Here is a 288,358-nt window from a genome sequence, read left to right as displayed (position 1 = left end):
GAGTCTTTGATCTTTTTAATGCGTTTATTTCTAGGCCGTGCACCTGTAACACCTGTAACACCTATAACACCTGTAACACCTGTGTATTTCATGCATACTAGCTTGCTTTTGCAGACAGTCACTATCGCTGGCAATCCAAAAGAACCTGATTATCTGTTGCTGTAATAAACCATACTTGATTGCATTGTGATAGCTCTCATTAAGTGCAACTAGGGTAAGGGTGGTTATCTGTGATAGTTCAGTGTTCTGAATCCAACCAGACCCCCAGACAGTTAATGCATTTTTGGTGAATGTCTGAACACAGCCCTAGACGGTTAACGCATTTTTGGTGAATGTCTGACTGGACCCCCAGACGGTTAACGCATTTTTGGTGAATGTCCGACTGGTTCAGTACCCTGAATCCGACCGGGCCCGTAACGGTTAATCAGCTACACCCCTTAACGCGACAGTAAAATTGGCGTAGTCGGCAGGATTGCTATGGATAAACTTCTGCAAAAATACAAATATGCCCCTTCCCAGGTGGGGAAGGAGTGGGCCTAAATGTTTTGGAAAGATGAGGAGAAAGTGGTAGAGCGCATTGAGCAGTGTCAGGCTTCACGAAAGATTGGTCAAAGAAAGGGTAAAGGTGCAATTTGTGCTGTGTTAGGAGCCTGTTTGTCTTGTGCTCAGCAAGAAGCTAAGGAAACTCCTGCTCCCAAACTGATCTCTGATGTGGAACATACTGCTTTGAAATCAGAGAATGAAGTATTGAAGTCATCATTGGCCTTTGAAAGGGAGACAGGAAAAGCATTAGGAGTCAGAGTGGATAAACTTGTGAGTGAAAATAATTATCTTAAACAATTGCTGGAGAGGGTTAGTCATCTCTTAAATAAAATACAGCCCTGTGCTCCGGTTAAGCAGATTCGTAGATTGTTGTATAATGCAGATCCTGAAAGTTGGGATGGTGATATCTGGTTTGACAGTGATGATGATGTCCAAGATATTGATGATTCTGAACCTCATTCGATTTCCTTGAGACCTTTGGTTAAGACTGAGACTGCTGTTGATGATAATGATGAAATCCGCACTACTGTGCGAACGATTCCATGGTCGCCGGCGGAGTTGATTAAAATACAGGAGAAGTTCTCAAGGCGGTCAGGGGAATCGGAAGTGGAGTATGTGTGGCGAGTTTCTCTTGAAGGAGGAGATCGAATTATGTTGAGTGAGGAAGAAGCAGGTGGCTTTTGGGGACATGGAGTGTTTTTAACCACCACACCAGGAGACCATAGTTACTCTATCACTGCACGGGCGGCATATTGGGCAGGTGGTATAGATCCCCAAGAGAGAGGGGAACCACTGGAAATTAGAGCAAAAGATATTCTGACCTGGCTGTAGCAGTAGAGACAGCAACCTGCATTCAGGCGTTATATGAAAGAGATGAATTTAGGAAATCCCCGATGTTAGCTCCTATTGATCCGGTTCGGTTAACCCTTCTCATCCGTGGACTCCCTGATTGTCTTAAGATGTTTGTAGCAAACACCCAGGATCGCATACAAGCTGCTCGTAGGGATGGTGATCGTGGACGTAGGCGGAATCCAAACTCTCCTATTCCCACATGGAGTGAATTTGTCCAAGACCTAGATAAATACGGACGCCGAATGGGCTGGATTAATTCATCCAGTATTAAGTCCCAAGATCACTCTCGGCGAGTCCGCCAAATCCACACTAAAAATCCCAGATACCCTAATTTTTAAAACAGGTTCAAATTTAATAAAGAACAGGATGAGCTCTGGCGTAAGGCCCTAGCTTTGGGTGCATCCCGACCACTCTTGCATGGTGCCTCTGTAGACGACCTCCGTACATTAGTCCAATCTCTGGGTAAGAAAAATGTTCCAGATGGAGGGGATTGCCTAACAGAAAAAAATCCCATCCATAAAGAATGTACACCTTCGGCACCAAGCTTAATTGACAAAACAGAATCTCAGCAAAAAAACTCCTATCCCCGGGGAGGGCAGTGAGCCACCCTGCTCGGCAGGTATTAGCAATTCAATGGCTCTCTAACGAACACTCTGACCCTATCATTGCCATTCCTGTTGGACCCCGAAAAATATTGGTAAATTTTCTTATTGACACTGGGGCCCAAATGTCAGTAATTACACATGAGACCGCACAGACCCTGGGCATAACACCTGGTCGATGCAGGGTTAAATTTACAGGAATCGATGGTGTGGAAAAACAAAGCCCTACTGCAAAAATTTCACTCTGGTTGCCAGAGGAACAAAAATTAACCAGGGTAGAAGTATTAGTTGGTGCTGCATACACTAATATTTTAGGATTTGACGTACTGCGTGGTCGTATGTGGAAACTCCCTGATGGAACAATGTGGAGTTTCGCGACATATCAAAGGGATTCGGACACAGTAAAACTGAGCCTGCTACAAACATCTATACCCTTACCTCCCTCTAAAATTACTAATGTTCGGCAATATCCGTTGCCAGCAGCAGCACTTATGGGGATTGACGGGGTGGTAACAGAATTGGAAGCAAGAGGCATTATTAAAAGGACCCATTCACCTTATAATTCACCAGTGTGGCCAGTAAAGAAACCAACTGGGCAATGGCGCTTCACCGTGGACTACAGACAGTTAAATGCTAACACCGCACCTTTAACTGCTGCAGTCCCAAACATTGCAGAAATAGTGACATTAATACAAGGCGCTGCCCATCCTTGGATGGCTGCTTTGGATGTTAAAGATATGTTTTTTATGATTCCTCTCCTTGAGCAGGACAAAGCTCAGTTTGCTTTCACCTGGAAAGGAATCCAATATACTTTTAATAGGCTTCCACAAGGATACAAGCATTCTCCCACAATTGCCCACAATACTTTGGCTAAAATTCTAGCAGAGATTCCTATTCCACCGGATAACACAGTATATCAGTATATAGATGATATCCTGATAGGGGGAAAGGATCAGGAAAGTGTAAGAGGCACAATGGAAAATATCCGGAAGACACTGACTGATTTAGGATTGGAAATCCCTGACTCAAAGTGCCAAGGGCCTGCACAGGAAGTTAAATTCCTGGGAGTATGGTGGGTTAATGGAGCTACCTCTATTCCTCAGGACACGCTGGAAAAAATAGAACATGGACAAAGACCTTCTAGTGTAAAGGAATTACAACAAGTATTGGGTGCTTTAAGTTATTGGCGTAAACATATTCCAGGTTTTGCTATCATTGCACGTCCTCTCTATAACTTGCTTAGGAAAGGAAAATCATGGGAGAGGACTGAACAGCATACTAATGCAATAGAATTATTAATAAAGGAATTGAGGTTGTTCCAACAGCTTGGCCCCATACACCCTACTGACCCTATCCATGTGGAATGGGGGTTCAGTGAACATGGCTCTCATTGTAACTTATGGCAAAGGGGGCCGGAGGGACCCGAGAGACCACTAGAATTCAGCTCCCACTCCTTCAGTGATACTGAAAGGAGATATTCGGATCTTGAGAAAGGATTATTGTCTCTAGTGCGAGCAGTGAAACAGACAGAGCAATTAAGGAGAAAACAGAATGTGATTGTCCGAGGACCTTTCCATATCCTGGATGTAGTCCGTAAAGGAACAATACCACCTGCTGGCATTGCTCAGAAACCCACGGCTCGTAAATGGTATGCCTATCTAGAAGGTATTAATGAGATTATGCCAATCACTGAGGGTAATACTAAAATATCCAAACTACAAAAGGACATAGATAGTACCCTCCTGTTTCAGCCTCCACCGACCAAACCATCCCCGATCCAGGAAGCACCTCCTCTAAAGGAAGACAGTGATCTTACAGGAGTGTGGTTTACAGATGCCTCGTCTCATAGGGAAAACAATAAGTGGAAATACAAGGCTGTGGCATTGGAAGTAGCAACAGGAGAGAAACTGATTGAAACCGGTGAAGGCAGTGCACAGGTAGGGGAACTCAGAGCAGTTTTATTAGCCGCACAACATGGTGCTACCCATATCTATACTGACTCATATGCTGTTTTTAAAGGAGCTACCGAGTGGATCGGTCACTGGGCAGTTAATGATTGGCAGGTAAATAGAGTTCCAGTCTGGCAAACCGAAAGTTGGAAACAACCGTTAGAGATAGGAAAGCAGCGAACACTACATCTAGGATGGGTAAAAGGACATGATCAGTCAAACACTGTAGCTGCCCAATTCAATCAGCAGGTAGATAGCCTCACACGGTTGCGACAAATTGATGTCACTAATGATAACCAAGAATGGGAACGGTTGCTCGAATGGTTACATGTTAAGCGTGGCCACACTGGACGGGCTGACTTATACCGGGAAGGATGGCCTGTATCAGTCAAACTGTGTGAACAAGTGGTGACTGCCTGCTCCCAATGTCGCTTACGGCTTAACAAGGACCATCTGAGTAAGGCACCTCCCTTGCACATTCGGGACAGGAAAACATTGTGGCACTCCTGGCAGATTGATTACATCGGCCCATTGAGATCATCAGGGGGGAAGAAGTATGTTCTAGTAGGAGTAGAGGTAATATCTGGCCTCACTATGGCTGCTGCTTTTGCATCAGCTACTGGGGAAAACACAGTAAAGGGACTAAAAGGATGGTTCAGTACACTCCCCCTACCTGAGGAAATTCAAAGTGATAATGGCTCACATTTTACAGCTGCAGTGGTACAGGACTGGGCCAGAGAGGAAGGGATCCGATGGGTATTCCACACCCCCTATTATCCTCAAGCAAATGGTATTGTGGAACGCACTAATGGACTGGTCAAGCGTTTCGCAAATACTCACAAATCTGGATGGCATTTGCGGTTACATGACGCCATCTATCAATTAAATAATAGATGGAGTGGAGATGGCTGCCCCAAAATGAAAGCCTTCTGCGCATCTTCTACCACAATCACTCCAAAGCACTACACTGAAATAGAAAAGCATCATACTAAAATAGAAAAGCACCCTGTAGGATTTTCTCCTGGACAGCCTGTGCTGGTAAAAATGCCTCAGATTGGAATAGTACCCATGACACTAACTACTAACTACTTGGCTGTGCCAAGGGGAACAATAGCAAGGCCGGGGGATAAGGTAATGGCCCAGCTGAAGTGCATCTACACCAATGCACGCAGCATGGGTAACAAACAGGAGGAGCTGGAAGCCATCGTGCAGCAGGCAGGCTACGACTTGGTTGCCATCACGGAGACGTGGTGGGACCACTCTCATGACTGCAGTGCTGCAGTGCCTGGCTATAAGCTCTTCAGAAGGGACAGGCAGCACAGAAGGGGTGGTGGTGTGGCTCTCTATATTAGAGAGTCTTTCGATGTTGTAGAACTCGAGGCTGGGAATGACAAAGTCGAGTCCCTTTGGGTTAGGATCGGCAGGGACAACAAGGCTAGTGTCCTGGTTGGGGTCTGCTATAGACCGCCGAACCAGGATGAGGAGACGGATGAGGAGTTCTACAGGCAACTGACAGAAGTTGTGAAATCTTCAGTGCTTGTACTCGTGGGGGACTTCAACTTCCCTGACATATCCTGGAAGCACAACATAACCCAGAGAAAGCAGTCTAGGAAGTTTCTGGAGAGCGTGGAAGATAGCTTCCCGACGCAGCTGGTTAGTGAACCTACCAGGGGTGGCGCCCCGCTAGACCTTCTCTTCACAAACAGAGAAGGGCTGGTGGAGGATGTGATTGTCGGGAGCTGTCTTGGGCAGAGTGACCACGAAATGGTGGAGTTCTCTATTCTTGGCGAGGCCAGGAAGGGGACCAGTAAAACCACTGTATTGGACTTTCAGAGGGCTGACTTTGAGTTGCTCAGGACACTAGTTGGTAGAGTCCTTTGGGAGGTGGTTCTGAAGGGCAGAGGGGTCCAGGAAGGCTGGGCACTCTTCAAGAGGGAAATCTTAATGGCGCAGGAGAGGTCTGTCCCCACGTGCCCAAAGACGAGCTGTCGGGGAAGAAGACCAGCCTGGCTCAACAGAGAATTGTGGCTTGAGCTTAGGAGAAAAAAGAGGGTTTATAATCTTTGGAAAAGTGGGCAGGCCACTAGGGAGGACTATAAGGATGTTGCGAGGCTGTGCAGGGACAAAATTAGGAAGGCCAAAGCTCATCTGGAGCTCAATCTGGCTACTGCCGTTAAAGATGACAAAAAACGTTTTTATAAATACATCAACACAAAACGGAGGACTAAGGAGAATCTCCATTCTTTACTGGATGCGGGGGGAAACTTAGTTACAAGAGATGAGGAAAAGGCGGAGGTGCTTAATGCCTTCTTTGCCTCAGTCTTTAGCGGCAATACCGGTTGTTCTCTGGATACCCAGTACCCTGAGCTGGTGGAAGGGGATGGGGAGCAGGATGTGGCCCTCACTATCCACGAAGAACTGGTTGGTGACCTGCTACGGCACTTGGATGTGCACAAGTTGATGGGGCCGGATGGGATCCACCCAAGGGTACTGAGAGAACTGGCAGAGGAGCTGGCCAAGCCACTTTCCATCATTTATCAACAGTCCTGGCTATTGGGGGAGGTCCCAGTTGACTGGCGGCTAGCAAACGTGACGCCCATCTACAAGAAGGGCCGGAGGGCAGACCCGGGAAACTACCGGTCTGTCAGTTTGACCTCAGTACCAGGGAAGCTCATGGAGCAGATCCTCCCGAGAGTCATCACGCAGCACTTGCAGGGCAAGCAGGCGATCAGGCCCAGTCAGCATGGGTTTATGAAAGGCAGATCCTGCCTGACGAACCTGATCTCCTTCTATGACAAAGTGACACGCTGGGTGGATGAGGGAAAGGCTGTGGATGTGGTCTACCTTGACTTCAGCAAGGCTTTTGACACCGTCTCCCACAGCATTCTCCTCAAGAAACTGGCTGCTCTTGACTTGGACTGGCGCACGCTTTGTTGGGTTAGAAACTGGCTGGATAGCCAGGCCCAAAGAGTCGTGGTGAATGGAGTCAAGTCCAGTTGGAGGCCAGTTACTAGTGGCATCCCCCAGGGCTCGGTGCTGGGGCCGGTCCTCTTTAATATCTTCATCGGTGATCTGGACGAGGGCATTGAATGCACCCTCAGTAAGTTTGCAGATGACACCAAGCTATGCGCGTGTGTCCATCTGCTCGAGGGTAGGAAGGCTCTGCAGGAGGATCTGGATAGGCTGTACCGATGGGCTGAGGTCAACTGCATGAAGTTTAACAAGGCCAAGTGCCGGGTCCTGCACCTGGGGCGCAACAACCCCAAGCAGAGCTACAGGCTGGGAGATGAGTGTTTGGAGAGCTGCCAGGCAGAGAAGGACCTGGGAGTGATGGTCGGCTGAATATGAGCCAGCAGTGTGCTCAGGTGGCCAAGAAGGCCAACAGCATCCTGGCTTGCATAAGAAAGTGTGGCCAGCAGGGCTAGGGAGGTGATCGTCCCCCTGTACTCGGCTCTGGTGAGGCCGCACCTCGAGTACTGTGTTCAGTTTTGGGCCCCTCGCTACAAGAAGGACATCGAGGTGCTCGAGCGGGTCCAGAGAAGGGCGACGAAGCTGGTGAGGGGCCTGGAGAACAAGTCCTACGAGGAGCGGCTGAGGGAGCTGGGCTTGTTCAGCCTGGAGAAGAGGAGGCTCAGGGGCGACCTTATTGCTCTTTACAGGTACCTTAAAGGAGGCTGTAGTGAGGTGGGGGTTAGCCTGTTCTCCCACGTGCCTGGTGACAGGACGAGGGGGAACGGGCTAAAGTTGCGCCAGGGGAGTTTTAGGTTAGATGTTAGGAAGAACTTCTTTACCGAAAGGGTTGTTAGACATTGGAACAGGCTGCCCAGGGAAGTGGTGGAGGCACCATCCCTGGAGGTCTTTAAAAGACGTTTAGATGTAGAGCTTAGGGATATGGTTTAGTGGGGACTGTTAGCGTTAGGTCAGAGGTTGGACTCAATGATCTTGAGGTCTCTTCCAACCTAGAAATTCTGTGATTCTGTGATTCTGTAACTACTCCCAAAAATCCCTATGCATGGGGAGCTAAAGATTGTTCAGGAAAAATACACCGGATCAGCACCCGGTGGATATCACCCTCTTTCTAACCCTGCCGGTTGAATACAACCGAGCATATTTTCTTTCTTTTTATGTTTACAGAAACCCTGAGCGAACTGTATATGGACAGCTGGAAGATGATGAATCAACAGTTTGGATTAATAATACTATGCTCCACCCTGACCTTGATGCAATCACTTCTGGTTTACAGCCAAGGAGACCCAGGCTGGCTGTGGTCCCAAGCCTATGTTAAATACACTGGGATTTTGGGAACGCAAGCCTTAAAGGAAAAATTAAACTTAGCTACAGTGGTTATGCATGGAACTGAGGTGTTTTCGAGACACGAGTGGGGCTGGGATGAGAGATGGCTTCCACTCCTAAAGGGAAGGACAGGAGAAGAAATCCGGGTGGGGTGTAGAATGGTTAATGGCTCAACTCATGAGAAAGCCACATTAATAACAATATCTGGAAACCAAGTGACAACAGAGTCCTGTACTACAGATGAGTGGGATTGTTGGTATAATTTTACCCTGATAGAACCCACTATTGTAACTTGTATATGGCAACAACACTGCCCAGGTTCGGGCCTGTCGCAGTCACAGTGTACAGGACTACTATTTAGATTCAAAATAGATGTGGTTGAACCTGATCCAACTACACCACCTGACCTAACTCCATACATTACATTCGATATACTGCAGTATGGTATTAGAAATATACCCAGTGACACCATAACACCTTATGATGATCCTTGGAATCATGCATTATCACGGTACAGCGCAATCATTGGAACACCTCAGAACAAAAGGGGTCTAAATTTATCTACCTTAGTTCTACAGGGAAACAAAATATTTTTGAAAGATGAATGGAGTTGGAATGATTCTCTAAAAATGGCTGAACTTCAAGCCACATCTGGCCAGATAATACAAATTGGTTGTCGAATAACTAATGGATCCACTTATAATTGGCCGACTGAAATTAAGACAGTATACACTGATTCTACTGGACCACAAAATTATAGTACTGATTGTACCAAAATAACGGAACCAAATTTTGATTGCTGGTACAATTTTACTTTCACCAAACCTATAATTGTGTACTGTCTTTGGGGTTACAGAGGCACAGAAATATTATTTGAATTCATGGTTAATACAGAAACATCATCGACTACAAAGGATAAGAAGCCTCTACCTCCGCAGATCCTTGAAAACGAACCGACTCAGCCTCCCATTGGTCTAACTCCTTCCATCTTCAACACAGGTCCTTACATAATTAAAAATGTGGGACAACAACAAATTCTTCAACTAGAGCCACTCAAGCTCCACCTAAAAGATAGAAAATAATATAAATTGGCCCAAGAGAGAGGGGATGTTAGGGAAGATACCACCGTCAGGTGAGATACCATCCTGAGGAAATACAACATCCTGACTCCTGGGATCAGTCGATGGGCTGAGCCTCTCTTCCCCCCCCATTGGGACGCCTTTGGGTGAGATCTGAATACTTGCTTATAAATCTCTATAGAGTCTTTGATCTTTTTAACGCGTTTATTTCTAGGCCATGCACCTGTAACACCTGTAACATCTGTAACACCTGTGTATTTCATGCATACTAGCTTGCTTTTGCAGACAGTCGCTATCGCTGGCAATCCAAAAGAACCTGATTATCTGTTGCTGTAATAAACCATACTTGATTGCATTGTGATAGCTCTCATTAAGTGCAACTAGGGTAAGGGTGGTTATCCGTGATAGTTCAGTGTTCTGAATCCAACCAGACCCCCAGACGGTTAATGCGTTTTTGGTGAATGTCTGAATGGACCCCCAGATGGTTAACGCGTTTTTGGTGAATGTCTGAACGGACCCCCAGACCGTTAATGCGTTGATGGTGAATGTCTGACTGGACCCCCAGATGGTTAACGCGTTTTTGGTGAATGTCCGACTGGTTCAGTACCCTGAATCCGACCGGGCCCGTAATGGTTAATCAGCTACACCCCTTAACGCGACAAATACTTTGCTACAGTCAATGTTGTTTTTGAGAAGGAAAATAGGATGGAATGTTGTATACTGATGTTGTTTCAGCATCTTGGAGGGAAAAGGTACGGAATTAAGTTGGCCCCTGACTGCGCCTTTGATGTTGGCATTAGATAAGTACAGGCTGGAGAAAGATAAAGGAAGTGTTAAAAGGGTTGTTGAAAGTGTTAAAGGTGTTTGAAGTTGAATGAGCAGGGAAAGAGGATGTAGGAATGTTAACAGTTCTGCCTCAGCCGGGGCTGAGATCTTAAAATCTTGGGTGTTAGCCCTCTGGGGCAAAGGGATCATGATGGGTCCCAGAGAGTTGTCATGGAAACAGAAAAGCAGTTAACTCTTAAAACAACCTGAGTTCATGTGCGAGCTCAGATTGCCGATGGGATCGCTCAGGGAACTGTGGACAATTGCATTTCCCTGACCGAGAATATGCTTCCAACAAGGTCCAAAAGAAACCCCTATGGAATTTTTGGACTAACTCTGAAATGTAATGGAAAAACAAAACAAAACAAAACAAAAAAACGGTTTGGACCTGGCTTCAGAGGACAAATTGACTAGCCTTTTCCTAGGGTAATCATCGGCCCCTGATTTCAACAGGAATAACGGGGATCTGGGGAATCTACCCTAGCGGATCCTCCACTGGTTATAATGAAGTTAGGGGAGGAACGGAAGTGAAATTTCTTATTGATATGGGGCAACGTATTCAGTTCTAAATCAAGCATTAATGCCTTTACAGAATGATTATGTTAGGGTAAAAGGTGCAACCGAAAAGGCTTATTTTTGTGAACCTTTGAAGTACAAGTTAGGGAAACAATGGGGCATACACAGATTTTTATATATGCCTAACTCCCCATGGGCACTCTTAGGTAGAGATTTATTAGAGCAATTAGGAGCAGAAATTGTCTTTGAAAAAGGGAAAATGGAATTAAGGATAGGAGAAGAACAACTAATAAATGTGTTGAGCCTGGCACTAATACAAACTAACCCTAAAAGTGAAATACCTTTAGAGATCACAGATCACGTATATCCAGGAGTTTGGGCCACCGAAGTCCCTGGAAGAGCTAAAAATGTGACCTTAATAATTATTAAATTAAAGCCAGGAGAGAAACCCATTAAGGTTAAGCAATATCCTTTGAGGATAGAAGATAGGAAAGGTATTAAAGAGATAATTGATAAATTTCTACAGTATGGATTGTTGATTGAATGCGAATCAGAATAAAATACACCCATATTGCCAATTAAAAAAGGCAGATGGAAGAAGCTATAGGCTAGTTCAGGATCTGAGGGCTATAAATAAAATCTCTGAGGATATACATCCAGTAGTGGCAAACCCTTATACTTTGCTGACTAAATTAAGGAATAGTCAAGTCTGGTTTACCGTACTGGATTTAAAAGACGCCTTCTTCTGCCTATCCTTAGCCACTGAAAGCCAAAACCTATTTGCCTTTGAATGGGAAAACCCCGACTCAGGCAGAAAGACGCAGCTTATGTGGACAGTGCTACCTCAAGGATTCAAGAATAGCCCCACCATTTTTGGAAACCAATTAGCAAAGGAACTCGAGACTTGGATACCTCCGGACATTGAAGGGGCATTGTTACAATACGTAGATGATCTCTTAATAGCTACCGAGACTAAAGAGAGTTGTATTCAATGGACTATAAGTCTCCTTAATTTTCTGGGTTTAAATGGATATCGAGTCTCTCAACAGAAAGCTCATCTGGTTCAACAACGCGTGACCTAATTGGGATTTGAAATTTCGGGAGGACAACGAGAACTAGGAACTGAACGTAAGGAAGTCATTTGCCAGACTTCAGAACCCCAAATGGTAAAGGAGCTACGAACCTTTTTAGGAATGACAGGTTGGTGTCGCCTTTGGATTTATAATTATGGACTAATGGTAAAGCCTCTATATGAATTGATAAAGAGTAATCAGTCAAAGTTAGTCTGGACTGGAGAAGCACGAAACACCTTTAAACAACTTAAACGAGAATTGATGCAAGCTCCGGCTTTGGGATTACCGGATCTCTGGAAACCCTTTTGGTTGTTTTCTCATGAGAGAGACTTTGGGAGTACTAGCACAAAGATTGGGTCCCTATAAACGAGCAGTAGCTTACTTCTCTAAACAATTAGATGAAGTAAGTAAAGGATGGCCTGGATGCCTTCGAGCTGTTGCATCTGTTGTTATCAATATACAAGAAGCTCGGAAGTTTACAATGGGACAGAAAATGACAGTGTTAGTCTCCCCTACGTCTACGACGTTTAGATGTAGAGCTTAGGGATATGGTTTAGTGGGGACTGTTAGCGTTAGGTCAGAGGTTGGACTCGATGATCTTGAGGTCTCTTCCAACCTAGAAATTCTGTGATTCTGTGGTACTCTGCTCTCATGAGACCCCACCTAGAATACTGTGTCCAGCTCTGAGGCCCCCAATATAAGAGGGATATGGACCTATTAGAACAAGTCCAGAGGAGGACCACGAAGATGATCAAGGGGCTATGAAGACAGGCTGAGGGAGTTGGGGTTGTTCAGCCTGGAGAAAAGAAGGCTCTGGGGAGACCTTATAGCGGCCTTCCATTACCTAAAGGGGGCCTACAGGAAACCTCAGAGGGACTCTTTATCAAGGACTGTAATGAAAGGACAAGGAATAATGGTTTTAAAATAAAACAGGGGAGGTTTAGGTTAGACATTAGGAGGAAGTTCGATTTCATAGCTTCTGTTTCTTACTCATCTCATTCCACAACTGCTTGTCTTGTTTTGCTTAGCTATCCTCCTTATTTTGGGACAGTGGGACCCTCTACTGTCCCCTTATCTGCTTTACATACTCCCAACTGTTATGCCTGTGCAATCACTTTTGAATATGCAAGGTTAGTGGAATTTTCCACTGCAAAAACACAACTTTAATTCTTACAAATGGGGCTTTGAGCAACCTGAATTAATGGAAGTGTTACCCAGAGGTTTTGTCTTTCTTAATTGGTAGTAATTGCTCTACCTCCCCTCTCTGGTGCCTCTTCCTTGTTTCTGCACGTGCTTTTTCTAAAACCATTTTCCTTTACTCTGCAGTCAGAAAGGTGCTTAATATAATTTGCATATTTTCCCAGTTAGGGTTATGGAAAATCATAATAGTTTCTAACAGCTGATGCACTGTTGCTGAGTTATCCCTGTAAGATCCAATAGAGTGTTTCCAGTTTAACAAATCTGATGATGTAAACAGAACGTGAACAAAAACAGGTTCTCCTTCTGGTCCCACCGCGTGCCTTAGCAGAGCCTGGATAACTGGCCCCATCTTCTGTTGTGTATAAAGTGCTATTGGGCTAAAATTAGAATCTTCCTGGGCCTCAGGAGAGGCCTACGATGTCCCTGTAGAAGCTTCTGCAGCTTGAGCCTCAGGAGAGGCCTCTGATGTCCCCACAGAAGCCTCAGAAATAGAAGAAACCCCTGGATTATATGGTGGTGGTGCCGAGGGTACCAGTAACTGAACCTCTTCTTGCTTTAGATTAGGATAAATTTTAGGGGGGTTGTCACTCATTTTCTTCCCTTTCTTTTTGGCGCATAGCATAATATGATCTTCCCACAATCCACACTCTGCCTGACTTCTCAGGTCCCAGTACAATGACATAAAAGCACATACATCACTTCATCCCATTTTCTTTCCCATCGGCAAAATAGCATTAATTGCAATGTGGCATCATAATTGAAGTATCTGTTTTCTGGCCATTGTTCCCCATCATCCAGTTTGTACTGAGGCCACTCCTGATTACAATATTGCCTCATTTTACCCTTTGTCATATAGTTACCACAAAATTTATACCAATTTTTAAAGATGCATTCAAGGCAGGAAGAAGGGGAATTTCTGGATTGATTGCTTCCCATTTTCGCTTCAGTGGCTTCTCACGCTTGGCTTTAACTTTAACCCGTCAATCGGGTCAGGTAGCTCACGCGGCCATCTCCTGTTCTTGCTAAACCACAGAGTCTACATGTGAGGCTGACAAGGCTATTAAAGGCGGGGGGCAGATGACATGGACGCACGATACCAAATCCCACATTAGCATACATTAGCATTTTGGTGGGTGTGGTTTTAAATATGTTAACGACCCTCAATGAGCAAAAAGTTACCCTAAGTCAGTCTGGAATCTCCCTTCAGCTGTGCTTCTCCTTCTTGTTTTTTTAACTTTCATCCCTTATCTCCCTTGCTTCTGCTAGCTCAAGGCTACCAGTCTTCCTGTTTTCTTCAAGGTTCCTTGTTTTTTTATCTGGTTGCAGCAATGGAACCAGAGCAACTGGCAACGCAGAGGCAAACCTATCTGGGCTGCTGTATTTTGGAAAGATATTGCCGCCTGGGTAGAGAACCTGGTTAGAGGGGCCCACGATTTCATAGCTTGGATGGGGCTTTGAGCAACCTGGTCTAGTGGAAGGTGTCCCTGTCCATGGCAGGGAGGTTGGAATTAGATGATCTTTAAGGTTCCTTCCAACCCAAACCATTCTTTGATTCTATCTTGTCTGTAGTTGCATGTTCATTTCTTCCAACCTGACCGGAGTTGCACTAGCCCTGATGCAAATGTCCCTGATGCATGTGCATTTGTTTCTACTGGTGTACTTTCGGAGTTTTCTTGTGGTCATTGATTGTCTTCCTCACTGTGTTTGCTGGTTGAACCCAGTTCTTGCTGTGGTGGTTTTACTCGTGTGGGCAACCGAGCTCCACCACAACCGCTCTCTCACTCCCCTTCCTCAAAGGGAAAGGGGGAAACAGTACAATGAGAAGGGCTCAAGGTTTGAGATAAAGACAGGGAAATCACAACAATTATCGTCATGGGCAAAACAGAGTAGGGAGACAGTAAAAGTTATTGCCTATTACTAACAAGCTAGAGTGACAAACAAGTGAGAAACAAAGGAAAGAAACCAAAAACATCTTTGCCCCCATCCACCCCCTTCCACCTCTTCCCCCTGAGCGGCACAGGGGAATAGGGAAATGGGGGTTGCAGTCAGTCAATAGCACTTCGCCGCCACTGCTCCTTCTCAGTCATTCTCTTCCCATGCTCCAACGTGGGGTCCCTCCCACGGGATGCAGTCCTTCCCGAACTGATCCTACGTGGGCTTCCCACAGGCAGCAGCCCTTCAAGAACTACTCCAAATATGGGTCCATACCACGGGGTCCATCCATCAGGAGCACACTGCCCCAACCTGGGTCCCCCATGGGCAGCAGCTCCTGCCAGGTCACCTGCTCCTGTGTGGTCCCCTCTCCACGGGTTACAGGTCTGCACCGTAATCTGCTCTGGCAGGGGTTCTCCACAGGCCACAGCCTCCTTCAGGGCAGGTCCACCTGCTCCACCATGGGCTTCTCCACAGGCTGCAGCATGGAACCCTGCTCCACCATGGTACACCATGGGCTGCAGGGGGACAACCTGCTTCACCATGGTCTTCTCCACAGGCCGTAGGGGAACTTCTGCTCTGGCACCTGGAGCACCTCTTCCCCCTCCTTCTACACTGATGTTGGTGTCTGCAAGGCTCTTTCTCACTCCTCACTCTCCCAGATGTTGTTGTGCAGCAGTTTTTTCCCTTTCTTAAATCTGCTCTCACAGAGGTGCAAAACAACATCACTTATTGGCTCAGCTCTGGGCAACGGCAGGTCCCTTTAGAGATGGATGAAACTGTCCCTTATCTAACATGGGCAGCTTCTGGATTCTTCTCACAGAGGCCACCCCTACAGCCCCCTGGTACCCAAGCAGATTTACTGGACTGTATGGATCCAATGGCCTGGCACATCAGACCCACAGGAGTATAAGGCTCTAGTGGACACTGGTGCACAGTGAACCCTAATGCTATCAGATTACCAAGAGGCAGGACACATCTGCATTTCTGGAGTGACAGGGGGATCCCAACAGCTGTCTGTATTGGAGGCTGCAGTGCGTCTAACTGGGAATGAGTGGCAAAAGCACCCCACTGTGACTGGCCTGAAGGCTCTGAGCATCCTTGGCATGCACTCCCTCAGAAAAGGGTACTTCAAAGAACCAAAACGTTACCAGTGGGCTTTTGGCATAGCTTCCTTGGAGATGAAGGACATGAAACAGTTGTCACCCTGGTAGCAAAACATTGTCATGTAAACCCACTACACCCACCATGGTAGAATATGACACCCTGGAAGGGACTTCTCAGTTACTGCAGCCCCCAGAAGAACAAGAGGCTGTTGAACACCAAGAGCATGTTTCCCAGACAAAGTTTGCATCTTCTTCAACAAGTCTGCATAATAAAGTTTTTTTTTTTTTTTAAAAAAAAAAAAATAAATTATTTTTTTTTGCTGGTAAGAAAAAAAATAATCAACAAAAGCATTTAAACTGCAGGTTTTGATTCTTTATCCTTCCCAGATTTAGGTGGTAAGGTGGTATTTCTCCCCAAGGATAACAGAAACTATGAGCTTAAAGGGAAACTGCAGTCTGTATACTCCACAGTGTGATAAACAAAGAATCACACTGTAGTTTTCTCCCCACAAACTGTTTGATGGACTTACGTTAGTAGAAAAATCAGAAATGAACAACAAAGAGAAAATATGACAATTTAAAATGCAAATTCTTCCATTTTTTGAACTAATTTGCTGAACTGAAATGGGTACTGTACATAATTTATACAAATAATATCATTATTTAAATTCAAATTCCCGAGCCCTGAATTAATTAACACTCACACCAAGTTAATTAATATAATTAAATAAAAAATAATTTTAAAAATCCTCTTCCCACTCTTTCCTTTGGGCAGAAAATATACAAATGCATCTCCAAGATAAAGGAGAAAGCTAAGGAAAAGGACAAAAATGAAGATTGTATTTTACTGATTATACAGTAAAATATGGATGGCAGGAGTGAATACAGGTAAGAAAAAAGAGAACATATCTTCACACAATTAACTCTTTACCTTGGTGCTATTTAGTAAGTAAATTGCTCTGACACAGAAATAAATTATGAATGATAAAAATAAATATTTATAATTCACATAGTGCAGTTCTCAAAACTTACCAGCAGCCAGGTGTGCAAGCACTGAAGAAACTCTTCAGTGCTCTTTCTCGCTCCTCTCTCCCCCAGCTGATGTTGCACAGCATTTTTTTTCCCCATTCTTAAATCTGCTCTCACAGAGGCGTAAATGACATCACTTATTGGCTCAGCTCTGGCCAGTGACGGACCCATTATCTAACATGGGACATCTTCTGGATTCTTCTCACAGAAACTACCTCTATGGACCCCTGCTACCAAAACCTTGCCATGTAAACCCACTGCACTTGCGCTTGCACTTGCTCAGGTCATCTCCTTTCTTATCTTATTGTTTCGACTTAGGCATGCATACAGTTGGTAACACATCCAAGGACATATGCATACCATGAGTTCTTCACCTAATCTTCTTCTGACACATCGTCCAAGCCTGGGTCATCTTGTCCTCACTTTGAGACACAAGTTTGTGTTTTCTTACAGATGAAGCTGGCTAAGTAATACCAAGTTTCTAAATTTCCTTCTGTCTAAGGACCTTTTGTAAAGGTTTCACCTATCTGCTCATAAAGCATTTCAAATTTTGTTCCATTGTTCTATCAAATGGAGGGAAACCGTATGCCCTTTTGGTTCAGTATCACCAACAGTCTTTCAATTCCCTTTTAGTTCATCCCCATGGAGCTGGTTCAAGGGGTTGTTCTCTCCAGAGGGAGCAAATTGTTAACCATTCTATTCATCACTATTAACCCACACAGTGTGTCCCATAGAGGGTATAATGAGTTCTGAACAACTTATACCGGACCAGGTATCATTGTTAGTCAAATGAGACCAAGTGTCATTAATTGAGGTGATATAGTTATGACAAATGCAACCTATTCAGAGGGCTTGAGCTACCAGGCCCAGTTTCAGCCTCTTGACTGCTGCAATTGTAGATTTTAGTACAATTATAGTGTTTTGGGCTGTTTGAACGAGAAATATTAAACTTTGTATATCAGATATCAACCTGAATAGGATTGTCCAGTAATCCAGTGTTCCCATCCCAATTAATACACCAGGCAGTAGTCTGTGTGTAATACCAGTCACCATGTTGTGGCACTCCCCACACCTTAGGAATATGCATTCCCTATGGGGTGTTGGTGCACTTCTGTTTTGCACCCGGAAGGATGATAGATCGTCCAATCTGTTTCACCACCAGCCTTAAACTTCAGTGGTGGCTTAGTGATATTGTAGTTATCTATGATTCCATTTTTCTTAAGAGCCCACTGTAGGACATATTCCCTTTTCTCAGTGTGCCATGTTAGATTGGTACGTTTTTGCGTTTTCCACATAGCCTCACGAGTTTGGGTCGGTACCATGGTCAGTAGCCCCCAAACTGGCAGGCTGGGGAAGGGGTAGGCACACTGTGATTTGACTAACATTATGCATGTGACTGAAAGCTTGAATTAGTTGCAATATGAGATTTGGATTCTCCGTTTTTCCAAGCAAGGTTCCTATTAATATGATTACAATAATCCACTTAGCTGTCTCCATGTTAAAATTTTGGTTTCTAAACTACTATCACTATCAAACAGACAGTAAATATTAACAGCCCTTGAGTGCACTCCAGCTCACTGTAGGATAACCCATTGTCCCATGTGCAGTTTCTTGGAATCAGTAGTCCTGTAAAATACAAAAGAGAAGATGCTTGGTCATATGTGACCAACCTGGGGCACAACAACCCCATGCAATGCTACGGGCGGGGGGAAGAGTGGATGGAAAGATGCCTGGCAGAAAGGGACCTCGGAGTTTTGGTTGATAGCCAGCTGAATATGAGCCAGCAGTGTGCTCAGGTGGCCAAGAAGGCCAACAGCATCCTGGCTTGTATCAGAAATGGCATGGCCAGCAAGACTAGGGAAGTGATTGTCCCCCTGTACTCGGCTCTGGTGAGGCTGCACCTGGAATAGTGGGTTCAGTTTTGGGCCCCTCACTACAAGAAGGACATTGAGGTGCTGGAGTGTGTCCAAAGAAGGGCAACGAAGCTGGTGAAGAATCTAAAGAACAGTTCTTATGAGGAGTGGCTGGGAAACTGATTTTGAAGGCATTGGCATCCATCAGTGCTGGTCGATCTTTAAGCACTGCCTCCTAGAAGCATGGGACCAGGCAATTCCAAAATATCGGAAGTCAAGCAGGTGGGGCAGAAGGCCGGCCTGGCTGACCAGGGATCTTCTGCTGGAGCTTAGACAGAAAAAGACAGTATATGGCTGCTGGAAGCAGGGTCAGGCAACGTGGAAGGAATACAGGAACACTGTTCACGTTTGTAGGGAGAAAATTGATGTGGCCAAAGCCCAATTAGAGTTGAAGCTGGCCAGGTCCGTGAGAGACAATAAAAAGTTTTTTGTTTAGATATGTGAACAGAAAAAGGAAGAAAAAAGAAAACAGGTCCACTACTTGATGGGGAAGGTCACCTCACAGACAAGGACATAGGCAAAACAGAGGCGTTTAATGCCTTCTTTGCCTCCGTCTTCAACGCTGATGATGGCCTTCGGGACCCAGGGTGCCCTGAGCTAGAGGACCGTGATGGTGGGAATGAAAGACTCCCAATCTACTGTGAACGTGTGCCGGATTTGCTGCTCCACCTGGATCCATACAAGTCCATGGATCGGGATGGGATTCATCCCAGGGTGCTTAGAGAGCTGGCTAACATCATCGCGGGACCCTTTTGGATTTCAGTTAAGCTTTTGACACAGTTTCCTATAGGATCCTACTGGACAAAATGTCCAGCATACAGCTAGATAAAAACATCATACGATGGGTGAGTAATTGGCTGACAGGCAGGGCTCAAAGGGTTGTGGTAAATGGGGCCACATCAAGATGGCGGACGGTCACTAGTGGGGTCCCCCAAGGCTCCATTTTAGGGCCAGTCCTCTTCAGTGTTTTTATAAACGATTTGGATGTAGGACTAGAAGGTGTTTTGAGCAAATTTGCCGATGACACCAAACTTGGAGGAGTTGTGGACTCAGATGAGGGTGAAAAGGCCTTGCAGAGAGATCTGGACATACTGGAGAGCTGGACGATCGCCAACTGCATGAAGTTTAACAAGAGCAAATGCTGGGTCCTGCACCTGGGAAGGGGCAACCCTGGCTATACGTACAGACTGGGGGACGAGATGCTGGAGAGCAGCCCTGCAGAGAGGGATCTGGGGGTTATGGTTGATAGCAAGCTGAATATGAGCCAGCAGTGTGCCTTGGCAGCCAGGAAGGCCAACTGTATCCTGGGGTGCATCAAGCACGGCATTGCTAGTCGATCGAGGGAAGTGATTGTCCCGCTCTACTCTGCACTGGTGCGGCCTCACCTCGAGTACTGTGTGCAGTTCTGGGCACCACAGTACAAAAAGGACATAAAACTGTTGGAGAGTGTCCAGAGAAGGGCTACAAAGATGGTGAAGGACTTAGAGGGGAAGATGTATGAGGAGCGGTTGAGGTCACTTGGCCTGTTCAGCCTGGAAAAGAGGAGGCTGAGGGGAGACCTCATCGCGGTCTACAGCTTCCTCACGAGGGGGAGTGGAAGGGAAGGTGCTGATCTCTTCTCTTTAGTGACCAGTGATAGGACCTGAGGGAATGGTGTCAAGCTGAGGCAGGGGAGGTTCAGGTTGGATATCAGGAAGAGGTTCTTCACCGAGAGGGTAGTCGCACACTGGAACAGGCTCCCCAGGGAAGTAGTCACTGCATCGAATCTGTCAGAGTTTAAGATGCATTTGGACTGTGCATGGTCACGTGGTCTGAATTTTTAGGTAGACCTGTGTGGTGCTAGGAGTTGGACTCAATGATCCTTATGGTTCCCTTCCAACTTGGAATATTCTATGATTCTATGGTTCTACGATTCTATAACTCCTTATCCACTGAATGGTCCACCCATCAAAACCATATCCCTCCAATGTGCAGATTAGGATGTCATGTGGGACTGTGTCAAAGGCCTTACAGAAGTCCAGGTAGATGACATTAGTTGGTCTTTCTTTGTCAAGTGATGCAGTCACTCCATTGTAGAAAGCCACCAGATTGGTCAAGCATGATTTGCCCTTGGTGAAGCTATGCTGGCTGTCTTGGATCACCTCCTTGTCTTGCATTTGCCTTGGCATTGCTTCCAGGAGGATCTTTTCCATGGTCTTCCCTGGCACAGAGGTGAGGCTCACCGGTCTGTAGTTCCTCAAGTCCTCCTTTCCAACCCATTTAAAAATGGGAGTGATGTTTCTCTTTTTCCAGTCACCAGGGACTTCGCCTGACTGCCATGACTTTTCAGATATGATGGAGAGAGGCTTGGCAACTATATCAGCCAATTCCTTCAGGATGCTGGGATGCATGTCATCAGGCCCCACAGACTTGTGTGAGAAACTAAGTTGTGTTTTTGCAGTAGAAAACTAACCTTCTGTATTCAAAGGTATTTGTGTAGTCATAACAAGGAGAAATGCTAAGTAGATAAGTTGACAGTAGAAGACCTCACTGTTCCAAAATAAGGTAGAATGGTTTACAGGGCCACCGATTTATTTGGGCAAGTTCTAGAAAAAAAATTGTAGCAATTCCAACCTCCAGAGGAGGTGTTACTGTTACAATATGTGGATGATCTTTTATTGTTGGGACAGAAGAAGACAGTTGTGAAGTAAGCCACTAACAAGCTATTCAACTTTCTGGGAAAAAATGCACTGTATTGAACAGTGTAGGTAGTATGAAGGTGTATGTCAGGAGGGGAGATGAGAAGGGAAAGCAGAGAGCAAAACAAATGATATTCACAGCGTACCAGGTAGTGAGGCAGAGGGTTGGAGAAAGAGGAAGAAAACTTTCCAGGGGAGTCAGGCCCAGGATGGAAAGGAAAGGAAGAGAGACGAAGGAATGGCAGGCAAGGAAAGCTACCTGTGTTGCAGCCTAAATCCTAGCAGGGACAGGCTTTGAGAAGATGTTTTAAGTGCGGCCAGGCCAGCCACTTCAAATAGGAGTATCCAGAGAGGAAGAAGGAGGAGAGATTGTTTTTATAAATTCAGAATAGGGGAGTCAGGGCTTCTCAGAAAGCTAGGCCCACTGAGAGCCCTTGATAAATGAAAAGGGCTCAAGGGTTGAGATAAGAACATGGGGATCAATCTACAATTACTGTCGCGGGCAAAACAGACTTAGCATAGGGAGATTAATAAAATGTATTACTTACTGCTGATGGGCTGCAGCGGTGAGAAACAAAGAAACAATCTGGGGGAACCTTCCCCCATCCACTCTCTTCCACTTCTTCCCTGCCCTGAGTGACACGGGCTTGGTGAGGTGGGGGGGGGGGGCAGGATTGGGGGCTGCCATCAGTCCATGGTGCTTCTTTTCCACCACTCCTTCATGGTTGCTCTCTCCCCTGCACTGGTGTGGGGTCCCTCCCACGGGGTGCCGACCTTCCTGGGCTGGTCCGGTGTGTGTTTTTCCACGGGCAGACTGGGGAAGGGGTAGGCACGCTGTGATTTGATTAACATTATGCATGTGCATGAAAGCTTGAATTAGCTGCAATATGAGATTTGGATTCTCTGGTTTGTAGCAGAAGCACAAAAAGTTTTCATCGTTGGACAACTGTCTCTACTCCATCTATTGTTTAATTAATAGATACCACCCAGATTCATAGGTTTTAGCAAATCACTTGACCAACGCATTTATTCGTTTAAGAGTACCATTGGCTTGGAGGTAATATGGTGGGGGAAATACCCACTGGTTCCCTCCCTCTTTTGCCCAGTCTTGTACCACCATGGTTGTAAAATGTGATCCATTATCGCTCTGAATCTCTTCCAGAAGGGGAAGTATACTAAACCATTCCTTCAGACCATGGACTGATTTTCCCCAGTGGCAGCCGTTACAGCTGTGACCATGATAATTACGGAAATTACTTCCAATCACACCAATAAGTATTTTTTACCCCTTGAGGGTCATAGTGGCTCTACTGTGCTGTTACTGTGATACCATTAATAGGATATCGATATATAGCAATCATGGCAGTGATGACATACAGTATTATATAATAATTAACATAATACAATTCAACTCATGGGTTATTCTCACCCAGTATTCAATCCCCTTGAGGTACACACTGGACCTCCCCATTCTTTTGCATTACCCACCAATTGCATCCAGGTCCCTGAGCAAAAGCAATCCCACGAATGGGATTGCCTTTTCCTGAGGCAGGAGTAGCCCAGACTGTCTTACCCAGCATGTTCCTTACATGCACTACAGGGACTTTATCCCCTTCTACAGTATGTAACAGGTTTGATTGGGCAGGTCCAGCTCGGTTGGCAGATCCCCTAGTATTGACTAACCAGGTGGCCTTTGCCAAATGCGTATCCCAGTTGTTGAATGTCCCAGCACCCATTGCTTTCAGTGTAGTCTTTAACAGTCCATTGTATCGTTCAACTTTCCTGGGGGCTGGTGTCTATAAGGTTGTTTAGAAAATGAGTCCCATTGTCTGACTCAGTTCTTTCTGGGGTGCCATGTCGCCATAGGACTTGCTTTTCAAGGCCCAGGATAGCGTTCCAGGCGGTGGCATGGGGTACAGGATATGTTTCCAGCCATCCGGTGGTTGCTTCCACCATTGTAAGTACGTGGCACTTGCCGTTGTGGGTTTGAGGTAGTGTGATGTAATCAATCTGCCAGGCCTCTCCATATTTATATTTCAGCCATCGTCCTCCATACCAAAGAGGCTTTGACCGTTTGGCTTGCTTGCTTGCAGCACATGTTTCACAATCATGAATAACCTCTGCTATAGTGTCTATGTTCAGGTCCACCCCTTGATCCATTTGTGTGTTGCATCTCTGCCTTGATGGCCCGAGGTGTCATGGGGCATCGAGCTATAAATAATTCACCCTTATGTTGCCAGTCCAGGTCCACCTGAGCCACTTCAATCTTAGCAGCCTGATCCACCTGCTGGTTGTTTCGATGTTCTTCAGTGGCCTGAGTCTTGGGCACAATGCAACAGCCCAGATGGGTTTGCCCCTGCACTGCCAGTTGTTCTGCTTCCATTGCTGTAAGAACCCCCACAGGGCATTTGCTACCATCCATGAATCAGTAAAGACACAGAGAACTGGCCACTTTTCTGATTCAGCGATATCTAAAGCCCGCTGGATGGCTTTCACTTCTGCAAACTGACTTGATTCACCTTCTCCCTCAGCAGCTTCTGCAACTCGCCGTGTAGGACTCCATACAGCAGCCTTCCATCTCCGATGCTTTCCCACAATACGACAGGACTCATCAGTGAACAGGGTATATTTCTTCTCATTTTCTGGTAGGTTGTTGTTGCAGGAAGAATGGCCGAAAACACGACAGACACCGGTATGGTCAGATCATGCTCTCTCTTTATTAGCCGAATGGCCTGACTTTTATAGCAAACTTAACAGGGGTGGATGGTGTCTCACACAAGATTATTGGTCAAAAGCACTCAGACAAACAACTGCAAGAAAACAACCCCACCTGCAAGAAAACAACCCCCTTGTGATCAGCAGTCACGTAGATCTTGTCCTTGAAGCCAGCTGCTGGCAACAATATTTTTTAATTCCTCACTTGGGTGATATGGGAACATTGTCATGGGAACTTCTCATAGTCGTCCTGGTAGCTTGGTTTGCTCAGCTGCAGCAAGTCATGGCCTCCTTGCTGTTTCAAAAATCCCTCAACAGCTTGTTGTGCAGAGGGGCTTCGTCAGGACGGGCCACCTCCTCCTTTGGTGATATCCCAAAATATTTCCTTTCTGGACAGTCCATAATCACTTCCAAAATTCCTGGGCGACTGGGGTTTCCTATTCGAGCCCGCTGAGTAATCAGTGCAACCCACTTGCTCCATGTAGCATCAGTTGCATGATGTGTAGAGGGGACTCTTCCTTTGAATTTCCATTCCAGTACCGGCAGACAGGGTGCCAGGAGGAACTGTGCTTCAGGACCAACCACTTCCAAAGCAGATCGATCTCCTTCATATGCTGCCAATATCTCCTTTTCGGTTGGAGTGTAGCGGGCCTCAGATCCTCTGTATCCCCGACTCCAAAACCCCAGGGGCCGACCTCGAGTTTCCCCAGGCTCTTTCTGCCAGAGGCATCAGGTGGGGCCATTCTCCCCAGCTGAGGTGTAGAGCACATTCTTTACATCTGGTCCTGTTCAGACTGGCCCAAGGGCTACTGCATGATCTATTTCCTACTTAATATGTTAGTCCACTAGTCCACTGTTAGTCTCCACTCACCATTAGACTTTTGCACTGGCCATATAGGACTATTAAAAGGTGAATGAGTTTCACTGACCACTCTTTGGTTCTCCAGTTGACAAATTAGCTTATGGATGGGAATCAGGGAGTCTCGGTTAGTGCGATATTGCTGCCGGTGCACAGTTGTGGTAGCGATTGGCACGTGCTGTTCTTCGACCCTCAGCAACCCCACAACAGAAGGGTCCTCCGAGAGACCGGGCAAGGTAGCCAACTGTTTAATGTCCTCTGTCTCTAAGGCAGCTATGCCAAAAGCCCACCGGAACATTTTTGGGTCCTTGAAATATCCTCTCCTGAGGTAGTCTATGCCAAGGATGCACGGAGCATCTGGGCCAGTCACAATACGGTGCTTTTGCCACTCATTTCCAGTTAGACTCGCTTCAGTCTCCAATACAGTTAACTGCTGGCATCCCTCCATCACCCCATAAATACAGATGGCCTCTGGCCCTTTATAGCTTGATGGCATTACAGTACACTGTGCACCGGTGTCTACTAAAGCCTTATACTTCTGTGCGTCTGACGTGCCAGGCCATCGAATCCACACAGTCCAATAAACTCGATTGTCTCTTTCCTCCCCCTGGCTGGAAGCAGGGCCCCTCTAATCCTTGTCAGAATCTTCATTTCTGTGTCTGGCGGACTGTCTGCTGGAAGTTGGAGCAGCAGCCTTCCCAGAGAACCACTTTTTTTTCTTGCAACTTACATACCCGTGCCTCTAGGGTCGAGGTAGATTTCCCATCCCATTTTCTCATGTCCTCTCCACAGTCATGTAGGTAAAACCACAGGGTGGCACGGGGTGTGCACCCACTATATTGTCTTCCTTGCACAGAAGGATGCTTACCCCGATAGCTGAGACACTGCTTTGTACAGATGGGGAGGAAAATAAACTCTCTTTAAGTTGGTGGACCTCTTCAGAAAGTTTCTCCAAAGTATTTGCTTTTAATTGGTGGAACTCTTGAGAAAGTTCTTCCATAGCGGAGACGCAGGCCTGTAGGGAAGATGAGAGACGTTCTTCATACTGCTGGAGTCGTTTAGCCAATTTATCCACCATGGATTCCTCATGGTCTTTCCAGGTCATTATTGCCAATGATCTGGCATATGATGATGGTGCACTCCGTACAAACTTCCCCCACATGGGTCGTGTACACTTGTGGGAAAGCAATTCGCAGGTGGCTTTGCGCTGTTTCACACGTCCCTGAATTAGAGATAATGAGGAAACAAGCAGTAGAAACAAAAACTTGAGCAAGGTCGATATAAAGTAACTTGGCTACAGCGTTAAAGATGAGCTTTGGGCAGTGGCCAATTGGCCTTCATACACTTCATATGGATCTGTGGATATTTGTTCATTGTCTAGGTCCCTATAAATCACCTCCCGTACAGCTAATTCCCTCAGGTACTGGATTCCCTTCTCCGTGGTGTTCCATTTGCCTGGTAAACACACAAATTCTTCTTTGAAGGGATACATTTCTTCACACCTGACAGGAGACACCTCCAGAGGCTGAAACCTTGTGCTCCGTTTCCAATAGCTTTGTCAATGCCTGCATCCCTAGCAAGGGATCCCAGCTGCCTGGCTTCCCTGCCCTCTAATTCCACACAATCGGCTCCGGTGTCCCAGCACCGGAGCAGCCAGCTGACAAGCTGCTCACCTATACAGCAACCAGAATCTTTTCACACATCTCATAGCTCACGCTGGTTTAGGTTTCGGGTAGTTACTGTTGTTTTTGCGACATCTTCATCTTCATCCTCCTGTTCCTTTGATGGCCCAGGCTCATCTTCTGCATACCTGATCTTAGTAGGAGTTTCTCTGTGTTTGAAACGATCTGACTCTCTAAACCATTTTTTCATCTTTGTTACGGGTGCAACTGACGCTTGTACCGTTTGTTTCCCTGGCTCAGCCTTGGGGCCTGTTGTAGGGCTTGGACTGGCCGCTGGTCCTGTCTCAGGGGTTGAAGGGGCCGCAGGGTCTGTCACTGGGGTTATATTGGTACTGAATGCAGCTCGGTAAGCACAGGCCAAGCCCCAGCACGTTGCAGTGATTTGTGTACGCCTGGTATTGTGAGGGTGATGACACAACCTTTTCAAGCACTCTACAATTTTTTTTAGGATTTTTCAGTTTTTCAGGGGTGAATTTCCAAAGCACTGGAGGTGCACACTGCTCTGATGCCTGCCCATATCCTCCCACTCTCCCTGCCACTCAAAACTATCCTGCCTCAGGACAGATCTCTGGATGACACTTATTTGTTTAACCTTAGACAAAACCTGAAGCGCATTCAGAAGACAAGGAAAAAACTTTTTCCTGACCCCTCCATAGATTGACTCCCTCAAGAAAAAGCGTGAAAAGTGTAATTAACAATAATTTCTGAGGTAGGATTCCCAAAGAATGGAGTTGACAGCAATGCTGAGTACAAATACCGGATTAGTCACGTGGCTGGTAATTTTATTGTATTGTAAGCCAGTGTTACACATTACAGCAAAATAATAACCCTGTATCAACCCCCAGAAGTGATAAGCAACATGACAGGGAACATATACAGTAAGTAACTCAGTTTGGAAAGCGGGCACAGCAGACTTGAGATCCCAAAAATCGGCATTGTGATTAGCAACTATTAAACTCATGTAATGCTTATAACAATCTTGTTTTAACACGCTCTGGTCAGACCTGTTGTTATCTCAACCCTTTGAGCACCATGTTGGGCGTCAGAAAGGACTGTTGTGTTTTAACCCGGCCAGCAGCTAAGCACCATACAGACATTCTCTCACCATCCCCCCTCCCTCTATGGGATGGGGGAGAGAATCAGGAAAATGAAGCCTGTGGGCTGAGATAGACAGTTTATTAGGACACAAAAGAAAATAAAAATAATAATGACAATTGTACTACTACTAATAATGTGTACGAAACAAGTGATGCAGAATGCAATTGCTCACCACCCGCTGACCGATGCCCAACTTATCCCGAGCAGCCGGTCCCCCCAACCTGGCCAGCCACCCCTATATACTGTTTAGCATGACGTCAGATGATATGGAACACCCCTTTGGCCAGTTTGGGTCAGCTGTCCTGGGTCTGTCCCCTCCCAGCTCCCACTGTTGAAGATATTAGGGAAAAACCTTTGAGTTGTCCCATAGGATTGTCTGAAGGCTCCTCAGAGAAGGTAATGATACTGATACCCCGTCCGGAATCTTATTATAAACTTTTTCTGTGCACTCCTGATTGCAGGATGCCTCCCATTGCAATTGCAAATAAAAATGCTGCTCCACTGAGATCCTTGCCTGAGCCTGTGTTATTGGCTACAGATTGTTTTTCACACTGCAATACATCGATAACATCATCGTGTGTGAGGCAACACAGCAGAAGAAGTTTTTGAGAAAGGGAAGAGAACAACCCAAAGTCTTCTGAAAGATGGTTTTGCTATAAAGAAAATCAACATCAAAGGACTTGAACAAGAGATACAGCTCTTGGGCTTTAAATGGCAGGATGAATGTCACCCTATGGATGTGATCAAGGAGATAAAACTGTGCCCCCAGCAACTAACAAGAAAGAAACACAAGCTTTCCTAGGCCTTGTGGGATTCTGGAGAATGCATGTTCCAAGCTATAGTCAGCTTGTGAGCCTTCTGTATTGAGTGACTCAAAAGAGGAACTATTTCGAGTGGGGTCCTGAGCAACAAGAAGTCTTGGAACAGATTAAACAGGAAATAGCTCAGGCAGTAGCTCTTAAGCCTGTCTGTGTAGGACTGGCTGTGTAAAATATGTGTCGTTGTTTAACCCAGCCGACAGCTAAACACCACGCAGCCGTTCGCTCACCCTCCCCCTCCCTCTCTGGAACGGGGGAGAGAAATGGAAAGTGAAGCCCGTGAGTTGAGATAAAGACAGTTTAATAAGACAGGAAAATAATAATAACAAAAATAATAATAACAATAAAAAAAATAATAATAATACAATGGTGATAATAGGAAAGTAATAATAATATGTACAAACAAGTGATGCACAATGCAATTGCTCACCACCCGCTGACCGATGCCCAGCCTAACCCCGAGGAGTCCAGCCCTCTCCCCCGGCTAGCCACCCCTATATATTGTTTAGCATGACGTCAGATGGTATGGAATACCCCTTTGGCTAGTTTGGGTCACCTGTCCTGGGTCTGTCCCCTCCCAGCTCTTACTGCACCCCCAGCCTGCCCGTTGGCAGGACAGAGCAAAAGGCTGAGATGTCCTTGGCTTGGTATAAGCACTGCTCTGCAACAATTAAAACATCGGGATGTTATCAGCACTCTTCTCATCCCAAGCCAAAACACAGCATTCCAAGAGCTACTAGGAAGAAAATTCTGTTCTAACTGAAACCAGGACATCTATCCACCCCTTATTCCATACCATTTATGTCAGGCTCAGGTTACACTGTTTTCTATACATTCTAATTAGTCACCATTTTCATGTAGGGTATAAAGTAGTCATGGTAGTGATAACATACAGTATTATATGGTAATTAACATGGTACAATTCAACTCATGGGCTATTCTCACCCAGTATTCAATCCCCTTGAGGTACACACCGGACCTCTCCGTTCTTTTGCATCACCCACCAAGTGTATCCAGGTCCCTGAGCAAAAGCAATCCCACGAATGGGATTGCCTTTTCCTGAGGCAGGAGTAGCCCAGACTGTTTTACCCAGCATGTTCCTTACATGCACTACAGGGACTTTATCCCCATCTACAGTATGTAACAGGTTTGATTGGGCAGGTCCAGCTCGGTTGGCAGATCCCCTAGTATTGACTAACCAGGTGGCCTTTGCCAAATGCATATCCCAGTTGTTGAATGTCCCAGCGCCCATTGCTTTCAGTGTAGTCTTTAACAGTCCATCGTATCGTTCAACTTTCCCAGAGGCTGGCGCATGATAGGGGATGTGATACACCCACTCAATACCATGCTCTTTGGCCCAAGTGTCTATAAGGTTGTTTTGGAAGTGAGTCCCATTGTCTGACTCTATTCTTTCTGGGGTGCCATGTCGCCATAGGACTTGCTTTTCAAGACCCAGGATAGTGTTCCGGGCGGTGGCATGGGGTACAGGATATGTTTCCAGCCATCCGGTGGTTGCTTCCACCATTGTAAGTACGTGGCGCTTGCCATTGCGAGTTTGAGGGAGTGTGATGTAATCAATCTGCCAGGCCTCTCCATATTTATATTTCAGCCATCGTCCTCCATACCAAAGAGGCTTTGACCGTTTGGCTTGCTTGATTGCAGCACACGTTTCACAGTCATGAATAACCTGTGCTATGGCATCCATGGTCAGGTCCGCCCCTCGATCACGAGCCCATCTGTATGTTGCATCTCTACCTTGATGGCCTGAGGTGTCATGGGCCCATCAAGCTATAAATAATTCACCCTTATGTTGCCAGTCCAGGTCCACCTGAGCCACTTCAATCTTAGCAGCCTGATCCACCTGCTGGTTGTTTTGATGTTCTTCAGCGGCCTGATTCTTGGGCACATGAGCATCTACGTGGCGTACCTTTACAGCCAGGTTCTCTACCCAAGCAGAAATATCTTGCCACAATGCAGCAGCCCAGATGGATTTGCCCCTGCGCTGCCAGTTGTTTTGCTTCCATTGCTGTAACCATCCCCACAGGGCATTTGCTACCATCCATGAATGAGTGTAGAGACAGAGAACTGGCCATTTTTCTCGTTCAGCAATGTCTAAAGCCAGCTGAATGGCTTTCACTTCTGCAAACTGACTCGATTCACCTTCTCCCTCAGCAGCTTCTGCAACTCGTCATGTAGGACTCCATACAGCAGCCTTCCATCTCCGATGCTTCCCCACAATACGACAGGACCTATCGGTGAACAGGGCATATATTTTCTCATTCTCTGGTAACTGGTTGTACAGTGGGGCTTCTTCAGCACGACCCACCTCCTCCTCTGATGATATCCCAAAACATTTGCCTTCTGGCCAGTCCATAATCACTTCCAAGATTCCTGGGCGACTGGGGTTTCCTATTCGAGCCCACTGAGTAATCAGTGCAACCCACTTGCTCCATGTAGCATCAGTTGCATGATGTGTAGAGGGGACCCTTCCTTTGAACATCCAGCCTAGTACTGGCAATCGGGGTGCTAGGAGGAGCTGCGCTTCAGTACTGACCACCTCCGAAGCAGATCGAACTCCTTCATATGCTGCCAGTATCTCCTTTTCAGTTGGAGTGTAGCGGGTCTCAGATCCTCTGTATCCCCAACTCCAAAACCCCAGGGGCCGACCTCGAGTTTCCCCAGGTTCTTTCTGCCAGAGGCACCAGGTGGGGCCGTTCTCCCTGGCTGCAGTGTGGAGCACGTTTGTTACATCTGGTCCTGTTCGAACTGGCCCAAGGGCTACTGCATGAACTATTTCCTGCTTGATTTGTTCAAAGGCTTGTCGTTGTTCAGGGCCCCATTCAAACTCATTCTTCTTACGGGTTACTTGGTAGAGCAGGTTTACAATCAGACTGTAATTTGGGATGTGCATTCTCCAAAACCCCACAACACCTAAGAAAGTCTGTGTTTCTTTTTTGCTAGTTTGTAGAGACATGGCTGTTATTTTGTTGATCACATCCATTGGGATTTGACGACGTCCATCTTGCCATTTTATTCCTAAAAACTGGATCTCTCGTGCAGGTCCTTTGACTTTATTTTGTTTTATGGCAAAACCGGCTTTCAGAAGGATTTGGACTATTTTCTTCCCTTTCTCGAAAACTTCCTCTGCTGTGTCACCCCACACAATAATGTCATCGATGTATTGCAGGTGTTCAGGAGCTTCCCCCTGCTCTAGCGCAGACTGGATCAGCCCATGGCAAATGGTAGGGCTCTGTTTCCACCCCTGGGGCAGCCGATTCCAAGTATATTGGACTCCCCTCCAAGTGAAGGCAAATTGTGGCCTGAACTCTGCTGCTAGAGGGATGGAGATAAATGCATTAGCGATATTAATTGTGGCATACCACTTGGCTGCCTTCGATTCAAGTTCGTACTGAAGTTCCAGCATGTCTGGCACTGCAGCACTCAGTGGTGGCGTGACTTCATTCAGGCCATGATAGTCCACTGTTAGTCTCCACTCACCATTAGACTTTCGCACTGGCCATATGGGACTATTGAAAGGTGAATGAGTCTTGCTGATCACTCCTTGCCTCTCCAGTTGACGAATTAGCTTATGGATGGGAATCAGGGAGTCTTGGTTGGTGCGATATTGCCGCCGGTGCACAGTTGTGGTAGCGATTGGCACGTGCTGTTCTTCGACCCTCAGCAACCCCACAACAGAGGGGTCCTCTGAGAGACCAGGCAAGGTAGATAATTGTTTAATGCCCTCTGTCTCTAAGGCAGCTATACCGAAAGCCCACGGGAACTTTTTTGGGTCCTTGAAATATCCTCTCCTGAGGTAGTCTATGCCAAGGATGCACGGAGCATCTGGGCCAGTCACAATACGGTGCTTTTGCCACTCATTTCCAGTTAGACTCACTTCAGCCTCCAATACAGTTAACTGCTGAGATCCCCCTGTCACTCCACAAATACAGATGGGCTCTGGTCCTTTATAGCTTGATGGCATTATAGTACATTGTGCACCGGTGTCTACTAAAGCCTTATACTTCTGTGCGTCTGACGTGCCAGGCCATCGAATCCACACAGTCCAATAAACTCGATTGTCCCTTTCCTCCCCCTGGCTGGAAGCAGGGCTCCCCTAATCCTGGTCAGAATCTTCTTCGTTTGTGTGTTTGAAGGACTGTCTGCTGGAAGTTGGAGCAGCAAACTTTTCAGAGAATCCCTTTTTCCTAATTGTTTTCTTTTGCAACTCACGTACCCGTGCCTCTAGGGTCGCGGTAGATTTTCCATCCCATTTTCTCATGTCCTCTCCATGGTCTCGTAAGTAAAACCACAGGGTGGCACGGGGTGAGTACCCACCATATCGTCTTCCTTGTGTGGATGAACGCCTACCCCTGATAGCTGAGACACTGCTTTGTACAGGTGCGGAGGAGAATAATCTCTCTTCAAGTTGGTGAACCTTTTCAGAAAGTTTCTCCACAGCTGAGACGCAGGCCTGTAAGGAAGAGGAGAGACTTTCTTCATACTGCCGGAGTTGTTTAGCCACTTCATCCACTGTGGGTTCCTCATCCTCTTTCCAGGCCATTATTGCCAATGAGCTGGCATATGATGATGGTGCACTCCGTACAAACTTCCGCCACATGGGTCGTGTACACCTGACTTCATCTGGATCTGTGGATGTTTGTCTGAGGTCTGGATCCTCATAAATCACTTCCCGTATGGCTAATTCCCTCAGGTACTGGATTCCCTTCTCCATAGTGGTCCACTTGCCTGGTAGACATACAAGTTCTTCCTTGAAGGGATACCTTTCCCTCACAGCTGAGAGAAGACGCCTCCAGAGGCTGTGAGATTGTGCTCCATCTGCAATTGCTTTGTCAATGTCTGCGTCTCTAGCAAGGGATCCCAGCCGCTTGGCTTCCCTGCCGTCTAATTCCACACGATTGGCTCCAGAGTCCCAGCACCGGAGCAGCCAGGTGACAAGCTGCTCATCTATACAACGACCAAAATCTTTTCGCACATCTCGTAGCTCACGCTCGTATAGGCTTTGGGTAGTTACTGTTGATTTTTCGGCATCCTCATCTTCCTCCTCCTGAATCCTTGATGGCCCAGCGTCGTCGTCGTCTTTATACCTAGATTTGGCAGAAGACTCTCTGCGTTCTAAACGACCTGAATCTCTATACCATTTTTTCACCTTCTCTACAGGGGCAGCTTGCACTGCTACAGCTCATTTCTCTGACCCCGTTACAGGGTCTGCCACAGAGGCTGGAATACCCTCTGCAGGGTCATCATGCACTGCTACAGCTCGTTTCTCTGACCTAGCCACAGGAGCTGGAGCGGCTGCAGGAGCTGGAGCAGCTGCAGGAACCGGAGCTGGAGCGGCTGCAGGAACTGGAGTTGGAGCAGTTGCAGGAGCTGGGAGTGGAGCGGCTGCAGAGTCCACCGTAGGGGTCACAGTGGCCGTTGGATCTGTCACGGGACTTGGAGTGGCCGCAGGGTCTGTCACTAAGTTGATAGCAGTATCAATGGCAGCTCGATAGGCATGAGCCAAGCCCCAGCATGTTACAATGATTTGTGTTACTTTGGAACTGCCAGAATCATGACACCTTTTTTTCAAGCATTCTGCCATTTTTTTTAGGATTTCGCAGTTGTTCAGGAGTGAATTTCCAAAACACTGGGGGTGCCAACTGCTCTAGATGCCTGCCCATATCCTCCCATACTCCCTGCCACCCACAACTATACTGCCTCCAAGCAAATCTCCGGATGAGCTTCCTAAGTAGTTGTTTAACTTTAAGCAGAACCTGAAGTGCATTCAGGAGGCAGAACAACAAGACTATGCTGGTCTGAGTATCCCAAGGATATTCAATATCTTGGAGAGCTATTGTAACAAGCTCGGAGGGTAAGAGGGTGGTGAAGGAGGAAGGCAGAGTGATCCAGGAGGATATAGGGGTGGTGAAGGAGAAAGGGAGAGTAATCAAGTAAGAAAAAATATCTTCCTCTTTCCCCTCCACAGATTGACTCCCTAATGGAGAAAAACAATAGGTATAATTGCTAATAGTTTCCAAGATACAGTTTCCAAAGTACAGAGTCGACAATGTTACTGAATACAAATATCAAGGTAGAGTCATGACCAGATATCTCATCGTCTCATAAGCCATTGCTACAACACTCAGTACCATAATGATCTGAGACCAGGGCCCGGAGAGGATAAACAACATGACAGAGAGCACATACGGAAAATAATGTACTATAATACTCAATTTGGAAAACAGGCGCAGCAGAGTTGAGATTAAAGCAATCAGCATTATGACAAGTGACTATTAAGCAGGTCTAATACTTACACCAATTTTAGTTTAACACACTCTGGTCAGATCTGCCATTATCTCAACCTTTCAAGCCCCACGTTGGGCGCCAAAAAGACTGTCATGGTTTAACCCGGCCGACAACTAAACACCACGCAGCCGTTCGCTCACCCTCCCCCTCCCTCTCTGGGACGGGGGAGAGAAATGGAAAGTGAAGCCCGTGAGTTGAGATAAAGACAGTATCGCGTTAAGGGGTGTAGCTGATTAACCGTTACGGGCCCGGTCAGATTCAGGATACTGAACCAGTCGGACATTCACCAAAAACACATTAACCGTCTGGGGGTCCAGTCAGACATTCACCAAAAACGCATTAACCATCTGGGGGTCCGTTCAGACATTCACCAAAAATGCATTAACCATCTGGGGGTCTGGTTAGATTCAGAACACTGAACTATCACGGATAACCACCCTCACCCTCGTTGCACTCAATGAGAGTTATCACAATGCAATCAAGTATGGTTTATTACAGCAACAGATAATCAGGTTCTTTTGGATTGCCGGCGATAGTGACTGTCTGCAAAAGCAAGCTAGTATGCATAAAATACACAGGTGTTATAGGTGTTATAGATGTTATAGATGTTACAGGTGTTTATAGGTGTTACAGGTGTTACAGGTGTTACAGGTGTTATAAACTCGTTAAAAAGGATCAGAGACTCTATAGAGATTTATAAGCAAGTATTTAGATCTCACCCAAAGGCGTCCCAATGGGGGGGAAGAGAGGCTCAGCCCATCGACTGATCCCAGGAGTCAGGAGGTCCTAAGGATGTTGTCCTTGGGATGGTATCTCCCCTGACGGTGGTATCTTCCCTAACATCCCCTTTCTCTTGGGCCAATTTATATTATTTTCTATCCTTTAGGTGGAGCTTGAGTGGCTCTAGTCAAGCATATCTTAGTTACGATTGGTGTAAAGTTTTCCCGTCTCCGTTTAAAGTAATAGGCTCCGAGGAATTCAGAGCGCATGCTCAGTGAGGGGTGGTCGCACCTTGGAGGCGGGTAGCTTTTGGGATGGAGGTGTGTTTTGGTATTATAATGATATTACAATGATCAAAAAATACACTAGGGTACAGCATTTGTCAAAACATGACAGGTCTTTGGCTTAGGGTGGCAAAAAGTGCAGCTTTGTGCACAAGAACAATCGAGGTCCCATCTGATTACAGAGCCTAGCCGTGGTGTCTCCACTCCACTCTACGCTCCGTGCTGTTCCTTAGAGCTAGCACACCAAGTTTCCCCAGCGCGATAGCATCTAAGGTTGGGAGCCTAGGGAACGCTCAGATAATGCAGTTATGCCCTACCCTGAAAGTCTCTTCAATGCTGTACCTTTTCCTAAAAATGTGAATGTTAGTTTTATTTTCCTAGTTACTTCAGGCATTTACACCACAGACAGTTTAATAAGACAGGAAAATAATAATAACAATAAAAATAATAACAATAAAAATAATAACAATAAAAATAATAACAATAAAAATAATAACAATAAAAATAATAACAATAAAAATAATAACAATAAAAATAATAACAATAAAAATACAATGATGATAATAGGAAAGTAATAATAATATGTACAAACAAGTGATGCACAATGCAATTGCTCACCACCCGCTGACCGATGCCCAGCCTAACCCCGAGCAGCCGGCCCCCTCCCCCCGGCTAGCCACCCCTATATATTGTTTAGCATGACGTCAGATGGTATGGAATACCCCTTTGGCTAGTTTGGGTCACCTGTCCTGGGTCTGTCCCCTCCCAGCTCTTACTGCACCCCCAGCCTGCCCGTTGGCAGGACAGAGCAAAAGGCTGAGATGTCCTTGGCTTGGTATAAGCACTGCTCTGCAACAATTAAAACATCGGGATGTTATCAGCACTCTTCTCATCCCAAGCCAAAACACAGCATTCCACCAGCTACTAGGAAGAAAATTCTATTCTAACTGAAACCAGGACAATGTGCTTTACACTGCAGCTGGGAAGCATGTCCTTACCTGGAGCCTATGCAGAAAACCCAAGAAGAAACCAGAAGAACCCCTAAACCTAAAGAACCCCTCTGGGGTTCTTTAGACAGAGTTATCGAGGATCAGAAGCCTGCTACTCCCTCACTGAAAAAGAGATACTAGCAGCATATGACAGTGCAGGGAACAGTCAGACTTCTTAGCGTCACTGATAAGTACCAGCCTTTGGGAGCTTAGGGAACTTAAAACTTTTGTCTTTGATGCAAAGACAAAAGCAAAGAAGGCAATCAGTATCACCGCCTTCTCAGCATCCCCCTGTTACCAGGACACCCCCGTCATTCAGCAGGGGACCCATATTACCTCTAGTCTTCCTTTTACTGTTTACGTACTTAAAAAAACCCTTTTTATGATCCTTTATCTCTTTTGCAAACTTCATCTCTAGGTGGGCTTTAGCCTTCCTTGTCGCATCCCTGCAGGCCCTGACAACACTTCTATACTCCTCCCAAGAGGACAGGCCCTTTTTCCACATTTCATAGACCATCCTCTTCCTTTTGATCTTATTTATGAGCTCCTTGCTCATCCATGCGGGTTTCCTGCCCCCCTTCCCCGATTTCCTACTCTTAGGGATGCACCGATCCTGAGCTTGGAAGAAATGCTGTTTAAATGTAGCCCAGCTCTCACATGCACCCTTGCCTTCTAGCAACCAAGCCCATGAGATACTCCCAAGCAGGTCCCGGAAGAGGTCAAAGTTGGCTCTCCAAAAGTCCAGGGCTGCAATCCTGCTTTTAGCCTTACTTCTTCCACCAAGTTCCATCTTGAACTCCACCACCTCATAGTCACTGCATCCCAAGCTGCCCCCGACCTTCACATCCCTAACAAGCCCATCCCCGTTGGTAAGGACAAGGTCCAGGAGCACCCCCCTCCCCGTCGGCTCCTCCACCACCAGCGTCAGAAAATTGTCTTCAGTGCATTGTAGGAACCGTTTGGACTGCACATGCTTGGCTGAGTTGCTTACCCAACAGATGTCTGCATAACTGAAGTCCCCCATGAGAACCAGTGCCCAGGATCACAAGGCTACTTTCAGCTGCTTGTAGAAGGCCTCATCGACCTCCTCCTTCTGATCTGGTGACCTGTAGTACACACCCACAACAGTGTCCCCCATACCAGCCCACCCCTTAATTCTCACCCACAAGCTCTCCACTTGTCCATCACCCTCCCCCAGGTGGAGCTGGGTACATTCTAATTGCTCCCTCACATAAAGGGCAACTCCTTCCCATCACTTTCCAAGCCTGTCTTTCCTAAAAAGGATATAGCCCTCTGGCAGTTTCCTTGTGGTCCACCTGACCCAACCCATGTGGCATCCATAATTCAATATCTCTTGCACAAACTCGCTCCAGGTAATTACAGGGACCTGTTCCCGTGGAGGCTGCGTGGCAGCCCTTGCAGCATTCATAGCACAGGTAGTTTGTATGCAGTCCTGGATATTGGCTACATACGTGTTTAGGCTGTCCTAAAGGCCACAGATAAAGGGAGTTAACCTTGCCAAATGAATAGGAGCTAGCATTGGGGATCTCTTTAACACATCCCTCTCATAAATAGCTTGTATGCAGGCTGCTTTTGCACATATACAGCCAAAATGGAGAACCCTGAGGTTTTAATAACAAGGGGATCTCCTCTTTCTTGTGGGCATATGATGCTGGCCCAATAGGCAGCTAGTGTAGTGAATGAGTAATTTTGATCACCTGGTGCAATGGTTAAAAACACTCCAGGGCCCCAATAGCCTCCTGCCTCTTCCTCGCTTAAAATTCAATCCCCCACCTTGAGGGAGACTTGACACACATATTCCATCTCAGATTCCTTGAGGTGCCTAGAATACTTTTCCTGCAACTTTGCTAATTCAGCCAGAGACCATAGGATGGCTCATACTGTAGTACGAACATTGTCATCTCCATCATCTGCAATTTCAGTTTTGATTAACGGTCATATAGGTACAGGTTCCAGGATAAGATCATACTTTGAATCTCCCATCAGTTCATTGTTATAATTACTATACCAGATGTCTCCATCCCATGTCTCAGGATCTGCAGTGTATTAATTTGTGGATTTATTTGGCAGAGTCCAAGGATGGCATATGATCCGAGGCCAATAACATTCAAGGTTTTCAGTCAGGGAGTAGCGGGCTTCTGATCCTCGATAACTGTCTAAAGAACCCCAGAGGTCAAGCTCTGGTTTCTTCTTGGGTTTTCGGCATAGGCTCCAGGTAAGGACATGCTTCCCAACTGCAGTGTAAAGCACATTTTGCACAGCCAGTCCTACACAGACAGGCTTAAGAGCTACTGCCTGAGCTATTTCCTGTTTAATCTGTTCCAAGACTTCTTGTTGCTCAGGACCCCACTCGAAATAGTTCCTCTTTTGAGTCACTCAATACAGAAGGCTCACAAGCTGACTATAGCTTGGAACATGCATTCTCCAGAATCCCACAAGGCCTAGGAAAGCTTGTGTTTCTTTCTTGTTAGTTGCTGGGGGCACAGTTTTATCTCCTTGATCACATCCATAGGGTGACATTCATCCTGCCATTTAAAGCCCAAGAGCTGTATCTCTTGTTCAAGTCCTTTGATGTTGATTTTCTTTATAGCAAAACCATCTTTCAGAAGACTTTGGGTTGTTCTCTTCCCTTTCTCAAAAACTTCTTCTGCTGTGTTGCCTCACACACGATGATGTTATCGATGTATTGCAGTGTGAAAAACAATCTGTAGCCAATAACACAGGCTCAGGCAAGGATCTCAGTGGAGCAGCATTTTTATTTGCAATTGCAATGGGAGGCATCCTGCAATCAGGAGTGCACAGAAAAAGTTTATAATAAGATTCCGGACGGGGTATCAGTATCATTACCTTCTCTGAGGAGCCTTCAGACAATCCTATGGGACAACTCAAAGGTTTTTCCCTAATATCTTCAACAGTGGGAGCTGGGAGGGGACAGACCCAGGACAGCTGACCCAAACTGGCCAAAGGGGTGTTCCATATCATCTGACGTCATGCTAAACAGTATATAGGGGTGGCTGGCCAGGTTGGGGGGACCGGCTGCTCGGGATAAGTTGGGCATCGGTCAGCGGGTGGTGAGCAATTGCATTCTGCATCACTTGTTTCGTACACATTATTAGTAGTAGTACAATTGTCATTATTATTTTTATTTTCTTTTGTGTCCTAATAAACTGTCTATCTCAGCCCACAGGCTTCATTTTCCTGATTCTCTCCCCCATCCCATAGAGGGAGGGGGGATGGTGAGAGAATGTCTGTATGGTGCTTAGCTGCTGGCCGGGTTAAAACACAACAGTCCTTTCTGACGCCCAACATGGTGCTCAAAGGGTTGAGATAACAACAGGTCTGACCAGAGCGTGTTAAAACAAGATTGTTATAAGCATTACATGAGTTTAATAGTTGCTAATCACAATGCCGATTTTTGGGATCTCAAGTCTGCTGTGCCCGCTTTCCAAACTGAGTTACTTACTGTATATGTTCCCTGTCATGTTGCTTATCACTTCTGGGGGTTGATACAGGGTTATTATTTTGCTGTAATGTGTAACACTGGCTTACAATACAATAAAATTACCAGCCACGTGACTAATCCGGTATTTGTACTCAGCATTGCTGTCAACTCCATTCTTTGGGAATCCTACCTCAGAAATTATTGTTAATTACACTTTTCACGCTTTTTCTTGAGGGAGTCAATCTATGGAGGGGTCAGGAAAAAGTTTTTTCCTTGTCTTCTGAATGCGCTTCAGGTTTTGTCTAAGGTTAAACAAATAAGTGTCATCCAGAGATCTGTCCTGAGGCAGGATAGTTTTGAGTGGCAGGGAGAGTGGGAGGATATGGGCAGGCATCAGAGCAGTGTGCACCTCCAGTGCTTTGGAAATTCACCCCTGAAAAACTGAAAAATCCTAAAAAAAATTGTAGAGTGCTTGAAAAGGTTGTGTCATCACCCTCACAATACCAGGCGTACACAAATCACTGCAACGTGCTGGGGCTTGGCCTGTGCTTACCGAGCTGCATTCAGTACCAATATAACCCCAGTGACAGACCCTGCGGCCCCTTCAACCCCTGAGACAGGACCAGCGGCCAGTCCAAGCCCTACAACAGGCCCCAAGGCTGAGCCAGGGAAACAAACGGTACAAGCGTCAGTTGCACCCGTAACAAAGATGAAAAAATGGTTTAGAGAGTCAGATCGTTTCAAACACAGAGAAACTCCTACTAAGATCAGGTATGCAGAAGATGAGCCTGGGCCATCAAAGGAACAGGAGGATGAAGATGAAGATGTCGCAAAAACAACAGTAACTACCCGAAACCTAAACCAGCGTGAGCTATGAGATGTGTGAAAAGATTCTGGTTGCTGTATAGGTGAGCAGCTTGTCAGCTGGCTGCTCCGGTGCTGGGACACCGGAGCCGATTGTGTGGAATTAGAGGGCAGGGAAGCCAGGCAGCTGGGATCCCTTGCTAGGGATGCAGGCATTGACAAAGCTATTGGAAACGGAGCACAAGGTTTCAGCCTCTGGAGGTGTCTCCTGTCAGGTGTGAAGAAATGTATCCCTTCAAAGAAGAATTTGTGTGTTTACCAGGCAAATGGAACACCACGGAGAAGGGAATCCAGTACCTGAGGGAATTAGCTGTACGGGAGGTGATTTATAGGGACCTAGACAATGAACAAATATCCACAGATCCATATGAAGTGTATGAAGGCCAATTGGCCACTGCCCAAAGCTCATCTTTAACGCTGTAGCCAAGTTACTTTATATCGACCTTGCTCAAGTTTTTGTTTCTACTGCTTGTTTCCTCATTATCTCTAATTCAGGGACGTGTGAAACAGCGCAAAGCCACCTGCGAATTGCTTTCCCACAAGTGTACACGACCCATGTGGGGGAAGTTTGTACGGAGTGCACCATCATCATATGCCAGATCATTGGCAATAATGACCTGGAAAGACCATGAGGAATCCATGGTGGATAAATTGGCTAAACGACTCCAGCAGTATGAAGAACGTCTCTCATCTTCCCTACAGGCCTGCGTCTCCGCTATGGAAGAACTTTCTCAAGAGTTCCACCAATTAAAAGCAAATACTTTGGAGAAACTTTCTGAAGAGGTCCACCAACTTAAAGAGAGTTTATTTTCCTCCCCATCTGTACAAAGCAGTGTCTCAGCTATCGGGGTAAGCATCCTTCTGTGCAAGGAAGACAATATAGTGGGTGCACACCCCGTGCCACCCTGTGGTTTTACCTACATGACTGTGGAGAGGACATGAGAAAATGGGATGGGAAATCTACCTCGACCCTAGAGGCACGGGTATGTAAGTTGCAAGAAAAAAAAGTGGTTCTCTGGGAAGGCTGCTGCTCCAACTTCCAGCAGACAGTCCGCCAGACACAGAAATGAAGATTCTGACAAGGATTAGAGGGGCCCTGCTTCCAGCCAGGGGGAGGAAAGAGACAATCGAGTTTATTGGACTGTGTGGATTCGATGGCCTGGCACGTCAGACGCACAGAAGTATAAGGCTTTAGTAGACACCGGTGCACAGTGTACTGTAATGCCATCAAGCTATAAAGGGCCAGAGGCCATCTGTATTTATGGGGTGATGGAGGGATGCCAGCAGTTAACTGTATTGGAGACTGAAGCGAGTCTAACTGGAAATGAGTGGCAAAAGCACCGTATTGTGACTGGCCCAGATGCTCCGTGCATCCTTGGCATAGACTACCTCAGGAGAGGATATTTCAAGGACCCAAAAATGTTCCGGTGGGCTTTTGGCATAGCTGCCTTAGAGACAGAGGACATTAAACAGTTGGCTACCTTGCCCGGTCTCTCGGAGGACCCTTCTGTTGTGGGGTTGCTGAGGGTCGAAGAACAGCACGTGCCAATCGCTACCACAACTGTGCACCGGCAGCAATATCGCACTAACCGAGACTCCCTGATTCCCATCCATAAGCTAATTTGTCAACTGGAGAACCAAAGAGTGGTCAGTGAAACTCATTCACCTTTTAATAGTCCTATATGGCCAGTGCAAAAGTCTAATGGTGAGTGGAGACTAACAGTGGACTAGTGGACTAACATATTAAGTAGGAAATAGATCATGCAGTAGCCCTTGGGCCAGTCTGAACAGGACCAGATGTAAAGAATGTGCTCTACACCTCAGCTGGGGAGAATGGCCCCACCTGATGCCTCTGGCAGAAAGAGCCTGGGGAAACTCGAGGTCGGCCCCTGGGGTTTTGGAGTCGGGGATACAGAGGATCTGAGGCCCGCTACACTCCAACCGAAAAGGAGATATTGGCAGCATATGAAGGAGATCGATCTGCTTTGGAAGTGGTTGGTCCTGAAGCACAGTTCCTCCTGGCACCCTGTCTGCCGGTACTGGAATGGAAATTCAAAGGAAGAGTCCCCTCTACACATCATGCAACTGATGCTACATGGAGCAAGTGGGTTGCACTGATTACTCAGCGGGCTCGAATAGGAAACCCCAGTCGCCCAGGAATTTTGGAAGTGATTATGGACTGTCCAGAAAGGAAATATTTTGGGATATCACCAAAGGAGGAGGTGGCCCGTCCTGACGAAGCCCCTCTGCACAACAAGCTGTTGAGGGATTTTTGAAACAGCAAGGAGGCCATGACTTGCTGCAGCTGAGCAAACCAAGCTACCAGGACGACTATGAGAAGTTCCCATGACAATGTTCCCATATCACCCAAGTGAGGAATTAAAAAATATTGTTGCCAGCAGCTGGCTTCAAGGACAAGATCTACGTGACTGCTGATCACAAGGGGGTTGTTTTCTTGCAGGTGGGGTTGTTTTCTTGCAGTTGTTTGTCTGAGTGCTTTTGACCAATAATCTTGTGTGAGACACCATCCACCCCTGTTAAGTTTGCTATAAAAGTCAGGCCATTCGGCTAATAAAGAGAGAGCATGATCTGACCATACCGGTGTCTGTCGTGTTTTCGGCCATTCTTCCTGCAACAACAACCTACCAGAAAATGAGAAGAAATATACCCTGTTCACTGATGAGTCCTGTCGTATTGTGGGAAAGCATCGGAGATGGAAGGCTGCTGTATGGAGTCCTACACGGCGAGTTGCAGAAGCTGCTGAGGGAGAAGGTGAATCAAGTCAGTTTGCAGAAGTGAAAGCCATCCAGCGGGCTTTAGATATCGCTGAATCAGAAAAGTGGCCAGTTCTCTGTGTCTTTACTGATTCATGGATGGTAGCAAATGCCCTGTGGGGGTTCTTACAGCAATGGAAGCAGAACAACTGGCAGTGCAGGGGCAAACCCATCTGGGCTGTTGCATTGTGCCCAAGACTCAGGCCACTGAAGAACATCGAAACAACCAGCAGGTGGATCAGGCTGCTAAGATTGAAGTGGCTCAGGTGGACCTGGACTGGCAACATAAGGGTGAATTATTTATAGCTCGATGCCCCATGACACCTCGGGCCATCAAGGCAGAGATGCAACACACAAATGGATCAAGGGGTGGACCTGAACATAGACACTATAGCAGAGGTTATTCATGATTGTGAAACATGTGCTGCAAGCAAGCAAGCCAAACGGTCAAAGCCTCTTTGGTATGGAGGACGATGGCTGAAATATAAATATGGAGAGGCCTGGCAGATTGATTACATCACACTACCTCAAACCCACAACGGCAAGTGCCACGTACTTACAATGGTGGAAGCAACCACCGGATGGCTGGAAACATATCCTGTACCCCATGCCACCGCCTGGAACGCTATCCTGGGCCTTGAAAAGCAAGTCCTATGGCGACATGGCACCCCAGAAAGAACTGAGTCAGACAATGGGACTCATTTTCTAAACAACCTTATAGACACCAGCCCCCAGGAAAGTTGAACGATACAATGGACTGTTAAAGACTACACTGAAAGCAATGGGTGCTGGGACATTCAACAACTGGGATACGCATTTGGCAAAGGCCACCTGGTTAGTCAATACTAGGGGATCTGCCAACCGAGCTGGACCTGCCCAATCAAACCTGTTACATACTGTAGAAGGGGATAAAGTCCCTGTAGTGCATGTAAGGAACATGCTGGGTAAGACAGTCTGGGCTACTCCTGCCTCAGGAAAAGGCAATCCCATTCGTGGGATTGCTTTTGCTCAGGGACCTGGATGCAATTGGTGGGTAATGCAAAAGAATGGGGAGGTCCAGTGTGTACCTCAAGGGGATTGAATACTGGGTGAGAATAACCCATGAGTTGAATTGTATTATGTTAATTATTATATAATACTGTATGTCATCACTGCCATGATTGCTATATATCGATATCCTATTAATGGTATCACAGTAACAGCACAGTAGAGCCACTATGACCCTCAAGGGGTAAAAAATACTTATTGGTGTGATTGGAAGTAATTTCCGTAATTATCATGGTCACAGCTGTAACGGCTGCCACTGGGGAAAATCAGTCCATGGTCTGAAGGAATGGTTTAGTATACTTCCCCTTCTGGAAGAGATTCAGAGCGATAATGGATCACATTTTACAACCATGGTGGTACAAGACTGGGCAAAAGAGGGAGGGAACCAGTGGGTATTTCCCCCACCATATTACCTCCAAGCCAATGGTACTCTTAAACGAATAAATGCGTTGGTCAAGTGATTTGCTAAAACCTATGAATCTGGGTGGTATCTATTAATTAAACAATAGATGGAGTAGAGACAGTTGTCCAACGATGAAAACTTTTTGTGCTTCTGCTACAAACCAGAGAATCCAAATCTCATATTGCAGCTAATTCAAGCTTTCATGCACATGCATAATGTTAATCAAATCACAGCGTGCCTACCCCTTCCCCAGTCTGCCCGTGGAAAAACACACACCGGACCAGCCCAGGAAGGTCGGCACCCCGTGGGAGGGACCCCACACCAGTGCAGGGGAGAGAGCAACCATGAAGGAGTGGTGGAAAAGAAGCACCATGGACTGATGGCAGCCCCCAATCCTGCCCCCCCCCCCACCTCACCAAGCCCGTGTCACTCAGGGCAGGGAAGAAGTGGAAGAGAGTGGATGGGGGAAGGTTCCCCCAGATTGTTTCTTTGTTTCTCACCGCTGCAGCCCATCAGCAGTAAGTAATACATTTTATTAATCTCCCTATGCTAAGTCTGTTTTGCCCGCGACAGTAATTGTAGATTGATCCCCATGTTCTTATCTCAACCCTTGAGCCCTTTTCATTTATCAAGGGCTCTCAGTGGGCCTAGCTTTCTGAGAAGCCCTGACTCCCCTATTCTGAATTTATAAAAACAATCTCTCCTCCTTCTTCCTCTCTGGATACTCCTATTTGAAGTGGCTGGCCTGGCCGCACTTAAAACATCTTCTCAAAGCCTGTCCCTGCTAGGATTTAGGCTGCAACACAGGTAGCTTTCCTTGCCTGCCATTCCTTCGTCTCTCTTCCTTTCCTTTCCATCCTGGGCCTGACTCCCCTGGAAAGTTTTCTTCCTCTTTCTCCAACCCTCTGCCTCACTACCTGGTACGCTGTGAATATCATTTGTTTTGCTCTCTGCTTTCCCTTCTCATCTCCCCTCCTGACATACACCTTCATACTACCTACACTGTTCAATACAGTGCATTTTTTCCCAGAAAGTTGAATAGCTTGTTAGTGGCTTACTTCACAACTGTCTTCTTCTGTCCCAACAATAAAAGATCATCCACATATTGTAACAGTAACACCTCCTCTGGAGGTTGGAATTGCTACAATTTTTTTTCTAGAACTTGCCCAAATAAATCGGTGGCCCTGTAAACCATTCTACCTTATTTTGGAACAGTGAGGTCTTCTACTGTCAACTTATCTACTTAGCATTTCTCCTTGTTATGACTACACAAATACCTTTGAATACAGAAGGTTAGTTTTCTACTGCAAAAACACAACTTAGTTTCTCACACAAGTCTGTGGGGCCTGATGACATGCATCCCAGCATCCTGAAGGAATTGGCTGATATAGTTGCCAAGCCTCTCTCCATCATATCTGAAAAGTCATGGCAGTCAGGCGAAGTCCCTGGTGACTGGAAAAAGAGAAACATCACTCCCATTTTTAAATGGGTTGGAAAGGAGGACTTGAGGAACTACAGACCGGTGAGCCTCACCTCTGTGCCAGGGAAGACCATGGAAAAGATCCTCCTGGAAGCAATGCCAAGGCAAATGCAAGACAAGGAGGTGATCCAAGACAGCCAGCATAGCTTCACCAAGGGCAAATCGTGCTTGACCAATCTGGTGGCTTTCTACAATGGAGTGACTGCATCACTTGACAAAGAAAGACCAACTAATGTCATCTACCTGGACTTCTGTAAGGCCTTTGACACGGTCCCACATGACATCCTAATCTGCACATTGGAGGGATATGGTTTTGATGGGTGGACCATTCAGTGGATAAGGAGTTATAGAATCGTAGAACCATAGAATCATAGAATATTCCAAGTTGGAAGGGAACCATAAGGATCATTGAGTCCAACTCCTAGCACCACACAGGTCTACCTAAAAATTCAGACCACGTGACCATGCACAGTCCAAATGCATCTTAAACTCTGACAGATTCGATGCAGTGACTACTTCCCTGGGGAGCCTGTTCCAGTGTGCGACTACCCTCTCGGTGAAGAACCTCTTCCTGATATCCAACCTGAACCTCCCCTGCCTCAGCTTGACACCATTCCCTCAGGTCCTATCACTGGTCACTAAAGAGAAGAGATCAGCACCTTCCCTTCCACTCCCCCTCATGAGGAAGCTGTAGACCGCGATGAGGTCTCCCCTCAGCCTCCTCTTTTCCAGGCTGAACAGGCCAAGTGACCTCAACCGCTCCTCATACATCTTCCCCTCTAAGTCCTTCACCATCTTTGTAGCCCTTCTCTGGACACTCTCCAACAGTTTTATGTCCTTTTTGTACTGTGGTGCCCAGAACTGCACACAGTACTCGAGGTGAGGCCGCACCAGTGCAGAGTAGAGCGGGACAATCACTTCCCTCGATCGACTAGCAATGCCATGCTTGATGCACCCCAGGATACAGTTGGCCTTCCTGGCTGCCAAGGCACACTGCTGGCTCATATTCAGCTTGCTATCAACCATAACCCCCAGATCCCTCTCTGCAGGGCTGCTCTCCAGCATCTCGTCCCCCAGTCTGTACGTATAGCCAGGGTTGCCCCTTCCCAGGTGCAGGACCCAGCATTTGCTCTTGTTAAACTTCATGCAGTTGGCGATCGTCCAGCTCTCCAGTATGTCCAGATCTCTCTGCAAGGCCTTTTCACCCTCATCTGAGTCCACAACTCCTCCAAGTTTGGTGTCATCGGCAAATTTGCTCAAAACACCTTCTAGTCCTACATCCAAATCGTTTATAAAAACACTGAAGAGGACTGGCCCTAAAATGGAGCCTTGGGGGACCCCACTAGTGACCGTCCGCCATCTTGATGTGGCCCCATTTACCACAACCCTTTGAGCCCTGCCTGTCAGCCAATTACTCACCCATCGTATGATGTTTTTATCTAGCTGTATGCTGGACATTTTGTCCAGTAGGATCCTATAGGAAACTGTGTCAAAAGCTTAACTGAAATCCAAAAGGGTCCCGCGATGATGTTAGCCAGCTCTCTAAGCACCCTGGGATGAATCCCATCCCGATCCATGGACTTGTATGGATCCAGGTGGAGCAGCAAATCCGGCACACGTTCACAGTAGATTGGGAGTCTTTCATTCCCACCATCACGGTCCTCTAGCTCAGGGCACCCTGGGTCCCGAAGGCCATCATCAGCGTTGAAGACGGAGGCAAAGAAGGCATTAAACGCCTCTGTTTTGCCTATGTCCTTGTCTGTGAGGTGACCTTCCCCATCAAGTAGTGGACCTGTTTTCTTTTTTCTTCCTTTTTCTGTTCACATATCTAAACAAAAAACTTTTTATTGTCTCTCACGGACCTGGCCAGCTTCAACTCTAATTGGGCTTTGGCCACATCAATTTTCTCCCTACAAACGTGAACAGTGTTCCTGTATTCCTTCCACGTTGCCTGACCCTGCTTCCAGCAGCCATATACTGTCTTTTTCTGTCTAAGCTCCAGCAGAAGATCCCTGGTCAGCCAGGCCGGCCTTCTGCCCCACCTGCTTGACTTCCGATATTTTGGAATTGCCTGGTCCCATGCTTCTAGGAGGCAGTGCTTAAAGATCGACCAGCACTGATGGATGCCAATGCCTTCAAAATCAGTTTCCCAGCCACTCCTCATAAGAACTGTTCTTTAGATTCTTCACCAGCTTCGTTGCCCTTCTTTGGACACACTCCAGCACCTCAATGTCCTTCTTGTAGTGAGGGGCCCAAAACTGAACCCACTATTCCAGGTGCAGCCTCACCAGAGCCGAGTACAGGGGGACAATCACTTCCCTAGTCTTGCTGGCCATGCCATTTCTGATACAAGCCAGGATGCTGTTGGCCTTCTTGGCCACCTGAGCACACTGCTGGCTCATATTCAGCTGGCTATCAACCAAAACTCCGAGGTCCCTTTCTGCCAGGCATCTTTCCATCCACTCTTCCCCCCGCCCGTAGCATTGCATGGGGTTGTTGTGCCCCAGGTTGGTCACATATGACCAAGCATCTTCTCTTTTGTATTTTACAGGACTACTGATTCCAAGAAACTGCACATGGGACAATGGGTTATCCTACAGTGAGCTGGAGTGCACTCAAGGGCTGTTAATATTTACTGTCTGTTTGATAGTGATAGTAGTTTAGAAACCAAAATTTTAACATGGAGACAGCTAAGTGGATTATTGTAATCATATTAATAGGAACCTTGCTTGGAAAAACGGAGAATCCAAATCTCATATTGCAACTAATTCAAGCTTTCAGTCACATGCATAATGTTAGTCAAATCACAGTGTGCCTACCCCTTCCCCAGCCTGCCAGTTTGGGGGCTACTGACCATGGTACCGACCCAAACTCGTGAGGCTATGTGGAAAACGCAAAAACGTACCAATCTAACATGGCACACTGAGAAAAGGGAATATGTCCTACAGTGGGCTCTTAAGAAAAATGGAATCATAGATAACTACAATATCACTAAGCCACCACTGAAGTTTAAGGCTGGTGGTGAAACAGATTGGACGATCTATCATCCTTCCGGGTGCAAAACAGAAGTGCACCAACACCCCATAGGGAATGCATATTCCTAAGGTGTGGGGAGTGCCACAACATGGTGACTGGTATTACACACAGACTACTGCCTGGTGTATTAATTGGGATGGGAACACTGGATTACTGGACAATCCTATTCAGGTTGATATCTGATATACAAAGTTTAATATTTCTCGTTCAAACAGCCCAAAACACTATAATTGTACTAAAATCTACAATTGCAGCAGTCAAGAGGCTGAAACTGGGCCTGGTAGCTCAAGCCCTCTGAATAGGTTGCATTTGTCATAACTATATCACCTCAATTAATGACACTTGGTCTCATTTGACTAACAATGATACCTGGTCCGGTATAAGTTGTTCAGAACTCATTATACCCTCTATGGGACACACTGTGTGGGTTAATAGTGATGAATAGAATGGTTAACAATTTGCTCCCTCTGGAGAGAACAACCCCTTGAACCAGCTCCATGGGGATGAACTAAAAGGGAATTGAAAGACTGTTGGTGATACTGAACCAAAAGGGCATACGGTTTCCCTCCATTTGATAGAACAATGGAACAAAATTTGAAATGCTTTATGAGCAGATAGGTGAAACCTTTACAAAAGGTCCTTAGACAGAAGGAAATTTAGAAACTTGGTATTACTTAGCCAGCTTCATCTGTAAGAAAACACAAACTTGTGTCTCAAAGTGAGGACAAGATGACCCAGGCTTGGACGATGTGTCAGAAGAAGATTAGGTGAAGAACTCATGGTATGCATATGTCCTTGGATGTGTTACCAACTGTATGCATGCCTAAGTCGAAACAATAAGATAAGAAAGGAGATGACCTGAGCAAGTGCAAGCGCAAGTGCAGTGGGTTTACATGGCAAGGTTTTGGTAGCAGGGGTCCATAGAGGTAGTTTCTGTGAGAAGAATCCAGAAGATGTCCCATGTTAGATAATGGGTCCGTCACTGGCCAGAGCTGAGCCAATAAGTGATGTCATTTACGCCTCTGTGAGAGCAGATTTAAGAATGGGGAAAAAAAATGCTGTGCAACATCAGCTGGGGGAGAGAGGAGCGAGAAAGAGCACTGAAGAGTTTCTTCAGTGCTTGCACACCTGGCTGCTGGTAAGTTTTGAGAACTGCACTATGTGAATTATAAATATTTATTTTTATCATTCATAATTTATTTCTGTGTCAGAGCAATTTACTTACTAAATAGCACCAAGGTAAAGAGTTAATTGTGTGAAGATATGTTCTCTTTTTTCTTACCTGTATTCACTCCTGCCATCCATATTTTACTGTATAATCAGTAAAATACAATCTTCATTTTTGTCCTTTTCCTTAGCTTTCTCCTTTATCTTGGAGATGCATTTGTATATTTTCTGCCCAAAGGAAAGAGTGGGAAGAGGATTTTTAAAATTATTTTTTATTTAATTATATTAATTAACTTGGTGTGAGTGTTAATTAATTCAGGGCTCGGGAATTTGAATTTAAATAATGATATTATTTGTATAAATTATGTACAGTACCCATTTCAGTTCAGCAAATTAGTTCAAAAAATGGAAGAATTTGCATTTTAAATTGTCATATTTTCTCTTTGTTGTTCATTTCTGATTTTTCTACTAACGTAAGTCCATCAAACAGTTTGTGGGGAGAAAACTACAGTGTGATTCTTTGTTTATCACACTGTGGAGTATACAGACTGCAGTTTCCCTTTAAGCTCATAGTTTCTGTTATCCTTGGGGAGAAATACCACCTTACCACCTAAATCTGGGAAGGATAAAGAATCAAAACCTGCAGTTTAAATGCTTTTGTTGATTATTTTTTTTCTTACCAGCAAAAAAAAATAATTTATTTTTTTTTTTTAAAAAAAAAAAAAAACTTTATTATGCAGACTTGTTGAAGAAGATGCAAACTTTGTCTGGGAAACATGCTCTTGGTGTTCAACAGCCTCTTGTTCTTCTGGGGGCTGCAGTAACTGAGAAGTCCCTTCCAGGGTGTCATATTCTACCATGGTGGGTGTAGTGGGTTTACATGACAATGTTTTGCTACCAGGGTGACAACTGTTTCATGTCCTTCATCTCCAAGGAAGCTATGCCAAAAGCCCACTGGTAACGTTTTGGTTCTTTGAAGTACCCTTTTCTGAGGGAGTGCATGCCAAGGATGCTCAGAGCCTTCAGGCCAGTCACAGTGGGGTGCTTTTGCCACTCATTCCCAGTTAGACGCACTGCAGCCTCCAATACAGACAGCTGTTGGGATCCCCCTGTCACTCCAGAAATGCAGATGTGTCCTGCCTCTTGGTAATCTGATAGCATTAGGGTTCACTGTGCACCAGTGTCCACTAGAGCCTTATACTCCTGTGGGTCTGATGTGCCAGGCCATTGGATCCATACAGTCCAGTAAATCTGCTTGGGTACCAGGGGGCTGTAGGGGTGGCCTCTGTGAGAAGAATCCAGAAGCTGCCCATGTTAGATAAGGGACAGTTTCATCCATCTCTAAAGGGACCTGCCGTTGCCCAGAGCTGAGCCAATAAGTGATGTTGTTTTGCACCTCTGTGAGAGCAGATTTAAGAAAGGGAAAAAACTGCTGCACAACAACATCTGGGAGAGTGAGGAGTGAGAAAGAGCCTTGCAGACACCAACATCAGTGTAGAAGGAGGGGGAAGAGGTGCTCCAGGTGCCAGAGCAGAAGTTCCCCTACGGCCTGTGGAGAAGACCATGGTGAAGCAGGTTGTCCCCCTGCAGCCCATGGTGTACCATGGTGGAGCAGGGTTCCATGCTGCAGCCTGTGGAGAAGCCCATGGTGGAGCAGGTGGACCTGCCCTGAAGGAGGCTGTGGCCTGTGGAGAACCCCTGCCAGAGCAGATTACGGTGCAGACCTGTAACCCGTGGAGAGGGGACCACATAGGAGCAGGTGACCTGGCAGGAGCTGCTGCCCATGGGGGACCCAGGTTGGGGCAGTGTGCTCCTGATGGATGGACCCCGTGGTATGGACCCATATTTGGAGTAGTTCTTGAAGGGCTGCTGCCTGTGGGAAGCCCACGTAGGATCAGTTCGGGAAGGACTGCATCCCGTGGGAGGGACCCCACGTTGGAGCATGGGAAGAGAATGACTGAGAAGGAGCAGTGGCGGCGAAGTGCTATTGACTGACTGCAACCCCCATTTCCCTATTCCCCTGTGCCGCTCAGGGGGAAGAGGTGGAAGGGGGTGGATGGGGGCAAAGATGTTTTTGGTTTCTTTCCTTTGTTTCTCACTTGTTTGTCACTCTAGCTTGTTAGTAATAGGCAATAACTTTTACTGTCTCCCTACTCTGTTTTGCCCATGACGATAATTGTTGTGATTTCCCTGTCTTTATCTCAAACCTTGAGCCCTTCTCATTGTACTGTTTCCCCCTTTCCCTTTGAGGAAGGGGAGTGAGAGAGCGGTTGTGGTGGAGCTCGGTTGCCCACACGAGTAAAACCACCACAGCAAGAACTGGGTTCAACCAGCAAACACAGTGAGGAAGACAATCAATGACCACAAGAAAACTCCGAAAGTACACCAGTAGAAACAAATGCACATGCATCAGGGACATTTGCATCAGGGCTAGTGCAACTCCGGTCAGGTTGGAAGAAATGAACATGCAACTACAGACAAGATAGAATCAAAGAATGGTTTGGGTTGGAAGGAACCTTAAAGATCATCTAATTCCAACCTCCCTGCCATGGACAGGGACACCTTCCACTAGACCAGGTTGCTCAAAGCCCCATCCAAGCTATGAAATCGTGGGCCCCTCTAACCAGGTTCTCTACCCAGGCGGCAATATCTTTCCAAAATACAGCAGCCCAGATAGGTTTGCCTCTGCGTTGCCAGTTGCTCTGGTTCCATTGCTGCAACCAGATAAAAAAACAAGGAACCTTGAAGAAAACAGGAAGACTGGTAGCCTTGAGCTAGCAGAAGCAAGGGAGATAAGGGATGAAAGTTAAAAAAACAAGAAGGAGAAGCACAGCTGAAGGGAGATTCCAGACTGACTTAGGGTAACTTTTTGCTCATTGAGGGTCGTTAACATATTTAAAACCACACCCACCAAAATGCTAATGTATGCTAATGTGGGATTTGGTATCGTGCGTCCATGTCATCTGCCCCCCGCCTTTAATAGCCTTGTCAGCCTCACATGTAGACTCTGTGGTTTAGCAAGAACAGGAGATGGCCGCGTGAGCTACCTGACCCGATTGACGGGTTAAAGTTAAAGCCAAGCGTGAGAAGCCACTGAAGCGAAAATGGGAAGCAATCAATCCAGAAATTCCCCTTCTTCCTGCCTTGAATGCATCTTTAAAAATTGGTATAAATTTTGTGGTAACTATATGACAAAGGGTAAAATGAGGCAATATTGTAATCAGGAGTGGCCTCAGTACAAACTGGATGATGGGGAACAATGGCCAGAAAACAGATACTTCAATTATGATGCCACATTGCAATTAATGCTATTTTGCCGATGGGAAAGAAAATGGGATGAAGTGATGTATGTGCTTTTATGTCATTGTACTGGGACCTGAGAAGTCAGGCAGAGTGTGGATTGTGGGAAGATCATATTATGCTATGCGCCAAAAAGAAAGGGAAGAAAATGAGTGACAACCCCCCTAAAATTTATCCTAATCTAAAGCAAGAAGAGGTTCAGTTACTGGTACCCTCGGCACCACCACCATATAATCCAGGGGTTTCTTCTATTTCTGAGGCTTCTGTGGGGACATCAGAGGCCTCTCCTGAGGCTCAAGCTGCAGAAGCTTCTACAGGGACATCGTAGGCCTCTCCTGAGGCCCAGGAAGATTCTAATTTTAGCCCAATAGCACTTTATACACAACAGAAGATGGGGCCAGTTATCCAGGCTCTGCTAAGGCACGCGGTGGGACCAGAAGGAGAACCTGTTTTTGTTCACGTTCTGTTTACATCATCAGATTTGTTAAACTGGAAACACTCTATTGGATCTTACAGGGATAACTCAGCAACAGTGCATCAGCTGTTAGAAACTATTATGATTTTCCATAACCCTAACTGGGAAAATATGCAAATTATATTAAGCACCTTTCTGACTGCAGAGTAAAGGAAAATGGTTTTAGAAAAAGCACGTGCAGAAACAAGGAAGAGGCACCAGAGAGGGGAGGTAGAGCAATTACTACCAATTAAGAAAGACAAAACCTCTGGGTAACACTTCCATTAATTCAGGTTGCTCAAAGCCCCATTTGTAAGAATTAAAGTTGTGTTTTTGCAGTGGAAAATTCCACTAACCTTGCATATTCAAAAGTGATTGCACAGGCATAACAGTTGGGAGTATGTAAAGCAGATAAGGGGACAGTAGAGGGTCCCACTGTCCCAAAATAAGGAGGATAGCTAAGCAAAACAAGACAAGCAGTTGTGGAATGAGATGAGTAAGAAACAGAAGCTATGAAATCGAACTTCCTCCTAATGTCTAACCTAAACCTCCCCTGTTTTATTTTAAAACCATTATTCCTTGTCCTTTCATTACAGTCCTTGATAAAGAGTCCCTCTGAGGTTTCCTGTAGGCCCCCTTTAGGTAATGGAAGGCCGCTATAAGGTCTCCCCAGAGCCTTCTTTTCTCCAGGCTGAACAACCCCAACTCCCTCAGCCTGTCTTCATAGCCCCTTGATCATCTTCGTGGTCCTCCTCTGGACTTGTTCTAATAGGTCCATATCCCTCTTATATTGGGGGCCTCAGAGCTGGACACAGTATTCTAGGTGGGGTCTCATGAGAGCAGAGTACCACAGAATCACAGAATTTCTAGGTTGGAAGAGACCTCAAGATCATCGAGTCCAACCTCTGACCTAACGCTAACAGTCCCCACTAAACCATATCCCTAAGCTCTACATCTAAACGTCGTAGACGTAGGGGAGACTAACACTGTCATTTTCTGTCCCATTGTAAACTTCCGAGCTTCTTGTATATTGATAACAACAGATGCAACAGCTCGAAGGCATCCAGGCCATCCTTTACTTACTTCATCTAATTGTTTAGAGAAGTAAGCTACTGCTCGTTTATAGGGACCCAATCTTTGTGCTAGTACTCCCAAAGTCTCTCTCATGAGAAAACAACCAAAAGGGTTTCCAGAGATCCGGTAATCCCAAAGCCGGAGCTTGCATCAATTCTCGTTTAAGTTGTTTAAAGGTGTTTCGTGCTTCTCCAGTCCAGACTAACTTTGACTGATTACTCTTTATCAATTCATATAGAGGCTTTACCATTAGTCCATAATTATAAATCCAAAGGCGACACCAACCTGTCATTCCTAAAAAGGTTCGTAGCTCCTTTACCATTTGGGGTTCTGAAGTCTGGCAAATGACTTCCTTACGTTCAGTTCCTAGTTCTCGTTGTCCTCCCGAAATTTCAAATCCCAATTAGGTCACGCGTTGTTGAACCAGATGAGCTTTCTGTTGAGAGACTCGATATCCATTTAAACCCAGAAAATTAAGGAGACTTATAGTCCATTGAATACAACTCTCTTTAGTCTCGGTAGCTATTAAGAGATCATCTACGTATTGTAACAATGCCCCTTCAATGTCCGGAGGTATCCAAGTCTCGAGTTCCTTTGCTAATTGGTTTCCAAAAATGGTGGGGCTATTCTTGAATCCTTGAGGTAGCACTGTCCACATAAGCTGCGTCTTTCTGCCTGAGTCGGGGTTTTCCCATTCAAAGGCAAATAGGTTTTGGCTTTCAGTGGCTAAGGATAGGCAGAAGAAGGCGTCTTTTAAATCCAGTACGGTAAACCAGACTTGACTATTCCTTAATTTAGTCAGCAAAGTATAAGGGTTTGCCACTACTGGATGTATATCCTCAGAGATTTTATTTATAGCCCTCAGATCCTGAACTAGCCTATAGCTTCTTCCATCTGCCTTTTTTAATTGGCAATATGGGTGTATTTTATTCTGATTCGCATTCAATCAACAATCCATACTGTAGAAATTTATCAATTATCTCTTTAATACCTTTCCTATCTTCTATCCTCAAAGGATATTGCTTAACCTTAATGGGTTTCTCTCCTGGCTTTAATTTAATAATTATTAAGGTCACATTTTTAGCTCTTCCAGGGACTTCGGTGGCCCAAACTCCTGGATATACGTGATCTGTGATCTCTAAAGGTATTTCACTTTTAGGGTTAGTTTGTATTAGTGCCAGGCTCAACACATTTATTAGTTGTTCTTCTCCTATCCTTAATTCCATTTTCCCTTTTTCAAAGACAATTTCTGCTCCTAATTGCTCTAATAAATCTCTACCTAAGAGTGCCCATGGGGAGTTAGGCATATATAAAAATCTGTGTATGCCCCATTGTTTCCCTAACTTGTACTTCAAAGGTTCACAAAAATAAGCCTTTTCGGTTGCACCTTTTACCCTAACATAATCATTCTGTAAAGGCATTAATGCTTGATTTAGAACTGAATACGTTGCCCCATATCAATAAGAAATTTCACTTCCGTTCCTCCCCTAACTTCATTATAACCAGTGGAGGATCCGCTAGGGTAGATTCCCCAGATCCCCGTTATTCCTGTTGAAATCAGGGGCCGATGATTACCCTAGGAAAAGGCTAGTCAATTTGTCCTCTGAAGCCAGGTCCAAACCGTTTTTTTGTTTTGTTTTGTTTTGTTTTTCCATTACATTTCAGAGTTAGTCCAAAAATTCCATAGGGGTTTCTTTTGGACCTTGTTGGAAGCATATTCTCAGTCAGGGAAATGCAATTGTCCACAGTTCCCTGAGCGATCCCATCGGCAATCTGAGCTCGCACATGAACTCAGGTTGTTTTAAGAGTTAACTGCTTTTCTGTTTCCATGACAACTCTCTGGGACCCATCATGATCCCTTTGCCCCAGAGGGCTAACACCCAAGATTTTAAGATCTCAGCCCCGGCTGAGGCAGAACTGTTAACATTCCTACATCCTCTTTCCCTGCTCATTCAACTTCAAACACCTTTAACACTTTCAACAACCCTTTTAACACTTCCTTTATCTTTCTCCAGCCTGTACTTATCTAATGCCAACATCAAAGGCGCAGTCAGGGGCCAACTTAATTCCGTACCTTTTCCCTCCAAGATGCTGAAACAACATCAGTATACAACATTCCATCCTATTTTCCTTCTCAAAAACAACATTGACTGTAGCAAAGTATTTGTCGCGTTAAGGGGTGTAGCTGATTAACCATTACGGGCCCGGTCGGATTCAGGGTACTGAACCAGTCGGACATTCACCAAAAACGCGTTAACCATCTGGGGGTCCAGTCAGACATTCACCATCAACGCATTAACGGTCTGGGGGTCCGTTCAGACATTCACCAAAAACGCGTTAACCATCTGGGGGTCCATTCAGACATTCACCAAAAACGCATTAACCGTCTGGGGGTCTGGTTGGATTCAGAACACTGAACTATCACGGATAACCACCCTTACCCTAGTTGCACTTAATGAGAGCTATCACAATGCAATCAAGTATGGTTTATTACAGCAACAGATAATCAGGTTCTTTTGGATTGCCAGCGATAGCGACTGTCTGCAAAAGCAAGCTAGTATGCATGAAATACACAGGTGTTACAGGTGTTACAGGTGCATGGCCTAGAAATAAACGCGTTAAAAAGATCAAAGACTCTATAGAGATTTATAAGCAAGTATTCAGATCTCACCCAAAGGCGTCCCAATGGGGGGGGAAGAGAGGCTCAGCCCATCGACTGATCCCAGGAGTCAGGATGTTGTATTTCCTCAGGATGGTATCTCCCCTGACGGTGGTATCTTCCCTAACATCCCCTCTCTCTTGGGCCAATTTATATTATTTTCTATCTTTTAGGTGGAGCTTGAGTGGCTCTAGTCAAGCATATCTTAGTTATGATTGGTGTAAAGTTCTCTCGTCTCCGTTTAAAGTAATAGGCTCCGAGAAATTCAGGGTGCATGCTCAGTGAGGGGTGGTCGCACCTTGGAGGCGGGTAGCTTTTGGGATGGAGGTGTGTTTTGGTATTATAATGATATTATAATGATCAAAAAGTACACTAGGGTACAGAATTTGTCAAAACATGACAGGTCTTTGGCTCAGGGTGGCAAAAAGTGCAGCTTTGTGCACAAGAACAATTGAGTACCCACCTGGTTACAGAGCCTAGCCGTGGTGTCTCCACTCCACTCTACGCTCCGTGCTGTTCCTTAGGGCTAGCACACCAAGTTTCCCCAGCGCGATAGCATCTAAGGTTGGGAGCCTAGGGAACGCTCAGGTAATGCAGTTATGCCCTACCCTGAAAGCCTCTTCAATGCTGTACCTTTTCCTTAAAAATGTGAATGTTAGTTTTATTTTCCTAGTTACTTCAGGCAATTACACCACATAATCCACCCCGTGACTATAGTCACTCAAGCTTCACGACAGTTGGAATATGTCGGGGATATCACATACATTCTCGGAATGAGGTTTATTGAGTGTATGTACATTGTGTAGAGATGCTAAGTGTTTCATCATAAACCAGAGTTTCAGATACAAACCAATTGTCAGTATGAAACATAATACAGTGAGTATTAACAGAACAGTAACAGGGTGAAGCATCTTGTTGAAGATTCCCGTGGCAGCTGGCGACCATCCAAACAAAGTGTCCCACCAACGGTGTCTCTCATCTCTCTTTACTCTTTCCATCACTCGATGTATTTCTTATGCATCATGATGGACAGTAATCAGAGTCTTTTGTCCATTTTCTTGGACTTGTGTCATCAGCTGCTTCAGGTCCTCATGTACCAGCAATTTCTTCACCAAGGTGAGGTTCATTCCAATAGGAGTAGGCAGCAGTTCATGAAGCAGAATATAATTAGATGCAATAAGTTGATAAGAAGTGACAGGAGCTGAGTATTTAAAATCACATCCTAGAATTTTGGTAAAATTGCAAACACAAACATTAGAGTGATTACTGGTATCTACCACTGTATTATCTACAACTATAGAATCACAATGAGTTCTCATGCAAACACAACCTTTCCCAATATATACAAGTACAGTTTCAAGGGTTTCATTAGGATGTATCTCAAAGTGGCAAATATTTTGCTCAGTGTCAAGACAAATGTCTTGAGATTCCAGCGTGTTACTTTCACAGATGAAACCTTTTTGTTCACGCACAATACATGCATTTACATCAATTGTTTGCCACTTTCCTCCCTTTTGATGGGCCCATACTTTATGCTTTTTAGGATAAAGTATAGTTCCATTTTGATTGAGTCCTAATGCAATGATTGGATATACATTGTATACGGTGGCGTTACTTATAGTAAGTATAAAGGCAACAATTTTATCATTTTCTGCATAATGGGTAAAGTTGACTAATTGCCACCAAGCTTGAAACTCCTTTTCAAATTCTGAAGCATTATCCCAAATCAATTTTCGAACTTCAGTGGGCAAAGTTCCTCCTTCTCCCACTCTTATAATAGCTGCTGCTACAGATTGTATCCATAGCTGCGCTTGGATGCAGCTCAAGGCAAGGGAGGTATTGCCTTGGGCCTTTCCAAGGGCATTTACAATTAATTGATGATCATTTTCCTCAATTTGTTCCCAGTGGGGCCAAACATCTGATAGAAGCCATTGATTTGCTCCTAAAGCCAATAAGGATGATTTTATTGGTTGTTCCAGTTTCCTTAGGTCATCTGTAGTAGCAGTTATTCTACTCATTAAGACCTCAGCATCAATGCTATTTAATATACCTAATCCTGTCCCTTATAACCCAGTTGCATCCCGTGGCACGCGCTGAGATTGTTTTAGAGAACGTCCATGTAACCATGCTAACCAGCCGGTGTAGGCAGTTCTCAGAAAGGTGGTACATTTTGAGTTAATTTCAAAGATATTAATGTGCAGCACTAGCTCTACCCTTTTTAGGGACCAACTAGGGTTAAAGAGAATTTGTTGTTGTCCCACATTTTTAATTATGTAAGGACCTGTGTTGAAGATGGAAGGAGTTAGACCAATGGGAGGCTGAGTCGGTTCGTTTTCAAGGATCTGCGGAGGTAGAGGCTTCTTATCCTTTGTAGTCGATGATGTTTCTGTATTAACCATGAATTCAAATAATATTTCTGTGCCTCTGTAACCCCAAAGACAGTACACAATTATAGGTTTGGTGAAAGTAAAATTGTACCAGCAATCAAAATTTGGTTCCGTTATTTTGGTACAATCAGTACTATAATTTTGTGGTCCAGTAGAATCAGTGTATACTGTCTTAATTTCAGTCGGCCAATTATAAGTGGATCCATTAGTTATTCGACAACCAATTTGTATTATCTGGCCAGATGTGGCTTGAAGTTCAGCCATTTTTAGAGAATCATTCCAACTCCATTCATCTTTCAAAAATATTTTGTTTCCCTGTAGAACTAAGGTAGATAAATTTAGACCCCTTTTGTTCTGAGGTGTTCCAATGATTGCGCTGTACCGTGATAATGCATGATTCCAAGGATCATCATAAGGTGTTATGGTGTCACTGGGTATATTTCTAATACCATACTGCAGTATATCGAATGTAATGTATGGAGTTAGGTCAGGTGGTGTAGTTGGATCAGGTTCAACCACATCTATTTTGAATCTAAATAGTAGTCCTGTACACTGTGACTGCGACAGGCCCGAACCTGGGCAGTGTTGTTGCCATATACAAGTTACAATAGTGGGTTCTATCAGGGTAAAATTATACCAACAATCCCACTCATCTGTAGTACAGGACTCTGTTGTCACTTGGTTTCCAGATATTGTTATTAATGTGGCTTTCTCATGAGTTGAGCCATTAACCATTCTACACCCCACCCGGATTTCTTCTCCTGTCCTTCCCTTTAGGAGTGGAAGCCATCTCTCATCCCAGCCCCACTCGTGTCTCGAAAACACCTCAGTTCCATGCATAACCACTGTAGCTAAGTTTAATTTTTCCTTTAAGGCTTGCGTTCCCAAAATCCCAGTGTATTTAACATAGGCTTGGGACCACAGCCAGCCTGGGTCTCCTTGGCTGTAAACCAGAAGTGATTGCATCAAGGTCAGGGTGGAGCATAGTATTATTAATCCAAACTGTTGATTCATCATCTTCCAGCTGTCCATATACAGTTCGCTCAGGGTTTCTGTAAACATAAAAAGAAAGAAAATATGCTCGGTTGTATTCAACCGGCAGGGTTAGAAAGAGGGTGATATCCACCGGGTGCTGATCCGGTGTATTTTTCCTGAACAATCTTTAGCTCCCCATGCATAGGGATTTTTGGGAGTAGTTACAGAATCACAGAATCACAGAATTTCTAGGTTGGAAGAGACCTCAAGATCATTGAGTCCAACCTCTGACCTAACGCTAACAGTCCCCACTAAACCATATCCCTAAGCTCTACATCTAAACGTCTTTTAAAGACCTCCAGGGATGGTGCCTCCACCACTTCCCTGGGCAGCCTGTTCCAATGTCTAACAACCCTTTCGGTAAAGAAGTTCTTCCTAACATCTAACCTAAAACTCCCCTGGCGCAACTTTAGCCCGTTCCCCCTCGTCCTGTCACCAGGCACGTGGGAGAACAGGCTAACCCCCACCTCACTACAGCCTCCTTTAAGGTACCTGTAAAGAGCAATAAGGTCGCCCCTGAGCCTCCTCTTCTCCAGGCTGAACAAGCCCAGCTCCCTCAGCCGCTCCTCGTAGGACTTGTTCTCCAGGCCCCTCACCAGCTTCGTCGCCCTTCTCTGGACCCGCTCGAGCACCTCGATGTCCTTCTTGTAGCGAGGGGCCCAAAACTGAACACAGTACTCGAGGTGCGGCCTCACCAGAGCCGAGTACAGGGGGACGATCACCTCCCTAGCCCTGCTGGCCACACTTTCTTATGCAAGCCAGGATGCTGTTGGCCTTCTTGGCCACCTGAGCACACTGCTGGCTCATATTCAGCCGACCATCACTCCCAGGTCCTTCTCTGCCTGGCAGCTCTCCAAACACTCATCTCCCAGCCTGTAGCTCTGCTTGGGGTTGTTGCGCCCCAGGTGCAGGACCCGGCACTTGGCCTTGTTAAACTTCATGCAGTTGACCTCAGCCCATCGGTACAGCCTATCCAGATCCTCCTGCAGAGCCTTCCTACCCTCGAGCAGATGGACACACGCGCATAGCTTGGTGTCATCTGCAAACTTACTGAGGGTGCATTCAATGCCCTCGTCCAGATCACCGATGAAGATATTAAAGAGGACCGGCCCCAGCACCGAGCCCTGGGGGATGCCACTAGTAACTGGCCTCCAACTGGACTTGACTCCATTCACCACGACTCTTTGGGCCTGGCTATCCAGCCAGTTTCTAACCCAACAAAGCGTGCGCCAGTCCAAGTCAAGAGCAGCCAGTTTCTTGAGGAGAATGCTGTGGGAGACGGTGTCAAAAGCCTTGCTGAAGTCAAGGTAGACCACATCCACAGCCTTTCCCTCATCCACCCAGCGTGTCACTTTGTCATAGAAGGAGATCAGGTTCGTCAGGCAGGATCTGCCTTTCATAAACCCATGCTGACTGGGCCTGATCGCCTGCTTGCCCTGCAAGTGCTGCGTGATGACTCTCGGGAGGATCTGCTCCATGAGCTTCCCTGGTACTGAGGTCAAACTGACAGACCGGTAGTTTCCCGGGTCTGCCCTCCGGCCCTTCTTGTAGATGGGCGTCACGTTTGCTAGCCGCCAGTCAACTGGGACCTCCCCCAATAGCCAGGACTGTTGATAAATGATGGAAAGTGGCTTGGCCAGCTCCTCTGCCAGTTCTCTCAGTACCCTTGGGTGGATCCCATCCGGCCCCATCAACTTGTGCACATCCAAGTGCCGTAGCAGGTCACCAACCAGTTCTTCGTGGATAGTGAGGGCCACATCCTGCTCCCCATCCCCTTCCACCAGCTCAGGGTACTGGGTATCCAGAGAACAACCGGTATTGCCGCTAAAGACTGAGGCAAAGAAGGCATTAAGCACCTCCGCCTTTTCCTCATCTCTTGTAACTAAGTTTCCCCCCGCATCCAGTAAAGAATGGAGATTCTCCTTAGTCCTCCGTTTTGTGTTGATGTATTTATAAAAACGTTTTTTGTCATCTTTAACGGCAGTAGCCAGATTGAGCTCCAGATGAGCTTTGGCCTTCCTAATTTTGTCCCTGCACAGCCTCGCAACATCCTTATAGTCCTCCCTAGTGGCCTGCCCACTTTTCCAAAGATTATAAACCCTCTTTTTTCTCCTAAGCTCAAGCCACAATTCTCTGTTGAGCCAGGCTGGTCTTCTTCCCCGACAGCTCGTCTTTGGGCACGTGGGGACAGACCTCTCCTGCGCCATTAAGATTTCCCTCTTGAAGAGTGCCCAGCCTTCCTGGACCCCTCTGCCCTTCAGAACCACCTCCCAAAGGACTCTACCAACTAGTGTCCTGAGCAACTCAAAGTCAGCCCTCTGAAAGTCCAATACAGTGGTTTTACTGGTCCCCTTCCTGGCCTCGCCAAGAATAGAGAACTCCACCATTTCGTGGTCACTCTGCCCAAGACAGCTCCCGACAATCACATCCTCCACCAGCCCTTCTCTGTTTGTGAAGAGAAGGTCTAGCGGGGCGCCACCCCTGGTAGGTTCACTAACCAGCTGCGTCGGGAAGCTATCTTCCACGCTCTCCAGAAACTTCCTAGACTGCTTTCTCTGGGTTATGTTGTGCTTCCAGGATATGTCAGGGAAGTTGAAGTCCCCCACGAGTACAAGCACTGAAGATTTCACAACTTCTGTCAGTTGCCTGTAGAACTCCTCATCCGTCTCCTCATCCTGGTTCGGCGGTCTATAGCAGACCCCAACCAGGACACTAGCCTTGTTGTCCCTGCCGATCCTAACCCAAAGGGACTCGACTTTGTCATTCCCAGCCTCGAGTTCTACAACATCGAAAGACTCTCTAATATAGAGAGCCACACCACCACCCCTTCTGTGCTGCCTGTCCCTTCTGAAGAGCTTATAGCCAGGCACTGCAGCACTGCAGTCATGAGAGTGGTCCCACCACGTCTCCGTGATGGCAACCAAGTCGTAGCCTGCCTGCTGCACGATGGCTTCCAGCTCCTCCTGTTTGTTACCCATGCTGCGTGCATTGGTGTAGATGCACTTCAGCTGGGCCATTACCTTATCCCCCGGCCTTGCTATTGTTCCCCTTGGCACAGCCAAGTAGTTAGTAGTTAGTGTCATGGGTACTATTCCAATCTGAGGCATTTTTACCAGCACAGGCTGTCCAGGAGAAAATCCTACAGGGTGCTTTTCTATTTTAGTATGATGCTTTTCTATTTCAGTGTAGTGCTTTGGAGTGATTGTGGTAGAAGATGCGCAGAAGGCTTTCATTTTGGGGCAGCCATCTCCACTCCATCTATTATTTAATTGATAGATGGCGTCATGTAACCGCAAATGCCATCCAGATTTGTGAGTATTTGCGAAACGCTTGACCAGTCCATTAGTGCGTTCCACAATACCATTTGCTTGAGGATAATAGGGGGTGTGGAATACCCATCGGATCCCTTCCTCTCTGGCCCAGTCCTGTACCACTGCAGCTGTAAAATGTGAGCCATTATCACTTTGAATTTCCTCAGGTAGGGGGAGTGTACTGAACCATCCTTTTAGTCCCTTTACTGTGTTTTCCCCAGTAGCTGATGCAAAAGCAGCAGCCATAGTGAGGCCAGATATTACCTCTACTCCTACTAGAACATACTTCTTCCCCCCTGATGATCTCAATGGGCCGATGTAATCAATCTGCCAGGAGTGCCACAATGTTTTCCTGTCCTGAATGTGCAAGGGAGGTGCCTTACTCAGATGGTCCTTGTTAAGCCGTAAGCGACATTGGGAGCAGGCAGTCACCACTTGTTCACACAGTTTGACTGATACAGGCCATCCTTCCCGGTATAAGTCAGCCCGTCCAGTGTGGCCACGCTTAACATGTAACCATTCGAGCAACCGTTCCCATTCTTGGTTATCATTAGTGACATCAATTTGTCGCAACCGTGTGAGGCTATCTACCTGCTGATTGAATTGGGCAGCTACAGTGTTTGACTGATCATGTCCTTTTACCCATCCTAGATGTAGTGTTCGCTGCTTTCCTATCTCTAACGGTTGTTTCCAACTTTCGGTTTGCCAGACTGGAACTCTATTTACCTGCCAATCATTAACTGCCCAGTGACCGATCCACTCGGTAGCTCCTTTAAAAACAGCATATGAGTCAGTATAGATATGGGTAGCACCATGTTGTGCGGCTAATAAAACTGCTCTGAGTTCCCCTACCTGTGCACTGCCTTCACCGGTTTCAATCAGTTTCTCTCCTGTTGCTACTTCCAATGCCACAGCCTTGTATTTCCACTTATTGTTTTCCCTATGAGACGAGGCATCTGTAAACCACACTCCTGTAAGATCACTGTCTTCCTTTAGAGGAGGTGCTTCCTGGATCGGGGATGGTTTGGTCGGTGGAGGCTGAAACAGGAGGGTACTATCTATGTCCTTTTGTAGTTTGGATATTTTAGTATTACCCTCAGTGATTGGCATAATCTCATTAATACCTTCTAGATAGGCATACCATTTACGAGCCGTGGGTTTCTGAGCAATGCCAGCAGGTGGTATTGTTCCTTTACGGACTACATCCAGGATATGGAAAGGTCCTCGGACAATCACATTCTGTTTTCTCCTTAATTGCTCTGTCTGTTTCACTGCTCGCACTAGAGACAATAATCCTTTCTCAAGATCCGAATATCTCCTTTCAGTATCACTGAAGGAGTGGGAGCTGAATTCTAGTGGTCTCTCGGGTCCCTCCGGCCCCCTTTGCCATAAGTTACAATGAGAGCCATGTTCACTGAACCCCCATTCCACATGGATAGGGTCAGTAGGGTGTATGGGGCCAAGCTGTTGGAACAACCTCAATTCCTTTATTAATAATTCTATTGCATTAGTATGCTGTTCAGTCCTCTCCCATGATTTTCCTTTCCTAAGCAAGTTATAGAGAGGACGTGCAATGATAGCAAAACCTGGAATATGTTTACGCCAATAACTTAAAGCACCCAATACTTGTTGTAATTCCTTTACACTAGAAGGTCTTTGTCCATGTTCTATTTTTTCCAGCGTGTCCTGAGGAATAGAGGTAGCTCCATTAACCCACCATACTCCCAGGAATTTAACTTCCTGTGCAGGCCCTTGGCACTTTGAGTCAGGGATTTCCAATCCTAAATCAGTCAGTGTCTTCCGGATATTTTCCATTGTGCCTCTTACACTTTCCTGATCCTTTCCCCCTATCAGGATATCATCTATATACTGATATACTGTGTTATCCGGTGGAATAGGAATCTCTGCTAGAATTTTAGCCAAAGTATTGTGGGCAATTGTGGGAGAATGCTTGTATCCTTGTGGAAGCCTATTAAAAGTATATTGGATTCCTTTCCAGGTGAAAGCAAACTGAGCTTTGTCCTGCTCAAGGAGAGGAATCATAAAAAACATATCTTTAACATCCAAAGCAGCCATCCAAGGATGGGCAGCGCCTTGTATTAATGTCACTATTTCTGCAATGTTTGGGACTGCAGCAGTTAAAGGTGCGGTGTTAGCATTTAACTGTCTGTAGTCCACGGTGAAGCGCCATTGCCCAGTTGGTTTCTTTACTGGCCACACTGGTGAATTATAAGGTGAATGGGTCCTTTTAATAATGCCTCTTGCTTCCAATTCTGTTACCACCCCGTCAATCCCCATAAGTGCTGCTGCTGGCAACGGATATTGCTGAACATTAGTAATTTTAGAGGGAGGTAAGGGTATAGATGTTTGTAGCAGGCTCAGTTTTACTGTGTCCGAATCCCTTTGATATGTCGCGAAACTCCACATTGTTCCATCAGGGAGTTTCCACATACGACCACGCAGTACGTCAAATCCTAAAATATTAGTGTATGCAGCACCAACTAATACTTCTACCCTGGTTAATTTTTGTTCCTCTGGCAACCAGAGTGAAATTTTTGCAGTAGGGCTTTGTTTTTCCACACCATCGATTCCTGTAAATTTAACCCTGCATCGACCAGGTGTTATGCCCAGGGTCTGTGCGGTCTCATGTGTAATTACTGACATTTGGGCCCCAGTGTCAATAAGAAAATTTACCAATATTTTTCGGGGTCCAACAGGAATGGCAATGATAGGGTCAGAGTGTTCGTTAGAGAGCCATTGAATTGCTAATACCTGCCGAGCAGGGTGGCTCACTGCCCTCCCCGGGGATAGGAGTTTTTTTGCTGAGATTCTGTTTTGTCAATTAAGCTTGGTGCCGAAGGTGTACATTCTTTATGGATGGGATTTTTTTCTGTTAGGCAATCCCCTCCATCTGGAACATTTTTCTTACCCAGAGATTGGACTAATGTACGGAGGTCGTCTACAGAGGCACCATGCAAGAGTGGTCGGGATGCACCCAAAGCTAGGGCCTTACGCCAGAGCTCATCCTGTTCTTTATTAAATTTGAACCTGTTTTAAAAATTAGGGTATCTGGGATTTTTAGTGTGGATTTGGCGGACTCGCCGAGAGTGATCTTGGGACTTAATACTGGATGAATTAATCCAGCCCATTCGGCGTCCGTATTTATCTAGGTCTTGGACAAATTCACTCCATGTGGGAATAGGAGAGTTTGGATTCCGCCTACGTCCACGATCACCATCCCTACGAGCAGCTTGTATGCGATCCTGGGTGTTTGCTACAAACATCTTAAGACAATCAGGGAGTCCACGGATGAGAAGGGTTAACCGAACCGGATCAATAGGAGCTAACATCGGGGATTTCCTAAATTCATCTCTTTCATATAACGCCTGAATGCAGGTTGCTGTCTCTACTGCTACAGCCAGGTCAGAATATCTTTTGCTCTAATTTCCAGTGGTTCCCCTCTCTCTTGGGGATCTATACCACCTGCCCAATATGCCGCCCGTGCAGTGATAGAGTAACTATGGTCTCCTGGTGTGGTGGTTAAAAACACTCCATGTCCCCAAAAGCCACCTGCTTCTTCCTCACTCAACATAATTCGATCTCCTCCTTCAAGAGAAACTCGCCACACATACTCCACTTCCGATTCCCCTGACCGCCTTGAGAACTTCTCCTGTATTTTAATCAACTCCGCCGGCGACCATGGAATCGTTCGCACAGTAGTGCGGATTTCATCATTATCATCAACAGCAGTCTCAGTCTTAACCAAAGGTCTCAAGGAAATCGAATGAGGTTCAGAATCATCAATATCTTGGACATCATCATCACTGTCAAACCAGATATCACCATCCCAACTTTCAGGATCTGCATTATACAACAATCTACGAATCTGCTTAACCGGAGCACAGGGCTGTATTTTATTTAAGAGATGACTAACCCTCTCCAGCAATTGTTTAAGATAATTATTTTCACTCACAAGTTTATCCACTCTGACTCCTAATGCTTTTCCTGTCTCCCTTTCAAAGGCCAATGATGACTTCAATACTTCATTCTCTGATTTCAAAGCAGTATGTTCCACATCAGAGATCAGTTTGGGAGCAGGAGTTTCCTTAGCTTCTTGCTGAGCACAAGACAAACAGGCTCCTAACACAGCACAAATTGCACCTTTACCCTTTCTTTGACCAATCTTTCGTGAAGCCTGACACTGCTCAATGCGCTCTACCACTTTCTCCTCATCTTTCCAAAACATTTAGGCCCACTCCTTCCCCACCTGGGAAGGGGCATATTTGTATTTTTGCAGAAGTTTATCCATAGCAATCCTGCCGACTACGCCAATTTTACTGTCGCGTTAAGGGGTGTAGCTGATTAACCGTTACGGGCCCGGTCGGATTCAGGGTACTGAACCAGTCGGACATTCACCAAAAATGCGTTAACCGTCTGGGGGTCCAGTCAGACATTCACCAAAAATGCGTTAACCGTCTAGGGCTGTGTTCAGACATTCACCAAAAATGCATTAACTGTCTGGGGGTCTGGTTGGATTCAGAACACTGAACTATCACAGATAACCACCCTTACCCTAGTTGCACTTAATGAGAGCTATCACAATGCAATCAAGTATGGTTTATTACAGCAACAGATAATCAGGTTCTTTTGGATTGCCAGCGATAGTGACTGTCTGCAAAAGCAAGCTAGTATGCATGAAATACACAGGTGTTACAGGTGTTATAGGTGTTACAGGTGTTACAGGTGCACGGCCTAGAAATAAACGCATTAAAAAGATCAAAGACTCTATAGAGATTTATAAGCAAGTATTCAGATCTCACCCAAAGGCGTCCCAATGGGGGGGGGAAGAGAGGCTCAGCCCGTCGACTGATCCCAGTAAAGTATTATAGTTTAAAGTTCCATTAAAAGGCCACTTTTCTCCACATTCCAGCTTATAAAGCGGCCACCATTGATTACAATATTTTATCAGTTTTCCTGTTCACACTTCCACCGGCATATCCTCCAATATCCTTCCAATGACTCAAAACACATCCTAAAGTGCTTTTCTTTGGAATTTCACTGCTTGTTTGCCCCCCCATTTTCCAGTTCACACTTTCAGAGTACACTTTCAGAATACACTCCCACAGTATGGAATACCCCGTTGGCCAGTTTGGGTCAGCTGTCCTGGGTCTGTCCCTTCCCAGCTCCTGCTGCACCTCTAGCCTACCCACTGGCAGGACAGAGCGATGTGATATATGGAGTATTCCATAATTCGTGTCAAGAAGATGGTTGATATTAATAAAGAAGGGGGAAACGTGGGAGTGTGGCCATGGGGGTCGGCAAGCCTCATGGTTGATGATAACATCAGACTCTTAATGATGAGGCCATCAGGAATATAAAAGAGTTTAGAGGGAACAAAGAAGGGTGATTCAGGAGATGCCATGCAGTCTCTGGTTGCTTGTTCTCCAGCCAATAAGGTGTGGAAGCTGCTGGGTGTTTGCTGTTGCTGGGCAAAGTTGTTTGACCAATGAAAATTGTTTTGAAAAGGACTGCTGTGGGGTGAAGGGTATAAAAGGGGAGCCTGTCCTCAAGATAAAAAAGGCAACAAGATATAATGAAGTTATGTCATCAACAAAGAAGTAGAAAGAAGGAATGAAAAGGAACAGGCTAGCAGAACAGAGACCAGGATGGGAACAGGCACATTGATCGCCTCATTGTGGGAATATAAATGTTGTTTTTGCAGAGTTACATTGTTTAGAAGGTGTTGCCTTCAGGGGGCAGTGGCGACCTGGTTCAGGAACGGCACGGCGACCAACCCCAGGCCGCTCGGTCCATCGGCTCACAGACACCAATGTGGTGGATGGCAAATGGCGTTTATTGTCGAGTCACATGGCATTATATACCCGAGGCCCATAGCGTCACTTCCGCTCGCTTACATCACAGACCACACGCTGCTGTCCATCAAGGGACAGGCTCCACCTTTCCGTACAGCACGACATCTTCCGGCCGCCAGACCCTAACTACCCACAGAAGGAAGGAATGTGGTACTGAGATATGCTTACAGTGATAAGAAAGCTTAAGCAGGCGACCTTGTAAAATGCAGACAACCAGACTCCTTAGGACAATTAGGTGAAAATCACGGTGTTAAGTCAAGTCAGATAAGTGAAGAAACATTACCACTTCAAACAGTACAAATGTCAAAAGAAAATTGAAATTTAACAGGCCGGCAACTGAAGGCCATGCATTGTTTGTGAAGCATCAGATAGATTGTGAACCTGGATTACCCACTCAGTGGGGAAACAGGGGAGGGCCCTGTCATCAAAAAGTATATAAACTGTGTTTTGGAACTAGTAGATGCGCTCTCTCCTGCTTGTGGGGCGCCTGCCATTGCAATCGCGAATAAATTACTACTTCACTGCGATCCTCGCCTGAGCCTAAGTTATTGGCTACGGAGTGTTTCTCACATCATGAAGATAGGTTCGGCCAAACTCAGCAAACTGCTCAAAGAAGCTCGTACAGAAAGTCGCTGGAAATAGGCGCACCAGAGCTGGGAAGAAGCTCAAGCTGAGAGAAGCGGACCCGTGCACAGAACTGCCCCTCGCTGGTAAGCAGTTGCGCATTATGGGGAATCATACGTCCTTTGGAACAAAGACTGTCCTGGTAACCTTACAGCTTATTCTCCTTATTAACAATCAGACAGTTTATGATCCTGAAATATTGGGACCAAACTGAGGTCAAGGTGTGGGACTCTGCAACTAAAAACGACAAGGTTGCAGTGGAAGGATTGCTCAGCACCTGGCGAGCAGTCTCTGAGGCCTTAAAGAGACATGTAGGACCACAATCAGAAACGTGTGGTTTGCCAGATAGTGAGGGAGCTGCGGGCTCGTTTACTAATCCGCCTGCTGTGCCATCGGCCCCTCCGCTGCTACAGCCATCGAAGGCCCTTGCTGTTACGCCCCCTGGTGACCTGGACGTGTGTCCTGGTTTCAGTTAGCACAGAATTAATTTTCTTCCTAGTAGCTGGTGGAATGCTGTGTTTTGGCTTAGAATGAGAAGAGTGCTGATAACACCCCGATGCTTTAATTGTTGCAGAGCAGTGCTTATACTAAGCCAAGGACATCTCAGCCTTTGCTCTGTCCTGCCAACGGGCAGGCTGGGGGGTGCAGTAAGAGCTGGGAGGGGACAGACCCAGGACAGGTGACCCAAACTAGCCAAAGGGGTATTCCATACCATCTGACGTCATGCTAAACAATATATAGGGGTGGCTAGCCGGGGGGAGGGGGCCGGACTGCTCGGGGTTAGGCTGGGCATCGGTCAGCGGGTGGTGAGCAATTGCATTGTGCATCACTTGTTTGTACATACTATTATTACTTTCGTATTATCACCATTGTATCATCATTATTATTATTGTTATTATTATTTTTGTTTTTTTTTTCCTGTCTTATTAAACTGTCTTTATCTCAACTCACGGGCTTCACTTTCCATTTCTCTCCCCCGTCCCAGAGAGGGAGGGGGGAGGGTGAGCGAACGGCTGCGTGGTGTTTAGCTGCCGGTCGGGTTAAACCACGACAGTCTTTTTGGCGCCCAACGTGGAAACACAGCCCTACCATTTGCCATGGGCTGATCCAGTCTGCACTAGAGCAGGGGGAAGCTCCTGAACACCTGCAGTACATCGATGACATTATTGTGTGGGGTGACACAGCAGAGGAAGTTTTCGAGAAAGGGAAGAAAATAGTCCAAATCCTTCTGAAAGCCGGTTTTGCCATAAAACAAAATAAAGTCAAAGGATCTGCACGGGAGATCCAGTTTTTAGGAATAAAATGGCAAGATGGACGTCGTCAAATCCCAATGGATGTGATCAACAAAATAACAGCTATGTCTCCACCAACTAACAAAAAAGAAACACAGACTTTCCTAGGTGTTGTGGGGTTTTGGAGAATGCACATCCCAAATTACAGTCTGATTGTAAACCCACTCTACCAAGTAACTCGTAAGAAGAATGAGTTTGAATGGGGCCCTGAACAACGACAAGCCTTTGAACAAATCAAGCAGGAAATAGTCCATGCAGTAGCCCTTGGGCCAGTTCGAACAGGACCAGATGTAAAGAATGTGCTCTACACTGCAGCCGGGGAGAACGGCCCCACCTGGAGCCTCTGGCAGAAAGAACCTGGGGAAACTCGAGGTCGGCCTCTGGGGTTTTGGAGTCGGGGATACAGAGGATCTGAGGCCCGCTATACTCCAACTGAAAAGGAGATATTGGCAGCATATGAAGGAGTTCGATCTGCTTCGGAGGTGGTCGGTACTAAAGCGCAGCTCCTCCTAGCACCCCGATTACCGGTACTAGGCTGGATGTTCAAGGGAAGGGTCCCCTCTACGCATCATGCAACTGATGCTACATGGAGCAAGTGGGTTGCACTGATTACTCAGCGGGCTCGAATAGGAAACCCCAGTCGCCCAGGAATATTGGAAGTGATCATGGACTGGCCAGAAGGCAAATACTTTGGGATATCATCAGAGGAGGAGGTGGGTCGTGCTGAAGAAGCCCCACTGTACAACCAGTTGCCAGAGAATGAAAAGAAATATGCCCTGTTCACTGATGGGTCCTGTCGTATTGTGGGGAAGCATCGGAGATGGAAGGCTGCTGTATGGAGTCCTACGCGACGAGTTGCAGAAGCTGCTGAGGGAGAAGGTGAATCGAGTCAGTTTGCAGAAGTGAAAGCCATTCAGCTGGCTTTAGACATTGCTGAACGAGAAAAATGGCCAGTTCTCTATCTCTACACCGATTCATGGATGGTAGCAAATGCCCTGTGGGGATGGTTACAGCAATGGAAGCAAAACAACTGGCAGCGTAGGGGCAAACCTATCTGGGCTGCTGCATTGTGGCAAGATATTGCTGCTCGGGTAGAGAACCTGGCTGTGAAAGTACGCCACGTAGATGCTCATGTGCCCAAGAATCGGGCTACTGAAGAACATCAAAACAACCAGCAGGTGGATCAGGCTGCTAAGATTGAAGTAGCTCAGGTGGACCTGGATTGGCAGCATAAAGGTGAATTATTTATAGCCCGATGGGCCCATGACACCTCAGGCCATCAAGGTAGAGATGCAACATACAGATGGGCTCGTGATCGAGGGGTGGACTTGACCATGGATGCTATAGCACAGGTTATTCATGACTGTGAAACATGTGCTGCAATCAAGCAAGCCAAACGGTCAAAGCCTCTTTGGTATGGAGGACGATGGCTGAAATATAAATATGGAGAGGCCTGGCAGATTGATTACATCACACTCCCTCAAACTCGCAATGGCAAGCGCCACGTACTTACAATGGTGGAAGCAACCACCGGATGGCTGGAAACATATCCTGTGCCTCATGCTACCGCCCAGAACACCATCCTGGGCCTTGAAAAGCAAGTCCTATGGCGACATGGCACCCCAGAAAGAATAGAATCAGACAATGGGACTCACTTCCGAAACAACCTTATAGACACTTGGGCCAAAGAGCATGGTATTGAATGGGTGTATCACATCCCCTATCATGCACCAGCCTCCGGGAAAGTTGAACGATACAATGGCCTGTTAAAGACTACCTTGAAAGCAATGGGCGCTGGGACGTTCAAAAACTGGGATACGCATTTGGCAAAGGCCACCTGGTTAGTCAATACTAGGGGATCTACCAACCGAGCTGGACCTGCCCAATCAAACCTGTTACGTACTGTAGATGGGGATAAAGTTCCTGTAGTGCATGTAAAAAATATGCTGGGTAAAACAGTCTGGGCTACTCCTGCCTCAGGAAAAGGCAAACCTATTCGTGGAATTGTTTTCGCTCAGGGACCTGGATATACTTGGTGGGTGATGCAAAAGAACGGAGAGGTCCGGTGTGTACCTCAAGGAGATTTAATACTGGGTGAGAATAGCCCATGAACTGAATTGCACCATGTTAAATAGTATATTATACTGTATGTTATCACTACCATGATTACTATAGGTGACTAATTAGAATGTATGGAAAAGAGTGTAACCTGAGCATGACATAAATGGTATGGAATAAGGGGTGGATAGATGTCCTGGTTTCAGTTAGCACAGAATTAATTTTCTTCCTAGTAGCTGGTGGAATGCTGTGTTTTGGCTTAGAATGAGAAGAGTGCTGATAACACCCCGATGCTTTAATTGTTGCAGAGCAGTGCTTATACTAAGCCAAGGACATCTCAGCCTTTGCTCTGTCCTGCCAACGGGCAGGCTGGGGGGTGCAGTAAGAGCTGGGAGGGGACAGACCCAGGACAGGTGACCCAAACTAGCCAAAGGGGTATTCCATACCATCTGACGTCATGCTAAACAATATATAGGGGTGGCTAGCCGGGGGGAGGGGGCCGGACTGCTCGGGGTTAGGCTGGGCATCGGTCAGCGGGTGGTGAGCAATTGCATTGTGCATCACTTGTTTGTACATACTATTATTACTTTCGTATTATCACCATTGTATCATCATTATTATTATTGTTATTATTATTTTTGTTTTTTTTTTCCTGTCTTATTAAACTGTCTTTATCTCAACTCACGGGCTTCACTTTCCATTTCTCTCCCCCGTCCCAGAGAGGGAGGGGGGAGGGTGAGCGAACGGCTGCGTGGTGTTTAGCTGCCGGTCGGGTTAAACCACGACAACGTGCCTTTTGATCCAGGCCCTTTCGGCCTTGAAAAGGAGACGGAAATGTTTCCCTTCGATCCGGGAAGAATAGGATACATAAGGCCCGAAGGCCGAGTTGCTTGACAACTTAAAGCAAGACATATTGTTCCCACAACAACTAGCCCTGGAATTCTCCGGTGTTTGTAATCAAGAAAAGGAATGGAAAATGGAGACTGTTATATGATCTGAGAGAAATTAATGAAGTCATGGAAGATATGGGAGCGCTTCAAACAGGATTACCAACTACAACTATGCTCCCCCAGTCATGGACTCTGATTGTACATATGTATAGGCGTACTCGGGTTTAGTATATAAAAGCAGTGTTCTGTATATTTAGAAAGTTCGGTGTTCGTGTATGTGTGTTGGTAGAGCACAGACTCCCCGCACACCCAGCGCTGTTTTCTTGCCTTTTATAAATATTACTAAATTCAGATTGAGTTTTATCTTCATGTATAACAAATTGGCGACCCCAACATGATCTTCTTGGGCTTTGGATCTGCGACTGGTAAAGGGAGGTGCCTCACCTAGTGGCCCTTGTTGATAGCGGTGCTAGAGTCCAACAAGATTTCGAACATAAGAGGCAAGTAAAGAACCAAGAGCTCTCTCTCTGTGACCCATAATTCCACGCGTGAAGACCCGAACGAAGAGGATTTGTGAGTATACCGTTCGGTTGGCTGGAATTCGGCTGCGTGACTGTGTGTAAGGGTGTGACTGAGACGGAACTTAGTTCCGAAGCGAGTGCGGAGGTCTTCTAACCACGGTTCCAATCTCCCGCGAGGAACTCGGCTGGTCCAAAGAGCAACGAAGCTGGTGAGGGGCCTGGAGAACAAGTCCTACGAGGAGCGGCTGAGGGAGCTGGGCTTGTTCAGCCTGGAGAAAAGGAGGCTCAGGGGCGACCTTATTGCTCTTTACAGATACCTTAAAGGAGGCTGTAGTGAGGTGGGGGTTGGCCTGTTCTCCCATGTGCCTGGTGACAGGACGAGGGGGAATGGGCTTAAGTTGCGCCAGGGGAGTTTTAGGTTAGATGTTAGGAAGAACTTCTTTACTGAAAGGGTTGTTAGACACTGGAACAGGCTGCCCAGGGAGGTGGTGGAGTCACCATCCCTGGAAGTCTTTAAAAGACGTTTAGATGTAGAGCTTAGGGACATGGTTTAGTGGGGATTGTTAGCGTTAGGTCAGAGGTTGGACTTGATGATCTTGAGGTCTCTTCCAACCTAGAAATTCTGTGATTCTGTGAAGCGATTGGTCTAGGAATTCGTGGGTGGGTTAACCACTTGCAAGACACTTGCAAGTTGAGACTTCATTTATAACAGCAAGAAACTGGAAAGTCCTTGGCTTAGTGTAAGCACTGCTCTGCAACAATTAAAACATCAGCATGTTATCAACACTCTTCTCATCCTAATCCAAAACATAGCACCCTACCAGCTACTAGGAGGAAAATGAACTCTGTCCTAACTGAAACCAGGACATATAGCCACCCCTTATTCCATACCATTTATGTCATGCTCAGGTTACACCTTTTCCAATACATTCCAATTAATCTCCATTTTCATCTATGGTACATAGAATGTCCACTGAGTTTTCATAGTCCGTGACTGACTTCAGGCTCCATCTGTCCCAGCAGTCTTTCAGGGCAGAAGAGATGGTGTGTGATGTTGGATCGTCACACGTTGAAGCCTGTTCTCGTTCCATCACATCTCTGTGCTTGTCCATTTCTACCAAAATTCTATCATTATTATCTGCGTGGCTGTTGCTGTGATACCATTAATAGGACATCGACATATAGCAATCATGGCAGTGATGACATACAGTATTATATAATAATTAACATAATACAATTCAACTCATGGGCTATTCTCACCCAGTATTCAATCCCCTTGAGGTACACACCGGACCTCTCCGTTCTTTTGCATCACCCACCAAGTGTATCCAGGTCCCTGAGCAAAAGCAATCCCACGAATGGGATTGCCTTTTCCTGAGGCAGGAGTAGCCCAGACTGTCTTACCCAGCATGTTCCTTACATGCACTACAGGGACTTTATCCCCTTCTACAGTACGTAACAGGTTTGATTGGGCAGGTCCAGCTCGGTTGGCAGATCCCCTAGTATTGACTAACCAGGTGGCCTTTGCCAAATGCGTATCCCAGTTGTTGAATGTCCCAGCACCCATTGCTTTCAGTGTAGTCTTTAACAGTCCATTGTATCATTCAACTTTCCCGGAGGCTGGTGCATGATAGGGGATGTGATACACCCACTCAATACCATGCTCTTTGGCCCAAGTGTCTATAAGGTTGTTTTGGAAATGAATCCTATTGTCTGACTCAATTCTTTCTGGGGTGCCATGTCACCACAGGACTTGCTTTTCAAGGCCCAGGATAGTGTTCCGGGCAGTGGCATGGGGCACAGGATATGTTTCCAGCCATCCGGTGGTTGCTTCCACCATTGTAAGTACGTGGCGCTTGCCGTTGTGGGTTTGACGGAGCGCGATGTAATCAGTCTGCCAGGCCTCTCCATATTTATATTTCAGCCATCGTCCTCCATACCAAAGAGGCTTTGACCGTTTGGCTTGCTTGATTGCAGCACATGTTTCACAGTCATGAATAACATCTGCTATAGTGTCCATGGTCAGGTCCACCCCTTGATCACGAGCCCATCTGTATGTTGCATCTCTACCTTGATGGCCTGAGGTGTCTTGGGCCCATTGAGCTATAAATAATTCACCCTTATGTTGCCAGTCCAGGTCCACCTGAGCCACTTCAGTCTTAGCAGCCTGATCCACCTGCTGGTTGTTTTGATGTTCTTCAGTGGCCTGATTCTTGCGTACGTGAGCATCTCCATATGTTGTACTTTTACCGCCAGGTTCCCTACCTGGGTGGCAATATCTTATCATAATGCAGCAGCTCAGGTGTCTTTGCCTCTGTGCTGCCAGTTGTTTTGCTTCCATTGCTGTAGCCATCCCCCCAGGGCATTTGTCCCTATCGATGAATCGGTATAGAGATAGCTTTTCTCGTTCAGAAATGTTTCCTTCCCTTTTTTAAAAACTTCTGCTGTGTTTACCCACACAATGTAGTCATAAAAGTGTTGCAGGTGTTCAGGAGCTTCCCCCTGTTAAGCAAACTGTGGCCTGAATTCTGTTGCAAAAGGGATGGAGAAAAATGCATTAGCAATATTAATTGTGGCATGCCACTTGGCTACCTTTGACTTCAGTTTGTACAGAAGTTGTAGTGTGTCTGACACAGCAGCACTCAGCGGTGTCATAATGTCATTCAGTCCACAATATTTTACTATTAGCCTCCACTTGCCATTAGACTTTCATACTGGCCATATGGTACTATTAAAAGGTGAGGGAGTTTCACTGATCACTCCTTGGCTCTCCAGTCAATTGATAAGATTATGGATGGGAATCAGGGAGTCTTGGCTATTGCCACATTGCTGCTGGCATACCATTGTGGTAGCGATTGGCACCTGCTGTTCTTCAGCCCTCAGCAATCCCACAACAGAAGGGTCCTCCGAGAGACCAGGTGAGACTGAGAACTGTTTCATGTCCTCCATCTTCAAGGAAACTATGCCAAAAACCCACTGGTACCCTTTTGGATCTTTGAAGTACCCTCTCCTGAAGCTGTCTATGCCAAGGATGCATGGAGCCTCCAGGCCAGTCACAATGGGGTGCTTTTGCCACTCATTCCCAGTTAGACTCGCTTCAGCCTCCAATACAGTTAGCTGTTGGGATCCCCCCATCACTCCATAAATACTGCCCCTGTATAGCTTGATGGCATTACAGTACACTGTGCACTGGTGTCTACTAAAGCCTTATGCTTCTGTGGGTCTGACAGGCCAGGCCATCAAATCCACACAGTCCAATAAACCTGATTGTCCCTTTCCTCCCCCTGGCTGGAAGCAGGGCCCCTCTAATCCTTGTCAGAATCTTCATTTCTGTGTTCGAAGGACTGTCTGCTGGAAGTTGGAGCAACAAGTTATTCAGAGAAGCCCCTTTCCCAATTGTTTTTTCTTGCAACTTACATACCCGTGCCTCTAGGGTCGAGGTAGAATTCCCATCCCATTTTCTCATGTCCTCTCCACAGTCATGTAAGTAAAACCACAGGGTGGCACGGGGTGTGCACCCACTATATTGTCTTCCTTGAACAGAAGGATGCTTACCCCCATAGCTGAGACACTGCTTTGTACAGGTGGGGAGGAAAATAAACTCTCTTTAAGTTGGTGGACCTCTTCAGAAAGTTTCTCCAAAGTATGTTGCATCTCTACCTTGATGGCCTGAGGTGTCTTGGGCCCATTGAGCTATAAATAATTCACCCTTATGTTGCCAGTCCAGGTCCACCTGAGCCACTTCAGTCTTAGCAGCCTGATCCACCTGCTGGTTGTTTTGATGTTCTTCAGCAGCCCGATTCTTGGGCACATGAGCATCTACATGGCATACCTTTACAAGCAGGTTCTCTACCCGAGCAGCAATAACAGTATAGAGACAGAGATGTGGCCACTTTTTTTCGTTCAGCAATACCTAAAGCCAGCTGGATGGCTTTCACTTTTCAAACTGACTCCATTCACCTTCTCCCTCAGCAGCTTCTGCAACTCATCGTGTAGGACTCCATACAGCAGCCTTCCATCTCCGATGCTTCCCCACAATACGACAGGACCCATCAGTGAACAGGAAATATTTCTTCTCATTTTCTGGTAGTACTTGTTGTACAGCAGGGCTTCTTCAGCACAGACCACCTCCTCCTCTGATGATATCCCAAAACATTTGCCTTCTGGCCAGTCCATAATCACTTCCAAGATTCCTGGGTAACTGGGGTTTCCTATTTGAGCCCGCTGAGTAATCAGTGCAACCCACTTGCTCCATGTAGCATCAGTTGCATGTTGTGTAGAGGGGGCCCTTCCTTTGAAAATCCAGCCTAGTACCGGCAATCGGGGTGCTAGGAGGAGCTGCGCTTCAGTACCAACCACCTCCAAAGCAGATCGAACTCCTTCATATGCTGCCAATATCTCCTATTCGGTTGGAGTGTAGCAGCCCTCAGATCCTCAGTATCCCCAACTCCAAAACCCCAGGGGTCAGCCTCGATTTTCCCCAGGCTCTTTCTGCCAGAGGCATCAGGTGGGGCCATTCTCCCCGGCTGCGGTGTAGAGCACATTCTTTACATCTGGTCCTGTTCAGACTAGCCCAAGGGCTACTGCATGAACTATTTCCTGCTTGATTTGTTCAAAGGCTTGTCGTTGCTCAGGGCCCCATTCAAAATCACTCTTCTTACGGGTTACTTGGTAGAGCGGGTTTACAATCAGACTGTAATTTGGGATGTGCATTCTCCAAAACCCCACGACACCTAGGAAAGTCTGTGTTTCTTTTTTGCTAGTTGGTGGAGACATAGCTGTTATTTTGTTGATCACATCCATTGGGATTTGAGGACGTCCATCTTGCCATTTTATTCCTAAAAACTGGATCTCTCGTGCAGGTCCTTTGACTTGATTTTGTTTTATGGCAAAACCGGCTTCCAGAAGGATTTGGATTATTTTCTTCCCTTTCTCGAAAACTTCCTCTTCTGTGTCACCCAACACAATAATGTCATCAATGTACTGCAGGTGTTCAGGAGCTTCCCCCTGCTCCAGGGCAGACTGGATCACTCCATGGCAAATGGTAGGGCTGTGTTACCACCCCTGGGGAAGCCGATTCCTGGTGTATCGGACTCCCCTCCAAATGAAAGCAAACTGTGGCCTGCACTCTGCTGCCAGAGGGATGAAGAAAAATGCATTAGCAATATCAACTGTGGCGTACCACTTGGCTGCCTTCGATTCCAGTTCGTAGTGGAGTTCTAGCATGTCCGACACTGCAGCACTCAGTGGTGGCGTGACTTCGTTCAGGCCACGATAGTCCACTGTTTGTCTCCACTCACCATTAGACTTTCGCACTGGCCATATGGGACTATTGAAAGGTGAATGAGTCTTGCTGATCACTCCTTGCCTCTCCAGTTGACGAATTAGCTTATGGATGGGAATCAGGGAGTCTTGGTTAGTGCGATATTGCTGCCGGTGCACAGTTGTGGTAGCAATTGGCTGTTCTTCGACCCTCAGCAACCCCACAACAGAGGGGTCCTCCGAGACACCGGGTAAGGTAGATGACTGTTTAACGTCCTCTGTCTCTAAGGCAGCTATGCCAAAAGCCCACCGGAGCCCTTTTGGCTCCTTGAAATATCCTCTCCTGAGGTAGTCTATGCCAAGGATGCACGGAGCATCCGGGCCAGTCACAATATGGTGCTTTTGCCACTCATTTCCAGTTAGACTCGCTTCAGCCTCCAGTACCGTTAACTGCTGGCATCCCTCCGTCACCCCATAAATACAGATGGCCTCTGGCCCTTTATAGCTTGATGGCATTACAGTACACTGTGCACCGGTGTCTACTAAAGCCTTATACTTCTGTGCGTCTGACGTGCCAGGCCATCAAATCCACACAGTCCAATAAACTCGATTGTCCCTTTCCTCCCCCTGGCTGGAAGCAGGGCCCCTCTAATCCTTGTCAGAATCTTCATTTCTGTGTTCGAAGGACTGTCTGCTGGAAGTTGGAGCAACAAGTTATTCAGAGAAGCCCCTTTCCCAATTGTTTTTTCTTGCAACTTACATACCCGTGCCTCTAGGGTCGAGGTAGAATTCCCATCCCATTTTCTCATGTCCTCTCCACAGTCATGTAAGTAAAACCACAGGGTGGCACGGGGTGTGCACCCACTATATTGTCTTCCTTGAACAGAAGGATGCTTACCCCCATAGCTGAGACACTGCTTTGTACAGGTGGGGAGGAAAATAAACTCTCTTTAAGTTGGTGGACCTCTTCAGAAAGTTTCTCCAAAGTATTTGCTTTTAATTGGTGGAACTCTTGAGAAAGTTCTTCCATAGCGGAGACGCAGGCCTGTAGGGAAGATGAGAGACGTTCTTCATACTGCCGGAGTTGTTTAGCCACTTCATCCACTGTGGGTTCCTCTTCCTCTTTCCAGGCTATTACTGCCAATGAGCTGGCATGTGATGATGCTGCACTCTGTACAAACTTCCGCCACATAGGTCATGCACACTTGACTTCTACTTGAGTTCTACAGGCAGCTGACAGAAGTTGTGAAATCTTCAGCGCTTGTTCTTGTGGGGGACTTCAACTTCCCTGACATATCCTGGAAGCACAACACAACCCAGAGAAAGCAGTCTAGGAGGTTTCTGGAGAGCGTGGAAGATAGCTTCCTGACGCAGCTGGTTAGTGAGCCTACCAGGGGTGGCGCCGCGTTAGACCTTCTCTTCACAAACAGAGAAAGACAGGTGGAGGATGTGATTGTTGGGAGCTGTCTTGGGCAGAGTGATCACGAAATGGTGGAGTTCACTATTTTTGGCGAGGCCAGGAAGGGGAAGAAGACCAGCCTGGCTCAACAGAGAATTGTGGCTTGATCTTAGGAGAAAAAAGAGGGTTTATAATCTTTGGAAAAGTGGGCAGGCCACTAGGGAGGACTATAAGGATGTTGCGAGGCTGTGCAGGGACAAAATTAGGAAGGCCAAAGCTCATCTGGAGCTCAATCTGGCTACTGCCGTTAAAGATAACAGGGCTAGGGAGGTGATCATCCCCCTGTACTTGGCTCTGGTGAGGCCATACCTTGAGTACTGTGTTCAGTTTTGGGCCCCTTGCTACAAGAAGGACATCGAGGTGCTTGAGCGGGTCCAGAGAAGGGCAACGAAGCTGGTGGGGGGCCTGGAGAACAAGTCCTACGAGGAGCAGCTGAGGGAGCTGGGCTTGTTCAGCCTGAAGAAAAGGAGGCTTAGGGGCGACCTTATTGCTCTCTACAGATACCTTAAAGGAGGCTGTAGAGTGGTGGGGGTTGGTCTGTTCTCCCACGTGCCTGGTGACAGGACGAGGGGGAATGGGCTTAAGTTGCACCAGGGGAGTTTTAGGTTGGATATTAGGAAGAACTTCATTACCGAAATGGTTGTTAGACATTGGAACAGGCTGCCCAGTGTGGTGGTTTTACCGTGCTGGGCAGCTAAACCCCACAACCGCTCTCTCACTCCCCCTCCTTTAGATGAGGAGGGGGAGAAGTAAAGCAAAGAACAACTCACGGGTTGAGATAAGGATAATTTAATTAAAGGGAAATAATTATAATAATTAAATAAAGACTACCATGAACTAAACAATTTAACTAAGGGGAAATAAAAGGGAAAGGGGAAAAAAGGGAGGAAAACAAACAAACAAAATAAATGAAAGCTATATGGAAGTGCAGAGGAAAGAAATTACTCTCTACTTCCCACAAATGAGCGATGATTGACCACGTCCTTGAAGCAAGGCCTCAACGCACGCAGCCGGTGTTCGAGAGGAGGACCGACGTCTTCTCAACGAGAGCCCACCCCTCCCCTCTTCTTCCTGTTTCCACCTTTTATTGCTGAGTGTGACACCACATGGTATGGAATATCCCTTTGATTGGTTTAGGTCAGCTGCCCTAGTGATGTTTCTCTCCTCACTTTTTTGCCTACCCCCTAGGAGGGTTAGAGAAAGGCCCAATGCTGTGCCACTGCTGCTCAGCAGTAGACACAACACTGGTGTGATAACACTGCTGTTCCAGCTACAAGTACAGAGTAAGGCACTGTATGGGCTGCTGCCGGGAAAGTTAACATTCCAGCCAGACCCAGTACAAGCGTGTGCTTGCAACCCAGAAGGCCATCTGTGTCCTGGGCTGCATCAACAGAGGAGTGGCCAGCAGGTTGAGGGAGGTGACTGTCTCCCCTCTGCTCTGCCCTTGTGAGGCCCCACTTGGAGTACTGCATCCAGGTCTGTGGTGTAATTGCCTGAAGTAACTAGGAAAATAAAACTAACATTCACAAAGAAAATGTACAGCACTGAAGAGGCTTTCAGGGTAGGGCGTAGCTGCATTACCTGAGCGTTCCCTAGGCTCCCAACCTTAGATGCTATCACGCTGGGGAAACCTGGTGTGCTAGCTCTAAGGAACAGCACGGAGCGTAGAGTGGAGTGGAGACACCACGGCTAGGCTCTGTAATCAGGTGGGGCCTCGATTGTTCTTGTGCACAAAGCTGCACTTTTTGCCACCCTGAGCCAAAGACCTGTCATGTTTTGACAAATGCTGTACCCTAGTGTACTTTTTGCTCATTATAATATCATTATAATACCAAAACACACCTCCATCCCAAAAGCTACCCGCCTCCAAGGTGCGACCACCCCTCACTGAGCATGCGCTCTGAATTTCTCGGAGCCTATTACTTTAAACGGAGACGGGAAAACTTTACACCAATCGTAACTAAGATATGCTTGACTAGAGCCACTCAAGCTCCACCTAAAAGATAGAAAATAATATAAATTGACCTAAGAGAGAGGGGATGTTAGGGAAGATACCACCGTCAGGGGAGATACCATCCTGAGGAAATACAACATCCTTAGGACCTCCTGACTCCTGGGACCAGTCGATGGGCTGAGCCTCTCTTTCTCCCCATTGGGACGCCTTTGGGTGAGATTTGAACACTTGGTTATAAATCTTTCTAGAATCTTTGATCCTTTTAATGCACTAATTTCTAGGCTGCGCACCTGTAACACTTGTAACACCTGTGTATTTCATGCATGCTAGCTTGCTTTTGCAGACAGTCACTATCGCCGGCAATCCAAAGAACCTGTTGTACCCTGTGTACCTGTAATAAATCACACTTGATTGCATTGTTATAGCTCTCATTAAGCGCGACTAGGGTAAGGGTGGTTATACGTTACTGGTGAATCCTTGACTGTGATAGTTCAGTGTTCTGAATCCAACCAGACCCCAGATGGTTAATGCATTATTGGTGAATCCGACTGGACCCCTAACGGTTAATGGGTTATTGATAAAATCTGTGATTGTGACAGTTCAGTACCCTGAATCCAACCGGGCCCATAATTCGTAATTCGTGTTGCAAAACTTGTTGATATTAATAAAGAAGGGGGAGATTTGGGCGTGTGGCCATGGGGTTGGAAAGCCCTGTGGTTGAGATAACATTAGACTCTTAACGATGAGGCCATCAGGAATGTAAAAGAGTTTAGAGGGAAGTGATTCAGGAGACACCATGCAGTCTCGGGTTTCTTGTTCTCCAGCCATTAAGTTGCTGGGTTTTTGTTGTTTGCTGTTATATGCAAAGTTGTTTGACTAATGAAAAGTTTTTTTGAAAAGGACTGCTGTGGGGTGAAGGGTATAAGAGGGGAGCCTGTCCTCAAAAAAAAAAAAAAAAAAAAACACGATGAAGTTATGTCATCAATAGAGAAGCAGAAAGAAGGAATGAAAAGGAACAGGCTGGCAGAATGGATACCAGGACGGGAACAGGAATATTGATTGCCTCATTGTCGTGCTTCCACTCGAGTGGGCAGCCGAGCTCCACCACAGCCGCTCTCTCACTCCCCCTCCTCAAAGAGGAATGGGGAGAAAATATGATGAAAAGGGCTCAAAGGTTGAGATAAGGACGAGAAAATCACGCAGTAATTATTGTAACGGGCAAAACAGACTCGGCATAGGGAGATAGTAAGATTTATTGCTTATTACTAACAAGCTAGAGAAGTGAGAAACAAAGGAAAGAAACCAAAAGCACCTTCCCCCCCATCCTCCCTCTTCCACCTCCTCCCCCCGAGCGGTGCAGGGGAACGGGGGAATGGCGATTATGGTCAGTCTACAGCGCTTCTCTGTCGTTCCTTCTCGGTCACTCTCGTCCCCTGTGCTGTGGGGTCCCACCTATGGGATGCAGTCCTTGATGAACTGATCCGATGTAGGCTTCCCATAGGCAGCAGCTCTTCCAGAACTGCTCCAGATATGGGTCCGTACCACGGGGTCCATCCCTCAGGAGAAAACTGCTCCAACCTGGGTCCCCCATGGGTAGCAGCTCCTGCCAGGTCACCTGCTCCTGCATGGTCTCCTCTCCACGGGCTACAGGTCCGGCCCGGAATCTGCTCCGGCAGGGGTCTTCCACAGGCGGCAGCCTCCGTCGGTGCAGGGCCACCTGCTCCACCGTGGTCTCTTCCACGGGCTGCAGCGTGGAACCCTGCTCCACCGTGGTACTCCATGGGCTGCAGGGGGACATCCTGCTTCACCATGGTCCTCACCACAGGCCGCAGGGGACTTCTGCTCCGGCGCCTGGAGCACCTCTCCCCCTCCTTCTTCACTGACCTTGGCGACTGCAAGGCTTTTCCTCACTCCTCTCACTCTCCCAGCTGCTGTGTATGGCACAGCGTTTTTTTCCCTGTCTTAAATATGCTCTCACAGAGGCGCAAAAATACATCGCTTATTGGCTCGGCTCGGGTCAACAGTGGGGCCTTTACCAAACATGGGGTAGCTTCTAGATCCTTCTCACAGAAACCACCCCTATGGCCCCCTGCTACCAAACCTTGCCACATAAACCCACTACAGAGGTGCACCATTTTCCCAATTTCCACAACACCTGCTACTTCAGATGCCTAAGTTTGCCACAGTATGAATGAAATACATTAATTCTGTTCAGGCTCCTGTTCAGAAATCTTAATTTGTTTACTTTTGCAAAGCTATGGAAAGGAAGCTTGGGCAGTAGTTCTGAAGTGCTGTTTGTAGTATGTTAATCGCTAAAGTCCTATTATGCAGGATGGTACATAAAAGACTAGGTTAACAACATACATACTGGAGTAAGTGAAGAATATAGGGCAGATTGCTAAGCAGCAGACTTCACATATTTTCTTTGGTTCATGACAAGTCATTTGTTGCTTTTTTTTTTAGAGGATGCTGTGGATTTTTAACTTGAATTCTTCAGCTTCTTCTCTTTGTGACTGTTAATCCAGAATGACTCTGCTGATTTCCATGGAATTATTCCCAGTTTACATTTTGTGACACCATTATTAGTTTCATTGTATACAAAGTAGCAGTAAAGAATAGAAGAGAAATTATGATGTAAAATCGTTCTTTGGGATGTAATTTTTTTTTCTTTCCAGTTTTTCTAATTTCTGACTGTGTTTTAATGCATTTACATTTTCAAAGAGGCCGGAATATTTGCAAAAATGAAATAAACTATTAATTGCAGACAAATTCACATCTTAAGAGCTTCCATTTGAGATTTTGAAATTAAGTAAGTGTTGAAACGGAGGGGTTTGGACCATTGTTTTCAACATGTACCAGACAAGAACTTTGAAGAATTTAAGACACTTTAAAGCTTTGTAACCCTGTCCAAATATAAAGTAATTAATCTTTTAAAAAACTCTGTTTACCTATGAGATATTTAGGTAAGCATTTACATCCTTATTTTCCAAATGAGGAAAACAATGATAAAGGGATTCACTGAATAAAAGCCTCGTGAGAGTTGTTTGTCAAAGCCCTGATGCCAAATCCCTTGCTATCTCTGTATTTGTCTAAGTTGCAGAAGTAAACAATGTTGCATCTCTGTAATTTGTAAGGAAAAATGCTGTTGTGGTTTAACCCGGTTGGCAGCTAAATACCACACAGCCGTTCGCTCACCCTCCCCCCTCCCTCTCTGGGATGGAGGAGAGAAACGGGAAAGTGAAGCCTGTGAGTTGAGATAAAGACAGTTTAATAAGACAGGAATGTAATCATAACAATAACAACAACAATAATAATAATGGTAATCGTACTATTACTAATAACATGTACAAAACAAGTGATGCACAACGCAATTGCTCACCACCCGCTGACCAATGCCCAGCCTATCCCCAAGCAGCCAGCCCCCCACCCCAGCTAGCCACCCCTACATATTGTTTAGCATGACGTCAGATGGTATGGAATACCCCTTTGGTCAGTTTGGGTCAGCTGTTCTGGGTCTGTCCCCTCCCAGCTCCTGCTGCACCCCCAGCCTGCCCACAGGACAGAGTGAGAAGCTGAAAAGTCCTTGGCTCTGTGTAAGCACTGCTCTGCAACAACTAAAACATCAGCATGTTATCAGCACTCTTCTCATCCTAAGCCAAAACATAGCATCCTACCAGCTACTAGGAGGAAAATTAACTCTGTCCTAACTGAAACCAGGACAAATGAGAATCAGCAATGCTCTGCAGGATCTTCCTGGACTGTTTGTGCTTAACTGCGTTGTCTTTCCAGCAGATATCAGGGTGGTTGAAGTCCCCCATGAGAACCAGAGCCTGTGATTGTGAGGCTACTTCCAGCTGCATATAGAAGGTTGTAGTGGTTTTACCTTGCTAGGCAGCAGAACTCCACCACAACCGCTCTCTCACTCCTCCTCAGAAGCGGAGGGGAAGAAAGAAAGGAAAAAAGCAACTCATGGGCTGAGAAAAGGATAATTTATTTAAAGGAAAAATAGTTATTAAGAGAAAATTATTATTAAGGGAAAATTAAATAGTTTAACTAAAGGGAAAAGGAAGGGGGGGGGCAGGGAACAAGCAAAGGCCCTGTGGAATCACAGAGAGAGAGGAAAGAAAGTACTCTCTACTTCCCACCAACAAGCAATGCTTGATCATGTCCTTGAAGCAGGACCTCAATATGCATAGCCATTGTTTGGGAGGATGGATGTTTTCATAATGAGACCCCCCCACACACACCCCTTTCCCACCTTTTATTGCCGATTGTAACATCATATGGTATGGAATATGCCTTTGGTTGGTTTAGGTCAGCTGCCCCAGTGATGTCCCTTCCCCACCTCTTGCCCACCCTCAGCCTATTAGCTCCTGGGGGGGGGGGGGGGTTGTTAGAGGGAGTCCTGATGCTGTGCCAGTATTGCTCAGCAGTAGACAAAACACTGGTGTGATACCAATAGTGTTCTAGCTATGCGTGCAGAGCACAACACAGAGAAACGGGAAAGTGAAGCCCATGAGTTGAGATAAAGACAGTTTATTAAGACAGGAAAATAATAATAACAATAACAATAGCAATAACAACAACAATAATAATAATGGTAATCGTACTACTAATAACGATGTGTACAAAACAAGTGATGCACAACGCAATTGCTCACCACCCGCTGACCAATGCCCAGCCTATCCCCAAGCAGCTGGTCCCCCCACCCCAGCCTGCCCCCCCATTTTAATTGTTCATCATGACATCAGATGGTATAGAATACCCCTTTGGCCAGTTTGGGTCAGCTGTTGTCCTGGTTTCACCTAGGACAGAGTTAAGTCTCTGTTAAGAGACAGCTTTATGTCCTACATAATAAATAAATAGATAAATAAATGCATACAGGACTGTTTGTTCAAGGTCTTCTATGTCATTTTCATCAAAGAGGATCGCAAATGCATTTCAATGTACTGAGATCTCTTCTGCCTAAGGATAATTAGGGGAAAACATCATTTAGAAAGATACCCGTTTAATGCATGCTACTGACAAAGCTATAAATCAATGTCCCAGAGAGACAATCACTTCAGGAAAAGTAGTGGCCTCATCGTTAAGAGTTCCCTGAGTGGCAGGGAGTGTGGGAGGATAAGGGCAGGCATCTAGAGCAGTGGGCACCTCCAATGCCTTGGAAATTCACTCCTGAACAAGTGCAGAATCCTTAAAACCTGGTAGGATGCTTGAGAAAGGTATGTCATGACCCTGGCAATTCCAAAGAGACACAAATCACTGCAACTTGGTGGGCCTTGGCCTATGCTTACCGAGCGGCAATCGATGCCACTATAACCCGAGTGAGAGACCCTGCAGCCACTTCAACCCTTGAGAAAGGCCCAGCAGCCACTCCAAGCCCTATAATGGGCCTCAAAGCTGAGCCAGGGAAACAGACTGTATGAGTGTCAATTGTACCTGTGCCCAAGATGAATGAAGAATGAATGAAGAAGTCAGGTCATTTAGAAAGCAGAGGAACTCCTACCCAGAGTAAGGATGAAGAAGAAGATGAGGCAGGCTACTCCAAAGTGGCTGGGCCATCAGAGGAACAGGAAGAGGAAGATGAAGATATCATAAAAGTATCAATAACTACCCGAGGCCTACACCAGCATGAGCTACGAGATATGGGAAAATATTTCAGTCGGTGTCCAAGTGAGCACCTTCTTACCTGGCTGCTCCGGTGCTGGGACAGCAGAGCAAAAATCTGGAATTAGAGGGCAGGGAAGCCGGGCAGCTGGGATCCCTTCCTAGGGATGCAGGCATTGAAAAAGCAATTAGAAATGGAGCAGAAATCTTCACCCTCTGGAGGCGTCTCCTGTCAGGTGTGTGGTGTAATTGCGTGAAGTAACTAGGAAAATAAAACTAACATTCACATTTTTTAAGGAAAAGGTACAGCATTGCAGAGGCTTTCAGGGTAGGGCATAACTGCATTACCTGAGCATTCCTTAGGCTCCCAACCTTAGATGCTATCACACTGGGGAAACTTGGTGTGCTAGCCCTAAGGAACAGCACGGAGCGTAGAGTGGAGTGGAGACACCACGGCTAGGCTCTGTAATCAGGTGGGGCCTCGATTGTTCTTGTGCACAAAGCTGCACTTTTTGCCACCCTGAGCCAAAGACCTGTCATGTTTTGACAAATGCTGTACCCTAGTGTACTTTTTGCTATCATTATAATACCAAAACACACCTCCATCCCAAAATCTACCCGCCTCCAAGGTGCGACCACCCCTCACTGAGCATGCGCTCTGAATTTCTCGGAGCCTATTACTTTAAACAGAGACGGGAAAACTTTACACCAATCATGACTAAGATATGCTTGACTAGAGCCACTCAAGCTCCACCTAAAAGATAGAAAATAATATAAATTGGCCCAAGAGAGAGGGGATGTTAGGGAAGATACCACCGTCAGGGGAGATACCATCCCGAGGAAATACAACATCCTTAGGACCTTCTGACTCCTGGGATCAGTCGACGGGCTGAGCCTCTCTTCCCCCCCCATTGGGACGCCTTTGGGTGAGATCTGAATACTTGCTTATAAATCTCTATAGAGTCTTTGATCCTTTAAACGCATTTATTTCTAGGCTGCACACCTGTGACACCTGTGACACCTGTAAACACCTGTATCATCTGTAACATCTATAACATCTATAACACCTGTAACATCTGTAACACCTATAACACCTGTGTATTTCATGAATACTAGCTTGCTTTTGCAGACAGTCACTATCGCCGGCAATCCAAAAGAACCTGATTATCTGTTGCTGTAATAAACCATACTTGATTGCATTGTGATAACTCTCATTGAGTGCAACGAGGGTGAGGGTGGTTATCCGTGATAGTTCAGTGTTCTGAATCTAACCAGACCCCCAGGCGGTTAATGCATTTTTGGTGAATGTCCGAACGGACCCCCAGATGGTTAGTGCGTTTTTGGTGAATGTCTGAACAGACCCCCAGACGCTTAATGCGTTTTTGGTGAATGTCTGAACGGACCCCCAGACCGTTAATGCGTTGATGGTGAATGTCTGACTGGACCCCCAGACGGTTAATGTGTTTTTGGTGAATGTCCGACTGGTTCAGTACCCTGAATCCGACCGGGCCGGTAGCAGTTAATCAGCTACACCCCTTAACGCGACAAGGTGTGAAGGAAAGGTATCCCTTCAAGGAAGATCTTGTATGTCAGCCGGGGAAGTGGACCCCCAAGGAGAGGGGAATACAGTACCTAAGGGAATTAGCCATGCTGGAGGTGATTTATGATGACCTAGACAATGTCCAACTATCCAAAGATCCAGGTGAAGTCAAGTCTACATGACCCATGTGGCAGAAGTTTGTACGGAGTGCACCATCACCATATGCCAACTCATTGGCAGTAATGACCTGGAAAGAGGATGAGGAACCCACAGTGGATGAATTGGCTGAACAGCTCTGGCAGTATGAAGAAAGTCTCTCCTCTTCCCTACAGGCCTGCGTCTCTGCTGTGGAAAAACTTTCTCAAGAGTTCCACCAATTCAAAGATAACAAAGAGAATACTCTGGAGAAATTTTCTCAAGAGGTCCACTAACGTAGAGAGAATTTATCTTTCTCCCCGCCTGTACAAACCAGTGTCTCAGCTATCAGTGGTTGTTAAGGGATTTTTGAAACAGCAAGGAGGCCATGACTTGCTGCAGCTGAGAAAACCAAGCTACCAGGACGACTATGAGAAGTTCCCATGACAGTGTTCCTACATCGCCCATGTTATAAAAGCATTCTAAATATATAGAACATTGCTTTACATACTAAACGCAAGTATGACTATACATTTGTACAATCAGGAAAGATAACAAAACAATCCTTTAAGCTCCATGACTTAACAGTCTCCATTTTCCATTCCTTTTGAACAATATGTCTCGCTTTAAGTTGTCAAGCAACTCGGCCTTCAGGCCTTATGTATCCCGTTCTTCCCGGATCGAAGAAAAATATATCCATCTCATTTTCAAGGCCAATAGGGCCTGGATCAAAAGGCACGTCCAGGTCACCAGGGGGCATAACATCAAAGGCCTGTGATGGCAGTAGCGGCGCAGGGGCCCATGGTGTAGCAGAAGGATCAGTAAAGGAGCCCGCAGCTCCCTCACTATCTGGCAAACCACACGTTTCTGACTGCGGTCCCACATGGCTCTTTAAGGCCTCAGAGACTGCTCGCCAGGTGCTGAGCAATTTCACTGCAACCTTGTCATTTTTAGTTGCAGAGTCCCACACCTTGACCTCAGTTTGGTTCCATGTTTCAGGATCATAAACTGTTAAGAAGGAGAATAAGCTGTAAGGTTACCAGGACAGTCTTTGTTCCTAAGGACATATGAATCTCCATAATGCGCAACTGCTTACCAGCGAGAGGCAGTTGTGTGTACAGGTCTGCTTCTCTCAGCTTGAGCTTCTCTCCAGCTCCAGTGCGCCTATTTCCAGTGACTTTCTGTACGAGCTTCTTTGAGCAGTTTGCTGAGTTTGGCTGAACCTATTTTCATGAGGCAATCAAAGTGCCTGTTCCCGTCATGGTCTCCATTCTGCCAGCCTGTTCCTTTTCATTCCTTCTTTCTGCTTCTTTACTGATGACATAACTTCATCACATCGCGTTGCCTTCCTTTTTTATCTTGAGGGCAGGCTCCCCTCTTATACCCTTCTTTCCACAGCAGTTCTTTTCAAAACAACTTTTCATTGGTCAAACAACTTTGAATGTAACAACAACAGCAAACACCCAGAAACATCCATGCCATAATGGCTGGAGAACAAGAGTACAGAGACTGCATGGAATCTCCTAAATCACCCTTCTTTGTTCCCTCTAAACTCTTTTATATTCCTGATGGCCTCATCGTTAAGAGTCTAATGTTATCATCAACCATGGGGCTTTCTGACCCCCATGGCCACACTCCCAAATCTCCCCCTTCTTTATTAATATCAACCATTTTCTCGACACGAATTACTACTCCATATATAACAATCCCTCCTCTTCTTTTGAATATCATTAATTCGTGTCTTGTTTTCAAATTTGGCAAAGGCCAATTGAACCACAAGAGAATGCTTTCACAATATTCTCTGCAAGATTTATAAACAAGTTTTTAGCAATGGTTGGAATCCCATGTTATAAGTTAGACCACACAATTTACTGGTCTATTGAAATTATTTTATTAATCAAGTAAGCAGACACAAGCAAAACAGCGCTGGGCGGCTGGGGAGTCTCCGCTCCGCAACAGCACTCAACTTCCTCTTTTCAGTGTCGCTGTTTTATAGCATTCAAGTTCTGGCATGTCAAGACTTGACTTGTCGACTTGTCGAGACCCGTCGACTTGTCGAGACTTGTTCTGAGGCTGCGCAGTCTGTTGTTGGGGGTCGTTATTCTTCCTCCGGTGATCATGCCTTGTGCTTGTGTTCAGGTGGGGGCAAAACAGGATGTCTTGTGGTGGGTGGGTGGTATCTTACAAAATCTTTGTTTTAACAAGGATGTTTACCCAACCCTCCTTCCCCATTTGTCCCCATGTTACAATGCCATGAGTTGTAAAACCTTATCTCCTCAGTAGATTCTTTAAATTCTCAAGGACAATGAACAAACCCCTACTAATTTATCACAATCCCTCCTTTTTCTTTTTCTAACATATTTTGTTCATTGAATTTTTGCAATATTTGCTTGCTGAGCATCAAAGTTTCTGCGTCGTCCTCCTCCTGCTCAAGAGATTCATACTTAGCACGCACAAGCATAAGATGAGCTGCCTCTAATCGGCTTTTCACAGTTGCGATTACTCAATTGAATATACATGGTCCGAAAGTCAGTGTTAATATAAGTAACAACAAGGGCCCCGCTATGGTTGATAGCAGGGTAGTAAGCCAAGGTGAGTAATTAAACCAGGATTCATACCAATTCTGACGAGCCTCATTTTCCCTTTTGCATTTTTCTAATCCTTCCCGCAATTTAGTCATTGTATCTCTTACCACCCCAGTATGATCTGCATATATACAACATTCTTCACGTAGGGCTGCACACAGTCCTCCTTGTTGTAAGAAAATCAAATCCAACCCTCTATGGTTTTGGAGTACCACTTCGGATAATGACCTAACCGATTTTTCCAGAGCTGTTATTGATTGCTCTATATGGGCCAGATATATATCCTCGTCTATGGCAATGCGTAGAGAAGTAAATTCCTGGCTTTGTTTTATCAGGGAAGCAATTCCAGTTCCCGCACCTACAGCCCTGAGGGCCATTAAAGTGGCTAAGGTGACGGCCGTAATAGGCTCCCTCTTTACCAGATAGTATTCAGCCACTGTGTGATGGGTATACATATACTCTTCAGTGTGGTATAGAATCCTTGGTATAATGACCACCTGTACACAAAAATCATGAGATGTGTTAAACAATTTTAAAGATAGGCAAGGAGTGACTCCCAACAATGAACATACCCACCTAGTGTTATTTGCAGGAATTAACCATTTGTGTGTTTGGTACATTTTTTCAGTGGCATGGCACAGATCATTTTTATCTCTTGGAACTGTGCTGATACATCTACCTTTTCCCGTAACTTGAGTCAAAGTTATCCCGATTTCCTGACCCCAACTGCACTTGGAAGGATTTAGACTCATTTGAATATTCAGACCTCCCCATATCTCCTATAGCTTCATAATATGGGGGCTTAACACTTACACATAGCCAGCACCCTTCAGTTATCTCAGGATTAGTTTGATTTAGTACCTGGAAACTAGCATTTATAACTTTCCACATACTACTCTCGGGTACAACCCCTTTCTTTTTTCACAATGCTTGGAAGCAGTGTGGGAAAGGATAACTCTGTCGACTTATTAGAAAACACTGTAGTAGGTTGGGCAGTTCCAGGTATATTTACAGTCTGGACAACCAAACCTTCCCCTAGTAACTCTTTATTAGGCCCGACTACCTTGGAAGTCTCAGGTTTTTCCTTCTTTATTAGTATGAGTCCTCCCCTATCTGTTCCATGTTCGTAAAATCTGACATTTTTCCTAGTACCCAGCTAGTATCGTCCGAGTTTGTTATATTTATATATAGAACCTTGCAAATTTCTTTATTTCCGTGGAAGGTTCCTGTATACCCTATACCATGCCCTCGCCACCTGTAACAGGGATCCAATTGTTGGTTACAACCTTGCAGCCCATATCCCACTTGTAAGAATTTATACAGACCAGCCCCGAGTGTCCAGTCTGTAGCAATGGTTTCACACCCCCAGTATGCACAATAATACACGTTCAGGCATTTACAGTACCCCTTTCCCGGGTTAGAACTTGGGCAGAAATAAAATCCCATACATTCCCAGCATCGGGGCCTCAAGATCAGCTGACATAGTGTAGAAGTAAAGCTTGGCCCCCCCGATGTTATCTGGGTTGCAATAACCTGTTGATCTTCGAATCGACTTAAAGTCCATTTAAAAGGTTGGTGGGGGTGGTGTTGAGTTGCTATGCAGGATGAAATCACTGCGAGAACCCCCAAATACCGATAGGAATGGCTGAGGCCCATTTCTTTCCCCACTTATTCACTCCTCTGCCTCACTCGTCAGTTGGGTTGCAGCCAACTACGAGGTTTTAGTTCTTCTCGGCAGCAGTAGTGTTCTTCAGGGGAGAGCCTCTACCTTAACCCACGGTACCTATCGAGTTCGTCGCAATGTGAGCTCCAGGTCTTTGTTTCCTGGAGCGATCTCCCACTTCTCGTCACAGATGGGTCCTTTAACACGGCTAGCATGTGTCCATCCTTTCTCCGCAGTCCGGAAGGCTGTTTCTGTAGTAAGCAAAACAACATAGGGGCCTTCCCCATCGTGGTGTTAAAAAAAAATGTCTCTTTCCAAGTCTTAATTAGAATTGAGGGTGATCAAGTGGCAATTCCAAGTCATAGGGCATACCATATAGCATTTCAAAAGGAGAAATTCCTACATCAGTTCTGGGCTGCGTCCATATGTTTAACAGTGCAAGGGGTAAGCATTTTACCCAAGAAGCCTTAGTTTCCAGCATAAGTTTTGTTAGTTGTTTCTTAATTTCACCATTCATTCGCTCTACCTTTCCAGAAGAGGAGGGGTGCCAGGGGCTGTGAAAATCCCACTCAATCTCTAAGGCCTGCTTTAATCCTTGCAGTAAAGCTTTACACCCATTCAGTCACGTGGTCAATTAGGACAAACAAGTAACTCAGTAAAGTCTACCTGTATACTTTGGAAAGGTCAAAGCCCTGGCTCCCGTCCCTCTCTAGATAGGTTACAGAAGACCTTTTTATTTACTCTTTGACATATAGTGCATCCTCTGCATGTGTGCTTTCCTAAAGTGTATATTCCTACACAGACATGCTTTCTTAGAACAACATCACACATTGCTTGCACCTCCCAATGACTCTTCTGATATAAAACAGTTAATATTTGCCTCATTATCACTTTATTCAGCATTTCTCTCCCATCAGGGACTATCGATTTTCCTTAAAATGATCCACATATCTGTAACATTAATACCTCCTTGGGAGGTTGCAATTGCTCCAAAATCTTTTTTTTTTTTTTTTTTTTTAAATTTACCCAAATAGATAGGTGGCCCTATAAACCCCTGAGGTAAAATTGTCCACCTATATTGTTGCTTCCGCCCCCATTTCAGGGTCTTTCCAGTCAGAGGTGAATATACATGTATGTTTGCTCTCAGGGCCAGAGAGCACTCCATTAATAACACTATTATTCCAGTCTAACAATTTACTATCTGAATGCCCAATTTAATCATCAAATCCCTTTCCAACAAGTTAGTTTCCGCCTTGGATACATACAATAATTGCCCAGTGATCATTTTATCCCCTGGTCTCAGCTTGGTATCCCCCAAAAGTGGCACTGTTATCCCAGCCCCTTCTGCCCCCATCACTTTTTAGGGTTTCATTAGTTAATTTAATCCCTGATACTTTACAAGTCAGTAATGACTTAGCTGCCCCAGTGTATTGGGTTTGATGGCAAGGTTCGGGGCGGGGGGGGGGGGGGGAGAGGTGTGGGAGTGGGAAACTGCAGTGGCAGCCCCCGTGAGAAAAACACAGAAACCTCCCCGTGGAAGATAAGAGACAATTTCATCTGGCCCCAAAGGGGCCCGCTGCTGCCCAGAGCCAAGCCATGAGCAACACAGTCCTTGCCTCTGTGAGAGCACATTCACGAAAACAAACAAACAAAGAAACAAACAAAAACCTGCTGCTCAACAGCAGCTGGGAGAGCGAGAAACCCCCCCCCCCCCCGCAGACACCAAAGTCAGTGCAGAAGGAGGGGGAGGAGGCGCTCCAGGCACTGGAGCCGAAGCCCCCCTGCGGCCGCTGGAGAGGCCCCTGGTGGAGCAGGCTGTTCCCCCACCGTCCCCCTCCCCGATGTTTGGGAAACTGACCAAACACCACAGCAAATATGCAAATATACCAAAACTTCTAGACTGTTACTTAGATAATGCCTACATCATCTTTCCCTGCTCATTCAATTTCAAACAGCTCTGTTAAATACTACATGCCACACCTTTAACACCTTCAGCAACCCTTTTAAAGCTTCCTTTATCTTTCTCCAGCCCGTACTTTTCTAATACCAGCACCAAAAGCTCAGTCAGAGTCCAACTTAATTCCATACCTTTTCCCTCCAAGATACTGAAACAACATATCAATCAATATACCATATTTCATCCCATTTTCCTTCTTTCCACAAAAACAACATTGACTGTAATATGGTGTTATAATAGTTCCATTTAGGGGCCACTCCGCTCCATCCTCTAGTTTATAAAGTGGCCACCATTGATTACAATATTTGATAAGAGTTCTTTACTTTCTGTACCCTCTCACCTCACTATGTCCCTCCAATGTGTTAGTATACACCCTAGGGGGCTTTTCCTCGGGATTTCTTTGCTTTGAACTTTTCCTATTGTAATCTACAGTGGTTAATATTCCACTGTTTTCCTAGAAGCTCTTTACTAGTCAATCCCAATCCCTCCAAAATCCACAATATATAGATACACAAGTAAAATCAGACCACTGTAAATTAACTGCCTGTTGACAATTACACTGAGGACATTTAAACCTGATGAGCCGATAATATGCCTGGGCAAATTTTGTTCCCTTAGACATACACCTCAATGGCAGTTCTCATATTTACATATTTACATATTAACGTATGTATAAAAGAATAATTTAACAAAAATGCCCGGGCTTTTATATATACAATATACAATGTACAGTTATTATTCCAGTTAGAATTATTCCTCAGCAGCTGCAAACACTATGCCAGTTGCCATTAAAGCTCGCTTACCCTCCTCCTGTCCTTTTCTTAAAATCTCGGACATCCCCAGAGTTAATGGGGATGGCCACATATTCCATTCCTGGCTGGGGTCCCCCCATCGCTATTTCTCATAGGGGATATAATCCCTCCCTTAAAGCAGATTTCTGATTTCTTGCCCTGCTTGTGGTTACCGGCCCCTGTGTTTCATGATCCGATTCCGATTCTCCTGGATTAGCTAATTCGGGGAGTCCATTAAGGACAGGAGTCGTTGGTGCGGGCGGTGGAATATAGGGCGGGGGTGGTGTCGGGACTTCCAAGTCCTTTCTCTTTTTATCCCGCCCTCCTTTTTCTTTTAGAGGATATAGATGCGTCCTCGTATCTGAATTTATCCAGAGGTGCGCATACTCACTTTCTTCCAGACTAAAGGGTTCCTTTGAGTTTGCATAAATATTTAGGCCTGACAAACCCAATCTTCAAAAGACCCAAATACAGGCCAGTAAAGGTGGTCTCCTTGAATCTGTTTACCACCCCAAACTTCAACACAATAATGTATCATTTTTACTTTATTCCTTCCCCGCCTAAAAGGGGAATCCTGCCAATTTTTAATCATAGGGGTAACCTAACATCAGACGATACCCCACCCATGGGACCAGAAGGCTTACTCTTCTTCTGTCCCATCTTCCGGAACAACTTCACACACACACGCATGGATTGCTTCCCCCTTTTCGTGGCCCAGTCCCTCGCGGGATGTGGGAACCGCACTACCGAGGGGTCCACACTCGCTTCGTCCGCAATTGGACGTCTCATTTGTTGTGTTCCGGGATACCCAACCCCAACCGAACGGATCACCGGCCTATACTTACCCACCCTGTGGGTCTTCGTTCGGGCTTCGTGCACAAAGGTTGCCTGGGGTTTACCGGTTTTATTTGATTGTATCTAATTTTGGGTTCGTCGGTGAAGGATTTGAATGAAAGTAGTCCTAGTGAAGGCCGCTGAAGTCAGCGGGGCGCCCCCTCTGAAGGTCTTTCAATCAGATTGCCTTGATCCGAGTCACGGCACCAAATTGTTATAAGTTAGACCACACAATTTACTGGTCTATTGAAATTATTTTATTAATCAAGTAAGCAGACACAAGCAAAACAGCGCTGGGCGGCTGGGGAGTCTCCGCTCCGCAACAGCACTCAACTTCCTCTTTCCAGTGTCGCTGTTTTATAGCATTCAAGTTCTGGCATGTCAAGACTTGACTTGTCGACTTGTCGAGACCCGTCGACTTGTCGAGACTTGTTCTGAGGCTGCGCAGTCTGTTGTTGGGGGTCGTTATTCTTCCTCCGGTGATCATGCCTTGTGCTTGTGTTCAGGTGGGGGCAAAACAGGATGTCTTGTGGTGGGTGGGTGGTATCTTACAAAATCTTTGTTTTAACAAGGATGTTTACCCAACCCTCCTTCCCCATTTGTCCCCATGTTACAATGCCATGAGTTGTAAAACCTTATCTCCTCAGTAGATTCTTTAAATTCTCAAGGACAATGAACAAACCCCTACTAATTTATCACATCCCATATCTAGAATATTTCACCCAACTCATTGTTCCACAGGATGTATAATAATCATCACCAGCAGCATCACATACACCAAATTCAATTGACCAAAGTAGATAACCAATCCTCTAGGTATATTTCCCACCTATTATTTTGATTGCTACAATTAGCATCAACGGGGTAGCTATGCCCTGATATACTTCAAGTTCCTGTTACATGTCCCTTTTCACCTGACCCATCCTGGAACCTTCAAATAAGTTCCGAATCCCTGGAACCCTTACAGCGGTTCCGAATCCCTGGAATCCAAAAAGAGATTGTGAATCCCTGGAACCCTCCAAGAGGTTCCAAATCCCTGGAATCCTCAAAGAGGTTCCGAATCCCTGGCCGAATCCCTGGAAGCTTCAAATAAGTTCCGAATCCCTGGAACCCTTACAGAGGTTCCGAATCCCTGGCTGTGCCTGTGTCAAGAGGTGTCTTGCAAGTGGTTAACCCACCCATGAATTCTTAGCTTCAGAACTTAATTCTGTCTCAGTTACACCCCTACACACAGTCACACAACCGAATTCCACCCAACCGAACGGTATCTTCGTTCGGGTCTTGCGCGCAGAATGACGGGTCACAAAATAAGAGCTCTTGGTTCTTTACTTGCCTCTTATGTTCGAAATCTTGTTGGACTCTAGCACCACTATGGGCAAGGGCCACTATATGGAGTGCCTCCCTTTACCGGTCACAGATCCAAAGTCCAAGAAGATCATGTCGGGGTCACCAATTTGTTATAAATGAAGTCTCAACTCAATCTGAATTTTGTAATATTTATACTTATGAAAGGTATAAAAGCTATAAAAGCTATAAAAGGTATAAAAGGCAAGTAAACAGCGCTGGGTGTGCAGGGAGTCTACGCTCCACCAACAAGCACACACGAACATCAAACATTCTAAATATACAGAACATTGCTTTACATACTAAACCCAAGTATGCCTATATAATCAGGAAAGGTAGCAAACAATCCTTTAAGTTCCATAACTTACTAAAATCAAGTATGCCTATACATAAAAGGTAACAAGCAATCCTTTAAGTTCCATGACTTAACAGTCTCCATTTTCAATTCCTTTTCTTGATTACAAACAACACTCTCCATTTTCCATTCCTTTTGAACAATACAAACAACTACTCTGCAGCTGATCCTGCAGCCAAGCAGAGTGTCTCCTGTCTGGCTCGCCAAAATGACTCACAGAAAACTGACTCCACAATCAGTAAGATTGTAAAGCTCAGCACTGAGCGGCACGGGGGGGGGGGGGGAATTGTGGGGTTATTCTGGGTCGTGCCTGCGTGCATGAGGGGAAGGGTCTGGGGTGCCTGCGAGCACAGTGGGAGGGGTCCTGGGTTCCTGGGTGGGACGCTTTGACGCTATATAAGATACTGTCACGTAGCAATAAATTGGCTTACAGCACAGAACGCTGGTCGTTGTGTCCGTTTGTCCCAGGGCCTTTTGGTTGGGTTATCCGACATTTGGTGACCCCGACGTGATACGATTCTCAACGTGAAACTGGTTGGTGCGAGTTAGGCGCAGTGCGATTTAGGCGTGGTGCATATGTGCTAGGTATGTGGGTGGCCATGGGGCCTGGAGTCGATGAGGTGGTGAGTACTGTTAAATCCTTGGCCAAGGAAGTAGGGATAACACTACGAAAGAAGGACGTATGGTCCCTCTTGCTCTGGGTGACATGCCGGAATCTGGCAGAGTCTCCTGTCCATTGCTTGAGACAGACCATTTTAGAAACGGTGGGATGGGATTTATGTGATAGCGCCTGCATCGGGAACAAAGAGGCACTGACTTTATTTCTGACGTATGGGTCAGTGCGAGCGGTTTTGGAAAAGGTAGCCAACGAGGCATGCCTGTGGGCTACTGTGCACCACATGCTTTTGTCGGATGGGGACGGTGAGGATAAGCAGGCCCCTATGGAGCTGCCTGTAAAAAACAATCTAGAGGAGGAGTTAGGGCAGGCGAAGGAGGAGGCTCGATCGGGAGATGAAAATAATGTGGAACAGGAGAAAGAAGAAGGTGGGAACCCCCTTGTGGCCCCCCTGCGAGTTCGGTTAGATCATGAAAAAATAGCAGTGCCTAGTGCTCCCCCGGCAGAAGGGAACGCGGTACATACTTCATCGGACAGGTCCTTTTGGGGGGTAAATAAGAAGGGCTCCCTTATCCTATTCCCTGCCGGGGGTCCTGAAGGGGTAGGGGTGGCATCCGGTCAGGCGCCGGTGTTTTCGGGCTCCCTCCGGCCACCGCTGTATGCCCCTCCGGTGTTTGACCTTGGAGAGCGGGAGGGGGGGCAAGCGCGGGTGGAGTCTTTTTCGGAGAAGCCCCTACCATCGTCCGTGTGTCGCGTTCCCTTTCCGTCAGGTGCTGCGCCCTGAGAGAGAGAATGAGTGGATAGTGAGAGTTCAACAGATGAGGAGTCACGGGATCCTAGACAGGCTACCCCGCGGCAGCCGATGCACATCCGCGAGGAGGTGCAGAAGGCAAGAGAAAAATGGACTATTAGTGCGCGAGAATGTCTTCTCTCGGGTTGTGAAATAACACCAAGTCCTGTGCAGATAGGGTGCTATCCTGTTTTCGCGGGGTCTCAGGGACATCAGTGGCAGCCGGTAGACTATAAGATGCTGCTACAGTTAAAAAAGGCTGTACAGGAGGGTGGATTCTCTAGCCCACAGACATAGGTTTTGTTGGATGCGGTGGCTTTGCAAGGGCCCCTGATGTTTGACTGGCGGCAGGTTGCCCGAGCCTGCCTGACGGCAGCGCAGGTACCCGTGTTTGAGTCTTTGCTGGAAGAGGAAGGTGAAGCCTTAATGGCTCGTGCATGGGGGAACCCCCAGGATCCTTTAAATTGTATGCCTGGGGAAGCGTTGTTGGGATGAGGGCGGTGGAATACTCCTCAGGAACAATTATTGCTGCCGCAAGCTGTGCTTATTGCCACCGCCGATTTGGGCTGCAGAGCATTAGAGCGGATGAATGCTGTAGTCAGCCCGACTCCCAGTTATCTCCATATTTGGCAAAAACCTGAGGAACATTTTGGGCGCTTTGCAGACAGGGTGCAGACAGCTGTGGCAAGCAGTAATTTACCACCAGAAGCGCAAGATGTTGTTTTGAGGGAATGCTTAAGAACGGGAGCTCTGCCTGAATTCAAGGCCACTCTTGCAGCGCTTCTGGCTTCAGCAAGCGCGGGCGAGCTGATCGCTCGTGGCTGTGCGTTTGGCAAGGCTCAGGAAATGCAACCTCTTGCTGCTGCCCTCAGTGAGCAGATGATGGGAGTCACGTCTGCCCTCCAGGCGTTTGCCCTCCAGATGCATCCTGGTGGTTGTTTTCGCTGCGGACAGCGTGGTCACGTATGAGGAGCGGCTGAGGGAGCTGGGCTTGTTCAGCCTGGAGAAGAGGAGGCTCAGGGGCGACCTTATCGCTCTCTATAGGTACCTCAAGAGAGGCTGTAGCGAGGTGGGGGTTGGTTTGTTCTCCCACGTGCCTGGTGACAGGAAGAGGGGGAATGGGCTTAAGTTGAGCCAGGGGAGTTTTAGGTTAGATGTTAGGAAGAACTTCTTTACCGAAAGGGTTGTGAGGCATTGGAACAGGCTGCCCAGGGAAGTGGTGGAGTCACCATCCCTGGAAGTCTTCAAAAGACATTTAGATGTAGAGCTTAGGGATATGGTTTAGTGGGGACTGCTAGCGTTAGGTCAGAGGTTGGACTCGATGATCTTGAGGTCTCTTCCAACCTAGAAATTCTGTGATTCTGTGATTCTGTGAATGTCCCAAGAAAAGGGAACCTGTGGTCGAAGACAGCCGTGTTCGTTGTTGGGTGTGTGGGCGGTCTGGCCACTGCGCTCGGGAGTGCTCACAACGCAAAGGGGAAGTGAAAGAGGAAAAAAGGGGGGGGGCAGTCGGGAAACGCCAATGCCAGGACGAAAAGGGACCCGCCGTCTTGGCCGCAAGTGTGGGTCCCAACCCCCATCGAGCAGGGGTGGACAAGTCTGCTGTCCAGTCTCGGGCCGGAAAACGATTGGTACAGGGAGCTATTATTATTCTACATCAGGGCCAGCTGCAGCGCCTACTGCTTTTTGGCTACGTGTCTGTGCCCCGCGTTGCGTTTCCACAATGGGATGAACTCCTTGCCCTTGCTATAGAGTGGGCTCGAACGAAGCGACTCCTGCTTGTCCTCGCCTTGTACCCTGCAGTGTATGGGGGCTACTGGCAGGAGTATGCTGTGGGCTACCGGACCGCTCCGCTATTTCCAACGCCATACGCTTACAACCTACGGTCTGCTGAGCCAGTACCCAATGGGACACTTCGTGGGCTGTTCCCACTTGTTACTTGCCTGGGAAGGAAGCTGACTACCATCCGTATCAATGCCACCGTGCAGGCAGGTATCAATCTGACACATGAAATACACTTCCCATCGGACGGCACCACGCATGCGACAGAGGACGGAAAAGTAGCCATTCTGCCGGGGATGCAATTGTGCGGAAGACAAAATAAAAGAAGAGCAGCGTGACGCAGAACAGAGTTGGCTGGGGGCAACTCTCAAGGGGCTAGGTTTTCATCTAGAAGGATGGCTTAAATCGCTTTTGCAAACAATATTGCTACTAGTAATAGTATTCATTGTGATAAGGCTAGTATATGCATGTATAAAAGCAGAAATAGCTAAAAGCAGTATGATGAATCACAGCATGCTGACCATTCTCACCAAAAATCATGAGGAGTTCCCACTGTCATCACTTGCTCCTGGGACGGATACTAGTCCCTAAGTAGTTATGATTAAATCACGCTTAGTGTAACGGGTTAAAGGGGGTACGTTACTGCATAAAGAGGGGGGAGATGTGGGGTTATTCTGGGTCGTGCCTGCATGCACGAGGGGAAGGGTCTGGGGTGCCTGCGAGCACAGTGGGAGAGGTCCTGGGTTCCTGGGTGGGACACTTTGACGCTATATAAGATACTGTCACGTAGCAATAAATTGGCTTACGGCACAGAACGCTGGTCGTTGTGTCCGTTTGTCCCGGGGTTTTCGGTCGGGTTATCCGACAGGTAGTCCCACCAAAGTCGTGCAGGCCCAACATGGCATTCTATCACAGAATCACAGAATCACAGAATTTCTAGGTTGGAAGAGACTTCAAGATCATTGAGTCCAACCTCTTACCTAGCACTAATAGTCCCCACTAAACCATATCACTAAGCTCTACATCTAAATGTCTTTTAAAGACCTCCAGGGATGGTGACTCCACCACTTCCCTGGGCAGCCTGTTCCAATGCCTAACAACCCTTTCGGTAAAGAAGTTCTTCCTAAGATCCAACCTAAAACTCCCCTGGCGCAACTTTAGCCCATTCCCCCTCGTCCTGTCACCAGGCACGTGGGAGAACAGGCCAACCCCCACCTCACTACAGCCTCCTTTAAGGTACCTGTAGAGAGCGATAAGGTCACCCCTGAGCCTCCTTTTCTCCAGGCTGAACAAGCCCAGCTTCCTCAGCCGCTCCTCGTAGGACTTGTTCTCCAGACACCTCACCAGCTTTATTGCCCTTCTCTGGACTCACTCAAGCACCTCGATGTCCTTCTGTAGTGGGTTTACATGGCAAGGTTTTGGTAGCAGGGGGCCATAGGGGTGGTTTCTGTGAGAAGGATCTAGAAGCTGCCCCATGTTTGGTAAGGCCCCCACTGTTGACCCGAGCCGAGCCAATAAGCGATGTATTTTTGCGCCTCCGTGAGAGCATATTTAAGACAGGGAAAAAAACGCTGTGCCATACACAGCAGTTGGGAGAGTGAGAGGAGTGAGGAAAAGCCTTGCAGGTGCCAAGGTCATTGAAGAAGGAGGGGGAGAGGTGCTCCAGGCGCCGGAGCAGAAGTCCCCTGCGGCCTGTGGTGAGGACCATGGTGAAGCAGGATGTCCCCCTGCAGCCCATGGAGTACCATGGTGGAGCAGGGTTCCACGCTGCAGCCCGTGGAGGAGACCATGGTGGAGAAGGTAGCCCTGCACCGATGGAGGCTGCTGCCTGTGGAAGACCTCTGCCGGAGCAGATTCCAGGCCGGACCTGTAGCCCGTGGAGAGGAGCCCACGCAGCAGCAGGTGACCTGGCAGGAGCTGCTGCCCATGGGGGACCCAGGTTGGAGCAGTTTTCTCCTGAGGGATGGACCCCGTGGTACGGACCCATATCTGGAGCAGTTCTGGAAGAGCTGCTGCCTGTGGGAAGCCCACGCCAGATCAGTTCATCAAGGACTGCATCCTGTGGGTGGGACCCCACAGCACAGGGGACAAGAGTGACCGAGAAGGAACGACAGAGAAGCGCTGTAGACTGACCATAACCGCCATTCCCCCGTTCCTCTACGCCACTCGGGGGGAGGAGGTGGAAGAGGGAGGATGGGGGGGAAGGTGCTTTTGGTTTCTTTCCTTTGTTTCTCACTTCTCTAGCTTGTTAGTAATAAGCAATAAATCTTACTATCTCCTTATGCCGAGTCTGTTTTGCCCATTACAATAATTACTGAGTGATCTTCTCGTCCTTATCTCAACCATTGAGCCCTTTTCATCATATTTTCTCCCCATTCTTCTTTGAGGAGGGGGAGTGAGAGAGCGGCTGTGGTGGAGCTCAGCTATCCACTCGAGCGGAACCACGAAACCTTCTTGTAGCAAGGGGCCCAAAACTGAACACAGTACTTGGGGTTGCGGCCACACCAGAGCCGAGTACAGGGGGACGATCACTTCCCTAGCCCTCCTGGCCACACTGTTTCTGATACAAGCCAGGATGCTGTTGGCCTTCTTGGCCTCCTGAGCACACTGCTGGATCATATTCAGCCGACTATCAACCAATACTCCCAGGTCCTTCTCCGCCTGGCAGCTATCACAGAATCACAGAATCACAGAATTTCTAGGTTGGAAGAGACCTCAAGATCATTGAGTCCAACCTCTTACCTAGCACTAACAGTCCCCACTTAACCATATCACTAAGCTCTACATATAAACGTCTTTTAAAGACCTCCAGGGATGGTGACTCCACCACTTCCCTGGGCAGCCTGTTCCAATGTCTAACAACCCTTTCGGTAAAGAAGTTCTTCCTAAGATCCAACCTAAAACTCCCCTGGCGCAATTTTACCCCATTCCCCCTCATCCTGTCACCAGGCACGTGGGAGAACAGACAAACCCCCACTTCGCTACAGCCTCCTTTAAGGTACCTGTAGAGAGCAATTAGGTCATCCATTCCTCTCCCAGTCTGTAGCTCTTCTTGGGGTTATTGCTCCTCAGGTGCAGGACCCGGCACTTGGCCTTGTTGAACTTCATGCAGTTGACCTCAGCCCATCGGTACAGCCTATCCAGATCCTCCTGCAGAGCCTTCCTACCCTCAAGCAGATCGACACATGCACCTAACTTGGTGTCATCTGCGAACTTACTGAGGGTGCACTCGATGCCCTCATCCAGATCATCGATGAAGATATTAAAGAGGACTGGCCCCAGCACCGAGCCCTGGGGAACGCCACTAGTGACCGGCCTCCAACTGGACTTGACTCCATTCACCACGACTCTTTGGGCCCGGCTATCCAGCCAGTTTCTAACCCAACAAAGCGTGCGCCAGTCCAAGTCAAGAGCAGCCAGTTTCTTGAGGAGAATGCTGTGGGAGACGGTGTCAAAAGCCTTGCTGAAGTCAAGGTAGACCACATCCACAGCCTTTCCCTCATCCACTCAGCGCGTCACTTTGTCCTAGAAGGTCAGGTTCGTCAAGCAGGACCTGCCTTTCATAAACCCATGCTGACTGGGCCTGATCGCCTGCTTGCCCTGCAAGTGCTGTGTGATGACTCTCAAGAGAATCTGCTCCATGAGCTTCCCTGGCACTGAGGTCAAACTGTAGTAGTTCCCCGGGTCTGCCCTCCAGCCCTTCTTGTAGATGGGCGTCACGTTTGCTAGCCGCCAGTCAACTGGGACCTCCCCCAATAGCCAGGACTGTTGATAAATGATGGAAAGTGGCTTGGCCAGCTCCTCTGCCAGTTCTCTCAGTATCCTCGGGTGGATCCCATCTGGCCCCATCGACTTGCGCACATCCAAGGACTTGCTGCAGCTGAGCAAACCAAGCTACCAGGACGACTACGAGAAGTTCCCATGACAATGTTCCCACATCGCCCAAGTGAGGAATTAAAAAATATTGTTGCCAGCAGCTGGCTTCAAGGACAAGATCTACGTGACTGCTGATCACAAGGGGGTTGTTTTCTTGCAGGTGGGGTTGTTTTCTTGCAGTTGTTTGTCTGAGTGCTTTTGACCAATAATCTTGTGTTGTAATCTTGCAAAAATGAAATAAACTATTAATTGCAGACAAATTCACATCTTAAGAGCTTCCATTTGAGATTTTGAAATTAAGTAAGTGTTGAAACGGAGGGGTTTGGACCATTGTTTTCAACATGTACCAGACAAGAACTTTGAAGAATTTAAGACACTTTAAAGCTTTGTAACCCTGTCCAAATATAAAGTAATTAATCTTTTAAAAAACTCTGTTTACCTATGAGATATTTAGGTAAGCATTTACATCCTTATTTTCCAAATGAGGAAAACAATGATAAAGGGATTCACTGAATAAAAGCCTCGTGAGAGTTGTTTGTCAAAGCCCTGATGCCAAATCCCTTGCTATCTCTGTATTTGTCTAAGTTGCAGAAGTAAACAATGTTGCATCTCTGTAATTTGTAAGGAAAAATGCTGTTGTGGTTTAACCCGGTTGGCAGCTAAATACCACACAGCCGTTCGCTCACCCTCCCCCCTCCCTCTCTGGGATGGAGGAGAGAAACGGGAAAGTGAAGCCTGTGAGTTGAGATAAAGACAGTTTAATAAGACAGGAATGTAATCATAACAATAACAACAACAATAATAATAATGGTAATCGTACTACTACTAATAACATGTACAAAACAAGTGATGCACAACGCAATTGCTCACCACCCGCTGACCAATGCCCAGCCTATCCCCAAGCAGCCGGCCCCCCACCCCAGCTAGCCACCCCTACATATTGTTTAGCATGACGTCAGGTGGTATGGAATACCCCTTTGGTCAGTTTGGGTCAGCTGTTCTGGGTCTGTCCCCTCCCAGCTCCTGCTGCACCCCCAGCCTGCCCACAGGACAGAGTGAGAAGCTGAAAAGTCCTTGGCTCCGTGTAAGCACTGCTCTGCAACAACTAAAACATCAGCATGTTATCAGCACTCTTCTCATCCTAAGCCAAAACATAGCACCCTACCAGCTACTAGGAGGAAAATTAACTCTGTCCTAACTGAAACCAGGACAAATGAGAATCAGCAATGCTCTGCAGGATCTTCCTGGACTGTTTGTGCTTAACTGCGTTGTCTTTCCAGCAGATATCAGGGTGGTTGAAGTCCCCCATGAGAACCAGAGCCTGTGATTGTGAGGCTACTTCCAGCTGCATATAGAAGGTTGTAGTGGTTTTACCTTGCTAGGCAGCTGAACTCCACCACAACCGCTCTCTCACTCCTCCTCAGAAGCGGAGGGGAAGAAAGAAAGGAAAAAAGCAACTCATGGGCTGAGAAAAGGATAATTTATTTAAAAGAAAAATAGTTATTAAGAGAAAATTATTATTAAGGGAAAATTAAATAGTTTAACTAAAGGGAAAAGGAAGGGGGGGGGGGCAGGGAACAAGCAAAGGCCCTGTGGAATCACAGAGAGAGAGGAAAGAAAGTACTCTCTACTTCCCACCAACAAGCAATGCTTGATCATGTCCTTGAAGCAGGACCTCAATATGCATAGCCATTGTTTGGGAGGATGGATGTTTTCATAATGAGACCCCCCCACACACACCCCTTTCCCACCTTTTATTGCTGATTGTAACATCATATGGTATGGAATATGCCTTTGGTTGGTTTAGGTCAGCTGCCCCAGTGATGTCCCTTCCCCACCTCTTGCCCACCCTCAGCCTATTAGCTCCTGGGGGGGGGGGGGTTGTTAGAGGGAGTCCTGATGCTGTGCCAGTATTGCTCAGCAGTAGACAAAACACTGGTGTGATACCAATAGTGTTCTAGCTATGCGTGCAGAGCACAACACAGAGAAACGGGAAAGTGAAGCCCATGAGTTGAGATAAAGACAGTTTATTAAGACAGGAAAATAATAATAACAATAACAATAGCAATAACAACAACAATAATAATAATGGTAATCGTACTACTAATAACGATGTGTACAAAACAAGTGATGCACAACGCAATTGCTCACCACCCGCTGACCAATGCCCAGCCTATCCCCAAGCAGCTGGTCCCCCCACCCCAGCCTGCCCCCCCATTTTAATTGTTCATCATGACATCAGATGGTATAGAATACCCCTTTGGCCAGTTTGGGTCAGCTGTTGTCCTGGTTTCACCTAGGACAGAGTTAAGTCTCTGTTAAGAGACAGCTTTATGTCCTACATAATAAATAAATAGATAAATAAATGCATACAGGACTGTTTGTTCAAGGTCTTCTATGTCATTTTCATCAAAGAGGATCGCAAATGCATTTCAATGTACTGAGATCTCTTCTGCCTAAGGATAATTAGGGGAAAACATCATTTAGAAAGATACCCGTTTAATGCATGCTACTGACAAAGCTATAAATCAATGTCCCAGAGAGACAATCACTTCAGGAAAAGTAGTGGCCTCATCGTTAAGAGTTCCCTGAGTGGCAGGGAGTGTGGGAGGATAAGGGCAGGCATCTAGAGCAGTGGGCACCTCCAATGCCTTGGAAATTCACTCCTGAACAAGTGCAGAATCCTTAAAACCTGGTAGGATGCTTGAGAAAGGTATGTCATGACCCTGGCAATTCCAAAGAGACACAAATCACTGCAACTTGGTGGGCCTTGGCCTATGCTTACCGAGCGGCAATCGATGCCACTATAACCCGAGTGAGAGACCCTGCAGCCACTTCAACCCTTGAGAAAGGCCCAGCAGCCACTCCAAGCCCTATAATGGGCCTCAAAGCTGAGCCAGGGAAACAGACTGTATGAGTGTCAATTGTACCTGTGCCCAAGATGAATGAAGAATGAATGAAGAAGTCAGGTCATTTAGAAAGCAGAGGAACTCCTACCCAGAGTAAGGATGAAGAAGAAGATGAGGCAGGCTACTCCAAAGTGGCTGGGCCATCAGAGGAACAGGAAGAGGAAGATGAAGATATCATAAAAGTATCAATAACTACCCGAGGCCTACACCAGCATGAGCTACGAGATATGGGAAAATATTTCAGTCGGTGTCCAAGTGAGCACCTTCTTACCTGGCTGCTCCGGTGCTGGGACAGCAGAGCAAAAATCTGGAATTAGAGGGCAGGGAAGCCAGGCAGCTGGGATCCCTTCCTAGGGATGCAGGCATTGAAAAAGCAATTAGAAATGGAGCAGAAATCTTCACCCTCTGGAGGCGTCTCCTGTCAGGTGTGTGGTGTAATTGCGTGAAGTAACTAGGAAAATAAAACTAACATTCACATTTTTTAAGGAAAAGGTACAGCATTGCAGAGGCTTTCAGGGTAGGGCATAACTGCATTACCTGAGCATTCCTTAGGCTCCCAACCTTAGATGCTATCACACTGGGGAAACTTGGTGTGCTAGCCCTAAGGAACAGCACGGAGCGTAGAGTGGAGTGGAGACACCACGGCTAGGCTCTGTAACCAGGTGGGTACTCAATTGTTCTTGTGCACAAAGCTGCACTTTTTGCCACCCTGAGCCAAAGACCTGTCATGTTTTGACAAATGCTGTACCCTAGTGTACTTTTTGCTATCATTATAATACCAAAACACACCTCCATCCCAAAATCTACCCGCCTCCAAGGTGCGACCACCCCTCACTGAGCATGCGCTCTGAATTTCTCGGAGCCTATTACTTTAAACAGAGACGGGAAAACTTTACACCAATCATGACTAAGATATGCTTGACTAGAGCCACTCAAGCTCCACCTAAAAGATAGAAAATAATATAAATTGGCCCAAGAGAGAGGGGATGTTAGGGAAGATACCACCGTCAGGGGAGATACCAACATCCTTAGGACCTTCTGACTCCTGGGATCAGTCGACGGGCTGAGCCTCTCTTCCCCCCCCATTGGGACGCCTTTGGGTGAGATCTGAATACTTGCTTATAAATCTCTATAGAGTCTTTGATCTTTTAAACGCATTTATTTCTAGGCTGCACACCTGTGACACCTGTGACACCTGTAAACACCTGTAACATCTGTAACATCTATAACATCTATAACACCTGTAACATCTGTAACACCTATAACACCTGTGTATTTCATGAATACTAGCTTGCTTTTGCAGACAGTCACTATCGCTGGCAATCCAAAAGAACCTGATTATCTGTTGCTGTAATAAACCATACTTGATTGCATTGTGATAACTCTCATTAAGTGCAACGAGGGTGAGGGTGGTTATCCATGATAGTTCAGTGTTCTGAATCTAACCAGACCCCCAGACGGTTAATGCATTTTTGGTGAATGTCCGAACGGACCCCCAGATGGTTAGTGCGTTTTTGGTGAATGTCTGAACAGACCCCCAGACGCTTAATGCGTTTTTGGTGAATGTCTGAACGGACCCCCAGACCGTTAATGTGTTTTTGGTGAATGTCCGACTGGTTCAGTACCCTGAATCCGACCGGGCCGGTAGCAGTTAATCAGCTACACCCCTTAACGCGACAGCAGGCCTGTAAGGAAGAGGAGAGGCTTTCTTCATACTGCCGGAATTGTTTAGCCACTTCATCCACTGTGGGTTCCTCATCCTCTTTCCAGGCCATTATTGCCAATGAGCTGGCATATGATGATGGTGCACTCTGTACAAACTTCCACCACATGGGTCGTGTACATTTGACTTCATCTGGATCTTTGGATGTTTGTCTGAGGTCTGGATCCTCATAAATCACTTCCCGTATGGCTAATTCCCTCAGGTGCTGGATTCCCTTCTCCATAGTGGTCCACTTGCCTGGTAGACATACAAGTTCTTCCTTGAAGGGATACCTTTCCCTCACAGCTGAGAGGAGACGCCTCCAGAGGCTGTGAGATTGTTCTCCATCTGAAATTGCTTTGTCAATGCCTGCGTCTCTATCAAGGGATCCTAGCCGCCTGGCTTCCCTGCCGTCCCAGAGAGGATAAACAACATGACAGAGAGCACATATGGAAAATAATGTGCTATAATACTCAATTTGGAAAACAGGCGCAGCAGAGTTGAGATTAAAGCAATCAGCATTATGACAAGTGACTATTAAGCAGGTCTAATACTTACACCAATTTTAGTTTAACACACTCTGGTCAGATCTGCCGTTATCTCAACCTTTCGAGCCCCACGTTGGGCGCCAAAAAGACTGTCATGGTTTAACCCGGCCGGCAGCTAAACACCACGCAGCCATTTGCTCACCCTCCCCCCTCCCTCTCTGGGACAGGGGAGAGAAATGGAAAGTGAAGCCTGTGAGTTGAGATAAAGACAGTTTAATAAGACAGGAAAATAATAATAATAATAATAATAATAATAATAATAATAATAATACAATGATGATAATAGTACTACTACTAATAATGTGTACAAACAAGTGATGCACAATGCAATTGCTCACCACCCGCTGACCGATGCCCAGCCTAACCCCGAGCAGTCCAGCGCCCCTCCCCCGGCTAGCCACCCCTATATATTGTTTAGCATGACGTCAGATGGTATGGAATACCCCTTTGGCTAGTTTGGGTCACCTGTCCTGGGTCTGTCCCCTCCCAGCTCTTACTGCACCCCCAGCCTGCCTGTTGGCAGGACAGAGCAAGAAGCTGAGACATCCTTGGCTTGGTATAAGCACTGCTCTGCAACAATTAAAACATCGGGGTGTTATCAGTACTCTTCTCATCCTAAGCCAAAATACAGCATTCTACCAGCCACTAGGAAGAAAATCAACTTTGTTCTAACTGAAACCAGGACAGACATCGATGAATGATTGTCCAAGGCATTGTTTGTTTTGAATCACTTATGTTTGACTGGTGACCGAGAAGACCCCCTTGCGAGTATTAATTTTCAAACAATAAATAGAGCAGCACCTGTGGTGTAAATGCCTGAAGTAACTAGGAAAATAAAACTAACATTCACATTTTTAGGAAAAGGTACAGCATTGAAGAGGCTTTCAGGGTAGGGCATAACTGCATTATCTGAGCGTTCCCTAGGCTCCCAACCTTTGATGCTATCGCGCTGGGGAAACTTGGTGTGCTAGCTCTAAGGAACAGCACGGAGCGTAGAGTGGAGTGGAGACACCACGGCTAGGCTCTGTAATCAGATGGGGCCTCGATTGTTCTTGTGCACACAGCTGCACTTTTTGCCACCCTAAGCCAAAGACCTGTCATGTTTTGACAAATGCTGTACCCTAGTGTACTTTTTGCTCATTATAATATCATTATAATACCAAAACACACCTCCATCCCAAAAGCTACCCGCCTCCAAGGTGCGACCACCCCTCACTGAGCATGCGCTCTGAATTCCTCGGAGCCTATTACTTTAAACGGAGACGGGAAAACTTTACACCAATCATAACTAAGATATGCTTGACTAGAGCCACTCAAGCTCCACCTAAAAGATAGAAAATAATATAAATTGGCCCAAGAGAAAGGGGATGTTAGGGAAGATACCACCGTCAGAGGAGATACCATCCCGAGGACAACATCCTTAGGACCTCCTGACTCTTGGGATCAGTCGACGGGCTGAGCCTCTCTTCCCCCCCCATTGGGACGCCTTTGGGTGAGATCTGAATACTTGCTTATAAACCTCTATAGAGTCTTTGATCCTTTTAACGCGTTTATTTCTAGGCTGCGCACCTGTAACATCTGTAAACACCTGTAACACCTGTAACATCTATAACATCTGTAACACCTGTAACATCTATAACATCTGTAACATCTATAACATCTATAACATCTATAACACCTGTAACATCTATAACACCTATAACACCTATAACACCTGTGTATTTTATGCATACTAACTTGCTTTTGCAGACAGTCACTATCGCCGGCAATCCAAAAGAACCTGATTATCTGTTGCTGTAATAAACCATACTTGATTGCATTGTGATAACTCTCATTGAGTGCAACGAGGGTGAGGGTGGTTGTCCGTGATAGTTCAGTGTTCTGAATCTAACCAGACCCCCAGGCGGTTAATGCATTTTTGGTGAATGTCCGAACGGACCCCCAGATGGTTAATGCGTTTTTGGTGAATGTCTGAACGGACCCCCAGGCCGTTAATGCGTTTTTGGTGAATGTCTGACTGGACCCCCAGGCGGTTAATGTGTTTTTGGTGAATGTCCGACTGGTTCAGTATCCTGAATCTGACCGGGCCCGTAACGGTTAATCAGCTACACCCCTTAACGCGACAGTAAAATTGGCGTAGTCGGCAGGATTGCTATGGATAAACGTCTGCAAAAATACAAATGTGCCCCTTCCCAGGCAGGGAAGGAGTGGGCCCAAAAGTTTTGGAAAGATGAGGAGAAAGTGGTAGAGTGCATTGAGCATTGTCAGGCTTCACGAAAGATTGGTCAAAGAAAGGGTAAAGGTGCAATTTGTGCTGTGTTAGGAGCCTGTTTGTCTTGTGCTCGGCAAAAAGCTAAGGAAACTCCTGCTCCCAAACTGATCTCTGATGCGGAACATACAGCTTTGAAATCAGAGAATGAGGTGTTGAAGTCATCATTGGCCTTTGAAAGGGAGACGGGAAAAACATTAGGAATCAGAGTGGATAAACTTTTGGATGAAAATAATAAACTTTCCATTGAGAATGACAAACTTGTGACTGAAAATGATAAACTTGTGAGTGAAAATAATCATCTTAAACAATTGCTGGAGAGGGTTAGTCATCTGTTAAATAAAGTACAGCCTTGCGCTCCGGTCAAGCAGATTCGTGGAGTGCTGCATAGTGCAGAACCTGAAAGCTGGGACAGTGATTTCTGGTCTGACAGTGATGATGGTGTTGAAGAGATTTCTGATTCTGAACCTCAATCGATTTCCTTGAGACCTTTGGTTAAGACTGAGACTACTGTTGATGATAATGATGAAATCCGTACTACTGTGCAAACGATTCCGTTGTCACCAGCAGAGTTGGTTAGAATACAGGAGAAGTTCTCAAGGCGGTCAGGGGAATCAGAAGTTGAGTATGTGTGTCAAGTTTCTCTTAAAGGAGGAGATCGAATGATGTTGTGTAAGGAAGAAGTAGGAGGCTTTTGGAGACCTGGAGTATTTTTAACCACCACACCAGGAGCTGACCTGGCTGTAGCAGTACAGAAAGCAGCCTGCATTCAGGCGATATATGAAAGAGATAAATTAAGGAATTCCCCAATGTTAGCTCCTATTGACCCGGTTCAATTAACCCCTCTCATCCGTGGACTCCCTGATTGTCTTAAGATATTTGTAGAAAACACCCAAGATCACATACTAGCTGCTTGTAGGGATGATGATAGTGGTTGTAGGCGAAATCCTAACTCCCCTATTCCCACCTGGAGTGAATTGGTACAAGACATAGATAAATACGGATGCCAAATAGGCTGGATTAATTCATCCAGTGTTAAATCCCAAGACCACTCTCGGCGAGTCCGCCAAATCCACACTAAAAATCCCAGATACCCCAAATTCAAAGAGAGGTTGAAACCTAATAGGGAACGAGGTGAGTTGTGGTGTCGGCAAAAAAACTCTTGTCCCCGGGGAGGGCAGTGAGCCACCCTGCTCAGCAGGTATTAGCAATTCAATGGCTCTCTAATGAACACTCTGACCCTATAATTGCATAACACCTGGTCAACGCAGGGTTAAATTCACGGGAATCAATGGTGTGGAAAAACAATGCCCCACTGCAAAAATTTCACTCTGGTTGCCAGAGGAACAAAAATTAACCAGGATAGAAGTATTAGTTGGTGCTGCATATACTAATATTTTAGGATTTGACATACTGCATGGTTGCATGTGGAAACTCCCTGATGGAACTGTGTGGAGTTTCGCAACACTTCAAAGGGATTCAGGCACCATGAGACTGAGCCTGTTACAAACATCCATACCCTTATCCCCTGCTAAAATCATTAATGTTCGGCAATATCTGTTGTCAGCAGCAGTATTTACGGGGATTGACGGGGTGGTAACAGAATTGGAAAAAAGAGGCATTATTAAAAGGACCCATTCACCTTATAATTCACCAGTGTGGCCAGTAAAGGAACCAACCAGGCAATGGCATTTTACAATGGATTACAGACAGTTGAATGCTAACACTATACCTTTGACTGCCGCAGTTCCAAACATGGCAGAGATAGTGAAAGCCCTCTGTGTATATAACAGTAGTAATAGTGCTAACTACTCCCAAATATTTCTATGCATGGGAAATCAAAGATTGCTATTTCACCCTCTTTCTAACCCTGCCGGTTGAATACAACCGAGCATATTTTATTTTCTTTTGTGTTCACAGGAACCCTGAGCAAACTGTATATGGACAGCTGGAAGATGACGAATCAACAGTTTGGATTAATAATGCCATGCTTTACCCTGACCTTGATGCAATTACAGACCTTAAAGGAAACTTAGCTACTGTGGCTGTGCATGGAGCTGAGGTGTTTCACCATGGCATCTAACCATGTATTGTCACAGTATAGCACAGTCACTGGAACATCTCAAAACAGAAAGGACCTAAATCTCTCTACTTTAGTTTTACATGGAAACAAAATATTTTCAAAAGATGAATGGAGTTGGAATGATTCTCTAAGAATGGCTGAACTTCAAGCCATGTCTGGACAGACAATACAAATTGGTTGCCGAATAACTAACCGATCCACTTATAATCGGCTGACTGAAATTAAGACAGTATACATTGATTCACCAAACCTATAATTGTGTACTGTCTTTGGGGTTACAGAGGCACAGAAATATTATTTGAATTCATGGTTAATACAGAAACATCATCGACTACAAAGGATAAGAAGCCTCTGCCTCCGCAGATATTTGAAAACGAACCGACTCAGCCTCCCATTGGTCTAACTCCTTCCATCTTCAATACAGGCCCTTACATAATTCAACAACAAATTCTCTTTGACCCTAGTTGGTCCCTAAAAGAGGGCCACGGGATGCAACTGGGTTATTAGGGACAGGATTAGGTATATTAAATAGCATTGATGCTGAGGTTTTAATAAGTAGAATAACTGCTACTACAGATGACCTAAGGAAACTGGAACAACCAATAAAATCAACTTTATTGGCTTTAGGAGCAAATCAATGGCTTCTATCAGATATTTTACCCCATTGGGAACAAATTGAGGAAAATGATCATCAATTAATTGTAAATGCCCTTGGAAAAGCCCAAGGCAATACCTCCCTTGCCTTGAGCTGTATCCAAGCACAGTTATGGATACAATCTGTAGCAGCAGCTATTATTAGAGAGGGAGAAGGAGGAACTTTGCCCACTGAAATTCAAAAATTGATTTGGGATAATGCTTCAGAATTTGAAAAAGAATTTCAAGCATAGTGGCAATTAGTCAACTTTACCCATTATGCAGAAAATGATAAAATTGTTGCCTTTGTACTTAGTATAAGCAATGCCACCGTATACAATGTATATCTAATCATTGCATTAGTACTCAATCATAATGGAACCATACTTTATCCTAAAGAGCATAAAGTATGGGCCCATCAAAAGGGAGGAAAGTGGCAAACAATTGATGTAAAAGCATGCATTGTGCGTGAACAAAAAGGTTTCATCTGTGAAAGTAACACGCTGGAATCCCAAGACATTTGTCTTGACATTGAGCAAAATATTTGCCACTTTGAGATACATCCTAATGAAACCCTTGAAACTGTACTTGTATATATTGGGAAAGGTTGTGTTTGCATGAGAACTCATTGTGATTCTATAGTCGTAGATAATGCAGTGGTAGATATCAGTAATCACTCTAATGTTTGTGTTTGCAATTTTACCAAAATTCTAGGATGTGATTTTAAATACTCAGTTCCTGTCACTTCTTATCAACTTATTGCATCTAATTATATTCTGCTTCATGAACTGCTGCCTACTCCTATTGGAATGAACCTTACCTTGGTGAAGAAATTGCTGGTACATGAGGACCTGAAGCAGCTGATGACACAGGTCCGAGAAAATGGACAAAAGACTCTGATTACTGTCAGAGAGATGAGAGACACCGTTGGTGGGACACTTTGTTTGGATGGCCGCCAGCTGCCAAGGGAATCTTCAACAAGATGCTTCACCCTGTTATTGTTCTGCTAATACTCACTGTATTATGTTTTATACTGACAATTAGTTTGTATGTTAAACTCTGGTTTATGATGAAACACTTAGCATCTCTACACAATGTACATACACTCGATAAACCTCAATCCGAGAATGTATGTGATATCCCCGACATATTCCAACTGTTGTGAAGCTTGAGTGACTATAGTCACGGGGTGGATTATGTGGTGTAAATGCCTGAAGTAACTAGGAAAATAAAACTAACATTCACATTTTTAGGAAAAGGTACAGCATTGAAGAGGCTTTCAGGGTAGGGCATAACTGCATTATCTGAGCGTTCCCTAGGCTCCCAACCTTTGATGCTATCGCGCTGGGGAAACTTGGTGTGCTAGCTCTAAGGAACAGCACGGAGCGTAGAGTGGAGTGGAGACACCACGGCTAGGCTCTGTAATCAGATGGGGCCTCGATTGTTCTTGTGCACACAGCTGCACTTTTTGCCACCCTAAGCCAAAGACCTGTCATGTTTTGACAAATGCTGTACCCTAGTGTACTTTTTGCTCATTATAATATCATTATAATACCAAAACACACCTCCATCCCAAAAGCTACCCGCCTCCAAGGTGCGACCACCCCTCACTGAGCATGCGCTCTGAATTCCTCGGAGCCTATTACTTTAAACGGAGACGGGAAAACTTTACACCAATCATAACTAAGATATGCTTGACTAGAGCCACTCAAGCTCCACCTAAAAGATAGAAAATAATATAAATTGGCCCAAGAGAAAGGGGATGTTAGGGAAGATACCACCGTCAGAGGAGATACCATCCCGAGGACAACATCCTTAGGACCTCCTGACTCTTGGGATCAGTCGACGGGCTGAGCCTCTCTTCCCCCCCCATTGGGACGCCTTTGGGTGAGATCTGAATACTTGCTTATAAACCTCTATAGAGTCTTTGATCCTTTTAACGCGTTTATTTCTAGGCTGCGCACCTGTAACATCTGTAAACACCTGTAACACCTGTAACATCTATAACATCTGTAACACCTGTAACATCTATAACATCTGTAACATCTATAACATCTATAACATCTATAACACCTGTAACATCTATAACACCTATAACACCTATAACACCTGTGTATTTTATGCATACTAACTTGCTTTTGCAGACAGTCACTATCGCCGGCAATCCAAAAGAACCTGATTATCTGTTGCTGTAATAAACCATACTTGATTGCATTGTGATAACTCTCATTGAGTGCAACGAGGGTGAGGGTGGTTGTCCGTGATAGTTCAGTGTTCTGAATCTAACCAGACCCCCAGGCGGTTAATGCATTTTTGGTGAATGTCCGAACGGACCCCCAGATGGTTAATGCGTTTTTGGTGAATGTCTGAATGGACCCCCAGGCCGTTAATGCGTTTTTGGTGAATGTCTGACTGGACCCCCAGGCGGTTAATGTGTTTTTGGTGAATGTCCGACTGGTTCAGTATCCTGAATCTGACCGGGCCCGTAACGGTTAATCAGCTACACCCCTTAACGCGACAGCACCAAATTTATTTGCCAAAAATAAGAGTGAATTACCGAGATCCTGCTACAGGAACTTGGAAAGGGCCAGATCCAGTCCTGTTCATTGGCTGGGGGTATTTTTGTGTCTCTACAGGAGCAGGACCAGTGTGGGTGCCAAGCAGATTTGTGAAGGCCGTCCAAGATGTCTCAAGGGACGGGGAAGTTGCTGATGGTGATTCTAATACTGCCAGCAGTGCTTGCTCTCGTGACCAAGATCGAACTGCGACAAAATCTGTGAGTGACATGGGCTAATCAGACTGGTATATCAGAATTTTGTCTGTCCATGGCATCATCCACGGATCCATTCAGGACTTGCCTCATAGGTATACCTGTGTATGACCCTTCTGAGTTTGGCCAGTATGATGCCAACAATTGTCGCAGTGCAATCTGTAGCTGCGTGCTCGGCGAAATTAATAAATTCACTTACTGTCCCGTTGCCCTGGGATCCACAAGAGTTACAGTTACTTGGATCTCAGAGAATCGGAAACACATCACAGAATTGGACTCAAACATATTTTGTATTCGGATATTTACAGCAAAGGTCAAGTCCTGTCAAAAAACATAATCCTGCAAGGTGGACAAATGTGACTTCAGAGGGGCCATAGGGGTACAGAAATACAAATAACACTTGTGGTTACAATGACACTGCTAGGCAGGGTTTAGGGGCTTATGGCGCGGAGACAAGGGGTAACAACTATAGCGTTTGGAAATATCGTACAGCTATGACCTTACTTCCTGATGTTTTCCTGATTTGCAGGGATAGGGCCTGGCAAGGTATCCCCCTGCAAATGCTATCGGAGGTCCATGTTACTTAGGTAAACTTACTACATTTGCTCCTAGCTTGTCACAGTTGCATAAGATCACCAGACATAAACGAGCATTGCTCACACCAGATTGCAGTGATAATGTTGAGTTGCTTGGTGTTGTGGCTAGAGCGGCATTGGCAATTTTCGTGCCAGGAGCGACAGCTGTGGCCGCACTTAATAATTTAGAAAAATTGGCATGCTGGGCTGAGAAGCAAGCCAATGCCACGACAGAGATACTTGAGGAGATGTTACCAGATCAAAATAGTCTGCGACATGCGCTCTTACAGGATCGAGCTGCTATTGACTTCTTGCTTTTGGCTCAAGGGCATGGGTGTGAGGACTTTGAGGGAATGTGCTGTTTGAACCTTTCTGATCATAGTGAGTCAATTCACAAGTCTGTTACTTTCCTGAAAGAGCACATGAGAAAGATTCAATACGATATTAATCCTTTCGATCAATGGCTCACTGATTTGTTTGGAACGATGCCTAGATGGTTATTGGGATTAATCAAAGAGGGATTAAGGATTCTGTTTGTTGTGGTGTTAATCATCATTGCATGTCGTATTGTAATAAATGTGGTTAAAATGTTACTTGAAAAAGTGTTAAATCAGGCTTGGTTTGCTCAAAAAGAAAAAGGGGGAATTGTTGAGGGATTTTTGAAACAGCAAGGAGGCCATGACTTGCTGCAGCTGAGCAAACCAAGCTACCAGGACGACTACGAGAAGTTCCCATGACAATGTTCCCACATCGCCCAAGTGAGGAATTAAAAAATATTGTTGCCAGCAGATGGCTTCAAAGACAAGATCTATGTGACTGCTAATCACAAGGGGGTAGTTTTCTTGCAGGTGGGGTTGTTTTCTTGCAGTTGTTTGTCTGAGTGCTTTTGACCAATAATCTCGTGTGAGACACTATCCGCCCCTGTTAAGTTTGCTATAAAAGTCAGGCTATTCAGGTAATAAAGGTAGAACATGATCTGACCATACTGGTGTCTGTCGTGTTTTCAGCTGTTCTTCCTGCAACACCATACCATTGACATTATGCTTAGGTCCCATACTTGTACATCCTATACATCTATCACATCTCTTCTCTAGCCTTTTGATATATAAACACAAATATCATTCCCTTAGTCTATAGGCCAACCCTCTAAAATGTCTGTTACATTTGTTTAGTCCATGGCTTTCAAGTCCATCTTTCATAACAGGACTTGAGGGCAGGAGACACGGTGTATGGTGTTGGATTGTAGCATGCTGAGGCCAGCTCTGGTTCAATCACTGCTGCGCTTCTCTGGTTCTATCACCACTGCACGTCATTTGGTTCCATCAAAATTCATTTGTCATTAATCTAGGTGAGTCTTAATGTAATACCTTTAATGTGACATATAGCAACAATAGTAGTGATAGCATACAATGTTCAATCAAAAATAATAGCTAGCTCTTACAATACAAATCTCTGCTTATTCTCAGCCAACATCAAAACCCCTTGAGGTACACAGCAGACTTTCCCATTCTTCTGCATTACCCACCGAGTGCACTCAGGTCCCTGACAAAAAGAAATCCCATGGATGGATTTGCCTTTCCCTGAGGCAGGATTAGCCCAGACTGTCTTCCCCAGCATGTTCTTTATGTGCACTAGAGAAACTTTATCCTCTTCTACAGTATGTAACAGGTTTGATTGGGCATGTTCCCTAACATCGACTAACCAGGTGGCCTTTGCTAAATGTGTATCCCAATTTTTGAATGTCCCAGCACCCACTGCTTTCAGTGTATTCTTTAAAAGTCCATTGTATCGTTCAATTTTTCCAGAGGCTGGTGCATGATAAGGGATGTGATACACCTATTCAATGCTATGCTCTTTGGACCAGGTGTCTATGAGGATGTTTCAGAAATGAGAGCTCTTGTCTGACTCAATTCTTTCTGGGGTGCCATGTCACCATAAGACTTGTTTTTCAAAGCCCAGAATAGTGTTCTGGGTGGTGGCATGGGGCACAGGGTATGTTTCCAGCCATCCGGTGGTTGCTTCCACCATTGTAAGTACATGCCACTTGCTGTTGCAGGTTTCATAAAATCATAGAATACCTGAGTTGGAAGGGACCCACAAGGATCACTGAGTCCAACTCCTGGGTTCCCAAAGGACCAGGGTTTGGTTGGCCCTCCTGGCTGCCAAGGCACACTGCTGGCTCATGTTCAGCTTGCTGTTGATCAAAACCCCCAGATCCCTTTCTGTGGGGCTGCTCTCCAGCATCTCGTCCCTCAGTCTGTACGTATAACCAGGGTTGCCCCTTCCCAGGTGCAAAATCCATCACTTGCTCTTGTTAAACTTCGCGTTGTTGGTGATTGCCCAGCTCTCTAATTTGTCCAGATCTTTCTGCAAGGCCTCACTACCCTCGACGGAGTCAACAGCTCCACCCAATTTAGTGTCATCTGTGAACTTGCACAGAAAACCTTCAAGTTCTTCATCCAAATTGTTTTGAAAACATTGAAGAGGACTGGTCTTAAAATGGAGAGCTGGGGAATCCCACTAGTGACAGGTCACCAGCCTGATGTAACCCCATTTACAATAACCCTCTGGGCCAGACCCATCAGCCAATTGTTCACCCATCTTATTATGCTTTTATCTAACTGGATTCTGGCCATTTTGTCCAGAAGGATACTGTGAGCTTTACTTTCAGCTTTACTGAAATCCAGAAAGATTACATTGACTGTCTTCCTTTGGTCAACTAGCTGGGTGATCTTGTCGTAGAAGGAAATTAAGTTTGTTAGACACAACCTTCCCCTAGTGAACCCATGTTGGCTCTGACCAATGACTGCGTTGTCCTTTAGGTGTTTTTCAATAACTCCCAGAATAATCTTCTCCATAATTTTACCAAGCACTAGAGTGAGACTGACAGTCCTGTAATTGCCAGGATTTTATTTCTTGCCCTTCTTGAAAATTGGGAACACATTTGACAGCTCCCAGTCACAGAATAATAAAATGGCTTGGGTTGGAAGGGACCTTAAAGATCATCTAACTCCAAACCTCCTGCCATAGGCAGGGATGCCACCCACTAGATCAGGTTGGCCAAGGCCCCATCCAGCCTGGCCTTGAACACCTCAAGGGATGGGGCATCCACAACTTCTCTGGGCAACCTGTTCCAGTGCCTCACTACCCTTACAGTGACAAAATTTCCTTCTAATGTTTAGTCTAAATCTATCCTGTTTTAGTTTAAGACCATTCCCCCTTGTCTTATCATTATCTACCTGAGTAAAGTGTTCTTCTCGATCTTTTTATAAGACCCCTTTAAGTACTGAAAGGTTGCAATGAGGTCTCCCTGAAGAGATAAGAGATAAGCAAATTCCCTGCTTCCACTGCCTGCCTGTGCATTTCCTTCTTGCCCCTCAGTTTGACCAGCAGGTCCTTGTTTTTTTCCCCTCCCTGCCCACTTTCCTACACAGGGGGATGGAGAGTTCTTGTGCTCCAAGGAAAACGTCCTTAAAGAGTTGCCAGCTCTGCTCACCTCCTTTGTCCCTAAGGATGGTGTTCCAGGGGATCTCATCTACTAGGTCTTTAAATAGCTTGAAGTTTGCTCTTGAGAAGTTCAAGGTCCTGCCTTTGCTCTTCACCAGGCCCATATCCCTCGAGATCACAAACTCAACCAGGGCATGGTCACTACAGCCCAGACTGCTTCCAGTCTTGACCTGTTTAATGAGCTCTTCCATGTTGGTGAGGACTAGGTCCAGTAACACTTCTTCTCTGATTGATTTGTCTAATATCTGGACCAGGAAGTTATCTTCAATGCACTCTAGGAATCTCCTGGATTGCTTACAGTCTGCTGTGCAGTTTTCCCAGCAGACATCCAGGTAGTGGAAGTCCCCCATCACGAGAGCATGGGAGCGCGATGCTTCTTGTAGTTGAAGCAAGAATGCCTCATCCACAGGCTACCCTTGATCAGGCGGCCTGTAGTAGACCCAAACCACAAGCTATCGTTTATTGATGCGGTCTTTAATTTGCACCAAGAAGCCCGCAACCTGTCTGTGGTTGTCTCTCAGAGGCAACTCTTCACAATCAATCCCTTCCAAAAGCGTGTCCAAGTTCAAAGAACCCAAAACCCTGGGCACATCACCAGCCTCTCAGCCAATCATTCACTCAGCCCATTTGTCTCCTTCTTCCTGGGTCCCAGTCACCAACTGGGAGGACAGAGCAGAACGCTACTTGCAATCCCAATCCCTTCAACATCTTTCCAAGGGACATAAAATCCTTTTTGATATTTTGGAGTTTCCTTGTTACAGCATTGTTTGATCCTACTTGAAAAAGTAGGGCATGGTTGTATCAAAACTCTGTAGAGATTGTCTGGGCGGCAAATGGGAGCCTCAGTGCCTCTCAGAGAGGAGTCTCCAATGACTAACACCTGTAATAAATGGCTCAGTCTTCAAAATAGGATTATAATCAAAGTTTACAATTTATTAAAGGAATAGAGGTAAGCAAACAGCGCTGGGTGTGCCAGGAGTCTTCGCTCCACCAGGACGCACACCAGTTACATCAAGCAGCTGGTTTTTATGCTCCTAGGCTGATACATATTCATTATTACTTCTAAAAAAACCCGAGTTATTATAATTAGTTTCCGGAATCCAAACCCTCCTACTGGAGCATGTGTATCAGTCTCCAGTGGTCCCCCTGGGGGTCTCTGGGGGTATTTCATGCTGAAGGCTCGTAGTCTTCCTCTCAGGTTTTTTTTCTTGTCCTTCCCCTTTGTACTCCTTGGCAGCATGTCAAAAGCTTACACAGCGTCCCCTGCAAGTTTTGTCTTCTAGCCGTCCTTCAGCTTCTTTCTTCTCCTTAATCTCCTGGCCAGATATCAGGGGCTTGCATAGTGTCCCATTCAGAAGTCATAACAGTTAGCAGTTGTTAGCAGCTGTTCTGAAACCCCCAGACATCAGAGACTTCAAAGAAAAAACATACAAATACAAATAGCTCTCTATTGACACTTCACGAATTGTTAAAACATTCCTCACAGGCCATTCACAGAGACACTCCAGTCACATCTATAGCAGTGCTAAATCAACCACAAAGAAGGCAAAAAAGCTGTAACTGTTAGGAATAAGAGTTCGGAATCACTAACAAAAGCAAATAGGCTCATGGATTTGAGGACTATTTCTGAAGATTTGATAAATTGACTATAATGAGGGGGAGACTGGGACACTGGGAGGAAAGGGAAGAAACCACATCTGTGGAAGAATTAAATTGCCAGTGCAGGACCCGGAGACAGAACTGCTCTCTATTGACACAAATTGTTAAAACATTCCTTTGCAAGGTACAAGAACTATATACATTAACCACTCTGTTTTTCTTAGACTTGTGCTTATACAAGGGTATGTAAGACAGAAGGTCACATTCATCATACCATGCAGCCCTAGCATTGTTCCATACTGACACGAATCAGATGAACATATCTCACACACCCTTTGTGCCTTTGTGGTTGGTCTTTCTAAGGTCTTTGCTAGTTCTCCCGGAGACTCCTCTCTCCTGCCTGTGGATTTAAGACACACAGACCTCCTGAGGATCTAAAGAGTGGCCCAGACCCTCAGTTCCAGGGATCTCCAGTCTCTGGAAGTCCCCCTAAAGCCTGAAGGCAGATGAGGGTGTCGTGGGTGCAAGTGTGCCCAGCTGGATGAGCTCTTCAAACAGGTGGCTCAGTTGCCAGAGGAGCTCACCAGGCAGCATAGCACTCAGGAGTCTGAGCAGGAGATTGACAATTGGTATTTTACGCTGACAGCCCTGCCTTAAATCCAGGTAAGGCATAGGGAAAAAAAACTTGCAGCCCTGAATGAGCACATTTCATAGGCTCATAGGACGAGGGAGAGTGGACCCTTGTCTTGTCTCTGGTCAGAGACGGAGGAGGAGTCTCCCCCCTGCCCCTGAAGTGCCCCTGAAAAATAGATATGGGGTTCTAAGGCAGGAGAGAGGAGTCTCCGGGAGAACTAGTAAAGACCTCAGAAAGACCAAGCTGTCTCAGTGAAAGCCCTTAGCAGGGCTTTGAAACAGGCAAACGTTTAACTGCGATAAGTCCCGTTTAACATGACAAAAGCCATTGAATCCATGCAGTTTTATCAACCTGGTTGTCCCTTTCCTCCACCTGGCTGGAGGCAGGACCCCTCCAATCCTGGTCATAATCCTGGTCAAATTCATTACTTGCTTCTTGTAAATGTGAATCAAATGTCCCTCCACCATAACCAGAAATATACTCAACCCATCTACTCTAATTCGAGATCTGCCCACTAGAAACAGGAGCAGCCATTTTCCTGGAAGAACCCCCTTTTGCAAGTGCTTTTCCTTGCAACTCATGTACCCATGCCTCTAGGGCTGAGGTAGATTTTCCATCCAACTTCCTCATGTCCCCCCCGTGGTTGTGCAGGTAAAACCACAGGGTGGCACATGGTGTGTACCCACTATATCCTATCCCTTGAGCAGAGGAATGCTTACGCCTAATAGCTGAGGTACTGGTTCGTAGAGGTGGGGAGAAGGACATATCCTCTTTGAGTTAATAGACCTCTTGGGAAAGTTTCTCCACAGACAAGATGCAGGCACATAGGGAAGGAAGACACTCTCTTTGTATTTCTGGAGTTGGCTAGCCAATTCATCCACATGTGCTCCTCTCCATCTTTCCAGGTCATTACTGCCAATGAGTTGGCATATAGCAATGGTGCACTCTGTACAAACTTCTGCCACATGGGTGGTGGACACAACTTCATATGGATCTTTGGATAGCTGGTCATTGTCTAGGCCATCATAAATCACCTTTAGCACAGCTAATACCCTTGGGTATTGGATACCTTTCTCTATGGTGGTCCACTTGCCTGGGTGACATACAAGACCTTCCTTGCAGGGATACCTTTCCTTCACACCTGACAGGAGTCACCTCCAGAGGGTGAGGACTTGTGCCCCTTTTCCAATTGCTTTGTCAATGCCCTCTTCCCTAGCAAGGGATCCCACCTACTTGGCTTCCTTGTTGTCTAATTCCATGCTATTGGACCCATTTTCCCAGTGCTGCAACAGCCAGGTGTCAATCTGCTTGTCTGGACGATGGCTGAAATCTTTTTGCATATCTCACAGCTCACCCAGTGATAGGGATGGGGTGGTTATAGCTGCTTTTATACCTTCCTTTTCATCCTCCTGCTCCTATGATGGCACTTCTTTGGAGTAACCTGCCTCACCTTCTTCTTCTTCCTTCCCCTTCTTATTAGTTTCTTTCCTTACTGACTTTTGCATCTATTGTTTCATCTTGCATATAGGGGCAACAGATACTGGCATGGGTTGGTTCTCAGATGCATCCACAGGGCCTATCCCAGAGGTTGGAGTGTCAGCAGGGCCCACTGCAGGGGTTGGATCAGATCCAGAGGCATTTTCTTCCTCTTGAAGTCACTGAAGAGTATTAAAAAGTCATTGATAGGCACAAGCGAGAGCCCAGCATATGATCTGGCATAGCCAAGATCAGGGCCTTTTCTTACTCTTATCGTTGGTTTTGCACCTCTTCACATCCCCCATTCTTGATTTTTTTCAACATTAATGCGCAATATTTTTCTTCAGATGTCACGGGGGATGACAGATGCACAATGCCATTATTATTACAATAGCAAAAAATAGTTGTTTGAGCCAATTCCATTCAAGTAACCATGAAGTTAGTTTCTCCCAAATGTTTCTAAATCCCCAGGAATTGTCATCTTGAGCCACTCTATGTAGGATTTAGTTTTTTTCCCAATTTTTTTTTAAGATCAGTCAAATTCATCCCATTTGATCTACATACATACAGCAACTAGCATTAATTACGGTGTATGCTCCTCCTTGTGAGGTTAGTAATAAATCTAATACCATTCGATTCTGGAGTACTGTTTTTGCAAGCGTGTTACCTCCTTTTGTAGTACCTGGACTGCATCCAGAGTGTTATTTTCTTGTTCTTCAGTTATAGCTGAGATATTTACAATAGCTTTTTCAAATTTACTCACCCCTAACCAAGGTAAAAACCACCTTGCAAAACTATGAGATGCCCTGTTTCTTTTTACTGGAGGATTATCTGGAGTCTGCTTAATTCTGCGTGTGGTCTCAAGGGGGCTTTGGCTTTGTGGGTCTTCAATAATAGTTACATTTGGAATTATTGCCCCCAGGGTGCAAGCTCCCTTCCATCCTAGAGGAAACACCTTCCTGGCTTTATGGCCACATAGCCAGTACCACCCCTTGCCATTTCAGACAGGCCATCCGGTTACAGGATTCTCACCTTGTATCTGGTGCGCATTATGTATATTAGCATTCCCGTAGCTAATGGTACAGTATGGATTGTTCCCTACTTCATAGACAGTATTTCCACACCCAAGGTCAGTACTATTGCCCCCTGAGTTTCTATCAATGCTGTTTAAAAGGCACCTTTGATAACACGGGATTATGTACAGGGAGCTCAACTTCAAAATCTGTTCCTTCCTGGGACTGAGTATGATTCATCATTTTTAGAAATCTGGAGAATCCGGACACAGTGGCTGCTGGAAATAGCAATCAGGGACAAGGCCTTTTCAGTCTTTCTAGGCATCTGGGTGCAAATCCAACAATTATTTCAAGATAGAACTCGAGAGATGTTCTGGATTAATTGGAAATGCTGATTTTTCCCTCCATCCTATCACTAATCCATTGAGAATAGGTTTTACTAAGATAATCTAAAAATACATCATTTCTATGTATATATACACCCCTATAATAATTAAGAAATAATAATTAAGAAAAACAATAAAAATCTCAACCTAATAAGGATTCTTCTGGCGGAGATTAAATACTCCCCTTTCTCCCACTTCCAGAGAGTGTTCCCTGGAAACACTCCAATTCTGTGTAATTCAATCCCTTTTACTCATTAATTCATTAAGAATTCTTCTAAGGAGAAGTTAAAGGTTTACAATAGTTAGTTTTAATAGTTTTAACCTTAAAAGTCTTTGTTAATGCAGTCTCTCAAGTATCAGGGTTAACCAATGCTTTTACCTGGACGTAATGAGTCCACCCTTTCTCAGCCATTCTTACTGTCATCTCAATAGTCAGGAGCACTTGGAACAGTCCGTCCCGCTCAGGTTGCAGCTTCGATTCTCTCCATGTTCGCATCAGATACCAATCTCCTTCTCGGAATGGATGGATCAGAGCTTCCAAGGGTGGGGTTTGAGCTAATGATCCACAGGTTCTGAGAGAAGACAAAGAGGACGACAGCCCGAGTATATAGTTCTTAAGAAAAGCATCTTTTGTCTCAAATTGAGGTAATTCATTCCCTTTGTCCAGGTACAGCAATCTAATTATATTATTATTAGATATACATTATTATTATCATTATCATTATTATACATTATTATAATGATATTATTATTACATTAGATATACATTAATATTGTTATTAGATATACAGCAACCTAAATAATATTTCATATGGTGAAACTCCCATGCCTTTCCTTGGCGCAGTTTCAGTTCGAAGAAGTGCCAAAAGTAAGCATTTCACCCAGGGGAGATGAGTTTCCAGAACACAGTCAATTGCTTCTTTACTGTCTGATCCGCTCCACCCTTCCAGAAGAGGAAAGATGCCAAGGAGTGTGAAATTTCCACTTAATTCCTAGGTGGAAGGTATATGGAAGGTATAGCTTCCATGGCGTGTCTGACTCTGTCTACATTTTTCCCTCCTATGAATGTATTGATATATTACAGTGCCTGGCAGGCTGGGGATTTCTGTTAAAACCTTTGCCAAGGCATTGTGAGCAATAATAGGGAAGTGTTTATATCCTTGAGGCAGCCCATTAAAGGTATACTGTATCCCTTTCTAAGTAAAGGCAAATTGAGCCTTATCATGTTGCTGGAGCGTAATCATGAAAAACATATCTTTAATGCCTAAATTTTTCATCCATGGGTGTGATGTTCCCTTAATTTGGGTTATCAATTCCTCAATATTTGGCACAGCATCAGTTAAAGGTGCTGTATTAGCATTCCATAGCCTATAATCAACCAAAACCTGCTATTGTCCATTCAACTTTTTCACCGGACAGACAAGAATTGTAAGGGGAATGCGTGCGAGTGATAATACCTCTTTTTCCATGACTGATACCACCCCATCAATGCCCAAATGTACAGCTGCTGTCAGAGTACTGCCTTAACACATCCCTCTCATATATCACTTGTATGCAGGCTGCTTTTTGCATAGACACAGCCGAATCAGAGAACCCTGATGTCTTAATAACAAGGGGATTTCCTCTTTCTTGTGGGTCTATGCCACCATCCCAATAGACAGCTTGTGTAGTCAATGAGTAGTTTTGATCACCTGGTGCAATTGTTAAAAACAGTCCAGGGCCCCAATAGCCTCCTGCCTCTTCCTCACTTAAGAGGATTTGTTCCTGTCGTGTGTCATCCTGTCCCCCCCCACTCCACCCCCGCCCCAGAAAGGCAGAATCACCACACATATCCCGTCTCAGATTCCTCTGGGGGCCTAGAATACTTTTCCTTCAACTTTGTTAATTCAGCCGGAGAAAATGGTATAGTTCATACTGTAGTATGAACATTGTCATCTCCTTCGTTTGCAATTTTGGTTTTGATTAATAGTCATATAGGTAGAGGTTCCAGGGTAAGATCATAATCTAAATCTCCCAGCAGTTCATTGCTATCGTTATCATACCAGATGTCTCCATCCTATGTTTCAGGATTTGCAGAGTGTATTAATTTGCAGATTTGTTTAGCAGAGACCAAAGATGGCATCTTATTTAGCAATAAATCTAATTTTTTTCCGTAGTTGCTTTTCTCACTGTTCATCTGAGACCATTTTATGTTCCCTAATTTCTATTCCTCTCAATTTTCATTTTGAAAGGCCAGTGATGTTTTCAGCATTTCATTTTCTGATTTTAACGCAGCATATTCTACAACTTCAGTTGTTTCATGGGGAGGGGATTTTCTAATTTCCCTTTGCATGCAAAATAAGCCAGCCACCAATACTGCACAAGCAATTCCTTTGCCTTTACCTTTCTAAAATTTCGTGCCCTTTCTATTCCTGCTTTAGATGGTGCACACATATTTTTGCAGAAGTTTATCCATGGCAATCCTGCCAACTACACCAATTTTATTTTTATAAGGCTCTATTGGACACTGGTGCACAGTGCACCCTAACGCCATCAATCTATAAAGGCACAGAAGCCATCTGTATTTCTGGAGTGACAGAGGGATCCCAGCAGTTAACTGTATTGGAGGCTGAAGTGCATGAGCATGTTAAAACAAAATTGATATAAGCATTATATTCACTTAGTTGTTGCTAGTCACAATGTTGATTGCTTTGATCTCAGGTCTGCTGTGCCTGTTTTCCAGATTGAGTTATATAGCACATTACTTACTGTATGTGTTCCCTGCCGTGCTGCTTATCACTTCTGGGGGCTTGCTTATGATTATTAATTTACTGTACGGTGTAACATTGGCTTATGATATGATCAAATTGCTGGTTATGAGACTAATCTGGTATTTGTACTCAGCATTGCTGTCAACTCCATACTTTGGAAACCATATCTCAGAAACTATTAACAATTACACCTACTACCTTTTTTCTTCAGGGAGCCAATCTATTGAGATGACAGGGGGAGATGTTCTTTTCCTACTTGTTCACTCTTCCTTTCTCCTTCACCCCCCTCTTCTCCTCCAGGATAGTTACAATAGCTCTTCAAGACTTTGAATATCCTTGGAATGTTCAGACCAGCATGTTGTTAGTGTTATGTCTCCTGAATGCGCTTCAGATTTTGTTTAAGGTTAAACAACTACTTAGGAATGCCATCCAGAGATCTGTCATGAGGCAGGATAGTTATGAGTGGCAGGGAGTGTGGGAGGATATGGTAAGGCATCTAGAGCACTGAGCGCCTCAAGTGCTTTGAAAATTCACCCCTGAACAACTGTGAAATCCTAGAAAACTCATAGAATGCTCGAAAAAGGTGTGTCATCACCCTGGAAATACCAGAGATACAAAAATCACTGCAACGTGCTGGGGCTTTGCCTATGCTTACCAAGCTGCAATCGACACCACTATAACCCCAGTGACATACCCTGCGGCCACTCCAAGTCCTGTGGCCACTCCAACCCCTGCAACGGGCCCTGTGACCACTCCAACCCCAGCGGCCACTCCAAACCCTACAATGGACCCTGTGGACACTACATCCCCAGCAGCCACTCCAAGCCGTATGACAGACTGTCCAGCAGCTCCAACCCCAGTGGCCACTCCAACCCCAGTGGCCACTCCAACCCCTGTGATGGGCCCAGTGGTCGTTCCAACCCCTGTGACAGGCCCTGCAGCTGTTCCAACCCCTGTGATGCGCCTTGCATCTTTTCCAACTCATGTGACAGGCTGCAAGGCTAGGCCAGGGAACAGACTGTGCCGGTGTCAGTTGTCCCTGTTTCCAAGATGAAACAATGGATGAGAAAGTCAGGTCATTTAGAACACAGAGGAACTCCTACTCAGACTAGGGAGGAAGAAGAAGACAAGGCAGGCTACTCCAAAGTGGCTGGACCATCTGACGAACAGGAAGATGAAGAGGAAGATATCATAAGAGCATCAATAACTACCCGAGGCCTATACCAGTGTGAGCAACGAGATATGTGAAAAGATTTCAGTCGATGTCCAGGTGAGCACCTTGTCACCTGGCTGCTCCGGTGCTGGGACACCAGAGCCAATTGTGTGGAATTAGAGGGCAGGGAAGCCAGGCAGCTGGGATGCCTTGCTAGGGACGCAGGCATTGACAAAGCAACTGAGAAAGGAGGACAAATCTTCACCCTCCGGAGGCATCTCCTGTCAGGTGTGAAGAAAAGGTATCCCATCCAGGAAGGTCTTGTATGTCAACCAGGCAAGTGGACCACCATGGAGAGAGGTATCCAGTACCTAAGGGAATTAGCCAAGCTGGAGGTGATTTATGATGACCTAGACAATGACCAGCTATCCAAAGATCCAGGTGAAGTCAAGTGTACATGACCTATGTGGCAGAAGTTTGTACGGAGTGCATCATCATCATATGCCAGCTCACTGGCAGTAATGACATGGAAAGACCATAAGGAAGCCATGGTGGATAAATTGACTAAACAACTCCGGCAGTATGAAGAAAGTCTTTCCTCTTCCCTACAGGCCTGCGTCTCATCTGTGGAAAAACTTTCTCAAGAGTGCCACCACTTCAAAGAGAATACTCTGGAGAAACTTTCTGAAGAGGTCCACCAACTCAAAGAGAATCTATCTTCCTCCCCACCTGTACAAAGCAGTGTCTCAGCTATCAGGGGTAAGCGTCCTTCTGTTCAAGGAAGACGATATAGTGGGTACACACCCCATGCCACCCTGTGGTTTTACCTACGTGACCATGGAGAGGACATGAGAAAATGGGATGGAAAATCTACCTCGACCCTAGAGGCATGGGTACGTGAGTTGCAAGGAAAAACAATCGCAAAAGGGGGGTTCTCTGAATAACTTGTTGCTCCAATTTCCAGCGGGCAATCCCTCAGCCACAGTAATGAATATTATGACCAGGATTAGAGGGGCCCTGCCTCCAGCCAGGGGGAGGAAAGGGACAATCGGGTTTATTGGACTGTGTGCATTCAGTGGCCTGGCAAGTAAGACACACAGTATAAGATTTTAGGATACACTGGTGTATAGTTGTCCTGGTTTCAGTTAGAACAGAGTTGATTTTCTTCCTAGTAGCTGGTAGAATGCTATGTTTAGGCTTAGGATGAGAAGAGTGCTGATAACACCCTGATGTTTTAATTGTTGCAGAGCAGTGCTTATACCAAGCCAAGGATGTCTCAGCTTCTTGCTCTATCCTGCCAACAGGCAGGCTGGGGGTGCAGTAAGAGCTGGGAGGGGACAGACCGAGGATAGGTGACCCAAACTAGCCAAAGGGCTATTCCATACCATCTGACGTCATGGTAAACAATATATAGGGGTGGCTAGCCGGGGGAGGGGCGCCGGACTGCTCGGGGTTAGGCTGGGCATCGGTCAGCGGGTGGTGAGCAATTGCACTGTGCATCACTTGTTTGTGCACATTATTAGTAGTAGTACTATTATCATCATTGTATTATTATTATTATTATTATTATTATTATTATTATTATTATTATTATTATTATTATTATTATTATTTTCCTGACCAGAGAAGGGCGACGAAGCTGGTGAGGGGCCTGGAGAACAAGTCCTACGAGGAGCGGCTGAGGGAGCTGGGCTTGTTCAGCCTGGAGAAAAGGAGGCTCAGGGGTGACCTTATTGCTCTCTACAGATACCTTAAAGGAGGCTGTAGCGAGGTGGGGGTTGGTCTATTCTCCCACATGCCTGGTGACAGGACGAGGGGGAATGGGCTTAAGTTGCGCCAGGGGAGTTTTAGGCTGGATGTTAGGAAGAACTTCTTTACCGAAAGGGTTGTTAGACATTGGAACAGGCTGCCCAGGGAAGTGGTGGAGTCGCCATCCCTGGAAGTCTTTAAAAGACATTTAGATGTAGAGCTTAGGGATATGGTTTAGTGGGGACTGTAGAGCTTAGGGATATGGTTTAGTGGGGACTGTTAGCGTTAGGTCAGAGGTTGGACCCGATGATCTTGAGGTCTCTTCCAACCTAGAAATTCTGTGATTCTGTGACCATACTGGTGTCTGTCATGTTTTCAGCCATTCTTCCTGCAACACAGATTGAGCTGTATCTTCATTTATAACATTTCTTTTCTGTCCTAATGTCTTAACCTCAACCCACAAGCTTTTACTTTTTTTTTTTTTTTTTTCCTAATTCTCTCTGCTATCCCAATACGGGGGAGGAGGGGTGAACAGGTGAGTGAATGGCTGCGTGGTGCTTAGCTGCTTGATGAGCTAAACTGCAACAGCCAGCTAAGTTTTGTTTATTTTATTCAGATCTCAAAATACTGCACAATTATTTAGCATTTTTTTCACAGTTTTGAAAGAATTTTACTTCTTTTCTAAAGCTGTTAAAGAAAATTTAGCATTACTCTTGCAAGACAAATAAAGAGCACTCAGTCTTCATTTGGGTATTGTACCTAGTAAGGAATATATATTGTGGCACTAACACATCTTTTAATAAACAGATACAATTAGGGGAATATGTGATGTTGCCATAACAGTACATATAGGCACACAGAAGCCAATCATAGAATTGTAAAATCATAGAATCATTTAGGTTGGAAAAGACCTCTAAGAAAGTCTCTCCCATCCCACCGGGTGTGTGTGTGAATGAATGGCTGTGTGGTGCTTAGCTGCCTGCCAGATTAAACAAGAACAAAAGACCATTTACAGTCTACATTAAAAAAAATAAAGAAATTAACAGTCAGGTTCACTATATCTGTAAATAGTACTATAGCTTTAAATTGCCTTTTCTTAATGACATTAGAACATGTGTGAGGAAAAAAAGGATCACTTGTTTTGTACATATATATGTATATAATAATATTAATAATAATCAATATTACTATTATTGTCCCTGATTTGTGCAAATCAGACTATAACCTCGGAATAGTTATGAAGCATGTATGTTTAGCCAGGGGAGTTTTAGGTTAGATGTTAGGAAGAACTTCTTCACTGAAAGGGTTGTGAGGCACTGGAACAGGCTGCCCAGGGAAGTGGTGGAGTCACCATCCCTGGAAGTCTTCAAAAGACGTTTAGATGTAGAGCTTAGGGATATGGTTTAGTGGAGGGCTGTTAGCGTTAGGTTGGAGGTTGGACTCGATGACCTTGAGGTCTCTTCCAACCTAGGAAATTCTGTGATTCGGCGCTGCACACACACGCCGGGCACAAGGGAGATAACTCCACTGAGCTTGCGCACCAAGGGTTACTGGCAGTGCGCTTATATTAGTGGGATAAATGCATGTTCATTTCATCTCCCATAAATCTCTTACATATTCATCAGGTATCTGAACAACCATTTACGTAGGTTCCCGCCCCTATTCGCATGCGTACTGGAGTCCTTGGGTTGTCACCCGGCATACTCTGGTGGTCTTTTGATGAAGGACAGAAGTCCTCCTCGCTACTAATCTTCTGGCCTTTCCTGTCTTTGACAGACTTCAGCAGTCAAGCCAGTTCTTGCTGGTTCCATTATCTATGCATACAGTCTTTTACTCCCTTATCTTTGGGGTCTTTAACATACAATTGTGCTAGCTAAGACCTAGGAATCAACATCCTTTATCTTGTTCCCTGTCTCGAGTCCCCATTTTTCTTTATCCTAAGCAAATTCTTTTGCTTATAGCACTCTGACTCATGGAAAACTGACTCCACAATCGGTAAGATTGTAAAGTAGGCATGTTTATTACAGGGGTAGTCCCACCAAAGAAAGTCGTGTGCGCCTAACATGGCAACTTGCTGCGGTTATATGCAGTAAAGAGTTATATATGCATGAAATTTCCCAATACACCTATATGTTATAAATGAAGTCTCAATTCAACCTGAATTTAGTAATATTCACAAAAGAAATATTTATAAAAGGTATAAAAGGCAAGTAAACAGCACTGGGTGTGCAGGGAGTCTATGCTCCACCAACAAGCACACACAAACATCAAACATTCTAAATATATAGAACATTCCTTTTACATACTAAACCCGAGTATGCCTATACATTTGTACAATCAGAAAAGGTAACAAACAATCCTTTAAGTTCCATGACTTAACAGTCTCCATTTTCCTTTCCTTTTCTTGATTACAAACAAGTCTCCGTTTTCCATTCCCTTTGAACAATATGTCTTGCTTTGTCACGCACCTCGGTCTTCAGGCCTTATGTATCCCATTCTTCCCGGAATGAAGAAAAACATATCCATCTCCTTTTCAAGGCCAATAGGGCCTGGGTCAAAAGGCACGTCCAGGTCAAAAGGGGGCATAACATCAAAGGCCTGCGATGGCAGTAGCAGTGCAGGGGCCCATGGTGTAGCAGAAGGATCAGTAAAGGAGCCCGCAGCTCCCTCACTATCTGGCAAACCACACGTTTCTGACGTGGTTTCCATACCATCTGACGTCATGGTAAACAATATATAGGGGTGGCTAGCCGGGGGAGGGGACTGGACTGCTCGGGGTTAGGCTGGGCATCGGTCAGCGGGTGGTGAGCAATTGCATTGTGCATCACTTCTTTGTACACATTATTAGTAGTAATACTATTATTATTACTATTATTATTATTATTATTATTATTATTTTCCTGTCTTATTAAACTGTCTTTATCTCAACTCACGGGCTTCACTTTCCATTTCTCTCCCCCATCCCAGAGAGGGAGGGGGGAGGGTGAGCGAACGGCTGCGTGGTGTTTGGCTGCCGGACGGGCTAAACCACGACAGTCTTTTTGGCGCCCAACGTGGGGCTCGAAAGGTTGAGATAACGGCAGATCTGACCAGAGTGTGTTAAACTAAAATTGGTATAAGTATTAGACCTGCTTAATAGTCACTTGTCATAATGCTGATTGTTTTAATCTCAACTCTGCTGCGCCTGTTTTCCAAATTGAGTATTATAGCACATTATTTTCCGTATGTACTCTCTCTCATATTGTTTATCTTCTCTGGGACGGCAGGGAAGCCAGGCGGCTGGGATCCCCTGCTAGAGACGCAGGCATTGACCAAGCAATTGCAGATGGAGCACAATCTCACAGCCTCTGGAGGCGTCTCCTCTCAGCTGTGAGGGAAAGGTATCCCTTCAAGGAAGAACTTGTATGTCTACCAGGCAAGTGGACCACTATGGAGAAGGGAATCCAGCACCTGAGAGAATTAGCCGTACGGGAAGTGATTTATGAGGATCCAGACCTCGGACAAACATCCAAAGATCCAGATGAAGTCAGGTGTACACGACCCATGTGGCGGAAGTTTGTACGGAGTGCACCATCATCATATGCCAGCTCATTGGCAATAATGGCCTGGAAAGAGGATGAGGAACCCACAGTGGATGAAGTGGCTAAGCAACTCCGGCAGTACGAAGAAACTCTCTCCTCTTCCTTACAGGCCTGCGTCTCAGCTGTGGAGAAACTTTCTGAAAAGGTTCACCAACTGGAAGAGAATCTATCTTCCTCCCCACCTGAACCAACCAGTGTCCACCGACCAAAAGAGAACACTTGGGAGAAACTTTCTGAAAAGGTTCACCAACTTGAAGAGAGATTATTCTCCTCCGCACCTGTACAAAGCAGTGTCTCAGCTATCAGGGGTAGGCGTTCATCCACACAAGGAAGACGATATGGTGGGTACTCACCCCGTGCCACCCTGTGGTTTTACTTACGAGACCATGGAGAGGACATGATAAAATGGGATGGAAAATCTACCGCGACCCTAGAGGCACGGGTACGTGAGTTGCAAAAGAAAACAATCGGGAAAAAGGGGTTCTCTGAAAAGTTTGCTGCTCCATCTTCCAGCAGACAGTCCTTCAAACACAGAAACGAAGAAGATTCTGACCAGGGTTAAGGGGGCCCTGCCTCCAGACAGGGGGAGGAAAGGGACAATCGAGTTTATTGGACTGTGTGGATTCGATGGCCTGGCACGTCAGACGCACAGAAGTATAAGGCTTTAGTAGACACTGGTGCACAATGTACTGTAATGCCATCGAGATATAAAGGGCCAGAGCCCATCTGTATTTATGGAGTGACAGGGGGATCTCAGCAGTTGACTGTATTGGAGGCTGAAGTGAGTCTGACTGGGAATGAGTGGGAAAAGCACCGCATTGTGACTGGCCCGGATGCTCCATGTATCCTTGGCATAGACTGTCTAAGAAGAGGATATTTCAAGGACCCAAAAGGGTTCTGGTGGGCTTTCGGTATAGCTGCCTTAGAGACAGAGGGCATTAAACAATTATCTACCTTGCCTGGTCTCTCAGAGGACCCCTCTGTTGTGGGGTTGCGAAGGGTCGAAGAACAGCAAGTACCAATCGCTACCACAACTGTGCACCGGCAGCAATATCACACTAACTGAGACTCCCTGATTCCCATCCATAAGCTAATTCGTCAATTGGAGACCCAAGGAGTGATCTGCAAGACTCATTCACCTTTCAATAGTCCCATATGGCCAGTGTGAAAGTATAATGGCGAGTGGAGACTAACAGTAGACTATCGTGGCCTGAACGAAGTCACGCCACCACTGAGTGCTGCAGTGCCGGACATGCTGGAACTTCAGTACGAACTTGAATCGAAGGCAGCCAAGTGGTACGCCACAATTGATATCGCTAATGCATTTTTCTCCATCCCTCTAGCAGCAGAGTGCAGGCCACAATTTGCTTTCACTTGGAGGGGAGTCCAATATACTTGGAATTGGCTGCCCCAGGGGTGGAAACACAGCCCTACCATTTGCCATGGGCTGATCCAGTCTGCGCTAGAGCAGGGGGAAGCTCCTGAACACCTGCAATACATCGATGACATTATTGTGTGGGGTGACACAGCAGAGGAAGTTTTTGAGAAAGGGAAGAAAATAGTCCAAATCCTTCTGAAAGCCGGTTTTGCCATAAAACAAAATCAAGTCAAAGGACCTGCACGAGAGATCCAGTTTTTAGGAATAAAATGGCAAGATGGACGTCCTCAAATCCCAATGGATGTGATCAACAAAATAACAGCTATGTCTCCACCAACTAGCAAAAAAGAAACACACACTTTCCTAGGTGTCGTGGGGTTTTGGAGAATGCACATCCCAAATTACAGTCTGATTGTAAACCCTCTCTACCAAGTAACCCGTTAGAAGAATGATTTTGAATGGGGCCCTGAGCAACGACAAGCCTTTGAACAAATCAAGCAGGAAACAGTTCATGCAGTAGCCCTTGGGCCAGTTCGAACAGGACCAGATGTAAAGAATGTGCTCTACACTGCAGCCGGGGAGAACGGCCCCACCTGGAGCCTCAGGCAGAAAGAACCTGGGGACACTCGAGGTCGGCCCCTGGGGTTTTGGAGTCGGGGATACAGAGGATCTGAGGCGCGCTATACTCCAACTGAAAAGGAGATACTGGCAGCATACAAAGGAGTTTGATCTGCTTCGGAGGTGGTCAGTACTGAAGCGCAGCTCCTCCTAGCACCCCGATTGCCAGTACTAGGCTGGATGTTCAAAGGAAGGGTCTCCTCTACACATCATGCAACTGACGCTACATGGAGCAAGTGGGTTGCACTGATTACTCCGCGGGCTCAAATAGGAAACCCCAGTCACCCAGGAATATTGGAAGTGATTATGGACTGGCCAGAAGGCAAATACTTTGGGATATCATCAGAGGAGGAGGTGGGTCGTGCTGAAGAAGCCCCACTGTACAACCAGTTACCAGAGAATGAGAAAATATATGCCCTGTTCACCGATGGGTCCTGTCGTATTGTGGGGAAGCATCGGAGATGGAAGGCTGCTGTATGGAGTCCTACACGACGAGTTGCAGAAGCTGCTGAGGGAGAAGGTGAATCGAGTCAGTTTGCAGAAGTGAAGGCCATTCAGCTGGCTTTAGACATTGCTGAACAAGAAAAATGGCCAGTTCTCTATCTCTACACCGATTCATGGATGGTAGCAAATGCCCTGTGGGGATGGTTACAGCAATGGAAGCAAAACAACTGGCAGCGCAGGGGAAAACACACCTGGGCTGCTGCATTGTGGCAAGATATTGCTGCTCGGGTAGACAACCTGGCTGTAAAGGTACACCACGTAGATGCTCATGTGCCCAAGAATTGGGCCACTGAAAAACATCAAAACAACCAGCAGGTGGATCAGGCTGTTAAGATTGAAGTAGCTCAGGTGGACCTGGATTGGCAGCATAAAGGTGAATTATTTATAGCCCGATGGGCCCATGACACGTCAGGCCATCAAGGTAGAGATGCAACATACAGATGGGCTCGTGATCGAGGGGTGGACCTGACCATGGACGCTATAGCACAGGTTATTCATGACTGTGAAACGTGTGCTGCAATCAAGCAAGCCAAGCGGTCAAAGCCTCTTTGGTATGGAGGACGATGGCTGAAATATAAATATGGAGAGGCCTGGCAGATTGATTACATCACACTCCCTCAAACTCGCAATGGCAAGCGCCATGTACTTACAATGGTGGAAGCAACCACCGGATGGCTGGAAAAATATCCCGTGCCTCATGCCACCATGATATCTTTTAATCTCGCTAATTGTTCCTTTAAAACCTGATGTGATCGTTTGACAATCGCTTGGCCTGTGGGAGAACATGGAATCACAGAATCACAGAATTTCTAGGTTGGAAGAGACCTCAAGATCATCGGGTCCAACCTCTGACTTAACACTAACAGTCCCCACTAAACCATATCCCTAAGCTCTACATCTAAACGTCTTTTAAAGACTTCCAGGGATGGTGACTCCACCACTTCCCTGGGCAGCCTGTTCCAATGCCTAACAACCCTTTCGGTAAAGATGTTCTTCCTAACATCCAGCCTAAAACTCCCCTGGCACAACTTAATCCCATTCCCCCTCGTCCTGTCACCAGGCACGTGGGAGAACAGACCAACCCCCACCACTCTACAGCCTCCTTTAAGGTATCTGTAGAGAGCAATAAGGTCGCCCCTGAGCCTCCTCTTCTCCAGGCTGAACAAGCCCAGCTCCCTCAGCCGCTCCTCATAGGACTTGTTCTCCAGGCCCCTCACCAGCTTCGTCGCCCTTCTCTGGACCTGCTCAAGTACCTCCATGTCCTTCTTGTAGCGAGGGGCCCAAAACTGAACACAGAACTCGAGGTGCGGCCACACCAGAGCCAAGTACAGGGGGACGATCACCTCCCTAGCCCTGCTGGTCACACTGTTTCTTATGCAAGCCAGGATGCTGTTGGCCTTCTTGGCCACCTGAGCACACTGCTGGCTCATATTCAGCCGACTATCAACCATCACTCCCAGGTCCTTCTCTGCCAGAGTCTCTCCAACCACTCATCTCCCAGCCTGTAGCTCTGCTTGGGGTTATTGCGCCCCAGGTGCAGGACCCGGCACTTGGCCTTGTTAAACTTCATGCAGTTGACCTCAGCCCATCGGTGCAGCCTATCCAGATCCTCCTGCAGAGCCTTCCTACCCTCAAGCAGATCGACACACGCACCTAGCTTGGCGACATCTGCAAACTTACTGACGGTGTTCTCAATGCCCTCGTCCAGATCACTGATGAAGATATTAAAGAGGACCGGCCCCAGCACCAAGCCCTGGGGAACGCCACTAGTGACTGGCCTCCAACTGGACTTGACTCCATTCACCACGACTCTTTGGGCCCGGCTATCCAGCCAGTTTCTAACCCAACGAAGCGTGCGCCAGTCCAAGCCAAGAGCAGCCAGTTTCTTGAGGAGAATGCTGTGGGAGATGGTGTCAAAAGCCTTGCTGAAGTCAAGGTAGACCACATCCTTGACTGGAACACCTGTGACATGCTTTACTCCCCACATTTTCATAAATTTTCTAACCTTTTCTAACATACACAAGACCATTGTCCATCTGGATCTGCTGTGGCACTCCCATAACAGCAAAACACACCGTCAGATGTCTGCACACATGGAGTGATTTTTCTCCCCCCTGCGCCGTTGCCCATATGAATCTCGAAAAAGTATCAATACTCACATGCACATATCTTTTAGTACCAAATTCTGGTACATGTGTAACATCCATTTGCCATACCTCAAGTGCCTTAACACCCCGTGGATTAATACCCAAACCTAACCCTGGTCCACGATATTGAACAGCTCATGCATCCAGCACTGACAAGCCCAAACAACTGCAGACAATTCCAATCTTTGTAATGAATCCCCTGTCTCCTCCAGAATTATGTATTTCTCCCAACTTCCATTCTCGTACCACACACACACAGCCTTCTTACTTACTGCAACTGCATCAGTCTATACAGTGCGACCCACCACTGGTCGGGAGGAAAGCCGTGGTACTACCTGCCATTTATATGATCTTATAACTTGACAGAGAGGCTCCTTTGGAGTTTGGGAATGTACCAATCCCGGGTAACCTAACACAACTTCTTGTAGTGGCATGGATTGCAGTAAACACCATTCCAAATGATCCTGAGTCATCGGCAGACTAATATCTCCTGGTTCCTGCCCGCTGATCTCAATACTCAGAGAGCGACCCTTACATACTAACTCTGCGATAGCTTCCGCCCGTGTCTGAACACTCATTTTTGTCTGAATCGGTAGGAAAATCCATTCCAGGACTCAAAAATGCTGCCCTATCATTCCACCCTTGTTATCACCTGTTTCATTTATGCCATTCCTATTCCCAGTGCTGTTAATGTCAGTGGCATCCTCCTGATACTGTTTCTGTCTTTGGCGTCCCTTACTCTCCCCCTTTTCTTTTTGCCACTGACCAAGCACCACAAATGGATGAGACACATGATTGCTAATTAGGAAGGAGAGTGCAACTTGTGCTATACGTCTGCAAGCAGCGCCAGCTGCAACCTTAGAAGCTATTTGTGAAAGAGCCTGCCGTTGGCCATTTGTTAGTGTAATCTGCTGCTCTGCATTCCTGCCCTGCAATAAAGGTAGTAATATAGCTAAGTCATCATTAGTAATCTGTACAATGTGGCGACCGCACTGAATATTACCCAGGAACATTTGTACATCTGTCAAATTATGTAACACCATAGATATATCAACTATCTGTGGACAAATAGTGGAGTCTGATATGTTCCATCCCAAGTATAGCCATGGCTGTTTCCGTTGAACCTTCTCTGGGGCTATCTTCAACCCTTTTGCTTCCATTGTATCCCGAATAAACTTTAAATGTGAATCCTGGAAGCATTTTGGACTACAAAACAGAATGTTATCCATATAATGGTAAATAATTACGTCACACCACGCTGTCCAAATTGGTTCTAATGCCCAGGCTACATATAATTGACATAATGTAGGGGAATTCTTCATCCCCTGCGGAAGCGCTAGCCATTCATAGCGCTTTGCCGGGGCCTGTTTGTTAATGGAGGGTACCGTAAAAGCAAAGCTCTGACAGTCTTTTACAGCCTGTGCCACCACAGCTGCTTACCTGGACTGATCAACTCTGTCTACTCTTTCCAATATCTCTTCTACGGGTGTGGTTCTCGGCAGTGTAACTAAGATGTTTTGAGTTTTGGGGTTTGCATTATCAAACGCAAGCATTTTAAACATACTGCTTTTAGACTCCACTGTTAGATCAGGATGATCAGGAATTGCTGCCCACAACCGATCGATAAATTTAGCATATGGTTCCCCAGGGGCCTGTTATACTGATGCGAATGGAGGTGCTTTCTGTTATAGAATAAGTGAAGTTTGTTCATTGTAAAAGGGATTGTAAGGGGAACTTCTGCCCTTCGGCCTTGATTCAGGGCAGAGACTGGGGGAAGGTTGCATACATGTTGTAACCTATTGTGATAAAACAATGGACCATGATAGCTCCCTGATTAAGTTAGAGATTGCAATCTGCCTCTTGCTTAAGTCGCCAAGTAGGTTTTACAACGTCCTCAGGGCATGACCTGAGAGATGGACTTAATACCATATAAGGAGAAAAGGGAGACCAATTCGTGGAGGAAGACTACGGCCTTCATCTTCACGACCCCCTAGCAACAGCGTGCGCAGCCGCAGAATATACCAGGATGTGGCAACGTAGCAGACAAACAACTGGAACTGCTAGACTATAAGAAGAAGGGACTGAGGGGGGTTAGTTGCGCACCATTGGTGGAGCATGGACTCCCTGGCCGCCCAGCGCTGTTTTGCTTGTATCTGCTTACTTGATTAATAAAATAATTTCAATAGACCAGTAAATTGTGCGGTCTAATTTATAACACTTTCTTTTCCCCTGGGAGACTAAGAAGAGCCCTCAGTGCGAGCTGTGCAGCTGTTTGGTGAATAATCACGGGGAACTGCAGCTAAACCTGGGTATTGAGATAAGGACCCGTCCCTGTTAACATCTCTGCAGTAATCCCATACAGAGGTTCCCCTGGTTGACGCAGTCGACTCGCTTTTGCCTACGCCAACCGCAACCATTCCCTTTCAAACAATAACAATTGGGAAGGAGTTAACAATAAACACACCAAGTTTTGACAGTCAAGTGGACACATTAGTTCTGCCTGAAAAATCCATTGAATTATCTGTCGAGCCGCCTGGGATTGTAAACCGTAGTCCATAACTGTTTTTCGAGCTTGTTGTAAAAGCTTCCAGTCATGCGGCTACCACGACACAGTGCCTTGCACAGGTCGATAATAATAGGGCAGGCCAAGGATGTAGCAAGCCAATGCCCTTCTATGATGGTATGACATATGATGTCGGAGCACCTGTCCCTCCTTGGTGCCGACAGTGTTGTAGCGACGGATAATGAGGGAGTTGGCTCCGGTGGGGCAGACGAGAGAGGAAGCTCCTCCGAATCCTTAATTTTTAAGTTCTCCAATTTCTCTAAGAGTTCTTGGAACAGCTCCTCCACTGAAGGTCGATTTTCAGAAGCTGCTGCTGCGCCTCTCATTGGCTAAGCATCCCAAGTAGATTTATTGCTGCCTGGTAGCAGCACGGATGCTGGCAGCGCAGCTTCATCAAGATTTTTCGGCGCAGAGGGTGGGAAGGGCAGCCCTCACTCCCCATCAGCACTCTGCTCCGATAGTCCCTTAGTTACTTCTGCCGATTATTCCTTTATTGAAGAGGTCATACCCCGAACCAGGGTGGGTGCAGGAACCGACGAAAAGAATCGTGCCCACCGCGTTTCTGAGGTCTCAGATTTTGCACTCAGCATTCTGTCAGTCCCAGACGGTACTGACAAAGTTTGCGCCACCACCATCGCCAGCTGCTGTTCGGTTTTCATGATGCGCAGCACATTAATCACTGTGCACCACATCTCACTTACATCTTTATCTAGCTTTCCACTTGAGATGGCTTTATCCCATAAGTGATCTCCTACATGCCGCCACTCATCTGGGCTAAACATTAGAGGGATTTCCTTCAGAAAACCCTCCTTCTGAGCCCAGTGCACCAAAGATTTGATCTTTTTTACATTGCAAGATACACCTGTCTTAGAGAGAATGCTAGAGAGGCTGGATAGCTGCTTCCTCCTCCATGGTTACATCAGACGAGCTGCAGGGTCGTGATCTCCACCCCTCTGCTGTGTGCCAATTCGCCTCACAGTGGTGCTCGTCTGCTGTTTTCACTGACGCCTCCGATCTCCGGTAGAAACTTGGCCCCGGATGTCCCGCATCTCTCCACGTCACTATTCCGCGTCTCACCGCAACACTTCTCCATGTCTCATTGCGACACTGTTCTGCGTCTCACCGCGACACTACTCTGCAGCTCACCGCGACACTATTGCGTGTCTCAACCCCAACACCACTCTGCATCTCACCGCGTCTGTCCACGTCTGTCCAGGTCTGTGCTCCGAGTGTCTCCGCGTCTCGCATGTTACCTCGTCTCTGTTCCTAGTCTCTCTGCGTCTCTCTGCGTCTCTCCAAGTTCCTCTGCGTCCCGCGTCTCAGGTGTCTCAGGTCTCTCAGTGTCTCTCTGCATCTTGTGTCTCTCCACATCTCTCGTCTCTCCACGTCTCTCCACGTCTCACCGGGTCTCACCGTGTTCGGGCACCATTTGTTGCAGGAAGAACAGCTAAAAACACGACAGACACCGGTATGGTCAGATCATGCTCTCTCTTTATTACCTGAATAGCCTGACTTTTATGGTAAACGTAACAGGGGCGGATAGTGTCTCACACAAGATTATTGGTCAAAAGCACTCAGACAAACAACTGCAAGAAAACAACCCCACCTGCAAGAAAACTACCCCTTTGTGATCAGCAGTCACGTAGATCTTGTCCTTGAAGCCATCTGCTGGCAACAATATTTTTTAATTCCTCACTTGGGCGATGTGGGAACATTGTCATGGGAACTTCTCGTAGTCATCCTGGTAGCTTGGTTTGCTCAGCTGCAGCAAGTCATGGCCTCCTTGCTGTTTCAAAAATCCCTCAACAAATCTGAATTTAGTAATATTTATAAAAGGCAGGTAAACAGCACTGGGTGCACAGGGAGTCTACGCTCTACCAACACACACTAACATGGAACTTTCTAAATATACAGAACATTGCTTTTACATATTAAACCCGAGTATGTCTATACATATGTACAATCAGAAAAGGTATCGATTGAAACATAAAAATGGCAAAGCTTTGAAAGACAAGTGTCCTTTAAGTCTATTACTATTAATGTCCATGACTAGGGGAGCACAGTTGGAGTTGATAATCCTGGTTGAAGTGCTCCTATATCTTCCATGACTTCTTTAACTTTTCTCAGATCATATAACAGTATCCATTTTCCATTCCTTTTCTTGATTACAAACACTGGAAAATTCCAGGGCTAGTCATGGGAACAATACGTCTCACTTTAAGTTGTCAAGAAAATCAGCCTTCGGGCCTTATGTATCCTATTCTTCCCAGATCAAAGGGAAACAGATCCGTCTCAGTTGTGGTTTAACCCGGCTGGCAGCTAAACACCACACAGCCATTCGCTCACCCTCCCCCCTCCCTTTCTGGGATGGGGGAGGGAAAAGGGAAAGTGAAGCCTGTGAGTTAAGATAAAGACAGTTTATTAAGACAGAGAAAATAATTATAACAATAATAATAACAATAATTATGATAATAGTACTACTAATAATAATGTGTACAGAATAAGTGATGCACAATGCAATTGCTCGCCACCTGCTGACCGATGCCCAGTCTAACCCCAAGCAGTCCAGCCCTCCTCTCCCCAGCTAGCCACCCCTACATATTGTTCAGCATGATGTCAGATGGTATGGAATACCCCTTTGGCTAGTTTGGGTCACCTGTCCTGGGTCTGTCCCCTCCCAGCTCTTGCTGCACCCCCAGCCTGCCCGTTGGCAGGACAGAGCAAGAAGCTGAGACGTCCTTGGCTTGCTGTAAGCACTGCTCTGCAACAATTAAAACATCAGCATGTTATCAGCACTCCTCTCATCCCAAGCCAAAACACAGCATTGCACCAGCTACTAGGAAGAAAAACAACTCTGTCCTAACTGAAACCAGGACAGTCTCCTTTTCAAGGCCAATAGGGCCTGGGTTAAAAGGCACGTCCAGGTCAGCAGGGGGCGTAACAGCAAAGGCCTGCGATGGCAGTAGCGGTGCGGGGGCCGATGGTGTAGCAGAAGGATCGGTGGATGAGTCCGCAGCTCCCTCACTATCTGGCAAACCACACTGTTTCTGATTGCAGTCCCACCTGGCTCTTTAAGGCCTCAGAGACTGCTTGCCAGGTGCGGAGCAATCCCACCACAACCTTGTCCTTTTTAGTTGCAGAGTCCCACACCTTCACCAAGTTTGGTCCCCTATTTCAGGATCATAATCACCCTTCTTTGTTCCCTCTAAACCCTTTACATTCCTGATGGCCTCATCGTTAAGAATCTGATGTTATCACCAACCATGGGGCTTGTCGACCCCCATGGCCACACTCCCACATCTCTCCCTTCTTTATTAACATCAGACATCTTATTGACACAAATTATTACTCCATATATCACAGAAAGAATAATAATAATAATAATAATAATAATAATAATAATAATAATAATAATAATAATGTGTACAAAGCAAGTGATGTGCAACGCAATTGCTGACCACTTGCCAAACAAAGCCCAGTCAGTCCCTGAGCAGTGGTTTCCCCCCAGATGACCCTCCCACTATTTTTGTCCCACATGATGTCATATGGAATGGAATATCCTTTTGGCCAGTTTGGGTTAGCTGTCCTGTCTCTGTCCCCTCCCAGCTTCTGGTGCACCCCAAGCCCCCTTGCTGATAGGGCATTATGAGAAGCTGAAAAGTTCTTGGCTTTGTGCAAGCACTGCCCTGTGTTATAAATGAAGTCTCAACTCAATCTGAATTTAGTAATATTTATACTTAGGTATAAAAGGTATAAAAGCTATAAAAGCTATAAAAGGCAAGTAAACAGCGATGGGTGTGCGGAGAGTCTATGCTCCACCAACACATGCACACGAACATCAAACATTCTAAATATATAGAACATAACTTAATCACTTCATTGTGTTGCCTTTTTTTCTTTTTTTTATCTTGAGGGCAGGCTCCCCTCTTATACCCTTCTCTCCACAGCAGTTCTTTTCAAAACAACTTTTCATTGGTCAAACAACTTTGAATATAACAACAACAGCAAACACCCAGAAACTTCCATGCCTTAATGGCTGGAGAACAAGCAACCAGAGACTGCATGGAGTCTCCTGAATCACCCTTCTTTGTTCCCTCTAAACTCTTTTACATTCCTGATGGCCTCATCGTTAAGAGTCTAATGTTATCATCAACCATGGGGCTTTCTGACCCCCATGGCCACACTCCCAAATCTCCCCCTTCTTTATTAATATCAACCATTTTCTCGACACGAATTACCACTCCATATATAACATATACATATGCATAACCTGTCCCTGCTTAGTATTAAAATTAGCTACAAGAAGTCATTTCCATAAATTCCTCGTCTGCGCTTGCTCAGTGCCTTGTGGTGGTGGGCATTGAGGGTCGTGGGGATGAAGTAAGATGTCTTCAACAGGGTTGAACTTTTCACCTCATCTCTGCGCATGCTCTCTGAGGCCTTGGTCACAATCTGGGCCATAAGGTTGGTTTGATCTGGTTCTTGAGGTCTGAGGGGCTCCTGTTATCTGGAGGCCTAAGCGCAGCACAGGCACAGTACATCGCAAATATAGCACCTATTCATTCTTAATCAATCGCTCTCTAATTTCTAATCCCAATGATTCAACTCCTTGATTCAAAGTTTTCATAAAATTCTTACCAGTTTCTACATGGTGCTTGATTCAGTTACACTTACAGGTTTCATAATCATCTAGTCCTTTCATACAGCACCAAAATGCACACTGTACTAATACACAGGTTAAGAATACTAGTAAAAGCAAGATCAGTATTCCTATAAACAATTGCTTAAGCCAAGAAAAGTTGGGTAACCAAGAGGTCAGTTTGTTCCATAATTCTCAAAAAACCCACAAGGTGTCATCTTGAACTACCTTATGTAAGATCTTGGTATTTTCCAAATTATTATTATTATTATTATTATTATTATTATTATTATCATTATTGAGATCAGTCTCAATTCATCCTGCCTCATTTACATACATTGTTTCGATACCTGTCTGACAATGGTATACAAATTAGGTCCTATCCATTTTCTACTTAAAAACTGTTATAATATTTCAGCTCCCCAGCATGCTTTATTATGTTCTCCAGTTACCATCTAATATAATATGGTATCACAATTCTCCCATCATTTATTTGTGTTAAACCTGTAGGTAACACTTTCCGTTTACATCTTCAATTAATTGCTTATCATCTTAGAACATTCTACTTCATTTTCTAAGGCTTTTGTTAATGCCTGTTTTCTGTTCCTGGTAATAGTGCCAAAATTTGAGTCTCAGATGCCCGTTCTGCCAGCCCTTTGGCTTCTGAGTCAGCCAATCTATTTCCTCTTCCAATATCAGTATCCGCTGTCTGATGTCCTTTACAATGCATAATGGCAACTTCAGAAGGCAGATATACCGCTTGGAATTGATTTCCCTTGTGATGATAGGAGTCCTCTTGTGGGAGTGTGGCCATGGGGGTCGACAAGCCCCATGGTTGGTGATAACATCAGACTCTTAAAGATAAGGCCATCAGGAATGTAAAGAGTTTAGAGGGAACAAAGAAGGGTGATTCAGGAGATGCCTTGTTGTCTCAGGTTGCTTGTTCCCCAGCCAGCAGTTAAGGCATGGAAGTTGCTGGGGGTTTGCTGGTTGCTGGGCAAAGTTGTTTGACCAATGAATAGTTAGTGGAAAAGTACTGCAATGGGGCGAAGTGTATAAGAAGGGAGCCTGTCCTCAATATGGGATGCAACAAGATAATGAAGTTATGTCCTCAATATGAGAGATAAAGTTAGGCCCTCGGTAAGAGAGAGCTGAAGTTATGTCATCAATAAAGAAGTAGCAGTTACTGATCCTAAAAGAACCCTGCTGTCCATGTGGTCTTTATGCCACAAATGGCACCCGAACAGGGACATGAAGAAAAGAAACAGGAACAACCTGAAGATGTGGTGGTTTTACTGTGCTGGGCAGCTAAACCCCACAACCGCTCTCTCACTCCCCCTCCTTTAGATGAGGAGGGGGAGAAGTAAAGCAAAGAACAACTCACGGGTTGAGATAAGGATAATTTAATTAAAGGGAAATAATTATAATAATTAAATAAAGACTACCATGAACTAAACAATTTAACTAAGGGGAAATAAAAGGGAAAGGGGAAAAAGGGAGGAAAACAAACAAACAAAATAAATGAAGGCTATATGGAAGTGCAGAGGAAAGAAATTACTCTCTACTTCCCACAAATGAGCGATGATTGACCACGTCCTTGAAGCAAGGCCTCAACGCACGCAGCCGGTGTTCGAGAGGAGGACCGACGTCTTCTCAACGAGAGCCCACCCCTCCCCTCTTCTTCCTGTTTCCACCTTTTATTGCTGAGTGTGACATCACATGGTATGGCATATCCCTTTGATTGGTTTAGGTCAGCTGCCCTAGTGATGTTTCTCTGCTCACTTTTTGCCCACCCCCTAGGAGGGTTAGAGAAAGGCCCAATGCTGTGCCACTGCTGCTCAGCAGTAGACACAACACTGGTGTGATAACACTGCTGTTCCAGCTACAAGTACAGAGTACGGCACTGTATGGGCTGCTGCCGGGAAAGTTAACATTCCAGCCAGACCCAGTACAGAAGAACAGGAACAGGGACAGGCTAACAGAACAGCGACAAAAATAATAAAAAAAAAAGAATGAATAGGGACAGGCTAGCAGAACAGGGACCAGGACAGGAACAGGAATACTGATCACCTCATGAAGATAGGTTCGGCTGAACTCAGCACACCACTCAAAGAAGCTTGTAGAGAAAGTCGCTGGAAGTTGGTGCACCAGAGCTGGAAAGAACCTCAAGCTGAGAGAAGGAGACCCGTGCACACAACCGCCCCTCACTGGCCGAAGGTAAGCTGTTGCGTGCTATGGGGAATCATATGTCCTTAGAAACAAAAAATATCCTGGTAACCTTACAGCTTGTGAAATATGTTAATCTGATTCGTGTCAATATGGAACAATTCTAGGGCCGCATGATATGATGAAATGTGACCTTCTGTCTTACATACCCTTGTATAACCAAAAGTCCAAGAGAAACAGAGTGGTTAGTGTATATAGTTCTTGTATCTTGGAAAAGAATGGTCTAGCAGTTCGCGTCGATAGAGGGTTTGAAGGGTAAACCTTGAGACTCGGGTCTGGGAGATAAGAGAATAGGGGGGAGTTTTTTTGAGATAACTGCTGACTATTGCACGAGACACAAATTTCTGACATCCAGACCAGAGACTACTAAATAAAGAGAGGGGGGAAGCTGAAGAACAACCGAAGGACAAAGCCTGGGAGGAAGACTACGAACCTTCAGTACAAGCGACCCCCAGAGGGACCACCGGAGACTGATACGCATGCGTCCATGGGATGGTTCGGATCCCAGGAAACTAATTATAATAACCCTGCCTTTTCCAAAAGTGGTGATGAATATGTATTAGCCTAGGAGCATAAAAACCATCCACCTGATGTAACTGGTGTGCGTCTTGGTGGAGCAGAGACTCCCGGCGCACCCAGCACTGTTTGCTTGCCTCTATTCGTTTAATAAATTATAAACTTTAATTGCAATCTTATTTGGGACTCAGTCATTTATTACAATTCAGGGCTCATCCGGGATGGCTTTGGTTCCTGAATTCTGATTTGATCTAGGAGAGGCGCCCCACCATTTGGTGGCTCCTGTTCGAGTTGGGTCAGGACTAATGCCATCTTGAACCTGAATAAAGGCAAGCAAAGATCTTAATTTTTTTATGAGCTCCCTTGTGTGAGAAACACTCCGTAGCCAATAACTTAGGCTCAGGCGAGGATCTCAGTGAAGTAGTAATTTATTCGCGATTGCAATGGTGGGCGCCCCACAAGCAGGAGAGGTAGGGTGGACCGTAAGATCTTCCCTCCACCGTACCACCAGAGATCTGCCCTGGGGATCTCTAGTCTTGAGCAGTTTCCCATCAAGTCCTTGGTAGCACAAGGCAAATTCTCCCAGATGCCAGGTAGCACTCACACCCTGCCGTGAGAGGCAAACTGTATGGTTACCTATAGCTGTAGAGAATGCAGGGGGAACTGTGATACTGCTATCATGCAAGAAACAGCAAAGAGAGACTTACAGGCCTCATTTCCCCAGGCAGTCTTTTCTTGGTACAATGCAATCATACATCGCATCCCTTGGGAGTCTTTGGTCCACCCCCATGGGAAGGGCACTATCTGGGCAATCGGTCATCCCGAGGCACAAGCATAGCAGTAGCTACGATTGAGACTCTGGACACTATATTTGACCCATTCTATCCAGGCATTCACATCCCCATACCCTGTTTGAATCTCAAATGTTTGAACTGCCACATTTCAGAGGGCCTCCTGTTTACTCTCCTGTTTTCTCCTTGAGTTTCTCCCTTTCTCTGATGGCAATAAAGAATTGTTTCCATACAGCTATTCTCAATCTGGCTGTTGTGTCTCTCCCAGTTATTTGTTCTTTCTGCTCAATTGTCATTGGGCATTTAAATCTCCACAAGCTAACACCTCACAAGCATCAAACGTGACGGCTTGTGGTACATAACCCTCTGTCACAGTCACCCATATTTTGATGGGGTATCCCGTTTTTGCTATTATCTGGTCATGCCTTTTCCAAGTTACCAATTGACCGAGGCCTTCTCTGAGGCCTAGAATCACTAAAAACAAAATTAGTAATCAATTTTTCCCTGTCATTATTTTTAAACCTTAGGTTTCCAAATAATTATCGATACAAAAATAAGATGTACACTACTACTATAACAACCCCCTCCTTGGGAGCACTGCAGTTCGCTATAGGTCTGTCCTTTCTCTCAATCACAAGTCACACTCGTTAGTTACCTGTGAAAATAAAAGGTTAGTTTACAATTGTAAGCTCTTATCCTGCTCAGAGTCCACTACGAGATTTTTCTCTTCAATTTCAACTTCCAACAAGTCTTTTGTAGGAACAGCTTCCCAGGTACTACCGTCGACAGATGCCTTCACTCGAGTATAGTGAGTCCAACCTTTTTCCACAGTTCTTACGGCTGTTTCAGTGGTCAGTAATTGTCCTTCCCATTCAGGCCGGAGTTGACTCTTTCCAGGTCCGAATCAGGACCCGGTTTCCTGGGTGATGGTGGTGAATGGGGAATTCCAAAGGTGGGGTTTCAGCCAACAACCCACAGGTCCTGAGAGATGACAAAGAAGAGGACAACCCCAGAATACAGTTCTTAAGAAAACTCTCTTATTTTGAATTGTGGTATCTCATCCCTTCTGCCCAGATAGGGCAATCTGAACAGCATCTCATATGGTGAAATTCCTATATCCTTTCTTGGTGCTGTTTAAACCTGTAGGAGTAAGCATTTTACCCAAGGAAGTTGGGTTTCTAACACTAGTTTAGTTAATTGCTTTTTTAATGTCTGATTCATTCGCTCCACCTTCCCAGAAGAGGAGGGGTGCCAGGGGCTGTGAAAATCCCACTCAATCTCTAAGGCCTGCTTTAACCCTTGCAGTAAAGCTTACACCCATCTAGTCACGTGGTCAATTAGGACAAACAAGTAACTCAGTAAAGTCTACCTGTATACTTTGGAAAGGTCAAACCCCTGGCTCCCGTCCCCCTCTAGATGGGTTACAGAACACCTTTTTATTTACCTTTTGACATATGGTACATCCTCTACATATGTGCTTCCCTAAAGTGTATATTCCTACACAGACATACTTTCTTAGCACAACATCACACATTGCTTGCACCTCCTAATGACTCTTCTGATGTAAAACAGTTAATATTTGCCTCATTATCACTTTATTCAGCATTTCTCTCCCATCAGGGAGTATCGATTTTCCTTCAGACTTCATGGCTCCTGATTCCTTAAAAAAATCTTTCTTTTAAAGCTTTTTAGTTCTTTCTTAATTTTCAACAATTCCCTGAATCCTCTCTGCATTTATTCTGTTTTCCTTCAGACATTAGATGCCTTAAATACCTGACTTCTCTTTCTCCATATTGTAATTTATTTTTCAATACTCCCAAGCCCTACTTTCCCAGAAAGTTGAATAGCTTGTTAGTAGCTTTCTTCACAACTCTTTTCTCCTGTCCTGAGAATAGAAAACGATCCACATATTTGTTAACATTAATACCTCCTTGGGAGGTTGCAATTGCTCCAAAATCTTTTTTTAGAACTTTTTTTAGAACTTACCCAAATAGATAGGTGGCCCTGTAAACCCCTGAGGTAAAATTGTCCACCTATATTGTTGCTTCCGCCCCCTTTTCAGGGTCTTTCCAGTCAGAGGTGAATATACATGTATGTTTGCTCTCAGGGCCAGAGAGCACTCCATTAATAACACTATTATTCCAGTCTAACAATTTACTATCTGAATGCCCAATTTAATCATCAAATCCCTTCCCAACAAGCTAGTCCCTGCCTTGGGTACATACAATAATTACCCAGTGATCATTTTATCCCCTGGTCTCAGCTTGGTATCCCCCAAAAGTGGCACTGTTATACCAGCCCCTTCTACCCCCATCACTTTTTAGGGTTTCATTAGTTAATTTAATCCCTGATACTTTACAAGTCAGTAATGACCTAACTGTTCCCCAGTGTATTGGGTTTGATGGCAAGGTTCAGGGGGGTGTGAGGGGTGTAGGGGTGGGAAACTGCAGTGGCAGCCCCCGTGAGAAAAACCCAGAAACCTCCCCGTGGAAGATAAGGGACAATTTCATCTGGCCCCAAAGGGGCCCACTGCTGCCCAGAGCCAAGCCATGAGCAATACAGTCCTTGCCTCTGTGAGAGCACATTCACGAAAACAAACAAACAAAGAAACAAACAAAAACCTGCTGCTCAACAGCAGTTGGGAGAGCGAGAAACCCCCCCCCGCAGACACCAAAGTCAGTGCAGAAGGAGGGGGAGGAGGCGCTCCAGGCGCTGGAGCCGAAGCCCCCCTACGGCCGCTGGAGAGGCCCCTGGTGGAGCAGGCTGTTCCCCCCTCCCCGATGTTTGGGAAACTGACCAAACACCACAGCAAATATGCAAATATACCAAAACTTCTAGACTGTTACTTAGATAATGCCTACATCCTCTTTCCCTGCTCATTCAACTTCAAACAGCTCTGTTAAATATTACATGCCACACCTTTAACACCTTCAGCAACCCTTTTAACACTTCCTTCATCTTTCTCCAGCCTGTACTTTTCTAATACCAGCACCAAAGGCTGTCAGGGTCCAACTTAATTCCATACCTTTTCCCTCCAAGATACTGAAACAACATATCAATATAGTATATTTCATCCCATTTTCCTTCTTTCCTCCTTCTTCCACTCCAGATATTCCTATTCGAAGTGGCCAGCCTGGCCACACTTAAAACATCTTATCAAAGCCTGTCCCTGCTAGGATTCGGGCCACAACACAGGCAGCCTTCTTTGCCTGCCATTCCTTCTTCTCTCTTCCTCTCCTTTCCATCCTGGCCCTGACTCCCCCTGAAGATTTTCTTCATCTTTCTCCAACCCTCTGCCTCACTACCCGCTGCACTGTCAATACTATTAGTTTTGCTCTCTTTTTTTTTTTTTTTTCCTTCTTATCTCCCCTCCGGACACACACCTCCAGGGCCTCCCGCAGGAGGGTCCCCCAGTGACTGTTCACTACATCCCCCCACCTTCTGAAACATTTTCTGAGTATCCTGCCAGGCTTTAATCACACAATGAACTTTCAAGAGCCCTTGGGATACCGGGTCCTCAGGACTCATCCCCAATTACTTTCTCATTCTGACCCCAAGTCTCTCTTATGATTTCTGTGTTGCACACTATTATTATTCCAGCCAGGATTGGCAAGTGGGTATTTCTGCCCTGCCGGTATTACCCCTGGTCCTGGAGGATGAGCTCTTTCCCATTCTTGTATAGCAGCTCTCCTCCTGATCATTCCCATTTCTTTCCCTGTAAACAACATACTTATAGACATAATTCCCTCCCCCAAGAGTGTAAATCAGGTCGTAGGAACTGGTCTAATTGTTCAACTAGTCTGTTGGGGTCCTCGAATAAAGACTTCCTCTCCTTCTTAAAAGTCCTAACCTCTCTGCTGGTAAGGAGGAGGGGGTAGTTCACCTAAGAGGATACACAGTTAGTGTTAGTACTGTTAGTATCAGGGAAGGCAAAATTCTCAATATATCTTCTACCTTGTTCTAATTCTTGTCAGAGCCTAGAGTACGATACTTCTTTAGGGACAGTGTTAATTACAGTCCCTGTCTCCCTTCCTGGAGTGACTGCTGCTGCCACCAGTTCAATATTAAGATTATAGGGAGCATAACTTGGCTCCTTCTCTGAAAAAGGAATCTTATTGTTTACACAAAAATTTAAAGCCTGAATTTTCATCAGACCCATATTTTGGCCAAAATACTGCTGTTTCCTTAATTGGTTCTTTTGTCCAGACTGATACACAATATTTAACCTTTTTTTTTTTTTTTTAATTACTTTTCTTTTACAATCCCTCTAATTTTGGGATTATGTTTCCAATTTCTTATCATTCTTCAGGAAGAACTATTAGTAGGCACTCCCCCAGGGATATCTCCCTGTCCCCTGGAACTCATATTTTCCCATTTTTCCTAACCCTCGCCAGTATGTGCTACAGAATTTTCCCTTCTGCAGTGTACCACACACCAACATACTGAAAGATGGGGGTGTACCGCCAAGCACTTCCCCGTGCCAGAGTTACCGCACAACTGAGTTTACCAGATTCCCTGGTGTACTTCCAAGCACTTCCCCGTGCAAGGATTACCGTACACCAGATTCCCCTGGTGTAGTGCCAGCACTTCCCCGTGCAAGGGCTTACCATACACCAGATCACCCGACCCCCAAGGCAATACTTAATATTTCTTACCTTGGTCTGTGCACAGAGTTACCGGATCGATTCTTAAAAACCCGGAGTGCCTACCTTCTTCCTTTCCCCACTACTTCATGCATCCTGCCTCTTTAACCAGTCTCGGGCCCTCTGTCAGCTTTCCGCAGAACCGCCACCGTGGATGCACAGGACCGCTGAAATCAGCGGGGCATGCCTTCCTGCTGCTGCGGCGGTGGGGCTCCCCAGTAGGTGACTGGATCCCGGACGAGCCCCCAAATTGTGAGAAACACTCCGTAGCCAATAACTTAGGCTCGGGCGAGGATCTCAGTGAAGTAGTAATTTATTCGCGATTGCAATGGCGGGCGCCCCACAAGCAGGAGAGAGCGCATCTACTAGTTCCAAAACACAGTTTATATACCTTTTGATGACAGGACCCTCCCCTGTTTCCCCACTGAGTGGGTAATCCAGGTTCACAATCTATCTGATGCTTCACAAACAATGCATGGGGCAAAACAGTTGCTGGCCTGTTAAATTTCAAATTTCTTTTGACATTTTTACTGCTTGAAGTGGTAATGTTTCTTCACTTATCTGACTTGACTTGACACCATGATTTTCACCTAATTGTCCTAAGGAGTCTGGTTGTCTGCATTTTACAAGGTCGCCTGCTAAACTTTCTTATCACTGTAAGCATATCTCAGTACCACATTCCCTCCTTCTAAACAATGTAACTCTGCAAAAACAACATTTCTATTCCCACACTTGACAGCTGCAGCACTGTATTTTGCCCGTAATTCTGCGTGCAAAGAGACGAACGAAGACGACGGAGTCGTAAGTATTTAAGGAGTATACCGTTTGGTTGGGTGGGATTCGGTTGTCTGTGTGTGTAAGAGTGTGACTGAGACGGAACTTAGTTCCGAAGCGAGTGTGGAGATCTTCTAACCGCGGTTCCAGTCTCCCGTGAGGGACTTGGCTGGTGAAGGACCGAAGCGATTCCTATAGGATTCGTGGGTGGGTGATAGGTCGTAAACCCCCTGCAAGACACTCTTACTAAGGTAACCAAGGGCTGTGGGAATTGCCATAGTAAAATTCCCAGATGGGTCAGACAGAATTGAAGACCAAGGACCAGAAGAAAGGGAGCAAATTACCAGAAAGTCCATTAGGAATAATGATTAGAAATTGGAACAATAGGGGCCCCAGAAAATGAAAGAGTAAATTAAAAATGGTCCAGTATTATATGACTGGCCACTTGCCGAGGCGATCGGCTCCGGGGCAGACGCGTTCTGCAGCGGAGCAGGTGATCGGGCCAGGCAGGGCTAATTTTTCCGGCATCGAGCCTACTTGAGGGAGCCACCAGGACCTGGCAGCCCTTGTGAGGGAGGCTGGCGAGGCGTAGGCGGAGCCAGCAGCGCCCCCTCCCCGGCCGTTCAAAAGCTGCCCCTAGGGAGTGCGAGCGACCAGGAGCACAGCAAACAGGGTGGGCAAACAGGGCTTGGCGTGTCAGAAGGGAGTGGCGTGGCAGTTAGTGCTGCAGTTCCTGCAGGCAGGGCGAGCAGGAAGGGCAGAGTGCTCTCCCCCGCCCATACGAACACCTCCTGTAATGACAGCCGTTAGCTAGGCTGCAATGGTGTCCACCAGGCACTCTCCAGAAAGACAGTACACACCCAGACTGACTACTCCGTTCAAAAACGCAGCAGTTCAGGTCACTGGATGCAGGGAGTGTCTGAGCCTGTTGCTGCCATCAGCGGGAGGCAGAGAAACTGCGTGCATGAGGTGCGAGCAGGTGGACGACCTGGTCCACATGGTGGCAGAGCTCAAGGAGGAGGTGGAGAGGTTGAGGGATATCAGGGAGTGCGAGTGGGAGATAGACTGGTGGAGCAACTCACTGCAGGGTCTCAAGGAGAGGTACCAGGGTGAGACATCCCAAATGGGGGTGGACCCACTGCCGTGTCGCCGTCGTGCAGAGAGAGGGGACCTGGGAGTTGAGGAGGAATGGAGACAGGTCCCTGCTTGACCTCGCAGGCGATGCCCTCCCCTTCCAGCCCCGCCTTCCCAGGTGCCCTTATACAACAGATTTGAGGCCCTGGAGCTTGAAAGACCAGTGGGTGAGAATGAGGTAGAAAGTGTACCCAGGAGGATGCCTTGGGTGAGGAAGTCAACTCCACGCCTCAGGACTGCCTCCACCAAGACAGAAAGAAGGGTTATTGTTGTGGGAGACTCTCTTCTCAGGGGAACAGAGGGCCCTATTTGTCGGCCTGACCCTACCCGTAGGAAAGTCTGCTGCCTCCCTGGGGCCAGGGTCAGGGACGTTGCCAGGAAGCTTCCCAACTTGGTTTGCCCCTCTGACTATTATCCTCTTTTGATAGTCCAGGCGGGCAGTGATGACATTGAAGAGAGAAGCCTCAAGGCTATCAAGCGGGACTTTAGGGGGCTGGGGCGATTAGTGGATGGAGCGGGAGTACAGGTGGTGTTTTCATCCATCCCTACGGTGGCAGGGAGGGGTACCGACAGGACACAAAAAGCCCACCTGATAAACACATGGCTCAGAGGCTGGTGCCAGCACAGAAATCTTGTTTTTTTTTGACCATGGGGCGCTTTACACGGCACCCGGCCTGATGGCCGCAGATGGGTCTCTATCTCTAAGGGGAAAACGGATCGTGGGCCAGGAGCTGGCGAGGCTCATTGAGAGGGCTTTAAACTAGGTAAGATGGGGGATGGGGCTGAAATAAGGCTTGTTGGAGCTGTGCCAGGGGGAACAATGGCAAGGCCAGGGGAGAAGGCAATGGCCCAGCTGAAATGCATCTACACTAATGCACGCAGCATGGGTAACAAACAGGAGGAGCTGGAAGCCATCGTGCAGCAGGCAGGCTACGACTTGGTTGCCATCGTGGAGACATGGTGGGACCACTCTCATGACTGGAGTGCTGCAATGTCTGGCTATAAGCTCTTCAGAAGGGACAGGCAGCACAGAAGCGGTGGTGGTGTGGCTCTCTATATTAGAGAATCTTTTGATGTTGTGGAACTCGAGGCTGGGAATGACAAGGTTGAGTCCCTTTGGGTTAGGATCAGCGGGAAGGCCAACAAGGCTAGCGTCCTGGTCGGGGTCTGTTATAGACTGCCGAACCAGGATGAGGAAACAGATGAGGAGTTCTACAGGCAGCTGGCAGAAGTTGCAAAATCATCGGCGCTTGTTCTTGAGGGGGACTTCAACTTCCCAGACATATCCTGGAAGCACAACACAGCCCAGAGAAAGCAGTCTAGGAGGTTTCTGGAAGATAGCTTCCTGACGCAGCTGGTTAGTGAGCCTACCAGGGGAGGTGCCCCGCTAGACCTTCTCTTCACAAACAGAGGACTGGTGGGAGATGTGGCTGTCGGAAGCTGTCTTGGACAGAGTGACCACGAAATGGTGGAGTTCTCTATTCTTGGCAAGGCCAGGAAGGGGACCAGTAAAACCACTGTATTGGACTTCCAGAGGGCTGACTTTGAGCTGCTCAGGACATTAGTTGGTAGAGTCCCTTGGGAGGCGGTTCTGAAGGGCAGAGGAGTCCAGGAAGGCTGGGCACTCTTCAAGAAGGAAATCTTAATGGCGCAGGAGCGGTCTGTCCCCACGTGCCCAAAGACGAGCCGGCGTGGAAGACCGGCCTGGCTCAACAGAGAGTTGCATCTTGAGCTTAGGAGAAAAAAGAGGGTTTATAATCTTTGGAAAAAAGGGCGGGCCACTGAGGAGGACTATAAGGATGTTGCGAGGCTGTGCAGGGACAAAATTAGAAAGGCCAATGCTCATCTGGAGCTCAATCTGGCTACTGCCGTTAAAGACAAGAAAAAATCTTTTTACAAATACATCAACGCAAAACGGAGGACTAAGGAGAATCTCCATCCTTTACTGGATGCGGGGGGAAACCTAGTTACAAAAGATGAGGAAAAGGCGGAGGTGCTTAATGCCTTCTTTGCCTCAGTCTTTAGCGGCAACACCGGTTGTTCTCTGGATACCCAGTACCCTGAGCTGGCGGAAGGGGATGGGGAGCAGGATGTGGCCCTCACTGTCCACGAAGAACTAGTTGGCGACCTGCTACGGCACTTGGATGTGCACAAGTCGATGGGGCCGGATGGGATCCACCCGAGGATACTGAGAGAACTGGCAGAGGAGCTGGCCAAGCCACTTTCCATCATTTATCAACAGTCCTGGCTATCGGGGGAGGTCCCAGTTGACTGGCAGCTAGCAAACGTGACGCCCATCTACAAGAAGGGCTGGAGGGCAGACCCAGGGAACTACTACAGTTTGACCTCAGTGCCAGGGAAGCTCATGGAGCAGATTATCTTGAGAATCATCACACAGCACTTGCAGGGCAAGCAGGCGATCAGGCCCAGTCAGCATGGGTTTATGAAAGGCAGGTCCTGCTTGACGAACCTGACCTTCTATGACAAAGTGATGCACTGGGTGGATGAGGGAAAGGCTGTGGATGTGGTCTACCTTGACTTCAGCAAGGCTTTTGACACCGTCTCCCACAGCATTCTCCTCAAGAAACTGGCTGCTCTTGGCTTGGACTGGCGTACGATTCATTGGGTTAGAAACTGTCTGGATAGCCGGGCCCAAAGAATCGTGGTGAATGGAGTCAAATCCAGTTGGAGGCCAGTCACTAGTGGCGTTCCCCAGGGCTCGATGCTGGGGCCGGTCCTCTTTAATATCTTCATCGATGATCTGGATGAGGGCACTGAGTGCACCCTCAGTAAGTTTGCAGATGACACCAAGTTAGGTGCGTGTGTCGATCTGCTTGGGGGTAGGAAGGCTCTGCAGGAGGATCTGGATAGGCTGGACCGATGGGCTGAGGTCAACTGCATGAAGTTCAACAAGGCCAAGTACCAGGTCCTGCACCTGGGGCGCAATAACCCCAAGCAGAGCTACAGGCTGGGAGAGGAATGGATGACCTAATTGCTCTCTACAGGTACCTTAAAGGAGGCTGTAGCGAAGTGGGGGTTGGTTTGTTCTCCCACGTGCCTGGTGACAGGATGAGGGGGAATGGGCTAAAGTTGCGCTAGGGGAGTTTTAGGTTGGATGTTAGGAAGAACTTCTTTACCAAAAGGGTTGTTAGACATTGGAAAAACAGACTCGGCATAAGGAGATAGTAAGATTTATTGCTCATTACTAACAAGCTAGAGAAGTGAGAAAGAAAGGAAAGAAACCAAAAGCACCTTCCCCATCATCCACCCTCTTCCACCTCCTCCCCCCGAGCAGCGCAGGGGAATGGGGGAATGGCGGTTATGGTCAGTCTACAGGGCTTCTCTGTCGTTCCTTCTCGGTCACTCTCGTCCCCTGTGCTGTGGGGTCCCACCCACAGGATACAGTCCTTGATGAACTGATCCGGCGTGGGCTTCCCACAGGCAGCAGCTCTTCCAGAACTGCTCCAGATATGGGTCCATACCACGGGGTCCATCCCTCAGGAGAAAACTGCTCCAACCTGGCTCCCCTACGGGCAGCAGCTCCTGCCAGGTCACCTGCTCCTGCATGGTCTCCTCTCCACGGGCTACAGGTCCGGCCCGGAATCTGCTCCGGCAGGGGTCTTCCACAGGCGGCAGTCTCTGTCGGTGCAGGGCTACCTTCTCCACCATGGTCTCCTCCACGGGCTGCAGCGTGGAACCCTGCTCCACCGTGGTACTCCATGGGCTGCAGGGGGACATCCTGCTTCACCATGGTCTTCACCACAGGCCACAGGGGACTTCTGCTCCGGTGCCTGGAGCACCTCTCCCCCTCCTTCTTCAATGACCTTGGCACCTGCAAGGCTTTTCCTCACTCCTCTCACTCTCCCAACTGCTGTGTGTGGTGCAGCGTTTTTTTTTCCCTGTCTTAAATATGCTCTCACAGAGGTGCAAAAATACATCGCTTATTGGCTCGGCTTGGGTCAACAGTGGGGGCCTTACCAAACATGGGGCAGCTTCTAGATCCTTCTCACAGAAACTACACCTATGGCCCCCTGCTAACAAAACCTTGCCATGTAAACCCACTACAGAAGGACATCGAGGTGCTTGAGTGAGTCCAGAGAAGGGCAACAAAGCTGGTGTGGTGTCTGGAGAACAAGTCCTACGAGGAGCGGCTGAGGGAGCTGGGCTTGTTCAACCTGGAGAAAAGGAGGCTCAGGGGCGACCTTATCGCTCTCTACAGGTACCTTAAAGGAGGCTGTAGAGAGGTGGGGGTTGGTCCATTCTCCCACGTGCCTGGTGACAGGATGAGGGGGAATGGGCTAAAGTTCTGCCAGGGGAGTTTTAGGCTGGATCTTAGGAAGAACTTCTTTACCGAAAGGGTTGTTAGGCATTGGAACAGGCTGCCCATGGAAGTGGTGGAGTCACCATCCCTGGAGGTCTTTAAAAGACGTTTATATGTAGAGCTTAGGGATATGGTTTAGTGGGGACTGTTAGTGTTAGGTCAGAGGTTGGACTCAATGATCTTGAGGTCTCTTCCAACCTAGAAATTCTGTGATTCTGTGATTCTGTGATATTTAGAATGTTTGATGTTCGTGTGTGCTTGTTGGTGGAGCGTAGACTCCCCGCACACCCAGCACTGTTTACTTGCCTTTTATACCTTTTATAGCTTTTATACCTTTTATACCTTTCATAAGTATAAATATTACAAAATTCAGATTGAGTTGAGACTTCATTTATAACAAATTGGTGACCCCGACATGATCTTCTTGGACTTTGAATCTGTGACCGTGTACTGGGTCTGGCTGGAATGTTAACTTTCCCGGCAGCAGCCCATACAGTGCCGTACTCTGTACTTGTAGCTGGAACAGCAGTGTTATCACACCAGTGTTGTGTCTACTGCTGAGCAGCAGTGGCACAGCGTTGGGCCTTTCTCTAACCCTCCTAGGGGGTGGGCAAAAAAGTGAGGAGAGAAACATCACTAGGGCAGCTGACCTAAACCAATCAAAGGGATATTCCATACCATGTGGTGTCACACTCAGCAATAAAAGGTGGAAACAGGAAGAAGAGGGGAGGGGTGGGCTCTCGTTGAGAAGACGTCGGTCCTCCTCTCGAACACCGGCTGCGTGCGTTGAGGCCTTGCTTCAAGGACGTGGTCAATCATCGCTCATTTGTGGGAAGTAGAGAGTAATTTCTTTCCTCTGCACTTCCATATAGCTTTCATTTATTTTGTTTGTTTGTTTTCCTCCCTTTTTTCCCCTTTCCCTTTTATTTCCCCTTAGTTAAATTGTTTAGTTCATGGTAGTCTTTATTTAATTATTATAATTATTTCCCTTTAATTAAATTATCCTTATCTCAACCCGTGAGTTGTTCTTTGCTTTACTTCTCCCCCTCCTCATCTAAAGGAGGGGGAGTGAGAGAGCGGTTGTGGGGTTTAGCTGCCCAGCACGGTAAAACCACCACAGTCCTTTTTGGCGCCCAACGTGGGGCTCGAAGGGTTGAGATAACAATAGAATTGATTAAACGCATACAACTAACACACTTGCTTGCTAGTAACCATGTACATTGTCCTGTTAATAATAGCTTTGTTCATATGTCATGCAATTCGTGTCATATTCTCCTTTCTCCTATATATCCGATCCGACAAAGTGCTACAATCTGTGTTCACTTTTTTTAATTTGCTGTGCTGCCAAGCACTGACCTTGGGTTTAATCTGGAATTCAGGCTCTGCGCTGTTATCATTTGGGTCCCATGGAAACTATCTTTCAGAGAATATTCAGAACTACACTGCCTTCCTTTTCTCATCTGGACACCAGTTTATTAATAATATCAGGAATGGTACCTTTCCCTTCTTTCACAGTGGGCTAATTACAACAGTTTGGGAGTATTTTGAAGATCCATCTGTAACCCATGTATTGCTATTTCTAATTCTGAATAACAGGTTTCATTTTCTCTCTAAGATTAGTCGATTGTTTAGAAAACTTATTTGGGAATCTGTCCCGAAACAGTCTCGTGGTGAGTGGCACGGTGTGTGGGATGATGTTAGCAGATACCTGTCACGAGTGTCTCCTCCAATAGTTTTGAACTTCACCCCTGAGCAAGTGCTAAATCCTAAAAACTTGGTAGAATGTTTGAGAGTTGTATGTCCTGATCCTGATAATGCCGGAGAACGACAGCTTGCAGCATTGTGCTGGGTCCTGGTTTATTCCTATCAAACACTGTTTAACATCATCCAGCAACTTGAAGAGAGGGAGGAAGTCTCTGAATCTGATGACCAAGTAACACACGCTGTGGCTGACCCAGAGGACCAACCAACTATGGTATCAGTCGCCCCCATAGTCAAGTCAAAACAATGGAAACGGAGGTCAGCTCGTTTAGTAAGGGAAGAAGGCTCTCCTAAGAAGGAGGGAGAAGGGGAATTGGCAGGCACCTCTAAAGCAGAGCCGTCACAAAAACAGCAGGAAGACGAGACGGAAATCATAAAGGAATCAGAAATCACTCGATCCTTATCCCTGAGTGAGATGCGAGAAATACGAAAGGATTATGGTCGACGCCCAGGTGAACACATCCTCACTTGGCTGCTCTGATGCTGGGATGCTGGGGCCAATAGCCTACAACTAGAAGGCAATGAAGCCAAGCAGCTGGGATCCCTCTCTAGAGAAAGGGTAATCGACAAAGTAATCGGGAGAGGAGCACAGGCCCTCAGCCTCTGGAGATGACTCCTGGCAGCTATCAAAGAAAGATATCCCCATAAGGAAGATATTGTATATCACATAGGCAAGTGGACCACTGTGGATAAAGGTCTCCAACATCTGCGGGAATTAGCTGTGCGGGAGATGATTTATAGTGATTTGGACAATGCCCAGACACCTCAAGACCCCGATGAAGTCCAGTGCACAACATCCATGTGGCGTAAATTTGTGCGGAGTGCACCATCAGCACATGCCAGTACCCTGGCAGCAATTCACTGGGATGAGGGGATGGGACCAACAATGTATGATGTCTCCTGCCAGCTTCAAAAATATGAAGACAATCTCTCTGCTCCGCTACAGTCCTGTGTCTCAGCTGTGGAGAAACTGTCTAAAGGACTTGACAAGCTCGTGGAGAAAGTATATTCCCCCTCATCTAGACAGAGTGATACTTCAGCCACTAAGAATCAGCATTCGCCTGCTCAAGAGAGAGAGTACCCAAGACGTACACCACGTGGCACCTTGTGGTTTTATCTGCGTGACCATGGGGAAGATATGAGGAAATGGGATGGTGTACCTACTTCAACCCTAGCTGCTCGGGTACGTGAACTGAAAGGAAATACAGCAGCAAGAAGAGGGGCTCCTAAGAGAAATGCTGCTCCAGTTTCTATTGGGCAGTACCCCAGAGGCAGTAGAAGAGCTGATGTTATTCTTGACCACGATGAAGGGACCTCTACCTCTCATTTGCAAGAATTAAGTGGCAGACACTCCAGCCAGGACTAGAAGGGCCCTGCCTCTGGCCAGGTAGAGGAGAGGGATAACCGGATTTATTGGACTGTGTGGATCCGATGGCCTGGCACATCAGAACCACAAGAATACAAAGCTTTAGTGGACACTGGCGCACAATGTACCTTAATGCCATCAGGCTACCAAGGGACAGAACTCACCTGTATCTCTGGAGTGACAGGGGGATCCCAACAACTATCTGTACTGGAAGCTGAAGTGAGTCTAACTGGGAATGAGTGGCAAAAGCATCCCATTGTGACTGGCCCAGAGGCTCCGTGTATCCTTGGCATAGACTACCTCAAGAGAGGGTACTTCAAGGATCCAAAAGGATACCGGTGGGCTTTTGGCATAGCTGCTTTGAGCACAGAGAAGATTAGGCAGCTGTCTACCCTGCCTGGCCTTTCAGAAGACCCTTCTGTTGTAGGATTGCTGAAGGTTGAAGAACAACAGGTACCAATTGCTACCACAACGGTGCACCGACGGCAATATCGCACCAACCGAGACTCCCTGATTCCCATCCATGAGTTGGTTCACCGACTGGAGAGTCAGGGAGTAATCAGCAAGACTCGCTCACCCTTTAATAGTCCTATATGGCCAGTACGAAAGTCTAATGGCGAGTGGAGGCTAACAGTGGACTATCGAGGCCTGAATGAAGTCACGCCACCACTGAGTGCTGCAGTGCCGGACATGCTAGAACTTCAGTACGAACTAGAGTCAAAGGCAGCCAAGTGGTACGCCACAATTGATATTGCTAATGCATTTTTCTCCATCCCTTTGGCAGCAGCATGCAGGCCGCAGTTTGCCTTCACTTGGAGGGGCATCCAATACACCTGGAATCGGCTGCCCCAGGGGTGGAAACACAGCCCTACCATTTGCCATGGACTGATCCAGTCTGCACTGGAGCAAGGGGGAGCTCCTGAGCACCTTCAGTACATTGACGACATCCTCATGTGGGGCAACACAGCAGAAGAAGTTTTTGAGAAAGGGAAGAAAATAATCCAAATTCTCCTGAAAGCTGGTTTTGCCATTAAAAAGAGCAAGGTCAAGGGGCCTACACAGGAAATCCAGTTCTTGGGGGTAAAATGGCAGGATGGACGTCGCCATATTCCAATGGATGTGATCAATAAAATAACAGCAATGTCTCCGCCAACTAGCAAAAAGGAAACGCAAGCTTTCCTAGGCCTCGTGGGATTCTGGAGAATGCATATGCCAGGCTATAGTCAGCTTGTGAGTCCTCTATATCGAGTGACTCGAAAGAGAAACTATTTTGAGTGGGGCCCTGAGCAACAACAGGCATTTGAACAAATCAAACAAGAAATAGCTCGTGCAGTAGCCCTTGGGCCTGTCCGTACTGGACCAGCTGTGCAAAATATACTGTACACTGCAGCTGGGGAGCATGGGCTCACCTGGAGCCTTTGGCAGAAAACCCCAGAAGAAACTCGAGGTCGACCTCTGGGCTTCTGGAGTCGGGGCTATCGAGGATCAGAAGCCAATTACACCCCAACTGAAAAAGAAATACTCACAGCATATGAGGGTGTTCGAGCTGCTTCAGAAGTTGTGGGTACAGAGGCACAGCTCCTCTTGGCACCGCGGCTACCTGTGTTACATTGGATGTTCAAAGAGAAAATTCCCACTACACACCATGCAACTGATGCTACATGGAGTAAGTGGATAGCGTTAATTACACAGCGGGCTCGAATGGGAAAACCCAATCGCCCAGGAATCCTGGAAGAGATTATGGACTGGCCGGAAGGCAGAGATTTCGGAGTGCCAACAGAAGAGGTAACCCGTGCTGAAGAGGCACCACCATACAATGAGTTGCCAGAAGACAGAAAGCAGTATGCGTTGTTTACTGACGGATCCTGCCGTGTGATAGGGAGCCATCGGAAATGGAAAGCTGCTGTGTGGAATCCCATACGACGAGTTGTGGAAGCCATGGAAGGGGAAGGTGAGTCGAGTCAGTATGCAGAAGTAAAAGCCATACAACTAGCCCTAGATATCGCCGAAAGAGAAAATTGGCCAGTATTGTATCTTTATACTGACTCATGGATGGTGGCAAATGCTCTGTGGGGGTGGCTGCAGCAATGGAAAGAGAGCAACTGGCAGCGCAGAGGTAAGCCTATCTGGGCTGCTACCCTGTGGCAAGATATTGCTGCCCGGGTAGAAAACCTGGATGTTAAAGTACGTCATGTAGATGCCCACATGCCCAAGAGTCGCACTACTGAAGAACATCAGAACAACAAAGAAGTGGATCGAGCGTCGAAAATTGAAGTGGCTCAGGTGGACCTAGACTGGGAACGTAAGGGTGAGCTGTTTGTAGCTCGATGGGCCCATGAAACATCAGGACATCTGGGGAGAGATGCCACTTACAGATGGGCTCGTGATCGAGGGGTGGACTTGACCATTGAGGCCATCACACAGGTTACCCATGAGTGTGAGACCTGTGCTGCAATCAAGAAAGCCATGAAGGTAAAATCTCCCTGGAACAGGGGGAGATGGTTAGGGTTTCAATATGGTGAGGCCTGGCAAATTGACTATATCGGACCACTCCCAAAAACTCGCCAAGGCAAACGGTACATACTCACCATGGTAGAAGCAACTACTGGGTGGCTGGAAACATACCCTGTAAACCATGCCACAGCCCGAAACACTATCTTGGGCCTGGAAAGACAAGTATTGTGGCGTCATGGTACACCAGAGAGAATTGAGTCTGACAATGGGAGTCATTTCCGAAACAATCTTGTTACCTCCTGGGCAAAGAGGCATGGTATTGAGTGGGTGTACCACATCCCTTACCACCCACAAGCCTCTGGGAAGGTTGAGAGGTACAATGGACTGTTAAAGACTATGTTACGAGCATTAGGTGCTGGGACGTGGAAACAATGGGACACAAATCTACCAGAAGCCACTTGGCTAGTTAACAATAGGGGGTCTGACAGCCGTGCTGGTCCTGCCGAAACAAAACCCCTACACACTGTGAAAGGAGCTAAGGTTCCCGTAGTGCATATAGGAAGGTGGATGGGGAAGGCAGTGTGGGTTGCTCCTGCCTCGGGAAAAGGCAAACCCACTCGTGGGATTGTCTTCGCCCAAGGACCAGGGTATACCTGGTGGGTCATGCAAAAGAATGGGGATATCAAGTGTGTGCCTCAAGGAGATTTGACATTGAGAGAAAACTAATCTATAATCTAAGTTATATGTTGTAGGAAGATGCTGTAGGATCAACGACAGGTCAACTTTGCAAGGAGCCGGGCAGTGCAACAAGGACTTGAACTAAGCTGGTGCTGGTGTCCAGACATCCAACTCCGCCTGCCTTGAGTGGCCACTTTGGCAGATGAAGACCTAATCATCAACAGTTCTTATGAACATTTTCCAAGAAAGACCTATGGAATGAAAAGATACACCTGCCTATTGATCCTGTCCTGTTAAATCCTTGTCCTGTTAAAGGACAAGGGATAATGATGAGAATGCTTGTATGCTAAAGTATGGGGATCTGAGTGTGACACAAATGTTATGGAATAAGGGGTGGAGGTTGTACTGGGTCTGGCTGGAATGTTAACTTTCCCGGCAGCAGCCCATACAGTGCCGTACTCTGTACTTGTAGCTGGAACAGCAGTGTTATCACACCAGTGTTGTGTCTACTGCTGAGCAGCAGTGGCACAGCATTGGGCCTTTCTCTAACCCTCCTAGGGGGTGGGCAAAAAAGTGAGGAGAGAAACATCACTAGGGCAGCTGACCTAAACCAATCAAAGGGATATTCCATACCATGTGGTGTCACACTCAGCAATAAAAGGTGGAAACAGGAAGAAGAGGGGAGGGGTGGGCTCTCGTTGAGAAGACGTCGGTCCTCCTCTCGAACACCGGCTGCGTGCGTTGAGGCCTTGCTTCAAGGACGTGGTCAATCATCGCTCATTTGTGGGAAGTAGAGAGTAATTTCTTTCCTCTGCACTTCCATATAGCTTTCATTTATTTTGTTTGTTTGTTTTCCTCCCTTTTTTCCCCTTTCCCTTTTATTTCCCCTTAGTTAAATTGTTTAGTTCATGGTAGTCTTTATTTAATTATTATAATTATTTCCCTTTAATTAAATTATCCTTATCTCAACCCGTGAGTTGTTCTTTGCTTTACTTCTCCCCCTCCTCATCTAAAGGAGGGGGAGTGAGAGAGCGGTTGTGGGGTTTAGCTGCCCAGCACGGTAAAACCACCACAGACCGGTAAAGGGAGGCGCTCCATATAGTGGCCCTTGCCGATAGTGGTGCTAGAGTCCAACAAGATTTCGAACATAAGAGGCAAGTAAAGAACCAAGAGCTCTTATTTTGTGACCCGTCATTCTGCGCGCAAGACCCGAACGAAGATACCGTTCGGTTGGGTGGAATTCGGTTGTGTGACTGTGTGTAGGGGTGTAACTGAGACAGAATTAAGTTCTGAAGCTAAGAATTCATGGGTGGGTTAACCACTTGCAAGACACCTCTTGACACAGGCACAGCCAGGGATTTGGAACCTCTTGGAGGGTTCCAGGGATTCGGAACTTATTTGAAGGTTCCTGGATGGGTTAGGTGAAAAGGGACATGTAACAGGAACTTGAAGTATATCAGGGCATAGCTACCCCTGTTGGATGCTAATTGTAGCAATCAAAATAATAGGTGGGAAATATACATAGAGGATTGGTTATCTACTTTGGTCAATTGAATTTGATGTATGTGATGCTGCTGGTGACGAGTATTATACATCCTGTGGAATAATGAGTTGGGTGAAATGTACTAGATATGGGATTCCAACCATTGCTAAAAACTTGTTTATAAATCTTGCAGAGAATATTGTGAAAACATTCTCTTGTGGTTCAATTGGCCTTTGCCAAATTTGAAAACTGTGGGAATAGAAATGTTGTTTTTGCAGAGTTACATTGTTTAGAAGGAGGGAATGAAGCTTAGCAGGCGACCTTGTAAAATGCAGACAACCAGACTCCTTAGGACAATTAGGTGAAAATCATGGTGTCAAGTCAAGTCAGATAAGTGAAGAAACATTACCACTTCAAGCAGTAAAAATGTCAAAAGAAATTTGAAATTTAACAGGCCGGCAACTGAAGGCCATGCATTGTTTGTGAAGTATCAGATAGATTGTGAACCTGGATTACTCACTCAGTGGGGAAACAAGGGAGGGTCCTGCCATCAAAAAGTATATAAACTGTGTTTTGGAACTTGTAGAGGTGCTCTCTCCTGCTTGTGGGGCGCCCGCCATTGCAATCGCGAATAAATTACTACTTCACTGAGATCCTCGCCCGAGCCTAAGTTATTGGCTACGGAGTGTTTCTCACAATTTGGGGGCTCGTCCGGGATCCAGTCACCTACTGGGGAGCCCCACCGCCGCAGCAGCAGGAAGGCATGCCCCGCTGATTTCAGCGGTCCTGTGCATCCACGGTGGCGGTTCTGCGGAAAGCTGACAGAGGGCCCGAGACTGGTTAAAGAGGCAGGATGCATGAAGTAGTGGGGAAAGGAAGAAGGTAGGCACTCCGGGTTTTTAAGAATCGATCCGGTAACTCTGTGCACAGACCAAGGTAAGAAATATTAAGTATTGCCTTGGGGGTCGGGTGATCTGGTGTATGGTAAGCCCTTGCACGGGGAAGTGCTGGCACTACACCAGGAGAATCTGGTGTACGGTAATCCTTGGATGGGGAAGTGCTTGGAAGTACACCAGGGAATCTGGTAAACTCAGGTGTGCGGTAACGCTTGCACGGGGAAGTGCTTGGCGGTACACCCCCATTTTTCAGTACGTTGGTGTGTGGTACACTGCAGAAGGGAAAATTCTGTAGCACATACTGGCGAGGGTTAGGAAAAATGGGAAAATATGAGTTCCAGGGGACAGGGAGATATCCCTGGGGGAGTGCCTACCGACTGTCCTTTAGGAAGGATGATGAGAAATTGGAAAAATAACCCCAAAACTAAGGAGAAAGATAGGAAGAAGATGGTTAAATATTGTGTATCAGTCTGGACAAAAGAACCAATTAAAGGAACTGCAGTATTTTGGCCAAAATAAGGGTCTGACAAAGATTGGGTATGTCAGGCCTTAAACTTGTATGTTAATAACAAATTTCCATTTTCGGAAGAAGAATCGGAGTATGCAGCTTGTTGGATACAAGGATCTAATTTGATTTTAAGCAAAAATCAGAAAAAAGAAGAAAAGAAAGGGGAAGGGACAAGTGATAAATGGGACCTTTTGGATAACTTACCTCCTCCTTATAACCCCCAGGCTGCAGCAACAGCAGCAGTCACTGTAACACCTTCTCTAAGAGAAGAAACAGGAACTGTAAATGACATTAACTCTGGGAACAGGGGGTACCCCAGACTTGTAAAAGATTTGGAACAATGCAAAAAAGACCTTGAGAATTTTCCACTCCCTGGTGCTAATACTACTAACACTAATGAAGCTGCTATGTATCCTCTCCATGAAGTGCCGCTGGGACCTAGACAAATAGGATATGTAAATGCCCCCCTTTCTAGCGGAGAAGTGTGAAATTTTAAAAAGGAAATTAAATCTCTGATTGAGGATCCCATTGGATTAGCAGAACAGTTAGATCAGTTTTGGGGACCCAATCTATATTGCTGGGGAGAAATGATGGCAATTCTGAATCTGCTATTCTCAGGGGAAGAACGAGGAATGATCAGAAGGGCAGCAATGCGGGAATGGGAAAAGGATCATCCTCCAGGAGATGGAGTGATTCCAGCAGAACAAAAGTTTCCAAATGTGGACCCCAATTGGGACAACAATAATATACAGGATAGGGCTAATATGAGAGACTTGAGAGAACTGGTAATTAGAGGAATTAGAGAAGCAGTACCTAAGTCTCAGAATTTTGTTAAAGCATTTGAGGTTCAGCAGAATAAAGATGAAACCCCAAGTGATTTCTTGGAAAGGCTCAGGGATAGGATGCGAAGGTATTCAGGAATGAATCCTGATGACCCTGTAGCGCAGGATCTTTTGAAGATTAATTTTGTAATGAAAGCATGGCCGGACATACAAAGGAAACTTCAGAAATTGGAGGGATGGAATGAACAGCCGTTAGAAAGACTTTTGAGGGAAGTGCAGAAAGTGTATATCAGAAGGGAAGATGAAAAGCAGAAACAAAAGACGAAAATGATGGTCTCCACAGTGAATCAAGTGGTGGGGCAGAGAATGAGGAACCGATGGGAAAACGGGTTTCAAGAAAAACAAGGTTTGGGATGGAATCAGGAAGTAAAAGGAAACAGGAATGTGAGGTCAAAGTAGCCACTGCCTCCTCAGTCACGGCAGCTACAGGGAAGATGTTATAAATGTGGGAAAACAGGACATTTTAAACGAGAATGTCCTGAATGGAAAAGGGAAGAAAGATTGTTTACCATCATAAACTCTGAATAGGGGGGTCAGGGGCTCTTTGAACAGTGGTCCCACCCAGAGCCCTTGATAAATTTAGAAGTGGGACCTAATAAAGAAGAGGTTGTATTTTTAGTAGATACAGGAGCAGCCAGATCCTCTTTAGCTTATAAAATTTCGGGACTCAATTTAACTAATAATACTCTACGAGTAACAGGGGTAGAAGGATTTGGTATGGTAGTGCCACTTTTTGAAACCACTGAATTATCTTGGGAAACTAAAACCGTCACTGGGCAACTGTTATATGTACCTGAAGCAGGGACCAATTTATTAGGGAGAGATTTAATAGTTAAATTGGGATTACAATTGAAGACCTGTGAAAAAGGAATAACAGTCGCAATGAAATTATTAACAGAAAATGATGAAAAAGAAATAAATCCCATGTGTAAGGGAAGGAAATCGAGGAGGGCTTAACATAACTCCCTTAAAGATAACTGTTCAAGAAAGGAGCGGAATAGTTAGACAGCGACAGTATCCTATCTCTTATGAAGGAAAAATGGGCCTGAAACCTATAGTGCAAACTTTAGTTAAAAATGGTCTTTTGGAGCCTTGTATGTCACCATATAACACTCCAATTTTACCAGTATGAAAGCCAGATGGTTCATACCGATTAGTACAAGACCTTAGAAAAGTTAACGAGATAACACGGAAGCGCCACCCTGTGGTTCCTAACCCTTATACCCTGATGAGTAAAATCCCTTATGAGCACAAATGGTTCAGTGTTATAGATTTAAAGGATGCCTTTTGGGCATGCCCATTAGATCCTGGAAGTCGAGATATTTTTGCATTTGAATGGGAAGACCCTGAGACAGGTCGCAAACAGCAATATAGATGGACTGTTCTGCCTCAGGGATTTACTGAATCTCCCAATTTATTTGGGCAAGAATTGGAAAAGATTTTAGAAACATTTCATATTCCAGAAGGGGTGACGTTGTTACAGTATGTAGATGATTTATTGGTATTTGGGGAAGAAAGATCAGAGGTAAAAGAAGCCACCAATAAACTTCTGAATTTTTTAGGAGAACACGGGCTAAGGGTATCTAAAGATAAATTACAGTATGTAGAAAAAGAAGTTAAGTATTTGGGACATTTAGTCTCTGAGGGCAGACAGAGAATAAACCCTGAGAGGATTCAGGGAATTGTGCGACTTCCTCTCCCCAAAACAAAGAAAGAGTTGAGAAAATTTTGGGGTTTAATTGGATATTGCAGACTGTGGATAGAAGCATATGCACAGAAAACAAAGAAATTATATCTCAAATTATTGGAGGAAGAACCTAATATACTGAACTGGACTAAAGAGGAAGAAGAAGTAATGGAAAAATTAAAAAAAAGACCTTATTACAGCACCAGTCTTAGCTCTTCCTGCCCTAAAGAAATCATTTTATCTTTTTATAACTGTAAGTGAGGGTGCTGCTTTGGGGGTGTTAACCCAAGAATGGGGAGATAAAAATAAACCTGTAGCGTATTTGTCTAAATTGTTAGACCCTGTATCCCAGGGATGGCCAGAATGCATTCAGGCAGTAGCAGCAACTGCCTTATTAGTGGAAGAGAGCAGGAAATTAACCTTTGGAGGACAATTGATTGTTGTTACCCCTCACCAAGTGAAGGCTATTCTCACTCAGAAAGCAGGAAGGTGGCTGACAGACTCCAGAATACTAAAATATGAAGCTATACTAATTGAAAAGGATGATTTAACTATAACTACAGAATCTGTTTTGAATCCTGCCTCCTTCTTGTCAAAGGGAATTGAGGATCCAATAAATATAGAACATAACTGCTTAGATTTATTAAATTACCAGACGAAGGTAAGATTAGATTTACAAGAGGTGCCCTTAGAGGAAGGGGAAATATTGTTTATAGATGGATCTTCTAAGGTGGTACAAGGAAAGAGATATAATGGTTATGCCATCATTGAAGGAACAGATGGGAATGTCGAAGAAATGGGAAAACTGCCTAGCAATTGGTCAGCTCAAACCTGTGAATTATATGCATTAAATCAAGCATTAAAATTATTAAGACGGAAACAGGGAACTATATATACTGACTCACGATATGCATATGGGGTGGTACATACATTTGGAAAAATATGGGAAGAAAGGGGCTTAGTAAACAGCAAGGGAAAGGAATTAGTCCATGAAGAATTAATTAGACAGATTTTGGAAAGTCTGTTACTACCAGAGGAGGTTGCTGTGGTGCATGTGAAAGGACATCAAAAAGGAAACTCCCTAGTTGAATGGGGAAATAGGATTGCAGATGAAAAGGCTAAAGAAGCAGCTTTGCAATTGGAAGTAGAAGCAAAGCTGCTTCTTGTACCTGAAATAAAACCTCCACCTGAAAAGCAAATATTCAGCAAAAAGGAAATAGAAGCCTTTAGGGAATTAGGAGCAAAAGAGTCCGAAGGGTGGTGGACTCTCCCTGATGGGAGAGAAATGGTAAACAAACAGATAATGAGAGAAATTTTAGCTGTTCTACACCAAGGAAGTCACTGGGGAGTCCAGGCAATGTGTGACGCTGTATTAAGGAAATACATATGTATAGGCATGTATACTGTAGCTAAACAAGTATGTAATAGTTGCATAACATGCCAACGAGTGAATAGGAAGGCTCTACGGAAACAACCCCTGGGCAGACGGGACCCAGGGCTTCGACCTTTTCAGAGCATCCAAATAGATTTTACTGAATTACCTAAAGTAGGCAGATTTAAGTACTTGCTGGTGTTGATTGACCATTTGTCAGGATGGGTAGAAGCTTTTCCTTCAGCATCAGCAACAGCTAGTGTGGTGATAAAGGTAATCCTGGAACAAATAATCCCTAGATATGGGATTGTTGAAAATATAGATTCAGATCAAGGAAGTCATTTCACTTCATCTATTTTACAAGGATTAATGGGAGCCTTGGGAATAAAATGGGAATTTCATACTCCATGGCATCCTTCCTCATCAGGGAAAGTGGAGCGAATGAATCAAACATTAAAGAAACATCTGTCAAAGCTTGTTTTAGAGACTAAGCTTCCCTGGACAAAGTGTTTACCTTTAGCACTTCTCAGAATTCGAACTGCTTCTAGAAAAGATGTAGGAGTTTCACCATATGAGATGTTGTTTGGACTGCTGTACCTGGGTAGAAACGGTGAGATACCTATTTTTGAAACTAAAGATATTTTTCTCAAAAATTATATACTTGGATTATCTTCTTCCTTAGCATCTCTCAGGGTTCGTGGACTGTTGGCTCAAACTCCACCTTTGGAATTCCCAGTACATTCATTCCATGCAGGAGATTGGGTCCTGATACGCACCTGGAGAGAATCAAAACTTCAGCCTGAATGGGAAGGACCATTCCAAGTACTGCTAACCACTGAAACAGCCGTAAGAACTGCGGAAAAAGGTTGGACTCATTATACTCAAGTGAAAGTATCTACCAACCCTAGCGCTTGGGAAGTTGTTCCTACAGAAGACTTGTTGAAAGTTAAAATCAAAAAGAAAAATCCCGTAATAGACTCTGAGTAGGATAAAAGCTTATAGTTGTAAACTAACCCTTTATTTTCACAGGTAACTAAAAAGGACAGACCTATAACAAATTGAATTGCTCCCAAGAGGAGTTTATTATAGTACATCCTATTTTTTTTATTTTATTTTTGTTTGTTTGTTTTGTTGTGTATTAATAATTATTTGGAAGCCTAAGATTTAAAAATGATGATAAGGAAAAATCAATTATTAATTTTGTTTCTGGTAACTATAAGCCTCAGAGGAGGCCTTGGTCAAGTGGAAACTTGGAAAAGATTTGACCAGATGATAGCAAAGACAGGGTATCCTGTCAAATTATGGGTGAATGTGACAGAGAGTTATGCACCACAATCTATTACATTTGATGCTTGTGAGGTGTTAACTTGTGGAGATTTAAATGCTCAACGACGATTGAGCAAAGAACACAAATATCTCTTCCCTGAACCTAGGACAGGCAACATGTTTGAAGGACCCCCTTGTTCGGATTGGGCTGATGTGTGGTGGACGACCAATCATAAAGGATGGTCATATACACCCACGTCTATCTACTTTATGAGATTAAAAGAACAAATTAACATATTTAAAGGAATGGTTCAGCCCAACTGTCAGCATCTACAATGTAATCCAATAATTATAACAGTTAATCGGGCTGACTACCTTACAAACCGTACTTATGGTCTTGGAACAGATGTAACTGGACGAGACCCAACAGCTAGACTGAGAATAGCTGTAAGGGAACGACTCTCTCCTGCCATCATAGAAAGAGAGAAACTCAAGGAGAAACTCAAGGAGAAAGCAGGAGAGAAAACAGGAGAATCTCTTCAAAATAAGGCAGTTGTCACAGTTAAAGAAATAAAAGATCTTAGACAAACATTTGAGATTGAAACAGGGTATGGAGATGTGAATGCCTGGATAGAATGGGTCAGATGTACTGTCCAGAGTCTCAACCATAGCAATTGCTATGCTTGTGCCTCAGGACGACCGATTGCCCAGATAGTGCCCTTCCCATTGGGGTGGACCGAAGACTCCCAAGGGATGCGATGTATGATTGCACTGTACCAAGAAAAGACTGCCTGGGGAAATGAGGCCTGTAAGTCTCTCTCTTTGCTATTCCCTTCCTTGCATAATAGCAATATCAGAGCTCCCCCTGTATTCTCCACAGCCATAGGTAACCATACAGCCTGCCTCTCACGGCAGGGTGTGAGTGCTACCCAGCATCTGGGAGAATTTGCCTTGTGCACGAAGACCTTGAATGCTACCAAGGACTTGATGGGAAATTACTCGAGACTTGAGATCCCCAGGGCAGATCTCTGGTGGTACTGTGGAGGGAAGATCTTACGGTCCACCCTACCATCTAATTGGGAAGGCACTTGTGCACTTGTTCAATTAGCTATACCCTTCACCCTGGCATTTGAAAGAGAAACATCACAAATACCCAGAAGAAGTAAAAGAGGCTTAGGAATATCATTTGATGATAGAGTATACATAGATTCTATTGGGGTACCTAGAGGAGTTCCGGATGAACATAAAGCTAGGAATCAAATTGCTGCAGGGTTTGAGTCACTGTTCTGGTGGGTAACAATCAATAAAAATGTGGATTGGATTAATTATTTCTATTATAATCAGCAGAGATTCATCAATTATACCAAGGATGCAATAAGAGGAATCGCTAAACAACTAGATGCCACCAGCAAAATGGCTTGGGAAAACAGGATAGCATTAGATATGATGCTCGCAGAGAAGGGTGGTGTATGCGTGATGCTGGGCAACTGTTGTTGTACTTTCATCCCTAACAATACGGCCCCGGATGGCACAGTAACAAGAACATTGCAAGGGCTTACCACCCTTGCCAATGAATTAGCAGAAAATTCGGGAGCGGACACTTCCATCACAGGATGGTTAGAATCTTGGTTCGGTAAATGGAAAGGGATGGTAATGTCCATATTTACATCCTTGATTGTAGTAGCAGGAGTTTTGACAGCTATTGGCTGTTGCATTATCCCCTGTGTAAGGGGACTTGTCCAGCGGTTAATTGAAACCGCGTTACTGAAACAAATGACCATGGATCCACCACCCTACTCAGATAAAATGATGATATTAGAGGAAATGGAGAGAAAAGAAAGTGAAGAAGAGGAAGATATTTACCAAATTACACCATAAATAAATAAATAAATAAAATAAATAAAATAATAATAATAATAATAATTCTTTTGCAAAAATCAACAGTTTATAAAAGAAAAAAAAAAGGGGGGGAAATTGTGGGAATAGAAATGTTGTTTTTGCAGAGTTACATTGTTTAGAAGGAGGGAATGAAGCTTAGCAGGCGACCTTGTAAAATGCAGACAACCATACTCCTTAGGACAATTAGGTGAAAATCATGGTGTCAAGTCAAGTCAGGTAAGTGAAGAAACATTACCACTTCAAGCAGTAAAAATGTCAAAAGAAATTTGAAATTTAACAGGCCAGCAACTGAAGGCCATGCATTGTTTGTGAAGTATCAGATAGATTGTGAACCTGGATTACTCACTCAGTGGGGAAACAAGGGAGGGTCTTGTCATCAAAAAGTATATAAACTGTGTTTTGGAACTTGTAGAGGTGCTCTCTCCTGCTTGTGGGGCGCCCGCCATTGCAATCGCGAATAAATTACTACTTCACTGAGATCCTCGCCTGAGCCTAAGTTATTGGCTATGGAGTGTTTCTCACAAAAACAAGACACGAATTAATGATATTCAAAAGAAGAGGAGGGATTGTTATATATGGAGTAGTAATTCGTGTCGAGAAAATGGTTGATATTAATAAAGAAGGGGGAGATGTGGGAGTGTGGCCATGGGGGTCGGAAAGCCTCGTGGTTGGTGATAACATCAGACTCTTAACGATGAGGTCATCAGGAATGCAAAGAGTTTAGAGGAAACAAAGAAGGGTGATTGAGGCGACGCCCTGCCGTCTGGGGTTGCTTGTTTTCCCCTCTGTTAAGACACGGAAGTTGCTGGGGGGGTTGCTGGTTAGAACTGTTAACATTTATTGTTTAATGTTATATGATAATAATATTATTAGTGTGGTTTCAAGGGTTAACGAAACGCGGGAAAAGCAATCACGTTTTGTTGCTTTTGGGAACCTTGTGGTGGGCAGAGCATGTGCAGAAGAGGGAGACAGTCGAAGCCGCTCCTGCAGTCTGGAACAAAAGGTTGCTCATGGTGATGGGGAAACCGTGAGGCTTTCACCCACAACGACCACCACAAAGAGAATTATAGTATGAAGCGGGAATAGTATATACATATGTATAGGTGTACTCGGATTTCTTGTAAATATGTAACAGCAATGTCCTATATGTATTTGGAAAGTTCGACGGTTGGGTGTGCGTGTTGGTAGAGCATAGACTCCCCGTGCACCCAGCGCTGTTTACTTCCCTTTTATAAATATTCTTTTATGTTACTAAATTCAGATTGAGTTGAGACTTCATTTATAACAAATTGGTGACCCCGACGTGATCTTCTTGGACTTTGGATCTGCAACCGGTAAAGGGAGGCGCCCCACCTAGTGGCCCTTGCTGATAGCGGTGCTAGAGTTCAACAAGATTTCGAACATAAAAGGCAAGTAAAAAAAAAAAAAAAAGAAAAAAAGAAAAAAGAAAAAAAAAAAGAGCTCTCCGTCAGTGACCCGTAATCTTGTGTGAGAAGACCTGAACGAAGAGGATTTGTGAGTATATGGTTCGGTTGGGTGGGATTCGGCTGTGTGACTGTGTGTAAGGGTGTGACTGAGACAGAACTTAGTTCTGAAGCGAGTGCGGAGGTCTTCTAACCGTGGTTCCGATCTTACGCGAGGGACTCGGCCGGTGAAGGACCGAAGCAATTGGTCTAGGAATTCATGGGTGGTTAACCACTTGCAAGACACCTCTACACAAACACAGCCAGGGATTCGGGACCTCTTTAAGGTTTCCAGGGATTCGGAACTTATTTTAAGCTTCCAGGGATTCGGCCAGGGATTCGGAACCTCTTAGAGGATTCCAGGGATTCGGAACCTCTTTAAGGGTTCCAGGGATTCGGAAGTTATTTGAAGGTTCCAGGATGGGTCTGGGGGAAAGTAGATTCTCTGACCTGGGAGACTCAGAGAGCCCAGACATTCCACCAGAAAGCCCATTAGGGATAATGTTAAAGTACTGGGATGTTTGGGAATCGAGGAAAGGAAAAAATAAAGAGAAAATGGCTCAATTTTGTATGACCTTTAAGGCCACATGTTTTTTGGCCAGTTTTTGGATCCTTTGAGGATTGGGTATGTCAGGCATTAAACTGCTATGTTAATTCTAAGGAGCCTTTTAACCAAGAAGAAAGTGATTACGTGGCTCTATGGGTTGGAACCTCAAACTCATTTCCCCCAAAACAAATATTTGCTTTAAATACAAGAACTGACAGGGGAAAGGAAGAATGGGAACCTCTGGATAATATACCCCCTCCCTATTCATGGCAACCAGAACTGCCACATTTTGAAAGTTGATTGCCCATGGCCCCTGTTCTCTCTCCCTCTCCTCCTGCACAAAGGACTAGAAGTAAGATAAGAGCCACAGAAAGGGAGGAAAGTGAAACACGAGGCCGGACTGACAATTTAGGAGGCCTTTACCCTTTGAGGGAGGTACCCCTTGGGGGGAACCAGGGGGGAATAGGGTTTGTAGTGGTTCCTTTGAACACATCAGATGTAAGAAATTTTAAGAAGGAAATGGGAAGCCTTTTAGATGACCCTTTAGGAGTTGCCGAAAGATTGGACCAGTTCCTAGGTCCGAACACGTATACCTGGGAAGAAATGCAGTCCATATTAGGAATCCTCTTCACTACAGAAGAAAGAGGAATGATCAGGCAAGCAGGAATGAAACTGTGGGAAAGACAAAATCAGGGAGGTCCTCCAGGGGATGTGAAATGGCCAAATACCAACCCTAACTGGGATCATCAGGCTGCTCAGGGGAGGCAAAATATGAGGGATCTTAGGACCATAATGATACAAGGTGCCTGAGGATGAGTACAATCTATTAGGAAGGGACTTAATAATAAGATTAGGGTTGGAAATCAAGAGCCATGGGGGAGAAATAAAAATTCAGCTATATACCCTAACACAAGAAGATGAGGGAGAAATAGACCCACAGGTATGGTATCAAGAGGGAGATTCAGGAAAATTAGATATGGAACCCTTGGTAGTAGAAATAGTGGATCCACAACAGCCAATAAGGATTAGGCAATATCCTATCCCATTGGAGGGGAAAAGAGGACTCAAACCAGTTATAGACAGGTTGCTCCAAAAGGGGATGCTGTAACCATGTATGTCCCCAGATAATACCCTCATTTTGCCAGTAAAAAAGGCTGATGGATCATATAGGTTGGTTCAGGATCTTAGGGCTGTGAATCAGCAAACCATAACCAAATTTCCAGTGGTGGCTAACCCATATACTTTATTAAACCACCTAACACCTCAGCATAAATGGTATAGTGTAATAGATTTGAAGGATGCTTTCTGGGCCTGCCCATTAAGTGAAGGGTCTTGGAATTACTTCGCCTTTGAATGGGAAGACCTCGAAACAGGAAGGTGACAACAGCTTAGATGGACTGTACTTCCTCAGGGATTTACTGAATCCCCAAATTAATTTGGCCAAACCTTAGAAAAATTATTACAACTTTTTGAGGTAAAGGGGGAAGTGAAATTGTTGCAATATGTGGATGACCTATTAATAGCTGGGGAGACTGAAAAAGAGACACGGAGAACCACTATTGAATTACTTAATTTCTTAGGGAAAAAAGGATTGAAGGTCTCAAAATCTAAATTACAATTCGTGGAAAAGGAAGTAAGGTACTTAGGACATTGGCTTAGCCAAGGAAAGAAAAAACTGGATCCTGACAGGGTATCTGGGATTTTAGTCCTATCATCACCCAAAACGAAGAAGGAAGTGAGGCAACTGCTCCGCCTCTTGGGATATTGTAGACCCTGGATTGAAGGGTTTAGTGAAAAGGCAGTTTTTATATGAAAAATTGACTGGAGAAAAAATTAAGTGGAACGAGGAAGATGAGGAAAAGTTGAGGTTGATCAAGAAAACGTTAATAGAAGCTCCAGTGCTGAGCCTCCCAGATTTAGAAAGATCCTTTTATTTATTTGTAAATGTTTCTAACCAAACTGCATATGGAGTACTAACTCAAGAATGAGCAGGAATCAAGAAACCTGTGGGATATTGTTCCAAACTATTAGACCCTGTGAGTAGGGGGTGGCCAGTGTGCTTACAGGCAATTGTGGCTACTGCCTTACTGAATGAGGAAGCTAGAAAAGTCACATTTAGGGCACCTCTGAAGATATATACTCCACATAATGTTAGGGGAGTACTCCAGCAAAAGGCTGAAAAATGGTTAACTGATAGTAGGATGCTGAAGTATGAGGCCACCCTGATCAACTCCCCTGATTTAGAACTAAAAGTAATTGCTGCACAGAGCCTTGCACAATTTCTATATGGGGAACCCCTAACAGAACTACAACATAACTGCGTGGAAGTGATTGAATTGCAAACCAAAATCCGACCCGATCTCGAGGAGACAGAATTAGAAACAGGGGAAAAATTATTTATTGATGGATCATCCAAAGTAGTAGATGGAAAAAGAAGATCAGGGTATGCCATCGTAAATGGGGATATGGTCCTAATAGAATCAGGACCACTCAGCGCTGCCTGGTCCGCTCAAGCATGTGAACTTTATGCATTATTACGAGCCCTAGAACTATTGAAAGGAAAAAGTGGCACTATTTATACAGACTCTAAATATGCTTATGGAATAGTCCACACATTTGGGAAAATTTGGGAAGAAAGGGGACTCATAGGCACACAGGGAAAAGGGCTGATTCACCAAACTTTAGTTACTCAAATATTGCAGGCATTGAGAGGACCTAGGGAGATTGCTGTGGTACATGTCAGAGGACATCAAAAGGGAACTGGCTTCCACATAAGAGGGAATAACCTAGCGGATAGAGAAGCTAAGGAAGCAGCTCTTAGGAAGCATGATGTAGTCCTAACCCTACAAGAAACGGATAACGGAAAAGGGACACGAGAAAAAGTATACAAAAGCAGAAATAAAAATTATAAAGACCATAGGAGCAGAACTGAAAGAAGGAAAATGGATTCTGCCTGATGGAAGAGAAATACTGCCAAAGGAACAAACTAGGCGTCTACTTTTACGGCTACACCTACAAACCCACTGGGGAACAAAAGCATTGAGTGATCAATTTCTAAGATTTTATGGGTGTGTAGGAATATATGAGATAGCCAAACAAACCGTCCAAGGATGCTTAACGTGTCAAAAGGTAAATAAGAAGGCGATTAGGCAAGCACCTGCTGGAGGAAGAAGAATTGCATATCGACCATTTGAGAGAATACAGGTGGACTTTACTGAACTACCAAAAGTAGGAAGATATAAATATCTGTTGGTGATCGTGGATCAACTAACACATTGGGTAGAGGCTTATCCTGCAGCACGAGCCACCACTGCAGTGGTAGCTAAAAACCTGTTGGAGAATGTTACTCCTCGCTTTGGTTTAATCAGGAGCATTGATTCTGATCAGAGGACACACTTTACTTCAAAGGTTTTAAAGGCTTTGACTGTGGCCCTGGGCATTAAATGGCAATATCATACGCCATGGCATCCTCAAAGTTCTGGACAAGTCGAGAGAATGAATCAGACAAACACCAATTGGCCAAATTGATGATTGAGACTCAATTGAGAGCCCCTCTGCTGCTACAGCCATCGAAGTCTTTTGCTGTTATGCCCCCTGCTGACCTGGACGTGCCTTTTGACCCAGGCCTCATTGGCCTTGAAAAGGAGATGGATATGCTTTCCTTCAATATGGGAAGAATGGGATACATAAGGCCTGAAGACTGAGTTGCTTGACAACTTAAAGCGAGACATATTGTTCAAAGGAATGGAAAATGGAGACTGTTAAGTCATGGAACTTAAAGGATTGTTTGTTACCTTTTCTGATTGTACATATGTATAGGCGTACTCGAGTTTAGTAAGTCATGGAAATTAAAGGATTGTTCTTTCCTGATTGTATGTATGTATCTTGGGTTTAGTATGTAAAGCAATGTTCTGTATATTTAGAATGTTTGATGTTCGTGTGTGCTTGTTGGTGGAGCGTAGACTCCCCGCACACCCAGCGCCATTTACTTGCCTTTTATACCTTTTATATCTTTTATACCATATATACCTTTTACAAGTATAAATATTACTAAATTCAGATTGAGTTGAGACTTCATTTATAATACTAGGGTACAGCATTTGTCAAAACATGAGAAGTCCTTGGCTCAGGGTAGCAAAAAGTGCAGCTTATCGGTCTCGGTGTGCACAAGAAGAATAGAGTCCCCACCTGGTTACAGAGCCTAGCCGTGTTGTCTCCACTCCACGCTACGCTCCATACTGTTCCTTAGAGCTAGCACAGCGTGATAGCATCTAAGGTTGGAAGTCTAGGGAACGCTCAGAGAATGCAGCTATGCCCGGCCCTGAAAACCTCTTCAGTGCTGTACATTTTCTTTAAGTATTATTTTCCTAGTTACCTCAGGCAATTACACCACAATTGGTCAAACAACTTTGAATATAACAACAACAGCAAACACACAGAAGCTTCCATGTCTTAATGGCTGGAGAACAAGAAACCAGCTGGAGAACAAGCAACCCAAGACTGCATGGAGTCTCCTGAATCACCCTTCTTTGTTCCCTCTAAACTCTTTTACATTCCTGATGGCCTCATGGTTAAGAGCCTAATGTTATCTCAACCACGGGGCTTTCTGACCCCCATGGCCACACTCCCAAATCTCCCCCTTCTTTATTAATATCAACCATTTTCTCGACATGAATTACCACTCCATATATAACAGTAGGAAGGCTCTGCAGGAGGATCTGGATAGGCTGGACCGATGGGCTTAGGCCAACTGTATGAAGTTCAAAAGGCCAAGTGCCGGGTCCTGCACCTGGGGCGCAACAACCCCAAGCAGATCTACAGGCTGGGAGATGAGTAGTTAGAAAGCTGCCTGGCAGAGAAGGACCTGGGAGTATTGGTTGGTAGTCGGCTGAATATGATCCAGCAGTGTGCTCAGGTGGCCAAGAAGGCCAACAGCATCCTGGCTTGTATAAGAAGCAGTGTGGCCAGCAGGTCTAGGGAAGTGATCGTCCCCCTGTACTCGGCTCTGGTGAGGCCGCACCTCGAGTACTGTGTTCAGTTTTGTGCCCCTTGCTACAAGAAGGACATGAAGGTGCTCGAGCGAGTCCAGAGAAGGGTGACGAAGCTGGTGAGGGGTCTGGAGAACAAGTCTTACAAGGAGCGGCTGAGGGAGCTGGGCTTGTTCAGCCTGGAAAAGAGGAGGCTCAGGGGCGACCTAATCGCACTCTACAGTTACCTTAAAGGATGCTGTAGCAAGGTGGGGGTTGCTCTTTTCTCCTACATGCCTGGCGACAGAACGAGGGTGTAGTGGGTTTACGTGGCAAGGTTTTGGTAGCAGGGAGCCATAGGGGTGGTCTCTGTGAGAAAGATCTAGAAGCTGCCCCATGTTTGGGAAGGGCCCCATTGTTTTCCAGATCCAAGCCAATAAGCGATGTTGTTTTGCACCTCTGTGAGAGCATATTTAAGACAGGGAAAAAACGCTGCGCCAGACAGCAGCCGGGAGAGTCAAGGGAGTGAGAGAACAGCCTTGCACCAAGGTCAGTGTAGAAGGAGGGGGAGAGGTGCTCCAGGCACCGGAGCAGAAGTCCCCTGCGGCCTGTGGTGAGGACCATGGTGAAGCAGGATGTCCCCCTGCAGCCCATGGAGTACCACGGTGGAGCAGGGTTCCACGCTGCAGCCCGTGGAGGAGACCACAGTGGAGCAGGTGGCCCTGCACCGACAGAGGCTGCCGCCTGTGGAAGACCCCTGCCGGAGCAGATTCCGGGACGGACCTGTAGCCCGTGGAGAGGAGCCCACGCAGGAGCAGGTGATCTGGCAGGAGCTGCTGCCCGTAGGGGAGCCAGGTTGGAGCAGTTTTCTCCTGAGGGATGGACCCCGTGGCACGGACCCATATCTGGAGCAGTTCTGGAAGAGCTGCTGCCTGTGGGAAGCCCACGCTGGATCAGTTCATCAAGGACTGCATCCCGTGGGTGGGACCCCACAGCACAGGGGACAAGAGTGACCGAGAAGGAGCGGCAGAGAAGAAGTGCTGTAGACTGACCATAACCCCCATTCCCCGTTCCCCTGCGCCGCTCGGGGGGAGGAGGTGGAAAAGGGTGGACGGGGGGGAAGGTGCTTTTGTTTTTTTTTTTCCCTTTGTTTTCTCACTTCTCTCGCTTGTTAGTTGTAGGCAATAAATCTTACTATCTCCTTATGCCGAGTCTGTTTTGCCCGTTACAATAATTATTGCGTGATTTTCTCGTCCTTATCTCAATCCTTGAGCCCTTTTCACATATTTTCTCCCCATTCCTCTTTGAGGAGGGGGAGTGAGAGAGCGGCTGTGGTGGAGCTCGGCTGCCCACTCGAGCGGAACCACGACAGAGGGGGAATGGGCTAAAGTTGCTCCAGGGGAGTTTTAGGCTGGATATTAGGAAGAACTTCTTTACTGTGAGGGTTGTGAGGCATTGGAATGGGCTGCCCAGGGAAGTGGTTCAGTCAACATCCCTGGAGGTCTTTACAAGACTTTTGTGGAGGACTTGTTAGTGTTAGGTCAGAGGTTGGACTCGGTGATCTTGGAGGTCCCTTCCAACCTAGATGATTCTGTGAATTCCAGAGACCGGGAAGCCCGCGCAGCCCTTTACAAAGGTCCAGCAAGGGGTGTCTGAACTGGATGGCTTGGTCTTAAGTCATTCAAATCAGTTATGCTTCATGCAAACTGATTATGTGAATCACAGAATCATCTAGGTTGAAAGAGACCTCCAAGATCATCTAGTCCAACCTCTAACCTAACACTAACAAGTCCTCCACTAAACCATATCCCTAAGCTCTACATCTAAACGTCTTTTAAAGTCTGTCAAAGATAGTATTCCAGAATCTAATGGTACTGGATTTATTACTAGCCTTGCAAGGAGGGGGGTTGAACTATAATTAATGCCAGTTGCTGTATATATGTAGGCCAAACGGGGTGAATTGAGGCTGATCTCAAAAATATTTGGGAAAAAAAACAAGATCACAGAATCACAGAATTGTCTAGGTTGGAAGAGACCTCAAGATCATCGAGTCCAACCTCTGACCTAACACTAACAAGTCCTCCACTAAACCATATCCCTAAGCTCTACATCTAAACGTCTTTTAAAGACCTCCAGGGATGGTGACTCAACCACTTCCCTGGGCAGCCCATTCCAATGCCTAACAACCCTTTCAGTAAAGTTCTTCCTAATATCCAGCCTAAACCTCCCCTGGTGCAACTTCAGCCCATTCTCCCTTATCCTGTTTCTTGCTTTGTTCTTGTTATGATGAAATGTACTTTTAAAAATCCGATGTTCAATTTTTTTCAAACTTCTGATTTGTATGTTACATATTTTAACAAAGCATTGAAGTAACTCGTTAAACCCTTTCCTCTTTTAACAGACATGCACATGCTAAGACAAACATAAATTATTCCAACTTTGATATAAAACTTTTAAAGAGTGCACAGTGTTCACCTCACAAACAATGCCTGGGTGGATAACTTCAACTCCTGCCTCCAGGAGTCCATCACCCATGAGTGGGTGTCATGCATAAGTTCTTCTGTATTTTTCATCCACACGCACAAGGTACCATATTCCCTCAAAGAGATCTACTGAACACTGTGGAATATAGTTGGCTGTTTTTAAAAAAAGCCAGTAACATACTGTTAGTTGGTTCCTGGTGAGAGTTTTATACAACACAGGCCTTTCACACATTGCAGTTTGGAAGTGGTAAGACAGGAAAACCAAGTCTGCATTTTCATTTCAGCCACATCAGGCCAATGAATACAAGGTATAGAAAAACACTTTACAAGCTATACAGAAGTAGAAAGAGTTGGACATTCTCTTCATTCTACACCCAAATCATTTAATTAAATTCATAAAAATTAAGTAATAAATATTTTACTGTAGGATTAGGAATGATTTATATTTATTAAATGATATGTTTCCTGTCTAATCTTCATGTTTTCATCAAAGACATCAGGTGCAATACGTTTTCTTGAGTCAAGTCTTGCTTTAAGATCAGAAAGGCTGGCAGTTATTTTGTCCAATGCAGAACCTAAAACATCAACCCATCATGTAAGGTAGCACAAGTACTGAGAGCTGCACACTAGCATGTTAACATTTCAAGACCGTTCAAAATATTTTGTGTTATAGAAATTAAACTTCTGGTTAGTTACAAATATTCCCAATTACTTGAGCAAAACACTTGTAGCATTTAAAAAAATATTATCTATTTGCACAAGGAGACACTTAAACCATTCCCTGGAGCTGGAATGGTCTTTAACTTTACTGTCATTAAGCACTGTTCTACAGGTTTACATAGGCTGGTAGGTAATGTTGACTCATGGAGAGCTGACTCCACAATCAGTAAGATTGTAAAGTAGGTATGTTTATACAGCACTGGGCGGCACAGGGGGTAGTCCCACCAAAGTCGTGTGCCCCTAACACGGCAATTTGCTTTGGTTATATGCAGTAAAGGTTTACATATGCATGAGGTTTCCCAGTATGCCTATACATATTCATAACCCGTCCCCGCTTAGTATTAAAATTAGTTCCAAGAAGTAATTTCCATAAACTCCTCCCCTCTGTGCTTGCGCAGTGCCTTCTGGTGGTGGGCACTGAGGGTCGTGAGGATGAAGTAAGATGTCTTCATCCCCAAGGTTGAACTTTTCACCTTGTCTCCTTGCGCATGCTCTCTGAGCCCTTGGTCACAGTCCGAACCATAAGGTTGGTTTGATCTGGTTCTTGGGGTCCCAGGGGCTCCTGTTATCTGGAAGCCTAAGTGCAGCACAGGCACATCGCAAATGTAGCACATATTAAGCAATGACTGTTGCCTACATATTCATTCTTAATCAATCACTCTCTAATTTCTAATCCCATGTTTCAATGTAACAAAGCATTTAGAGGCTAGCTGTGCAAAGGAGTTGATTAGAATATTTTCCTTTCACTCACCAGGAGTGGCATCCTGTGTAACTCTGATGGAATACAGTGTAGCAGCAAAACCAGAGCCATATGAGAACACGCTAATTCTTTGTCCTGTGAGCTGCTCTGGAGAGTACCTACAAATCAAACAACAGTTGTTTAAAGTGTTAGACCTGGGAACAGAGGCGGGGGCAGTGTCTCAGCGGCCGTCAGTGCCACCACCCACAGGGCCAACGGCGCTGCCCGTGGGGGGTCCCTTTGACCCCTGAGATCATTGGAAACAACTTCAGAGAGAAGCAATAAAGGCGGGGGGGGGGGGGGGGAAACTCGCTTTTCCAGTCCAAGTTCAGGATTGTGGGCAAAATGACTGGCAACCCTTCCATCGGGACCTTATTAAAGAACTACGTAAGACAGTGACCACTTATGGGTTATTGGCCCCATCTACGCAGTCCCTGCTGGAGAATGTCATGACAGGACAGCTTTTAACTCTCTTTGACATACGACAAGTAGCAACGATGATATTAACTCTGACACAGAAGTTATTATGGGAACAGAAATGGAGAGAATTGTGCGAACACTCAGCACTCCAAAATTTAGAAAGACAACCGGGGGAATCCACTTTTCAGAGTCGGTATACCTCAATTGATGGGTACAGACCCGATGGCGGATCCACACCTTCAGGCGAATCTAGATTCAGGCATTCTCCGGCTGACTGCAACCCCAGCCCTCCAGGCAATGTTAAGAATCCCAGAGAACTCCAAAGACAAGGAAGCCCGCGCAGCCCTTTACAAAGGTCCAGCAAGGGGTGTCTGAACCATACACGCAGTTTATCGATCGGCTTCGCGATGCACTAGATAAGCAGATTGACAATCGGGAAGCAAAAGACGCCTTGCTACAAAGGCTAGCGGTAGAAAACGCAAACACCGACTGTAAAAAGGTGCTACAGACTCTGCCCGTGAATGCAACAATAGTTCAGATGATAGAGGCGTGTAACCAAGTGGGTTGTATCGAACATCATACCGAATCGCTGGCGTCCGCTTTTGCAACAGCACTAACCATCAGTCAGGACCCCCAGGGGAGATAAAACGCAGTCGGTGTAGAGACCCGAACCACCTAGTCTCTGCATGCCCCAGGTGGGGGCGGGGGCGGGCAGCTCGCCTCCAGTCCCGCCCACTTTGTATCCCGGATGTGGGAGGGGACGCTACTGGGCGAGCCAGTGCCGCTCTAAATACAACGCGGAAAGACAGCCTCTGTCGCCGCGGCAGGGAAACGGGAGGAGGAGCGCGGGGCGGGGCCGCACGACGACACAAGTACCCCCGCCTCCCGGTTAAAGGAGGAACCTCCCACAAGGGAGGGCTCCAAATGCAATGCTGACGCAGGGTCCAGCGCCATCTGCTGCCGCGTTGCCACGGTTACCACCGTGGACACCCGCTCAGCAAGAACCAGAGGGAGTGCCGGAGTGGATGTCTCTACAGTAACAGACGCCACTTTGTGGGGTACTCACGTTCATAAAATTCCATTGAATGTCAAAGGACCAATTGGGAATGGCTGTAGTGCATTGCTGCTAGGACGATCAAGTACAACTTTGACCGGATTGTTTGTTTTGCCGGGGATAATTGATGCCGACTGTAATGGACAAATCCAAGCTATGGCTTGGACACCGTCTCCACCATTGTCAATACCAAAGGGAACTAGAATTGCTCAATTGATTCTTTTTCGAGCAGTAGTACCAAAGGCTGTGGATGCTATCAGGGGAGCAGCAGGTTTCGGGTCAACCAGGTTCCCCGAGATGTTTTGGGCCGCCGACATAGCCCAGCATCAGCCAATGCTTACTGTTACCCTTTGGAATAATTCTGAGCACCCACCCTCCAGTCAATGCAAGATGCTGGCGGACACTAGAGCGGACGTTACTGTAATTGCCATTAAAGACTGGCCCTCTGCTTGGCCCATGACAACTCCCTCAGGTGGATTGGTTGGAGTGGGAGGAATGTCAAGCACCTTTCAGAGTGCCACGACGCTTACTATAAAAACCCAAGAAGATACTACGTGCACAGTACACCCTTACATTACTAATATCCCCATCAGCCCGATGGGGCGAGATGTGATGGGACAATGTAAATTCACCATCTCCTCTCCTGAAAATTTTCAGTAGCGGCCATTGATGAGCGACCGACACTCTGTCTCACATGGAAAAGGGAATCACCAATACGGGTGGATCAGTGGCCGCTTACAAGAGATAAGATTGCGGCATTGCAGGAGTTGGTTCAAGAACAACTCCAGCAAGGACATATTGTTCCAACAAACAGCCCATGGAATTCACCAGTGTTTGTCATCAAGAAGAAGTGCAGGAAATGGAGATTACTGCATGATTTGCGACGAATCAACGCAGTGATCGAGGACATGGGCTCCTTGCAGCCAGGATTACCCTCACCTACAATGATACTCTGTAATTGGGACATCGTTGTTATGGACTTGAAAGACTGTTTTTTCACAATTCCTTTGCATCCTGATGACTCTCCTCGTTTTGCCTTTTCATTACCAAAGATCAATAGGAAGGAGCCTATGGACCGATATCATTGGACCGTACTACCACAAGGCATGAAAAAACACCCCAGCCACGTGCCAAACCTATGTCGCAAAAGCTATCCAACCAGTACGCCAATGCTTTCCGGAGATATACATATACCACTACATGGACGATATCCTACTAGCTGGACCTTCTAGTGATAAGGTCCAAGAGGCACTGCCTGCCTTAAAACAAGCGTTACAGACAGCAGGACTCCAAATTGCACCTGAAAAGGTGCAGACCCAAGCACCTTGGAAGTATCTGGGGTGGAAGATTTTACAGCAAACCATTCAACCACAGCAGATATCCATTAATGCAGATGTTAAGACACTGAATGATGTACAGAAATTACTAGGCAATATAAACTGGATTAGACTACAATGTGGGATAGACAATTCGATATTAGCGCCTCTCTTTGAGTTATTAAAGGGAAACACTGTTATTAATGCCCCAAAGCGATGGACTGAGGAGGCTCATAAAGCATTGCAAATGGTTAACAAAAGAATCTCAGCACAGTAATGCCATCGTCGTAGTGAGAACCTCCCCCTTCAATTATATATTTGTAATCAAGAACGACAACCAGTGGCTATTATTGGGCAATGGGACCCCTCCTGTAAGGACCCCTTAGTGGTCCTGGAATGGGTCTTTTTACCCCATCAACCCTCAAAAACTATTGCAACGCGGCTGGAAATGTTCGCCATCCTAATAAAGAAAGGAAGTGAGAGAATACTTGAATTAGTGGGAGAAGAACCCAATCTGATTATAATTCCTGTAGTAAAAGACTATTTCACCCAGTGCTTGCAGAATAGTTTAGAGCTCCAAATAGTGTCGACGGGATTCAACGGACAGGTTGATACCCACCATCCATCTCATAAAATATTCTCCTTTTATAGTAATATAAAAATTGAACAGCAGCCGTTGTGCCAATGGGAACCAGTGGATGGCCGGACAGTCTTTACATATGGGTCCGGAAAAACAGGCAAAGCTGTAGTATCTTGGGAAGAAGGTGGAAAGTGGCAACACCAGATTGAGCGGATCCACGGTTCCCCACAGATAGTTGAATTACATGCTATTATAATGGCTTTTAAGTGCTGGCCAACAGTACCTTTGAATATTATATCAGACTCGCAATATGCCGTAAGTGTCGCTCAGCGCATTGAGAGGGCACATTTGAGACATATCCCAAAGGAAAACTTGTTTCTAAAATTTAAGGAGCTGTTATTTTTGGTGGAGCAGTGAGCGCACCCATATTGTATTATTTACATGCGGAGCCGCGCCATGTTACCCGGTATTTTTCCAGAGGGTAACGCATACGCTGAACAGCTAACTAATATGACCCTGACTGCCCCGGTGCCTGAGGTGCCTAAGGAGGAAGCATGGTTATCCCATGCCTTCTTCCATCAATTCACCAAAGTCTTGGCGAAACAATTCGCTGTATCGATCATTGACGCCAAATTGATTGTCCAAACATGTCCTGACTGTCAACAACATGTTTCAACCACGCCTTTAATGGTAAACCCTAGAGGTCTACGGTCCTTACAGTTATGGCAGACCAACGTAACGCATATTCCAGAATTTGGTCTCTTGAAATATATTCACGTATCGGTAGACACTTTCTCTCATGCTACTTGGGCGACAGCCGCAGCGGGTGAAACTAGCTGCCATATCCAGGCTCACTTCTGTGTCGCTTTCGCAGCTCTAGGCATCCCAAAGGAAATAAAAACCGGCAATGGCCCCGCCTATAGTAGACACTCCCTTTAAACTCCCTTTAATACATATTCATCACCACTTTTGGAAAAGGCAGGGTTATTATAATTAGTTTCCTGGGACCCGAACCATCCCACGGATGCATGCGTATCAGTCTCCAGTCATCCCTCTGGGGGTCGCTCGTACTGAAGGTTCGTAGTCTTCCTCCCAGGCTTCGGTCGTTCTTCAGCTTCCCCCCCATTCTCCTTAATTAGTAGTCTCTGGTCTGGATGTCAGAAAGTTGTGTCTTGTGCAATAGTCAGCAGTTATCTCAAAAAACTCCCCCCTATTCTCTTATCTCCCAGACCCGAGTCTCAAGGTTTACCCTTCAAACCCTCTATCGATGCGAACTGCTAGACCATTCTTTTCCAAGATACAAGAACTATATACACTAACCACTCTGTTTCTCTTGGACTTGTGGTTATTTATACAAGGGTATGTAAGACAGAAGGTCACATTTCATTATGAGGCCCTAGCACTGTTCCATATTGACACGAATCAGATGAACATATTTCACACTGCTGTCATCGGTTATTGCCAACCCTGGGTCTCCATCCAACCACACCACAACGTATGGGTCACCCTCGCCAACATGACAGGACAAGAAGCACTGTGCCTGTCCCTGGCTAGTGCTAATGACCTGTTTGTGACATGTTTGGTGGGGATCCCGGCAGATAACAAAGATTGGACTGTTTACTTACCGCAAGCACCCCTAGAGCCACAGGAATTAGATATCCTGGGAAGTGTAACAGCAACAGCATGTGTAAGGTTCAATTGCTCGGGCAAAAAACAAACCATGAAACAAATCATCAACGCCACGCTCGCTCCTTATTGCAATGCATCTCTTTGGTGTAATTATACAGAACCATAATAGCATCATTCCTTGTGCCAGGAGCCACTCTGCTCAGCTGTGGGATCAACTGTGGAGCGCATGCCCCTAGGTGCACCCCGAGCATTTTACTCGGAGGGGCCTCCACTCTCAGCTGCTCACCGCGGGAGTAGACAAGGACCTCCTGAAGCCGCGGACAAATTATTTTAAGTGATATTTTCTTGTGGTATGAATGAGAAGTGCAAGAGGCCTCTTTGCGTGATTGTGTGATTGTGCTGTGTGAGTGAGAAGCAGCATCGTTGCAAAGCAACATCCCTAGAGCTTAGTGGCTTGTTGACTGATGTAGATTTTAGTAGGCACAATACTTTACAATCTTAATTCTGCTTGTGATTTTCACTCTGTTGCTTTCTTATTGCAATGTCTGCGGTGCTTAGAAAAATCTATAGAAAGCGTTTGGTTGGTTGAAAATAAAAAAGGGGGAATTGTAGGAAAGGAATTTGCAGGTGGCTTTGTGCTGTTTCACACGTTCCTGAATTAGAAACAATGAAGAAATAAGAGTTATAAACAAGAACCTGAGCAAGGTTGCAATAAATTAACTTGGCTACAATGTTAAAGATGAGCTTTGGGCAGTGGCCAATTGCTGGATGGCTTGAAGCTCGTGTCTGAGGGTCTCTAATCAACTGTATGACCGATTCAGGCAAATGGACAGCACATGGGGTTACAGGGAAAGTATATGTAGTGGAGAAAAAAGGGCAGTAAATGCCTTCTGTTCAAGAGCCATCAGGAGTCCATGTCTTTCATCCCTTCAGATACCTTTCCTTCACACCTGACAGGACACCTCCAGAGGCTGAAGATTTGTGCTCCTTTTCCAATTGCTTTGTCAATGCCCCCTTCCCTACCAAGGGGTCCCAGCTGCCTGACTTCCCTGCCCTCTAATTCCAGGCTATTGGCTCTGCTATCCCAGCATCGGAGCAACCAGCACCAGATCTCTTCCCAATAAAGGGAGAGGACATTCAGGCATATATAAAAACTGGTGTATCAAAACCTTCCCTCCGATCTCACAATCCATAGGCTGTAAAAAGGGTCTTAGTCCTTTTCCCAGTCACTCCTATAATTCGAACTTTTGTTTTACTTAAGGGTCCTTTGTAATCTGTTACTACTGAATGAGTTGCTCTGCTATCTAAGAGAAAATCAATTATTTCCCCCCCAGCTTCACTGGAACCAGGGGATCTGTCGGGGAGACAGGAAATTCATCTCCCGGTCCCCTTCAGTCTGAGTCCTCTAGCATAATCAAAACCTGCTCTCATTTCTCACTGTCTGCTGTTTTCTTTTTCTTCCTCAGCAGACATTCTTTCTTCCAGTGCCCCTCCTTCTTGCAGATAGCACACTGGTTAGGGACCAAGAAAGTCGTTTTCTGTGCCTCTCTTGCCTTTTCTTGCCCTTGCCTCCCTGAAAATTCCTCTCGTTCACCCCTACTCCTACCTCCATCTCTCACAGCCACTGCTATCAGTGACTCCTGTACTTTCATTCTCTCCCTGTCTTCCTTTGCTTCCCAGCTGTTATAAACCTTATAGGTTTTGTCGATCAGCTGTGACATTGACATTCTTCCATCCACCTCCTCTATCTTTTGCAGCTTTTTCCTAATGTCTAGGGCTGATTGCCCTATGAACAGCATGGCAAACAGTCAATCATTCACCTGCTCATCTGGATCTAAATCTGTCCACTTTCTGGCTGTTTTACAGGAGTTCATAAAAAGCAGATGCATTCTCATCCAGGCCCTGGCGGACCTCATATAATTTAGAGAGGTCTCTTGGTTTTGGTACTCTGTGTTGAATCCTATATAGGATTAATTGTCGATATTGTTCTATTAATCGCTGACTCCTGCTAGTACTTGGGTCCCACTTAGCATCTTTCTTAACAGGTAACAATTCTTCTACATCCTCTTTCAGGTACAAGTTCTTCATTTCTGCCTGAACTTTCTCTACGACCATTCTCTTTTCTTCTACAGTCAATAATGTGTTTAACAGGACTTGCATATCCCCCCAGTTAGGGTTATGGGTGTAGTGGGTTTACGTGGCAAGGTTTTGGTAGCAGGGGGCCATAGGGGTGGTTTCTGTGAGAAAGATCTAGAAGCTGCCCCATGTTTGGGAAGGGCCCCATTGTTTTCCAGAGCTGAGCCAATAAGCGATGTTGTTTTGCGCCTCCGTGAGAGCATATTTAAGACAGGGAAAAAAACGCTGCGCCACACAGCAGCTGGGAGAGTGAAGGGAGTGAGGAACAGCCTTGCAGGTGCCAAGGTCAGTGTAGAAGGAGGGGGAGAGGTGCTCCAGGCGCCGGAGCAGAAGTCCCCTGTGGCCTGTGGTGAGGACCATGGTGAAGCAGGATGTCCCCCTGCAGCCCATGGAGTACCACGGTGGAGCAGGTGGACCTGCACTGATGGAGGCTGCCGCCTGTGGAAGACCCCTGCCGGAGCAGATTCCGGGACGGACCTGTAGCCCGTGGAGAGGAGCCCATGCAGGAGCAGGTGACCTGGCAGGAGCTGCTGCCCGTAGGGGACCCAGGTTGGAGCAGTTTTCTCCTGAGGGATGGACCCTGTGGTACAAACCCATATCTGGAGCAGTTCTGGAAGAGCTGCTGCCTGTGGGAAGCCCACGCCGGATCAGTTCATCAAGGACTGCATCCCGTGGGTGGGACCCCACAGCACAGGGGACGAGAGTGACCGTGAAGGAGCGGCAGAGAAGAAGTGCTGTAGACTGACCATAACCCCCATTCCCCCGTTCCCCTGCGCCGCTCGGGGGGAGGAGGTGGAAGAGGGTGGATGATGGGGAAGGTGCTTTTGGTTTCTTTCCTTTCTTTCTCACTTCTCTAGCTTGTTAGTAATGAGCAATAAATCTTACTATCTTCTTATGCTGAGTCTGTTTTGCCCGTTACAATAATTATTGTGTGATTTTCTTGTCCTTATCTCAGCCCTTGAGCCCTTTTCACATATTTTCTCCCCATTCCTCTTTGAGGAGGGGGAGTGAGAGAGCGGCTGTGGTGGAGCTTGGCTGCCCACTTGAGTGGAACCACGACAATGGGAAATCATAATAGTTTCTAAAAACATTTCTGCCAGATTCTCCCTATAAGGTCCAACAGAGAGTTTAACAAATCCGATGTTGTAAACAGAATATGAACAAAAATAGGTTCTCCTTCTGGTCCCACTGCCTGTCTTAACGGAGCCTGGATAATTGGCCCTACCCTTTTTTGGGTTGGAAGTGCTACTGGGCTATAATTAATCATCCTGGGCCTCAGGATGGGTCTTTGATGTCCCTACAGAAACATCTGCAAGTCGAGCCTCAGGGGAGGACTCCGATGTTTCCATAGGAATCTCTGCAGCCTGAGTCCCAGGAGTGATCTCTGTCCCTGTGGGGACCTCTACAGTCTGAGCCCCAGGAATGATTCCTGATGTCCCCGATGAAACGTCTGCCAAAACACCTGCTGCAGAAATACCCACAGACATGCCCACAGAGATACTCACAGCTTCAGGAGAAACCTCTGTCCCTGCAGAAACCTCTGCAGAACCACCTAACCACCTGCAGTCTGAGTTTTGGGGAAGATTCCTGATGTCCTAGTAGAGACCTCAGAAATCCAACTCCCAGGGGAAGTCTCTGGTGTCCCCACAGAAGTCCCAGAGGTAGGGGAAGCCTCTAGTCCACACTGCAGTGGTAGTGCTGAGGGTACCAAAAACTGAACTTATTCTTGTTCTAGACTTGGATAAATTTTAGTGGGTTTACAATTCTCTTTTTTTCCCTTTCTTTTCAGCGCATAACATAGCATGATCTTCCCACAATCCACACTCCATCTGATTTTGCAAGTCCCGATGCAGTGACAGGAAAGGACTAACATACATCACTTCATCTCATTTTCCTCCCCACCGGCAAAATAACAGCAATTACCATATGGTATCATACTTAAAAGATCCAATTTCTGGCCATCGTTCTCCACCATCTAATCTGAGTCCACTCCTGATTACAGTAGTGCCTCATTTTATCCTTTATCAAATAACCACCACCAAATTTAGACCAATTTCTGAGGATGCATCCCAGGAGGAAGAATGGAGGGGGTGTTCTGGACTGACTGCTTCCCATTTCCTCTAGCAGCTGCTCACACTCGGCTTTATCCTGGTAGCTCACGGGGCTATTTCCCGTTCTTGCTAAATCACAGCGTCTAAATGTGAGGCTGACAATCTGCTCTCCATATACCCATAGGAAGATAGAAATTCTACTCACCAGTCCAGTAACTTCCCCTTGATCCCCAGATGTCCTGGTTTCAGTTAGAACAGAATTAATTTTCTTCCTAGTAGCTGGTGGAATGCTGTGTTTTGGCTTAGGATGAGAAGAGTGCTGATAACACCCCGATGTTTTAATTGTTGCAGAGCAGTGCTTATACCAAGCCAAGGACATCTCAGCCTTTCGCTCTGTCCTGCCAACAGGCAGGCTGGGGGTGCAGTAAGAGCTGGGAGGGGACAGACCCAGGACAGGTGACCCAAACTAGCCAAAGGGGTATTCCATACCATCTGACGTCATGCTAAACAATATATAGGGGTTGCTAGCCGGGGGAGGGGGCCGGACTGCTCGGGGTTAGGCTGGGCATCGGTCAGCAGGTGGTGAGCAATTGCATTGTGCATCACTTGTTTGTACATATTATTAGTAGTAGTACTATTATCATCTTTGTATTATTTTTTTTGTTTTGTTATTATTATTTTCCTGTCTAATTAAACTGTCTTTATCTCAACTCACGGGCTTCACTTTCCATTTCTCTCCCCCGTCCCAGAGAGGGAGGGGGGAGGGTGAGCGAACGGCTGCATGGTGTTTAGCTGCCGGCCGGGTTAAACCACGACACCAGACATTTGCTGGATTCCTCAGACCGCTGCGCGGTTGTACCACTGTGGTGGTTTTACTAGGGTGGGCAGCCGAGTTCCACCTCAGCCGTTCTCTCACTCCCCCTCCTCAAAGATGAAGGGGAGAAAATATGATGCAAAGGACTCAAGGGTTGAGATAAGGACGGGGAGCTCACTCAACAATAATTGTGATGGGCAAAACAGACTCAGAGTAGGGAGATAGTCAGATTTATTGCCTATTCCTAACAAGCTAGAGAAGTGAGAAACAAAGGAAAGAAACCAAAGATGCCTTCCCTCCATCCACCTCCTCCCCTTGAGCAGTGCAGGGGAACGGGGGAATGGGGGTTGTGGTCAGTCTATAGCACTTCATCTCCGCCGCTCCTTCTCGGTCACTCTCTTCCCCTGCTCCAAAGTGTGGTCCCTCCCACAGGATACAGTCCTTCTCAAACTGATCCTGCATGGGCTTCCCACAGGCAGCAGCTCTTCAAGAACTGCTCCAGATATGGGTCCATACCACGGGGTCCATACATCAGGAGCAAACTACTCCAACATGGGTCCCCCATGGGCAGCAGCTCCTGACAGGTCACCTGCTCTTGTGTGGTCTCCTCTCCACGGGCTACAGGTCCAGCCCGGAATCTGCTCTGGTGGGGGTCCTCCACAGGCCACAGCCTCCTTCAGTGCAGGTCCACTTGCTCCACTCTGGTCTCCTCCACAGGCTGTAGCGTGAAACCCTGCTTCACCGTGGTACACCATGGGCTGCAGGGGGACAACCTGCTTCAGCATGGTCCTCACCACAGGCCGCAGGGGACTTTGACTCCGGTGCCTGGAGCACCTCTCCCCCTCCTTCTTCACTGACCTTGGTGTCTGCAAGGCTGTTTCCCACTCCTCTCACTGTGAGGAAGCAGTTTTTTGTATTGTTTTTTTTTTTTCCTTTCTTAAATATGCTCTCACAGAGGTGCAAACAACATCACTTATTGGCTTGGCCTTGGCCAGCAGCGGGGCCCTTATTTAACATGGGGCAGCTTCTAGATTCTTCTCACAGAATCCACCTCTATGGCCCCCTGCTACCAAAACCTTGCCATGCAAACCCACTACAACCACTCGCCAGCCCTGGACTCTAGGAGGGTCGAGTCCAGACCCCAATAAAATCACCGGTACGCACTTGGTCTCTGGTTTGCTCCCCTCCAAAGCTGATACCATTGAGGTGGAATGGGTAAGGCTAATGTAAGGGTCCCATCTGAGTTGCCAAAGCTGTTGTCCGTAGGTTCGTGTCTGGTGCGCTGCACCAATAAGCACACAAATTCGAAATCCACACAACGGTCTTTTAATTAATTAATTATATAACTCTGCAGAGTCAGGTGCTTGGCAATGTTTCACAAAGCAAGCACACCTCTGACTCGAGTCACCGTCATTTATATACAGCAAACTTGTGAAAACTATCTCTTTGGCTACTTTTGATTGGCTATTACAGCTCACCTAACTTATCTCTACTGAGTTTGCACATTACAGAGGAACAGTGTGGGGGGAGAACACCAAATCCCACATTAGCATACATTAGCATTTTGATGGGTGTGGATTTTAATATGTTAATGACCATTAATGAGCAAAAAGTTACCATAGGTCACTCTGGAGCTGTTTTTCTCCTTCTTGTTTTTTACCTTTTATCCCATATCTTCCTTGCTTCTGCTAGCTCAAGGCTACCTCTCTCTTTCCTTATTTTCTCAGATAAAAGACTACACAGGCTATAGAAAGACTACACAAGCTACAGGCCTCCCTATTTTCTTCAAAGTTTCCTTTTTTTCTCCAGCTTTGGGACTACAGTTTCCCCCCTTTGAGACTATTAACCTCACTTTTAGGCTTCATAGTTCTCACTACATAGTTCTTGTCCATTTCTGCTAACTTGAAGAAATACTCTATATTATCTACATGTATATCTTGTTTCTCTAACATTACTTGGTGAGGTTTGCATTTGCAAAACGGGTTAAATTTAAATCTAACTGAACTATAGAGTTCTGTGTCCAAGCATTGGAACTATAAGTCAACCCTGTTAAGGAAATTCTAATCAGAACAGAAATAATTTTGTCCTTTTAAACAGCAATTTCAAGTCCTTGGTCGTTTCTACTTGCCACAAAGTCTCTTTTGCTTCTTTTGATGGTAGGTCTTGCTTCTCCTCTTCTGGTGGTGGTGCTGCCTTCACATGAGTGCAGAGAATCCATGATTTGATCCCTTCCGCCTTGATTGCAGTGTAGGTGTGGAGCAAGACCGTGTAGGGTCCTTTCCACTTCTCCTTCAGAGGCTCATCTTTCCAGGTTCGAATCAATACCTGATGTCCAGGTCAGAATGGGTGTACCGGAACATCCAATGGAATTGATAATTGCTCCTGTACATATCTATGGAGAGAAGACAACATGGCAGACAAAGATAGCAAATATTGTCTGACCCAACCCTCCCCCCCCCCCCTCAACATGCATTTGACTCCCTTTTGTCACCAATTCATTTATTGGATATGGTTTGCCATATAATAATTCAAATAGGATCACTTTTTCTTTAGCTCTGGGGGCTATCCTAATTCTCATCAGAGCTATTGGTAGGGCTTCTGGTCATTTTAGCTGAGCTTCCTGGCAAATTTTAGTCAACTGTCTTTTTAGTGTTTGATTCATTCTTTCTACCTGCCCACTCGATTGTGGTCTCCAAGCAGTATGCAAATCCCACTTAAAATGTAATGCCCTGATATTTCTTTTACTACTTGTGATATAAAATGAGGTCCATTGTCTGAGGAAAATCCCTCTGGTATTCCAAAGCATGGGATTATTTCTTTCAATAAAGCCTATCCAACTTCCCTAGCTTTATTAGTTCAGCAGGGGAAGGCCTCTGGCCATCCAGTGAATGTGTCCACCAGTACTAGAAGATATTGATACAGTCCTTCCCTAGGGAATTCAGTCCACTTGCCAATATTCCTCAGGCTTCATTACTTTTCTTGTCTCCCCTCGTGGTGGTTTTGGCTGAATCTTGGGGTTGTTAGCACAGCATACAGGACATTTTCATACTAATTGGTTTGCTATAGTTTGCATTTTTGGTCCAATTGAAAAGTGCTTCAAGGGGACAAGGTGCTCACCTGGACGATGACTGAAATCTTTTGACATAACTCATAGCTCACGCTGGGATGGACCTCGGGTAGTTATTGATGCTCTTATGATATCTTCCTCTTTGTCTTCCTGCTCCTCTGATGGCCCAGACACTTTGGAGTAGCTTGCCTCATTGTCTTCTTCCTCCCCAGAATGAGTAGGAGTTCCTCTGCTTTCTAAACAACCTTTCTCATCAATTGTTTCATCTTGGATACGGGTACAATTGACACTGGTACCGTCTGTTTCCCTGGCCCAGCCTTGGGGCCTGTCACACGAGTTCACAGAATCACAGAATCATCTAGTGTTAGGAATGTTTTAACAATTCGTGTCCATAAAGAACAGTCCTGTCTGCCTCTGGGCCCTGCACTGGCAATTTAATTCTTGAACCACAGATGCAGTGTGTCCCAGTCTCCCCCTCATTCTAGTCAATTTATCAAGTCTTCAGAAAATACTCCTCAAATTTATGAACCTGTTTGCTTTTGTTATTCCGGACTTCTATTTCTAACAGTTACAGCCTTTTTTTTGTCTTCTTTGAGATTAACTTAACACTGCTATAGGTGTGACTGTCCCTGTGAATGGCTGGTGAAGAATGTTTTAATTACTGGTGAAGTGTCAATAAGAAAGTTATTTGTGTTTGTATGAAGTCTTTGATGTCTGGGGGTTTCAGAACAACTGATAACAACTAGTGACTGTTATGGGATACTATGCAGGCCCCTGATATCTGGCCAGGTGGCCAAGAGATTAAGAAGAAGAAAAAAAGAAGCTGAAGGACGGCTGGGAGACAAGACCTGCAGGGGATGTTCTATAAACTTGATACGGTGCCAAGGGAGTACAAAGGGGAAGGACGAGAAAAAAACTTGGAGAAGAAGACTACGAGCCTTCAGCATGAAAGACCCCTAGAGACCCCCAGAGGGACCACCGGAGACTGATGCGCATGCTCCAGTAGGAGGGACTGGACCCCGGAAGCTAATTATAATAACCTGGTTTTTTTTAGAAGTAGTAATGAATATGTATTAGCTTAGGAGCATAAAAATCAGCTACTTGATGTAACTGGGGTGCGTCCTGGTGGAGCGGAGACTCCCGGTGCACCCAGCGCTGTTTGCTTACCTCTATTCTTTTAATAAATCCTATTTTTTTATTTAATCCCATTTTGAAGATTGAGCCATTTCTAACAATTTGGGGGCTCGTCCGGGATGGCTATGGTTCCTGAATTCTGATTTGATCTAGGAGAGGCGCCCCACCATTTGGTGGCTCCTGTTTGAGTCAGGATCGGGACTAATGCCATCCTGAACCTGAATAAAGGTAAGCAAAGAATTTGATTTTTTTTGAGCTCCCTTGCCGGCTGTTTTTTTTGCCCGTAATTCTGCGCGCGAAGATCCAGATGAAGATGACAGGGTCGTTTGGATACCGTTCGGCTGGATTCCGGTGTCCAGGATTGAACCAGACAAAGACGACAGTCATTTGTGGATACCATCCAGTTCGATCCCGGACGAAGACGGCAGAGATTCTTGTGGATACCGTCCGGTTGGATTCTGGACGAAGACAACTGAGTCGTAAGTGGATACCGTCCAGTTGGGTAAAGGTGCGGTTGCCAGTGTTTGTGTGTGTGAGAGTGTAACTGAGACTTCTAAAGTCAGTGTGGAGGTCTTTTTATTTTCTCACCGGTTCTAATCTCCTGGGGGGGGTTTGGCCGGTGAAGGGAGTGATTCTATAGAAGTGGTTTCTATAGAATTTCGGGATACGTGGGTGGGTGATAGGTCGTAAACCCCCTGCAAGACACTCTTACTAAGGTAAACAAGGGCTGTGGGAATTGCCATAGTAAAATTCCTACATGGGTCAGACAGAATTGAAGACCAAGGACCAGAAGAAAGGGAGAAAAATACCAGAAAGTCCATTAGGAATAATGATTAGAAATTGGAACAATAGGGGCCCCAGAAAATGAAAGAATAAATTAAAAATGGTCCATTATTATATGATAGAATGACCAAAAGAACCCTTAAGACCCCATGTATTTTGGTCGATATTTGGGTCCACGGAGGACTGGGTCTGTCAGGCTTTGAACATTAATGTTAATAGTAGAATAACCGTGGATCCAGAAGAGAGCAAGTATGCTGCAGCTGAAACATTGGAATTAGAAATTAGAGAGCGATTGATTAAGAATGAATATGTGCTACATTTGTGATGTACTGTGTTTGTGTTGCGCTTAGACCTCCAGATTACAGGAGCCCCTCGGACCCCGAGAACCAGATCAAAATAACCTCATGATTCGGACTTTAACCAAGGGGTCTGAGATAAGGAGGACTGTTCACAAAGGGACAGGTTATGCATATGTATAGGAGTGTTGGGAAACTTCATGTATATGTAACTCTTTACTAGATATAACCAAAGCAAGTTGCCACATTAGGCGTGCACGACTTTGGTGGGACTACCCCCCCCCCGGTGCCGCCCAGAACTGAGTAAACATACCTACTTTACAATCTTACTGATTGTGGAGTCAGCTTTCTGTGAGTCATTTTGGTGAGCCAGGCAGGAGACACTCTGCTCGGCTGCGGGATCGGCTGCGGCGCGGACGCCCCTAGGTGCACCCTGAGTATTTTGCTCAGAGGGGACTCCACTCTCAGCTGCTCACCGCGGGAGCAGACAAAGATCTGAAGCTGCGGACAAACGGTATGTTTTTAGCTGCTGGAGGGATACTAACTGGAGTGTTAATAATTGTATGTCTTGTTCTTAAATGTCCAGGTATTTTGTGTTGAAAGTATTTGTGTAAATGTAAGGGTTTGAAACAAAGTGTTACAAGTCACTTCACGAAGAACACAGTCAGAGACAATACTTGTTTGGTTGGTTATCATTCTAAATTATATTCTTGTGGTATGAATGAGATGTGCTAGAGGCCTCTGTGTGCAATTGTGCTGTGTGAGTGAGATGCAAAGCGAGTGCAGAGTTCCGATCCGTGGTTCCATACTCTCTGCAAAGGGAGTGGGCAGAGATGAACGAAGTGCATGACAGAATGAAAAGAAGTGCTGTTTTATCCAAGTTTTGAGTGGTGGTGCCTAATATATGGGCCTGGCAGTGTATCTTGTGATCCTATTTTTGCTCTTAAATGTTTTGAGTGTGACAAGAAAAAGGCGGGAGCATGATCTGACTCCATTGTCATGCTTTCGGCCGTGTTTCCTGCAACATATGACACCCGAACAGGCTGAGGCCCGCACAGGCCGAGACCTGGACTCGCTGAGATCCGGACTCGCTGAGACCTGAACAGGCCGGGAGCCCGGAGCGGCGCCGAGAGATCGAGTTGCTACGGGAGACCAGAGGCGTCAGTGGACACCGGCAGCCGACCCTCACCGTATGGCGAGTCGGCACATAGCAGACGGGCGGACATCAGGACCCTGCAGCCTGTCTGACGGAACCATGAAGGCAGCGGCAGCAGCGGCTGTGCTGCTTCACTCTAGCATTCTTTTTATGAGAGGTTTATCTTGCAATGCAAAAAAGACTATTCGTCCCCAGATCGGTGTTATAACTAGTACTAATGACGATTTAGCTCTATTGCGGGGCAGGAGTGCAGAGACGCAGATTACACTGCCAAATGACCACCGGCAGGCTCTTTCACAAACCGCTTCTAAGGTTGCAGCTGGCACTGCCTGCAGCCGTATAGCAGACGTTACACTCTCTTTCCTAACTAGTAATCATGTGTCTCATCCATTTGTGGTGAATGGTCAGTGGCAAAAAGAAAAGGGGGAGAGTAAGGGGCGACAAAGACAGAAACGGTACCAGGAGGATGCCACTGACACTAACAGCACGGGTAATAGGAGTAGTATAAGTGACACAGGTGACGGTGCAGGGCGGCGGCGGGCGCTGCCGCGCTGCGGGGCGCTCTGCCTGCTGCTTGCCCTCACCTGCCTGTGCACTGCTGCTGACAGTGCTAGAACAAAATGTGAAGACTGCTCAGATGGCAGTGATGAGAGTGCTTGTGTGAAGAAGATGTGTGCTGAATCTGACTTTGTGCATTTGTGAGAGCATATTTAAGAAAGGAAAAAAACAAAACAAAACAAAACAAAAAAAATGCTGCCACACAGCAGCTGGGACAGTGAGAGGAGTGGGAAACAGCCTTGCAGACACCAAGGTCAGTGAAGAAGGAGGGGGAGAGGTGCTCCAGGCGCCGGAGTCAAAGTCCCCTGCGGCCTGTGGTGAGGACCATGCTGAAGCAGGTTGTCTCCCTACAGCCAATGGTGTACCACGGTGGAGCAGGGTTCCACGCTGTAGTACGTGGAGGAGACCAGAGTGGAGCAAGTGGACCTGCACTGAAGGAGGCTGCGGCCTGTGGAGAACCCCGCTGGAGCAGATTCCGGGCCGGACATGTAGCCCGTGGAGAGGAGACCACACAAGAGCAGGTGACCTGGCAGGAGCTGCTGCCCATGGGGGACCCAGGTTGGAGCAGGAAGTTGGTGGGGGAAGGCATCTTTGGTTTCTTTCCTTTGTTTCTCACTTCTCTAGCTCTTAGTATTAGGCAATAAATCTTACTGTTTCCCTACTCTGAGTCTTTTTTGCCCGTCACGATAACTGTTGAGTGAGCTCCCTGTCCTTATCTTAACCCTTGAGCACTTTGCATGTTATTTTCTCCCCCTTCCCCTTTGAGGAGGGGGATTGAGAGAGCGGTTGTGCTGGAGCTTGGCTGCCCACCTGAGTAAAACCACCACAAATACATGTAGCCGTTGTTTGGGAGGACAGACGTTTTCATAATGAGAGCCCACCCCTCCCCTCTCCTTCCCTTTTTCCACCTTTTATTGCTGAGTGTGACATCATATGGTATGGAATATCCCTTTGGTTGCTTTAGGTCAGCTGCCCTGGTGATGTCCTCTCTCCACCTCCTGGCCACCGCCAGCCTGCTGGCTCTCGCGAGGGGGTGGTTAGACGGAGTCCTGATGCTGTGCCAGTATTGCTCAGCAGTAGACAAAACACTGGTGTGATACCAGTGCTGTTCTAGCTACAAGTGCAGAGCACAGCACTGTATGGGCTGCTGCAGGGAAAGTTAATTTCATCCCAGCCAGACCCAGTACAGTTGCTGAGGGTTGAAGAACAGCAGATGCCAATCGCTACTACAAGAGTGTACCAGCAGCAATATCACACCAACCGAGACTCCCTGATTCTCATTCATAAGCTAATTCGTCAACTGGACAACTAAGGAGTGATCAGTAAGACTCATTCACCTTTCAATAGTCTCATATGGCCAGTGCGAAAGTCTAATGGTGAGTGGAGACAGTGGACTATCGTGGCCTGAACGAAGTCATGCCACCACCGAGTGCTGCAGTGCCAGACATGCTAGAACTCCAATATGAACTAGAGTCAAAGGCAGCCAAGTAGTACGCCACAGTTGATATTGCTAATGCATTTTTCTCCATCCCTCTGGCAGCAGGATGCAGGCCACAATTTGCTTTCACTTGGAGGAGCCTCCAGTACACCTGGAATCAACTGCCCCAGGGGTGGAAACACAGCCCTACTGTTTGCCATGGACTGATCCAGGCAGCACTGGAAGAGGGTGAAGCTCCCGAACATCTGCAGTATACTGACAACATCCTTGTGTGGGATGATGTTGGGAATTGGCATAATTGTTCGATCTAAGCTTGCTTTAAGCAACCAGGGGTAGGCCTTAGAAATCTCAGGGCCTGCTGTAGCTGAGCAAACCAAGCTGCCAGAGTAACTGTGAGAAGCTCCCACTGCAATGACTCCCACATCACCCAATTAAGGAACTCAGATAATATTGTTATCAGCAGCTGGCCTCAAGGACTAGGTCTACGTGACCGTGACCGTTAAGCACAAAGGGGGTTGTTTTCCTAACTTCTAATCAAAAGGGGGGTTCTTTTCTTGCAGGTGGTGTTATTTTCTTAACGGTTTGTCTGAGTGCTTTTGACCAATAATCTTGTGTGAAACACTGTCCACCCCTGTAAAATTCACTATAAAAGTTGCGCTATTCGGGCAATAAAATGGTGAAGCATGATCTGACTCTGCTGGTGTCTGTCATGCTTTCGTCCGTGCTTCGCAACAAATGGTGCCGAACAGGCTGAGACCTGAACAGGACCTGAACAGGACATCGCAGCGGGAGACCTGAACAGGGCCTGAACAGGACATCGCAGCGGGACAGACATCGCACCGGAGCAGGACATCGCAGCACCGGAGCAGACATCGCAGCCGAGCACGGACATCGCAGCGGCGCCGGGGCGAACATCGCAGCGCAGCGGGACACCAGCGCAACGGGACACCAGCGGCGCCGGCACATCCGAACGCAGGTAGAGCAGGAGACCAGCGGCGTCGGGACCAGCGGCGCCGGGCGCCGGGACATCGGCGCGGCGCCGGGACCAGTGCCGCCGGGGACCAGCGGCGCCTCGACATCACAGCGCCGAGACCGAGACATCGGAGCGGCGCGGGACATCGGAGTGGACATCGGAGCGGACATCGGACCGGCGCCGTAACCAGACACCGAGCCGCAAACACTGTACAAAGGACTCACGGTAAGACACGGGGAAAAGAAACCGTGGGGAGCGTGGGAAAAGATCCGCGGGGAAGCGCGGGAAAAGGAATCGCGGAGAGACGGGGGGAAAGGAGCCGCGGAAAACGAGGGAAATTGAAGTAATCGCGGTGTGATGCGGGACATCCGATATCGAGTTGCTATGGGAGACCAGAGGCGTCAGTGGACAACGTCAGCCGACCCTCACCGTGTGGCGAGTCGGCACAAAGCAGAGGGGCAGACATCAGGACCCTGCAGCCTGTCTGACGGAACCATGGAGGCAGCGGCAGCAGCGGCTGTGCTGCTTCTCTCTAGCATTCCTTTTATAAGAGGTTTATCTTGCAATGCAAAAAAGACTATTCGTCCCCAGATCGGTGTTATAACTATGTTTCTGGATAACATTCCGTGGGGTTGCCACATTCTACAGACTATTAATGACGATTTAGCTCTATTGCAGGGCAGGAGTGCAGAGACGCAGATTACACTGCCAAATGACCACCGGCAGGCTCTTTCACAAACAGCATCTAGGGTTGCAGCTGGCACGGCCTGCAGCCGTATAGCAGACGTTACACTCTCTTTCCTAACTAGTAATCATGTGTCTCATCCATTTGTGGTGAATGGTCAGTGGCAAAAAGAAAAGGGGGAGAGTAAGGGGCGACAAAGACAGAAACGGTACCAGGAGGATGCCACTGACACTAACAGCACGGGTAATAGGAGTGGTATAAGTGACACAGGTGCAGGGCGGCGGCGGGCGCTGCCGCGCTGCGGGGCGCTCTGCCTGCTGCTTGCCCTCGCCTGCCTGTGCACTGCTGCCGACAGTGCTAGAACAAAATGTGAAGACTGCTCAGATGGCAGTGATGAGAGTGCTTGTGTGAAGAAGATGTGTGCTGAATCTTACTTTGTGTGCAACAGTGGTCAGTGTGTGCCAAACAGATGGCAGTGTGCGGACTGTGAAGATGGGTCTGATGAAAGTTCTGAGCTGTGTCATATGAGAACATGCTGGGTAAATGAAATCAGCTGTGGTCCTCAGTCAACCCGGTGTATCCCAGTGTCGTGGAAATGTGATGGTGAAAAAGACTGTGACAGAGATCCTGATTGCAAGGATGGAAGTGATGAAATTAACTGCCCTTCTCAGACCTGCAGGCCAGACCAGTTCAGATGTGAAGATGGGAACTGTGTCCATGGGAGTAGGCAGTGCAGTGGTGTGAGAGACTGTCTGTATGGCACTGATGAAGCAAACTGTAACAATGTTATTCAGTGCTCTGGACCTGGCAAATTCAAGTGCAGAAGTGGAGAATGCATAGATATCAATAAAGTGTGTAACTGCAAGGACTGGGGTGATGAGCCCCTGAAGGAATGCATCATAAATGAATGTGACTGTCCAGCTGGGTTTGAGTTTGTAGACAAGAGAAACTGTGGAGATATTGATGAATGCCAAAACCCTGGTATCTGTAGTCAAATCTGTATCAACCTGAAAGGTGGCTACAAATGTGAATGTAACCGTGCCTATCAGATGAATCCTGCTACAGGAACCTGGAAAGGGCCATATGGGTACAGAAATACAAATAACACCTGTGATTACAATGACGCTGCTAAGCAGGGTTTAGGGGTTTATAGCACGGAGACAAGGGGTAACAACTACAGTGTTTGGAACAATTGTACAGCTTTGGCCTTACCTCCTGATGTTTTTCTGATTTGTGGGGATAGGGCCTGGCAAGGTATCCCTGCAAATGCTATCAGAAGTCCATGTTACTTAGATAAACTCATTGCATTTGCTTCTAGCTTGTTACAGTTGTGTGAGATCACCAGACCTAAATGGGCATTGCTTGCACCGGATTGCAATGATAATGTTGAATTGTGTGGGGTTGCAGCTAGAGCGGCATTGGCAATTTTAGTGCCTGGAGTGGCATCTGCGGCCGCACGTAACAACTGCTTGGCTGCGGGGATCGGCTGCGGTGTGGACGCCCCTAGGTGCACCCTGAGCGTTTTGTTCGGAGGGGACTCCACTCTCAGCTGCTCACCACAGGAGCAGACAAAGATCTCCTGAAGCTGCAGACAAACAGTATGTTTTCAGCTGCTGGAGGGATACTAACTGGAGTGTTAATAATTGTATGTGTTATTCTTAAATGTCCAGGTATTTTGTGTTGAAAGTATTTGTGTAAGGGTAAGGTTTTAAAACAAAGTGTTGCAAGTCATTTCACGAGGAACACAATGAGAGACAATATTTGTTTGCTTATCATTCTAAATTATATTCTTGTGGTATGATTGAGGTTGTGGTATGATTGAGAGTGAGATGTGTCAGAGGCCTCTGGGTGTGCGATTGTGCTCTGTATGTGTGATTGTGCTGTGTACTGTGTGAGTGAGAGTGCGCTTTTGCCATAGTGCAGGTTATTGCCTTAGTGCAGGTTTGCCATAGTGCAGGTTATTGCCATAGTGCAGGTTTGCCACAGTGCAGGTTATTGCCTTAGTGCAGGTTTGCCACAGTGCAGGTTATTGCCTTAGTGCAGGTTATTGCCATAGTGCAGGATTCCAGAATATAGCCATAGTTCAGGTTATTGTTGCCATAGTGCAGGATTCTGGAATATAACCATGGTACAGGTTATTGTTGCCACAGTGCAGGATCCCAGGATATAGCCACAGTACAGGTTATTGTTGCCATAGTGCAGGATTCCGGAATATAACCATGGTACAGGTTATTGTTGCCACAGTGCAGGATTCCGGAATATAGCCATAGTTCAGGTTATTGTTGCCATAGTGCAGGATTCCGGAATATAGCCTTAGTACAGGTTATTGTTGCCACAGTGCAGGATCCCGGGATATAACCATAGGGCAGGCTAAAAGCATAGGAAATTGGTGCCGGCAAAAATCAGAGGAAATGGATTTATTACAGCGCTGTTAGAAAAACGGGGAGTCGATTGTAAGCAACTAGCAGGGCTAGTTGCGATCGGTCGAGCAAAATCAAGTTTCACTAGTACGGAGTCATTGTTTGAAGTAGCCACTTGGAGAAATTTAAGGGAATGTACTGTTTAGACCTTTTCAACTCACAAATTCATTACTTTCCTGAAAGAGCACATGAGAAAGAGTCAATATGGTATCAATCCTTTCAATCAATGGTTCACTGATTTGTTTGAAACAATGCATAGATGGTTACTGGGATTAGTCAAAGAGGGATTAAGGATTCTGTTCATTGTGGTGTCAATCATCATTACACGTAGTATTGTGATAAATGTGGTTAAAGGGTTACTTGCAAAATGTTATAGGGATTTTGAAGTGATGCCGGGAACAGGTACCCAGTGGATCACTGCAAAGTGGACTGAAGCAGTTTTAGAATCTGCACACGCCGAAGACGACCATGAAGAGGTTCCTGATAATCATTCTGACAATGACGTGGGCTGTGACACCTCAAGGACTATCAAGAACAGCCTTCGATCACCATCAAGTGACTAGGTTTAAGTGTGTTACTATTAAGTTGTGTTACTTACTATTAGATTGTGTTACCATTAAGTGCTTACAGTAATTATAGTGTTATTAGGGTTAAGTTGTATAGTTGTGTTATGTTGCGTATTCGACATCTGATGTAAAACCAAGTACTGCTTGTACAAAAAGAAAATGGGGGAATTGTTGGGAATTGGCATAATTGTTCGATCTAAGCTTGCTTTAAGCAACCAGGGGTAGGCCTTAGAAATCTCAGGGCCTGCTGTAGCTGAGCAAACCAAGCTGCCAGAGTAACTGTGAGAAGCTCCCACTGCAATGACTCCCACATCACCCAATTAAGGAACTCAGATAATATTGTTATCAGCAGCTGGCCTCAAGGACTAGGTCTACGTGACCGTGACCGTTAAGCACAAAGGGGGTTGTTTTCCTAACTTCTAATCAAAAGGGGGGTTCTTTTCTTGCAGGTGGTGTTATTTTCTTAACGGTTTGTCTGAGTGCTTTTGACCAATAATCTTGTGTGAAACACTGTCCACCCCTGTAAAATTCACTATAAAAGTTGCGCTATTCGGGCAATAAAATGGTGAAGCATGATCTGACTCTGCTGGTGTCTGTTGTGCTTTCGTCCGTGCTTCGCAACAGGATGACACAGCAGAAGTTTTTGAGAAAGGGAAGAAAATAATTGAAATTCTCCTGAAAGCTGGTTTTGTCATTAAACAGAGTAAGGTCAAGAGACCTGCACAGGAAATAGTTTTTGGGGGTAGAATAGCAAGATGGACATCACCACATCCCAATGGATGTGATCAACAAAATAACTGCTATGTCTCCACCAACTAGCAAAAAGGAAACACAATCTTTCCTAGACCTTGCGGGGTTCTGAAGAATGCATGTTCCTGGCTATAGTTAGCTTGCGAGTCCTCTATATCGAGTGACTTGAAAGATGAAGTATTTTGAGTGGGGCCTGGTGGCTATTTTTTCTATATGGTGAGTCCTCCCACAGACACTCCAAGGCAAGCATTACATGCCACTACCGGAAACACCATCTTGGGCCTGGAAAGGCAAGTTCTGTGGTGTCTTGATATACCAGAGAGAATTGAGTCCAACAATGGGATTCACTTCTGAAACAATCTTGTCACCTCCTAGGCCAAGAGGCATGGCACTGAATGGGTATATCACATCCCCTTTGACTGACTTTGGGCTCCATCTTTTGTAACAGTCTTTCAGGGCAGAACAGATGGTGTTGGATTGTCGCATGCTGAAGTCCCTTCTGATTTCATCACACCACTGTGCTTGTCCGGTTCTATCAAAATTAATTCATCATTATCTGCATGACTGTTACTGTGATACCACTAATAGGACATTATCCTGGTTTCAGCTAGAATAGAGTTAATTTTCCTCCTAGTAGCTGGTATGGTGCTGTGTTTTAGATTTAGGATGAGAATAATGTTGATAACACACTGATGTTTTAATTGTTGCAGAACAGTGCTTACACTAAATCAAGGACTTTTCAACTACCATTGGTGCAAAGTTTTCTCATTTTCGTTTAAAGGTCTGTGTTGCGAAGCACGGCCGAAAGCACGACAGACACCAGTTGAGTCAGATCATGCTGCTCCATTTTATTGCCCGAATAGCCTAACTTTTATAGTGAACTTGACAGGGGCGGACAGTGTTTCACACAAGATTATTGGTCAAAAATACTCAGACAAACAACTATAAGAAAACAACCCCACCTGCAAGAAAACAACCCCCCTTGTGATTAGCGGTCACGTAGACCTTGTCCTTGAGGCCAGCTGCTGGTAACAATATATTTCTGAGTTCCTTAATTGGGCGATGTGGGAGACATTGCCGTGGGAGCTTCTCACAGTTACTCTGGTAGCTTGGTTTGCTCAGCTACAGCAGGCCATGGGATTCTTACTGTTTCAAAGATCCCTCAGCTGCTTTATGTCTACTTGACCTATTTCAGTTAACCATTCCTCTACAGGTCTAGGCTCTGAGAAATTCAGAGCGTGTGCTCAGTGAGGGGTGGTTGCACCTTGGAGGGCGGGTAGCTTTTGGGATGGAGGTGTGTTTTGGTATTAAAATGATATTATAATGAGCAAAAGTTCACTAGAGTACAGCATTTTGTCAAAAACATGACAGGTTGTTGGCTCAGGGTAGCAAAAAGTACAGCTTATTGGTCTCGGTGTGTACAAGAACAATCAAGTTCCCATCTGGTCACAGAGCCTAGCCGCAGTGTCTCCACTCCGCTCTGCAGTCCGTACTATTCCTTAGAGTCAGCACACCAGGCTCCCCCAGCGCAATAGCATCTAAGGTTGGAGGCCTAGGGAACGCTTAGGTATTGTGGCTACACTCCACCCTTAAAGCTTCTTCAGTGCTGTAGATTTTCTTTAAAATGTGAATATCAGTTTAGTTTTCAAGTCACCTTAGGCAATTATTCCACACAAGTCCAGACCGAAAGCTCCGCAAAAGGTCCTGGCCGCGACTTCTCATGGCAGTGCCCCTCTCAGACTACACCTACAATAACGCACCAGGCCAGCGAGCCCCACCTCCTCGCCCTTTGTTGTGTGAAAGGTGATTATGCCGTCACTTCCACCGCATGGTGCAGGCTGGGAATACGAGTCGCGATTAGCCAGCGCCTGCCCCGCTTTCCACCGAGCCGAGGAGCACGAAGCGGTAACGAACAGGAACGGCAGGGCGAAAGTTCTTCGTGGTGAGTACTGAGAGGACTGTGCGAAGTGCGTGAGCGCTATTAGAGCGTAACCTGGCCGGGAATTGAAAACGGATCGATTTAATGCGCGCTTTGATGGCGTAATAACGGCTAACGAGGTGGTGGTGTTCCCAGACGCATGGTTCGGGCCGACACCGGTCGTTTGGGTCCCCGCGTCAGGGACACCCCCCATGAGATACTTGCGCTTACCGGCGGCTGTCCGCACTGTTATCAGAGCGACCGTGCCTTGCGGACGCTCGGTGCAGGGTAGGCCTTCCGCTTTCTCCTGTTCCTGGGACTTGGCGGGCGCTCATTGGCTTTTCTGCCTGGGGCGGGCTCTGCCGCCGCTTTGCCATTGGCAGGGCTTGCGCTGACTGCTATCAGTGTTCGCCAATGGGACTGTGGCTGGGCACGGGGCGCGCGGACTGAAGCTCAGAGGAGGCAGGCGCAGCTGCTAGTTGGTTTTGCGGAGCCTCTGCGAGCGGTGTCGATCGTCTGTGGGGGGTACTTCTCGGCGCGTCGGCTGGGCGTGGCAGGGAGCTGAAATGTGGTACCGGGAGGGGTGTATGGGCCTCTGTTCCAGCAAGGGAAAGGTTTATCAGGGAGTCTAGTGATAGGACAAGGGAAAATGGCTTTAAGCTAAAGGAAGATGAATTTCCTCCTTATAACCAATCTAAATCTTTTACTATGAGGGTGCTGAGACACTAGAACAGGTTGCCCAGAGAAGTCATGGAGGTCAGTAAAGAGTGATGTTCCTTAGGTGTCAGTATTGGTACTGGTGCTGTTTAACATCTTTGATGCTGACATGGATGGTGGGATTGAATGCACCCTCAGTAAATTGGCTGATGATACCAAGTTATGTGGCGCAGTGGATGTGCTGGAAAGAAGGGATGCCATGCAGAAGGACCTGGACAGGCTTGAGAGGGGGGCCTATGCAAACCTCGTGAAGTTCAAAAAGACCGAGTACAAGGTCCTGCACCTGGGTTGGGGCAGTCCTGAGCACAAATACAGGCTGGGCAGAGAATGGATTGAGAACAGCTCTGAGGAGAAGGACTTGGGGGTGTTAATTAACGAGAAGCTCAACATGAATCAAAATGAATGTGGAGAAGGACTTGGGGGTCCTGCTGGGTGGGAAGCTGGACATGAGCCAGCAGTGCGCGCTTGCAGCCTGGAAGGCCGTCTGTGTCTTGGGCTGCATTAAAAAAGGGGTGGCCAGCAGGGAGAGAGAGGTGATTGTCCCCCTCTATTCTGCTCTTGTGAGACCCCACCGGAAATACTGTGTGCAGGCCTGGGGCCCCCAGCACAAGAAGGATGTGGAGCTCTTGGAATGGGTCCAGAGGAGGGCCACTAAGATGATCAGAGGGCTGGAGCACCTCTCCTATGAAGGAAGGTTGAAGGAACTGGACTTGTTTAGCTTGGAGAAGAGAAGGCTCTGGGGAGACCTCATTGCGGCCTTTCAGTACTTAAAGGGAGCATATAAACAGGAGGGGGAACGCCTGCTTACATGTGTTGTTAGTGATAGGACAAAGGGGAATGGTTTTAAACTAAGACAAGAAGATTTAGGTTAAAAATTAAGAGTCAGTTCTTCACTCAGAGGGTGGTGAGGCACCAGAACAGGTAGCCCAGAGAGTGTGTGAATACCCCCATCCCTGGAGGCATTCAAGGCCAGGCTGGATGTGGCTCTGAGCAGACTGCTCTAGTGGTTAGCAGCCCTGCCCAGAGCAGGGGGGTTGAAACTAGATGATTTTTAAGGTCCTTTTCAAACCAGGCCATTCTATGATTACATGAATCAGCAATGTGAGCTTGCAGCCCAGAAAGCAAACTGTATCCTGGGCTGCGTCAAAAGAACCATGACCAGCAGGATGAGAGAGGTAATTCTCCCCCTCTACTCTGCTCTCATGAGACCCTACCTGGAATACTGTGTTTAACTCTGAGGTGCCCAGCACAAGAGGGACGTAAAAGTATTAGAAAAAGTCCAGAGGAGGGCCATGAAGATGATGAAGGGGCTGGAACATTTCTCCTGTGAAGACAGGCTGAGGGAGTTGGGGTTGTTCAGCCTGGAGAAGGGAAGGCTCCAGGGAGACTTTATAGCAGCATTCCAGTACCTAAAGGAGGCCTACAGGACAGCTGGGGAGGGACTATTTGTCAGGGAGTGTAGTGATAGGACAAGAGTTAATGATTTTAAACTAAAAGAGGGTAGATTTAGATTAGATGTTAAGAGAAAATTCTTTACAGTGAGGGTGAAGTGGTGATTTTGCTCAGGTGGGTAGCTAAGCTCCTTCACAACTGCTCTCAGTCTCCCTCCTCAAAGGGAAAGGGGACAATATATGATGAAAAGGGCTCACAGGTTGAGAGAAGGACAGAAAGATCACTCAACATTTCTCATCGTGGGAAAACCAGATTTAGCATAGGGAGACTAATATAATTTATTACATATTGCTAACAAGCTAGAGAAGTGAGAAACAAAAGAAAGAAGCCAAAAATGCCTTCCCCCCCCCCCATCCACCCTCTTCCACCTCCTCCCCTCGAGTGGCACAGGGAAATGGGAAAGGGGGGTTGTGGTCAGTCTATAATGCTTTTTCTCTGCTGGTCCTTTTTGGTCACTCTCTTCCCCTACTCCAATGTGGGGTCCCTCCCATGGGATGCAGTCCTTCCTGAACTGGTCCTGTGTGGGCTTCCCACAGGCAGCAGCTCTTCAAGAACTGCTCAAAATAGGGGTCTGCACCATGGGGTCCATCCCTCAGGAGCACACTGCTCCAACCTGGGTCCCCCATGGGCAGCAGCTCCTGCCAGGTCACCTGCTCTTCTGTGGTCTCCTCTCTACAGGCTACAGGTCCGGCCCGGAATCTGCTCTGGTGGGGGTCCTCCACAGGCCACAGCCTCCTTCAGGGCAGATCTGCCTGCTCCACCGTGGTCTCCTCCACAGGCTGTGGCGTGGAACCCTGCTCCACCGTGGTACTCCATGGGCTGCAGGGGGACATCCTGCTTCACCATGGTCCTTTCCACAGGCCCCATGGGAACTTTGGCTCTGGTGCATGGAGCACCTCCTCCCCCTCCTTCTTTACTGACCTTGGCACCTGCAAGGCTGTTTCCCTCTCCTCACTCTCCCTGCTGCTGTTGTTTTTTTTCCCTTTCTTAAATATGCTCTCACAGAGATGCAATTAAAATCACTTATTGGCTCTGCTCTGGGCAGTATCGGGTCCCTTCGGAGCCTGATGGAACTGTCCATTCTCTAACATGGGGCAGCTTCTGGATTCTTCTCACAGAAGGTACCCCCTTCAGCCTCCCCCCCAGCTACCAAAACCTTGCTATGAAAACCCACTACAGTTGATGAGGCACTGGAACAGGTTGCCTAGAGAAGTTGTGGATGCCCCATCCCTGGAAGTGATTAAGGCCAAGTTGGATGAGGCTTTGAGCAACCTGGTCTAGTGGAAGGTGTTCCTACTTATAGCAGGGCCTGGACTTAGATGGTTTTTAAGGTCCCTTACAAACTAACATTTCTATGATTCTATGGATCACATAGTTTCATTGAGGTACATTTATAAGGATAGATCTGCCATTTGTATGCTTATCATGTGAGATGCGTATCGTTTCACAAGTTGGTGAGGTTAAGACAATAGTTGGTTGAGTCTTCCAAGAAAATGCAGGTAAGCAGCTTAAGCAGTCAGTTTTCCCTCACTGATCTATGAGCTTGCATGTAACCAACCATCAGCTTGGATCACTTTTATCTGCCTTCTTTGGCTTCTTGTTTTCTTAGTGTTTTCTGTTTTTTTTTTCTTATTTTTTCTTTGGGTACTGTGCCTTTCACTTCTTGCTTGAGAATATTCATGCTCTCAATGAACATATGCTGATATGTTGGGCTTTTTTTTTTTTTTTTTTTTTTTTTTTTTTTTGCAATATCACTGAGTTTCATGTTAATTCGGGACACTGATTTACATATTTTAAGTTGTATGTTTTTCATGTGTTGTTTTTTTTTTTTTTTTTTTTAATGTATTTGGAGGTCAAATTGGTTTGGTTTAATTTTTAGGGAATTATATTTTTAACTGCAAGTCATCTATCCTCGTACCACTTCTCAAAAATGGGTAGGAAGAATTAAACAGTGAAGTAAATAGCTGATAAAATCTAATGTGAAATACCAGATAACAGAAGAGATGACTAGCAGTTCCTGCCTTTGTTCAAAGATTCATTACAGATGAGGTGAAGTGAAGGTAGCAGCAGTGTCCTTCCTCTTCCACCTCACCTTCCCCCGACCCCAACAGACTGGTCTCTTCTGTCCCCTTTAAGAGCCTGATATGTATTTCAGCATCCACTTGGCAAAGCACCGTTAGTAGCAGGTAGAACTAGACTTTCATAAGCAGTTGTTTTTTTCCTTTCCCTTTTCATGGGACAGTTTTTCTGAGATGCAAGGAAGAGTGTTTTTTGTCAAATTTGTGTTTTAATCACAATTTTCCTTACTTGATATATTAGTCATAAGAAAATTTTTGCCTTCATCATAACCAGGTCATTCTTTTCCTCTCTGTTTCTGTCAAACACCATATACCAGTATGTGCATTTGTTGGAAGTAAGGTAGAATTCATGTAGTCACACAGGGGAGTTAGTACACATGGTGGCATCAGCTCAGATGTAATTAATACATGTCAAGACAGGTTTATACTCAGGACTTTCCAATTCCAATCACACACAAAAACCTGTACCAGGAGTCAGGGAGCAAGAGGTGGTTCTGCATAAGCAGCAGACTAACATCTACATCTTCTCCATGGGCACAGTTTTACTTAATCTCTTCAGGTCTGAGAACTTATGCAACTCCCACCCCTAGCTATTTTTATTATATTAGTAAGGGAGGAAGGGCCATCAAATTACAATCCTACGTCTCTCTTTCAGAAGGTTGGCAACAAATATTCCACCTTGCAGGGGAGAAGCGTAAGTAGGTTGGGTGAATAAGAAGCTTCTTGCTGTTGGGTGTAGTAACACTTTAAATCCCTGGCAGCTTCTATGTATTCAGAAGCTGAACAGTACTGCCTTATTACATCCTGTGAGAAATATCTCAATAATTTTCTCAGACAGGGTCTTCTGTGAAGCGAATTTATTCCCGATTGCAATGGCGGGCATCCTACAAACAGGAGTGCACAGTAAAAGTATATCATAACCTTATATTCCCTATTACCTGATGCTTAATTCCTCCCCTGTTTCTTCATTGGCTGAGTACTACAGGTTCACAAACTACTCAATGCTTTTCTATACAATATATGTACAATTTTATTTGACCAACCTTTAATTTCTCCTTTTCCCCTTTTTTTCCCCCCTTCTTCTCTCATGATTAGAGAGCCCATGATTTTTGTTTTTACTGTTTTTGCAGTGCTCGTCCTGTTTTTCTTAGCTATCCTCCTTATTTTGGAACAATGGGACCTTCTGCTATCCCCTTATCTGCTTAACATTGCCCTTTGTTATGATTGCACAATTACTTTTAAATATACATGGTTAGTTTTCTACTGCAAAAACACAACTTTGATTCTCACAGTCCTTACTTAATTAAACATCTTGCGTTCGCTAGATACAAAATGTGAGTTAAATAAGGAAATGTTAAGAACTGTTCTTCCACTAAGTGGATTGGTAGAATTGTAGGAAGTGACTGCATAAAGATTTTGATGTTATGCTGATGAGATGCTGTTAAATAGTTAGATGTGCAGATGTTACATCCCTACTTTATTTACTTTGAGGCAGGTGGGTCCTTGCTGAATCTGTAGAATAAAGAAATACACAGTTTGACTGTTCTTTGATGTGTACATATAGAAGGCCATACTCATACTTCATTAACCCTGATGTTTCCTACCTGTTAGCTAAAATAAGATAAACCAGTTACCATGACATTTTGGTGCTTCTATTGTTTTTTGTAGTCCCTGAGAAGTGCCACTTAATTTGTGTTTGTATGCTAACTTGACTGTGCATAGTGTTTACTGAACGACTCAGTATTCTTTCTTTGCTAATGCATCTTTCCCAGACTACTACTTTGGCCATGGAAGCTGAAGAAATGATGGAATGTATCCAGGAATTCCCAGAACACTATAAAGTTATTTTGGATAGACTGAATGAACAACGTGAGCAGGACCAGTTCACAGACATCACTCTGATTGTGGATGGTATGTATAGGCCTGTGGACCAGCTGGTATACAGAGAATTCTGAAAGCTGTGCTGGGAAGATGGTGGGTTTGTCATGGGTCGGCTGTCAAACTGGGCTGCTAACAAGTTCTTTATTCTGTACTGGTCTATGAGTTGCTTGCAGATTTTCTTTTAAAGTCTTGGGATAAACAGTCTCCAGTAGTGATTAATAATTGTGCTTCTGCTTTTCTGAACAAGTGGCTAAATATTTTCAGATAGTATACCACTTTGTAACTGCTGTACTTATTTAATGTTATCTAAGTATTTCTAAAATGCTGCAAAAAATGTTTTTCTCTAACTTAACCTGTTTGCATGCAGAGAACTTGTATACATATTATTTAAAAAGCAAAAGATTGCTTCTGTAGTATCTGCTTACCATTCTTAATACATAGTTAAAACAAGGTAGAAGAACTCACTTTTCTTTTTCTGTGTTCTAGAGATATAAGTATTAGTTTAAAAGGAAGACAGAGATAAGTGCTTATTATCCCATTAGAAAAGGGTGTGTATCCCATTAGAAAAGGGTGTGTCTGATTGCCTAAGATAGCTTCTTATCCCAAATGTGTCTTAGAATGAATGAGCACTTCAAGAAAGATAGGCAGTGTCCAGTAGGACAGACTTAGCTAAAGGAATACCACCTGACCCTTGAAAGGATAGCAATAACTCATTTGAAGTAAAAGAGTTGTATAGAGTCTGGATTAGAAAAAAGGAAACAAATGAAGAAAAGACTGTTCTGGAATTGCCATAGTTTCACTGACAGTGCTTGCACAAAACTTAGCGTGAATGTTTCTATCCTGTGGAGACTTATGAATGTTCATGCCTGTGCCAAGGAGAAGGCAACAGAGTTATGGGGAATACAAAGCCTGGAAAACAGGAAGAGCAGAGCAGAAGTGCTTTTGTTCTGCTGGGATGTTTATGCTAGCTGAAGTGGTGATAAAATAGATCAGTCTGTAAGAGTGGCAAAAAGCACAGCTAACTTGGATAAAACCTGGCAGTTGAGTTCAAGACATACAGGAAAAAAGTTCATGCAAAGATTTGCCATAAAATATCTTATTTTAAATATCTGAAATTTAAATATCTGAAAAGAGGAACACTCTGAAGTGAATGAGTTCTCTAGCTGATTGAGTTGCAGAGGAAATCCACATACAGTACCATTCCCAGGAAAGACCTTAATTCATGAACATTCAGAGGTTCTGGGAGTTGGCAAATAGCTTTCTTCCTTTCAGTACTTAACTGTCTGCCCCTTTAGAATTTCAAAACCTTAATATGTTACCACTTCTTGTGCAATTTGAGCCTTCTACTTTGATATTTGATACCCATTGGGTCTAAGGAAATTTAGTAGTCAGTTCCAGACATTCTTCCTGGGAGTTCAGCAAGGTCAGTGATGTCAGCAAGGGTCTGTATGAGAATGAGATAAGCTAGCTGCAGTAGCATCCCATGTTACAGGGAGACATTAAGTGAATGTATGGTGCTAGAGTAGATTTGTAGACTGGGTTTTACAGCTGTTTTGTGTATTGTCACTTATTCTGCAGTATAAGTAAGGAAAGTGTTCTCCTAAACCAAAATGTTTTCTGTCTTTGCAGGTCACCATTTCAAAGCTCATAAGGCTGTTCTTGCTGCCTGTAGCCAGTTCTTCTACAAATTCTTCCAAGATTTCACTCAGGAGCCCTTAGTGGAGATTGAAGGTAGTATGATTGATGCAGTTAAAAAATCAAAAAAAAAAAAAAAAAAAAAAGAGTTGTATATCAAAGCTTGAAATGAATGTGGTATCTTTGGTACAGGCTGACATGCATGCTTGGTCATATCAGATAATTTTTTATGTCTCAGCTCTTGAATTGTTTTGAGGCAGCTGTTGCTACTGGAAAAAGCTTCCCTTGAAATAAAAACAAAAAGAAAAATATCAGTCTTGAATTTATCCTTTTAGAAGGGAGAGTGTGAGGTTCTGAGGTGCTAACTTGCTTTCCTTGCTTATAAACAGGTGTAAGTAATATGGCATTTCGTCACCTAATAGAGTTCACCTATACAGCAAAACTAATGGTCCAAGGTGAGGAGGAAGCAAATGATGTTTGGAAAGCAGCTGAGTATTTACAGATGTTAGAAGCAATCAAAGCACTTGAAATCAGGTAAACATATAAGCCTCTTTTTCTTCCCAACACTTAAATATAGTCTTAAGAATCCTTTTAACAGAGCTGGCTGCAAGTATTTTGCAGTGGTGTTCCTTATCCTGGAACCTCCTGAACTTGTGGGGGGCTGTATAATTCTGATCCATATCTTACAGTAGAAGAGTATAAAGGCTAAAAAGAAATAAAAAGGAATGTCGCATTCTTTGAGCTGGAACTTGGTGGCAAGTGACATGGCTGGTAAACACCAAAAATTCACAGCTCTATAATGTCTGTGGTAACTAATACCAGGTCTGTGCTATCTGACTGCCCTCACCTGATTGAGAGCTGGATGTACAGGTGACAATGTGCCTTAGGTAATTAGACCACATTAACAAGTATGGGCTAGTATTTGATTTCATGCAGCTTTATGCTGCTTCTGAGAGAATAGGCAGTGATTTTGAAGCTTCCTGGTAGAAAATACAAAATATCAAACTTCTTGAGTAAATCATATCATAGAAGGGACCTTAAAGATCATCTGGTTCCAACCCCCCTGCCATAGGCAGGGATGCCACCCGCTAGATCAGGTTTGCCAGGGCCCCATCCAGCCTGGCCTTGAACACCACCAGGGATGGGGGATCCACAGCCTCTCTGGGCAACCTGTTCCAGTGCCTCACCACCCTCTGCGTGAAGAACTTCTTCCTAACATCCAATCTAAGTCTCCCCTCTTTTAGTTTAAAATCATTCCCCCTTGTCCTATCATTATCTACACAAGTAAAGAGTCCCTCTCCATCTTTTTTAAAAGTCCCCTTTAAGTACTGAAAGGCCACAATGAGGTCTCCCCAGAGCCTTCTCTTCTCCAGGCTGAACATCCCCAGCTCTCCAGCTCTCTCTTCATAGGAGAGGTGTTCCAGCCCTCTCATCATCTTTGTGGCTCTCCTCCAGACCTGTTCTAACAGGTCCACATCTTTCTTGTGCTGGGGGCCCCAGACTTGGACACAGTACTCCAAGTGGGGCCTCAAAAGGGTGGAGTAGAGGGGGGCAATCACCCCCCTTGACCTACTGGCCATGCCTCTCTTGATGCAGCCCAGGATGCGGTTGGCCTTCTGGGCTGCAAGCGCACACTGCCGGCTCGTGTCAAGCTTCTCATCCACCAGAACCCCCAAATCCCTCCGCAGGGCTGCTCTCAAGGAGTTCTTCTTCCAGTCTGTACTCATGCCTGAGATTGCTCCAATCTAGGTGCAGCACTTTGCACTTGGACTTGTTGAACCTCATTTTGGTTCATGTGGGCCAACTTCTCAAGCTTGTCCAGGTCCCTTTGTACAGCATCCCTTCCTTCTGTTATATCAACTGCACCACTCATCCTGGTGTCATCTGCAAACTTGCTGAGGGTGCACTCAGTCTCATCATCTGCATCACTGATGAAGATATTGAAAAGCACCAGTCCCAAGACAGACTCCTGAGGGACACTGCTCATCACCAGCTTCTACCTGGACATGGAACCATTGACCACTGCTCTCTGGGTGCGTCCATCAAGCCACTTCCTTATCCACCGAATGGTCCACCCTTCAAATCCATCTCTCTCCACTGTAGAAATCAGGATGCCATGTGGGACAGTGTCAAAAGCCTTACATAAGTCCAGGTAGATGACATCAGTCAGTCTTGCCTTGTCAACTGAAATATAATTGTTATAACAAGTTTTGTATTGAATTAGTACATAATCAGATGTTGCTATGGCACCTTTTATCCAGTACCTGTAACTGTGTGCCATCACAGAACTCCAACCTGTGAAAAGTAGGTGCTATTCCCAACATGCTTTTTTTTTTTTTTCTTGCCATTCTTTCCCTTTTACTTTCACAGAGTGCTGTTATGTTATCATTCCTTCTGTGTTCTCCTCTGTTCTTTCATCATGAAGCAGAGGGATGGGCAATAAATGTCTCCTGGTCTTATGGTTATCCTTGCTTTCTCTTCTAGACCTACTGGCCTTTGCATCAAGGCTAAGATTCCTCTTTATCTTCCCATCTTCCCATAAATGCGTTAGCCAAGGGGAGTGGCATTGGCCCAGAGTTCTCCTAGTAGTCCATTAGCATTTTGTTTTAAAAAAATAAGCAAAAAAAAAAAAAAAAACCCTCCATGACATGATATGGAAAACTTGGTTTTCAACATCAGTGTTGATTTTTTTGATTTTTGAATTAACTTATTCTGTGCTTATTCTGGGGATTGGCAATTGAGCTGAAAATGGGTATTTTTTTCTTAATAGGAGAGGTGGAATTGTGCATTTCTGGTCTTACCCTCCAACAACACCAACACGTCTCTTTTTGACATTAAGATTAAGCGTGGTAGAATCAAAATAACTTTTTTTTTTTTTTCCCCAGATTTGATTTAAAAAAAAAAAAAAAAAGCAGACCTTTGGAGTCTGCTTGAGAAATTGAAAAGAAACTTAAAACTGAAAAAGTGTGTTCTAATTGGTATTGCTTTGAGTTGGTATGTACCAACTGTAGAGCTGTTGAAACAAGGTTCGGATCAATCCATCAAGCTAAACTGTCCAGTCTGCAATTAATTATTCCACACTACTATGTAATGTTATGTAGTTTATTGGTTATCTACGTCTAGTAAACATTGTATTTCCTTGTAACGTAAGAATTAAATGTTTTGCTTAACAGACACATACAAGCCAGTATATGCTTAATTATTTCCATTGTTCATAGACTGCAAAGGTTGTGGGAGGTTTTATTTTGTTTGTTTGTTGTTGTTTTGGTAGAAAAACAAACTTGAGTATCACTGTCAGTCTCTTCCACAGTAGAAAGGGGTGGGGATTGCAATACAGTGTCTTGGTCTAAACTCTGACCGAAAAGGATAAGCTTCAGAAACCAGCTGAAGTAGAAATGATAATTGAACTAACCATTTTGGTTTAACCCAGCAGGCATCTGAGTATCACACAGCTATTTGCTCGCTCCCCAGCCCCAGCAGTGGGATGGGGGAGAAGCAAGGGAAAATAACATTGATAAATTATGATAAAGGAATATACAAAGCAAGTGATGCTCAATGCAATTGTTTGCCATCTGCTGACTGATGCCTAGCCAGACCCCAAGCAGGGGTCTTAGCTGTGCCCCTCCCAGCGTCTTGTGTACCCCAAGTCTCCTCCTTGGCAGGGTAATATGAGAAACTGAGAAGTCCTTGGCTTAGTTGTTGCAGAGCAGTGCTTAAGCTAAACATCTGTGTGTTATCAGCATTATTCTCATCCTAAATCTAAAACACAGCACCACACCAGTTACTAGGAAGAAAATTAAATCCCGGCCAAAACCAGGGCACTAATCTCTTGTATAATGTATCCAAGAGTTGGACATTACTACCTAGACTAGAAAGAAAACAACCAGCTGTTATTCCTTAAAATGCAGTTGTATGGTGTGTATCCTTATACATAGCTTCACACGTGAACCACACAGTGTGCTCAAGAATAGTAGTCTCCTCTTTCCTGAGCAGTTGATTCTTTTGGTATATAATTCTGGAGCTACTTGTGGTAATGTGCAAAGTAACTTGACACTTTCTAGACAGAAATACAGGGTATATGAAACAGCAAGTTTAACTGTTCTGTCTTCCTGTTAATATTGTAAGGTGTAATTTGATAAGCTGTATCCTGCGTGAGGTCATTAGCCACATATTTCTGGCATATGACATACAAATACTTGAAGCCATATTTGCCTATTACTAGATGACCCAGAAGTGATAGGGACTAGATTACATGAAATGATTCATCAGGCTGCAGAGGAAAGTAAAAGCATACTCTCATCAGTCTGATTTGAGGGGAAGATCATCTGTCCGTTTTTGAAACTGAATACTGAAACGTAAGTGCTGTGGATAGTCTTGAGGGTCTCACTTGAAAGCACTGGCTCGCTCAGCTCTGCCTATCCCTGACATCTTGGAGGAAGAGGGTTGTGTGTGCCTGGTGCAGAGGCAAAAGGAACAGAGCTGGAGGAAACATAGGAAATATTTTTGGTAGAAAAGCAAACTTGAGTATTACTGTCAGACTCTTCTCCAAAGTATAAGGGGGAGGAATTGTAATACAGTGCCTCAGTCTAAGTCTTAATCTTATTTTTGAGTTGGAACTCCACCCTTTGGGTAAATCTTTTTCCCAAGTACAGAATTTCACAAGTTTCTTAGATAAACCTATACCATTAGCCCAAACTGGTCTTATTGATGTGTTTTGTGTCATTCAAGCAAGAGTGTTGTGGTTTAATGCTGGCAGGCAGATAAGTACCATACAGCTGCTTTTTTGCTCTCCCCAGGTAGGATGGGAGAGAGAACTGGGAAGGTAAAAGTGGAAGAACTTATAGGTTGAGATAAGACAGCTTACTAAGTAAAGCAAAAGTCACACACACAAGCAAAACAAGGAATTCATTTGTTACTTCCCATTGGCAGGCAGGTGTTCAGACGCTTCCAGGAAAGCAGAGCTCATCGGCTTCTTGGGAAGACAAATGCCATCACTTCAACTACAACCCCCCCCCTTCCTCCTTTGTTCCAGCTCTTATTACTGAGCATGATGTCATATGGTATAGAATATCTATTTTGTCAATCTGGGTCAGCTGTCCTTGCTGTGTCCCCTCTGCCATTCTGGTGCACCTCAGTCTTCTTGCTAGCAGGGCAGCATAAGAAGCAGAAAAGTCCTTGGCTCTGTGTAAGCACTGCTCTTCAACAACTGAAAATATTGGTGTGTTATCACCACTATTTTTATTGGAAATCCAAAACACAGCATTGTGTGAGCCTCTATGGAGAAAATTAACTCCATCCTAGCCAAAATCATGATACAGCACTTTAAAACACTTCAGTAACCTTATGTAAAAGGCTCTACAGCTTTAACCTTGCTATTTTACAGCTCTAAGGAGTATCAGTTAAGGACAGATTAGCTTCTGAAATGCACACAGGATATGTGGTCATTCATTATTCAGTTTCTTTGAGAAATACCTAGAAAATGTTTAATGCAGAAACTCACTATCAGGCAGGAATTATTACGTAAGTGCTTGTGGATTTTAACCATATTTATGCAAATGCTTTACAGGAACAAAGAAAATTCATCACCCTTAGAATCAAATCAAATACAAGGTAAAGATAAAGTGAAAAAGAGGAAGATAGCTGAAACCTCTAATGTTATAACAGAAACACTGCCATCTGCAGAATCGGAGCCTATTGAAATTGAGGTTGAGATTGCTGAAGGGACAATTGAAATGGAAGATGATAGCGTCAAGACACTTGAAGAAGTAGCTTTTGCAGAGCAATCCATAAAGTGCATACAGACAACGGGTACATCAGATGAATCTGCTTTGGCTCTTTTGGCAGATATTACCAGCAAGTATCGTCAGGGAGAACGAAAATGCCAGATACAAGAAGAAGGTGACAGTGCAACTGATCCCTTATGCAAACAGGTAGAAGGTATTGAAATTGTGGAACTTCAGCTATCACACGTGAACAATTTATTCCATTGTGAGAAATGTAACTGTTCATTTAAATTGTTTTACCATTTTAAGGAACACATGAAAACACATTCTACTGAGAGTTACAAGTGTGATATATGCAATAAAAGGTACCTACGAGAGAGTGCTTTGAAACAGCACCTCACCTGTTACCACGTTGATGAAGGTGGTGCCAGCAAGAAGCAAAGACCTGGCAAAAAAATACATATATGCCAGTACTGTGAAAAACAGTTTGACCACTTTGGACATTTTAAAGAGCACCTCCGGAAGCACACAGGTAAGAGTACTACTATAGGCATGTACATGTGGCTTTGAATCTAGCACTTTGAATTTCTGCATGTTTTGGGGAAGTAGAGAATATGCTGAAGAGAACACGCAAGTCCCAAATGCTTGAAATACTTGGCTTCTAGTTACAACTAAAATCATAGAATCTTGGTGTTGATTCTATGCTGATTTTTTTTTTTCCCATTGATATAAACTGTGAGGAATCGAGTGGTTTTTTTTGTTTGTTTGTTTGTTTTTTTAAGTGGTTAAAAATAGGCACCTAAAACCAGAAAATCCTAATGAAGCTTCTCTCAAGTGTGTTAAACTTTTTTTTTCTTTTTTTTTTTTTTAAATACTTTGTAAGGCATGTTTACTTCTTAAAAAGTGCCAAACTGAGTAGCTACTTTTATTTTCACAGCTGTGATTTTGTCAGGGTGAAATACCACCCCTATCCTTGCTCTTAACATCTCATCTCATTATTTGATTTTGTTTGTTAACTAACACAACAAAGTATTTCTATTGACTATAGTAGACTTTTGTTATCCAGTTTTCATAAAGGCAGATTTTACAATAGTGTCTTCTGAGTACAAAATTACTTGTGCTCCTTTCTTATAATGTGGGAGGTTAACATGCTACTTCATCTCATTGAAATGTCTTTACTGTCTGTACAGATACTTAGTGTTATATAGATAACTCTTTGAATGTAAAATATATGGTCCTGATCCTTCCATATGTTTTTATTTAATATGTCAGTCATGAGTCATCAGTAAGAATTTAATGGAGGGTAGCATCCCTCTTCTTTCTGACATTCAAGTAACAAGTGCAGAAGTAATAGACACCTTATTAATTTTGGTAATTCTTCTTGATGTAGGAGTTTGATATCAGCAAAAGCTGTTCTCTTGTTTCAAGAAAATAAATTAGGAAGGGTAACCTTGGAGCTTCTTTCTCACACACTTCTACAGTGCCTTAAGAATCCTCTGAATCTCTTAAGAAACTATAAAAAAAAAAAAAAAAGTTGTCTTGCATGTCATGTGCCCATGAACACACTAACAAAGTCATCTCCAGAATTTATAAACAGGAAGATTTTTTGCATGATGTAATGATTCTTTATTTACTGCATGAGAATCAATGTGAATTTGCTTGCCAATTGTAGGTAACTCACAGGACAGAAATTCTGCCAGGTTTAATGTATATCCTTTGAAGTCAATAGCTCTAATTTGTCTTGCACAAGAAGAGCAATTTCCTCATACAGAAGTCAATCTTAGAAGGAAGCTATTGCTCTCGATATGCTTGTCTAATCCTGGTATTTTGCAAAGCCTATATCCCCTAGCAGAAAGAGACACTGGACAGCTTTGATTTCCTCTGATTTTACTGGGAATTTTGACTGCTAAATATTTCTCAAATTTATTTATTTATTTTAACTTTTATGGAGCATGAGTTTGCTCACATGAGTGAAGATGGAAGTGAGGGAGTTTTGATGTGCTCCAAGCAGCTAAACGTCTGAAAACTCTGTAAGTGAAGTGATTTGTATACGGATTATACAAACTTGTTAGGAAAAAAATAAGGCCTTTGCTATTTTTGCTATTGTGTGGTAAATCTAAAATATGTTTTTGCAGGAAGTGTACTTTAACATCTTCCATAGTTGTGAATAAGTGGACTCTGAATACCTTGAATAAATAATTGCAAAGAGTTTGTTTGATAAATGCCTACCTTTGGGGTACTTGTGGGGGGAAAAAATAAAAAGCTGGGTTTATTCTTTCTTTCTAAACACAAATAATGACGTGGTAGCTTTATAGTTAGGGATGTATTTCTTACACATTAGGCAAATAAAAATCAGTATTGTTAGACATTTCTTTGGGTTAACAATATTTATTTTGGACCATCTCTTTCCTGTGGCTACAGGATTACAAAGGACCAGCACAATATCAGACTGTCTTCTCTCAGAATTTCTGTCCTGTGATCCAGTCAAAAACCTCCCTCTTTAGAATATCTCAATTAGATGAGGTTAAACTTGCAGCTGAATCATACGCAGGAGAAGAGAAACAGGTTGTCATCTTTAGTAGAGGCGTTCAGCCCCCTGCTCACATTGCCAATGCCTCTCTCAAGGTAACGGCAGCCTGGCATGCTGTGCATGCATTCTGTCGCCCTTGTGAGATGTACAACTTGGGTCACAGTGCTGATTTGTGCTGTGCAAGAAGTCACGTGAGTTCTTTTGGCCCTTGGATATTGCTAGCATTATCATTAAATTGTCACTTTCAGTTACTTTTGTCAGAATCTGTTGAAGATTACTGAAGAATTTCAGTAAGAATAGAATAAATCTGTCCCTTACTGTGAAATAATCCTTATTTGGAATTCATCCTCTTTTGGAATTCATTAAGCAGTTTGTTTCAGTAGTTACATTGATGCCAGTACCTTCACAGATTAATTATCAGACTTTCAGAAGAAACATACTGTTCCTAATTTTTTGTACTTTAACTTCTTTGAATTTCATTGTGTATGTATGTGATTAAATTGGTAAACAGACACCAGTTGTACTTGGCTACTACTTGATGACAGTAATAACAATATACTACCTCAGATGAAAAAAAGAAAACAGGACCTATTTTCAGCCTTCCCTGCTGTTGTCCTTAGCTGGCTTCCCAGTGGAAAATGTTCTTCTTTTTGGTACTACGTTTGAAAGAAAGTGACTAAATAGAAAGATTTTTTTATCTTGCTTGTGCTCATCTATGTCCTTCTGTGCTTTCTCTTTGCATTTTTTTAAAATGCTGATGGATTGTTACTTCATGGTCAGCAGGTCATTCTGTGCCAGCTTCTTTGTCTGGAGCTCAATTTCAGCTCTTTGAGCATGAGCTGTTTTTGTTCTTGAAAATAAAACTTTGTATTTTTTTTTTAATACTTTCTGTAATGTGCAACTTTGTATAATTTCTAATGTTGAGTCTTTAAGTATAAATATTATCAGGTGAAAAGACTATATAGCTGCTATTTCATTAAGATATTTTGACAGGATAGCAATCTAACTTCCATTAAAAAATGAATGTACTTTAAACAGCACTAGCAATTATATTAGATTGTCATTTTCTAATTGAGAATTATGACTCCACATTATTTTTTTTCCCTTTTAGTTACATAAATAAAGATTGCATGCAATGTCTTTCTCTTCTGTAGAATATTCGTTGGCCAAGTTTTTACAGCATATCTATCAATCTATGCAAAATGGAGAGAGGACAAAGGAAGAGCTGACAGAAAACCATTTTTTTATACACTTAAACCCCTGTGTTTGTCTTGATAGGTGAAAAACCATTTGAATGTCCAAACTGCCGCGAACGTTTTGCTAGGAATAGCACACTCAAATGTCACTTGACAGCCTGTCAGTCTGGAGCTGGAGCTAAAAAGGGAAGAAAGAAGCTATATGAATGTCAGGTGGGTAATGGAAGTTGCAGTCTGAGGTTAGATACCTCCTTCCTGTGTTGAGGGAATGAATACTACACAGGAAAGACAATAAGAGTGGGCTCATATCTCCAAGAACTACTATTAGTAAAATAAATATAAGGATCACATTCACCCCCAACATGCAGATAAATTATTTTGTCCAAGTAGTTCCATTTAAAACATGGAATTACTGATATGGATCTTCATAATACTTTCTGCTTTCTTTTCATGATGCACTGACCTAGGCCTTTCCCGCTTGTGAGCATGCTTCACTAAAGTCCAAATTACGAAGTACTATTTTATTTTCCTATTTTGTTATTCTTCTGTTTGATACCCAATATATTGACTTGATCTATAAAGTCTTTCTATCTTATGATGACAATCCATATCTTTTAAGCAAATATAAATGCTGTAGATAGACATAAGAAGTACTTGGTCACTATATGTAACTGAGGTTCAAAAAGCTGTTCAGAAGAAAGTTACTTAACTTTTAAGAATCAGCTTTTAAAAGCTAGATAATATGAGAACTAAGGTTGGCTGCAGCTTTTTTTTTTTATTTGCCATTTTGCTGCTTCAGTTCTGCAACGGTCTCAAATACACTTCTCTCTCCACCCCCCACCCACCAAGGCTCTCATCCTATTCAGTTGACAGATAAGCTGTGATTTGAAGTTAATTTGGCTTGTGTAGTGAAGAAAACTGCTAGACATTGGTTTTATTTGTTTCAAAAGAGAACATTTTTTATTCACAGAAAGCAAATACTGCAGATGAATGATTAGCAATACGCAATTCATTCACACTTTAATTAGAAGTTTCACTGATTCTGTTGCATCATTTAGTTTTTATGCTAGTCTGAAGTTAATTTCTGTGAGCATACCTATGTTTTAAAGATGTTTGTTTTGAGCATGAGAACTACTGTTAACACAAAGTTATATCTAGTAGCATCAGACTGAATATACTGTTTTGTCTTTGCAACCCTTTGGTTTAATTGCATTGTGTCATAGCTTTCTCTTTCTAAATTGATACCATGTTCTCTTACAGATGTTGTAAATGTAGATTAGTGTTACTTCAGCCTGCAGCAGCAGCAGTAATTCCTGGATATTTTTTTCTTGATTTTTTTTTTTTTTTTTTTATCTTTAGAACTAAATTTGAATAGTATTCAATAAATAAAATCTTGGCTCACTGCAGAACGAGGAGAAAACAAAATTGTACTTGCTTGATGAGCACTTCTGTTGCTTTTCAGTGTATGTCTTGAGGACTGAACTAGGCTACATGTGACAAGAGTGGTAATTATGTGCTTGGACATTACTAATAGTTACTACCTTTATATATGACTAAGTAATTTTGTGTGTTTATAAGGTTAATATTTTAAACGCTTGTACAACATCTTTCTAAAGCATGAGTCTGGGCAGAAGAAAGCCTGGCACTAGCATCATAAACCTGTTTTTAACAGACTTCAACAGTAAAATGGGGATATTCAGATCCATTACATGACCTGTTCCTTGAGTTAATTCCTGTCAGTTACTCCATCATCCTTCTGTGTTGTTGTCAAAAATTAAGAGGAGATGGAACACTGTTTCAAAAATACTTGCTGACAGTGAAGGAGTGTCGAAACACATTCTTTGCTTCTTTCTGCAACTGAGAACAGTTCTGTTGAAAAAGACTCCTGAGTCTGTTTCTTTACTCCAAGTACGACTTTATCCCACTCTTCTCTCTCTGGCACCTTGTTTCTGCAGTGTTTCTGTGTATTATTTTCAGGCTACTCACCTCAGTCAGTGCCAGCTGAAGGGAAGAAATGAAAGTGTGCTCAAGTGCTTTGTGAAAATAGTGCCTGTGCAGCCTAGGCAGTACTTCTAGGTGGAGAAGACTTAAAGGGATGGAGTTTTTAAGAGATTTTTATCTACTGAGATTTTTTTTTTTAGTAGCCGAATAGGAGAGTTTACTCTAGCTGGTTAAACCTCACATTGCTGTGAACAAAATAAAGATGATGAGGAAAAGGGGGCTAGTAGTACTACATCTAGAACTTCAGTAACAGGACAATTTGTATCATACTTCCATCATGCAATATTATTACACAAATACAGTTTTCTGCTCAAAATTCTAGTAACAGATGTTTATTGGGGCATGCTTCTGTATGTGAATTTCACATAAGGTTGAAATAAGAAAAATTTCAAAATCTGTACTGACTCATAAATTCAGTAAGTATCCTGTTTATGTATAAATAGAAGGGCTACAAAGCTGGTGAAGGGCTTGGAACACACATCCTATGAGGAGTGGCTGAGAGAATGGGGGTTGTTTAGTCTGGAGAAGAGGAAGCTCAGGGGAGACCTTATTGCTCTCTACAACTACCTGAAAGGCAGTTGTGGGGAGCTGGGGGTTGGTCTCTTCTCACAGGTAACTAGTGATACTAGTGATAGAACTAGAGGGAATGGCCTCAAGTTGTTCTAGGGGAGGTTTAGGTTGAAAATTCTGAGACATTTCTTCTCAGAAAGAGTGGTCAGGCGTTGGAACAGGTTGCCCAGGGAGGTGTTGGCATCACTGTCCCTGGGGTGTTCAAGGAAAGATTGGACCTGGTGCTTAGAGACATAGTTTAGTGGGTGACATTGGTGGTAGGGTGATGGTTGGACCAGATGATCTTGAAGGTTTCTTCCAACCTTAATGATTCTATGAAATGGCACGATTTCTTAAATAGTAATAACAGACGTTCTGTTCATCTGAATCATAGACTGGTTTGGGTTGGAAGGGACCTTAAAGATCATCTAATTCCATGGGCAGGGACACCTCCCACTAGACCAGGTTGCTCAAAGCCCCATCCAAACTGGTCTTGCCTCATCCCTGGAAGAGTTCATCCACAGCTTCTCTGGGCAATCAGTTCCAGTGCCTCACCAACCTCATAGTAAAGAATTTCCTCCTAATATCTGATCTAAATCTACCCTCTTTTAGTTTAAAACCATTAACCCTTGTCCTATTGCTACACTGCCTTTTAAAGAGACCCTCCCCAGCTTTCTTGTAGGCTCCCTTTAGGTACTGGAAGGTTGCTATAAGGTCTCCCTGGAGCCTTCTCTTCTCCAGGCTGAACAACCCCAACTCCCTCAGCCTGTCTTCGTAGGAGAAATGTTCCAGACCTCTGATCAACCTTATGTTGGGGGGCCCCAGAGTTGAATGTAGTACTCCAGGTAGGGTCTCATGAGAGCAGAGTAGAGGGGGAGAATTACCTCCCTCATCCTGCTGGTCATGGTTCTTTTGACACAGCCCGGGATGTGGTTCACTTTCTGGGCTGCAAGCTCACATTGCTGATTCATGTTGAGCTTCTCGTTAATTAACACCCCCAAGTCCTTCTCCTCAGAGCTGCTCTCAGTCCATCCTCCCTTCAGCCTGTATTTGTGCTTGGGATTGCCCTAACCCAGATGCAGGACCTTGTACTTGGCCTTTTTGAACTTCGTGAGGTTTGCACAGGCCCCCCTCTCAAGCCTGTCCAGGTACCTCTGCATGGCATTCCTTCCCTCCAGCCTGTCTACTGCACATGACACCACAGAGCTTGGTGTCATCAACCAATGTGCTGAGGGTGCACTCAATCCCACTGTCCATGTCAGTGTCAAAGATGGTAAGGAGCACTGGCCCCAATATCGACCCCTAAGGAACACTGCTCTTTACTGATCTCCACTTGGATGTCGAGCAGTTGATCACAACTCTTTGAGCGTGACCATTCAGCCAATTCCTTATCCACTGAGTGGCCTATTCACATGAAATCTACGTCTCTCCAATTTGAGAGAAGGATATCAAGTGGGATGGTGTCAAATGCTTTGCACAAGTCCAGGTAGGTGATGTCAGTTGCTCTTCCCCTATACACCAACACTGTAACCCCATCGTAGAAAGCCACCAGATTTGTCAGGTGCGATCTGCCCTTACTGAAGTTATGTTAGCCGTCACTGATAACCTTATTTTCCATGCTTTAGCATAGTTCCTAGGAGTATCTGCTCCATAATCTTGCTAGGCACAGAGGTGAGACTGACTGGCCCGTAGTTCCCTGGGTCTTCCTTTTTTCCCTTTTTAAAAATGTGACTTCACCGGACTGCCATAATTTCTCAAATATGATGGACAGTAGCTTAGTACCTGTGAGAGAGGTCATTCTCCACCTCTATCTGCTGGTCACGCATCTTTTCATAGAGTCACTTAGGTTGGAAAAAACTTCCAAGATCATGAAGTCCAACCATTAATGTAGCACTGCCAATACTACCACTAAACCATGTCCCTAAGCACCACATCTACGTGTCTTTTAAATACCTCCAGGGGTGGTGACTCAACTTCCCTGGACTGACTGTTTCAATGCCTCACAACCCTTTCGGTGAAGAAATTTTTCCTAATATCCAACCTAAACCTCCCCTGGCACAACTTAAGGCCATTTGCTCTTCTCCTGTTGCTTGTTGCTTAGGAGAAGAGACCAACCCCCACCCTGCTATAACCTCCTTTGAGGTAGTTATAGAGACATCTCCCTGAGCCTCCTTTTCTCTAGGCTAAATAACCCCAGCTTCCTTGCCTGCTCCTCATAAAACTTGTTCTCTAGACCCTTCACCAGCTTTGTTAACATTCTATGGACAAACTATAGCACCTCAATGTCCTTGTAGTGAGGGGCCCAAAACTGAACGCAGTACTTAAGGTGTGTTCTCACTAGAGGTTTTCACAGAATCACAGAATTGAAGGGGTTGGAAGGGACCTTGAAAGATCATCGGGTCCAACCCCCTTGCCAAACAGGTTCCTTGGAGCAGGCAGCCCAGGTAGGTGTCCAGATGGGCCTTAAATATCTCCAGAGAAGGAGACTCCACGACGTCCCTGGGCAGCCTGTTCCAATGCTCCGTCACCCTCAACGTGAAGTTCTTTCGTGTGTTGGTGCAGAACTTCCTGTGCTCTATCTTGTGACCATTATTCCTTGTGCTGTCCCTGCAAACCGCTGAGAAGAGGTTGGCCAAATCCCGATGTCTCCCACACCTCAGGTATTTATACACATTGATGAGATCCCCTCTCAGTCTTTTCTCCAGGCTGAACAGACCCAGGTCTCTCAGCCTTTCCTCATAAGGAAGATGCTCCAGGCCCCGTATCATCTTTGTGGCCCTCCACTGGACTCTTTCCAGGAGATCCCTGTCTTTCTTGTACCGGGGAGCCCAGGACTGGACACAGTACTCCAGGTGAGGCCTGACCTCAGGCCAGAGTAGGGGGGGAGGATCACCTCCCTTGACCTGCTGGCCACATTCTTTTTAATGCATGCCAGGATGCCGTTGGCCCTCTTGGCCATGAGGGCACAGTGCTGGCTCATGGTCAACCTGTCGTCCACCAGAACCCCCAGGTCCTTCTCCTCAGAGCTCCTCTCCAGCAGGTCGTCCCCCAGCCTGAACTGATACGTGTGGTTGTTCCTTCCCAGGTGCAGGACTCTACACTTGCTCTTATTAAACCTCATTTGGTTTCTTCCTGCCCATCTCTCCAGCCTGTCCAGGTCTTGCTGAAAGGCAGTACAGCCTTCTGGCTTGTCATCCACTCCTCCCAGCTTTGTGTCATCGGCGTACTTGCTGAGGGCAGACACTATTCCCTCATCAAGGTCGTCAATAAAGATGTTGAACAAGATTGGACACAACACTGACCCCTGGGGAACACCGCTAGTCACAGGTCTCCAGCCGGATTCTGCACCGCCGATCGCCACCCTCTGAGCTCAGCCACTCAGCCAGTTCTCAACCCACCTTACTGTCCACTCCTCTATCCCACACTTTCTCAGCTTTGCTATCAGGATGTCATGGGAGACAGTATCGAAAGCCTTGCTAAAGTCAAAGTAGATGACATCCACTGCTTTCCCCTCATCTACACAGCTGGTGATGCCATCATAGAAGGCAATGAGGTTGGTCGAGCACGACTTCCCCTTGGTGAATCCATGCTGACTACTCCTCATAACCTTCTTCTCTTCCAATTGCTTGGAGATGGCATCCAGAACAAGCTGTTCCAACACCTTTCCAGGGACAGAGGTGAGACTGACTGGCCCGTAGTTTCCTGGATCCTCCTTCTTGCCCTTTTTGAAGACCGGAGTGACATTGGCTATCCTCCAGTCTTCAGGCACCTCTCCTGTTCTCCAGGACCTTTCAAAGACGATAGAGAGCGGTTCGGCGATCACCTCTGCTAACTCCCTCAGCACACGTGGATGCATCCCTTCGGGACCCATGGATTTGTGTGCGTTGAGCCCACTCAGATGCTCCCGAACCACTCCCTCATCAACCACGGGGGAGACCTCCATTTCCCAGACTCTTTCTCCTCCCTCCAGGGTCCAGGAGTCCCAGGGTGGGAGGGGGGGGAGTCCTTGAAGCAAAGACTGAAGCAAAGAAGGCATTTAGTATCTCCGCCTTCTCAGTATCTCCCATTACCAGGACACCCCCCTCGTTCAGCAGGGGACCCACATTATCCCTAGTCTTCCTTTTACTGTTTACATACTTAATAATAAGTTGTTTTTTTTTTTTTTTTTTTATCTTTTATCTCTTTTGCAAGCCTCATCTCTAGGTGGGCTTTAGCCTTCCTTGTCGCATCCCTGCAGGCCCTGACAACACTTCTATACTCCTCCCAAGAGGACAGGCCCTTTTTCCACATTTCATAGACCATCCTCTTCCTTTTGATCTTATTTATGAGCTCCTTGGTCATCCATGCGGGTTTCCTGCCCCCCTTCCCCGATTTCCTACTCTTAGGGATGCACCGATCCTGAGCTTGGAAGAAATGCTGTTTAAGTACTGCCCAGCTCTCACATGCACCCTTGCCTTCTAGCAACCTAGCCCATGAGATACTCCCAAGCAGGTCCCGGAAGAGGTCAAAGTTGGCTCTCCAAAAGTCCAGGGCTGCAATCCTGTTTTTAGCCTTACTTCTTCCACCAAGTTCCGTCTTGAACTCCACCACCTCATAGTCACTGCATCCCAGGCTGCCCCTGACCTTCACATCCCTAACAAGCCCATCCCCGTTGGTAAGGACAAGGTCCAGGAGCACCCCCCTCCCCGTCGGCTCCTCCACCACCAGCGTCAGAAAATTGTCTTCAGTGCATTGTAGGAACCGTTTGGCCTGTGCGTGCCTGGCCGAGTTGCTTGTTTTGATGCAACCCAGGATATGGTTGACTTTCTGGGCTGCAAGCCCACGTTACCAGCTCATGTTGAGTTTTTCATCCATCAACGTCCCCAAGTTCCCACAGGGCTGCTCTCTATCTACTCATCACCCAGCCTGTATTCATGTTTAGGATTGCCCCAATCCAAGTGCAGGACACTGCGCTGACTTCTGAGCTTTTACCTCTAACATGTTTGTTTTGTTGTTGGTGGTTTGTTTTGTTTTTAATTTAAGTAGCAAGAAGCTACGCTATGTGAAGCCGTGGTCTTAAATAGACACTATGCTTTGTCATGTTTCTGTTGGCACTGTTTAACATACTGTATCTTTTGTTTCAGGTTTGTAACAGCGTGTTTAGCAGTTGGGATCAATTTAAAGATCACTTGGTAACACACACTGGTGACAAACCCAACCACTGTACCTTATGTGATTTGTGGTTTATGCAAGGCAGTGAGCTTAGAAGGCATCTCAAAGACATGCATGATATTTCAGAACAACTAGTGACAGAAGAGGTTCTTCCAGTGGAAGCTGTGGACATTGAACCAGTAACATCAATGACTATAATAGAACAGGTGGAACAAGTCCACGTCCTACCAGTAATTCAGGTACAAGTGGATCCTGCACAGGTAACTGTGGAACAGATGCACCAGGATCTCATACAGGACAATCGAGTGAAAGGCATGCAGATGGATGAACTGCAAGAACAGGTGCAAATTAGTTACTTGGAAGTTGAGCACATTCAGACTGAACAAGGTGCTGAAGTTCATGCGGAGGAGTTGCATGTTGAGCATGTAAATCAAATACAGATGGAAGAAGTACGGGCAGAACTTATAGATGGAACAAACCTTGAACAAGTAGAATATGAAAGTGTTGATCAAGGAGAAGCAGAAAAAAGGAAACCCAGTCACATAGATGATGTAGATAAGGAAGATCATGAACAAGCTGAAGACAATTAGTGGACACTGAATGAAAAGGTGGATGACTAGGACAATCAACCACACTGTGCAGGTTTACAAATGAAATGCCAAATTATATTTGTTAACTTTTACATTGGCTTTTGAACCATCAGTGGTCATCTTTCCGATGTTATTTCCTTAGAAATACGGACAAGTGGACCAAAGTTAGTTTTCTTTGTGTACAACTAAATTTCTCTCATATGTGAAAAATAACTCACTTATGTAATAACACAGAGCAAACTACCGTAGAGATGGACAGCTTTGTGAAGATTTTGATAATCCTCACAAATCATTGTTATACCATCCTTGGGTATATGTAAGAGTAACCTCTTTTCTTCTTGCCATAGAAGCAAACTCTTGTTACAGATTTGCAGAGTGTCTGTGGCAGAAGAATTAGTAAAATCTGGTGGGTTCTAATATAAATGACCAATGGAGTACCTGTGAGTTTTCTGGGCAGGCTGTTTGCCATCCAACTGCAGTGTTGTACATACAACAGCAGTCCCTGCATTTCTTTAATCTGAGAAGCTTTATATCAAGCTGGAACTTCTGAACTTTCAGTATGGGAGAAAAACATTTTTGCTGGAGGTCTCGGAGCACAAAAATCCTGTGCCTTTTCAACACTGACTGGTTAAATTTCCACAAAGGTCCTAGTGTGTTCAAGAACCTAGTTCAGTAAAAGGCAATGTAAGTAATGTTATAATGCTTTATATTTTTGCTTAAAGTTAATTGTCAACTACTGATTTTTTTTTTGCATTAAATTTAGAATGAGGAAGGTTGAGGGAGGAAACATTCCATATAGAGGTAATAGGACATTCTAAAAGGAACACATTAAAATAGGAAAAGCTCAGTAGAATCTGTGCTAAACATGAGCTGGAAGAAAGCTATCAGCATACTCTTTTATAAATCTTCATTTTTGAAAATGAATGTGTTTAAACAAATTGAGAAGACTCATTTCTATGGTATCAGGTTCCTGTTTTTTTGAAATTAAATTCTGACACTTGACAAAAAAGATGACACGCTAAAAATAGAAGTAAAAGTATGAGTGCTAAACTGTGGATTAAAAGTAGGAGTAAATATTTTAATCGATATTAGACAATAAGGCAATACCAACCATGAAATGTTCATTATTTGCTTCATCCAATAAACTAGGAACAAATGAGTGACTGGCAATTACAGTGCCAGATCCCAGTGTTAAGAGTCAATCTCATTTTAACGAGATAAATAGTTCATTACTGTGAAGTTTGTTTAGAAAATATTGGTCTGGCTCTGTGTTCAGCCATGCTAAGGACTTCTAATTCTCAATTATTACCTTGAGATTAGAGTCATTCCATACTTATGAAAAACTTTCTTTTCAAAGCCTTAACTGAAGGGAGGAATTCTTGCAAGGAAGTTCCCTAATGCACTTAGTAATCCTGTAGATCTTAGTTAAAATCAAGCTTTTCTATTCAGTCTTCTCCTAAGGTATAAATATTTCCTCAAATCTGTGCTTCTGTTTAGTCTCATTCAAAACAATTCTTGTGTTTCATCTTACCCTTTGAGAAATTGTTGCAAAACAAACATGGATCTCAATTAAAATTTTTAACAATGTGATTAATGTAACTTGCATTCTTTTTTAACGACGTGTTGTGTTTCCCGAGATTCAAGTAGTATGTGATGTAATTCTGTGCTAAGGGAAGAATGTGGCCCAATGTTAATCATGCAAGTGAAAGTTGGTAATTGTATTTATAGTTGGCTTTTGATAAGAAGCCCAGTTTTTGATAACATGCAGGGAACATATTATCTCTGCCTTCACTGGAGAAAGGAGAAGGATGCTGACTGTATTGCTCCTCCTCTACACAGGATAAAAGCAGTCTCAGATCCTAACTGTGATTTGTACCCATAGAGTTCCTTTCCCAGGTGTTGAGCAAGGCAGAGTTTGCCTTTCAGTGCCTGTCTGTGTGAGTGGAGGCTATGCTGAGTTAAGGGTTTGGGTTCAACATGGGGGAAGGCCTTAGGGACAGGGTGAAAGGCTTTCTTCAAGCAATAACTCCACTGGAAAGTTTTTCCCTTTGCAAATCCAAATTCCCTACCTATAATTCCCTTCCCAAATGTCTGAAGCCCAAATTGATCCTACCTCATGAGTCAGTCCAGTGGAAGCCCCCATGTCTCCATGCTGCAACTGATACTGGCGGGGGGGGGGGAGAGAGTTTTTGGGAATCAGAAGTTGTGGCTGCTCTCTGTAGTGGTCTCTTTGCTACGGTCTTTCTACCCCAAACGTCTGTATAGACACACAGACCTCTCCAAACTACCTAGCACCATAGGTGTTCTTCCCTATAAATACGTATATACTGTTGATCCTCAGAGACCTGTATTGTTCTATTGCTTGCAACAGGGCAGCATACAGCAGCACTTGATGCTTGCAGTCTGCAGTATGTCTTGGCGTATAGAGTCAATAGTTGAATTTATGCAGAATGAAACTAATCAGATAAAGCAATGGGGTTTAGGCAGTGAGAAATGGAAAAGACGGAATGAACAGAAACACGTGAGGTTGTGGAGAATAGACTTGTTAGTGTGACTGATGAGCACCAGCTTTGGGCAAAGGGGAGTTGAACAGCTTGTTCTCGTTTATCTCTTATACAAACTTTGTGGATGGAAGTCCTTAAGATTGCTATGAGTCTTGTGTTGGTGGGACAGCCCTGTTTTGGAGGCAGAACAGAATCTTGAGAATACACGGTGCCCAAGTGAAACCTTTTGCTACGTTATGTGTAAAATGAATATTAAGTTCGCACCCCTGAATATGATAATGAGCTTAAAGAAGTAGATGCTAAACATATGCAACTATAGTACTCAACTCTTCATCCGAATCATGCAAAATGTCACCCCAGGGAGGGAGCAGATAAGGTTAGGATATAAAAGACTGTTAGGAGTCAGTGTTAAAAATAGGGGAAGAAGAAAGAAAAAAAAAAAAAAAGAGAAGTAGAAAGAGAAGATGAATTTAGTGAGGAAAAAAAAAAAAAGAGCTGGGGGGGAGAAAGAAGAAATTGGAAAACTAAAAGAGGCTGTGCCCTTTCTCCTCCACCAAAACAGGGACGTCTTGGTAAGCTCTGTGCCTTCACCATTTGGTGAGAAATACCTGGGATAGTATTCTGCTAGCACTATTATCATATATCAGTGCTATTGCAGTAAGTGTGTTTATCAACAGCAATTCCAAATCTGTTATATCTGTCACCTTATTAAATATGTTCAACTTTGTGAAACTGTCTCAGTGAAAGACCTTGGCAGGGCTTTGAAACAGCCAAGCACTGGACTCTGAAAAGTCCCTTTTTTAATGAGGCAGAAATGTGTTTTGTTATAAAATGTGAGCATTAAATTCAGACTGAGGTTACGGGTAGACTTCAGGATTTATATGTGATACTCATGAAAAGCCAAAAACTATTTCTGAAAGTAGGGCAAGGAAGGGAAAGGGAGCTGATCAACAGTTTGAGAGCTGCTGAATTATTCAGACAATATAAGAAATGATTGGTTGCTTTTTTGGAAAACAGTTTCCTTGAGCTAAAGAAAGTTTAATCTGCAGACTTATGAGGATGAAATCAGATGTCATTCTTGTGCAAAACAGTCACTAGAGGAGGATCTTGCAGCCTCTGCTTTTGTTTGTGAATCTGCAGTAGAACTTTTACCTAGCTAATGGTGCGGGATATGGTACTGTCACAGAGATTCTGTAATTGATTATTATATCAAATGATTTTTTATATTACATTTATAATAGATGTTTAATTTGGTTGCTTATTTTTAAGGATTGAAGCATCTCCTCAACAGGGACTATCATATGAAAATGTAATATGCAGTTGGAACTTTGTTGTTGCTAACAGCTTTGTTCTTAGAGTTGTGTTTGCTGCTATATGTACAAATATTTTGTAACTTTGGAGCTACACTTTTTTTGTAGCAATTGTTTTTGTCAACCAGTTGTCAGCTCAGGCAGTTCTCACAGACAATGGAACCTTTTTCTGATTCACCAGCTCAAATTGTGAGAATTACGTTGTGTTTTTGCAGTGGAAAACTCCAGTAACCTTGCACGTTCAAAAGTGATTGTGCAGGCATGACAGTGGGGAGTATGTTAAGCACATAAGAGGAAGGTCCCACTGTCCCAAAATAAGGAGGATAGCTAAGAAAAACAAGACAAGCAATGTCAAATCAGTAAAAACAAAAATCACGGTCTCTCTAGTCACGAGAGAAGAAGGAAAAAAATGTAAAGGAGAAATTAATGGTTGGTCAAATATAATTGTACATATACGGTATAGTAATAAGTATTGAATAGGTTGTGAACCTGTAGTACTCAGCCAATGAGGAAATTGGAGGAATCAAGCATTGGTAATAGGGGATATAAGGTTATAATACACTTCTGCTCTGTGCTTCTGCTTGCAGGATGCCCACCATTGCAATTGAGAATAAAAATGCTACTTTAAAGCCTTTGACACCATCTCCCACCGCATCCTTGCAGCTAAACTGGGGAAGTGCAGTCTGGACGATTGGGTAGTGAGGTGGACTGTAAACTGGCTGAAGAGAAGAAGCCAGAGGGTTGTGGTTAATGGGATGGAGTGGAGTTGGAGTCCTGTATCTAGTGGAGTCCCTCAAGGGTCAGTACTGGGACCGGTGTTGGTCAATACATTCATCAGTGACTTGGATGAGGGAATGGAGTGCACCATCAGCAAGTTCGCTGACGACACTAAACTGGGAGGAGTGGATGACATGCTGGAAGGCTGTGCTGCCATCCAGCGGGACCTCGACAGGTTGGAGAATTGTGCAGGGAGAAACTTAATGAAATATACCAAGGGCAAGTGTAGAGACCTGCATCTGGGCAAGAACAACCCCAGACATCAGTATAAGTTGGGGACTGCCCTGCTGGAGAGCAGTGGAGAGGGACCTGGGAGTCCTGGTGGACAGCTGGGTGACCATGAGCCAGCACTGTGCCCTTGTGGCCAAGAAGGCCAATGGCATCCTGGGGTGTATCAGAAGGGGTGTGTTTAGTAGGTCGAGAGAGGTTCCCCCCCCCCTACTCTGCCCTGGTGAGACCACATCTGGAATATTGCATCCAGTTCTGGGCCCCTCAGTTCAAGAAGGACAGGGAACTGCTTGAGAGAGTCCATCTCAGAGCCATAAGGATGATTAAGGGAGTGGAGCATCTCTTACGAGGAAAGGCTTGAGGGATCTGGGTCTTTTTTAGCTTGGAGAAGATTGACGGGTGACCTTATTAATGTTTATAAATATGTAAAGGGTGAGTGTCAGGAGGATGGAGCCAAGCTCTTCTCAGTGACATCTAATGATAGGACAAGGCGCAATGGGTGCAAGGTGAAACAAAGGACGTTTCACTTAAATATGAGACAAAACTTTTTTTCAGTGAAGGTGACAGAACACTGGAACAGGCTTCCCAGGGGGGTTGTGGGTTGTCTCCTTCTCTGGAGGCATTCAAAATGTGCCTAGACGTGTCGAGGGAGGTGTGAGATATGTTTATCTGATTCGTGTCAGTATGGAACAATGCTAGGGCCGCATGGTATGATGAATGTGACCTTCTGTCTTACATACCCTTGTATAAGCACAAGTCTAAGAAAAACAGAGTGGTTAATGTATATAGTTCTTGTATCTTGCAAAGGAATGTTTTAGCAAGTCGTGTCAATAGAGAGCTTGAAGGGAAATGTATTTGTAGGCTTTTCCTTGAAGTCTCTGATATCTGGGGGGTTTCAGAATAACTGCTAACTATTATGACTATTGCATGGGACACTATGCAAGTCTCTGATATCTGGCCAGGAGGTTAAGGAGATGGGGAGAGCTGAAGAACAACTAAAAGACAAAGCTTGCAGGGGACGTTGCACAAGTCTCTGACATAGAGCCAAGTTGGACAAAGGAGAAGGACAAGAGGGAGGAAGACTATGAGCCTTCAGCACGAGAGACCCCCAGAGACCCCCAGAGGGACCACCAGAGACTGATACGCATGCTCCAGTAGGAGGGTTTGGATTCCGGAAACTAATTATAATAACCCTGTTTTTTTTAGAAGTAGTAATGAATATGTATTAGCTTAGGAGCATAAAAAACAGCTGCTTGATGTAACTGGTGTGCGTCTTGGTGGAGCAGAGACTCCTGGCGCACTGTACTGGGTCTGGCTGGAATGTTAACTTTCCCGGCAGCAGCCCATTCAGTGCCATACTCTGTACTTGTAGCTGGAACAGCAGTGTTATCACACCAGTGCTGTGTCTACTGCTGAGCAGCAGTGGCACAGCATTGGGCCTTTCTCTAACCCTCCTAGGGGGTGGGCAAAAAAGTGAGGAGAGAAACATCACTAGGGCAGCTGACCTAAACCAATCAAAGGGATATTCCATACCATGTGGTGTCACACTCAGCAATAAAAGGTGGAAACAGGAAGAAGAGGGGAGGGGTGGGCTCTCGTTGAGAAGACGTCGGTCCTCCTCTCGAACACCGGCTGCGTGCGTTGAGGCCTTGCTTCAAGGACGTGGTCAATCATCGCTCATTTGTGGGAAGTAGAGAGTAATTTCTTTCCTCTGCACTTCCATATAGCTTTCATTTATTTTGTTTGTTTGTTTTCCTCCCTTTTTCCCCTTTCCCTTTTATTTCCCCTTAGTTAAATTGTTTAGTTCATGGTAGTCTTTATTTAATTATTATAATTATTTCCCTTTAATTAAATTATCCTTATCTCAACTCATGAGTTGTTCTTTGCTTTACTTCTCCCCCTCCTTATCTAAAGGAGGGGGAGTGAGAGAGCGGTTGTGGGGTTTAACTGCCCAGCACGGTAAAACCACCACAGTCCTTTTTGGCGCCCAACGTGGGGCTCGAAGGGTTGAGATAACAATAGAATTGATTAAACGCATACAACTAACACGCTTGCTTGCTAGTAACCATGTTCCTTGCCCTGTTAATAATAATGGCTTTGTTCATATGTCATGCAATTCGTGTCATATTCTCCTTTCTCCTATATATCCGATCCGACAAAGTGCTACAATCTGTGTTCACTTTTTTTAATTCGTTGTGCTGCCAAGCACTGACCTTGGTTTTACTCTGGAATTCAGGCTCTGCGCTGTTATCATTTGGGTCCCATGGAAACTATCTTTCAGAGAATATTCAGAACTACGCTGCCTTCCTTTTCTCATCTGGACACCAGTTTATTGATAATATCAGGAATGGTACCTTTCCCTTCTTTCACAGTGGGCTAATTACAACAGTTTGGGAATATTTTGAAGATCCATCTGTAACCCATGTATTGCTATTTCTAATTCTGAATAACAGGTTTCATTTTCTCTCTAAGATTAGTCGATTGTTTAGAAAACTTATTTGGGAATCTGTCCCGAAACAGTCTCGTGGTGAGTGGCACGGTGTGTGGGATGATGTTAGCAGATACCTGTCACGAGTGTCTCCTCCAATAGTTTTGAACTTCACCCCTGAGCAAGTGCTAAATCCTAAAAACTTGGTAGAATGTTTGAGAGTTGTATGTCCTGATCCTGATAATGCCGGAGAACGACAGCTTGCAGCATTGTGCTGGGTCCTGGTTTATTCCTATCAAACACTGTTTAACATCATCCAGCAACTTGAAGAGAGGGAGGAAGTCTCTGAATCTGATGACCAAGTAACACATGCTGTGGCTGACCCAGAGGACCAACCAACTATGGTATCAGTCGCCCCCATAGTCAAGTCAAAACAATGGAAACGGAGGTCAGCTCATTTAGTAAGGGAAGAAGGCTCTCCTAAGAAGGAGGGAGAAGGGGAATTGGCAGGCACCTCTAAAGCAGAGCCGTCACAAAAACAGCAGGAAGACGAGACGGAAATCATAAAGGAATCAGAAATCACTCGATCCTTATCCCTGAGTGAGATGCGAGAAATACGAAAGGATTATGGTCGACGCCCAGGTGAACACATCCTCTCTTGGCTGCTCTGATGCTGGGATGCTGGGGCCAGTAGCCTACAACTAGAAGGCAATGAAGCCAAGCAGCTGGGATCCCTCTCTAGAGAAAGGGTAATCGACAAAGTAATTGGGAGAGGAGCACAGGCCCTCAGCCTCTGGAGACGACTCCTGGCAGCTATCAAAGAAAGATATCCCCATAAGGAAGATATTGTATATCACATAGGCAAGTGGACCACTGTGGATAAAGGTCTCCAACATCTGCGGGAATTAGCTGTGCGGGAGATGATTTATAGTGATTTGGACAATGCCCAGACACCTCAAGACCCCGATGAAGTCCAGTGCACAACATCCATGTGGCGTAAATTTGTGCGGAGTGCACCATCAGCACATGCCAGTACCCTGGCAGCAATTCACTGGGATGAGGGGATGGGACCAACAATGTATGATGTTTCCTGCCAGCTTCAAAAATATGAAGACAATCTCTCTGCTCCGCTACAGTCCTGTGTCTCAGCTGTGGAGAAATTGTCTAAAGGACTTGACAAGCTTGTGGAGAAAGTATATTCCCCCTCATCTAGACAGAGTGATACTTCAGCCACTAAGAATCAGCATTCGCCTGCTCAAGAGAGAGAGTACCCAAGACGTACACCACGTGGCACCTTGTGGTTTTATCTACGTGACCATGGGGAAGATATGAGGAAATGGGATGGTGTGCCTACTTCAACCCTAGCTGCTCGGGTACGTGAACTGAAAGGAAATACAGCAGCAAGAAGAGGGGCTCCTAAGAGAAATGCTGCTCCAGTTTCTATTGGGCAGTACCCCAGAGGCAGTAGAAGAGCTGATGTTATTCTTGACCACGATGAAGGGACCTCTACCTCTCATTTGCCAGAATTTGTGCATTTGCAAGAATTAAGTGGCAGACGTTCCAGCCAGGACTAGAGGGGCCCAAGCCTCTGGCCAGGTAGAGGAGAGGGATAACCGGATTTATTGGACTGTGTGGATCCGATGGCCTGGAACATCAGAACCACAGGAATACAAAGCTTTAGTGGACACTGGCGCACAATGTACCATAATGCCATCAGGCTACCAAGGGACAGAACTCACCTGTATCTCTGGAGTGACAGGGGGATCCCAACAACTATCTGTACTGGAAGCTGAAGTGAGTCTAACTGGGAATGAGTGGCAAAAGCATCCCATTGTGACTGGCCCAGAGGCTCCATGCATCCTTGGCATAGACTATCTCAAGAGAGGGTACTTCAAGGATCCAAAAGGATACCGGTGGGCTTTTGGCATAGCTGCTTTGATGCTTTGAGCACAGAGAAGATTAGGCAGCTGTCTACCCTGCCTGGCCTTTCAGAAGACCCTTCTGTTGTAGGATTGCTGAAGGTTGAAGAACAACAGGTACCAATTGCTACCACAACGGTGCACCGACGGCAATATCGCACCAACCGAGACTCCCTGATTCCCATCCATGAGTTGGTTCACCGACTGGAGAGTCAGGGAGTAATCAGCAAGACTCGCTCACCCTTTAATAGTCCTATATGGCCAGTACGAAAGTCTAATGGCGAGTGGAGGCTAACAGTGGACCATCGAGGCCTGAATGAAGTCACGCCACCACTGAGTGCTGCAGTGCCGGACATGCTAGAACTTCAGTACGAACTAGAGTCAAAGGCAGCCAAGTGGTATGCCACAATTGATATTGCTAATGCATTTTTCTCCATCCCTTTAGCAGCAGCATGCAGGCCGCAGTTTGCTTTCACTTGGAGGGGCATCCAATACACCTGGAATCGGCTGCCCCAGGGGTGGAAACACAGCCCTACCATTTGCCATGGACTGATCCAGTCTGCACTGGAGCAAGGGGGAGCTCCTGAGCACCTTCAGTACATTGACGACATCCTCGTGTGGGGCAACACAGCAGAAGAAGTTTTTGAGAAAGGGAAGAAAATAATCCAAATTCTCCTGAAAGCTGGTTTTGCCATTAAAAAGAGCAAGGTCAAGGGGCCTACACAGGAAATCCAGTTCTTGGGGGTAAAATGGCAGGATGGACGTCGCCATATTCCAATGGATGTGATCAATAAAATAACAGCAATGTCTCCGCCAACTAGCAAAAAGGAAACGCAAGCTTTCCTAGGCCTCGTGGGATTCTGGAGAATGCATGTGCCAGGCTATAGTCAGCTTGTGAGTCCTCTATATCGAGTGACTCGAAAGAGAAACTATTTTGAGTGGGGCCCTGAGCAACAACAGGCATTTGAACAAATCAAACAAGAAATAGCTCGTGCAGTAGCCCTTGGGCCTGTCCGTACTGGACCAGCTGTGCAAAATATACTGTACACTGCAGCTGGGGAGCATGGGCTCACCTGGAGCCTTTGGCAGAAAACCCCAGAAGAAACTCGAGGTCGACCTCTGGGCTTCTGGAGTCGGGGCTATCGAGGATCAGAAGCCAATTACACCCCAACTGAAAAGGAAATACTCACAGCATATGAGGGTGTTCGAGCTGCTTCAGAAGTTGTGGGTACAGAGGCACAGCTCCTCTTGGCACCGCGGCTACCTGTGTTACATTGGATGTTCAAAGAGAAAATTCCCACTACACACCATGCAACTGATGCTACATGGAGTAAGTGGATAGCGTTAATTACACAGCGGGCTCGAATGGGAAAACCCAATCGCCCAGGAATCCTGGAAGAGATTATGGACTGGCCGGAAGGCAGAGATTTCGGAGTGCCAACAGAAGAGGTAACCCGTGCTGAAGAGGCACCACCATACAATGAGTTGCCAGAAGACAGAAAGCAGTATGCGTTGTTTACTGACGGATCCTGCCGTGTGATAGGGAGCCATCGGAAATGGAAAGCTGCTGTGTGGAATCCCATACGACGAGTTGTGGAAGCCATGGAAGGGGAAGGTGAGTCGAGTCAGTATGCAGAAGTAAAAGCCATACAACTAGCCCTAGATATCGCCGAAAGAGAAAATTGGCCAGTATTGTATCTTTATACTGACTCATGGATGGTGGCAAATGCTCTGTGGGGGTGACTGCAGCAATGGAAAGAGAGCAACTGGCAGCGCAGAGGTAAGCCTATCTGGGCTGCTACCCTGTGGCAAGATATTGCTGCCCGGGTAGAAAACCTGGATGTTAAAGTACGTCATGTAGATGCCCACATGCCCAAGAGTCGCACTACTGAAGAACATCAGAACAACAAAGAAGTGGATCGAGCGTCGAAAATTGAAGTGGCTCAGGTGGACCTAGACTGGGAACGTAAGGGTGAGCTGTTTGTAGCTCGATGGGCCCATGAAACATCAGGACATCTGGGGAGAGATGCCACTTACAGATGGGCTCGTGATCGAGGGGTGGACTTGACCATTGAGGCCATCACACAGGTTACCCATGAGTGTGAGACCTGTGCTGCAATCAAGAAAGCCATGAAGGTAAAATCTCCCTGGAACAGGGGGAGATGGCTAGGGTTTCAATATGGTGAGGCCTGGCAAATTGACTATATCGGACCACTCCCAAAAACTCGCCAAGGCAAACGGTACATACTCACCATGGTAGAAGCAACTACTGGGTGGCTGGAAACATACCCTGTAAACCATGCCACAGCCCGAAACACTATCTTGGGCCTGGAAAGACAAGTATTGTGGCGTCATGGTACACCAGAGAGAATTGAGTCTGACAATGGGAGTCATTTCCGAAACAATCTTGTTACCTCCTGGGCAAAGAGGCATGGTATTGAGTGGGTGTACCACATCCCTTACCACCCACAAGCCTCTGGGAAGGTTGAGAGGTACAATGGACTGTTAAAGACTATGTTACGAGCATTAGGTGCTGGGACGTGGAAACAATGGGACACAAATCTACCAGAAGCCACTTGGCTAGTTAACAATAGGGGGTCTGACAGCCGTGCTGGTCCTGCCGAAACAAAACCCCTACACACTGTGAAAGGAGCTAAGGTTCCCGTAGTGCATATAGGAAGGTGGATGGGGAAGGCAGTGTGGGTTGCTCCTGCCTCGGGAAAAGGCAAACCCACTCGTGGGATTGTCTTCGCCCAAGGACCAGGGTATACCTGGTGGGTCATGCAAAAGAATGGGGATATCAAGTGTGTGCCTCAAGGAGATTTGACATTGAGAGAAAACTAATCTATAATCTAAGTTATATGTTGTAGGAAGATGCTGTAGGATCAACGACAGGTCAACTTTGCAAGGAGCCGGGCAGTGCAACAAGGACTTGAGCTAAGCTGGTGCTGGTGTCCAGACATCCAACTCCGCCTGCCTTGAGTGGCCACTTTGGCAGATGAAGACCTAATCATCAACAGTTCTTATGAACATTTTCCAAGAAAGACCTATGGAATGAAAAGATACACCTGCCTATTGATCCTGTCCTGTTAAATCCTTGTCCTGTTAAAGGACAAGGGATAATGATGAGAATGCTTGTATGCTAAAGTATGGGGATCTGAGTGTGACACAAATGTTATGGAATAAGGGGTGGAGGTTGTACTGGGTCTGGCTGGAATGTTAACTTTCCCGGCAGCAGCCCATTCAGTGCCGTACTCTGTACTTGTAGCTGGAACAGCAGTGTTATCACACCAGTGCTGTGTCTACTGCTGAGCAGCAGTGGCACAGCATTGGGCCTTTCTCTAACCCTCCTAGGGGGTGGGCAAAAAAGTGAGGAGAGAAACATCACTAGGGCAGCTGACCTAAACCAATCAAAGGGATATTCCATACCATGTGGTGTCACACTCAGCAATAAAAGGTGGAAACAGGAAGAAGAGGGGAGGGGTGGGCTCTCGTTGAGAAGACGTCGGTCCTCCTCTCGAACACCGGCTGCGTGCGTTGAGGCCTTGCTTCAAGGACGTGGTCAATCATCGCTCATTTGTGGGAAGTAGAGAGTAATTTCTTTCCTCTGCACTTCCATATAGCTTTCATTTATTTTGTTTGTTTGTTTTCCTCCCTTTTTCCCCTTTCCCTTTTATTTCCCCTTAGTTAAATTGTTTAGTTCATGGTAGTCTTTATTTAATTATTATAATTATTTCCCTTTAATTAAATTATCCTTATCTCAACCCGTGAGTTGTTCTTTGCTTTACTTCTCCCCCTCCTTATCTAAAGGAGGGGGAGTGAGAGAGCGGTTGTGGGGTTTAGCTGCCCAGCACGGTAAAACCACCACACGCACCCAGCACTGTTTGCTTACCTCTATTCCTTTAATAAATTGTAAACTTTGATTATAGTCCTATTTTGAAGACTGAGCCATTTATTACAAATGGGGGCTCATCCGGGATGGCTTTGGTTCCTGAATTCTGATTTGATCTAGGAGAGGTGCCCCACCATTTGGTGACTCCTGTTTGAGTCAGGTCGGGACTAATGCCATCTTGAACCTGAATAAAGGTAAGCAAAGATTTTGATTTTTTTATGAGCTCCCTTGCCGGCTGCAGCACTGTATTTTGCCTGTAATTCTGTGCGTGAAGATCTGAATGAAGACGACGGAGTCCTAAGTGTTTAAGGAGTATACCATTTGGTTGGGTGGGATTCGGTTGCCTGTGTGTGTAAGAGTGTGACTGAGACGGAACTTAGTTCCGAAGCGAGTGTGGAGGTCTTCTAACCGCGGTTCCAGTCTCCCGTGAGGGACTTGCCCGGTGAAGGACCGAAGGGATTCCTATAGGATTCGTGGGTGGGTGATAGGTCGTAAACCCCCTGCAAGACACTCTTACTAAGGTAAACAAGGGCTGTGGGAATTGCCATAGTAAAATTCCTACATGGGTCAGACAGAATTGAAGACCAAGGACCAGAAGAAAGGGAGAAAAATACCAGAAAGTCCATTAGGAATAATGATTAGAAATTGGAACAATAGGGGCCCCAGAAAATGAAAGAATAAATTAAAAATGGTCCATTATTATATGATAGAATGACCAAAAGAACCCTTAAGACCCCATGTATTTTGGTCGATATTTGGGTCCATGGAGGACTGGGTCTGTCAGGCTTTGAACATTAATGTTAATAGTAGAATAACTGTGGATCCAGAAGAGAGCAAGTATGCTGCAGCTGAAACATTGGAATTAGAAATTAGAGAGCGATTGATTAAGAATGAATATGTGCTACATTTGTGATGTACTGTGTTTGTGTTGCGCTTAGACCTCCAGATTACAGGAGCCCCTCGGACCCCGAGAACCAGATCAAAATAACCTCATGATTCGGACTTTAACCAAGGGGTCTGAGATAAGGAGGACTGTTCACAAAGGGACAGGTTATGCATATGTATAGGAGTGTTGGGAAACTTCATGTATATGTAACTCTTTACTAGATATAACCAAAGCAAGTTGCCACATTAGGCGTGCACGACTTTGGTGGGACTACCCCCCCCCCGGTGCCGCCCAGAACTGAGTAAACATACCTACTTTACAATCTTACTGATTGTGGAGTCAGCTTTCTGTGAGTCATTTTGGTGAGCCAGGCAGGAGACACTCTGCTCGGCTGCGGGATCGGCTGCGGCGCGGACGCCCCTAGGTGCACCCTGAGTATTTTGCTCAGAGGGGACTCCACTCTTAGCTGCTCACCGCGGGAGCAGACAAAGATCTGAAGCTGCGGACAAACGGTATGTTTTTAGCTGCTGGAGGGATACTAACTGGAGTGTTAATAATTGTATGTCTTGTTCTTAAATGTCCAGGTATTTTGTGTTGAAAGTATTTGTGTAAGTGTGAGGGTTTGAAACAAAGTGGAATAAGTCACTCCACGAAGAACACAGTCAGAGACAATACTTATTTGGTTGGTTATCATTCTAAATTATATTCTTGTGGTATGAATGAGATGTGCTAGAGGCCTCTCTGTGTGATTGCGTGATTGTGCCGTGTGAGTGAGACGCAGCGTCGCTGCAAAACGAGTGAGGAGTTCCGATCCGTGGTTCCCTATTCTCCGCAAGGGGAGTGGGCGGAGACGAACGAAGTGCGTGACAGACCGAAAAGAAGTGCTGTTTTATCCAAGTGTTGATTGGTGGTGCCTAATATATGGGCCTGGTGGTATATCTTGTGATCCTATTTTTTCTCTTAAATGCTTTGAGTGTGACAAGAAAAAAGGTGGGAGCGTTATCTAAGTAACTAACAGTTGAGAAGTGTTGGTGTATTTGCTGCAGTGTTTGGTCAGTTTCCCAAGTACTGGCGGGGGGGGGAAGGGGGCTGACTGATTATCAAAGCGGTAGAACGGAGAGAGTCATTTCTTTGGTGGTTCGGGCTTGAGCCCTGAGCGAGTTTATTTAGGCGTCAATACCTTTTAAACCCCCATATTGACAGATACACAGGAGTGATTCCTTGTTTTGTATGGGCTTACTAACAAAGCGCATGAGAAAAATTGGCATTCAGATTGAAATTCGGTCCTGTTGAAATGTAAATTTTTGTGGAAAAGGTGGTAATGTTTGTCTAGAAGACTGAAGGCTGCGTGCTCCAGCTGTTTTCCTGAAGTTCCGTGGATTTATGATTGAAACGGGGCTCGTTAATAATTTGAAATAGTAAAATTTGTATGTGGGAAGAAGAGTTTAATCCCAGAGAATTGGGACGTTTGGGAAGAAGATTAGGAAAAGATAGTAAAAACCCGCAGTAAAAAGGTTTGCCTGGAAATTGAAACAAAGGACAGTAACTAGTAAGGAATAGTAATAAATACATAAATAAATAAACAAATAAAAGGGAATGGGAAATCAAGGAAATGGGTAATATCCAAAACAAAGACATTTTAAAGAAAGCCTCCTTGGGTGCACATTGGCACATTCGAAGGATATTGTTAGAACTGGGGGCACAGAAAGGAAGAGGACTTTCACTGAGTATTGCAATCAGTGGTGGCCACTATATAAACTAAATGGCCACTTTATGGATCAGTCGACTATAACACTATCTTGCAATTAATGTTGGTTTTGAGGAGAGAAGGAAAATAGGATTAAATGTATTATACTGGTATGTTGTTTCAGCATCTTAGAGGGAAAAGGAGTGGAATTAAGTTGGCCCCTGATTTAGCCTTTGGTGTTGGCATGAGAAAAATACAGGCTGGAGAAAAATAAAGGAAGGGTTAAAAGAGTTGTTGACGGTGTTAAAGGTGTGACATGTAGTATTTAACAGAGCTGTTTGAAGTTGAATGAGCAGGGAAAGAGGATGTAGGAATGTTAATAGTTCTGCCTCAACAGGAGGCTGTGATCTCAAAATCACCGGTGTGAGCCCTCTGGGGCAGAGGGACCATGATGGGTCCGAGAGAGTTGTCATGGAAACAGAAAAGCAGTTAACCTTTAAAACAACTTGAGTTTATGAGTGAGCTCAGATTGCCAATGAGACCGCTCAGGGAACTGTTGACGATTGCATTCCCCTAACCGACCCCACGCTGAGACTATAGTCACCCTGGAAATAATGAATGGTAAATACCAAAATCTGGTTAAATTGGGAATTGAGAATCTGTTCCAACAAAATCCAAAAGAAACCCCTATGGAATTTTTGGTCCGACTATGAAATGCAATGGAAAACAAAACAAACAAACGAAACTGGAGAAAATAGGGGCTAAATTAGAACAAGGAAAATGGACACTGCCAGACAGGCAAGAGATATTGCCAAAAGATTATGTGAAGCAAATATTGGGACATTTGCATGCACAAACACATTGGGGTACAAAGGCGTTAAGTGATCATTTACTAAAACAATTTGGTTGCACTGTTTGTTTGTTTGTTTGTTTTTTGAAATAGCAAAGCAAATTACACAACATTGCATAACTTATCAGAAGATTGATTTAAAGATCAAAGCCGAAATTTCTTTAAGTGGTATATTCTTTATTGCAGCGCTGGATGCACGGGGGATCCTTCCGCCTATCGTGCATGTTTGAAGTGACAAACTATCTCGTATTTATACAGCGAAACAATGAATATTCAATTAACACCTATACATATTCATTACCTAACCCCGCCTACCCTCGCTTCGTATGCTAATTAGCTTATCAGTCCTTGCGCTTGCGCAAAGCCTTCCAAGAATTGTGGGCCAGGGTCTCCAGGATGTGGGCAGTGGTCTTTGGGAGGAAGGCCGTAGGTCTTCCTCGTAATGCACTTTCTTAATCAGTTGTTTTCCAGGCTGTAAAAATGCTGAGTTGTCTTTCGGTTTAACTGGGGGTCGGCGGATAACAGGATGTCTCAGTTAACAAGACATAACAGACAGTTGACTCAAGTTATCTCAAGTCTCAGCCTGACTGAGTGTTAACGGATAATGGGGTGTTTTCAAATAACAAAATGCTTAAACGTAACAGAAGGTCTACAGATAACAAGATGTTGTTTACTTTGTCCTTGCTAACTTTTAATCACAAGTTCTATTCTATCCTAAAGTAAGTTTATACAATATCAATCCACAAGCTTTATTCTATCCTAAAGTGAGTTTATACTATATCAAGATAAATAAGAAAGAATTTCAACAAGCAGCCACATTTATTACATGTAGATCTATAGAAAACCCACAGTTTGCAACTGTGGATGTCACTGGGAAAACCGACTGAAATTGCAAATGCACTGGAGATGTTGGTCCAAGTCTTTTGGGAATTGGAAAGGACTTTTGAGAACCTGTGCTTGATAATGTCTTTGTTTCATATGCCTTCTGGTAGGCTGCTTCTGCTCCATAAGCAATCACCGGCCCTATCTTTCCAAACACATTCACTGTTTATCTAGACTTGATTTAATTTTCCTGTGACTTTCTTAATACAGTATTATTTTTTTAAACTAATATTTTGGACATGTAGAATTGTGGTCTACAACATTTACAGTTTATGTCACACTTTCAAATAGAGTTTAGACGCTTCCTTTTCCTGAAGAAGACCCAGTCTTTGAGCAATGAGGGAGGATGTGCTGTCTGCTTCTGTGATAACAGTTAATACTCAGCTGCATTTAAAGAAATGATTGGATTATTATGTTGTTGAAATATAGATCTGTGTTACTACAAGACTTTGCCTGAATTATGTATTCATTGAGTAGGAAACCTTACATCTCCTAAATTAGTACCTAATTTCAACTACTTTGGAAAAAAACAGCAATTGTGTCTTTATTTGCACCCGTGTAACAAAAGCGTAACTACTGCTAAAAGTAATAGAGAGGGGACGAGTTTTCACAGTGTTAACATGTATGTTTGGCTTCACACACCCAACCTTTCTGCCTATGTGTAGAGCAGTGACAATTTAAGTATTTTTTAACTACTGTGGAGGCTTTAATTGTCAATGAAATAAATAGCGACGCCCTGTTGGTGATTGGTAGGAGCAAATAAACCTTTACTTCAGCACTGTAAAAAAAAAAAAAAAAAAAAAACAGCTTATAGGCCTTTCGAGAAAGTACAAGTTGATTTCACTGAATTGCCCAAAGTAGAGAGGATGAAATATCTATTGGTAATAGTAGATCATTTAACACAATGGGTAGAAGCTTATCCCGTAGCATGAGCTACAGCACAAATGGTGGTAAAAATTCTATTAGAACACCTGATACCTAGATATGGGATAATCCAGTACATTGATTCTGATCAGGGCACACACTTTACTTCTAAAATAATAAAATTATTATGTCAATCATTAGGTATTCAGTGGGAATACCATACTCCATGGCACCCACAAAGCTCAGGGAAAGTAGAAAGAATGAATCAAACAATAAAACAACAATTGGCTAAATTAATGATCGAGCCACAGATGAACGAAATGCTTACCATTGGCACTTTTAAACATAAGAACTAAACCACAAAGTGAGACTGGATTATCACCATATGAAATGTTATATGATATGCCTTATTCTCAAGGGATGCTTCTAGGGAACAATGTAGTTGAGGATCGTAGCATCCAGAAATATATAATTACTATTGGAAGGAGATTACAAGAGCTAAGAGAAATTGGAATGATGGCTCAAACACCACCTTTAGGGTTTGCTATTCATAAGATACAACCAGGAGACAAGGTCTTAATAAATAAACCTGTAGGGAAGAATCACTGAACCCCTGATGGGAGGGAGTGTACCTTGTTTTACTGACTACTGAAACAGCTGTGAGAACAGCAGAAAGGGGTTGGACCCACACATCCAGAATAAAAGGACCAGTAACTACCGAAACTTGGAGGGTTGAGTCCGCTCCTGGGAAACTGAAACTCAAGCTAAGGAAGAACTAATATTCTGGCAACGAGGCTCTGCATGAAGTAAGGATGCCAAATAAAGGGGACAAGCCTGAAGGGAGGAAAGGGAGGAGGCAAGACCGGGGCAAGACCCTCCACTGCAGTGTGTATGGTCTACCGAGGGAGGCAACCCCTATGGGTATTGACTGCTGAGTGAGAGGGCCTCGACCGAACTTCTCCCACACGAAGGTCAGGTTGTCCCGAGAAAATAACATAAGAACCTCTTTTTTTAAACCCTTATAAAATTGTGATTCGTTTTCCAGGAGCTGGATCACCCTGACAGGCTGAACAGTAACACAAGCCTGAATCGACCCTGAAAGCGGGCCCAACCCCTTGATTGAAGGTGTTTGCCTATTATGGTCCAGCTACATGGGCAGAAGACGGATCCTGGGGCTATAGGACCCCAATATATATACTTAATAGAATAATTAGGTTACAAGCTGTAATAGAAATAGTTATAAATAAAACCGGAGAGGCACTTGGATTAATTGCAAAGCAAAATACCAAGATGAGAACTGCTTTGTATCAAAATTGCTTAGCTTTGGATTATTTACTAGCACAAGAAGGAGAAGTCTGTGGAAAATTTAACTTTAGTAATTGCTGTTCAAAGATTGATGATGAGGGTGTTTCTTCCTAGTAGCTGATAGAATGTCATGTTCTGATTTAGGATGAGAAGAGTGCTGATAACATGCTGATGTTTTAATTGTTGCAGAGCAGTGCTTACACCAAGCCAAGGACGTTTCAGCTTCTCACCCTGTCCTGCCAGTGGCCAGGCTGGGGGTGCAAGAGCTGGGAGGAGGGCCAGACTGCTCGGGGTTAGGCTGGGCATCGGACAGCAGGTGGTGAGCAATTGCATTGTGCATCACTTGTTTCGTACACATTATTACTACTAGTACTATTATCATCATTATTGTCATTATTATTATTGTTGTTATTATTTTCTTGTCTTTATCTCAATTCACAGGATTCACTTTCCCGTTTCTCTCTCCCATCCCAGAGAAGGAGGGGGGGAGGCAAGCGAGCGGCCATGTGTTGTTTAGCTGCCCACTGGGTTAAACCACAACAGAAAGAAAAGCTGTAAATGAACTTGTAAAAGAAATGAAGAAAATTGCACGTGTCCCAGTTCAAATTTGGAATGGAATCGATCTAAGAGGATTATGGGAGGTGGCTTTATGGGTGGTGATTGGTTTGCTAAAATAAGGGTGGTTGTATTGGGGATATGTGGAGGACTGTTAATAATTCCATACTTAATACACTCAATACAAGGAATACAAGGAATGCAAATATCTGCGGTACCTGTTGACCCAGAACCAGGGAAAGAGAAAACCCATTCTCTGATGATAAAAAAAACAAATAAAGATCCAGAATTGGTATCAATTGGTATAACTTTGGCAAGTATTGACTTGATTAGAAAGGAAAACACGAATCAATGCCATGAAAAAGGAGATGGGGGATTGTGAAATATGTTTATCTGATTCGTGTCAGTATGGAACAATGCTAGGGCCGCATGGTATGATGAATGTGACCTTCTGTCTTACATACCCTTGTATAAGCACAAGTCTAAGAAAAACAGAGTGGTTAATGTATATAGTTCTTGTATCTTGCAAAGGAATGTTTTAGCAAGTCGTGTCAATAGAGAGCTTGAAGGGAAATGTATTTGTAGGCTTTTCCTTGAAGTCTCTGATATCTGGGGGGTTTCAGAATAAATGCTAACTATTATGACTATTGCATGGGACACTATGCAAGTCTCTGATATCTGGCCAGGAGATTAAGGAGACGGAGAGAGGTGAAGAACAACTAAAAGACAAAGCTTGCAGGGGACGTTGCACAAGTCTCTGACATACAGCCAAGTTGGACAAAGGAGAAGGACAAGAGGAAGGAAGACTATGAGCCTTCAGCACGAGAGACCCCCAGAGGGACCACCAGAGACTGATACACATGCTCCAGTAGGAGGGTTTGGATTCCGGAAACTAATTATAATAACCCTGTTTTTTTAGAAGTAGTAATGAATATGTATTAGCCTAGGAGCATAAAAAAACAGCTGCTTGATGTAACTGGTGTGCGTCTTGGTGGAGCAGAGACTCCAAGCGCACCCAGCGCTGTTTGCTTACCTCTATTCCTTTAATAAATTGTAAACTTTGATTATAGTCCTATTTTGAAGACTGAGCCATTTATTACAGTGGAAAGGCCTTGCAGAGAGATCTGGACAAACTGGAGAGCTGGGCGACCACCAACCACATGAAGTTTAACAAAGGCAAGTGCCGGGTCCTGCACCTGGGAAGGGGCAACCCTGGCTATACATACAGACTGGGGGACGAGATGCTGGAGAGCAGCCCTGCAGAGGGGGATCTGGGTGTTGTTTTTAACAGCAAGCTGAACATGAGCTAGCAGTGTGCCCTGGCATTCAGGAGGGCCAACCGTATCCCGGGGTGCATCAAGCACGGCATTGCTAGTTGATCGAGGGAAGTGATTGTCCCGCTCTACTCTGCGCTGGTGCGACCTCACCTCGAGTACTGTTTGCAGTTCTGGGCACCACAGTACAAAAAGGATGTGAAGCTGTTGGGGAGTGTCCAGAGGAGGGCTATGAAGATGGTGAAGGGCCTAGGGGGGAAGACGTATGATGAGCGGTTGAGGTCACTTGGCCCGTTCAGCCTGGGGAAGAGGAGTCTCAGGGGTGATCTTATTGCTCTTTTTAAGTACCTTAAAGGAAGCTGTAGCGAGGTGGGGGTTGGTCTATTCTCCCACGTGCCTGGTGACAGGACAAGGGGGAACGGGCTAAAGTTGCGCCAGAGCTGTTTTAGGTTGGATGTTAGGAAGAACTTCTTTACTGAGAGGGTTGTGAGGCATTGGAATGGGCTGCCCAGGGAAGCGGTTGAGTCACCATTCCTGGAGGTCTTTAAAAGACGTTTAGATGTTGAACTTAGCGATATGGTTTAGTGGAGGACTTGTTAGTGTTAGGTCAGAGGTTGGACTCGATGATCTTGAGGTCTCTTCCAACCTAGACAATTCTGTGATTCTGTGATCTTGTTTTTTTCCCAAATATTTTTGAGATCAGCCTCAATTCACCCCGTTTGGCCTACATATATACAGCAACTGGCATTAATTATAGTTCAACCCCCTCCTTGCAAGGCTAGTAATAAATCCAGTACCATTAGGTTCTGGAATACTATCTTTGACAGACTTGTCACCTTTTCTTGCAGTGCCCAGATCACATCTAGAGTGTTATTTTATAATTCTTCCGTTATGGCTAAGATAGCTTTTCACAATAGCTTTTTCTAATTCACTCACCGCTAACCAAGGGATAAACTACCTCGCAAAAAAAAGCCAGCATAGGATCAGTTCAAGAAACATGGCATCCTGTTGGAGGGACCCTACCTTGTAGCAGGGGAAGAGAGTGACCAACGTAGCCTTTGGGCCAGTCCGAGCAGGACAAGATGTAAATAATGTGCTCTACACCGCAGCTGGGGAGGATTGCCCCACCTAGAGCCTCTGGCAGAAAGAGCCCCGGGGAAACTCAAGGTCAACCCTAGGGTTTCGGAGTCAGGGATACAGAGGATCTGAGGCCTGCCACACTCCAACCAAAAAAAATATATATATATAAAAAAAATAATAATAATAAAAAAAGATATTAGCAGTGTCTGAAGGGGTTTGATCTGCATCAGAAGTGGGTGGTACTGAAGCACAGCTACTCCTGGCAGCACAGTTGCTGGTGCTGGGCTGGCTGTTCAAAGGGTGGGTCCCCTCTACACATTATGCAACTGATACTATGTGGAGTAAATTGGTTGCACTGATTACTCAGCGGATTCGAATAGGAAACCTCAATCACCCAGGAATTTTCAAAGTGATTGTAGACTGGAGTATCACCAGAGGAGGAGGTGACACATGCTGAAGAGGCCCTGCTGTATAACAAGCTATCAGAAAATCACACACACACACAAATAGTTTCTAGGTTGGAAGAGACCTCAAGATGATCGAGTCCAACCTCTGACCAAACACTAACAAGTCCTCCACTAAACCATATCACTAAAAAATGAGAAGTAATATGCCCTGTTCACTGATGAGTCATGTCGTATTCTGGGAAAACATTAGAGGTAGAAGGCTGCTGAAGGAGAAGGTGAATCGAGTCTGTTTGCAGAACTGAAAATCATACAGCTGGCTTTAGATATTGCTGAACGAGAAAAGTGGTCAGAGCTCCTTCTCTATACTGACTCAAGAATGGTAGCAAATGCCCTGGGGGGATGGTTACAGCAATGGAAGCAGAACAACTGGCAGCACAGGGGCAAACACACCTGGGCTGCTGCATTGTGGAAAGATATTTCTGCCTGGGTAGAGAACCTGGGTGTAAAGGTACACCACGTAGATGCTCATGTGCCCAAGAATTGGGCCACTGAAAAACATCAAAACAACCAGCAGGTGGATCAGGCTGCTAAGATTGAAGTGGCTCAGGTGGACCTGGACTGGCAACATAAGGGTGAATTATTTATAGCTCAATGGGCCCAAGACACCTCAGGCCATCAGGGTAGAGATGCAACATACAGATGGGCTAGTGATCGAGGAGTGGACCTGACCATGGACACTATAGCACAGGTTATTCATGACTGTGAAACGTGTGCTGCAATCAAGCAAGCCAAACGGTCAAAGCCTCTTTGGTATGGAGGACGATGGCTGAAATATAAATATGGAGAGGCCTGGCAGATTGATTATATCACACTCCCTCAAACCCACAATGGCAAGCGCCATGTACTTACAATGGTGGAAGCAACCACCGGATAGCTGGAAACATATCCTGTGCCCCATGCCACTGCCCGGATCACTGTTTATGGGCCTTGAAAAGCAAGTCCTGTGGTGACACGGCACCCCAGAAAGAATTGAGACAGACAATAGGACTCATTTCCGAAATAACCTTAAAGACACTTGGGCCAAAGAGCATGGTATTGAGTGGGTGTATCACATCCCTTATTATGCACCAGCCTCCGGGAAAGTCAAACGATACAATGGACTGTTGAAGAGTACACTGAAAGCAATGAGTGCTGGGACATTCAAAAATTGGGATACACATTTGGCAAAGGCCACCTGGTTAGTCAATACTAGGGGATCTGCCAACCAAGCAAGACCTGCCCGATCAAACCTGTTATGTACTGTAGAAGGGGACAAAGTCCCTGTAGTGCATGTAAAAAATATGCTGGGAAAGAAAAAAACAACAACACAGCTGCTGCTTGGAGACGGTGTGGGCATCGGTTAGCAGGTGGTGAGTAATTGCATTATGCATCACTTGCTTTGTACATGTTATTGTTATTATTTATTTTATCTTTATTATTATTTCTCTTCCTTTTCTGTCCTTTTAACTGTCTTTATATCAACCCACAAACTTTTACTTCCCCTCCCCCCTCATTCTCTCCCCCATCCCCATGGGGGGGTAGGGGGGAGCAAACGGCTGTGTGGTGCTTAGCTGCCTACTGGGTTAAACCACAACACTGTGTAATACAGATAGGATTAAAAGTAATAACATATACTGTAACCTAGAATACACTATAACCCAGAGGATTCTGGTGGTGAAGTTATAGGGTTTAAGAAAAAGGAAACTTGGTCTATCGGGAAGAATGCCCCTGTGTTCTTCTTAGCCTGTGTAGTACCCCTCCAGGCCTGTTGTTGGCAGTTTCTGTGTTCAGGAATGACAAAGAGTATGTTTTTAATGTTTTGTTTGTTTGTTTGTTTTTAAATAAAAAACAGAAAAACTCATGATATCTTTGTTGCTAGTATAAGCAAAATGTACCAACTTAGGATAAAAATCCAGTCTTTCTAGCTTGGTTGTGTAAAATTGAGACTTTGCTTAGATACAGAAGTAGAATAATGAACGTGAAGACTCATTTATCAAATACTTAATGTTTGTTAATCATGTATTTTGCTGCAATGAAATAACATGGGCTTAAGATAAGTATATTCTTCTCCAGGGCTGAAATCTTATTTTCAGGTAAAAGACCTTCTTTATAACACTTTATATTAAACTTATTATGATGTTTACTGTATGTTCAGACCAAAATATCTGAGGCTTGCCTTTTGTAAATGAACTTGTAGAATACCTAAAACTTATTTTTTTAAGTTAATATAAACTTACAGAAAGTTAAAGTATATATGAAATATATGTAGGCCTATAGAAAGAGATGTGGATAGATGAGCTGGTTTTATGGTTTTCTTTTTTTTTTCCTTTAAGATCTACCATAATGCCTGGGTCTATTTCAGTGAATGCTGAATGCTGTTGGCCCAAAGATGTGGGAACTGTTGCACTAGAAATATATTTTCCCTCTCAGTATGTTGACCAGACAGAGGTGTAGAAGTATGATAGTGTGGATGCTGGCAAATACACCATTGGGTTAGGCCAGTCAAAGATGGGGTTCTGCTCTGACCAGGAGGATATCAGTTCTCTCTGTCGGACTGTGGTTCAGAAGCTTATTGAGAGAAACAGCCTTTCCTATGACTGTATTGGGAGATTAGAAGTTGGAACGGAGACAATAATTGATAAATCAAAATCTGTAAAGACTGTCCTGATGCAACTTTTTGAAGAAACTGGTAATATAAATGTAGAAGGAATCGACACCACAAATGCATGCTACGGAAGCACTGCTGCTCTTTTTAATGCTATTAATTGGATTGAGTCCAGTTCTTGGGATGGTAAATACAAGGTATTTTCTTGTAAAGTTATGTCATTCTCTATTGTTGAGTAGTCTGCCTTATAATTACTGGAAATTGGCCATGGACAGCTTTGTGCTTTTTAGGAAGGACACTCCAAAAAGATAAGGTGGTGGAGTTGCTCTTTATATGAGTGAGCAACTGGAATGTATGGAGCTCTGCCTGGGGGGGATGAAATGCAAATCGAGAGCCTAGGGGTGAGGATTAAAGGACAAGCCAACAGGGGTGACATTGTGGAGGGTGTTTACTACAGGCCACCAGATCAGGAAGAGGAAGTGGATGAGGCCTTCTACAGGCAGCTACAAGTTGCCTCACGTTCGCAGGCCCTGGTTCTTATGGTGGGCTTTAACCTCCCTGATATTTGCTGGCAAGACAACACAGCTCAGAACAAACAGTCCAGGAGGTTACTGCAGAACACTGCACATAACTTCTTGTTGCAGGTCATAGGTGAGACAACAAAGAGAGGGGCACTGATGGACTTGGTACTAACAGAGATGGTCTAGTTGGAAACACGAAGGTTGAGGGAAGTCTCAGATGCAGTGATCGCGAGATCCTGCGAGGAGGAAGCAGGGGAAAAAGTAGGACCGCAACCCTGGATTTCAAGAGAGCTAACTTTGACCTCTTCAGGGACCTAATTGGAGGAATCCCCTGGGCTGGGGCCCTAGAGGGAAAGGAGGCCCAGAAGAGTTGGCTAATATTCAAGCACCACTTCCTCCAAGCTCAGGATCAACGCATCCCTATGAGAAAGAAGTCGAGAAAGGGGGGCAGGAGACCTGTGTGGATGGGCAAGGAGCTCTTGGGAAAACCTAAGAGAAGAATCAGAGAATCAGAAAGAAGTCAAAGCCTGTGGGTTGAGATAAAGACAGCTTATTAGGACAGAAAATAAAGGATAATAATAATAATAATAATAATAATAATAATAATATGTACAAAACAAGTGATGCACGATGCATTTGCTCATCAACCGCTGACCGATGCCCAGCCTATCCCCGAGCAGACGGTCCCCCAAACCCCGGTCAGCCACCCCATATTCATTGCTCAGCATGACGTCATATGGTATGGAATACCCCTTTGGCCAGTTTGGGTCAGCTGTCCTGGGTCTGTCCCCTCCCAGCTCCTTTTACACCCCTAGCCTGTCTGCTTGCAGGACAGTGTGAGAAGCTGAAAAGTCCTTGGCTTAGTCTAAGCACTGCTCTGCAACAATTAAAACATCAGCATGATATCAACATTATTCTCATCCTAAATCCCAAACACAGCACCCTACCAGCTATTAGGAGGAAAATTAACTCTATCCTAGCCGAAACCAGGACAATATCCACCCCTTATTCCATACCATTTATGTCATGCTTAGGCCCCACATTTTTCAATACATTCCAATTAGTCACCACCTTCATATATGTATATAAAATGTCCACTAAGTTTGTTTAGTCTGTAACTGACTTCAGGCTCCATCTGTCCCAGCAGTCTTTCAGGGAAGAAGAGATGATGTGTGATGTTAGATCGTTGCACATTGAAGCCTGTTCTGGTTCCATCACACCACTGTATTTGTCCAAATCTATTAACATTGATTCATTGTTATCTGCAGGACTTACTGTGATACCATTAAGACCACGATAGTCCACTGTTTGTCTCCACTCACCATTAGACTTTCGCACTGGCCATATGGGACTATTAAAAGGAGAATGAGTCTTGCTGATCACTCCTTCGCTCTCCAGTTGACAAAATAGCTTATGGATGGGAATTATGGATTCTTGGTTGGTGCGATATTGCTGTCGGTGCACACTTGTGGGCAGAGGACTTTAATGTCCTCTGTCTCTAAGGCAGCTATGCCAAAAGCCCACCAGAGCCCTTTTGGGTCCTTGATATATCCTCTCCAGTGGTAGTCTATGTCAAGGATGCATGGAGCATCTGGGCCAGTCACAATAAGATGCTTTTGCCACTCATTCCCAGTTAGTTAGACTCGCTTCAGCCTCCAATACAGTTAACTGCTGGCATCCCTCCGTCACCCCATAAATACAGATGGCCTCTGGCCCTTTATAGCTTGATGGCATTACAGTACACTGTGCACCGATGTCTACTAAAGCCTTATACTTCTGTGCATCTGACGTGCCAGGCCATCGAATCCACACAGTCCAATAAACCCGATTTTCCCTTTCCTCCCCCTGGCTGGAAGCAGGGCCCCTCTAATCCTGGTCATAATATTCATTACTGGGTCTGGAGGACTGCCCACTGGAAATCGGAGCAGCAATTTTCTCAGAGAACCCCCCTTTTGTGATTGTTTTTCCTTCCAACTCACGTGCCTGTGGCTCTAGGGTTGAGGTAGATTTTCCATCCCATTTTCTCATGTCCTCTCCATGGTCACGTAGGTAAAACCACAGGGTGGCATGAGGTGTGTACCCACTATATCTTCTTTCTTGAATGGAAGGACTCTTACTCCTGATAGGTGAGACACTGGTTTGTAAAGGTGGGGAAGAAAATATATTCTCTTTAAGTTGGTGGAACTACTGAGAAATTTTTTCCACAGCAGAGACGCAGGCCTGTAGGGAAGAGGAGAGACTTTCTTTGCACTGCCAGAGTTGTTTAGCCAACTCATCCAGCATGGGTTCCTCATCGTCTTTCCAGGTCATTGCTGTCAATGAGCTGGCATATGATGATGGTGCACTCCGTACAAACTTCTGCTACATGGGTCGTGTACACTTGACTTCATCTGGATGAAGTCCTGATGAGCTGCTCAGGACACTGGTTGGCCGAGTCCCTTGGGAGGCGGTTCTGAAGGGCAGAGGAGTCCAGGAAGGCTGGGCGCTCTTCAAGAAGGAAATCTTAATGGCGCAGGAGCGGTCTGTCCCCACGTGCCCAAAGACGAGCCGGCGGAGAAGAGAGTTGCAGCTTGAGCTTAGGAGAAAAAAGAGGGTTTATAATCTTTGGAAAAAAGGGCGGGCCACTGAGGAGGACTATAAGGATGTTGCGAGGCTGTGCAGGGACAAAATTAGAAAGGCCAAAGCTCATCTGGAGCTCAATCTGGCTACTGACGTTAAAGACAACAAAAAATCTTTTTACAAATACATCAACGCAAAACGGAGGACTAAGGAGAATCTCCATCCTTTACTGGATGCGGGGGGGAACTTAGTTACAAAAGATGAGGAAAAAAAGGAGGTGCTTAATGCCTTCTTTGCCTCAGTCTTTAGCGGAAAAACAAGTTGTTCTCTGGATACCCAGTACCCTGAGCTGGTGGAAGGGGATGGGGAGCAGGATGTGGCCCTCACTGTCCATGAGGAAATGGTTGGCGACCTGCTACGGCACTTGGATGTGCACAAGTCGATGGGGCCAGATGGGATCCACCCGAGGATACTGAGAGAACTGGCAGAGGAGCTGGCCAAGCCACTTTCCATCATTTATCAACAGTCCTGGCTATCGGGGGAGGTCCCAGTTGACTGGCAGCTAGCAAATGTGACACCCATCTACAAGAAGGGCTGGAGGGCAGACCCGGGGAACTATAGGCCTGTCAGTTTGACCTCAGTGCCAGGGAAGCTCATGGAGCAGATTATCTTGAGTGTCATCACGCAGCACTTACAGGGCAAGCAGGCGATCAGGCCCAGTCAGCATGGGTTTATGAAAGGCAGGTCCTGCTTGACGAACCTGATCTCCTTCTATGACAAAGTGACATGCTTGGTGGACGAGGGAAAGGCTGTGGATGTGGTCTACCTTGACTTCAGCAAGGCTTTTGACACCGTCTCCCACAGCATTCTCCTCAAGAAACTGGCTGCTCTTGGCTTGGACTGGCGCACGCTTCGTTGGGTTAGAAACTGGCTGGATAGCCGGGCCCAAAGAGTCGTGGTAAATGGAGTCAAATCCAGTTGGAGGCCAGTTACTAGTGGCATCCCCCAGGGCTCGGTGCTGGGGCCGGTCCTCTTTAATATCTTCATCGATGATCTGGATGAGGGCATCGAGTGCACCCTCAGTAAGTTTGCAGATGACACCAAGTTAGGTGCGTGTGTCGATCTGCTCGAGGGCAGGAAGGCTCTGCAGGAGGATCTGGATAGGCTGGACCGATGGGCTGAGGTCAGCTGTATGAAGTTCAACAAGGCCAAGTGCCGGGTCCTGCACCTGGGGCGCAATAACCCCAAGCAGAGCTACAGGCTGGGAGAAGAGTGGTTGGAAAGCTGCCTGGCAGAGAACGACCTGAGAGTATTGGTGGATAGTCGGCTGAATATGATCCAGCAGTGTGCTCAGGTGGCCAAGAAGGCCAACAGCATCCTGGCTTGTATAAGAAGCAGTGTGGCCGGCAGGTCTAGGGAAGTGATTGTCCCCCTGTACTTGGCTCTGGTGAGGCTGCACTTTGAGTACTGTGTTCAGTTTTGTGCCCCTCGCTACAAGAAGGACATGGAGGTGCTCAAAAGAGTCCAGAGAAGGGCGACGAAGCTGGTGAGGGGTCTGGAGAACAAGTCCTACGAGGAGCGGCTGAAGGAGCTGCGTTTGTTCAGCCTGGAGAAGAGGAGTCTCAGGGGCGACCTTATCGTTCTTTATAAGTACCTTAAAGGAAGCTGTAGCGAGGTGGGGGTTGGTCTATTCTCCCACGTGCCTGGTGACAGGACGAGGGGGAACGGGCTAAAGTTGCGCCAGAGCTGTTTTAGGTTGGATGTTAGGAAGAACTTCTTTACTGAGAGGGTTGTGAGGCATTGGAACGGGCTGCCCAGGGAAGCGGTTGAGTCACCATTCCTGGAGGTCTTTAAAAGACGTTTAGATGTTGAACTTAGCGATATGGTTTAGTGGAGGACTTGTTAGTGTTAGGTCAGAGGTTGGACTCGATGATCTTGAGGTCTCTTCCAACCTAGACAATTCTGTGATTATGTGATATTTTGGCCAAAATATGGGTCTGATGGAAATTCAGGTTTTAAATTTATATGTAAATACTAAGACTCCTTTTTCAGAGGCGGAGTTAATTTATGATGCCTGCTGGGTGCAGGGGGTAAGTCAGGTTTTAATGAAAAAGGGTCAGGACAAGGAGAAAGAGGAGTCAGAGGGAAGGGCAGGTCGATGGGAACCCTTGGGCAATTTACCTCCTCCTTGTAATCCCAGTACTGCACTGGTGGCAGCAGCAGTCACTCCAGGAAGGGAGACAGGGACTGCAATTAACACTGTCCCTAGAGAAGGAGTGCACTCTAGGCTCTGGCAAGAATTAGAACAAGGTAGAAGAGAGATTGAGAGTTTCCCCTTCCCTGATACTAACAGTACTAACACTCGTATTTATCCTCTTAGGGAGGTCCCAGTGGGACAAGAACAAATATGTTATGTGGACTGCCCCACTACCAGCAGGGAAGTTAGGAGTTTTCAGAAGGAAAAGAAGTCTTTAATTGAGGAACCTATAGGTCTAGGAGAAGAGTTAGATAAGTTTCTAGGGCCTAATTGATATTCCCGGGGGGGGGGGGGGGGAATGATATCAGTCTTGACTATGTTGTTCACTGGAGAAGAGTGGGGAATGATTAGGCGGGCAGCTATGCAGGAATGGGAAAGAACCGACCCCCCCCCTCTCCAGGGACCGGGAGTAATTCCTATAGAGCAGAAATATCCACTTGCTGACCCCAACTGGGATAATGACAGCCCACAACATAGAAATCATATGAGAGACTTGAGGTCAGAATGAGAAAGTACTTGGGGATGAATCCTGAGGACCTAGTAGCCCAAGGGCTCTTGAAAGTTCATTTTGTGACTAAAGCCTGGTCAGATACATGGAAAAAGATCCAGAAGGTGGGAGGATGGGGTGAACAGTCACTGGAGACCCTCCTGCAGGAAGCCCTGAAGGTGTATGTCAGGAGGGGAGATGAGAAGGAAAAGCAGAGAGCGAAACTAATGATCTTCACAGTGGACCATGTAGTGAGGCAGAGGGTTGGAGATAGAGGAAGAAAACTTTCAGGGGAAGTTGGGCCCAGGATGGAAAGGAGAGCAAGAGAGATGGAGAGGCAGGCAAGGAAAGCTACCTGTGTTGCAGCTTAAATCCTAGCAAGGACAGGCTTTGAGAAGATGTTTTAAGTGTGGCCGGGACGGCCACTTCAAACAAGAGTGTCCAGAGTGGAAGAAGGAGGGGAGATTGCTGTTATTAAATTAGAATAGGGGAGTCAGGGCTTCTCAGAATGCTAGTCTCACTGAGAGCCTTTGATAAATATAGTGGTGGGACCTAATGAAGAAGTTGTATTTCTAGTAGATACTGGGTATGATGGTTTTACCCGGCTGGGCAGCTGAGCTCCACCACAGCCTCTCTCTCGCTCCCCCTCTTCAAAAGGAAAGGGGAAGAAAATATGATGAAAAGAGCTCAAGGGTTGAAATAAGGACAGGTAGATCACTATCATCACAGGCAAAAACGACTTAGCATAGGGAGATTAATAAAATTTATTACTGATTGCTGACGGTCTGGAGCAGTGAGAAACAAAGAAACAAGCTGGGGGCACCTTCCCCCATCCACTCTCTTCCACCTCCTCCCCGCTCTGAGCGGCGTGGGGGGACAGGGAGTGGGGGCTGAGTGGGTCCATGGTGCTTCATTTCCTCTGCTTCTTCATGGTCATTCTTATCCCCTGCTTCAGCATGAGGTCCCTCCTGCGGGGTTCCATCCTTCCTGGGCTGGTCCTGCGTGGGCTTCTCCACGGGTGGTGTCTCTTTGGGAGCTGCTCCAGGTGTGGGTTCGTGTCGTGGGGTCCATCCATCGGGAGCGGGCTGCTCTGGCTTGGGTCCCCCACAGGTGACAAATCCCTCCAGATCACCTGCTCCTGTGTGGGCTCCTTTCAGTGGTCTGCAGCTCTGGCCCTGAGTCTCCTCCTGTGGTTTCTCTCCATGGGCCGCAGCCTCTTTCAGGAGACATCTACCTGCTCTACCGTGGACTCCTTCATGGGCTGCAGCATGGAGATCTGCTCTTCCATGGAGCCCATGGGCTGCAGGGGGACAGCCTGCTCCACCATGGGCCTCTCCACAGGTTGCAGGGGAACTTCAGCTCCGGCACCTGGAGCACCTCCTCCCCATCCTTTTTCACTGACCTTGATGTCTGCCAGGGTGTTTCTCACTCCTCGATCTCCCAGCTGCTGTTGTGCAGCAGTTTTTGTTTGTTTGTTTGGTTTGTTTTGTTTTGTTTTGTTTTGTTTTTTCCTTTTCTTGGATGTGCTCTCACAGAGATTTAAACTGCATTGCTCATGGCTCGGCTCTGGGCAACAGTGGGTCCCTTTGGAGCTGGCTGAAACTGGTGCTTATCTAACATGGGGCAGCTGCTGGATTCTTCTCACAGAGGCCACTCCTGCAGCCTCCCCGCTGCCAGAACCTTGCTACGTAAACCCAGTACACTCTGACAGCTAGGTCAATGCTGGCCCATAAAGTATCAGGGCTTAAATTAACTAATGAAACCATAAAGGTGATGGGGATAGAAGGGACTGGGATAAGAGTGCCACTTTTGGGGGCACTGAGCTGAGACCAGGGGATAAAATGATCACTGGGCAATTATTGTATATACCCGAGGCAGGGACTAACTTGTTGGAAAGGGATTTGATGATGAAATTGGGCATTTGAATAGTAAGTTGTTAGACTGGAATAACAGTGTTAATGAAGTTATTGGGAGAGGTTGATGAAAAAGAGAGAGACCCCATGGTATGAGTCAGGGAAGGAAAATGGAGGAGGGCTTAATATCAGTCCCCTGAAGACAGGTACGTGGGAAGGATATGAGGCAATAAAGCAGAAGCAATACCCTATCTCAACTGAAGGACAAATTAGTCTTAAACCAGTGATAAACAGGCTGATTAAAGATGGGTTACTGGAGCCATGCATGTCTCTCTTTAATGTTCCTATCCTGTCAGTAAGGAAAGCTGACGGAAAAAATGAATACCATGTGTAATTGGGGAAAAGCCTAAACCTACCAAATATGATAATTATGGGACTGCTGATTTATATAATGCACACCAAACACAGCTCGGGAATCATTCAGTAACCGGATGGCCAGTCCCAAATGGCAAAAGGTGGTTTTAGCTATGTGGCAATGGGGCCAGGAAACGTTGCCCCTAGGATGGAAGTGAGCTTGCACCTTGGGGGTAATAATTCTGAACATAACCATTACTGAGGATATGTAAATCCAAAGCACAGGCCTCCTTGGGACCTACCTACACAGAATCAAGAGGACTTCAATTAATCCTCTAGTGGAGAGAGGAATGGCATTTCACAGTTTTGCGAGGTGGTTTATCCCTTGGTTAGAGGTGAGTGAATTAGAAAAAGCTATTGTGAAAAGCTATCTTAGCCATAACTGAAGAATTATAAAATAACACTCTAGATGTGATCTGGGCACTGCAAGAAAAGGTGACAAGTCTGTCAAAGATAGTATTCCAGAACCTAATGGTACTGGATTTATTACTAGCCTTGCAAGGAGGGGGTTGAACTATAATTAATGCCAGTTGCTGTATATATGTAGGCCAAACGGGGTGAATTGAGGCTGATCTCAAAAATATTTGGGAAAAAAACAAGATCACAGAATCACAGAATTGTCTAGGTTGGAAGAGACCTCAAGATCATCGAGTCCAACCTCTGACCTAACACTAACAAGTCCTCCACTAAACCATATCGCTAAGTTCAACATCTAAACGTCTTTTAAAGACCTCCAGGAATGGTGACTCAACCGCTTCCCTGGGCAGCCCGTTCCAATGCCTCACAACCCTCTCAGTAAAGAAGTTCTTCCTAACATCCAACCTAAAACAGCTCTGGCGCAACTTTAGCCCGTTCCCCCTCGTCCTGTCACCAGGCACGTGGGAGAATAGACCAACCCCCACCTCGCTACAGCTTCCTTTAAGGTACTTATAAAGAACGATAAGGTCGCCCCTGAGACTCCTCTTCTCCAGGCTGAACAAACGCAGCTCCTTCAGCCGCTCCTCGTAGGACTTGTTCTCCAGACCCCTCACCAGCTTCGTCGCCCTTCTCTGGACTCTTTTGAGCACCTCCATGTCCTTCTTGTAGCGAGGGGCACAAAACTGAACACAGTACTCAAAGTGCAGCCTCACCAGAGCCAAGTACAGGGGGACAATCACTTCCCTAGACCTGCCGGCCACACTGCTTCTTATACAAGCCAGGATGCTGTTGGCCTTCTTGGCCACCTGAGCACACTGCTGGATCATATTCAGCCGACTATCCACCAATACTCTCAGGTCGTTCTCTGCCAGGCAGCTTTCCAACCACTCTTCTCCCAGCCTGTAGCTCTGCTTGGGGTTATTGCGCCCCAGGTGCAGGACCCGGCACTTGGCCTTGTTGAACTTCATACAGCTGACCTCAGCCCATCGGTCCAGCCTATCCAGATCCTCCTGCAGAGCCTTCCTGCCCTCGAGCAGATCGACACACGCACCTAACTTGGTGTCATCTGCAAACTTACTGAGGGTGCACTCGATGCCCTCATCCAGATCATCGATGAAGATATTAAAGAGGACCGGCCCCAGCACCGAGCCCTGGGGGATGCCACTAGTAACTGGCCTCCAACTGGATTTGACTCCATTTACCACGACTCTTTGGGCCCGGCTATCCAGCCAGTTTCTAACCCAACGAAGCGTGCGCCAGTCCAAGCCAAGAGCAGCCAGTTTCTTGAAGAGAATGCTGTGGGAGACGGTGTCAAAAGCCTTGCTGAAGTCAAGGTAGACCACATCCACAGCCTTTCCCTCGTCCACCAAGCATGTCACTTTGTCATAGAAGGAGATCAGGTTCGTCAAGCAGGACCTGCCTTTCATAAACCCATGCTGACTGGGCCTGATCGCCTGCTTGCCCTGTAAGTGCTGCGTGATGACACTCAAGATAATCTGCTCCATGAGCTTCCCTGGCACTGAGGTCAAACTGACAGGCCTATAGTTCCCCGGGTCTGCCCTCCAGCCCTTCTTGTAGATGGGTGTCACATTTGCTAGCCGCCAGTCAACTGGGACCTCCCCCGATAGCCAGGACTGTTGATAAATGATGGAAAGTGGCTTGGCCAGCTCCTCTTCCAGTTCTCTCAGTATCCTCGGGTGGATCCCATCTGGCCCCATCGACTTGTGCACATCCAAGTGCCGTAGCAGGTCGCCAACCATTTCCTCATGGACAGTGAGGGCCACATCCTGCTCCCCATCCCCTTCCACCAGCTCAGGGTACTGGGTATCCAGAGAACAACTTGTTTTTCCGCTAAAGACTGAGGCAAAGAAGGCATTAAGCACCTCCTTTTTTTCCTCATCTTTTGTAACTAAGTTCCCCCCCGCATCCAGTAAAGGATGGAGATTCTCCTTAGTCCTCCGTTTTGCGTTGATGTATTTGTAAAAAGATTTTTTGTTGTCTTTAACGTCAGTAGCCAGATTGAGCTCCAGATGAGCTTTGGCCTTTCTAATTTTGTCCCTGCACAGCCTCGCAACATCCTTATAGTCCTCCTCAGTGGCCCGCCCTTTTTTCCAAAGATTATAAACCCTCTTTTTTCTCCTAAGCTCAAGCTGCAACTCTCTTCTCCGCCGGCTCGTCTTTGGGCACGTGGGGACAGACCGCTCCTGCGCCATTAAGATTTCCTTCTTGAAGAGCGCCCAGCCTTCCTGGACTCCTCTGCCCTTCAGAACCGCCTCCCAAGGGACTCGGCCAACCAGTGTCCTGAGCAGCTCATCAGGACTTCATCCAGATGAAGTCAAGTGTACACGACCCATGTAGCAGAAGTTTGTACGGAGTGCACCATCATCATATGCCAGCTCATTGACAGCAATGACCTGGAAAGACGATGAGGAACCCATGCTGGATGAGTTGGCTAAACAACTCTGGCAGTGCAAAGAAAGTCTCTCCTCTTCCCTACAGGCCTGCGTCTCTGCTGTGGAAAAAATTTCTCAGTAGTTCCACCAACTTAAAGAGAATATATTTTCTTCCCCACCTTTACAAACCAGTGTCTCACCTATCAGGAGTAAGAGTCCTTCCATTCAAGAAAGAAGATATAGTGGGTACACACCTCATGCCACCCTGTGGTTTTACCTACGTGACCATGGAGAGGACATGAGAAAATGGGATGGAAAATCTACCTCAACCCTAGAGCCACAGGCACGTGAGTTGGAAGGAAAAACAATCACAAAAGGGGGGTTCTCTGAGAAAATTGCTGCTCCGATTTCCAGTGGGCAGTCCTCCAGACCCAGTAATGAATATTATGACCAGGATTAGAGGGGCCCTGCTTCCAGCCAGGGGGAGGAAAGGGAAAATCGGGTTTATTGGACTGTGTGGATTCGATGGCCTGGCACGTCAGATGCACAGAAGTATAAGGCTTTAGTAGACATCGGTGCACAGTGTACTGTAATGCCATCAAGCTATAAAGGGCCAGAGGCCATCTGTATTTATGGGGTGACGGAGGGATGCCAGCAGTTAACTGTATTGGAGGCTGAAGCGAGTCTAACTAACTGGGAATGAGTGGCAAAAGCATCTTATTGTGACTGGCCCAGATGCTCCATGCATCCTTGACATAGACTACCACTGGAGAGGATATATCAAGGACCCAAAAGGGCTCTGGTGGGCTTTTGGCATAGCTGCCTTAGAGACAGAGGACATTAAAGTCCTCTGCCCACAAGTGTGCACCGACAGCAATATCGCACCAACCAAGAATCCATAATTCCCATCCATAAGCTATTTTGTCAACTGGAGAGCGAAGGAGTGATCAGCAAGACTCATTCTCCTTTTAATAGTCCCATATGGCCAGTGCGAAAGTCTAATGGTGAGTGGAGACAAACAGTGGACTATCGTGGTCTTAATGGTATCACAGTAAGTCCTGCAGATAACAATGAATCAATGTTAATAGATTTGGACAAATACAGTGGTGTGATGGAACCAGAACAGGCTTCAATGTGCAACGATCTAACATCACACATCATCTCTTCTTCCCTGAAAGACTGCTGGGACAGATGGAGCCTGAAGTCAGTTACAGACTAAACAAACTTAGTGGACATTTTATATACATATATGAAGGTGGTGACTAATTGGAATGTATTGAAAAATGTGGGGCCTAAGCATGACATAAATGGTATGGAATAAGGGGTGGATATTGTCCTGGTTTCGGCTAGGATAGAGTTAATTTTCCTCCTAATAGCTGGTAGGGTGCTGTGTTTGGGATTTAGGATGAGAATAATGTTGATATCATGCTGATGTTTTAATTGTTGCAGAGCAGTGCTTAGACTAAGCCAAGGACTTTTCAGCTTCTCACACTGTCCTGCAAGCAGACAGGCTAGGGGTGTAAAAGGAGCTGGGAGGGGACAGACCCAGGACAGCTGACCCAAACTGGCCAAAGGGGTATTCCATACCATATGACGTCATGCTGAGCAATGAATATGGGGTGGCTGACCGGGGTTTGGGGGACCGTCTGCTCGGGGATAGGCTGGGCATCGGTCAGCGGTTGATGAGCAAATGCATCGTGCATCACTTGTTTTGTACATATTATTATTATTATTATTATTATTATTATTATTATCCTTTATTTTCTGTCCTAATAAGCTGTCTTTATCTCAACCCACAGGCTTTGACTTCTTTCTGATTCTCTGATTCTTCTCTTAGGTTTTCCCAAGAGCTCCTTGCCCATCCACACAGGTCTCCTGCCCCCCTTTCTCGACTTCTTTCTCATAGGGATGCGTTGATCCTGAGCTTGGAGGAAGTGGTGCTTGAATATTAGCCAACTCTTCTGGGCCTCCTTTCCCTCTAGGGCCCCAGCCCAGGGGATTCCTCCAATTAGGTCCCTGAAGAGGTCAAAGTTAGCTCTCTTGAAATCCAGGGTTGCGGTCCTACTTTTTCCCCTGCTTCCTCCTCGCAGGATCTCGCGATCACTGCATCTGAGACTTCCCTCAACCTTCGTGTTTCCAACTAGACCATCTCTGTTAGTACCAAGTCCATCAGTGCCCCTCTCTTTGTTGTCTCACCTATGACCTGCAACAAGAAGTTATGTGCAGTGTTCTGCAGTAACCTCCTGGACTGTTTGTTCTGAGCTGTGTTGTCTTGCCAGCAAATATCAGGGAGGTTAAAGCCCACCATAAGAACCAGGGCCTGCGAACGTGAGGCAACTTGTAGCTGCCTGTAGAAGGCCTCATCCACTTCCTCTTCCTGATCTGGTGGCCTGTAGTAAACACCCTCCACAATGTCACCCCTGTTGGCTTGTCCTTTAATCCTCACCCCTAGGCTCTCGATTTGCATTTCATCCCCCCCAGGCAGAGCTCCATACATTCCAGTTGCTCACTCATATAAAGAGCAACTCCACCACCTTATCTTTTTGGAGTGTCCTTCCTAAAAAGCACAAAGCTGTCCATGGCCAATTTCCAGTAATTATAAGGCAGACTACTCAACAATAGAGAATGACATAACTTTACAAGAAAATACCTTGTATTTACCATCCCAAGAACTGGACTCAATCCAATTAATAGCATTAAAAAGAGCAGCAGTGCTTCCGTAGCATGCGTTTGTGGTGTCGATTCCTTCTACATTTATATTACCAGTTTCTTCAAAAAGTTGCATCAGGACAGTCTTTACAGATTTTGATTTATCAATTATTGTCTCCGTTCCAACTTCTAATCTCCCAATACAGTCATAGGAAAGGCTGTTTCTCTCAATAAGCTTCTGAACCACAGTCCGACAGAGAGAACTGATATCCTCCTGGTCAGAGCAGAACCCCATCTTTGACTGGCCTAACCCAATGGTGTATTTGCCAGCATCCACACTATCATACTTCTACACCTCTGTCTGGTCAACATACTGAGAGGGAAAATATATTTCTAGTGCAACAGTTCCCACATCTTTGGGCCAACAGCATTCAGCATTCACTGAAATAGACCCAGGCATTATGGTAGATCTTAAAGGAAAAAAAAAAGAAAACCATAAAACCAGCTCATCTATCCACATCTCTTTCTATAGGCCTACATATATTTCATATATACTTTAACTTTCTGTAAGTTTATATTAACTTAAAAAAATAAGTTTTAGGTATTCTACAAGTTCATTTACAAAAGGCAAGCCTCAGATATTTTGGTCTGAACATACAGTAAACATCATAATAAGTTTAATATAAAGTGTTATAAAGAAGGTCTTTTACCTGAAAATAAGATTTCAGCCCTGGAGAAGAATATACTTATCTTAAGCCCATGTTATTTCATTGCAGCAAAATACATGATTAACAAACATTAAGTATTTGATAAATGAGTCTTCACGTTCATTATTCTACTTCTGTATCTAAGCAAAGTCTCAATTTTACACAACCAAGCTAGAAAGACTGGATTTTTATCCTAAGTTGGTACATTTTGCTTATACTAGCAACAAAGATATCATGAGTTTTTCTGTTTTTTATTTAAAAACAAACAAACAAACAAAACATTAAAAACATACTCTCTTTTGTCATTCCTGAACACAGAAACTGCCAACAACAGGCCTGGAGGGGTACTACACAGGCTAAGAAGAACACAGGGGCATTCTTCCCGATAGACCAAGTTTCCTTTTTCTTAAACCCTATAACTTCACCACCAGAATCCTCTGGGTTATAGTGTATTCTAGGTTACAGTATATGTTATTACTTTTAATCCTATCTGTATTACACAGTGTTGTGGTTTAACCCAGTAGGCAGCTAAGCACCACACAGCCGTTTGCTCCCCCCTACCCCCCCATGGGGATGGGGGAGAGAATGAGGGGGGAGGGGAAGTAAAAGTTTGTGGGTTGATATAAAGACAGTTAAAAGGACAGAAAAGGAAGAGAAATAATAATAAAGATAAAATAAATAATAACAATAACATGTACAAAGCAAGTGATGCATAATGCAATTACTCACCACCTGCTAACCGATGCCCACACCGTCTCCAAGCAGCAGCTGTGTTGTTGTTTTTTTCTTTCCCAGCATATTTTTTACATGCACTACAGGGACTTTGTCCCCTTCTACAGTACATAACAGGTTTGATCGGGCAGGTCTTGCTTGGTTGGCAGATCCCCTAGTATTGACTAACCAGGTGGCCTTTGCCAAATGTGTATCCCAATTTTTGAATGTCCCAGCACTCATTGCTTTCAGTGTACTCTTCAACAGTCCATTGTATCGTTTGACTTTCCCGGAGGCTGGTGCATAATAAGGGATGTGATACACCCACTCAATACCATGCTCTTTGGCCCAAGTGTCTTTAAGGTTATTTCGGAAATGAGTCCTATTGTCTGTCTCAATTCTTTCTGGGGTGCCGTGTCACCACAGGACTTGCTTTTCAAGGCCCATAAACAGTGATCCGGGCAGTGGCATGGGGCACAGGATATGTTTCCAGCTATCCGGTGGTTGCTTCCACCATTGTAAGTACATGGCGCTTGCCATTGTGGGTTTGAGGGAGTGTGATATAATCAATCTGCCAGGCCTCTCCATATTTATATTTCAGCCATCGTCCTCCATACCAAAGAGGCTTTGACCGTTTGGCTTGCTTGATTGCAGCACACGTTTCACAGTCATGAATAACCTGTGCTATAGTGTCCATGGTCAGGTCCACTCCTCGATCACTAGCCCATCTGTATGTTGCATCTCTACCCTGATGGCCTGAGGTGTCTTGGGCCCATTGAGCTATAAATAATTCACCCTTATGTTGCCAGTCCAGGTCCACCTGAGCCACTTCAATCTTAGCAGCCTGATCCACCTGCTGGTTGTTTTGATGTTTTTCAGTGGCCCAATTCTTGGGCACATGAGCATCTACGTGGTGTACCTTTACACCCAGGTTCTCTACCCAGGCAGAAATATCTTTCCACAATGCAGCAGCCCAGGTGTGTTTGCCCCTGTGCTGCCAGTTGTTCTGCTTCCATTGCTGTAACCATCCCCCCAGGGCATTTGCTACCATTCTTGAGTCAGTATAGAGAAGGAGCTCTGACCACTTTTCTCGTTCAGCAATATCTAAAGCCAGCTGTATGATTTTCAGTTCTGCAAACAGACTCGATTCACCTTCTCCTTCAGCAGCCTTCTACCTCTAAAGTTTTCCCAGAATACGACATGACTCATCAGTGAACAGGGCATATTACTTCTCATTTTTTAGTGATATGGTTTAGTGGAGGACTTGTTAGTGTTTGGTCAGAGGTTGGACTCGATCATCTTGAGGTCTCTTCCAACCTAGAAACTATTTGTGTGTGTGTGTGATTTTCTGATAGCTTGTTATACAGCAGGGCCTCTTCAGCATGTGTCACCTCCTCCTCTGGTGATACTCCAGTCTACAATCACTTTGAAAATTCCTGGGTGATTGAGGTTTCCTATTCGAATCCGCTGAGTAATCAGTGCAACCAATTTACTCCACATAGTATCAGTTGCATAATGTGTAGAGGGGACCCACCCTTTGAACAGCCAGCCCAGCACCAGCAACTGTGCTGCCAGGAGTAGCTGTGCTTCAGTACCACCCACTTCTGATGCAGATCAAACCCCTTCAGACACTGCTAATATCTTTTTTTATTATTATTATTTTTTTTATATATATATATTTTTTTTGGTTGGAGTGTGGCAGGCCTCAGATCCTCTGTATCCCTGACTCCGAAACCCTAGGGTTGACCTTGAGTTTCCCCGGGGCTCTTTCTGCCAGAGGCTCTAGGTGGGGCAATCCTCCCCAGCTGCGGTGTAGAGCACATTATTTACATCTTGTCCTGCTCGGACTGGCCCAAAGGCTACGTTGGTCACTCTCTTCCCCTGCTACAAGGTAGGGTCCCTCCAACAGGATGCCATGTTTCTTGAACTGATCCTATGCTGGCTTTTTTTTGCGAGGTAGTTTATCCCTTGGTTAGCGGTGAGTGAATTAGAAAAAGCTATTGTGAAAAGCTATCTTAGCCATAACGGAAGAATTATAAAATAACACTCTAGATGTGATCTGGGCACTGCAAGAAAAGGTGACAAGTCTGTCAAAGATAGTATTCCAGAACCTAATGGTACTGGATTTATTACTAGCCTTGCAAGGAGGGGGTTGAACTATAATTAATGCCAGTTGCTGTATATATGTAGGCCAAACGGGGTGAATTGAGGCTGATCTCAAAAATATTTGGGAAAAAAACAAGATCACAGAATCACAGAATTGTCTAGGTTGGAAGAGACCTCAAGATCATCGAGTCCAACCTCTGACCTAACACTAACAAGTCCTCCACTAAACCATATCGCTAAGTTCAACATCTAAACGTCTTTTAAAGACCTCCAGGAATGGTGACTCAACCGCTTCCCTGGGCAGCCCATTCCAATGCCTCACAACCCTCTCAGTAAAGAAGTTCTTCCTAACATCCAACCTAAAACAGCTCTGGCGCAACTTTAGCCCGTTCCCCCTTGTCCTGTCACCAGGCACGTGGGAGAATAGACCAACCCCCACCTCGCTACAGCTTCCTTTAAGGTACTTAAAAAGAGCAATAAGGTCACCCCTGAGACTCCTC

General features: G+C 45.5%; 1 protein-coding gene across 1 annotated transcript; it reads left to right on the top strand.

Moving 5' to 3' along the window:
* Positions 1-227,941: 227,941 nt before the first annotated feature.
* Positions 227,942-245,325, top strand: LOC309889432 (zinc finger protein 131-like). The gene is made up of 5 exons (XM_082782270.1): positions 227,942-228,086; positions 233,119-233,482; positions 233,585-233,807; positions 237,084-237,214; positions 244,675-245,325. Exons 1-5 carry the CDS (start codon positions 227,953-227,955, stop codon positions 245,290-245,292), a joined length of 1,470 nt encoding a protein of 489 aa, XP_082638396.1. The 5' UTR covers positions 227,942-227,952; the 3' UTR covers positions 245,293-245,325.
* Positions 245,326-288,358: the final 43,033 nt, after the last annotated feature.

Source organism: Aythya marila, assembly GCF_965140915.1.
Source record: "Aythya marila genome assembly, chromosome: W".
Lineage (NCBI taxonomy): Eukaryota > Metazoa > Chordata > Aves > Anseriformes > Anatidae > Aythya > Aythya marila.
This window is presented reverse-complemented; position numbering and strand designations above follow the sequence as displayed.

What these genes read in the sequence shown, in the direction of transcription:
- LOC309889432 (XM_082782270.1), top strand. Translation starts at nt 227,953, where the DNA reads ATGGCATTTCGTCACCTAATAGAGTTCACCTATACAGCAAAACTAATG. An exon ending in ATCAAAGCACTTGAAATCAG is followed by an intron (nt 228,087 to 233,118) that starts GTAAACATATAA and finishes AATGCTTTACAG; the next exon opens with GAACAAAGAAAATTCATCAC. An exon ending in AGAAGCTATATGAATGTCAG is followed by an intron (nt 237,215 to 244,674) that starts GTGGGTAATGGA and finishes CTTTTGTTTCAG; the next exon opens with GTTTGTAACAGCGTGTTTAG.